The 274,586-nt window shown below is 55.2% G+C and overlaps 11 protein-coding genes, 1 long non-coding RNA gene and 1 other non-coding gene across 51 annotated transcripts; 7 read left to right on the plus strand and 6 right to left on the minus strand.

Annotated features, from left to right (window-relative positions):
- Positions 1–292: 292 nt before the first annotated feature.
- Positions 293–10,147, plus strand: MAPK12 (mitogen-activated protein kinase 12). Of its 3 annotated transcripts, XM_045872286.3 has the most exons (13): positions 294–699; positions 777–906; positions 4,291–4,349; positions 5,166–5,277; positions 5,393–5,422; positions 5,655–5,702; positions 6,200–6,314; positions 6,555–6,626; positions 6,745–6,824; positions 6,905–6,983; positions 7,066–7,239; positions 9,538–9,642; positions 9,734–10,147. In XM_045872286.3, exons 1-12 carry the CDS (start codon positions 575–577, stop codon positions 9,615–9,617), a joined length of 1,104 nt encoding a protein of 367 aa, XP_045728242.1. In that variant the 5' UTR covers positions 294–574; the 3' UTR covers positions 9,618–9,642; positions 9,734–10,147. The 3 variants fall into 3 exon arrangements, with proteins under 3 accessions (XP_064446509.1, XP_045728242.1, XP_045728241.1); XM_045872285.3 differs by having other exon boundaries at positions 295–699; positions 9,538–10,147; XM_064590439.1 differs by lacking the exon at positions 5,655–5,702 and having other exon boundaries at positions 293–699; positions 9,538–10,147.
- Positions 2,752–2,882, plus strand: LOC123845123 (small nucleolar RNA SNORA63). The gene has a single exon (XR_006790959.1). It is a non-coding gene; the product is annotated as a small nucleolar RNA SNORA63 (small nucleolar RNA).
- A 337-nt stretch (positions 10,148–10,484) lies between the features above and the next one.
- Positions 10,485–21,082, plus strand: HDAC10 (histone deacetylase 10). 18 transcript variants are annotated; one of them, XM_064590425.1, is made up of 20 exons: positions 10,488–11,477; positions 12,451–12,521; positions 12,591–12,725; positions 12,952–13,048; positions 13,281–13,378; positions 13,469–13,573; positions 13,734–13,802; positions 13,908–14,034; positions 14,222–14,287; positions 14,506–14,565; positions 14,694–14,783; positions 14,935–15,041; positions 15,113–15,180; positions 15,260–15,524; positions 15,628–15,712; positions 16,060–16,145; positions 16,267–16,323; positions 16,547–16,625; positions 16,784–16,966; positions 20,263–21,080. In XM_064590425.1, the coding sequence occupies exons 2-20, from the start codon at positions 12,463–12,465 to the stop codon at positions 20,578–20,580; spliced, it is 2,154 nt and encodes a 717-aa protein (XP_064446495.1). In that variant the 5' UTR covers positions 10,488–11,477; positions 12,451–12,462; the 3' UTR covers positions 20,581–21,080. The 18 variants fall into 18 exon arrangements, 15 of the variants coding, with proteins under 15 accessions (XP_064446490.1, XP_064446495.1, XP_064446494.1 ...); XM_064590420.1 differs by having other exon boundaries at positions 10,485–11,477; positions 12,591–13,048; positions 13,281–13,373; positions 13,456–13,573; positions 20,263–21,082; XM_064590424.1 differs by lacking the exon at positions 20,263–21,080 and adding exons at positions 17,050–17,209; positions 17,368–17,675 and having other exon boundaries at positions 11,377–12,521; positions 12,591–13,048; positions 13,281–13,373; positions 13,456–13,573.
- A 94-nt stretch (positions 21,083–21,176) lies between these two features.
- Positions 21,177–45,269, plus strand: TUBGCP6 (tubulin gamma complex component 6). Of its 5 annotated transcripts, none has more exons than XM_064590418.1 (26): positions 21,177–22,406; positions 23,505–23,668; positions 27,687–27,897; positions 33,312–33,485; positions 34,606–34,727; positions 35,519–35,597; positions 35,701–35,810; positions 36,815–36,906; positions 37,002–37,141; positions 37,974–38,123; positions 38,719–38,800; positions 38,891–38,979; positions 39,066–39,181; positions 40,307–40,445; positions 40,766–40,837; positions 40,991–42,179; positions 42,350–42,408; positions 42,517–42,658; positions 42,742–42,910; positions 42,986–43,127; positions 43,217–43,411; positions 43,489–43,621; positions 43,689–43,902; positions 44,034–44,185; positions 44,267–44,373; positions 45,127–45,264. In XM_064590418.1, the coding sequence occupies exons 1-25, from the start codon at positions 21,666–21,668 to the stop codon at positions 44,356–44,358; spliced, it is 4,968 nt and encodes a 1,655-aa protein (XP_064446488.1). In that variant the 5' UTR covers positions 21,177–21,665; the 3' UTR covers positions 44,359–44,373; positions 45,127–45,264. The 5 variants fall into 5 exon arrangements, 4 of the variants coding, with proteins under 4 accessions (XP_064446488.1, XP_064446489.1, XP_045728256.2 ...); XM_045872300.3 differs by having other exon boundaries at positions 21,178–22,406; positions 43,986–44,185; positions 45,130–45,269; XM_045872301.3 differs by having other exon boundaries at positions 21,178–22,406; positions 43,986–44,185.
- Positions 44,452–57,756, minus strand: SELENOO (selenoprotein O). 3 transcript variants are annotated; one of them, XM_045872304.3, is made up of 9 exons: positions 57,133–57,756; positions 52,337–52,540; positions 50,737–50,917; positions 49,979–50,109; positions 49,261–49,484; positions 46,230–46,380; positions 45,245–45,430; positions 44,942–45,098; positions 44,452–44,838 (listed from the first exon to the last, which is right to left on the minus strand). In XM_045872304.3, the coding sequence occupies exons 1-9, from the start codon at positions 57,717–57,719 to the stop codon at positions 44,665–44,667; spliced, it is 1,995 nt and encodes a 664-aa protein (XP_045728260.2). In that variant the 5' UTR covers positions 57,720–57,756; the 3' UTR covers positions 44,452–44,664. The 3 variants fall into 3 exon arrangements, with proteins under 3 accessions (XP_045728260.2, XP_045728261.2, XP_045728259.2); XM_045872305.3 differs by having other exon boundaries at positions 44,452–44,653; positions 49,261–49,541; XM_045872303.3 differs by having other exon boundaries at positions 49,261–49,541; positions 57,133–57,754.
- Positions 57,757–59,613: 1,857 nt separating this feature from the next.
- LOC123843126 (uncharacterized) lies at positions 59,614–63,127 on the minus strand. The gene is made up of 6 exons (XM_054506687.2): positions 62,457–63,127; positions 62,001–62,092; positions 61,872–61,899; positions 61,211–61,302; positions 60,575–60,701; positions 59,614–60,426 (listed from the first exon to the last, which is right to left on the minus strand). The coding sequence occupies exons 2-6, from the start codon at positions 62,085–62,087 to the stop codon at positions 59,663–59,665; spliced, it is 1,098 nt and encodes a 365-aa protein (XP_054362662.1). The 5' UTR covers positions 62,088–62,092; positions 62,457–63,127; the 3' UTR covers positions 59,614–59,662.
- A 276-nt stretch (positions 63,128–63,403) lies between these two features.
- Positions 63,404–71,893, minus strand: TRABD (TraB domain containing). Of its 2 annotated transcripts, none has more exons than XM_045872309.3 (10): positions 71,783–71,893; positions 66,904–66,978; positions 66,435–66,513; positions 65,777–65,943; positions 65,311–65,451; positions 64,746–64,856; positions 64,514–64,653; positions 64,102–64,274; positions 63,907–64,018; positions 63,404–63,736 (listed from the first exon to the last, which is right to left on the minus strand). In XM_045872309.3, the coding sequence occupies exons 2-10, from the start codon at positions 66,940–66,942 to the stop codon at positions 63,586–63,588; spliced, it is 1,113 nt and encodes a 370-aa protein (XP_045728265.1). In that variant the 5' UTR covers positions 66,943–66,978; positions 71,783–71,893; the 3' UTR covers positions 63,404–63,585. The 2 variants fall into 2 exon arrangements, with proteins under 2 accessions (XP_045728265.1, XP_045728263.1); XM_045872307.3 differs by having other exon boundaries at positions 63,404–63,763.
- Positions 71,894–74,809: 2,916 nt separating this feature from the next.
- PANX2 (pannexin 2) lies at positions 74,810–84,620 on the minus strand. 7 transcript variants are annotated; one of them, XM_064590441.1, is made up of 6 exons: positions 84,022–84,620; positions 79,700–79,846; positions 77,732–79,177; positions 76,890–77,212; positions 75,743–75,931; positions 74,810–74,956 (listed from the first exon to the last, which is right to left on the minus strand). In XM_064590441.1, exons 1-5 carry the CDS (start codon positions 84,245–84,247, stop codon positions 75,830–75,832), a joined length of 2,244 nt encoding a protein of 747 aa, XP_064446511.1. In that variant the 5' UTR covers positions 84,248–84,620; the 3' UTR covers positions 74,810–74,956; positions 75,743–75,829. The 7 variants fall into 7 exon arrangements, with proteins under 7 accessions (XP_064446511.1, XP_064446515.1, XP_064446514.1 ...); XM_064590445.1 differs by having other exon boundaries at positions 79,700–79,849; positions 84,022–84,616; XM_064590444.1 differs by lacking the exon at positions 79,700–79,846 and having other exon boundaries at positions 74,811–74,956; positions 84,022–84,618.
- Positions 84,621–92,155: 7,535 nt separating this feature from the next.
- Positions 92,156–160,070, minus strand: MOV10L1 (Mov10 like RNA helicase 1). The gene is made up of 26 exons (XM_064590447.1): positions 159,908–160,070; positions 158,310–158,494; positions 148,499–148,661; positions 141,785–141,897; positions 141,061–141,248; positions 137,683–137,826; positions 137,135–137,379; positions 136,598–136,730; positions 135,183–135,377; positions 132,441–132,555; positions 129,490–129,667; positions 129,105–129,175; positions 126,663–126,754; positions 118,795–118,853; positions 118,264–118,361; positions 109,389–109,497; positions 108,733–108,911; positions 106,213–106,359; positions 105,411–105,532; positions 104,201–104,300; positions 103,103–103,267; positions 98,550–98,723; positions 94,514–94,663; positions 93,716–93,823; positions 92,981–93,118; positions 92,156–92,891 (listed from the first exon to the last, which is right to left on the minus strand). Exons 1-26 carry the CDS (start codon positions 160,002–160,004, stop codon positions 92,796–92,798), a joined length of 3,564 nt encoding a protein of 1,187 aa, XP_064446517.1. The 5' UTR covers positions 160,005–160,070; the 3' UTR covers positions 92,156–92,795.
- Positions 160,071–164,113: 4,043 nt separating this feature from the next.
- On the plus strand, positions 164,114–183,829 carry MLC1 (modulator of VRAC current 1). Of its 5 annotated transcripts, XM_045866620.2 has the most exons (11): positions 164,114–164,293; positions 165,599–165,688; positions 166,719–166,772; positions 168,083–168,184; positions 174,162–174,260; positions 174,668–174,739; positions 175,533–175,649; positions 177,769–177,825; positions 178,339–178,461; positions 181,825–181,977; positions 183,112–183,829. In XM_045866620.2, exons 1-11 carry the CDS (start codon positions 164,114–164,116, stop codon positions 183,184–183,186), a joined length of 1,122 nt encoding a protein of 373 aa, XP_045722576.1. In that variant the 3' UTR covers positions 183,187–183,829. The 5 variants fall into 5 exon arrangements, with proteins under 5 accessions (XP_045722576.1, XP_045722585.1, XP_045722604.1 ...); XM_045866629.2 differs by lacking the exon at positions 177,769–177,825; XM_045866648.2 differs by lacking the exon at positions 168,083–168,184.
- A 2,849-nt stretch (positions 183,830–186,678) lies between these two features.
- On the plus strand, positions 186,679–223,944 carry TTLL8 (tubulin tyrosine ligase like 8). Its single transcript, XM_064590448.1, has 12 exons — positions 186,679–186,745; positions 192,522–192,613; positions 196,623–196,761; positions 197,512–197,585; positions 199,908–200,036; positions 201,142–201,256; positions 202,871–202,993; positions 206,832–207,018; positions 215,861–216,009; positions 218,301–218,544; positions 221,833–222,268; positions 222,848–223,944. Exons 1-12 carry the CDS (start codon positions 186,679–186,681, stop codon positions 223,565–223,567), a joined length of 2,475 nt encoding a protein of 824 aa, XP_064446518.1. The 3' UTR covers positions 223,568–223,944.
- Positions 223,945–224,027: 83 nt separating this feature from the next.
- Positions 224,028–229,001, minus strand: LOC135364314 (uncharacterized). Of its 3 annotated transcripts, XR_010411194.1 has the most exons (5): positions 228,080–229,001; positions 225,505–225,695; positions 225,330–225,408; positions 224,498–224,706; positions 224,028–224,410 (listed from the first exon to the last, which is right to left on the minus strand). It is a non-coding gene; the product is annotated as an uncharacterized LOC135364314 (long non-coding RNA). The 3 variants fall into 3 exon arrangements; XR_010411193.1 differs by having other exon boundaries at positions 224,028–224,322; positions 225,330–225,695; XR_010411192.1 differs by having other exon boundaries at positions 225,330–225,695.
- A 12,202-nt stretch (positions 229,002–241,203) lies between these two features.
- IL17REL (interleukin 17 receptor E like) lies at positions 241,204–263,379 on the plus strand. Its single transcript, XM_045866671.2, has 15 exons — positions 241,204–241,355; positions 245,576–245,603; positions 259,201–259,350; positions 259,573–259,682; positions 259,921–260,035; positions 260,272–260,316; positions 260,557–260,696; positions 260,881–260,952; positions 261,034–261,088; positions 261,508–261,671; positions 261,737–261,781; positions 262,065–262,122; positions 262,319–262,482; positions 262,638–262,718; positions 262,912–263,379. The coding sequence occupies exons 1-15, from the start codon at positions 241,239–241,241 to the stop codon at positions 263,365–263,367; spliced, it is 1,800 nt and encodes a 599-aa protein (XP_045722627.2). The 5' UTR covers positions 241,204–241,238; the 3' UTR covers positions 263,368–263,379.
- The last annotated feature ends 11,207 nt before the right edge of the window (positions 263,380–274,586 follow it).

Here is a 274,586-nt window from a genome sequence, read left to right on the forward strand (position 1 = left end):
GGGACTTGCAGTTGGGAATAGAAGCGCCGCGGTTCCGGCTGCCCAGGACGGGCCCAGCTCCCTGGGGGCGTGGTTACTAAAGAGGGTCTGCGCGCCCCACGGGACTTGTGCTAAGCCACCCGCACCCGGGCCCGGGGAGTCCGGCCCGGGAGAAGAGGCGGCCCCGCGTGGCCTGGCGGCGCTGCCCTCCCCCGCTCCGCCCCTCCCCCCAGCCCCCGGCCCTCCCCCCGCGGCGGCCGCCTCGGGTTTCCGCTGGGGCCAGAGGGCCGGCGGGGGCGTCACGTGCGCGCGGCCCGGGGGCCGGTTGGTCCGCGGGCAGGGGAGGGACCGCGCGCTCCCCGGGCCGGGGCCGGGGCCGGGGTCGGGCCGGGGCCGGCGACTCCTGACGCCTGGAGGGCGGCCCCGGGAGCGGAGAGCCGGAGGGCCCCAGCGGCGCACGGGCGACGGCGCGGAGCGGGCTTTGCCACGCGGTGGCCCCGGGCGCGCGCCCAGGGAGTCCCGCTGATCCCGGGTCCCCGGTCCTCGGGGCGCAGCGCCCACGGGGCCCGTGGCGGGGGCGGTGCCTGGGGCCGCCATGAGCTCTCCGCCGCCCGCCCGCAGGGGCTTTTACCGCCAGGAGGTGACCAAGACGGCTTGGGAGGTGCGCGCCGTGTACCAGGACCTGCAGCCCGTGGGCTCCGGCGCCTACGGCGCGGTGTGGTGAGCGGGAGCCGGGCGGGGTGGCGGGCGTCGGCGCGGGGTGGCTCGGCCCTCCCGCTGACCAGTGCGTGCCGCAGCTCGGCCGTGGACAGCCGCACTGGCGCCAAGGTGGCCATCAAGAAGCTGTACCGGCCCTTCCAGTCGGAGCTCTTCGCCAAGCGCGCCTACCGCGAACTGCGCCTCCTCAAGCACATGCGCCACGAGAACGTGAGTCGCCCCGGGCCGCCAGCCCCGGGCCCCCGCGTCCACTGCCTCTGCTCCTCTCCCTCCTCGCCAGCAAATCCTGCCCTAGAAGATGGGGTCCCTGCTACCCGTGTGCTGGGGTGGAGATGCGGGGTCGGGGCGTTGTACCCCAGAACTGGGGGGGGGGGCTCCACGTGGTGAGGCCAGAGCCCCGCCTCTTTCCAGAGAGAGCTTCCCTAGGGTCTAGCTCTCGCTGCTAGGCCAGTGCCTGCGAAGGGCTTAGCTCCTTGGCTTCCTCCTGGGGCCACATCTGGCTCCTCAGCCGAGGCCCTAGTCAAGGCACCACCACTTGCTCAGGCCAAGGGCTCGTCCACAGCTCACCCCAGCCCTGCCTCCAGCCGGGAGCCTGGAGGTGAGAGAGGACGCTCACATGTGACCAGCGGTTATCCTGGAAGGGGCCCTCAGCCTCTTCTCTCTTGCTGGGCATCCTCCACAGCCGCACCCCAGGCCCCCTTTCTCCACCCCTTCAGGCCCCTCTGCTGAACAGTCTGCTCCAGTCTACCTCCCCAGCCTCAGTTCAGGAATGCACAGCTGGGCATGGGCAGGAGTCAGCATCCCGGCACTGGCAGCCCAGAGCCTTGGGGTCTCTTGTGGTGAGGGGTTGAGGGGGCTGGTGTGTGGAGGGCACGAGGCATAGTGGCCAGCACAGAGATGCCTCCTTCCATGGTGGGGGATGGCAGATCTGGGGCCCCACCAGGAAAAGGCCTCCCTTGTTTCCAGACCTGCCCATAGAGCACCACGTGTGGCTGCCGTGGGCCTCTCTAGTGGCCATTGCTGGCTACTGAGAGCCCTCCTCTCTCCTGGCGGAACTCCTGTTGTTCCACGATGTTCCTCCTACAACCCTAAACTCTCCCCCTCCCACACAGGCCATTCCTGCCTCACCCGGAGTTTGGGCCCAGTCTCAGGGCTGGTGGTCTGGGTACCCAGACCCCGGGCTAATCATGCTCTTGACAGATGGTCTGGTCCCTCCTGGATCATCAGAGCCACCAGCCTTCTTCCGGGAAAATGAGTCCCATGTCCACCAGGAAACTTATTCCCTCAGTTCCTGGCTGATGCTCACCCTCTTAGCCCCTTGAGTGGGTTCTTCATTCACTCAGACTTTCCATCTCTGCCCTTAGCCCTTCCCAGGTGAAATCCATTCATGATGGACACCAGCCCTGCCCCGACCTCACCACCTCCTGGTTACACTCAGTCATGCGCAGGCTTGGTTCCCATGAGGGCAGAGTCTGCTACGCAAGGCTTCATCCTCCTCCCCAGCTGTCCCCCTCTCCCACCCACCCACCCTGCCCTTCCCCTAAGGTCTCAGGGCTTTCTTTTCAGGCGCTTCCGACCCCTGGCCCAGTCCCCTCCTCTGTGCCACCCATGAGCAGCCAGGTGCTCCTGCCTCAGTGGCGCCCTGCGCACAGCCGGGAGGCTCTGCCAATCATAACCCTACTTTCTTAGGAGGACGCTGAGCTGTAAGAAGCCGTGCCAGGTCCTGCCCTTCTGCCCTCCCTCCTACTTCAGGCCAGAAGCCACCCTGCAGAGGCGCAGAAGTCTCTATCAACCTGACATCCCCCCTACCCTTGGGGACCGTGTCCTCTGTCCTCTTCTTGCCAAGACACTGTCTTGGTGCCACAGGCCTCACTGGCTTCCAGGCCCCTCACTGAACATCCCTCTCTGTCCTCCCCTTCCCTATGCCCATGACCCTGGCCCTGGTCACCTAGTTGTCCCTCCACTTTGTGTCCACTCTCGCCTCGCCCCCGTCTGTCCCCACACAGCAGGTAGGGGGACACACTCAGCATCACACCTGTTTAAACCCTTGCTCAGATGCAGGATCTAGTTACAATGTAGCTGTAAAGTGCTGCCTTGTCTTTGCCCCCTGCTCAAACTAAAGCTGTTACCTTTCTAGCCCTGTCCGCCATGGTGCTTAGCAGCCAGGGATGCATGGTCTCAGACATGTTTACCAAGTAAAACACTGACTTGAGGGGCACCTGGGTGGCTCAGTCATTAAGCGTCTGCCTTCGGCTCAGGTCATGATCCCGGGGTCCTGGGATCGAGCCCCACATCGGGCTCCCTGCTCAGCGGGGAGTCTGCTTCTCCCTCTCCCGCTCCCCCTGCTTGTGTTCCCTCTCTCGCTGTGTCTCTCTCTGTCAAATGAATAAATAAAATCTTTAAAAAAAAAAAAATAAAAAAAAAAAAAATAAACCCTTGCTCAGCAGCTCTTAGGATCCAAGCCAAACCTTCACCTGGCATGCAAGGGCCTGCCCAGGCTCCGTCTGGCCTCTCCTTGGCTGCTCCCTGGCTTGGGCCTTGGCCACCTGGCCTTTCTTCCCGTGTTCCTCAAATGCTTGAAGTGCTCTCCCTTCTTCCTCGGCCATCGTTCACATGGCCTCTGCCAGGCGTCCCCCCCGGCACATCCACGTGCCCCCCTGGCCACTCCGGTATACAGGCCTCCCAGGGATCAGCAGGGCCAGCTCTAGCCGCTGGCCTGCCTGGGCCTCTCCAGCAGAGGCAAGGCTCCCTGATGGACCCGCTGGGTGTTGGCTCTCCCCTGGGAGGCTGTCCCACCCTGGTCTCGGGTCTTCAGTGGGGATAAGAAGAGGGGGAGGAAGGGCCAAGGGGCTGGAGCTCCTTGGATGACTGGGAGCTGACCCAGACTTGGGGCTGCCCCTCCCCCAGAGGATCCCTGCAGTCACCATTCAAAAATAGCCTGTGTCTGTGGGCGTGTGTGCCAGGGCTGGGCCGCCCTGCCAGGAGACAGTGCGGAGGGGACAGGGACAGTGTGGGGGGGACGGGGACAGTGGGGGGGATGGGGACAGTGGGGGGCGGGGACAGTGGGGGGACAGGGACTGGAGGAACAGGGACAGTGTGGGGGCGGGGACAGTGTGGGGGGATGGGGACAGTGGGGGGGATGGGGACAGTGGGGGGTGGGGACAGTGGGGGGACAGGGACTGGAGGAACAGGGACAGTGTGGGGGCGGGGACAGTGGGAGGGTGGGGACAGTGGGGGGACAGGGACTGGAGGAACAGGGACAGTGTGGGGGCGGGGACAGTGGAGGGGATGGGGACAGTGGGGGGGTGGGGACAGTGGGGGGGTGGGGACAGTGGGGGGACAGGGACTGGAGGAACAGGGACAGTGTGGGGGCGGGGACAGTGTGGGGGATGGGGACAGTGGGGGGACAGGGACTGGAGGAACAGGGACAGTGTGGGGGCGGGGACAGTGGGGGGGATGGGGACAGTGGGGGGGTGGGGACAGCTGTAGGGGGCTTTCCTGCCTGGAGCACAGTGCCAGTTTTGGGGGTGTACCCGAACCCTCATGCCCTTCACTGTGCCCCCATCCCACACGGTACTCCGGCCTCCTCCCCAGGTCATCGGGCTGCTGGACGTGTTCACCCCTGATGAAACCCTGGATGATTTCACAGACTTGTGAGTGAGGTCCTGGGCAGGCTGCGCAGGGCAAAGGCGTGTTGGGCTGCTCCTGGCTGCTGACTCGGGTTCTGGGTTGGCGTGTGGGGGTCCCTGCAGCCCGGGTCGGGGTCGGGAGGCACACTGCCCACCCCGTCCCCACACCGCAGCCCACCCCCTGTCACAGGCCCCCCAGACCCATGGTGGTGACACAGCTGGGTGGAGCTGGAGGTGTGAGCACGGGACTGCATGGTTAGTCGGCAGGTCCCGTGCTCTGGGACCCTGGCATCCTGGGTAGCCTGTAACTAGAGCTGCTGACCTTTGCTGGCAGGCAGGGGAGGGGTAGCAGGGGGGCCTGCCTGTGGCTGCCATCCCTGGATTCACACTGGGGCCGGCCAAGAGCCAGGGGCTGAGCCGGGGAAGGGCTGAGGACAGGCTCCTCACTGCCTGACCTTGCAGAGGTCAAGGACCTGCACAGGCCCCTGTGCTGAACGTCTGTCCTCTGTGTCTCTCTCCCTCCACCTGCCCGGCATGCTCCTCCCACCCATGTATCCTGCCGTCCCCCACTGCCCACAGGCCCTGCCCTCCTTTCTCTTGCACCCTCTTCTGCCTGTGATCCCTGGCGCTCCCCAGATCCTAGCCTCTGTGCGGCCCTGATGCACCTGACGGTTCTGGGGCAGGGTGGGCGGAAGAGCTGTGGGTGTGCGCTGGAGAGGTGGGTGGAGCCTGGTGTTGCCCTGTGGAAGGTGGAGCCTGCATGCTGCGGGGGCGCCTCTGGGATCTCCCGGGGCTGAGTGGGTGTGACACCTGCCGTCTGCACCCACCCCGGTCCCTCAGTTACCTGGTGATGCCATTCATGGGGACTGACCTGGGCAAGCTCATGAAGCACGAGAAGCTGAGTGAGGACCGAATCCAGTTCCTTGTCTACCAGATGCTGAAGGGGCTAAAGGTGGGAGTGTGCGGGGCATGCTGCAAGCCGGGCTGGGGCTGGGGTAGGACTGCTGGCCCATGGCTCTGAGGTCCCAGTGAGCTGGCCACCGCTGACCGTCTCTCTGTCCCCATAGTACATCCATGCTGCTGGCATCATCCATAGGGTGAGTCCTGGTGGTGGCGGGCACTTCCTCTGGCCTGTAGGTGTGGGAGGGGCCTGGCTGCCAGGAGCCCCCATTGCTGGCCTGTCAGGGCAGTGTGTGTGATGCCCGTGTGCAGCTGTGGGGGCCGAGGGACCTTCCTGGAAGGGCTGCTGGGTGGGGCTGGCCAGGGTGGGCTCTTCCCCCGTGCACCCCCATGGGAGGGGCTGCACGGCCACCTTTCTCCCGCCCCCAGGACCTGAAGCCTGGCAATCTGGCAGTGAATGAGGACTGTGAGCTGAAGGTGTGTGTTGGGTCGGGGAGGGTTCTCCCCACCTGTCCATCTGCCTGTTGCCCTTGGCCCTCAGGCCTGAGGAGAGGGACCAGACCCCAGCCGTCCAGGCCAGGGGAGGCACTAGATGCAGACACTAGGGCATGGGGCGCATTCCATATCTCATTGAGGCGAAGGGAGGGAGGTATCCCCAGTTCCCCATGCCTGGGCCAGGGTAGGGCCAAGGGGACCTCTCCAAATGTGCTGGCCAGGTCCTGGGGTCAGCAGGGAGTAGAGGAACAGGGAAAGGAGACCCACCGGGGCACCTGCTCCTGAGGGTGGTGGAAGGCGAGGTCAGGGGGGCTGGGTGCACTGGCCATGGGGAGGAACTGTTGGGGAGTCTGTGGCCATGACCTCAGGTCCTGGAGGTTTGGCAGGAGGCCCCGGTGTGCCCAGTTCTCCTGGATCACAGGCTGACCCACCTACTCCCTGGGGGCCTCTTCGCCCCACCTTCCTGATTCTGACTATAGATCCTGGACTTCGGCCTGGCGAGGCAGGCAGACAGCGAGATGACTGGGTATGTGGTGACTCGGTGGTACCGGGCGCCTGAGGTCATCTTGAATTGGATGCGCTACACACAGACAGGTAAGAAGCTGCCCAGAGACTCAGCCACTCCCGACACCAGCCTCCCAGGCCACACCCGCCTGCTTCCATTTCTTTATGGGAAGTCCAATGGTGGCTCCTCCGTGGGGAGGCTGCTGAGCTGGGATGGGAGCCGGGCGAGGGTGTGGCAGGCTAGATGGCCCCCTTGTCTGTGTCCCCCCCATGTGTGTCCCCCTGCCCTCCCTGGCCTACAGAGCCCTGATGCAGGGGCTTCTGTCTCAGTGGATATCTGGTCGGCGGGCTGCATCATGGCGGAGATGATTACAGGGAAGACGCTGTTCAAGGGCAGTGACCGTATCCTACACTTGTGGGGGGGCAGCCTGGGCCTGGGTGGGGGCTGGGCATGCTGTCCTGGCCAGGTGGGGTGTGCCCTGCTCTCTGGCCCTGTTTTGTGCTCCTCAGCTTGGCACAGACCTGGACCAGCTGAAGGAGATCATGAAGGTGACAGGGACGCCTCCCGCTGACTTTGTGCAGAGGCTGCAGAGTGCCGATGTCAGTCGGGAGCTGGATGGGGGCTGGAGGGGCTGGACCTGGGTCTGTGGGTTGGTCCCTTACCCTTTCTTCCTGAAAAGGCAAAGAACTACATGAAGGGCCTCCCCGAGTTGGAGAAGAAGGATTTTGCGTCCATCCTGACTAATGCAAGTCCTCTGGGTAGGACTGGACTGGGGGGGAGTGTTGGTCAGTGACGAGGGCATCAGGGCCTGGGACCCTCCCTGACCAGCCCTCCCCGCAGCTGTGAACCTCCTGGAGAAAATGCTTGTGCTAGATGCAGAGCGGCGGGTGACTGCGGCCGAGGCGCTGACCCACCCCTACTTCGAGTCACTGCAGGACACGGAGGACGAGCCCAAGGCCCAGAAGTACGACGAGTCCTTTGATGATATGGACCGCACGCTGGACGAGTGGAAACGTGAGTTGGTGGAGCTCTGGGCAGGGCCTGTGGAGGGACCCTGGGAGCCCAGTGCAGGGCGCCAGGGCTCAGAGTCCTGGGTCCCCCTACCTGGGGATGCAGGTAAGGAATACAACAGTCAGAGGGCAGTGGGGCTTCTTGGCCAAGGTGACCTCTGGCTGGAGTTGAAGGATGAAAGAATGTCCCTGGCAGGGGGTTCAGAACTAATAAGAGCAGGAGGTGAGTTCTGGAAATTGTGGGAGGCAGCTCCCAGCTCAGGGCGGTTGTGAGCACCTGGCCTCTCCCCACCCTGCTGGCCCGGCCCCAGGGCTGCCCCCATCTTCCCCATGTCCTGGCCAGAGACCTGGGCCATTCTGGAGCCCCTCTGCACCCACTTGTCCCCCAGACTTCCACTGTTGCCTCTTGAGCTTGTCCTTGTTTCTCTTTGCCCCCGCTTTTAAAAAAAGATTTACTTATTTGTTTTGTGGGGGAGGGCGTGTGTGCAGGCGAAGCAGGGCAGGACAGAGGGAGGGAGAAGATCTCAAGCAGACTCTGCTGAGTGTGCAGCCTGACACGGGGCTCGATCTCATGACCCTGAGATCATGACCTGAACCAAAACCAAGAATCAGACTCTCAACTAACTGAGCCACGCAGGTGCCCCTCGTTGCCCCTTTTAGGACCCCTCCCACCTGACTACTGCACACCCCTCTTGTCCCGCCAGCAGGATAAGGCCCACCGCAGGCAGCCTCCTCCACACCCCTTGCCCATCCCTTCTAGTCCCGCTGAGCAGTTCAGACCCACCGAAGCCTGTGCTCAGCAAAGCCGGGCTTGGCACCGGCTGTTGGGTTACACCAAAGGCCCCTATCCTCACCTCTCAGGGCCCAGCCAGCACATGCTGAGCCTCAGGCTGGGCCCAGGGACACCTGCCAGGTCCTCAGGCCCCATGCTGGGACTGGCTTTGCAGAATGACAGGCAATGAGGGCTGCGCTTGGTATCTTTCTGTTGGTGGCTGCAGGGCCAGCCTGGAGGGTGCTGGGCACATCTGAGGACAGCAGTTAGGTCCCGTCCTGGCTCTGCCTCAGACCCGGGGCCTTGGTGCTGCACATGGGGCTGGGGTGGGACGGGACTGGTGGTTCTCAGACCCTGTTCCTTGGCCACTGGGCTGCTCCGTGCCTCTGGCAGGGCCCCACCCTTATTTGTGCTTCTAAGTTTGGTTTGGTTTGATGAAAGTTTTCTGTTGCTAAAAAAGATAACATGAAAACCACGGGCCACAGAATCCTTTCTGTGGTCCCCACCCACACACAGTGGTAAGAGCTTTTGCTTTTACTACAGACCATGGTGAACACATGACCTGTTTGTGGCCGAGCCCCTGGTCAGGAATGCAAACTCTCATCACCTCCTGTTTCCCTGGGAACAGCCAGCTTCACACAGACCTCCCCTGTGTGGACTGACCCCGGTGTTAGGGTTAGATGAAGGGCCTAGGAGGCACCTGATGGGGCAGGAACACATGGGTGCCACAGGCAGGGCCAGCCACATAGATCACCTGCTCTAAACACACAGTGTTTCCTGAACTGGGCTTTGGAGGACCAGTGTCCCCCAAACAGGTGCTGCACTGGCCAGGTGAATATGGGAATGCTGGGGTAGGCTGAGCAGAACCTGTCCCTTTGCAAACTGCTCAGAGGGAAAGCAAGTCAGGCCTTCTCCCTTCCTTTGGGATGGCTTGCTCTGGGAACACATTTTAGGGGCCATGACCAACAGGCGAGGAAGGTAGAAACTGGTGTTTGTGGGAATTCTTCTCATTTAAGTTTTGGTGGATATTTTGGATCCAGAAGCTGGGGTGTGTTCTGGTGGGATTCTGAGTGGCTCCACTTGAGTAGACACACTGATTTATATTGGCACACGGCTCCTTACACCAGGCTATGGGGCCAGGGCCTGCCTGGCCACCCCAGGGGCGGTGGGTTTGGGTTGCAGGAGCCCCATCAGGGTGGATAGCCCCTGTGGATGGACACAGGTGGGCTGAGTGTGGCCCTAGCCTGGGATGAAGTCACGTGTGAGGACAAAAGCAGCCTGTCTGGCACCTGCACTCCAGCAATGACTTCTGGTTCCGATGTTTTTGGGCACCAGCTGGGCCCCTTGGTCATGGCGAACAGCCTGTGCTCTGGGCCTGGGAGCTCTCCCCTCCCCCACCCCCACCTCACAGGACTCAGTGCTCTTCCTGGGTCACTGGCTTCCACCCTGGGTGTGAATCCTAGGAGGTGATTCTGAAGGGTGATGAGGCCCCTTCTCCCCTGATGGTCCGTCTCTCCCACCCCGACCCAGGTGTCACATATAAAGAAGTGCTCAGCTTCAAGCCTCCCCGGCAGCTGGGGACCAAGGTCTCCAAGGAGACGGCCCTGTGAAGACCCCTGGGCCTCCACAGTGGTGGTGAGGACACCTTGGGGATCCTGGCTGGGGCTTCTACCTGGAAGGGGGATCCTAATTATCACTGTGACTTTGGCTGGGGCTTACATCCCAGGAAACCTCTGGTTCCATGGATCCCCCCTCTCCCAAGCCTGTTATCCTGATCTCAAGGCTCCCACCTCAGCCTAACCTGGGGGAGCATCTGGACCTTCTGGACAGGATGTCAACCTGACTGGGGACTGGCCTCTGACTCCCTGAGCAGTGGTCCTCTCCCCCAGGTGCAACAAGAAGCCTCAGAGCCTGTGGGGGTGGGTGAGCCTTGGGGTCAAGGCCTGCCCTCTGACCCTGCTCGCTCCAGCCCCTGCTGAAGCCCAGTTCATACAGCTGAGAAAGGACAGGGAGGGCGCAGAGCGCCTACTCAGGGATGTCTCTCCCGGGGGGCGTTGGTGTGGACTCTCCTGCACCCCCAGCCCAGAAAGTGCTATGCCCACGTGGCTGGAAAGAAATAAACCCTTTTGTACAGATCCCACTCTCGCTTTCCTAATTCTCAGGCTGGATCTCCACCTCTAGGCGTCTGAGCTGCAGCCTGGCATAGAGAAGCTGGCCCTAGAGTCTCAGCCCCTGCTCAGCAGCTGGGCCTGGGGACCCCCTTCCTCCCAGGTCCACAGTGAGCCCAGAGCCTGAAGCCCCCGCACTAGGGATGGGCCCCTGCCCTTTTGTGGACTGACCTTCCTCTAATGGCTTAAACTCTGGAGCCAGACCCCAGGCAGGGCCTGATGAGGACGGGGTTAGGGTCCGACCTGGGGCTCAGTCCCAGCTGTCTGAGCTCCCTGCACTCTCCAAGGCCAGGTTCCTGGTGAGGAGGGGTCACGCTTGGCGCTTTGAGACACCTGGGGCACAGCGCACGAATGGGTTCTATTGTCTCCAAACCTCCTGCCCCTTCGTCGGCCACACCCCAGCGCAACGGCGAGCCCGTGCCGCCCTCTGCCAGCCATTGGACGTCTCAGAGAGCTGACAGCTGGGTCAGGGGCCACTTTGGGGCTCCTGCGTCTGCCCTGGCTCCTCCCACCTGTCCCCACGGCAGGTGTGCCGAAAGCGGGGCCCGGCTGTCCCCCTTCGGCCTGGAGCTCGGCTGCACACGCGAACAGCTAACCCAGCCAAGTACGGTCAGACAAGTTGCCAAAGTGGACACCGGCCTTCTCTGCTGGGGGGTCTCCGATACCTCTGGGACAGACGGTTGCCCCGAGCCCCCGCTCAGAGCGATCGGGAGGGGCGGTCCGCCACAGGCCCCTCTGGAGCCACGTGGCCCAGGGTGGCCACTCAGAGTACGCCACTCCATAGCCACCGTGATTGGCTCAGGGGCGGGCACGTGACCCAAAATGAGCCAATCGGAGTCTGCCCAGAGCTTCGGTAGGACGCCCGTAGCCCGCCCTGGCAGGTGCCCTGATCAGGACCGTGGGGTCCCCTGTGGGGTCGCGGGCCGCAGGGGGTGGGGCCCTGTGGGGGCCGCCGGCTGCATTTCTACCGCCGTAGAGGTCATTCCTGCGCTTCTGGGGCACCGGAGAACGGGATTGGTGGCACTCCCGCCCCAGGGCCCCGCTTCCAAGACCCCAAGTCCCCAGGACCTGCGCTCCCGGCCCCGCCTTCTAACAGGCCCGCCCTCCCCCACGCCCGGCCTCCCGAGGGCCCGTCCCCCTCAGAACACCGCTTTCGAGACCCCAGGGCCCCGCCTACGATAAGCCCGCCGCTCCGGTACTCCGGCCCACGGCCCCGCCTCCCCCAGGGCCGGGTTGGCAGAGGCCCCGGGTTTCAGGCCTTTGGCTCCCGCATGCCTCCTCTCTCTGGCCGTCTCGCTCTGGGTCTGTGTCCGCGCCGCCTCCTTTCCTTCCTTCCTCGCTCAGATCTCCCTGTGTCCGCCTTTCCCTCCGCTAGGCCTTCTGCCCTGCCTCGCCCCACGCTTCGGCGACCCCTGTCCAACGTCTCTGCCACCACCTAAGCCTCCGACTCTGCTCTTCGGCCAGGGTCTTTTGGAGCTTCAGTCGGGCCCTGACACTTCCTTACACCTCGACGCGGCCCAGGCGGGGGCTCTCCGGCCTGCGGCCTTGCTCCTGCGGGCCCTCGGCCTCGCCCCCTCACTCGCAGCTGTTCCTCGAGCTCTGGCTAGGATGGGCCCCTGGGGTGCGCCAGACGTGATGGGCTGCGGACGGGTCTGACGCCTTGGCCTGCGCGGTCAGCGTGGGTCTGAGATTTGGGGCGGACCGGGACACTCAGTGGTGCCGCCGTGACAGTCTGCGGGGTCCGGGGCACACTGGCCCTGGGTCCCCACACCCGCCCCCCTGGCACACCCGCCCCCTCGCGCACCCGCCCCTCTCGCGCACTCCCGCCCCCCCCCGCGCACTCCCGCCCCTTCGCGCACCCGTCCACTCTCGCCCCCTGCCGCTCCCCGCCTCCCCGCGCGCCTGCCCCCTCTTACACGCGTCCACTCCCGCCCCCGCTCCCTCCCCCCCTCGCGCACCTGCCCCCTAGCACACCAGTCCACTCCCGCTCCTGCCCCCTCCCTCCGGCCAGGCCGCGCTTCGGGGCGGGGCTTTGAGCGGCGGGGGCCGGACCGTGCCGGGTCCGAGTCTGAGGAAGCCGGAAACCTGTGTCCGGGAGCCACCCGGTCGACCCCGACTGCGGCCTGCGGCCTCCTTCCGTGCCTGGATTCTGCGCGTTCGTGCCCAGGCTCCGTGCGCGCCGTCCCAGCTGTGGCCCAGGGGTTGAGCTGCTCCCCGGGGCTGCAAGGAGGGAGCAGGCACTCACCGGTTCCCCGCCACCCCCCTACCCCCCCAGGGCGGCTGGGCCATGAGGACCGCACTCGTGTACCATGAGGAAATGACAGCCGCCCGGCTGCTCTGGGAAGAGTAAGTGTGAGCTGGTAGAGGGGGAGGGTGGGGAGGGGGCTCTGGACGCTAAGCTCTGTGTCCACGCAGCCCTGAGTGTGAGATCGAGCGTCCCGAACGCCTGACCGCAGCCCTTGAGCGCCTGCAGCAGGGGGGCCTGGAGCAGAGGTGTCTACAGTTGGCAGCTCGAGAGGCCTCAGAGGCAGAGCTGGGCCTGGTACACAGGTCAGATCCCGGGGAGCCACCTTCCAGAGGAGGCCGCCTGGCACGTGGGGCCGCCCAGCCTGCCCGCATCTTGAAAACAGAGCACCTCCCCTACCTGCCTCGGTTTCACCACTGGGTGGGAGGGGGAGGGAACCGTGAGGTGGGCGGTCCCACCAGCGCACGGCCCCTCCTTCTCCCCTTCCTGCTCCTGCTGGTGACCCTGCCTTGCTTGCCTGCCCCTCTGCAGCCCAGAGTATGTGTCCCTGTTGCGAGGAACCCAGGCCTTGGGCACGGAGGAACTACGGGCGCTGTCTGGGCAGTACGATGCTGTCTACTTCCACCCGGTGCGGCCCTGGGGACACCCCCCCCCCCACATGCACATCTGCATGCCCGTGCCCATTTCATGGCTGCGGCTGCTGACCCTGGCCCATATGCCCTCCGTCACCAGCGTGCACATGCCCTGCATGCCCGACCAGCTGCTGCTGCTGGGACCTGCAGCCCGGCACAGGCCTGGGCAGAGCCCGAGCTGCAGGGCGGTGGGGGGGGGGGGGCTCATCTGCACCGCTGCCCCCGCAGAATACCTTCCACTGTGCCCGGCTGGCCGTGGGGGCCGCGCTGCAGCTGGTGGATGCTGTGCTGACAGGAGCCGCGCACAATGGGCTTGCCCTGGTGAGGTGAGGGCTGTCCCCTTCTGGGCTGCCGCCAGCTGTGGGGAGCCCTGCGAGGGCACAGGATGACCCTGATGTGTCAGTTTTCACCCGCAGACCTCCGGGGCACCACAGCCAGAGGGCTGCCGCCAACGGGTTCTGCGTGTTCAACAATGTGGCCATAGCGGCCAAACACGCCCAGCAGAAACACGGTCTGCAAAGGTGTGTCCTGGGCTGTCCGTGCGCAGGGCCCAGGCCAGACGGAAAGCGGTGGAGTGGGCTGCTGGCAGACCCCATTCGGTCCTTTCCCCTCTTGGGGTGGGCTCTGGCCCCCAGGTGGGAGGCCCTGCCCCTCAGTGACCTCTGCACTGCCTGTCCGCAGGATCCTCATTGTCGACTGGGATGTCCACCATGGTCAGGGCATCCAGTACATCTTTGAGGATGATCCCAGGTGAGCTGGGGTCACCAGCCTTCCCTGCGACCCCCTGCTGGGAGCCATGGGGCTGAGGTCCTGACCTTTGAGCTCCGATTTCTGACCTCGGCCGGTTGTCCGCAGTGTTCTTTACTTCTCCTGGCACCGCTATGAGCATGGTTGCTTTTGGCCTTATCTTCAAGAGTCAGATGCAGATGCTGTTGGGCTGGGGCAGGGCCGTGGCTTCACTGTCAACCTGCCCTGGAACCAGGTGCCCCCCCTCCCCCCACCCAGAGCCTCTCCCCCAGGCCTCACCCCTTGCCCCACAGCCCCAGGCCTCCTGAACGTAGTCCAGGGCATCCTTCCAGGGTCACCCCCAGAGCCTGGGCCCCAGGGGTGAAGACCCCAGCCCCCCCCCCCCCCCCCCAGGGCCCAACTCTGATGCCCGGTGGCCACAGGTTGGGATGGGAAATGCTGACTATATGGCTGCCTTCCTGCATGTGCTGCTCCCTGTGGCCTTTGAGGTAACTGCATGGGGGGCAGGCATGGTGTTGGTGGGAGGAGCGTGGGAGGGGGAGTCTGTGCCCAGAGGTGTCATCCCCCGCCCCCCTCTGCCCCCTGCCCCGACCCCCCCCCCCGGAGCAGAACAGAGCCCTGTGGGTGGGGAGCACTCTCTGGAGGGGCCTCCTTCACCTCTGCTCCAGGCTCTCTCTTGCCCATCCCCACCTGGCCCTGTCCACAGTTTGACCCTGAGCTGGTGCTCGTCTCGGCAGGATTTGACTCAGCAGTTGGGGATCCTGAGGTGAAGGCCTGTCCTGGCTGGGGAGGGCCTCTGGGGCCCTGGGGATCCTGAGGTGAAGGCCTGTCCTGGCTGGGGAGGGCCTCTGGGGCCCTGGGGCCAGGTCCCCTCACACTTGGCTCTGGTTCCAGGGGCAGATGCAGGCCACGCCTGAGTGCTTCGCCCACCTCACGCAGCTGCTGCAGGTGCTGGCCGGCGGCCGGGTCTGTGCTGTGCTGGAGGTGACTGGCAGCAGGGAGGGCTCACAGGCCAGGTGTCGAGGTGCAGTCAGGGGGGCCCGCTCTACAGGGTGGGGCGTCCTGCCGGGACGGTGGCGCCCCGCCCCACTGACAGCCATGTCTAATCTCGTGTCTGCCTTCGCCCTGCTCCCAGGGAGGCTACCACCTGGAGTCGCTGTCCCAGTCGGTGTGCATGGTGGTGAAGGCGCTGCTGGGTGACCCTGCCCCGCCCCTGTCGGGGTCCATGGTGCCTCGGCACAGGTATGGGGCAGGAGGCTGGGAAGGGCTGGGGGTTCCAGGCCAGGCCTTACGGCTCCTGTTTCTCCCCACAGTGCTCTGGAGTCCATCCAGAGTGTCCGGGCAGCCCAGGCCCCTCACTGGACTAGCCTTCAGCAGCAAGGTCAGTGTGGCCCACGCTGGGCGGCAGGGTACCTCCCCGGGCTCCCGCGCAGTGGCTTTGACTCTGAACCACTCCCTAGGGCCGGCCCGCCTACTGAACCCCAGCACCTGCTCCCCAGAGGGGAGACGCCCATCTGTGTCGCCTGGGGGGCCCGGATTCAAGGCAGCGGAGGCCCAGGGCTCGGCTGTACCGAGGTCCCTCCTGGACCAGCTGCACCTCTACCCCACACCCCCTGCCCGCACGGCTGCCGCCCTGACGGCACAGGATGCTGCTCTGGTCCTACCGCCTGATGTCCTCCGTCCAGAGGGGTCAGCCCCACAGGAGGAGACACGGGCCTGGGCCAGGTGGGCAGAGCAGGCCTGGGGAGAGGGATGGGGCTGTGGATGACACGCGCCGTGGTACCGGTGTCACTTCCTGTCCACGTGTCCCTCTGGTTTCCCACCACAGGCTACACGAGGCCCTGGCCCAGGACACGGCTTTCATTGCACTTGGAAAGGTCTTGCATCTATTGAACGGGATCCTGGATGGACAGGTGGGGGCACCTGGGATGGGCTGAGGGTGGCCATGGAGCTGGGGGTAGGGCCCAGGAGCCGCCCACAACAGATGGCCTGTCCAAGGGAGGGCTGGGTGGTGCAGAACCACATGGACCCTTTCTAGAACAGCTCTTAGGGGCAGGGTCACAAGTTCAGGCTCAGTCAGTCTTCTTAACTAAATGCTCTGACAGTGAGGTGAAGGCGATGATTTAAAGTGTAGTTTTAAGCATCTTATTTCCAGAAGGGGAGCAGTTTGAGCTCAGTTGGGCAGATGGCAGCTCCGTAGACAGGGACCAAGAGGAGGATGGATGTGACTCTGTGCCTGGTTGGGAGTTGCCCCCCACAGGTGAGCAGTGGCATCGCAACAACCCCAGCTGCGGCGGCCACCCTGGAGGTGGCTATTCGGCACGGCTTGTCCCACAGAGCCCAGAGGTGAGCACCCCCGCCCTGGCGGGCCACACTGCTCCTGCTTCCCGGCCCCATGGGGAAGGCTCCAAGCATGGATTCCTGGCTGGGTGAGTGCAGCCCGTCCTGGGGCCACCTTTTCCTCTAGGGTGCTCTGTGTGGCTGTGGGACAGCTGGATCGGCCCCCAGACCTTGCCAGTGATGGGTAGGACACTTGGGTCCTGTGTGCATCCCGTCCTGTGTGTGGGTGGGCACGTACTCCTGAGTCCCCATGGGGGAGGGTGGGCAGGGCCTTCCCCAGCTGGAGTTTGGCAGAGGAGCTCCTGGGAGGGTCTCCAGCACCTTCCCTTCTGCTGTCTGGGCTCTGGAGGGTGAGCCACATCTCAAAGCCTTCCATGTGTGCCCACGTGCTCACTCTCCCCTGGAAGGAGAAATCTGTGGCTGAACATCAGAGGCAAAGAAGCGGCTGCCCTGTCCATGTTCCATGTGTCTGTGCCGCTGCCAGGGGTGAGTGGTGGGGTCCCGGGTAGGGCGGCTGCCACTCGTTGGCACCCTTGGGGCCGCTCCTGGCCTTCACCTGCTCTTCCTGGCTTCCTGATGGGACTGTGGGAGGTGGGGTGACCCCTGGCTGAGGGCCTGGAGCTCTGCTGCTGTCCTTCCCACAGACAACAGGTGGGTTCTTGAGCTGCATCCTGGCCCTTGTGCTGCCCCTGGCCTATGGTTTCCAGCCTGACCTGGTGCTGGTGGCGCTGGGACCAGCCCATGGCCTCCAGGACCCCCAAGCTGCACTCCTGGCTGCACTCCTACGGGGACCAGCGGGGGGCCGAGTCTTGGTCCTAGTGGAGCAGGTGAGTTGGGCAGGGTGGACGTGCTGTGGGTGGGAGGTGGGGAGACCAGTGACTTGCTGCTTCCACCTCTACTCCTGGCCCAGGAATCCACATCCCAGCTTGCGGGGGTCCTGGCCCGGGTGTTGCATGGAGAGGCACCCCCCAGCCTGGGTCCTTTCTCCATGGCTTCCCCCGAGGACCTGCAGGCCCTGATACACTTGAGAGGGCAGCTGGAAGCACAGTGGAAGATGCTGCAGGTGGCCGGTGAGGCTGGGGGGCAAGGCTGAGGCTGAACGCCGGGAGTCTAGGGGGACAGTTCTGCCATAGAGCTCTGTGGGGAGAGGGGCTCACATCTTGGGGAGTGAGGTGCTGTCCTGAACCTGCTCATCGCAGTGACAAGCTGACTGTACATTTCTTCCTAGCTCCTTCTTGAGTTCTGTGACCTGGTAGCTTGAAATCAGCCAGGGTGGAAGTCTTTGCACCCCAGAAATGACAATACAAGCTAGTCCCCCAAGAGCCATAATTAAACATTCGCCAGTACCCCACTGCCTGAGGCCTTTGTGCAGAGGGCTGGGCTATGGAGTTGTCCAGGGCACTGGCTCAGGGGCACTCTGTCCACGGCAGTGACCGGGAGCCCCCATCCAGTGGCCCACCTCTTCACGGATGGCCCCATCCTCATTTCCCACACTTCTGTTAACCTTAAAAATAAAAGTTATTTTACCAGCAAAAATGGGTTTATTCAGGAGTAGTAGAGAATTGCAATTTGGGACAGGTAGACTATGGCAAAATACTAGGCTAGTCCAACAAGCAAAGAGGAACGTTATTTTATGGAGAGGAAGGAAGAAGCTGGGAAGGATTGTTCCGAATGAACATCCATTGGAGAAAATCAAGAGTTCAGGATGATGATGATTTTCTGATGATCCTTTGCTGTTGATTCTTCTGTTGGGCCTCTAATCAACGATCGTTCCTGTGATGGGCATGGAGTGGTATAGCTCCTCCTTCCAGCCTCCCCTTCTAGCATCCCAAGCCCACTTCCGAGAGTTTCCCTTTATTAATTTCCAAATTTCCCTCCTTTTGATCAAGACCTTTCTTTGAAAGCGTCACTGATCAAGAGTCAGGTTTTCCGTATTTAGTGGTTTTGTCTGTTGCTGCCAGGAAGGACTTCTCTGGTTATCCTGTCCTACAGCAGAGGGAAAGTATGTACCAGTTGGAAACCACCTAAGGCCACATTTGAGTCAGACGGGAGGTCAGGAGGGAGAACTGCCAGGCACTTCCCGTCTAAAGTCTACATATTCTCAAGGTTACAAGTATTGGAGATCATTTCCATAGTGGGCACATCATTTTTACAGAAGTTTGACAGTTAACAAAATACAAAACTTAAAGGAGCTATACAAAACAGAATATAACAATCCCAAATTGAATGGTGGTTCTAAACCAGACTGTAGGTCTGCAGTCGCCAACTGAAGATACTTATTGGCACTCATTCCAATTTAGGGGAGAAAGTTCTCCCTAGGGAGGCAAACCCAGAATCCTGTGTGCCTCCTGGAAGTTCCTGTGGGGAGAGGGGGGTACTGCAAGATCACATGAAAACAATTAGCCAAGTGTGTTTGGGAAAAATGAAGCAATAGCTGAACAAAAACAGCAAAACCTCAAAGATGTATTAAAACAGTACTGTTATCTCAAAAGAACTGAAAACAAATGTTATCCAGTAACAGCCTGTATGGTGGCAAATTCACAGACTGAATTTGGGTAAGAATCCAGTGTAAGATACAGGTCAGATGAAAGAGGGACTTTTGTGAAGACCGAAGAAACCTAACCCTTCAAAAAAAAAGTGAGTGGAAAATTCATTTGTCCCGGGATCATGGTGAGGCTGTTTCTGCAAGGCCATAATCAAAAGAGGTTTCCCCCTTCCACAGGGCTTGGGAGATCCACACAAGGGCACTGTCTTCCCCCTAAAGGAGGGGAAAGGAGGAAAAGGCACATGGGCCTGGTCTATGCATCTCAGGACAGCTCCCTCCCCAGATGTCTGTTTCAGTCTGGGAGGTCTTTACTTCCAGGTCACCAGTCAGGCTTTGGTGCTTTCTCTACACATGTCCCATGGATCCAAGAGTCTCTTACCTGGAGTTTGGTGGCACAAGGGCTGGTTAGCAGATCTGAGAGGGGCCTTTCTGGCAAGGTTGTGGAGGTGTCTTTTCCAATAAACGAAATGTCCAGGTTGCAAGGTGTGATGCTTAAGGCCACCCTCTCCATCTCCCAGGAACTCACTGTGTAGATTGTTCTACCAAAGCGTGGCTACCTTTTTTTCTTTTTTTAAAAGATTTATTCATTTGAGGGGGGGGAGGGGCAGAGGGAGAGAATCTCCAAGCAGACTCCCTGCTGAGCATCCCCCCGCCTCCCCCGTGGTGCTCACCACTGAGGAGATCACGCCCTGAGCTGAAACCAAGAGTTGGAAGCTCAACCCATGGAGCCACCCAGGCGCTCCAAAGCATGGTTACTTTTAATAGAAACAGTTAGACCCGAACAGTTTTGAAGTATATCTCCTTTTATTAACGTGTCAGAGGAGGCAGGGGCCAAGTGCATTGGACGTCCTGGAAATCTCGAAGGGTGGGAGTCTGGGAGATCCCAGATCTGAGGGTTAGAAGGACCAACAGCAATGCTCTTGGCCCAGGTATTTTGGAGGGGCTGCAGATTTTGCCAGTTGAGGCTTACCAATGCTGGTGGTGCATGTGACTAACGCAGGGAATGTGGATGGGGGGGTGCAGTGAAGGTGAGGCCTGCCAAGCAGCGCAGGCCTGCTGAAGCGTCCGGCCAGTAAGATGAGTTCTCCGACCACAACGACGTTCGAGAGGGGTTCCCTGGGTAGGGACAATCTTTGCTAACAGAATTTTAGCCACAGAAGCAGCACTGGCCCGTCTAGAAGAGAAAGCTTCGATCCAGTGAGAAAACATGAGCCGGGAGACATGGAAGCTGTAGGAGACCCACTTGTGTGGACAGGTGGGACGAGCGATGCAGGCCCTCTTTGTGGCCTTATTATTTCCCACCCATACTGGTTCGTAAACACTATCATTTTGCCCTACCTGACCCAGTGGGAACAAATGACCAGTGTCCCCGGGCTCTGCCATGGTGCCATCATAGACAAGTACAGGGAACATGCCAAAGGGTCGTTTATTTCCCCTGGTTGGCTACTTTTGGTTCATTCAGTCCATGGCACCGCAGTTTTAAAAACAGAACCAGCTGAGGTCCCAGAAAGGGGGGGTCCCCCAAAGCACTGTGATTTTTTTTTTTTTTTTTAAAGATTTTATTTATTTATTTGACAGAGAAAGACACAGCGAGAGAGGGAACACAAACGGGGAGTGGGAGAGGGAGAAGCAGGCTCCCGCCGAGCAGGGAGCCCGATGCGGGGCTGGATCCCAGGACTCCGGGATCATGACCTGGGCCGAAGGCAGACGCCCAACCGACTGAGCCACCCAGGCGCCCAGCACTGTGATTTCTGGGGGCCCGTTTCTCGGAGGTTTTTCTCTAGAGCAGACAAATTCCTCAGCAGCGCAGCTCTGACCGAGCAGTCCAGTTCTGAAAAGGCGACCTCTCAGCCAGGACAAGGCCTGGAGCACCCGCGCCCAGAGCGCGGGGCTTGAAATCCGCCGAAGACTCGGCCTCCAGCCCGGTCCGAGGCGGCAGCGCGTTCCGCGGGCGCCCGCGCGGTCTGCGCACCAGCTCGCGGCTCGTGGGGGCCCGCTCCGGGTTGCACGGCAGGCCAGCGAGTACCGTGCCGCCAAACATCGCTTCACGAGCACACACGGGTTTGCTCGGGAAAGCAGACCTGCAGCCCGCGCCCAGCTGCGGCAAAACCGGAGAGGGAAGCTGGCAGGGTCGGTCGGTGCGCGAGCAGCAGGAGTCCGGGGTACTGCGGTTGCTCCCCGCCGGAGCCGCGGCGCACGGGGCTCGCGGTCCCTGCGTCCCCGCGGGGCGCGCTCGGGCTGCGTCGGTGACGGACGCGGCGATGACCGGGGTCCAGCGGGGGGCCCCGCTCCAGCCCCACTCGTGGCGTGCGCGGCCCACCCCAGCGAGTGTGACCAACCCGCCGCGGGGCTCGGACTCCCCACGCGGCTGCGGCGCTCCAAGCCGGAAGTACCCTCCCCGCCGCGACCTCCGGGCCCGCCCCGCCCCTCCCGATGACGCAATTCCGGCGCGCCCGCTTGGCGGTCTTGCGGGTCGCGAGGCAGTGACGCCGCGGGCGGGGACAGCGGTGGCGGGAGCGGGCGCCGCGGTCTCGTCGCAGGCTGAGGCCTCGCCCGGCGACCCTGCCTGCCGCCGCCCCCACACTCCCTCCTCCGGCGGCGCGCAGTCCCGGCCGCCCCTCTCCGGACGTCGACAGAGCGTCCAAAGCGGGCCACGTCCACTGTGTACGGCCCTCGCGCATCTCCTCGGGTGGTCCCGCTTCCGTGACCCCTGAAGGGCGAAGACTCGTGGGTGGGACAAGTGGCGAGCTGGCGCTCTGCAGCCTACTGCGGGCGGCGGGGTGGCGGCGGGGTGGCGGCGGGCACAGGGAGGGCAAGAACCTGAAAGTGCGAGTGCTGAGCCTCCGGGTGTCGGTTTCGGGGTCGCCGGGCGGTCAGCGCCGTCTGACCCGCTCCCACGCCCTGCGTTTCGGAGGCCGGAGCGCAGCCCGGCCGGGGTGCTTTCTTACTCGCTGGGGGCCTGGAGCTGAGAAGGGGTGGGCATGGCCAGCGTCCCCCAGCTGTTCGACGACCTGTGCGAGGCCGTCCTGCCGGCCGCGAAGGCTCACCTGGGCCAGCACGGCGGGAGCCGGAAGAGGGCAAAGCAGAGACTTAAGAGGGTGGCCTACAATGCCCTTTTCACGAATCTCTTTCAAGATGAGACTCATAAACTGCAGCCTGATCTCTCCAGACTCCCAGTGAAGAACAGGATCCTCATGCTGTCCTTCGACTTGAGAGTGGGTGGTCTGGGCCCCGAGGCTGACCGTCTGGAGGGACTGGTGGAGGAGCTGCTAGCAGCCCCTTGCTGTCCGTTCGTGGAGGTGGGGTCTGTTTTGGGCCTCCTGGTTCAGCTGGCAGGGAGCGGCCCCCCTCAAGTGCTGCAGCGCAAGCGGGACTACTTCTTTAACAACAAGCATGTGGGGAGAAACGTGCCCTACAGCGGCTACGACTGCTACGACCTGAGTGCTTTTGAGATGGACGTTCAGTCTTTGATCTCCAGAGAGGAGTACTTGTGTCAGGACATGATCCAGAAGGCGCTTCAGGTGATGGAGGCGGCCCCAGGCACTGGCCTGCCCACCGCGGGGCTCTTCTCATATGGGGACCCTTGCGGTGACAGGTTTGAGAGAGACACCCGGGTCTCGCTTTTCGGCGCTCTGGCGCACAGCCGCACATATGACATGGATGTCCGGCTAGACCTGCCCCCGATGCCGGACAGTGCAGACCTCTCTGGATTGGCCATTAAGGTAGAGTGTTTGCTTTCCTGCGTCCAGCTCCCCGGCAGCTGGAAATGCCTCCTTTGACCTTGCCTTGGTCATGGTAAAGGCAGGATAGCGCTCGAGTCCCTGTCACTTGGTGGCTGAGCCGTGGCGAGGCGAGGCTGCTGGAGTGGGCTTCACCTGGGTGGGCAGGGACGCCACCGCCCACCTGCAGACCAAAGCAGCACGCTGCTTTTCACCTTCTAACGGGGCGCGTTGTCAGGTCACTTACTCTGCTCTCTAGGGTTGCTGTTTATGTTTAATTACAAGGAAGTAACAAGTTCAGCTACATCTCAAGTACATAGCAGAGCCACGTGCCGCAGAATGTTTGTTTTTGCTATGTGCGCAGTTTTGTGCACTTTCTTCCACCTATAAAGTGGGATATTTCCTACCTTAGTAAATCATTGTTGGCCTTTATGTTTTGTGACTTTATAAATGTTGCTGAGACATTTCAGCACTGTCATTACTCAGTTATTCCTTTACTACGAAAAATTCTCACTGTAGTGAACATCTTGGCGTGCGTAAATTTTTCTGTTTACTATGATTTTTAAAATTTTTTAATTTTTAAAGGATTTATTTACTTATTTGAGAGAGAAAACGCACACGAGCTGGGGGGGGCGGGGGAGTGGCAGGCAGAGGGAGAAATAGGCTCTGCGCTGAGCCGGGAGCCTGACATAGGGCTCGATCCCAGAATCCTGGAATCATGACCTGAGCCGAAGGCAGACGCCTAACCAACTGAGCCACCCCAGTGTTCCTACTATGATTTTTTTATGCTGGGTTCCCCAAAATGGAATTTTCACATCAGAATCATTTCATGAAAAATTCCATTGTAAGTGATATTGACGCTTATGTGTCCTATATAACTGGAAATCCATAATCTTAATTAATCCAGAGAGTGATTTGGTGGGAGTGAAAATATTGTGTAGTAGCTACGTGCTTGGGAAAAATAGAGGAAACATTCTGCTGGGTGTTTCTTGTAACGAGTAATGGGAAGTGTGTGGGGAAGTCCCGGAATTCTGACCACACTTGGGTGAAATTTAGACCCAAAGACATACATGATGTTTCCTTCTTTCCTGTGGTCTCCAGGTTCCTCAGAGTGTGGATCAGTCCGACGATGAAGGGTTCCAGTCAGCATCTAATTTGACTCCTGACTCCCAGTCTGAACCAGGCATGACTCCAGACATCGACCTGTGGGATGCCGTGCTCACCTACGAGGCCAGCAAGCGGAGGTGCTGGGAGCAAGTTGGATGGTCCGTGAGCCTTTGCTGCTAAACGCATCCCCCCCACCCCCCCGCATGTGAGCGTGGCCTGTCCTCGGGAGGGCTCAGGCAGTTGTTTGTAGAGCAGCTATGGTGGGATTAGGAGCCTGGAAGTTTCATCAGGCTAGTGTGTGGCAGGCCTGGATCCTGGGAGGTGAGAGGGATGCCGAGGGGAAGGACTTGCAGGCTTCAGGGAGGTTTCTCCGGTGCCAGTGACTTCTGCAAATCAGTGAGGGCTCCCAGTCAGGTGTCGAGGGCAGCCTGGCAGGTGCAGTCAGGGCCAGGGCACAGAGTGCTGGTGAGGGAACAAGCTTCGCGTCCACTGGTCTTCACATCCAGGGCTGACCGTGGTGCTCTCTGGCTGACAAGTTCAGTCATGGCAGAGCTGCCCTGACCGGTGCCAGCATCCCGTCCCCTGGGCTCATCCGTGTCCAGAGGCGTCTGCACTCAGGACCGCTCAGTCTGTAAAGCACTGGTGTCGTCCCTCAAAAGCTCCCAGAATGGGGATAGAGGACACACATTTCCCACTATTTGCTCCTGGGACCCTCTTGTCCCATCTCATCTGCTGGCAATTCTGTGGAACTCCATTTTGGGGAGCATAGGATGCAAGAGTCAGTGTTCGCAGGAGTGCAGTGCCTTCTGGTGCAGCGTCTGGGCCCAGCAGGGTCTCTGCAGGGTGGACATGGGCCGGGGCGTAGGCAGTTAGGGGCCGGTTGTGTTCGGGCACCGCTCCTGCTGGCGAGGTCATCTGTCTCGTGCAGTGGATTCCTCCAGGGATGGCCAGCTCCCTGCTTCCCTCAGCACCACCGGTGGTGGTGCTGGCCTTGTCTTGCAACTTCCTGTCTTGTGTGCACAAACCAAGTCTAGCCATCCCGCTTCCCGCTAACCCCCCACATGTCCCAAAAGTGGGCCAACAAGTTAGCACTTTCTTCTGTAAATATTTGCTTAGTGGTATTTCATTAGTTTCTACTTTTTAGGACACCATTTAGGAGATACGATTGCTCACCAGGTCTCTGTCCTTGCCCCCTGTTCTGCCGAGTGCAGTTGATCTCCTTGGCGTCCCCCGAAGGTTGCTGACCTTAGAGCTCCAGCAGCGAGGAGCACCGCGGCGGTCTTCCCCTCGCTCCCAGGACGTGAGCGCGTGCCCAGCAGTGCACACATGGTGGCTTCCTCAGGGAGACCCTCAGGGCCACGCCTCAGTTGGGCGTGGGCCCCAAACTCACTTCCCCCAAGCATCCTCCTCTGCCTGTTCTGGTGCGAACCTGATCCCACTGGCCCCTGACCCCTGAGGCCTTTTGCACTAGTTCATTTGGCAAATCTTTTGAACTTGTTTCAGTTTAAATCCCAGCCACCTGCTAGTTTCCTACCATGAGCTCTGGCTAGTGGGCAGTTAAGGAAGCTGCTGCCCTCCAGAAGCAGGGCTGCCTGTCCACCCGCAGCCCTAGGACTGTAAACTCTGTCCTCTGAGACCCCTGGAGGACCCCTCCCCTGTGCTTTGGCCCGAGTACCCGCGTAGGTCTGAAGGCCTCCTCTGCTGTTTCTCTGTGGCTGCACCCATTCTGGGGGGAGTGATTTCATTATGTTGACGGCTGAGTTCTCCATGGGGACAAGGGGAATTTGGTGTTTTCCTTCATGGATTTTTCTGCCTTAGTTCTGAATCCCCCAAGGGGGCACACATGGCCACGGCGGTGCTGGCGTTGACCCTGGAAGAGTGGGGGCAGGAACAGCCGGGGGTGAGAAATGGGATGGCGCCTGCAGCGTGCACCTGTCCTGAGCAACTCCCTGGAGGAAGCTGAGAAGGACTTTGAAACTTGAGAAGTCTTTCCTCTCGCTCTTCTCTCGCGCCCTCTCGAGGGAGCGAGGGCAGATGTCCGTGGTCTGGCCACAGCCTACCTGCCAACCTGGATGCCTCAGGTCTGGCCTCCCTGCTTCCTCCTGCCCTTCCCTCATCCTCCACACAGCTGGTGCCACCTTCCAGGGACAGAAACCAGAGCACATCATTGCTCTGTCTGCCACACTTGATGGCTGCCCCTGGTCTGGATCGAGGGCCAATCCTTCCGTGAAGTCCTCCCCGCACTCCCCAGCTCCACTCACACTGACCCCTTTTCTCTTCTTGTTGCTCCCTGGGCCTCTTGGAGTCCTCCTCAGCCCTGGGGTCCAAGTCAATGCTTCCTCGTTTCTCCCATCTGTAGCGCCTGCCCTGGGAGGCTGGGCTTGTCTGCCTCGCTGCTCCCCCTGCACTCAGATACTTGCTGAAAGAGGGGAAGAATGATTGACGTGCATTGTCAATTAAAAAGGATTTTTGTTTTTTTTAAAGATTTTATTTATTTGCAAGAGAGGGACGCCTGGGGGCTCAGTAGGTTAAGGGACTGCCTTCGGCTCAGGTCATGATCCCAGGGGCTTCTCCCTCTCCCTCCTCCTGCTCATGCTCTCTCTGGCAAATAAATAAAATCTTTTTTTTTTTTTTTTAAGATTTTATTTATTTATTTGAGAGAGAGAGAGCAGAAGCAGGGGGAGCGGGGGAGGGGTGAGGAGCAGGCTGCCTGCTGAGCAGGGAGCCCGATGCAGGACTCGATCCCAGGACCCTGGGATTGTGACCTGAGCTGAAGACAGACACTTCACCGACAGAGCCACCCAGGCGACCCAGCAGGATTTTTGATTTAATAGGTTCTGAGATGTATTGTTCTTGTACCTTGTACATCATTCCTGATGGGATGAAAACGTGCTGGTGGTCAGACATGCATCTTGATGTTAAAATGTTCTATAGCTTGGAGCTGTTACCCCCTCAGGAAATGACTTTTGTCTTTGAAGAATAAATGATACTCTTTTTGACATGCTAGACCTAAAATAAATTTTTTTTGCAGAGGAGGAGAAAGGAGCTGGTTAGGTATTAAAAATGAGAAGAAAAGTTTTAAAAGAGCTTGTATTCCCCAAGCTCCCTTTATTAAGAAATTACTTTTTCATAGGGCGCCTGGGTAGCTCAGTCATTAAGCGTCTGCCTTCGGCTCAGGTCATGATCCCAGGGTCCTGGGATTGAGCCCCGCATTGGGCTCCCTGCTCGGCGGGGACCCTGTTTCTCCCTCTCTCACCCACCGTGCTTGTGTTCCCTCTCTCACTGTGTCTCTGTCAAATAAATAAAATCTTAAAAAAAAAAAAAGAAATTACTTTTTCAGTGGATTTTAAAAAACAGCTCTTTCATGTTTTTCAGTAGGGGTTTATGGTTTTCAAAGGAATATTTAAAAAGTGATACTGGTTTTTTTTTTTGGCTGCTTTTGACTGATGTGGCTGTGAATTCCTGGCATAGATAGGACGGCGTGGAGGCAGAGCCCCTGGAGGCTGCTGTGTGTCCAGAGGCACCTTCTGCAAGACCAGCAAGCCTGTTACGTCCAAGAATTTGTGAGACTTTTTGCTCCACGAAACTGAATAAAGGAAACCTCATTAAGATATTCGGGAGGCTGGCAGGGGGGCTCCCAGGAGGGAGCATGCTGCTGGAGCTAAATGGGGGGCCACCTGCCGGGTGTGTCTTGTGCTACGGGGGCTGCCCTGACTGGGAGCTCCCCCTGCCGGCCGCCGGCGCCATTCTCGTCAGCTCTCTTAGGCTGGATCCCAGGAGTGGCAAGATGCACGTAGCTAAGATTTGCCGTCATGCTCGTCTTGAGCATACAGTTTTGTATGTGGCTTATTTAACTTAGTGTAATGTATTCGAGGTTCATCCATGTTGTAGCAGGTGTTGGTGTCCATTCCAAGCCTGAATCATATTCCATTTCATGGGCAGGCTGTGTTTTGTGTATCCATTCATCTGTCGTTGGACATCTGGGCTGCTGTGGGCGCCATGCTTATTTTTAACATGAAGACACATTGTGATCGTCATCCTGAGGAGCATCGTGTGCCCCTGGGCACTTGTTGCTGCTTCTGGTCTTCGTCCCTCTCTCCCCGCCTTTTGTTCATGCAGCTGAGGTGTGTGTGTTGCTCCATCCGCTTAGTGCCCCCTCCTCTGTCTCCCACACAGCCCCCCTGGCCACAGAGAGGAGCCCTACCTCACGGAGGCCGGAAGGGACGCCTTTGACAGGTTCTGCAGGCTCCGCCACGGGGAGCTGCAGGTGCTTGGCGGGGGCCTGCTGCAGGCCCCACAGCCCGTCCTGGTAAAGGAGTGCGAGCTGGTGAAAGATGCGCTGAATGTCCTGATTGGGGTCGTGTCTGCCACGTTTTCCCTCTGCCAGGTAAGCAAGTGCCGGCATGCGGGGGCAGCAGCAGCACTGTCCTGGCAGCCTGCCGTCTGCCTGGCACTTCACAGCATAGACGGGAGCCCAGTGCAGGAAGCGGGCAGCCGCAGATACCAGCCTCTGCGAGGCGGGCTGGGGGTAGGGCGCCGTGGGTCTGCTGGGAAGCCGGCTCCATGGCCTGCCCGGAGGTCATGGCCACCGTCTTCTCGTTTCAGTTTTAAAAAGTATTAGTTTATGAATGCCATTTTAAAACTGAACAAAAGTGCGATGTTTATTGCTATTGGTGAAACAATAGAAACGTGCCCGCCATTTCCATGCCCATCCTCAAGAGGGGCCGAGGGGCCCTCTGAGCCTTCCTTGTACTTGGACAGGGTGCGCACTCAGCCCCGAGGGCCACCTGCCTTGCAGGAAGGCCCCCCCCCGCCCCGTTCAGAGACTGTTGCTGGCTTTACTCAGTGCCCTGGGCTTCTCTCCTTGCCGGTGGGCGGGACCTCGCTCATTCTGGGCAGTAGCTGCAGCTTATCTACCTTTTGCCTCTTGCTGGGCACTCATAAAATAAATGAATGTATTTACAAGCATGAAGCCTTTTGTACATGTCAGTCTGCGGAGCCTTCTTTCATGTAAGTGCCCCCCGCCTCTTTGTTTCTGAAGCGTTCTTACATAGTGGCTGTTCTCGAACTTGAGTATGTGCTAGACGCATGGCCTGGGGTTGCCCCGAGACATGCTCTCTCGAAGACTCCTCAGGTGGTTGATGCAGGTGCTGGTGTGAGGGCCACCCTCTGGAGACTCTCTAGAATGCCATTTTTATGGCCTCTTACGAATGGCCTTACTATGGAAGCAACCCCCCTCCTTTTTTTTTTTAGTTTTGGTAAAATACACATAAAATTTAACATCTTAACCACTTTTTTCTTTTCTTTTTTAAGATTTTTATTTATTTATTTGAGAGAGAGAGAATGAGAGAGAGAGAGCATGACGGGGGGAGGGTCAGAGGGAGAAGCAGACTCCCCGCCGAGCAGGGAGCCCCATGCGGGACTCGATCCCGGGACTCCAGGATCATGACCTGAGCCGAAGGCAGTCGCTTAACCAACTGAGCCACCCAGGCGCCCCACTTTTTTCTTTTTTAAGATTTATTTATTTATTTACTTTGAGCGAGAGAGTGTGCGTGCGTGTGTGCGAGCTGGGTTGGGGGCAGGGTAGAGGAAGTGACTCCTCAATAAGCACGGAAGCCGTCACGGGGCTCGATCTCATGATCCTGAGACCAGGACCTGAGCTGAAACCAAGAGTCAGATGCCTAACTGCGCCCCCCAGGCATCCTCCACTTCTTTTTTTAACCCACTTTTAAGTGTACTATTCGGGGGCATTAATTACATTCCCAGTGTTGGGTGATCATCATCACTGTCTGTTTACAAAATTTTTCATCTTCCCAACCTGAACTTCCCAGACTCTGTCCCCATCACGCACTCTCCCCACAGCCCCCTCCCCGGCCCCGCCGTCTGCTCTCTGTCCCCCTGGGTCTGACCACTGCAGGTGCCTCCTAGAAGTGGAACCAGACAGGATTTGTCCTTCTGGGTCTGGCTTGTTTCAGCACAGTGTCCTCAGGGCTCCCCCGGGTCGTGGCAGGTGTCAGCAGCTCCTTCCTTTTTAAGGCTGAGTACTACTCTTTCTATGTATGTACCACGTTTTATTTATGCATTCATCTGCGTGTGGGCACATGGGTTGGCCGTTGTGAATGTGCTGCTGTGAGCGTGTGTGTGCAAGAGTTTGAGTCCCTGCTTTCAGTTCTTTCAGGTATATACCCGGGAGTGTGAGTGTTGGGCCCTGTGTTACGTTATGTGTAGCTTTTGGAGGAACCAACGAACTATTTTTCATGGTGGCTGCACCACTTTACCTTCCTTCCCACATCCTGTGAGGGTTCCAATTTCTCTTTGTCCTCATGGACACTTGTTTCATTTGCTTTAAGATAACTGTCCTGGGCACCTGGGTGGCTCGGTCAGTTAAGCAGCTGCCTTCGGCTCGGGTCATGATCCCGGGGTCCTGGGATCGAGCACCTCATCGGGCTCCCTGCTTGGCGGGAAGCCTGCTTCTCCCTCTCCCACTCGCCCTGCTTGTGTTCCCTCTCTCACTGTGTCTCTCTCTGTCAAATAAATAAATAAAATCTTAAAAAATAAATATTTATATATTTAATATATAAATAATATTTAATATTATTTAATAAATCATGTTTTTAAAAAAGATTTTACTTACTTATTTGACAGAGAGAGGGAACACAAGCAGGGGGAGCGGCAGAGGGAGAGGGAGAAGCCAGCTCCCTGCCGAGCAGGGAGCCCGACGTGGGGCTCGATCCCAGGACCCTGGGATCATGACCTGAGCCGAAGGCAGACGCTTAATGACCGAGCCACCCAGGTGCCCCCACAAATAAAATCTTTAAAAAAAGATAACTGTCCTAATGGGTGTGAAGCGGTGTCTCATAGTTTTGATTTGCATTTCCCTAGTGATTAATCATACTGAACATTTTTTTATGTGCTTATTGGCCATTTGTATATCTTCTTTGCAGAAATGTGTATTTGAGTTCTTTGCCCATTTTTGAATTGAATTGTTGAGTTGTAGCATTTCTTTATATATTCTGGATATTAATCCCTTGTCAGTTTCATGATTTGCAAATATTTTCTTCTATTCTGTAGGCTGTCTTTTCACTCTCCTTATAGTTTTCTTCGAAGCATACATGTTTTTAATTTTCATGAAGTCCAGTTTATTTGTATTTTGTGCCTTTGGTGTCATATGTGAAAAACTGCCAAATCCGGGTCAGGAAGATTTGCCTCTGCGTTCCCCTCAGAGTTTTTTGGTCTTAGGTCTTAAGTTGAGGTGTTTGATCTACTTTGAGTGTATTTTTATATGTGGTGTTGGGGGAGGACCCAACTTAAATCTTTTGCACGTGAATGTCCAGTTTTCTCAGCACTGTTGGTTGAAAAGACTGTCCTTTCCCCACTGAGTGGTTTTGGTGTCCTTACTGAAAATTAATTGGCCGTACATGTGAGGGTTTACCTCTGGGTTTCCTGTTTCGTTCATCTGCTCTCGGCATCTGTCTTTATGCCAGGAGCACACTGTCTTGATTACTGTAGCTTCGTAATAAATTTTGAACGTGGGGGGCAACTGGGGGGCTCAGTCGTTAAGCATCTGCCTTTGGCTCGGATCATGATCCCAGGGTCCTGGGATCGAGCCCCGCATCGGGCTCCCTGCTCCGCGGGAAGCCTGCGTCTCCCTCTCCCACTTCCCCTGCTTGTGTTCCCTCTCTCACTGTGTCTCTCTCTGTCAAATAAATAAATAAAATCTTAAAAAAAATTTTTGAACTTGGGAAGTGTGAGGCTTCCAACATTTTTCTTCTTTTTCAAGATTATTATTATTATTTATTATTTTTTAAGATTTATTTATTTTAGAGCAGGTGAGCAGGGGGAGGGGCAGAGGAAGAGGCAGAGAATCCCAGGCAGACTCCCTGCTGAGCGCAGAGCCTGACCACCAGGCTCCATCCCAAGACCCTGAGATCGTGAGCTGAGCCGAAATCAAGAGTTGGACACTTAACCGACTGATCCTCCCTCCACCTCCAGGTGCCCCTCCAGTGCTATTTTAAACAGAAATGGTGAAAGCAGACATTCCTGCCTCCTTCTTTGTCTTAGGGGAAAATCTTTCAGTCTTTTACCGTGGAGTGTGATGTTAGCTGTGGGTTTGTCATACATGGGTTTTATCATGTTAAGGAGGTTCCCTATATTCTTTAACCTATTGAGTGTTTTTATCATGGAAGTGTGTTGGAATTTGTCAAATGCTTTCTTTGCACTAATTAAGATAACCCTATTTTTTCTTCGTTCTATTAATGTGGCCTATTGCATTGATTGATTTTTTTTTTTTTTTCACTTCTCCAATGAGTATTTATTATTAGCTAAGCCATGATTCAGGATCCCCGGGTGGGGATCAGCCGGCACACAGGTGGGAGAAGGATGGAGGGCAGAGGAGAGGCAGGTGGAGCCAGTTGAGATCTTCCCAGGAAACGTGCCTTCTGCCCGGCGGTGGTCCCGGGCTGACACCCAGGGTATGGGGCTGTGGGACGCATACAGGTGCTGGTCTCATGAAGTCCGTGTAGTTCTTCCAGCGGCTCCCGCTCTGCCTTTCGCTGGGGAAGTGGCTGGCCGCCGGGCAGTCTGATAGTTCTGGACTTCGGTCTTGATCCACGGTACTGACTCCTAAAGACGCCCCTGAAGCAGCTCGTGGGTCGGTGTGACCCTCGGCAAAGTCCGAATTGATTGATTTTTGTATGCCGAGCCACCCTTTTTAACATGCTGCTGGATTTGATTTGTTAGTGTTTTCTTTTTCAGATTTATTTATTTATTTGGGGGGGGTGGCAGTGGAGAGGTAGAGAATCCTCAAGCAGACTCCACGCCCAGTATGGAGCCCCATGGGGGGCTCCATCCCATGACCCCTGAGCCGAAACCAAGAGTCGGATGCTTAACCGACTGAGCCACCCAGGCTACTAAAGTTTGTTAGTACTTTATCAGAGATTTTTACATTTACGTTCATAAGGGAAGTTGGCCTATAGTTTTCCCTCCTTATAGTGTCTTTATCTTGCTTTGGAATCAGGGCAATACTGGCCTCTTAAAATTAGGAAGTATTCCCTCCTTTTCGGGTTTTGGAAGAGTTTGAGAACAATTGGTGTTAGTTCTTTAATTGTTTGGTAGAATTCACTGGTAATGCCATCTGGTCCTGAGCTTTTCTTTGTTGAGAGGGTTTTTTGTTTTTTTAAAGGTTTCTTTAAATTGCAATAAAATACACAAAACGTTTACCATCTTAATCTGTTGGGAGGTACTGTGTCTGTGGGAGCCTGTTGATAGAGAGGCTGTTGGCTGGGACGCCTGGGGCTTGTCTGTTGGCCCTCCCTGCCCGCCGTGTCAGAGCTGCAGTGGGCCGGCCTTTGCGGCTCTCCCTGTGATTCCAGGACACAGCTCGGCAGCAGCCATGTGTTGTCTCCTCGGGATGCGTCCCTGCGAGTCCAGTAGTCAGATCTAATGACAGCACTTTAGGTGCTGTGTGTGCACTTCTCGGGTAGTGTGGGAGGCCGCGTGTCTTCCTGCACCCGCATCCACAATTGGCTTGATGTTTCAGATACGTACTATTTTTCAGTGTGGTCCATAAAAACTCCTGTTTGTTGTTTCTGCGTGTGCATGTTTTCATTGCTGAGGGTGGGGCGGTCGGGCTATGCTTTGGGCCGTCTGCTCTCTGCTCTTGGCGCTTCCTGTGGGTGTGTCTTGGTTTGGGGGCACCCAGTCTTGGGACACTCTGCGCCGTGCTGAGAGGGTGGAAGGGGCGACAGTACCGTGTTGGGCTCTGGGTGCCTGACTCAGTAGCCTCTCCTCTGCCCTGTCCAGCCAGCTCAGACCTTCATGGTGAAGCGGGGTGTCCACGTATCAGGAGCCTCCCCTGAGAGCGTCAGCAGTCTCCTCTCAGAGGTGGGCGAGTGGGGGACACACTACACACGCCTGAGCCAGTTCTCTCTGCAGCCTGTGCTGGACTCCTCGTGCAGCAAGGGCCTCGTGTTCCAGGTACGGCCCTCCGCCTCGTCGCTCTCCCAGGCCTTCCTGGGAGCCTCAGGATTCTACCCCAGGACCACTGAGTGCAAGCCTTTTGTTTCCTTAGCAACGTCTAAAAGCTGACAGTCCCTCTTCAGGAACGGGGTGCCCAGGGATGATGTTTTAGCTCCACTGTCACTTACCTGCAGACCTGGGCAGCCGTGTTTAGGCCATGGGGTAGAGGTGTGGCCAGCATTCCGGGGGGGGGGGGGGAGCTGGGCGGTATGGGGCAGGCTTATGCTGCCTGCTCCCTGCTGGGTCCTCAGGGAGTTGCATAGCGACCGACACAGCATCCTCCCTGCTTTGGGGTGTTGAAGTTCTAGGCCCTGGGGCTAGGCCAGCTCTTCTGGAGGACCTCACAGTCGGCCCATATGCTGGGCAGAGTCCCCCTGGGACAGCAGGTGCGGCCTGCTGGGAGGGGCAGGCGTCCAGATGGAGCAGGGCGTTTGGGGAGAGCTGAGCGAAGAGCAGCAGGGAGGCTGAGCAGAGGAGGCAGGAGGCAGGATGCTGGGGCCCACGGGGAGCTGGGGGGCACGGGCTCCTTCCCTTCGTGGCCCAGTGGCAGTGCTGGTGGCTGATGAGGTTCGGGTTTGAGACGGTGCAGGCCGGGCCCATGGAGGCAAGGAGGAAACTGACGAAGATGGGAGGGACTGCCATGCGGGTCGAGGACGTGGCTGGTGGGTAGACTGACTTTTGTTCCGGAGCGTTCCGTGCAGACCCGCTGCTGCAGTGCAGCCCAGGACGCGTGTGTTGCCGAGAGCCCGGTGGTTTGAGCGGCCAGAGACCCTCTCAGAGTTGGCACCCACGTGCAGAGCCTGGCTGCCCCTTCCAGAACTCCCCCTGGGACCCGCAGTTCCCAGCGTCCTGGTGTAGCTGGTCTGGGCCCTGGGATTCCGTGAAGGGTCCTTCCTTGCAGCTGGGCTGGGGTGCCTGGGCATGACCCATCCATGCCCATTCCTTAGAAGATGGAGCCCCAGGGTTGGGGACGGGAGCCAAGCCTTTTCCCCCAGCTCCAGTGCATCCTGTAAGTTCTGAGCTTAGCGGCCATGCCCCTGGGCCTGGCCGCCCCGCTCCCAGCCCCGTTGCCCAATAGGCCTTCACCAGCGGCCTGAGGAAGTTCCTGCAGTATTACCGTGCCTGCGTCCTCTCCACTCCGCCCACCCTGAGCCTCCTCACCATTGGCTTTCTTTTCAAGAAACTGGGCCGGCAGCTCAGGTGAGCCTTGGCGTGGGGGCCGAGTATGGGGGCCGTGTGGAGGCAGGTGCGGGACTAGCTGGGCTGCAAAGGGCTTGTGAGAACAGGGTCCCTTGCCCCCAGTGGGCTCCCCGGGTGCTGCGTGCTGTGTATCTGTTGGTGGCCTACCGTGGCAGGCCCCGTCTAGGGCTGGGGGCACCTGCCTGAAGGGCACACAGGGTCCCCACAGACCTGGCTCCTGGCACTCCTGGTCAGTTCGTAAACCCCAGGCGGAGTGGTGTGGCAGGTGCCCTCTGGAGAAGGGAGCATGAGGGCCTGGGGATGCTGGGGAGAAGGGTTCAGTGGGAGAGGAAGCCTTGTGGGCAGAAAGGCTGGAGGTGGGGTGCAGTGGGGGTGGCGAGAGTCTGGGGGCGCCTGGAGGGTGCTGGGGCAGGGGCACTGTGCTGCCATGTGGATGTAGACTGCAGCAGGGCAGAGAGGGCGGGGGTCTGGGCGGGGTCTGGGCAGTCATCCAGGCCAGAGGAGGTGTTACCCGGCGTGAGGTGGCGGGGTGCTGTGGGGGCGGGGGGAGGGTCATGCACCCAGGGTGGTTCTGAGTCTTGTCGGAGCCTGAGAAGGGGGTGGAGATGCACAGGGTGTGCAGGGGGGACCAGGCAGGAAGCTCAAATCTGGAGTCCTTGAAGTCCGGGTGCTTTTAAACCTGGAGCGTGAAGGCAGGCAGAGATGGGCCCGGGAGACATTTTGCTTTGGTATCCCTGGACCTGGGGCCTCTGAGTGTCTGCTCCCTGGTCTCACGCAGCCTCTGTGTCTAGGTACTTGGCTGAGCTCTGCGGTGTTGGCACTGCACTCCCAGGTAGTGGGGCCGGAGAACCCAAGCCTGCATTCCCCACCGTGAGTTCTGGGTTCTTCCCGAGTGTCCTCCCTTGGTGGGGCTGCTGCTGGGCGTCGGCCGCGTGTGGTACTGCGCTGAAGCCCCTCCCCTTGCTGTCTCCAGGGGGTGAAGCTGCTCTCCTACCTGTACCAGGAGGCTCTCGATAATTGCAGCAACGAGCACTACCCAGTGCTGCTGTCCCTGCTGAAGACCAGCTGCGAGCCCTACACGAGGTGGGGCCCGCGTACCCCGCGCAGACCGTGCACCCCGCGCAGACCCCTGCCCCGCACAGACCGCGCACCCCGCGCAGACCGTGCAGACTGTGCACCCCGCACAGACCGCGCACCCCGCATACTCCGTGCACCCCATGCACCCCACGCAGACCATGCACTCACATACCCCGTGCACCCCACCTACCCTGCGCAGACCGCACACCCCGCGCAGACCGCGCACCCCGCATACTCCGTGCGCCCCGCACAGACCGCACACCCCGCGCAGACCGCGCACCGCACATATTCCGTGCACTCCGCGCAGACCGCTTACCCCGCACACCCCATGCACCCTGTGCAGACCGCACACCGCGCAGACCGCGCACCCCGCATACTCCGTGCATGCCGCACACCCCGTGCACCTCGCGCAGACCGCGCACCCCGCGCAGACCACGCACCCTGCATACTCCGTGCACCCCACATACTCCGTGCACCCCACGCACCCCGCTCAGACCGTGCAGACCGTGCACCCTGCACAGACCGCGCACCCCGCATACTCCGTGCACCCCCATGCACCCCACGCAGACCGCGCAGACCGCGCGCCCCGCACACCCCGTGCACCCCACGCAGACCGCGCACCCCGCGCAGACCGCGCACCCCGCATACTCCGTGCGCCCCGCACAGACCGCGCACCCCGCGCAGACCGCGCACCGCACATTTTCCGTGCACCCCGCGCAGACCGCTCACCCCACACACCCCATGCACCCTGTGCACACCGCACACCGCGCAGACCGTGCACCCCGCGCAGACCGCTCACCCCGCATACTCCGTGTACCCCGGCGCACCTTGCGCAGAGCACGCACCCCGCGCTGACACAGGACAGCAGCCTTTTGTCACACACCGCCTAAGGGCAGGGGTTGTGTGGGAGGAGGGGGGAGTAGCGCTGCTGGGCTTGGACTGTGGGCACATTGGTGGACCACCCCCTTGGCCGCCATGCCCCCTCATGGCTGGCCTGTCCACCCTGGCAGGTTCATCCACGACTGGGTGTACAGTGGGGTCTTCAGAGATGTTTACGGGGAATTCATGATCCAGGTGAACCGCGAGTACCTGGGCTGCAGAGGTAGGTGGCTGCTGGCTGCTAGGCCGGGCCTCTGCCATCGGATGGTTGGGGCCAGGGCTGCACCCCAGCCAGCCATGTGTCCCGCCCCCATTCAGATAAGTTCTACTGGACCCACGGCTACGTGCTCATTTCCAAAGAGGTGGAGGACTGCGTCCCTGTGTTCCTGAAGCACGTCGCCCACGACGTGTACGTCTGCGGGAAGACCATCAATCTGCTGAAACTCTGCTGCCCCCAGGTGAGGAGCGCCCGCCCTCCCGTGCCTTCTTGTCCTGCTGCCGTCCCTGTCCCCTGAGACCTGGCCATCTGTCTGTAGTGTGTGCTGACCTCTCATATCCCCCTGAGTGTCACAAGCAGCTCCATCGAGTTTCTGGGAGCTTGTCCAAAGGCAGGACGGAAAGCAAAGGCATATCAAAGGCCAAGGGGCGGTGGGCTCCTTCCCTCCCTCCACGCGGGAAACTGCCCCAGTGGGACAGCCGTGGGCTACATCCGCAGGAAGATGGACCCAGGCTGGTTTAGGGAGTCGTGTCTCGTGGTTTGGAGGGTTGTGGGGGAGGCCTGGCAGCGGCCCATGTACCATCCATGGTGTGCAGCCCTGTAGAGCAGGGAGGCAGGTGGGCTGCCCAGGACAGGGCTGGGGAGGGGCCAGGAGGCTCAGCCTGTGCCTGACGGGGTCCCTCCTGTGCTGGGCTGAGAACAGACTGGAGCTGTCAGGACATGGGGAGGGGCCGGATGCTGGGGCGCTCGAAGGCCGAGGCTCCCTGGGGAAGGGGTGGCCAGCAGTGGGGTCTGTTCTGTGTGGGCTGACCCTGGGCCTGTAGCCCGCGCGCCTCCAGTGAGGGAGGCTGAGGAGAGGTCTTCGTAGCTTCTGGAGGGTCGCTGGTGGGAGGCAGCCTTGGCCTGGGCAGAGACCCCGCACAACCCGTCTGGGATGTACTTGGAGCCAGGCCCCTCCAGTGAATGAGCGTTTCTGAGAAAGGGAGCTGTCCCCATGGGTCCCCAGGAACAGAGGCAGAGCTGGGCATGGGTCTGCGTGTCCCTGGCTCACTTCAGCTTTTCCTTCTTGGTAGCATTACCTCTACTGGTCTGACGTCCCCGTCCCTCGGATCTCAGTGATTTTCTCCCCCGAGGAGTTGAAGGAGGTCGAGAGGGACTGTGCCATCTACGTGGGGCGGATGGAGAGGGTAGCGCACCACAGCTCCATCAGCAAGGAGGAGAAGGTGTTGGGCGCTGTGGGCCTGGGGGCTTTCCGTGCACCTCCCTCCCTTCTAAGGGTCTTGGGCCAGTGGGGAGGCTGCCCTGATGTTCTCTGTCCGGTAGGGTATCTGGGTGGGGGACGCCTGGGTAGGGCTCTGTCCTCTCTTCTCAGGGGCTGGCTGGGCGGGAGACACGCCCAGTCCTGGGCAGCAGGACCGTAGGTTCCTGCACTTGGTGACCCCTGTGAGCTCCTCTCCTGCTCGGAAGGGGCTGGGGTACCAGGACCTGAGCTTTGAGTGTTTTGTGTACCCAGGGAGGCATTTGATGGAAAGCCATTTCTGGCCTGGCCTCCCGGGGGAGACTTGAGAGAACACGTAGGGGTGGATGCGGGGAGGGGGCTGGCCCTCCATCCCTGTGGGGAAGCCCGCCCCGAGCTCCCGGTCCCCTCCAGGGTGGGTACACGCAGGCCTGGGGTCTCAGCCCCCGATTGCTTGGAGAGTGTGTTGACTACCTAGGCTTGTTGAGCCAGGGTTCAGGGGTCCGAGCAGCCCCCGCTTTCAGGCCGCCCTAGAGGAGGGGACAGAGAATTGGGATGTGTTTACAGATGATCTTTTTCAGGAATTACGAATGGAAATTGCAAAACAAGAATTGATTGTCCAGGCCCGGGAAGCAGCGTCCAGGGTCCTGCGAGCGCTCAGTGGTACGTGTGGCTCAGGTCGCCCTCTGGGGCTCCTCTGGGGTCACCTGCTGCGGGCTTCTCAGCACGCTGCCCCCTCCCATCTCAACATAGATCGGCAGACGTCGGAACGCATGGCCTTGGACGCCCGGAAGCGAGAGCAGTTTCAGAGGCTGAAGGAGCAGTTTGTGAAGGACCAGGAGGTAGGCGGTGCGGCCGTGGGGGGCGGGGGGGCCGGCTCGGGGAGTCCAGCTCTAACCTGCAAGACCATGTGTGGTACGTTGTGCAGCGGCGCTGGGCGGCCAGGCAGGAGGCTCTGGATGACGACTTGGGCCATGCGCGGGCGCTCCGCGACAGGGAGAGGAGGCTGAGGGCCCTGGAGGAGCAGCTGGAGAGGAAGACGAGGTAGGCGGCCGCGGGCGACCCTCCTGGCAGGGTCTGGTGATGGTCGTCTTTCTCTTTTGGAGATTCTTCAAGCGTGTGTTAAGGTAGGCAGAGTAGGGGTCCAAACTCCAACATGCACCTGGGCGGAGTGCGTGTGGCCATTTTCCCACGCTCAGGTGTGCTTCCCCATCCTCAGAACGTCTTCTCCTGGTTGGTTAGTGTGGACTAGAATCCAGACAAGGTGCGCACACTAGGTTTGCCTCTCCTGCCTCTCCGTCTCTCTGTTTCTTCTAAGTTCAGCAGCTCCTGTCCCTAATTTTTAAACCCGTGATCAGCCCGACCGCTGAACAGACAGGGCATTTGTCCAGCCCAGCATCCGAGAGGCTATCTTGTTCTGGTGCCATTAGCTTGTCTGCCCTCCTGTGCGTCTCCCGTAAGCTGCAGCAGAGTCTCCCGGGGGCACCTTGGGGGGGCTGTGTCTTCCTGCCCGTCGTCTCTCAGGATCCCCGTTGTGCTGACCTTAGATACTGTTCTCGGAGGGTGTGTCTCGTGTGCGGGTGTGTGCGCGCGTGGGGGAAGATGTTCTTCTGTCCTGTGTAGGAGACAGCGAGCTGTAGGGCTGTGTCCCTGGTCCGGGGCAGCCAACTGGGAATTAGCCAGTCCAGGTCTGACCCAGTTCCCTGCTGGCGAGAGGACCAAAACCGCTGGGAGTGACGTGCGGGGACAGCTGCCAGGGAAGCAGATGCAGCGTTTGTATTGTGCTGTGTCCCCTTTCGCATTTATCCTTCCTTCTCTGGAGTTCGCCCCAGCCGAACAGGAAGGCACCTCTCGCGCAGGGGGCCTGGCAGCCCCGGGCCTCCTGCCTGTCCTCTTGCTTCGGGTCGTGTAGGGGCTCGTTCTGGTATTTGCTCAGCAGACATCTGCTGAGCCCCAGCTAGGTGCCTGCCCGCCGGGGTCCCGGTCTGGTGGGCAGAAAGACCTGTCCGGCAAGGCCCCTGCAGGGGCTGTGGGGCCTCACCGGGACCAGCTGCTAGCCTGGGAAGGTGCCGAGGGCCTCTGCTGTGGAGAGCCATCCCAGCCCACGGGGCGCCAGCTGGACAGTGTTGGGCGACTGTGGCAGCTGGGTCTCTCCGGCTGTGTCTTCAGGCAGGCACTGGTTGACCATTATAGCAAGTTGTCTGCGGAAGCAGCTCGTCGAGAGCAGAAGGCACTGTGGAAAATCCAGAGGCACCGATTGGCAAGTGCACGGCTTCGCTTCCTCGTAGAAGATCAGAAGCTCATTCGGGTATCATCATGGTTTCTGATGGGAGCTCTTCCCCTGGGCTTCAGGGGTCTCGGAGCCCCTGAGAGAACAAGCACACCTGGGTTCTGGGAGAGGGTTGGTAACTCAGTGCCCAGGGACGTCGGGACTGGGAGGAGGCTGTGCCGCCCTGGGATGACGCGGGCAGTGCTGAGTGCTCGCTCTAGGCCCAGGCCCTTCTCGCCTCGGTGCTATGGCCCGTGTGGGCAGTCAGGAGCTGTGGCTTGTGTGTGTTGGGTGAGGTGCGGAGGCTCTGGGTTGGAGTGTGTGGGGTTAGGCGCCCACTGCTGCTGCCTGAATTTCAGGGGATGCTGAGGGACGTGTCCGAAGGGAAGGCCCTGGAGCCACTCTCTGTCCTCCCTGCTGCCGGCTCCCAGGTGAGGGGCTGGGTGCAGGATTCAGGGCGCAGAGCATGGGGCTGTGAGCTGGATGCCCCAGGTCTGCGGTGCCCTGGGAGCGCAGTGGCTGCTGAGCCTGACTTGGTGGTTGCAGAACTGAGCTTGGGGAACCAACACCCACTTGTGTCTCAGGCTTTGTCTCCGGGCCCCGGGCACTCGGCGGGAGGCAGCAGCTCTGACTCTGGGCATGCAGAACAGCGCGTGGTTGCCTGGGATTGCCCGAATGCACGGACGCCGCAGCGGCTCTCGCCTCCAGCAGCAGGGGCCTGTGGCTCGGGGCCGGTGGACAGGCCGGGGCCGTTCTCTGGGGGCCTCAGCATCCAAGACTTCCTGCCCGCAGCTCTGGAGGCCGAGCCGCCTGCACACTCTGGCGTGGCCCCTGTCCTGGAGGAGGCGCTGCACACCATCGGCTCAGACCTGCCTCCCTCGGCTCCATCCGAAGTGGTGGGCCCAGGGCCTTCGGGGCCACAGGAGTATGATTTCAGAACCATCCTGAGGCCAGCTGTAGCCCCCTGGGCTTCCCCAGGGTCCCTGAAGACTGCAGGAGGCGGCTCGAGTGATGAGGGGCAGCAGCTGTGGGGGGGCAGTGTCAGGCGGCCACAGGGTGCAAGTGTCTCAGACAGGCAGGTGGCTCTGCCTCCCCCCCACCCCTCTGGGTACCCCCTCCCCCAGAACGGGAGTAGCCAGGCCATGGGGCAGCTCCTCGGGCGTGCGTCAGAGGGCAGTGTTCCCACAGGGGGCTGTGCTTCTGGGACGGCCCCCTCGCGGCCACGGTGGAACGTCCACGGACATGTGTCTGACGCCAGGATCAAGGTGGGGGAGAACGTGTGGGACGTGGCCCCCTCGCGGCCACGGTGGAACGTCCACGGACACGTGTCTGACGCCAGCATCAAGGTGGGGGAGAACGTGTGGGACGTGGCCCCCTCGCGGCCACGGTGGAACGTCCACGGACACGTGTCTGACGCCAGCATCAAGGTGGGGGAGAACGTGTGGGACGTGGCCCCCTCGCGGCCACGGTGGAACGTCCACGGACACGTGTCTCAGTCCCATGTGGTCCTGGGTGCGCTCTCTGGGGAAGGCCAGCCTGATCCACCCAGGCCCTGCCAGAGCCCCCCTGACCATGTGTCCCAGTCAGGCCTCAGCCTGGGAGCACAGAGCCCTGTCTGGGAGCACGAGCCACGGCTGCCTGCAGAGACAGCCTCTGACAGCTCCTGTGCTCAGGAGGCTGGCTCCAGTAGTGGGCAGGCGAGTGGCCTCCAGCCTTCGCTGTCTGCAGTGGCTGCATCCGGGGATCTGGGAGATGGTATCCCCAAGGAGCCAGGTCAGTGGGGTCCCTACAGCTCTCCTGTCACTGGGGGCACCTGTGGGCCCGGGAGGGGTGTGGGCAAGGAGGAAGGGCAAGAAGGCTGCAGCCCCGGGGACTTGGGAGGTATCACCCTGTAGGAGGCACTTGGCCCTGATACCCCCTCCTGCCCCACTTGTGTTGCTCAGGACCAGGGACGAGTGGGGACACTGAGGACCTCTCTCCAGGTCACCCTCCAAGCTCACAGGTGAGGGCGGATGTGGCTAGGGCTCTGGCCTCGCATGGGCAGTGAGGGCTTTGGTCCTCCAGGATGGGGCAGCACGGAGGGGATCCCACCCCACCCTGTCCTTCCTAGGAAGGCGCGGCGGCCCAGAGCAGCCCCGGCCTCGGTGAGGAGGCGGCTGCGGCCCAGCGCTGGGGCCAGGAGCAGGCCTACCTGGCGGGTCTGATAGAGCAGTACCGGCTGGAGCAGTACCCGGACAGCTACGAGGCCATGTGTGAGTGGCCAGACGCAGCGGCGGGCGGGCGGGAGCGCGGCCGGTGTGTCCCCGCCTCTTAACGGCCATCTGCCATCGTACAGCAGAAACTCCCGCCGCCCACCTGCTACACCACGGGCTTCCCCGCGCCTTCGCCCTCCCGGAGGACCCCCGGACCCGGTCAGATGCAGATGAGACCGCGGTGCAGCTGAGCGAGCTGCTGCCCCTGCCCGTGCTCATGAAGCACTCCATCACTGCCCCGCTGGCCGCGCAGTGAGTGCCCGCCCCCGGGATGCCCCGCCCCCCGGGAGGCCAGGCCCCGCCCCTGACCCCCGCCCCTCCTGCCAGCGTCTCGTTGGTGAACAAGGCCGCCGTGGACTACTTCTTCGTGGAGCTCGGCCTGGAGGCGCACTTCGAGGCGCTGCGGCACTTCCTGCTCATGGAGGACGGGGAGTTCGCACAGTCGCTCAGCGATCTGCTGTTTGAGAAGGTGACCCCTGGGCGCGGGGCGGGGGCAGGTGCCGGGACTCCCTCGGACAGCCGGGACTCCCTCGCGACAGCCGTGCCCTCTCCTGGCAGCTGGGGGCGGGGCAGACGCCCGGGGAGCTGCTCAACCCGCTGGTGCTCAACTCCGTGCTGAGCAAGGCCCTACAGTACAGCCTGCACGGGGACACCCCGTTCGCGGACAACCTCTCCTTCGCCCTCAAGTTCCTGCCCGAGGCCTTTGCCCCCAACGCCCCGGACGTGCTGAGCTGCCTGGAGCTCAGGTACAAGGTCAGCAGGGCCTCGCCGAGTGGGCGGGCGGGCCGGGCGCTCCCCCGCGCCCCTGTGCTGAGCCGGCTTCCCCGCAGGTCGACTGGCCCCTCAACGTCGTGGTCACCGAGGGCTGCCTGAGCCGCTACAGCGGCATCTTCTCCTTCCTGCTGCAGCTGAAGCTGATGATGTGGACGCTCAAGGACGTTTGCTTCCACCTCAAGCGCACAGGTGAGGCTCGGCCCAGAGCCCAGGCTTGCCCTCGCCGGGCCCAGCTGACGCCTCTGCGCCCCCCCAGCTCTGGTGAGCCAGGCGGCCGGCTCGGTGCAGTTCCGCCAGCTGCAGCTGTTCAAGCACGAGATGCAGCACTTCGTCAAGGTCACCCAGGGCTACATCGCCAACCAGATCCTGCACGTCACCTGGTGTGAGTTCCGAGCCCGGCTGGCGCAGGTGGGTGACCTTGAGGAGATCCAGCGTGCGCACGCCGAGTACCTGCACAAGGCTGTCTTCAGGTGAGCCGCTGTGCCTGGGCTACTCCTTGGGCACGTGCAGAGGGGGCGGGCACCCCTCACTGGCAGGTGCCTGCCCCCCCCAGGGGCCTGCTGACAGAGAAGGCTGCGCCCGTCATGAACGTCATCCACAGCATCTTCAGCCTCGTCCTCAAGTTCCGCAGCCAGCTTATCTCCCAGCCCTGGGTCCCGGCCAGTGGCCCCCGGGGTGCAGAGCACCCTAACTTCGCTCTCATGCAGCAGTCCTACAGCACCTTCAAGTACTACTCCCACTTCCTGTTTAAAGGTGCCTGTCCCCCAGGGCCGGGAGGGCTTGGGGACAGCAGGGCAGAGGCCACCGGCTGAGCTGCACCCCCCCACCCCCCAGTGGTGACCAAGCTGGTGAACCGCGGCTACCAGCCCCACCTGGAGGACTTCCTGCTGCGCATCAACTTCAACAACTACTATCAGGATGCCTGAGGCCACGGGACACAGGTGCCCCCCCCGCCCTCCCCCCCCCCCCAGGTCCCCAGGCTGGTGGGCCAGGGGCAGAGCCACCACACGGAGACCGGCCAGGGAAGCTGCTGGTTTATTTGGGGGGCCGCGTCTCTGAGCGTGGGGCTGGGCTGCTGAGTCTGCGTCAGACAGAGACAGGTCAGGTCCTGACTGGACGTCTCGGCCGTCATGGAGAGACGGGGGTGGGTTTGTCCACAGGGTGGCACCGTCTCAAGGACTCGGTGGGACTCGGGGCCTTGGGGGCTCCACGTGTGGAGGCCTGCAAGGCCATTACGAGGATCACGTCACGCACAGTTCGGCCGCCCACAGTGGGGGCTTGCTGCTGTAGGAGTGCCCCCCACTGTCTGCCCCACCAGCCCCCTCAGGCTCAGTGGCCTCCAGGTCCTCGGTGGCCTCCCCGTCCCTGTGGTAAGGGGTTTCCAGTAGCTTCAGCACCCGCCGCACCTGGAGAAGGGCCAGGAGAGGACTTTTAGGGGCTGCCGCTTGCTCCCCGGGCCATCCCCTGCTGTTGGACCCAGGGACGGAGGAGGGACGGGTGTGTGCTTGCCTCTGAGAAGTCTCCGTTCTCGGCGGCCTCGATGGCATTCTGGGCGATGTAGTTCCGCAGGACGTACTTGGGGTTGTTGGCATGCATGACGCGCGTGCGCTCAGCCTGCCAGGCATCCTTGTCGCTGACGCCCTCCCTGTCCTTCTCCAGCCGGGCTCTGGAATCATCCAAGTTCATCTTTCCAGCAGGTGCCACCCCCCCACCCCTCCTGCATTTGGTTCCCTGCTTGGGGGGCGGCGTCTGCAGCCACCTCCCAGGGAGAGGTAACGCGAGCAGTCCGCGCCCGGCCGCCTGGAGCCTCACCCATACTCCTGGAGCCAGTCAGCCCAGTGGCCCCTGTTCTTGCTCAGCAGCTCAGCCGGGCTCAGCTGCTCCAGCCGCGAATGCTGCTCCACTCGTTCTAGCTCCTTCGTCACGTTCGCCCGGGTGCCGATGAGCGCGAAGAGCTGGGGGTTGGACTGTGCCAGCATCAGCATCATCGAGAGCTGCCTGTGCGGAGGGGCAGCGTGAGGCGCGTCCCCACCCCAGCCATGGGCTGCGCCCTGAGGCCCCTGGAAGACGGCCATCGGGCGCGGGGGAGGTGGTACTGGCTTTAGCCGCTCTGCTGTGCTGACTGCCCTGCAAGGGGGTGACCCGGCCCGACCAGTGGGGCAGCCGTTCACCCCTACTCCGCGGCAGCCCCTCCCGGTCGCGGGACAGCCGAAGGGCAGTGCCCTGCGGGCGCCTGGGGCACATGAGGCACCTGCTTCCCCCCCAGGGAGGGCCCTGCTGGCCGCTTCTCCACGGTGGCCACAAGGCCGGGTCCTTCCCCACTTGCAGAGCGGCCTGGGGGTGGGGCAGGGACAACACCGACACCCCCTTCCCCGGTCCTACTAGCCTGTCCTCCGTCAGCACTCACCACCCTGTGGCACTAAATTCTCTCAAACCCCAGCGCTTGCCGTGTCTTACTCTGAGTGTGGGCTCTGACACTGTGTACTCTTCCCAGTGGGAGGCGGCGCAGGAAAGCCTGGTCTGGCTGAGACCTGAGGGCCCCAGGGCTCTTCCTGGGCAGATGAGAGAGCCATTCTGGGAAGCTGCTCCCCAGCCATGCCACTGGCCTCCCCCAGTGGTGACAACATGCTGTCCTTCCCTCTGACCGGCGGGCCTTAGCGCTGCAGACACGGGGGCCCGACCACCCCCTTCCCCAGAAGCCTCAGCCAGCTGCCTCTTCTGTTCCCTGGCGTGCTCTGTTCTCAATGGTCCTCTCCTTCTGGAAGCAAATTCCAAGAAGTGAGACCTGGGTACCCACCGGGGATCCATCTGGGGTCGGAAGGCGAGCTTCAGCTCCTCCAGGGAGGCACACTGTGCGGTCAGCGCGGCCAGGAACTCAGGCAGGCCCAGGGACTCTGGCCCAACTGGGAAGGAGCTCAGCAAGTAGAAGGTGTTTGTGAAGTCGGCCCCTGGAACACGCCGCTGCTCAGGGTGCCGGCAGGCAGAGGCAGTGCCCTGCACCTGCCTCCCGCACCACCATCCACGCTGAGGGCAGATGCCTCACGACCCCTCCCCTCCAGCCACCTCAACAGCCCCCACCCACCTGCCACCCAGCTTGGCCACCACTCTAAGCCCCCGCTCCTTCATCCGTGAATCAGGTAAGTACGGCACAGCCACCGTGGTCAGCCCCTGGCCACCTCCACTGTGGGCACAGTCCTCACTGCCTACTTGAGCTGCAGGGCGTCAAGGACAAGCCCCTGAAACACTTCCAAACAAACAGGGCTCAACACAGAACAGATGCGGGGAGGTCCTTGGCCTGACTTGTTAAAACACAGTCCCTGTAACCCCCGGGAGAACATCCCAGGAAGAGACACAAAAGGGAAATGAGAAGGGGCCAGAACAGAGACACAAAAGCAGTAATGGAGGAGATGAGGGATGAAAAATGGCAGAGGACACAGACCACAAACAGTGAAATGACAGAAGTCCTCATCGGTAATGACTTAAAAGGATTCATCTCCAAATGAGACTGGCAGCTTGAACTAAAAAAAGTACTTTCAACTTGTCCAGCCTAAAGAGAGAGGACAGAAAAAATACCCCAAGCAGATGGTAACCTGCAGAGCGGGGCCAGCCCTCCCGCTGTCAGCAAGAGACCTGCAAACGACAAGGCCTTTAGGTGTCGAACAGGCTGTTCATCAAGAAGATGTAATGGTTATAAACATACAAACCAAACATTCGTAAAATGGAAGGAGAAACAGCACAGTTCCCCGTAGGAGCCGGAGGCTTCAGCGCCCCACTTTTGGATAATGGACGGAACGTCCACACGACAGACCAGTGAGGACACGGGGAACTCGAACGCCGTCCGGCTGCTCCATCAGACAGACAGACAGCTGTCTCCTCAAGTGCACACAGGACAGACCACTTGTTCAGCCACAAAGCAAGTCAATATGCTTAAAAAGACTGGTATCTTCTCCAACCACAATGGAATGAAGATCGCAATCACAAACAGAAGGAAAACTGGGAAATCCCCAGATACTGTGAAAATTAACCAGTGGGCCCAAAAAGAAATCACAAGGGAAAGCAGAAAATACTGAGGCAGGAAAATGTGGAAACACAAATACTGAAATTTATAGGATGCCCAAAAGCAGTGGTCACAGAGAATTTTATGGTGCTAATTACCTACATTAGGAGAGCAGACCTCTTTTATCCCCCCCAAAAAAGAAATTTGCAACTGTGTGGTGATGGAAGTCGACAGTTTTGCGATCTCTACAAATAGCGAATCACGTACCCCTGACACCATTACATACCCGTTAAATCTCAAAGGGAAAAAAGCCTCAAACCAGTAACTTAATCTTATACCTAAGGAACTAGAAAGAAAACAAAATAAGACTAAGACTAGCCGAAAGACAGGAAATAGAGGGTATAGCAGAGGTAAACGAAATAGAGAACAAAAAAGAAGCGAAAACCACTGAAACCAAGAGTTACCTGGTTCTTTGAAAAGATCAACAAGATTGACAAACCTTTAGCTACTGCCCCGTAACTAAAATCAGAAATGAAAGTGGGGCGGTGACTACTGGTCATACAGAAACAGGACTGTAAGAGAAGACTGAACAGTTCCACACTGATACGTCAGATACGTAGATGAAATGGACAAATTCTCAGAAACACCGTCTGCCACAGTGGACTCAGAAGAAATAGAAAATCTGAGTAGCCTTGTGACAAGTGAGGAGACTGAATGGGCCATCAGAACCCTCCCAACAAAGACAACGGTAGGACCAGGTAGCTTCACTGGTAAGTTCTACCAAATCTCAAAGAATCATCACCAGTCCTTCTCAAACTCTTCCAAAAAACAGGAGGGAACATTTCCTAACTCAGCGTTGCCTGGATATATCCAAGCCAAAGACCCCGCAGACCAGCGTCCCGGTAAGGACAGTGGGGGCCTCCGGTGGGGTCCCTCTCGGCTCTCGGCCAGGGACGGAGGCCCTCACCAGCAACCCGACCACACTGCACCCTGACCTCCGACCCCCAGCCTCCAGAACTGTGAGAAATCAGCGTCTGCTGGGCAAGCTGCCGCTCTGTGGATTTTTATGGCGGTTTAGCTTGACTAAGGACACGAAGTGAGGAGGAGGAGTACGACCATGTGCTCATCTCAGCTGATGCAAAACAGCCCAAACGCTCAAGCTAGGAATAGAAGGAAACTTCCTCGATTTCGTGAAAGCCGTATCTGGAAAAGCCACAGCCTGGTGAAAGAGGTGGCGCCCCCTAAGAGCAGGAGCGACAGACGGCCACGCACGTAGCCGCTTCGTTCACCACGGTACTGGAAGCTCCCGCCAGAGCGGTCGGCAGCTCCGCGTCAGATCCGCAGGTCCGCTCTGCCGCGCAGCCCCGAAAGAACTGAAAACGGGCTCCAACAGATGTCTGCACATCTGTCTTCGGCGCTGTTGTCCACAACAGCCCGAAGGGGAAAACCACCAGGGTGCATCCATCGTTGACGGAAGAGCAAGGTGCGGTCCGTCCACACAAGGGCCTAGAATGCGGACACCTGCGCCACCATCGTGGACCCTGAGGACACTGTCCCGGCGCTGTCAGCCGTCACTGGATGAATCCCGCACGGGCCCATTTCACAGGAGGTCCCTGCAGGAGTCCGATCCAGACAGACGGCAGACTGGGGGTGCCAGGGGCGCGGGAGGAGGAGGAAGTGACAGGGTGTCCGTGTGGGGAGACCGACGGGGTGAATGTGCTTAGTGCCCCAAACCGCACACCCCGTGGTAAAATGGTCCATCTTACGCTGTGTCTATTTCACCGGAACGAGAACGCCGGGCGCCACTGCAGCAGACCCCCGTCTCACTCACCAGTCAGGTGCATGGTCTCCAGGAGCTTGGCCACCAGCGCCCCGTCCTCGTCCAGCTCGGCGCGCACCAGGCCCAGCTTCCTGCGCATCTTCTGCAGGTAGTGCCGGCGGAACTCCGGGTCGAACTCCTCGGCCAGGATGGTCTCGCCCCGCTCGCGGGGCAGCTCGGGCTCCAGGGCCTCCGCCAGCTTCTGCAGGTTCCACTTGCAAACGTCGGGCTGCTTGCTGTATGCGTAGCGCCCAGTGTTGTCGGAAGCATTGCACACGTGGTCAGGGTCGTACCTGCCACACGGGGCAAGCGGAGCCAGCAAGGGGATGAGGCAGGTCCCGGGGTGCCCGGAGGCTGCGTCCGTGTGGCCACTGCCCTCCCGCCCTGCCTCGCAGGGGCCCCGCTCTGACGGGCACAGGTCCAGGCCGCAGCCGCCGACTCCCACCCGCTCAGTCGGCCGGGGGGCGGCGCCGCCTCAGCCCACTGCCCCTGGCCGGCCGCGTCCCTCCTTCCTGCTCGCCGCCTGTTCCCGCCCTGGCCCCGTGAGTCCATTCCCCGTCCGGGAGTGGAGGGACCCTCTGAAAAGGCCGCTCTGCTCCAAACCTTCCCGGGGATTTCTGCTGCTGCGAAGGGCTGACCAGGCATTTCCAACCAAACATCGAGGACAGCAGGTCCTTCCCCAGCGGTCCGTGCGCCGTGGGCGCCCACATGCTGGCCCCGGGCTGCTCACCTGTCCAGGAAGCCGAAGGGCCCGTAGTCGATGGTGAGCCCCACGATGCTCATGTTGTCTGTGTTGAGCACGCCGTGGCAGAAGCCCACACACTGCCACTCCGCCACCATCCGGGCCGTGCGACGGGTCACCTGCGGCACGACGGGAGCAGGCTGTCCCCTGCCCCCTCCCTCCCTGAGGACAGCGCTGCTCCCAGGGACTCCCTCGGGTTTGCCCTCTCGGCGCACACTCCGCAGCGGGGGCGAACGCGGAAGGACGTGTAAGAAGGGAAAGCACTTGGATGAGCGCACACGTGTAGGCTCTAATTTCCACTTAGGCCATCTGTCTCTTTGATTTACTAATTTTGGCTTTTACCCATGAAACCAAAAATAGCAGGGAGCCTTGACCATCCCAACGACTCAGGCCCAGGAGGATAACCGTGTGGAAACAGGGAAGTCACCACATGAGCCGGCAAAACCTGCCCTGGGTCCAGGCTGCTGTGCCCGGGGCCCCGCCGTGACCGTCCGCATCTCCCCCCTAAGCGGAGTCCTTCCCCCCCACAGTTCTCCCGCCGCGCCTGATGGGGGCGCACAGGGTTTGTCTCAGGGCCCCCGACCCTCAATGCAGCATTCCCAGAAGTCGCTCCTGCTCAGAGCCAACAAGGGGGGACAGGCTTTGGGACCGGGGAGCGACTCAGAGAACCTTGTCCCCCCCGCCTGGCAGACCGTGTCTCATCAGCAGGCGGGATGCAGGGAGGGCTGGCGTGCGGCCCCACCTACCTCCCGGAAGAAGGCGGCGTTCCTCTGCACACGGTCATCGGCGTGCGCAGCCTGGATCTCAGGATAAAACGTGCTGATCACATAGTCAAGCATCTGGACTCGGATGTCATTTCTCCCCACACTGGGCCCCTCGCGCCCTGTGTGCTCATCTGCAGACTTAAAAATCTCAAAGGATCCGAACCTGGAGGAAATACCCATGTTTTTAACAGGTTAAACATGGCTCTAGCCCCTTGTGAAAAACAGAAGTCTGGCTGCTAGGCCTTGTATCCTCTGGCGCTAAGAACACCCTGATTAAAACAAAACCAACAAAAACGTAACTGGTCTTGGGGCGCCTGGGTGGCTCAGTTGGTTGGGCGACTGCCTTCGGCTCAGGTCATAATCCTGGAGTCCCGGGATCGAGTCCTGCATTGGGCTCCCTGCTCAGCGGGGGGTCTGCTTCTCCCTCTGACCCTCTTCCCTCTCTTGCTATCTGTCTCTCATTCTCTTTCTCTCAAATAAATAAAATCTTCAAAAAAAAAAAAAAAAACGTAACTGGTCTTTCGGTGATACGGACAGACCCGTTCTGCCCTTGGTTAGCTACCACGCACGCCGGCTGCGTGTGGGGGGCCCAGGAAGGCATGGCTGCCTCTGGGGACCAGCAGGGCTCTGTGCTCACCCCCGGGTCAAGGAGCACGGCAGTGACCGGCGTCCTGCGGTCAGCTCTATGACCGAGTGGTCGTGTCACCCAGAGGACGTGAGGCGGCGTCGCAACGACTAGCATTACCGCTAGCAGGCCCAGGGTGGCCCCCCAATCCCCCAGGTTATGCTGGTCGAACTGCCAGGAGCGCCGCTCAGGGAAGCAGCCCTGGGTCTCCTGGGGGAGGCGGACGCGACCACCCTGGCTCCTCCAGCTCCCAGAGGACAAAAGAAAAAGCCAGGCGCTGAGCCTTAGGCACCGCGTGAATGGCCCCGACACACGGGGTCCGCCTGGCTCCACAGGAGGGGGGACCAGAGGGTGTCACAGCTGCTTCCTGACAATCGTGGGTCCAGGCCATCAGATCCGTGTGATGCCAGACAGCACGGTGACATCAGGGAGGGACCAGAAAGGGTGGCAGCGGGTGACCAGGCTGGAGCAAGGGCGGCCACGGCGGATGGGGGCACAGCACGCGTGGAGTCGCCCCTTCTTCACAGTGACGGAACGAGGCCACTTTCTCAGTGACTTTCATGTCCTTCCTGGTCCTAAACTCCAAGTGAACGGCTCTGCACATGCCCCTTCCCAGAGCCCCGCCTCTGGCCCGAGGCCCTGTCCCCCTTCACCCAGGCCAGCTGCGTGCCCGCAACGCAGGCCACCTCTCGGCCACCGCCTCCCTTCTGGGGGCAACAGGGGCCTGAACAGCCATCCACACGCAGGACAGGGCTCCCGGCCCAGGAAATGCCAGGTGCCTTCTGCCCACGGAACCCCCTCCCTCCCTGCGGGTGCCCAGCATCTACTTCGTGGGCCGTCTGGTGCTGCTCGGGACTGGCCGTGGGATGGGTTCCCCACACGTGTCCGGCGGGGCGTTCCCTCCACCAGCCTTGTCATCCGTCTCCGCACATCACAGCCGAAGGGACCCAGCATTACCTCAGAAAAGTGGAAGCTATGCGCAGCACAACCGTGCACTTCTCAGATTTCGGATTGCCGTCATAGAACACGTCTCGGATGACCGTGGACTGGGACGTGACGCAGGCCCCGGCCCGCGTGGTGGGGATGCCCAGGTGGAACATTGCTTCGCTGCACAGGAACTCGCGGATGCTCGACCGCAGGACTTTGCGGCCGTCGGCCTGTCTGAAATCAAACACAAGTCGTGCCATCAGGCAGGTGTCCGTTCAACAGGCAGCAAATGGGAGGGCCTGGAAGATAGCACTCTAAGGGCTTTTTATTCACTTTAAAAGATTATTTATTTATTTGGCAGAGAGAGACACAGCGAGCGAGGGAACACAGCAGGGGGAGCGGGAGAGGGAGAAGCAGGGGGAGCGGGAGAGGGAGAAGCAGGGGGAGCGGGAGAGGGAGAAGCAGGCTTCCCGCGGAGCAGGGAGCCCGATGCGGGGCTCGATCCAAGGACCCTGGGACCATGACCTGAGCCGAAGGCAGACGCCCAACGACTGAGCCACCCAGGCGCCCCGACAGCTCGTTTCTCTTTTAGTGCTGAACAATGTTCCACTGTCTGGATGTACCACAGTTAATGCTGGTTGCTTCCAAGTTCTGGCAGTTACGAATAAAACTGCTACAAACGTGTGTGCAGGGTTTTTGTGTGGAGAGAGGTCTTCAAGTCTTTTGGGTAAATAGCAAGGAGCACAACTGCTGGATCATCTGCTAAGAGTATGCTGACTTTTGTTAAGAAACTGCCAAATCGTCCTCTGCACAACTCTGCATGCCTGCTGTCGGTGAGCCACGTTCCTGCCGCCGCACACGCCCACCGGCACTTGGTGTCAGTGCTCCGGATCTGGGCCATTCTGAGAGGTGTGCAGCCGGGTCTCGCCGTTGTCTGAATTTGCATTTCCCTGAGGACATATGATGTTGAGCACCTTTTCATGTGCTTATTTCCCATCTCTAGCTCTTCTTTGGTGACATGTCTGTTCAAGTCTTTAGCCCATTTTAAGATTTTATTTCTCTGAGAGACAGCGAGCTAGAGAGCACGAGCAGGGGAGAAGCAGCAGGCTGGCCAGGCAGGAAGCCTGACACGGGGCTCGATCCCAGGACCTCAGGGTCGTGACCTGATCTTTAACCCATTTTAAAGTCTTTTTGTTTCTGTTTTCCTATAGTCGGAGTTTTAAGAGTTCTTCGTATACTTTGAATGATAGTCCTTTATCAGGCGTGTCTCTTACAAATATTTTCTCCCAATCGGTGGCTTTCCTTTCATTCTCTTGACACTCTCTTTTGCAGCAGAAGTTTTAACTTCAGTGGAGTCTAGCGTATCAGTGATCTCTTTCATGGCTCTTGCCTTTGGTGTTGTGTCTAAAAAATCACGTCCAAACCCAAGGGCCTCTGGGTTTTCTAGTTTATCTTCTAGGAGTTTTATAGTTTTGCATTTTACATTTAGGTCTATGATCCCTTTTGAGTTAATTCTTGTGAAGGGTCTAAGGTCTTTGTCTGGATACATTTTTTGGTGTGTAGATGTCCAGTTGTTCCAGCACCATCTGTTCAAACAACTGTTTTTGCTCCATTATATTGTCTTTGCTCCTTTGTCATAAATGACTACATTTATGGAGGTCTATCCATTGATCTGTTCTTTCACCAACACTGCACTTTCTTGACTACTAAAGTTTTATAGCAAGGCTTGAAGTCAGGTAGTGTCAGTCCTCCAACTTTGCTCTTCTTCAATATTATGTTGGTTATTGTAGGTTTTCTGACTCTCCATATAAACTTTAGAATCACATTATCAGTACCTACAAAATAACCTGCTGAAATTTGATTGGGATTGTATTTTTTTAAAAGATTTTATTTATTCATTTGAGAAAAGAAAAAGAACACAAGCAGGGGGAAGGGGCAGAGGGAGAAGCAGGCTCCCTGCTGAGCAGGGAGCCCAACTCGGGACTCGATCTCAGGACCCTGAGATCATGACCCGAGCCAAAGGCAAACACTTAACTGACTGAGCCACCCAGGCGTCTTGATTGGGATCATACTGAATCTACAAGTCGAACTGGGAAGAACTGACATCCTGACAAGACTGAGTCTTCTCATCCATGGACATGTGATATATCTTTCCATTTATTTAGTCCTTCTTTGATATCTTTTAGCAGTTTTGTAGTTTTCTTCATAAAGGTCTTAGGTACAAATACATACTTTGTTAGATTTATACCTAAGTATTTCATTTTGAGGGATAATAATGTAAACAGTATTGTTTTTAATTTCAAATTCCAATTGCTCATTGCTCGTACATAGTAAAGTGACTGACTCGTATGGTAATTTTGTATCCTTCAACCTTGCTTATTGGTTCACATTTTTGGTCAGATCTTTGAGATTTTCTACACAGATGTTCATCTGCAAACAAAGACAGTTTTATTTCTTTCATCTCAATCTGTGTACCTTTAATTTCCTTTTCTCATCTTATTGCATTAGCTAGGACTTCCAGTATGATGTTGAAAGGCAATGGTGGGGGAAACATCTTTACCTTGTTTCTGATCTCAGTGGGAGGGCTTCCAGGCTCTCATCACGAAGTAGATGTTAGCTGTAGGTTTTCTGGAGATATTCTTTATCAATTTGAGGAAGTTCCCCTCTTCCTAGTTTACTGAGTTTCTACCATGAATGGGAGCTCAGTTTCATCAAATGCTACTACTGTAATATGCTGCACACACTGCGGTGATCGTGGTGCTCAGGGTTCCGCAAGCCCCCACCGTGTGGAGACACATCTAGGTCTCCTGCCTTGCCTTGCCTGAGTATGTCTCATCCCAATGGGACACCTCTGGAAACCAGAACTGGCAGTCACCCCAGGGCCACTGCGTCAGCCTCTGGCCAGTGTGACAGCTGCACTCCACTCACCTCCTTCTACTCCACATGAGAACTGTGACAAGGAAACCTGTCCTCAAATGTCAATCCACCCCTCCCTGGTCCTGGGAATCACCTCTTACCCAGCTAGATTTCATGTTCAGCAGGAAGCCAGCACAGCTCAATTTAATCTTGAATCTGGTAAAAAATGGTCCTGAAAATAAGCAGCCTGTCTTCTTGCCCAAGGCAAGGTTCCCAAAGCAAAAGCCAGAATTGGACAACTACACAGCAAGGATAAAGGGCCTCTCTGCATCCACAGAGCCAACGGGACACACGACAGCAGGCCCGTCTCCAGCACACCCAAGTCTGTTCCCAGCCGAGCTGCTGGGATGGACCCAGCTGAGGACAAGCTCTTCTGTACCTGCCAGGAGAGGCATGTCCTGAAATCTCAACCCCCTCAGCAGGCAGGAGGCACGGGTAAGGAGTCACCTGCCCGCCACCCAAAGCCCACATCTGGGTACCCAGCAGGAGCTGGCCTTAAGCCACACACAGCCACTTTGGATGTTAAGCCTCAAGTCATGCTGAGGCTGGAGACCCCAGGACATGTTGCGGGGTGGGTGCTAACCTGAGTAAAGGTTAAATGATCCCTTTATTTTCCAGAAATAAAAAATTTTCTAGCAGACCTCAAGTCTAGAAACATGGAACTTAACACTCAGGTCTTCAAATATAAAAGATATCCCATAGTAGATTACTCTCACAAAAAGGTTTGTCTTTATAACTGGCAAGAATAAATTACCTAACTGAATATATAAAATTTAAAGATGCTCAAAGAATGAGCAGGCCCCAAGGCGAGAAGCATTTACATATCATTTCAAGGGGCAGGAACTCTCCCATTAGTCACTGGTGCAGACAACTCTTAGCAGGTTGTTTGCGGGGGGTGGCGGTGGTGCTAGGCTGAATTCAGGAGACTTCCAGAGACAGAAAGATTGGGAGACGGGCTGATGAGGAAGAACGAGTTATTCTGGGGGTCAGAGATGGAGCTGCTGGGAGGCAGGCAGGGGGTGCAGGATGCGTTCAGATCCTGGAGGGAGAGGTGGGGAGGGCACAGGGAAGTGGCCAGAGGAGACACATGCCCTCAGGATTTCTTTGAACGGAAAATGACTGACAACTCAGGTGTAACTTTTTTAGCCATTCAACAAGCATTTAACAAATACGGACTAAATGCACCCACTGTTTAGTGGAAAAGAGCAGAACAGACGATCAGCACTGTCTGTATGTAAGAAGCAGGACAGCTCTGGGAGCCCCCTGCCAGGTCAGGCTGTCCGGATCCGGACCCAGGTCCTGGCCCATGAGTGCTCAGAAGTCTGTGCCTGGGAGAATGACCATCGGATCTGAGGGGGGTCTTGTCCCTGTCCAGGGCACCGGCCACACACTGTGCCTCTGTGGGTGGACACACAGATGCTATGCTGGAGAGGACAAATCACCCTGCCTCCCGCGATTACTGGTGGCTAGGCTGGGCAAGAGGTAAACACCAGTGTCACACGCAGAACTGATTCCAAAGTCCTTGTGTTGTTTATGACAAGGGGACCAAGCAGCTAGCTGCTAGTGCTGCGGGACTGGGGGATGCAGCGGGATCCCTCCCCGAGCCGGTCGGAGGGGACAAGGGCACTTGGCAGCAGCACTGCAGCAGGGGCGGAGGCTCTGCAGCCACAGCCCCTCCTTCGGCTCTCTCCCTCTGACCTCAGGGCCTTTGCACAAGCTGTTCCCGTCGTCAGGATGCTGGGACCCCCTCCCACGGCCTATGTCCCTAGATCAAACTTCCAGTTACTTCTCACCCCCAACTAGGGAGCAAAACTGCGCGGCTGAGCACGCCCCCCCCCCACGGGAGAGGGCGTGTGGGGCCCCTCCGGGGTCGGCCCCCCCCCGGCCCGCAGCCACCCGCCCGGGCCCACCTGGAGAAGGGCGTGGGGCCGGCGCCCTTGAGCTGCAGCTCCCAGCGCTCGCCGGCGGCCGTGCACACCTCGCCCAGGTACATGGCGGCGCCGTCGCCCAGCTGCCCCGCGAACTGGCCGAACTGGTGGCCGCAGTAGCAGTGCGCGGCGGGCTCGGCGCCCGGCAGCAGCGCGTTGCCGCTGAAGAAGAGCGCGGCCTCGGCCTCGCGCGCCTCGCGGGCGGCGGCGTCGGCGGCGGCGGGCGGCGCGCCCAGGCCCAGCAGCGCCAGCGCGGGCTCCGACAGCGCCACGAGGCGCGGCTGGCGCAGCGGCGCGGGCCGCACGCGGCTGAAGCAGGCCCCCGGCACGGGCCGCGGCGAGGACGGGGCGCCCTCGGGGCCGGCGGGCGGCGTCTCCACGGGCAGCGCGCGCAGGGCGCGGTTGTCGAAGCGCAGCCCCGCCAGCCAGCGGGGCGCCGGCTCCATGGCAGCGCCGCGGACAGCGGCCGAGGCAGAGCAGGGCGCGTGCGGCGGACGGTGGCCCAGCGGCGGCGACCGGACACGGGCGGCCGCGAGCAAAGCCCTCACCGCGGCCCCGAGCGCGGCCATCCGCGGCGCCGCTGCGGCGGAAGCCCCTCTGCCCCGACCGGAAGCCCCGGCGCGCGTGCCCAGCCACCCAATCGCCTGCGGTGGCGTCTGCTCGTGCGCCGGCGCGGGCCACGCCCGCGAAGGCCTGACTCTGATTGGCTGCGCCGTGCGTCTGTCCGCTCCTGCGGTTCGGCCCCGCCCAGTCCGGGCGGGGAAGGAGGACTTGGCCCCCTGCGACGCCGGTGGGGCCTGCGGCTGGCCGAGTGGACCCGGGAGCGGGGGAACCGGGCCGTCTAGAATGACTGGCCTGCGTAACGAGCCAGCAGGTCCCTGGAGGCCCGACCCGGGAAAGACCGGACAGTCGGGGCTGAGAGCTCCGAGTGTGGTGACCGCGCTCAGTGACGTCCCTGGTAGACCACCAGGGCTGCCTCTCCACTCCGGGGTGAAGCCAGGGTCAGCCCGGGCCCCGTGCTGTGCCAGGGCCTGTCTCTGGATTGTCCTCGGCTGCGCCGGGCAGCGGAGCAGAAGGGAAAGAGGAGGTTTGTTCAGCTCGGGTCGAGGGTCAGTGTCCGTGGGACAGGCCAGGAAGAGCCCCAGGACGAAGCCCAGGCTGAGATTGGGCAGCGCCCCGGCCAGGCGCCTCCCCAGTGCAGAAGCACCTTTGCTCCCGCTCTGCCTCTGCTTGGGGCAGGAGTCCTCACGTGTCCTGGCTCCCGTGCCCACCCTGCCCAGGCCTCTCCTAAAGTGCCTCCGGGAACCCTGTGTTTTCCTTGCATAGCACTTCCCCGAAACGAACTCATTCCCTCATTTTCCTGTTTCTTCCGTGTCTCTCTCCTCACCCGTGCTCTAGGAGGGCACGGAGTCTTGATGATGTGTGTGTCAGTTCTCCCAGAATAGAGCCTGGCCAAGAGAAACTCCCCATAGATTGTCCAGGAGGTTAGGGAGAGCCAAGCCTGGCCTTGAAGCGTCTGCCCCAGAGAAGTCGGGGGTGACTGTTGCAGATAAGTAACTCCGATGTTCAGCTCAGAGGAGCCTGGAAAAGACCCCCGTGATGCCTGCATGGAGTAGGTCCTTGGAAGGGCTTCCTAACCCCCTCCCCCACCTGGCCCCATACTAAAGCCCAAGACCAGGAGCTGTGCGGGAGACCCCAGACAAGCACACAAGCTCCCTCCTGGATGGATTCTACACTTAAGTTCCAGCAGCCTCTTCTGGAACCTTCTCCTGGGGCCACAATGTGGGCTTCCCAGACTTCATGAGAACCATCTGTGCCCCTGCCAGCTGTGACACTGGGGAGCCCCTCAACCTCTCCAGCTCAGGGTCGTCATCCCTGAGAGGGACAAGGACACTACCTTCTGTGTGGGGGACAATGTGGTTAGGTCCCTGCAGGTGCTCGGAGCCCCAGCGTCTCCTCCTGCAGCCTGCCTTTCCCTTCCACCAGAGCCTCACCTGGGGCCCTGTCCACTTGGCCTGCTATCAGAATCCCCTATTGCCAGCCTCCTTCCTAACTGCCTAGGGGGCCCGGCCTGAGCCTACTGTCACCGCTCCCCCCTCCCCCAGGTCCCAGGCCCTTCTGACCCCTCTCCTTGCTCCCTCACCCCACTCTCTTACCCACACCTTGGAATCTGGTGGGATTGGGTTCTTGAAGGCTCAAGAGTACCAGGCCCTGTGTCCTGCTGGCTGCCCTCACAGAGGTCACAGCCAGTGGGGGCTCTGGTGGGTGCCAAGGGTTCCAGGAGGTCAGCACCAAGGGGTAGTGCTTTCCCAGACCTGGTGACCTTGCTTCTGGCCTAAACGTTGGGCTGCACAGCCTCCTGGATGGACAGGCCTCCCGGGTGCGCCGGGTCCGAGCAGCCAGGCTGGGTCAGAGCTGAGCTCGACCCCTCCCCCGTCCTGGCACCAAGGAAGACACAGCGGACAGCCGGGCTTGAACATTTAATGAGGCTCGGCCACGGACGGGCGGGGGCCTAGGCCTTGCGGGAAGCAGTGGTGCGCACGCGCAGCACGCTGGCGCGCAGGGCGGGCTGGTGGTCGCCCGCGGCCCAGCGCATGCCGGAGGCGGCCCCCGCGTGCTCCGGCCATGGCCCATTGAGGTCCGCGTGGCCGCAGGCGCTGTACCACCATCCGGCTCCCGAGCGATCGTGGCTGCAGCTGGTGAAGGTCCGGGCGCGATCCGTACAAGGCGTGCAGTGGTCATGGTCGCGGTCCAGCGTGCTGAAGCCACAGCCCTCCTGGTTGTCCGTCTGGCCCATGCCCCGGAACGCGTCCCCTGCGCCGGTGTGGTGGCGTGGGCGGCGGGCTAGCTGCCCCTCAGGCCCCCGCTCGCGGCCTTGCCATCTGGGACCCCAGATGGGGAGGGACAGTCTTCCCCAGAGCACAGAGGCTGGCAGATGTGGGCCGGAAAGTAGGGGGCTCCAGGGACCCAACCTCCCCCACCTACCCTGGCCTGCTGCAAGAGTCCCCCCTCCTGCAGCCTGGAGAGCCCAGGGGCAAAGCAGGACGCTTGGGGGCAGGCACAGGGGTTCCTTACCTCCCCAGCACTCACCTGCGTTCCCCGAGTACAGGCCGAGGGTCAGCTGGTAAAACTGGTCCTCCTTGTCCACGTGGAAGTTATCATAGTGGGCCTGAAGTGTGTGGTTGTCCGTGTCCAGGAGATCCACCACCAGCTCTGAGCGCAGGCCCGGCTGGGAGGTCAGGCCAGAGATGTGCTCCAGCCCCAGCCAGTGGTCACCTGCAGGAGTGGGGCACCCGGGCAGAGGCTACTGTGTGACGGGCCCCCCCTAGCCTCCTCCCGCCATCTCTCTCCTATGTCCCCGGTGGGGGTCAGGGCCTTGGGGTGCTGGCTACACCCCTGTGCCCCACGGGCAGCACAGTCCTACCTCTTAGGTCTCCGAAGCCTCGTTTGTACTCCTGCCAGCACCTCTCAAAGTCCAGGGGCCTCCGCCGGCCCCGGTCTCGGCTCTGAATCACCGTCCAGCCACCGTCCGTGCGCATGTCACAGAGAACCTGGGGAATGGGCCAGCCCGTGGCGGCCCGAGAGGGCCAGGCTGGATGCAAGCAGGCCTGCCCCTCTCCTGCCCATCCTCCCTTGAACACTTTGCATTTGAAAACTGAAACTTTGTTTTTCTACTTGTCAGTGTCATATAAACTTGCATCACATTAAATTCACTTTCTCAGAAAAAGGGTCAAACTTGGCAGTGAGGTCACAGGCCCCCAGGAGGGCTGCTCAGTTTGATGTCATTCTGCACCCTGCTTTGTTTTTTCACTTAATGTTGTCTCCTGGGCTCTTTCTTTGTTCATACCCTTCGAGGTGGGAGCCTAGGTTTCTCCCAGCCTTTCCTGACTGTAACACAACGTCCGTGAACACCTCTGTGCCCAGGTGTGTCTGAGGACGGACTCCACCAGCAGCGCCTGGCCTGGCTGGCCCTTCTCCTGCTAGGTGGACAGTGCCATCCCTTGTTTTTTGTCCAAGTGACACACACACTACCCCCGGACGCTCGCTGCGGGCTGCTCACCTTGAAGGGGGCGCTGGCTCCCTCTGGCTGGATGGTGTACACACCACTGCGGGCCCTGGGGCTCTCCACCCAGATATGAGAGCAGTCCCTCCCTGTGGGGGATACGGCCAGGAAGGCTCAGGGCCTGGAGAGGGGCCATGCCCTCTTGGTGACCGGAACCAGAACCCTCCTCCTGCAGACGCCCTGTGACAATCTGGTGGATGATTTACGACCTTGGTCCTGGTGGGTGGGCGGCCACAGTCCCCTCACCTTGGGCCATACCTGTCTCTGGCCTCTTCGGAAATGGCTGTGCCTTGGGCTCTGCCAATTTGCTGGTCCCCCAGCCCTCGGCCAGACCCTCGATTCTTCCCGAGGCCCCTGGACACCACCTCACGCCCTCACCTGCTGCCCTTGGAAGGTCAGTCTTGGCTTCCCTACCTTCCTCCTCCTGGCCTGGCAGTGGTCTGAGGGCTACCCCAAGTGCAGCCGGCGTTAGGAGAGAATACAGTGGGGCCTGGTCCTTGCCTGCCCTCCCCCCCAGGCTGTTCTGGGCAGGGACCCGGCCAGGTCCTCATGGGGGGTGAGACCTGCTGGGTGGGGACCTATGGGTGACAGGTGGGAGGCTGTCCGGCTTAGGCCCACCTGGCAGGCCCCTCCCTCTGCCCCCCCCACCCAGCCAGACCTTGGGGTTCCAGAAGCACCACCGGCACCTGTGGAGAGAGGACCCGGGTGAGAGTCAGGCTCAGTAGCTCTGGGAGTCCCCAGCTCATCGCAGGCTAGTGAGACCCGTTGGCCTGACGGCCGCTCTTACCAGCTGTCGATACTGCACCATGGAGCTGGCCTGGGGCGCAGAGAGGAAGAGGAGAGCGGCAAGACCCAGCACAGGGCAGGCAGCCATGCTTCCTGAGGGTGCAGACATGGTGGGTGGAGAGCCCAGCCCAAGGCCCTGCCAGCCTCCCTTCACGCCCCCCCGGGTGCTCACTCTTGTCTTTCTGGGCAGAGCCGAGCCCCTGGTCCCCAGCACCTTTTGTGCGGGCACTGGGCTCACCCCGCCTCCTCCCTGCCCAGGGGCCGGGCGGGGAGCCTGAGGGTGTGGACAGGGAGGTGAGGGCCGGGGCGCTCCTCTGAGCACACTTCCCCTTGGCGGGTGTCCTCGCTGGGCCCGGCGGGCACCTCCTGCCCGAGCCCTTGAGTCCCACTTCCACACATTTCACAAAACAGGAGCTTCCAAAATTAGACTTTATTTCAGTTCCTAAGGAATGCGTACACGCGCCTCTGTGACAGGAAGATCACGGCCCAGTCCAGTTCACGGCCGTGGGTTTCACCTGGTTTCGTCAGACACCGAGTCAGCACAAGCACAATTGGGCAGGACCCCGGGCCCAGGGGGCGCGTACAGACTCCGCGTCACAGACACATGACCAGGAGCGGCAACGACACACATGGGCGACACCGGGGTGGACACCCCGAGTGGGGCCACGGGATGGTGGCCGGCACCCGCCGGCATGTGTACCAACTGGGGGGCCCTGGCGGACACGCGCCCTCTGTCTGCTGAGGGCGCAGCACAGGGAGCAGGTGCGATCCTCCTTGGCCGGGGGGAGGCTCAGGCCCGGGGGGGCCGCAGCCCCGGACGCCCCGCAGCCAGGGGCTGCCCGAGGGGGCAGCTGGGGGGGACAGCGTCCAGAGGCCGGCCAGGCCCGCTGCTAAAGCCAACCCTTCCCCCAGGCTCGCCGGCTCAGGGCTGAGTGCCCCCCACCCCCCACCACCAACACATCCTCTTTGTCCCAATCAGATTTAAGGCTAGTATTTCCTGACACTGGCTTCAGTTTGTTTTAAGTTAAAGTTACCTGAGTAAAAAAAATTCAGACATTTTTAAAAGCCAAAACCGCACCACTTCTGCAAGCAGAGCGGCTACCAAGCTCGGCCCAGCTGCCCTGTCGGGAGGCGGGCTCCCAGGAGCCGCACGAGGGCCGCTCCGGCCCCTCCCCAACGCGCCGGCGGGAACCCCACGGCCCAGAACCCACCGTGAGTCGCTCCCGGCCGGGGCCCGCCGCCAGCGCAAGACAAGGCACAGTGAGGTAGGGGAGGGCTGGCCGTGCCCACCTCGGCCCCTCCCCCACCAGCTCGTCCTGATGCCCGTGAACCCCGTGAACCCCAGGAGTGGTCCCTGCAGGGCTGGGGATGGGGGTGGGGGCGGGGCTGCTGGGAAGCCTGAGCTCAGAGCAGTTAAATAATTCTTTATTTGGGCGGGTTGGGGGAGGGCAGGCGTGGCTGGGCCTGGACCCCCACGGGGGGTGGCGCCCAGAGCTCCTCGGGGTGGGGGTGGGGGTGGGGGGCCCGCCCCAGTGCCTCTCAGCTGCTGCGACTCAGCAGCCGCCGCGCCGCCAAGTTCGTCCTTCCTATTTGTGCGGCCGGGCCGTGGACGCCCTCTGCAGACAGTACTGAGTGACAGGCAGCGACAGGACCAGGCTGGTGGCGCGACGTCCCATCCAGTAGAGGCCGTAGCCCAGCAGGCCCAAGAAGGCGGCCTTCACTGCCAGCCGGGACACTCTGCCGGAGATGGACGGCGGGGGGACGCTGGGGAAGGGAGGGAGGGCTGGGCCTGGCTCGGATGGGGGGGGACACATGCGCCCCCCAGCCCCAGCATGGCTGCCGCCCCCTCCCCAGGCCCCGCTCTGTGCTGGGGGACGGCGCGGCATGGGCGGGTGGGCGGTACTCACGTCATGATCTCCTGGATGTTGAGGTCCGTGGTCCAGTTCTTCTCGATGCCCGGGACGTGACCCATGCCCACGACACCCACCACGACGGAGGGGACGCACTTCCTGGGCTCAGCTGTGGGGGAAGCGACGCGTCAGCAGTGGCCTGGTGGTGCTGGTGCCCGGAGGACCCCCGCCCGGGCCGGCCGTCGCGGTCACCGTCGGAGGAGCGTGGCAGCTCGAGGCGCCGGGCGGCCTGCCTCAGCATGTAGGTCAGGTAGATGTCACGCTCTGAGACGATGGTGCGGTGCAGGTCGGGAAACTCGCCGATCATCTCCGCCATCATCTGCTCCAGCAGGTCCTTCTGCTTGCAGCGCTCCACGTCATCCTTGCTGGGGGCAGAGGGCACGCTGCCAGCCTCGTGGGGACGGGGCGGCCAGCAGGAGGCTGGTGCTGTTGACCCAGGGCAGGGACCTCCGCACCCTTTGTGTTTGGGCTCACGGCGGAAGGAAGGGGCGGGAAGGCCTTGTTTGAGGAGGCTTAGCCCAAGAACAAGGGGGCCGTGCTGCACGGTGAGCCCCAGGCCACTCTTCCTGGGTGGGGCTGCCCGCGGGAGGCTGAGGGGCCCTACCTGATGGGGTCTGACAGGAAGCACAGGCCCCAGGCCAGCTTCACCTTCTGCCAGAAGGACAGCGCCGCGATGGCCCTCTTGAAGGTGACGGGGATGGGCCGGTCGCCCAGGTGGAACTTGCAGAAAGGCACCTTGCTGGCCTGGGGCAGAGGCTGGGTGTTGGCTGGGGAAGCCCGAGCCCCGGGCAGCTGCCCAGGCGCTGAGCCCCCTTCCCGGCTGAACCCAGACCCACCTCCTTGAAAGCCTCCCTGAACTCGCCGCCAGGAGCCATGCCCAGCTGCTCGGTGATGTGGGCCGACACCTTCAGCAGCAACATCTGCATGAGTCCGGACATGACCCCGTTCTGCAGGGGAGGGAGCCGCCGGTCAGCGGCCACGTGGACGCTGAGCACAGCCTTCCTCAAACGCGAGGGGAGGCCCCGCCTGCGTTCCGGGACTGAGCAAGGGCCGTGGACGGGCCGCCACGTCCCAGCGGATGCCCCTCCCCTCCTGCCCCTCCAGCCCAGACCCCACTCCTCTGCCCACGTCCCCCTGAGGGGCACATGTCGTGCTGGGCTGGCGGGGACTCTGAGACCACCCCTCTGCCCTTTGCCGAGCTCCTTGGGTCCCTGTCCACGTCCTCCCTGGGGGCTGAAGCCCACCCACCTTACCTCCCTTGTCTGAAACCCAATAAAGGCATGCCCCTCTCCCGCCCGGGGCCTCCGCACCGCCTGGAAGGCCGCGTGCTCACAGGTGGGCAGAGCAGGGGGCGTGGCCGCCTGGGGAGGGGGCTCAGCCCGCGCCCGCCCGACACCGCACCTGCCTCACGGCTTGCTGCAGCTTCTCCAGGCTCAGCTCCTTGGCCTCCTGCAGCAGCGTGCTCTCGTCCATCTTCAGCATGGACACACGGTACTGGCACAGCTCCACCACCACCACGTCGGGCTGCACCTCCCGGATGGTCTGCAACGGACCAGCCGGCTCAGGCCGGCGCCCCGCCCCCAGCGCCGACCCCGACGAGCGGCGTCCCCGGCGCCCCGCCCCCGCGCTGACCCCGACGAGTGGTGTCCCCAGGGGCGGGCGCCCCAGCGCCGACCCCGACGAGCGGCGTCCCCAGGGGCCGCCTCAGCTGCCGTGGCGACAGCGACACAACAGAAAGCGCACGAGGCCACGAGGGCTCTGTGGCCTCAGAAACCCCTTTGCTGAGGGCACTGGAGTCACGCAGGAGGCGGCAGCTCAGGCGACGGGGCCGCTCAGCCTGAGGCCAGCCCCGCGTGATGGGCCTCACCTTCACCACGTCCTTCTTGCTGTCGTCACTGAAGTGAGCGGTGCCCACCACGTACACCCGGCTCCCGTCCTCAGCCACCAGCTCGGTCACCGTGCGCGGCAGGCTGGGCCGCTCTCGCCTCCTCCTCAGCTTCATCTCCAGGAGCAGGGTCAGCGCGTCCGCGTCGGCTGCAAGGACAGCGGCTCAGCTGGGGTGCCATGCACACCGGTGGCCTGGGCTTCCGGTCCTCAGGGCTGAGCCACACCCGGGGCCCAGATGCGCACAGGGGCATGCGCGCCCGAGCAGCACCGCCCACGGGGGTCCCTCCCAGCTGCGACGTGCCCGTCCCTGCTCACTACGGTGTGCAGCTGGGCACGGCACCGTCTGACGAGACCCTCCCTATGGAAGGGGTCCTGGGCCTCGGGAAGCTCTGCATCCTCCACGAGGGGGAGCCCCCAGCCGCCACGGCCCCCATGGCATCCCTGAAGCACTCAGACCCCCACCCCAGGGAAGGGGCTCCTGATGGAGCTCCCCCAACCCTCTTGTGCTCCAGGGCCTCCTCCCCAACAACTGGGGCTGGCCCGGGCCACTGGTCGTCAGACTCAGACCACCCAGTCCGAGCCCCTTCGGCCAGGGAGCTGCCCCTGCCCCCCCAGCCCTGAACGATCTCAGCACGCACACAGGTTCTGGGATTCTCCAGAAAGCACCCTGGGCACCACCTCTGAGGCCCCCACTGCCACAACAGGTTCGATGCCGGCCTGCAGAGGGAAGGGAACGTTTGAGTGGGGATGCCCACCCTCCCTGGGGCCCGCCTGGGCTCAGGGCACCCACTTGCCCCCGGTGGGGCCCACTGAGGACTCGGGCCACTGCTCCACCAACTCCGCATGCTCCCCAGCAATCAAAGCCTGTCTGTGATCATCGCCTTGTGTGCAGCCCACCCCCAGGGCTCCCTGCCCCAAGGTCCCCCCTGGCTGACCCTCTGGGCAGGAAAACCACACAAAGCTCTCCTATAGAAGCAGCCAGAGTGATCCCAGGTGGCCACACGGAGGGGGGCCCCACACTCTGCTGACCAGCTAGCTGGACCCTGAGCCCGAGGTCGTACAGGAAGCAGGCCCCCCACACCCCAGCATCTGGCCCAGGCCTCTGACCTCCTGAGGTGGCTGGCCCTGCTCCTCCTCCCCCTCCATGGCTGGGTAGCGGCTCCTGGCACCGATGAGTGAAGCCTGAGGAGACAGAGGAACCATGTTCGCACCTGGAACCCCAGGGCCGTGCCCAGGGCTCAGTCTGTTTTGAAAGATCCGTGGGCGGGATGACAGGCTCTGCACTCCCAGACAGATCGTCACCTGTCCATCACCAGCTATGGAGGTCCAGGGTCCCTGTGACCGGGCACAGTAGGTGTGGGACCTGTAAACCCTGCACCACGGGGCTAAGAACAGGGCTGGGGACGCCTGGCTTTGCCCCAGCTGGTGAACTGGGGGTCCTCTGTGTCACCAGGGACAGACAACTGCCAAAGACAACGGACCATTCAGACCTCCAGGGCCAAGGGGAATCAGGGGCCCGAGACCTCTGTCAGGCCGTGGGATTCTGGACACCGGAAGGGCCGGCAGCACTGACAATGCAGACTTCACCCATGCTTCCCCAAGATGCCACAGGGAAACTCAGCCCCGAGTCTGAGAGCAGGGTGGCCGGCACAGCGTGGGAGAGCAGCTTGAAATGAGGAGCCCCTGGAGAAGTCTGACGCGTGACTGCAGGCTGTCACTCCAACTGGTCTGAAGCTGTGGTGTGGTATCGTGTTTGGTTCTGGAGTCTACCTCTGTCCATGGGCACCAGGGGATGGAATGACGGGGAGTGGCGCGGTGGGGAGCAATGCTCGCAGGCCTCACTTCAGTGTCACCCTCGCACTGCCCTTCTCAACGTTCCACAGTAAGGAAGGAAGGGCACGTGGTGAAGTAAGACACTGCGTCAGGTTCCTTTCCCCTCTGAGCACCGCGATCCCAGCTCCCCCCCCAAGCCCGTTTCCTCCTCAGCAGCAGGAGGGACCCATCCCCTGCGCAGGCAGCTCAGAGATGGGGTGGGGCTCCCTTCCAGTTTAACCAAATGCCTCATCTGGTGTCCAGGGACACTCGGACAGGCCTTGGAGCTGACCGGGGTGGGATGGGCAGCCCATCCTGAGGATGGCCAGGTTTCTGAAAGAAATACAGTCACAGTAAGGGTCAGAAAGAGGAACTGGCTTAGGGCCAAAGGAAGCAGCTAGGTCCTGATGGGAGGCTGGCCAGCAGAGAAGGGTGGCTGGGGAGGGGAAAGAGGGCCCGGACTTCTAAGCGCTCCTCCCAGAATACCTCCTGTCCAGGATCCCCAAAGCCCCGTCTTCCCGCTTTACAGATTAAAGCACTCCACCAATGCAAGATGCCAACTAAGTACAAACAGGAAGCGGTGCCTGAAGCCAGAGGGTGGGGCTGAACGGTCAGGGGAGCTGGGCCTGCCCCTCCTCAGGCTCCTGAGCTGGCCCAGGGGGGCAGCTGGAGATGCCGGTCCTTAGCCCAGCTTTACACAAAAAAGCAAACAGTTCTTACTTCCAAGCAGCACAAGGCTGCCAAAGTACCAGAAAAACTTCTTAAGAAAACATCCTGTGCTCTGGCAGGGAAGCTCCTACTAACAACAGCAAATGGGAGGTCACCACGTTGTCGCCACAGCCTTCCCTCCCACGGGTGTGGTGGTGGCAGGTCTGGGGCGTGGTGGCCCTCACCCACCCTGGGGCAGTGTGGCCAGACCGGCCCCACCGTGCACAGGCGGGGGGGGGGGGGGGAGGAGGGGGGCACCTTTCTGGGTGTGCCCTTCTGGGTCCTGCCTCCTGTGGGCTGGGGGTATGTGGGTGGCAGACGAGCCTGTCAGGCCTAAAGCCCAGCCTTGAGCCTGTTAAGTGCCAGGACCCGGGTCCCCTGGAGCTCTCTGTCCCACTCCCTGCAGCTGCTCCCCAGGGATGCGTGCCTGGTCTAGTCAAGCAGGAGGGCCACTGAGGGCCACCCCTTCAGCCCGAGTCCGTGATTCTGAGAAGCCTCTTTCTCTGATGCTGCCGCCTCCACACTTTCCAATACCCTGGTTTCTCTCAAACTCAGAGCTGGGGTCCCCTGGCAATACCCTTGTAGAATGTCACTTCAGTGGGTTGTAAATTTCAAATATTTATGGCTGGGGCCTGAGCCTTTCCCAGCTGCCAGGTGGGAAGCAAAGGCCCCACAGACCTCCGAGCCCAGGCCCCACCTCTCTGCACCCACTAGTGGCTGCCAGGGAGCGTCCACATCCCTCCTGGTTTCCTGCCACACACTCTCTGGATCTACAGGTCCCAGCAGTTCCTCACACCACTGCATGCTGCAGTGACAAGCAGAGCCCTGGCTGACACCCTCGAGGGGAGACAAATGTGCCCCTTCCTAAATCCATACCCCAGTGTGTAGCCCTGCTACTGGGCCACGGTCCAGCCACCAGTGCTGGGGGTCTCTGGAACCTGGCACAAAGCGGGAAGAGCCTTCTGCCAGATGCAGAGGCTACCCACTCCCTCCGACCAGCTGTCACTGCCAAGCAGGGCTGTCCACCGGGATGACCCGTGGGCAGATGGCTCAACTGTGCTGCAGGGGATGGCCTGGGTTTGGCCAGATCTCAGACCAGCCACCTGGTGCTGCATGGCCCCGGGCAGGACCCTCCAACCTGCTGGGACTCTTAGCTCCTCCTCTAGGATCGGGGTGGTTAGAGCCGTCACCCAGACGTCCCATCCGTCTGCACACAGTAGGCCCTCTCCCAGCTAAAGACGTGTGCCACACGGAGATTTCACTTCAGCTTATAACCTATAGACCTCTGTGGGCTTCCTCCTGTGTGGGCAGGAGCAAACCCCATGGGGCACAAAAGAACCAGCAGTCTGGTTTCAGGGGACAATGGAACACGAGTCTTCCTTGGCCATCTCCTTATCTGTAGAGGGACACACCATGATCTGGCTCTGGGAATCATAATGCTGCACATAGAGGACAGCAGGAGAATCACCGCAAGCTTTCAGGAAAACAAACTCCAAAGTGGTGGGAATTCCCAACAGCCCCAGGAGGACCCACCCTGCCCAGTACTCCAGGAAAAGCGCCTGCTCAAAGGACAGGAAAAGCCCCACTTACACTAGGGACCCACCTGGGGTGTACAGCCCTGAGATACAAATCAGAGTAACACGTTAAACTGTTCTGCATTGGATGACGTTATTAGCATCTGAAAATGTTTTGCTGGGTGTCCGTTTCAGGACAGAAGCAGAGGACATCAGACAGTTCAGTGGGAGTGGCAGACCCAGGTTCCTGCTTGCCCAGCCCAGGCAGGGGAGGGTCCCATTGCTATGCACTGAACTGCGTCCCCCAAAATTCATATACTGAAGCCCTAATCCCCAGGATGATGGTGTTTGGAGGTGGGGCCTTCGGGACTAAGGTTACGTGAAGTCATGAGGGTGGGGCCCCATGATGGTATTAGGGCCCTTATGAGAAGAGACACCAGAGCTCTGGCTGTGTGAGAACACAGTGGGAAGACAGCCATCGGCAAGCCAGGAAGAAAAAGCCCTCATCAGCAACCACCCTTGATCTCGGATTTCCAGTCTCCAGAGTTGTGAAAAAACAGTCTGCTATTTAAGCCCCATCTCTGCTGTTCATTATGGCTGCAGAGCAGGCTGAGACACCCACCTCTGCCCCCCTCGCCCCTCTAAAAACTGGAAAGCCACAAACTGCCTCCCAGATCCCAGACTGGCTTCTCAGTGCGGCCAAGACCCGACCAGCACCAAATGGAGTTCCCAGAAAAGCCTGCATCTCCCAACCAACCCACCAGGCTTGCTCAGAAAGTCAGAGGTCCCAATCTGGACAGACCGGTGGGCTGTAGAAATAACTGTCCAGCCGGGAGATGGCAGGATGTTGCCAAAGCCCTGACCTCCTCAATGCCCCCACTTCTTAAGCCTGGGCACCCTTGGCCACTTGAGACCCCCCTGAGTCTGGCAGCACCTGCTTTATGGAGGCGTGGCAAAGTTTGGGTTTGGGATTGGGATAGAGGACATACGCCCACTTGTATCTGGGCTGGAGGCCTGAATGGCTCCTTTTCCAGCTCACCTGACTGACCCTCCTGGAGCCCGGACATGGGGCCCATTGCCGGGCCCCCACACTGACCAGCACTGCAGGGCGCTGTGTAGGGGTCTGGCTCCTCACCCTACCAGGCTCTCTCCGGGCAGGCTCAGACACCATAGCATCATGGCCATTCTGCAAGACTGACCAGTGGTCCCAGGGTCAAGGGTCCCTTCCAGTCATGCTGCAAGGGGGTGAGCAGGAGCCAAAGGGGCGGCAAGAGACCCAGAGAGAGCTGAGCCTGCCCAGGAGTGCAGTGAGCCTGGTGGCCGCACATCTCCCTCTCCAGGGCACCCCAAAAGCCAGTGGGATTCCACCTGGAAACCACCCATTCTCCTAACGAAGCTGTCCTGATCCCCAAAGGTGGCAAGGACTTGTGAGCGGAGTTCCCAGTTGTTTTTGAGGCCGATGCCAAGGCGGCCTTGCCTCTCCGGGGAGGGTTGTTACAGACTCTCATACGCGGTACTTTGTGGCACAGAAGTTACACCTCCATGCGGCTGCTTCGTGGAAACAAAGTGGAGACTGTTGCAGGCCTCTGAAGTTCGGCTGCGCGCACACCGGGGGAGACCTCCGCTCCACTCTGCCATATGGCAGCCCTACTCGCTCGGCTTGAAGGGCAGAGGCCACCGGCACTCGGGAAGGGCCCGGGTCTCCGCCGCGAGAGGCCCGCGGCCCCGGCCCGCCCCACCCGAGCCCTCAAGCCCTCTCCCCCGCCCCCTTCCCCTCGAGCCCTGGCCGCCGACCCGGCCCCGCGCGCCCTCCTTACAGGCCCGGGCTGACCCTTCCAGCCTCAGACCCCGCGCTAGGGGCTGCCTGGGCCCGGTCCAGAGCGAGGTGGCCCCCGACCCCGACCCGACCCCGACCCCTGCCTGTCAGCCGGGGCCCGCGCCGCGCAGCGTACCGAGGCGGGGCGGCGCTCCTCAACCGGCCTCCATGCGGCTGGTCGCCCCACCGGACGGGGCGGACCGGGGCCGGGACCGGGGGCGGAGCGGCCGGACGGGCCGGGGCCGGGGGCGGGCGGCGCGCGGCATGCCGGGAAGCGCAGTTCCACGCGCCGCCCGTCCGCTCCGTCGGCGCGCTCCGTCCGCGCCGCCGGACTACACTTCCCAGGGAGCTGCGCGCGAGCGCCCGCGGACTACACTTCCCAGGGGCCGTGCGCGAGCGCCCGAGGACTACACTTCCCAGGGGGCCGCGCAGAAAAAGCCCCGCCCCGCCCCGCCCCGCCCCGCTCCGACACGGGCGCCTCTGGTTCTAGGAGGAAGGAGGAGATTCTGGACGCGTGAGTTCGAGTCCCCGGGCCTGTGGGGGAGCCCGGCGGCCTTGCAGAGCGCTCTTAAATTCTCTGACCGCAGCTCCCGGTCTGTAAAAGGGATGATGTTCCCACGATGTCCACGGAGAGACTTTGTGTCAGTCGCCCAAGGGGCAGCCCACGGTGGGATGGGAGGAGCAAAAAACTCGGTTGTGGAGCAAGCCCACGTGGCTCGACCTGGGTTGGGGCTGCCTAGACTCCCGCGCGCCGGCGACCGGGCCATCCCTCGACTTGGTGGGTGGAGTCCCCTGGGAGGGCAGGCCCCAGGGGTCCTGCTGCCTACCAGGCTGAGACCTGGACCCCAAGCCCCGGAGCGGTGCCTGATGGGCGGTCTCAGGACGGGCGGACCCCGGTGAGCCTGGAGCCACCGACCCACTGCCGCGGAGGGGCCCCAACCGCCATGTCTCTGGCCCCTCGTCGTCCTTATTTGGTCGAGTGGGCGGTGGGGCGTGGGAGGCGGACTCCCAGCAGGGTGTCCCGAGGCCACCCCCCCTTCTCCCCACGTGGAGCGCCCCCGGCCGCCCACCCCCACTGCCTGGGCCCGGGAGGGGGCCTGGGGGCTGCTGCCCTAGCCTGGGCCCTCCTCCCTCCTCGCAGGGTGGTTCTGGGGCTGGGCACCCTGCAGCTGGTGGATGTGGGGACGGCTTGCCTGCTGACCACACGCGGACCCCCAGTCAGCCCCACGGAAGCTTGTGTCCAGCCCAGGGCCGTGGGAGGACTGGCTGGCTGGGGGCCTCAGTAGCCGGAGCAGGCTGCCTGGCCCTCAGTCTGGAGCTACTTGGGAGTGAAGACACAGTCCAGTCCAGCCCCCACTGGGCCTGGACCTGCTGGGCCAACACACCAGCACTCGGAGCTGGGCACTGGGCCGCCCCTCAGGTTCCAGGAAGAGAGGCCCTGGCATTGGTGACTTGTAGGGGTCACAGGTTCCCGTGTCTTTGGAGGGGTGGTCCTGGGGTCCAGCTGATGTGGGAGATAATCCCCCGGCCACTCTTGGTACCAGGCTGGGCTGTTTGCCCGCTGAGCTCTGTATACAGGAGACTCCAGGCTGACGCTTCTGGGCCAGGCTTGCCGGCCACCTGCCTCCTACGGCTTCTTGGTCCCTGAAGGGCCCGGCTGGCCTCAGGGAGGCCTCTGTCCTCCTTGGTACGTGCTCCTCCTGTCCAGTTACTGTTCTGTCCCTCTGTGCCGGCTCAGGTCGTTTCTGCATCCCAACCACCTTGGCTACCTTCTCAGGAGCACACAGTGCCGGGCAGTGTGCGGTGGGGCCTGGAGCGAGTCTGGCTGCCAGGCCCATGCTGTGCCGGCGTGGCAGGAAGAGACCTGGGTTCCGGTCTTGCCTGTGTGGGAGCCTCTTCTTTTCTGAGGCGGGGACAGTTGCCCCCGGCCGCTGCAATGCCCAGGCTACAAGGAAGGGGTGAGGAGACGAGAGGTGGGTGGGGGGCTTCAGACCAACACTGGAGCTGATGGGGCGCGCTCCTGCACTAGTGGGGTAAGGTGGCGGCCCTCGGCACCTGCAGGGAGAGCTTGGCTTCTATGGGACGATGACTTGGGCCCTTCTCTTCCCCAGCAAACCAGGGCAGGGGTTCAGCTCACGCTGAGGGCACTGCGTGTGCTCCGAAGGACGGGCCTCTGCGGGATGCGACTTGCTCTGCAGTCCTACCGGGCGTTGGCCCCGGGGACAGGTGGCTGATAGCCTGGCAGAGCAGTCTCCCCAAAGACACAGAGGTGGCTGCGCTGGGCGCCTCCTCGGCGGGTGTGCGCCAGCCGTACGTAGACGTGTGTGTGTGTGAACATCGCTCAGCCAGCAGTACTGGTGTTCACTGGCAGAGGGAGGGTGCCCGAGACCGGCCTGCTGCACAGCCCGGGTAGCGCACGCCTCTGCAGGGCTCTGGGGCCATCTCCACTTTGAGAGAGTCCCCGGGGCAGGGGCAGGGATGACCCGGGCAGGGCCCAGCTGAGCTGTGCACGTGGATGGGCAGGGTGGGCAGGGGAGTGTGGCCTTGGATGGCTGGGGAGGCACGGCAAGAGCTGCTGACTTGAGTCGCCCAGGTGGGCACAGCTACCCTGCTCACAGGGTCATGGAGCCGGTTGATGGTGTGGGACCAAGGTAGGGGGGAGCTGCTGAGGGACCAGGGGCTTGTCCCCACCCTGCAGAACTGGTCCTGTGGGCATGTGGGGTCCCTTCCCTGGACACGTGGAAATGGTGAGTGCCAACCCAAGGGGCAGTGGGCTTCACAGCCTGGGATGCTGGGCAGGAAGTGTCCTGGCTCAGGTGAGGCCAAGTGCTCTCTGGGGACAGGGTGTATTAATGATGCCTTTTTATTTTCTGATATTTTGACATTGGGCCAAGTTGACCCTGGAAGGTCGGCCCCTCCCAGGACTAATTCCTAGAAACAACAAACTCCCATGTACAAACCAGCCGACCCAGAGCCCCGGCCCCCCACCCCCTCTGTGGGGCTCCCACCCTCGGCGCCTCCCTCACCTGCTCCCACCACCCAGGGCAGGTGCCCGACAACCAGGGGAGCCCGGGAACCCGTGGTCGGTATTCACGCAGGCCAGTCCTAAGCCTGTTTACCTGCCTTGTCCGTTCCTTCCTGCGGAAACCACAGGAATGGCTCCTGCCCTTGTCCCCCTCCCGCTCTGCCTGCTGGTGCTTCCCCCAGCGGCCCCCAGCCTGGGCACAGCGTGCCCCTTCCTCCTGGGGGCTGTGAGTGATAAGCTATCTTCCCGATGGCGGCTGTCTCCTGGTCGCAGGCCTCAGCACACCTGAGTGATGATAAAACCACATTTTAAAATCCGTGGAAGGGGCGCCTGGGTGGCTCAGTCGTTAAGCGTCTGCCTTCGGCTCAGGTCATGATCCCGGGGTCCTGGGATCGAGCCCCGCGTCGGGCTCCCTGCTCGGCGGGAAGCCTGCTTCTCCCTCTCCCACTCCCCCTGCTTGTGTTCCTGCTCTCGCTCTCTCTCTCTCCGTCAAATAAATAAAATCTATAAAAAAAAAAAAGCCATGGAGGGATGTGGTCCCTTGTCTGTGTCCCTGTATGACGCACCAGCTCCAGGGAAGGTCAGCCTGCCCAGCTCAAAGCTGCCCCGGGGATTCCAGGTGCCGGGCGGGGCAGGTCTCTGGGCAGCACAGCAAGTGGGCTCACGCCGGTCTCAGCCACGGCCCCCCCCCCCGCCACCCTAGGGCCCACAGGTTTCTGGCCTGGCTGCCTCAGCTACCTGGCTCCGAGGAGCCTCTGTTCAGATTCTCGGGGTCCCCAACCATGGACCGAAGGGCATGTGGCTCCATGGTGTACCCGTAAGACTAGACTCATCCCATCTGAGTCGTGGGCCCAGTGAGGAAGGCCCCCTGCCCTGGGTCCCTGGAACATGAGGGGCACCCCCAGGCCGTATCAAGGGGACCTCTTCCGGGAAGATTTCGTGGCTCTCCCTGTTCCCCTAAGTGTACCCAACAGGCCCCTGTCCCCAAGCATCTGATGGAGGGGACAGCCTCCTGGGGGCTCCTGCCTTTGCCTCTGCTGAGCCTGTGAGCCCAGGGAGGGCAGGGCTCACCTGAACTGGCCCCCAGGCCTGGAGAGCATGGCTGTCGGTCAGAGGTCACGGAAGGTCAACGGCAAGGGACCACCGCGTGCTCCTGCCTCACGGTGGGTGCAGCCGGGCCCCCAGGGTGGCCTGGAGGGCAGCGTCCCCGCATGCTGACGGTGGGTGGAGGGCGGCAAGCCCAGTCAGAGCACAGGCCTCCTGCAGGGCGGACCACACGGGACTCAGGCGGTATCAGAATAATATTTATTGATCTGCTCGGTGCTACCTTAATGCTGTCACGTGTCGCCGTGGCTGAGGTAATAGGGACAGAGCCTCCGAGCGCCGGCCCTGGGTGCCCATGGGAAGCAGCGTGGGTCCTCGGGTGGGGGGACGTGGTTATTGCGTCGGACTCCTTCCCTTGCATGCCGGCGTCCACACCAACTCAGCTCCGTGCCCACTCACAGCCCGTGCGTCCACGCCGGTGCCCACACCGCTCTGCTCACTGCTCGCCCGCTCGCGCCCGCTCACGCACACATCCACTTGCACGCCGTGCCCTCGTCCTCTCCCTCACGCGCCCACGCACACGCCGTCCTGTCTCCTGATAACGCACACTCAGTAGTTACAGTAATCCTAGTAAAATAAAGTACAGGTATGTCGGGATACAAGGAGAAAGTGCATGTTGATCTGATGGAGGGTGGACCCCGGCACCTCCCACTGCAGGAGGGAGCCCTGAGCACGGCTCCTTGGGCATAGCCGGGCCTGGCGGTATGATCACCCCCGGCTTCCTTCCAGGCTCAGGACCAAAGTTGTCCTGCCTCAGCCTGGACCCAAGGCAAAATCGACTAAAAAAATAGACTCTTCACCTCCCGGCCGAGTGCCTGATGCAGGGATGGGGGGTGGGGGTGGGGGCGGCTGCAGGCCTTCCTGGCTGGGGGCTCCGCTGGGGTCAAGGCCAGCCCCTGGCCCAACCAGCACCCCAACGATGCTGTCTTGGGGGGCGGGCGGGCCAGGTGCTCAGCCCCGTGGCATGCGGACAGGAGGCCAGGAGGTGCGGGCAGTGCTGGGTGAAGCAGAGACCACATCCCCGTGGGGCTGGAGTCCGCGGCACTCCTTGGTCATGCGGAGGGCTGTGTAATGGCCCGGGCAGCCCTGTTCCTCAGAACTCCACAGTACTCACTACTGTCCTCGGCTCGTCGAAGGTGGCGATGAGGATCTGCTGGGGGGGTGGGATGGCGATGAGACTGCCCACATCTGGGGGGGCCCGGGGGCCCCCGTCCTCCTCTTCCCGGGCTTCATACAGCGTGCTGATGTGCAGCAGTGGGTGCGTGGCATTGCGGCTCAGGATGGCGAGCGGGTCGGCTTTGCCCAGAGTGGCTGGCGACAGAGGGGCTGTGGCGGGGGCTGCTGGGGGCGAGCAGACGTGAAACGGACCCCCGGAAGGAAGAGTGGCCCGGGCTGGCTCTGCTGGGTACAGGATCTCCTTGTCAGGGAGCGGAGCATCTGCAAACGGCCGAGAGCACGGGCAGGTCACAGCCTGCGGACCGCCCGCCCCTCCACCGCTGCTGCCCCTCTCAGATCCCGCCGGGCAGAGACTGGTCACCGAGGGCCCTGCTCCGGCGGAGGCCCCCGAGGCCCCCAACAGGGCTTGATTCTCCCTCCTCCTGCCTCCTTGGCCACGTGGGGCCGCCCGAGACCCTCCCTGCACACTCCGGCGCGCTGGGGCGGAATCTCGCGCTGCCTCAGGAGCAGCAGGGCCCATTTCCAGAACCTTCTCTAGAGCCTGAACAACCTACCGTCAATATCCCCCTGGGCTCTCCTGCTAGCACTCCTCCTGCGTGCCGGGGAGGGCCCCCACGGCCTGCCTGCGTTCTGCCCTAAGGCCGGCCCCCGGCTGCCCACCCCCTTCTTCCACCTAGCTGCTTCGCCCCCGCACACGGTTCCCAGATGCCTGGTCTGCAGAGGACCGTCCGTGGCGCGGGGCGCGTCCTTCCCTGGGGCCGGGGGTCCCCAGCCGCCTACCTTTGGTGGCGGCCGAGGCCAAGCCCAGCGCACACTCCTCCGCCTGGGACAGGAACCCCCCTTCCTGGCTCCGGGAGGCGGGCAGGGCGGCGGCGGGCACGGCCTCGGGCTTGGCCTTCTTGGTGCCCAGGATGTAGGGGTGCACGTCCAGGGAAAAGTGGCGCGCATGCTTCTTGTCGGGAGCGGGCCCCGCGTCGCCGCCGCCGCCCTTGTAGTGGTGCGCGGCGCGCGCGCCCGCGTCCAGCAGCGGCGCGATCAGCGTGTCGGTGGCCGTCTTGCGGCGCACGGGCTTGGGCTTCTCGGCCTTGCTGTTCTCCACGCGCATGATGGCCAGCGGCTCCCTGAAGGGCTGCGGCAGCGGGTTGCTGGTGGGGATCCACTTCATCTTCTTGCGCGGCCGCTTGACGACGGGCGGCTCGGCGGCGCCGTCGGCCTCGGCCGGGTTGGCGCTGGGGTCCACGGTCTGCACGCCCGCGTCGCGCACCGTGGGCGTGGCGTCGTGGTTGGACTGCGCCAGCGCGGCCAGCAGCTGCCGCACCACGTTGTCGTACATGAGGTCGCTCTCGTTGGTGATGAAGTCCAGCCGGTTGAGCGACTTGATGTGGTCGCGGTTCTCGTTGCAGAACATGGCCAGGATGTTGATGTCGCAGAACTGCGAGCGGCGCCACTGCCGGCGCGTCTTGATGCCCACCTTGTGCAGCTTGTCGAAGATGAAGTTGCTCTTGCGGAAGATGAACAGGTGGATGAGGTTGACGAGGATGATGAGGTTCATGGCGCACAGCAGCACGATGTCCACGCCCGCCACGATGCGCTGCAGCTGCACGGCCGGGAGCTTGCAGCTGACGCGCACGGCCGGGCCCCCGCCAGCCGGCCCGTCCGGGGACGCGCCCAGCGCGCACGTGAACTCGTTCTGCTTCTGGGTGGCGCAGTAGGTGCACAGGTAGGAGATGGGCGCCACGCTGAGCAGCAGGATGAGCAGGTGCCGCGCCAGGTACAGCTTGGCCAGGAAGTTGCTGCGGCCGCGGCGCTCCAGGTACTTCTCGAACAGGTTCTGCTCGGGGCTCTTCTCCTTCTCGGCGTTCTCGATGATCTCGCGCCGCTCGCGCTCCGTGATGCCGGGCCCCTTGGACTGGATCTGCTTTTCGATCTTGGGGGCGCGGCCCTCGGCCGCACGGTGGTAGCAGTTGTCGATCTCCTGCAGCAGGAAGTTGAGCTCGGAGGTGAGGCGGGTGGAGGCCAGGAACTCCCAGCCCAGCGCGGGCACGTACATGATGGCGGCAAAGGCCAGCAGCGAGTAGGGCAGCAGCTTGTGCTCAAACAGCGACGGCCACAGGCTGGCGTCCACGCCGGGCAGCGCGTCCCGCAGCTCCGTCCAGCAGTAGCCGCGAGCGTACAGCGCCTGGTCGCGAGTGAAGTTGTGCGGCGTGTAGCAGTAAATGGGCTCCTCTGGGGGCAGAGAGGAGACTCGGGCTGGGGCGCGGGGTGGGGGGCGCGCCAGGCACGCCAGGGACTGCTGTTCCCCAGCAGAAACGCCCCGGTCACCCGCGACCCGCCGTGGTGGCTGGGGGGGGCTCACCTTGGAGACCCCCACATACAGCTGCTGCCTGTGGCACAGGGTGGGGGTACAGCCCCCCAGGGACTGCCCTGCACTTCAAACCGGGGGTCCTCTCTGTATGCGCAGGGTCTGTGTGCACGTGGGGGAAACCCAATCCCACAGGGAAGCAGGACAGGCCAGTCAGCACAGCAGCCCCCGGCTGCACTGCCAGGAGCTCCATCTCTAGGAGGGTGGACGGCCCGACCGTCCTACCTGGCCAGAGGCAGTTCTGGTGGCACAAAAGTGGGCCCTGCCTGCCCTTGAGGGGTATGGGGTGTCTCTCCCAGACCCACTGTCCTGGAGCAGGGCAGGCTGGGAGTCCTGGACGCTGGGTGGGCACGGGCAGTGACCTGGACTCTGGCAGGAGCACTCACCAGGACGGCAGTGTCTGCCGCTAGGAACGGTGGAGACCTCCTGAATTGCAGAAAAAAGGCTGTCACTGAACTTTATTTTCCCTCCCAGATGACGACGGGCACAAACCAACAGCAAAGGGACGCGTCTGGAGCCACGCTGGGGTCCACCTGCTGGGGTGTTACATTTGAACACTTCTCCAAAGGGCAACACCTGGCAGGCATGGGGCTGTCCTTGTGCGGCACCAGGCCCCCATGTTCACGGCCCCGAGGGACTGGCCACCCTGCTGCCAGGCCAGCTTGAGACCTCTCACCACACAGGACGGGGGTTAGCGGCCCCCCTACAGCGCTGCCCAGATTGCTCCTCTGGCTGGTGGGATCCTACCCCCAGACCTGGCTCATGGCCCCCACCTCCTCCCCGGGGAGGTGCAGACCCTTCCCAAAGGTGTCACGTACTAATACCCAGAACTTTACACAGACTCTGCAAGGGGGATTAGGTTAGGGCTCGGGGTGGGGGTGGGGGTGGGAAGGATGACCCTGGATTATCGGGTAGGGGTCCTTATAAGAGGGAGGTGGGAGGGTCGGAGTCAAGGATGTGAGGATGAAAGCAGAGAAGATGCCACTGTGCCAGGCTTGAAGGTGGAGGACAGACCACAAGCCAAGGAGTGTGGGGTCTTTAGAAACTGGAAAAGGCAAACAACAGTCTCCCAGAGCCTCCAGAAGGAGTGAGGCCCTGCTGACCCCTAGACGTTAGTCCCATAAAACTCATTTCAGATTTCTGAGCTGCAGGGCTCTAAGATCATAAACTTGTGTTATTTAAGCCACTAAGTTTGTGGTCACTCGTTAGAGCCTCAGCCGGAAGCTAACGCAGGTGGTGGCTGGCCACTTGCCGGCTGGCTGCCTCCTCTGCTGAGACCCTTTCCTGCCCCCCTGTGCCTCCCCCAGTGGTGTGAACACACGTTCTCCCGAGGTGCTGGGGGCCGAGGGGGTGGGACCCCATACACGAGGGAGGGCGAGGCCCTCAGAGGCCACAGACGAGGGTCAGGGAGACTTGGCCGCTGAGACGTGCAGCCTCCCCTCCCCAGAGAGCAGTCAGCCTCGCCAGCTCCCCTGGCCCTCCTCGGACTCAGCACAGGCCCTGAAGCCCACGCTCAGCAGTCCTCCTGGGGCCAAGCACTTGCCCTCTCTCCTTTGCGAAAAGGGCATGCACTCGGGGGTTACCTGCACCCCTCCAGGCTAGAGAGGCCCCCAGGTGATGTGGGGCCCAGCTATTTAAGAAAATGCAGCTGGAAGTTCCCCTGTGCGGTGGCCCAAGGACATCTGCGGAACCCGGCGACCCCGCAAGGCTGGCCCCCTCTGTCCAGGGCGCAGTGGGGGGTCTGCTCACAGCAAGCCTGGCCAGGAGCCACGGGGGTCTTCCTGCTGTCTGCGGCCCTCCAGACTGGGGGGATTCTAGGCTAGGAAGCCAGTGCGGCCTCGTCAGCTCCTCACCCCAACCCTGGACGTGGCCAGCACGTGTGGCCAGCATCGTGTCCTTGACAAGCAAACCAGGGCGTAGAGAGTCGGGTGTCCCCCTGCTCCAGGGGATCCCCAAGCAGCGAGGACCCAGGCAGGGTCGGGGGGCGGTGAGTGTCGAGCCCCCGGCTCCAGGCCAGCTCCTTGCGGATGGGGCGTGGATCCTTCTGGCACACAGGCGGGCCCTGTGCCCCAGGGCTGGGGCCTACGGATGGATGCAGACACGGCACTGGGGACGGGGGGCGGGGGGGGGGGGTGGGATCTGGGTGGAGGGGCCTCCAGTGCCCTCTGAGGGTCAGAGCTTGTGACCTCACTTCCTTCTTGCACCCCTGCCCCACCTGAGCCGTCCCCACGTGTCAGCAGGGCCTCTCCTGGCAGTTCAGCCTGTGGACACGTGGTTCCCCCTGCACCCCTACTGTCCTCGGGTCTGGGGAGGGGCCCGGGGCTCGTCCACGTTCTGTGTGAAGCACCAGGAGACATCCCACTTCACAGGCCGACACAGACACTGTCCTGCCTTGACCCCCAATTCAGGTGAGCGAGAGCGGCTGCTGAAGCCCCCCCAGGCCGTGAGGGGACCAGGGCAGGTGCAGCCCCTCTCAGCAACGGGGCCAGGCCCCTGCGTTCGGGGACCTGGGACAAGATTTCCTCGGGCACACCCAGGTGCCGAAGGTGAGCACGTTCCACAGGCATGTTCCACACGACGCGTTGCACGGCCTGGGATGCAGGGCAGCAGGGTCCAGCGCCTGTCTGCCACCGCTCAGAAGGCCTGCCTTGTCCATGCTCAGGGGCCCAAGTGGGCACAGGCATGTCCACGTGCAAATGCAGGTCAGCACGGGGGGGGGGGGCACGGCCGGCCTGCACAGGAAGTCCCAGGGCACCACCAGGACGGGGACAAAGAACGAACTTGGGAGACCCCAGCCTGGCTGGGCGTGGAGCGGTGTTGAGGCTCCACTTGGGGTGAGCTGGACTCACCGGACAGCATAGGAATGGAGGCCCTGTCCCCGGGGGGGTGCGGGGGTCACCTGAGGATAGCAGTCCTCAGCCTGCCCCACTGTGCACGTCCATAGTGGGCAGAATTGTGTCCCCCCCAAAGATGTTCAAGTCCCAACCCCTGGTACCTGTGAATATGACCTTGTTTGGGCTGTGGTCCTGAAAAGGTCGCACTGGGGGCACCCAGGTGGCTCAGTTGGTGAAGTGTCTGGGCTCTGCACTCAGCGGGGGGGCTGCTTGGGATGCTCTCCCTCCCCCACCCCCCCTCGCTGCACGCGCACTCACTTTCTCTCTCTCAAATAAACAAATCTTAAAAAAACCAAAACAGATAAGGTCACACTGGAGTAGGGTGGCCCCAACCCAATGACTGGCGTCCTTGTAAGAAGAGGGGATTTGGAGCAGACGCCCAGGGAGAGGCATGCGGGGACGGGGTGAGGAGGCCCGGGAAGCTGGAGAGGCAGAAGGGACCCTCCCTGGAGCCTCTGGGCGAGAGGCCCTGCCCACACCCTGATTTTGGACTTTTGGTCTCCAGACTATGACAGTTGAGTCACCAAGCTTGTGCTTGTTACAGTCATCTTAGAAACCCAATACACCTAGATGCCCTGAGCGACACTGATGGGTCACACCTGCGTCTGCACGTGCGCTACCCCCGCCCCTGGGAGAGCATCTGGGCACCGGTGTCCGAAGAGAGAAACCGCAGAGGTCCCCAGTCTCAGAGCAGGATTACGTGGGCCTGGACATGTCCACACTCAGGTCTGGTGGGTTCCCAGGTCATGGGGACCCCTAAAAATCGAGCCCTTTGTGAAAAAACCAATGCACAGTGCAAGAATGTCTGCCAATGTCACTCAGGGGACAGAGTCACCTGTCCCTCCTCGAGGGGTGCACAGGAACACCCACCCCCTCTGCCATGGACGGGCACCTCTGGCCCTCAAGTCTGGCCAATGGACTGCGGAGGGGCCTCCCTGGACCCCTTGCCAACCAGATCTGGGTGGGGGGTGCCATTCTCTGCCTCCAGCCGCCCACCTCTCCCTGCCCGACCCTGTCCCCGCTCCTCAGGAAGGGTGATACTGGAGGCCACTCTTCCGTCCGCTTGCCCCCAGTGCCTCCCAGGCTGGCTCACCCAGGGTCACTTGTTAGGAGGTCCTCCTGGTGCCCCCATGTCTGTCGACTTAAGGCCTCAGCATGTCACAGCGCTGGTTCCTGTCACTGCCCTATTCCACCTGCATGGGCCTCCTGCTTGGCCAGGTGGGTCCACTGCCCAGCACCGCTGTGGATGCTCAGCCTGGCCTCACCCGTCCTGCCCGCAAACCTTCTGGGCTCCCAGTGCCCAGAGCAAGGCCTCCCCCTGTAGCCGACCAGAACCGGCTGGGTCTCAGGGACCCTCACTGCCAGTCCGGCCGCAGCGCTGCGCCAGGTGCTCTGACAGCCTTTGGCTTCAGTGGCCGTTCCCATCACCTGTGACACCCTTCTCCGGTCCCCACCTGGCCACTCCTCCCCCCTCAGAGCCGGCCCACTCCCCCTCCTGGTCTCTCCTGCCAGACCCCAGGTCTCATTTACGCCTGAGACCCACCAGGTCCAGGACGCGTCCACCCGGGGCTCACGGTGAGCGCATGGAAAGTAAAAACAATACATCGGAGGAGGGGGGTCTCGGAGGCAGCCCCAGGCGACTGGCGACACAGGCAGCGATGCGGGGGGAGGGGGTGGTGGCTGGGGACCTGCTGGGAGACCCCCGGGCGCCGCCAATACCGCCAGGCCCCAGTGGGTGGCCCGCGGCGGGATGCCGGCGGGGGGACGCGGGGAGCGCCCGGCGCCGACACCTGCGGACGCGCCCCCGGCCTCACCTGCGAAGTTCTTGGTGAAGACCAGGGTGACCAGCAGGATGGGGACGAGCACGGTGCCGATGGTGACCACGCGGTCGAAGGGCAGCTCGAGCTTAAGCTGCAGGAGCAGCGCCGCTAGCGCGCCCGCCTTGTCGTCCTGCGCGCCGGGCAGGATCAGCTCGCGCAGCTTCTCTCCGGCCAGCAACGCCGTCGCCATGTCCGCGGACTGCTCCAGGAGATGGTGCATGGGGGGCGGGGGCGCGGCCCGGGGGCGCGGGGCGGGGGGCGCCGGGGCGGGGCCGCGGGGCGGGGGGCGCCGGAGCGGGCAGGCGGGGACGCCGGGACGGATGGGGGGCGCCGGGCGGCAGGGGAGGGTAGCGGGGCTGCGGGGGGCGCCGGGCCGGCGCGGGGGTGGGGGACGCTCCGCCGCCGCCCCCGCGGGCAGGGGTCGGACCGCGCGCGCCCCGCCGCCCCCGCCTCGGCTGCAGCCCGGGCCGGGCCTGGCGCGTCCCTCCGGCGGGGGCGGCGGCTGCTGTCCCTGCTGGGGCCGGGGCCCCGCTCCCGCCGCGGGGAGGGGGCTGTTTACCTGCGGCGACTTGCGGCGTGGCTCCGCCCCCCCCCGCCCCCCCGCCGCGCAGATGCGGCGCCGGCGATGACTTGGCAAAAAATATAAATTAAATAAAATGAATTAACAATGACCGGCCCCTCCTCCTCTTCCTCAGGGTGGAGAGAGCGTGGGAGGGGCCGGGCGCGGGCCCCCTCGCCCGGCTCGTGGTCGCGGGAGCCGCCCCGGCGAGGAGGGGTCTCCTCGTCCCGCCTCCTGCCGCCTCCACCACTTCCCTGCCCGGAGCCCGGACGCTGCAGTGGGCGCTCGGACGCACGCCGGGGACTGGGCACCCCCCGGGTTTGGGGCAACGGCCCGCGGACGCTGTGGGGCGTCTTCCCACCCCCCAGCGCCAGGGGCCCCCCACATCACTTCCCGCGCCCCGCTTCCGACTGTGCCCTGCACCGCCTCCCCTCCTCACGCACTCCTCCCTTCGCCTCGTCCGACAGACACGCCGGGGCCGGACTGTGCCAGCCTCCGGGGTAGGCTCTGGGGTGCGTCTGGCCCGGGCTCCCTGCCACCTTCCTGACCTTCATCCCCTCCATCCCCACGCCCCACCATTCCCGCTGTTGTCCCCCGGAACAGCTGCGCACACACTTCTGTGGGTTTGGTCTCAGGCGCAGAGCGCAGTCACCACCTTCCAGCCCCGCCGCCTGCAGGACCCTCTGTGGTTCATCATTTTTTCGTGTTCTTTCATGGCTAGTCCCCTTCCCACTATTATGGGATATACATGTGCTATCTTTGTGAAATATTTAGCGTGGTTGCAGTTTTAACTTCATTCAACAATTCCTATGTCTTGGGCACCATATTTACAGGTCCTGACCCACCAGGGTGAGCCAGTCACGCTCTGCATCTTGCCTTTCTTCACCTTTCTTAAGGGTCACTATGCTTTTAAAGATTCAGGTATGTTTCTGAATGATGCCCACCCCTGGATTCCAGTGGGTATTACTTGTCTACTACGTACTGAGGCAGTTGGGAGGCCTGCAATTTCCCACACCTCAGATATTGCAGCGGCTCCCCACATAACCCAGACACCCTCTGCACAACCCAGCTGACCCCCAGAAGACCTACACATACCCCCACATAACCCAGACACCCACATACAACCTAACTCCCCCAAACCCAGCTGCCCCCAGAGAACTCAGCCACACCCCCATAAACCCAGACACCCCCCCAGATAATCCAGACACTCCCCAGCTGTCCCAGATGCCCCCCCATAGTGGCATGGACATCCCTAAGGCCCTTTGGGAACCCCCAGAGTGGTACCACCGGGGGCACCTTCTGGGTTGCTTTCCAGAAAGGCTGGACCACAGTTCCACCATGAAAAAGAGGTTCTGTCCCCATAGTGTTCCCAGCTCTTGGCATCATCTGCTTTCTGCTATCTGCCATCCTAAGGGCTGCAATGTGGTTTCACTGTTTTCAGTTTGCCCTCTTCTGATTACCGGTGGGTTTACTGCCTGTTCATGCTTCTGCACATTGAGAGCTCCTGTCTGTGGTTCATTTGCAGGAAGTCTTGGACTTACATCAGCCTGTTAATCTGCTTACGGGCTCCTTCAAGTCCTTCTCTGCCTGTTGGGTTTGTCCATGGGGTCTGGATAGAAATCCTTAATTTTGATGTAGTCAAGACCATCACTTTTTTTTTCCCGCATGGTTTGTGGTTTTGTTTGCAACGTCACAAAGGCATCCTTGTGTCGCTCTAGGAGAAGGACGGTGTATCCTCCACATTCTTCTGTGGCCTGTAAGCAGACACGTTGAAATGTGCTTTGTTTCTGTGTTGGGGTGAATCGGTGATCTGTAATGCGGAGATTTCAGGAGATGACTCTCCGAGAAGATCGCACCCAAGCAAATTCCATAGGTGGTATTACTCATCTAGCAGATACCCTTTTAGCTAGAAGACCATGCATGGAGGTAGAAATGCAGCTTAGTTTTTCTCCGTAAGATGAGGTGTCTTTTCCCAACACTTCGACTAAGTAACATATCCTTTCTTAGACCACCAGGTGTCATCACATCTGGAATGGGTTTGTCCTTGTCATGGCTTTGCAGTACACCAAATACGTGGATGGGCAGGTACCCATTTCCTCTTTTTCAATAGTGATTTAGGTATTCATGACCTTTACTTTCCCGCATACATTTTAGAAAGACTGGTCGGGTTTCCTAAAAGGAAATCTAGCTGGAATATTGAGATTGCCTTGAATGTATATTAGCTTGGGGACAACGGAAATCTGTACAATTGTATGTGAAGTTCTCCCTTCCATGAACACAGTATGTTTCATTTATTGAGATCTTCTTTATCCTGTAATAAACCCTCAAATGTTGTTGCATGGGCTTGTTATGTCCTAGACACGTCCTAATTTTCGTTCTTCTGTACACAGCACCACATTTCAGCTGGTTAGTGTGGTGCAGAGGAACACTGCTGGTCTCCATGTGATCATGGAGTTGGCCCTTGGGCACTGGCAGGCTGTGGAGTTGCCTCTCGAGTAGTGGTGCTCAGGACCCCGACGGCCCATGCTCCATAAGAAAGGCCAGGCCACTGTCTTCCCATCCAACAGAGGCGACACCCTGGCAGAGCTGGGACTGCACTGTGGACCCTGCATCCTCGCCATCCCCATTGCAGCTGCTGTCTTAAATGCCGTCGTTACTCCCAGAGAGAGGCCTGGGTGGGGCTGGGTGGGGCCAGAGCAGAGTGGTGAGCAGTGGTCTCTGACGACACCCCACAGGGCTCAAACCCTGCAGAGACCTGGAGCCCGGCCCTCTCTCCTTCATTCTCTCCCCAGGAGAACATGCAGAAGGGCTGGAGAATGGGGGCTACCACACTCCTCACAGCTGGCTGGCGTGCCCAGGCTGAATTGGAGGGCTACTCTTTCCAAATCCCATGTCCAGGGAGGACCACACTGGGGAGCAGCTTGTCCTTTCCTGTGGTCACACATTAGCGTGTGGCTTTTGACACATGAAGAACTTTTGAAAGACTGAGTGCTGTAGCAAACTTTTTTTTTTTTTTAAGTAGGCTCCACGCCCAGTGTGGAGCCCAACGTGGGCTTGAATTCATGACCCCGAGATCAAAACCTGAGCTAAGGTCAAGAGTTGGACGCTTACCCACCCGAGCCACCCAGGCACCTCCCAAGTAATCTCTACACTCAACGTGGGGGTCGAACCCACAACCCCGAGATCAAGAGTCGCCTGCTCCACCGACTGAGCCATCCAGGCGCCCCTGTAGCAAAACTTTTAATCTGCTCTATGTGAAGACAAAACCAGAAAGAAATGGAATGATGGACCCGCATTCCAGCTGTAAGCCATGCTCTCCCATGAAGATGGATGGATAGCTCGTTAGGCGATGCCATTCCAGTTCAGGTTGACTTCCATGTTTACTCACGAAGATCTACAACACACGCGTGTCATCCTGATTAAGTACTTACAGTAACTACAAGAACAGCAATCCAGGTGAATTTGTCACTAAGTTCAGTCTCAGGATTTCACAAATCAAAACAAATGGCTGCCTCAGGGCGCCTGGCTGGCTCAGCTGGAGGAGCGTGCAGCTCTTGATCTTGGGGTTGAGTTTGAGCCTCACGTTGGGTGTAGAGATTACTAAAAAAAAAAAAGAATAATCGTAAAAACAAAGGACCGCCTCAATGTATACACATATCTGTCTGGAGAAGAGCAGAGCGGGAGGGAGAAGGGTCAGTTGCAGGAATCAACAACCCCACTCTTTCGTGGCTTAAAAGAGCACAGGGTTATTTTCCAGCCCACACTGATCTCGGGTTGGCTGGGAGCGCTGTCCCCATCTGTCCCCTCACTCTGGGGATGAGAGGCCACCATCCCAGTGGAACAGCTTTGTGTCTCTAGGTCATTTCTGCTCATTCTTCAGGGACCAAAGCTCATGCCTGGTGACACAACTATGGGGTGGGGAAGGTAGCGCAGACCCCATCACGTGCCCCGGAGAACAGGCTGTCTGTGATGTCCTCGACTTTCCACCCGATACGTTTTGCATTGCATCGACTTCTGTGGGCGAAGCTCTAGGGGAAGGAGGAATGAGAGCGTCCAGCCACGAAGGGGCAGCTTGCTCGGTCCTTTCTAAGTGGACCAGGATGAGTGTCAACTTGCAAATGCATTTTGATTCCAGTGGACACACTGAAAAGTCTGCTCTAAGTGTTGTGCTTCAGAATGGTCAATACTTAACGTGCTGGGAACGGACCGTTTGAAAAGACAGAAAAATGGTAGGTAAGCTAGAACAAGTGACAGTACACAGCTTCCAAGTCTCCTTCAGGGGGTCTCCAAGCACAAAAGTTAAACCCAGTGCAGGCCACACCTGCTTGCAGGAACTCTTAGCTCCGCTTCCCCAGGAGTCCACGCTGGTCTGGGCAGCTTGGCCTCCTATGGATAGCAATCCTTTTGAGGGCAGACCCCATGCACTTTCATCCTGTGCTCAGCAGAGCCTCCTGCTCGGCCGCTGGAGCTGGCCTCCCACCCACTCTCCTGCCTGCTCCAGGCCCAGCGCGGCTGCACGGGGTGCCTCCTGCCCTTGGCACCCCGGTGCCCCGAGTCCTCTAGAGAATGACCAACCTGGTCTCCCACCACCCAACACACCTCTGGACCATTGCTGAGGAGTACCTTGGCCTGGGACACCCAGCCCAGCTCTTCACTGCCTGCAGGACCCGACTGCTCTCTCCCTGGCGTTTAGTGTGGACGGTCTCTCCACGATGTGACCCCTGCACCTGCTGCCAGGACACCCAGCCACTCAGGGCCAGGCCGGCTGCGCTGTGCGGGGCTGAGCAGGTGCGGCTGCAGGTGCGCAGACCTTTCTGGGGTGGCGACAGGTCCCTGTGACACAGTGCGGGCGGGAACGAGGGTGGGACCCGGCACGTGTGCTCTGCCCACAGCCCCCACCCCCAGGCCTTTCTGGGGCCCTCCTGGTCCCTGCTTGCTGCCAGAGCAGGCCTGCCCTCCAACTCTGCCCTGTTCTGGAGAAGGGGTGGGGACACAGCGGAGGACAAAAGTCATGTGAGGAGAGGGCAGTGGGGTTTCAGCCCGGGGGGCGGGGGCATGACCCCACGGAGACCCTAGCAGCTGCTGCGTGAGGCTGCTCAGGACGTGGGGCCTGGGGCGGCCGGTGTACGAGGCCAAGGGCAGCCATTTCTTGAAGAAGCATGACCAGAATTCTCTCACATCCTCAGCTTTGTTCTGGGTCCAGCTGCTCCACCGCCAGCTGACCCCCAACACCCAGGTGTGAGGTGTCCACAGTCAGGAGAGCCCCGTCCTCAGGGCCACCGGGGCCTCAGTGTCCCCACCGGTACCCGGGAAGATGGCATCTCGTGTTTGCAGCGGTGGGCTGAGGGACAAAGCCCGGCGCCCTGGGGAGCGGGGGTGGGGACAGCCCGTCCCAGGGAGCACTGGGGTCCTAGGGTGTGGGCCCGGTCTGCCTTGTCCCTCCCCAACCATGCCCCATCCTCTGCAGGACCCACAGAAGTCCTCTAGGACTGCACCCAGCTGGGGCTCCGGCGAGGCTGATAGGTCTGTGGCAGGACGCTGCTCGCCGCTCACGCTCCACGAGGCCTCCCGTCCCCCTGCCTGGTCCATGACACCTGCTGGTGGTGGGGAGGGCACGGGCCCTTGCCCAGGCCCAGGGGCCGAGGGCGCCCTCACAGAGAGGATCCCCACCCCGGCCGGCGGGGCCCAGAGCCCAGAGGCACCAGCTTCTCCCGAGGCGGTTGTCGTCTGAAGTTCTCGATAGTTTCACCCCTGATGGCCTTTTGTACCTGAGGTCTGCTGCCCCGTGAGGCCCACGAGCACAGAATACCCACAGACGCACGAAGGGTTCCCAACCCTTCCTTCTGCCAGGCACTGGCTGCTTCTGCAGGGCGGATGTCCCTGAGGCCCAGAGAAGGGGACTGGGTCCCACGCGCCCGCCATTTCCCCTTTTGCCACTTGCTAGCACGAGCAGTGTGGGACAGGAGCCTCTGCGCCCACAGCCCCTTTCTGTGACAGCTCTGGGCAGCACTGTGGGGCCAGGTGGGCCACAGGTCAATTCCACAGGCGACTGCAGGTCAGCATGTGGGGCAGGGCGGGCGGGGACTGCCCCAGCTGGAGTGTCAGGGACAAGTCCCCGGTGTCCGAGGCCCGGTCTCTGCTCCCTCCGAAGATGGGCTCCTCGACCAAAGACAATGTGGCTCTGGGGCACACACCTAGCCGGTCCATCACTCACACCAGCTCCGTGTCCTCTACGCGCGTGATCACCCCCTCCCAGCCCTCCCACAGCCACCAAGAGGTGCGTGGGCAAGGCAGTTTCTGGTCAAGCTAGCCTATCCTAAACCTTCGTGTTTGCTCCTGGCACATTCAGGAGCACCCAGGGTTCCAGAACCACCACCAGGGAGCAGCTCCCAGGGCACCTTCCCCAGCTCCTGCAGCCAAAGCAGGGAAAAGCAAAGACCCCTCCAGAGCGCTCTGCACGGCCAGACCCTGGGAGTGAATAGGGGTCTTCTGCACGCTGCAGGCATGCGAACCACCCCCACGGGACCCCCTTTGTGTCTGCATACGTTGGGGGACCGGCCCGGGGCCCAGACCTGCAGGGCCAGAGGAGGTTCCCCACTTGCCCGCAAAGGGCCGACGCCAAAATGATGCAGGCTCCCCAACTGTGAAAAGGGGTCCCCCAGAGTGGAGGTGAGCACCCACGAGAAGCCCAGCCCAGAGCCAGCACTGCTGGGCTCTGGTTGCAAAGACTCGAGGACCTGCCGGCCTAGCCAGGGTGGCCGAGCAGGTCCACACCGCCCCTGGCTACAGCTGCTGGCTCTCGTCACGCCTGGTGCCTGGTGCTTCCTCCTGAGAGCAGCCGGCCTCACATCTGGGGTGCGGGGAGGGCTCTGCCTGGGCCTCCCGCCACCCTAGCGGCCTTCCTGGAGGAAGCAGTCATGTGCCTCAGTAAAGAGCACTGCGGCCACTGTGGGGCCTGTGTCTGGACAGCGGTCTGTGTCTTCCTCCCAGACCAAGAGCCTCCATGTGGGGGTGCCTGGGTGGCTCAGTCGGTTAAGCGTCTGCCTTCGGCTCAGGTCACGGTCCCAGGGTCCTGGGATCGAGCCCCGCATTGGGCTCCCTGCTCAGCGGGAAGCCTGCTTCTCCCTCTCCCATTCCCCCTGCTCGTGTTCCCTCTCTCGCTCTCTGTCAAATAAATACACAAAACCTTAAAAAAAAAAAAAAAAAGAGCCTCCATGTCTCAGGGTCTGCAGCTCGTGGCTGGTGAAGGCGTGCCTGGGCGTCTCCCAACCGCTCGACCTGCCCCCCGCACACACTGCTGGGCCCCCCGCCTCCCTGAGAGGCACAGCCAGAGCGGCACCTTTCCTGGGCGCCTGGGTATTCCAGTCCCCAGGCCAGGTGGTGTTCACAGAACAGCCCCCAGCATGTAAGCACTGCCAACCCTTCCTGGAAACCGGTCCCTGAGGACCTGCACAGATGGGCCAGCCTCTTGGCCAGAGGGACAGCACGCCCCCACCAAGCTGCACCAGGGTCCCAGGGGAGCAGGACGCCGACCCCACTTCTGTATGGCCGCCCAACCCCAGGCGGAGCCCCTGTAGAGGCCCTGGGCTTTCCACGGCTGGCACGGGAAGGGAACGCTGGCTCAAGGGCCTGGAGATGCATGGTGAGCCTGCAGGGGTCAGAGGCCACACAAAAGCATCATCACCTCCCAGTATCCAGTGCTTCTCAAGGTGGAAAGCCACACTGGGTGTCCCACGTGAGCATTTATTTCGGTGATGGTTGCAGTAACTGCCCAGCAGCAGGAATGGGCTGGTTTGGAGAACAGAGAGCAGGCTCCATCTGACCCCATGGTCCCCACACTCGTGGCCAAGGCCGGAACACAAGGCAGGCCGCAGGGGCCCCAGCCCAGAGGTGAGGACAGCAGCTCCCTGGGATGTGGTCCCAGGCCTCCTGGCCGTGCCTTACCAACTGGGGCTGGGGACCTGGCTCTGTGGGGTGGGGAGGGACAGGCTGCATGTCTAGTCACAGCTGCAGCTGGGCAAAGGGGAGGGGACCAGTGAGCTGGGCGCCCCACAGCAGCTCAGGCTCGAGTGCTGGGGACCACCACAGCAAGGCTTGGGGCTGTCGTCCCTTTCAGTGACCCCAAGGGTCGTCCCAGGACTGCACAGGAAGGAGGCGAGTGCGGCAGGCTGCGAGAGGGGCAGGGCTAGAGCGGGAAGTCAAGCAGAGCTCACTTCTGCAGGGCCTGCAGCTCGGGAGGTAGATTGCACCCTGTGTAGACACCGTTGGTAATGCTGTATTCCAGTAAAGCACCAAAACAGGGATCCTGTTGAAACACCAAGGAGCCAGGCCTCAAACCCCGAGCCATCCGAGCGGCACCCTGTCCCCAAGCCCTTCCCTCCTCAGGTGACTCACTCTGACCAGAACATGAGGATTTCCCAGCACAATCAGCAAGGCTTTGGGTCTGGTGACTGCAACATTGAATCTTTTTGAGTTGGATAAGAAACCCAAAAAATATCTATCATCTTCAAATCTATCTTCATTTGACCGTACCTAAAAAAAACAAAGATGAATAAAAAAGATATTTTAAGTTTTTTTGATATAGAAAGAAACTTGGTATTTTAAAAGCATTTAGAAACATTAGACATCAGTATAACTCCATTTTTGGTTAAAAAAGGAAAACCCCAGCGTTGTGGGGGGAGCCTCACGAGGCCCTCTCACGGTCCCTTTATCCTACCTGCACTTCTAACTTATCTGCAGTTAAATGTGCTGCTCAGTGAAGAGAATTTACGAGTGAAACATGGGGTTTTGACAGTTACAGCTGGAACCCCTCGGGTGGCAGCTGAGCCGCTGAGGCCCGCGTGCGGGCGCCCGTCTCCCGCTCGGCCCTTTGGTCCCCTTCTCTTTCAACACCCTGTCCCTCTTCTCCAGCATATTTGCCACTTATTCCTGGATCTCTTTATTTTTGTGTCTGAGGCTGAGTATTTTAAGGAGCTCCCACAGTTAGGGCTTGAGATGAGCCCTCCATCCCGCAACTGCTTTTCTGCGCCGACGGGCCTCTGCCACTTTCTACTGGAATGTACCACAAACCCGACGAACATCAGTGGCCTCAGACACACTGTCACCCCCACTAAAAACAGGAATACCTACAGTGGAGATGATGATGGCCAAATATTCTTGCCCTTGAAACTCCTCTACTGATCCGACCTTTATGTCCATCAGATCAACATTTCGCAAGAGAATTTTGATTTTTTCCACCTTTGAAGCAGATAAAGGTTAAAACTACAAATTAGACCATTTCTTTATATATTTAAGCATAAGCCAAATATTAACCAACCCTGTTTCATCGGAGTTGATTTAGAATGCTTGGGGAAAGGGGGCAGCGTGTGTCGGGAGCAAGGCTTCCCCGTCCTGATGGGCACACAGCAGCGAGGGTGGGGGCATGGGCCTGCTGCTCGGTGGACATGGCCACCTCCATGGGGACAGTGCGGGGACCCTCGGCCGGGCAGAGGCCGGGAAGCAGGCTTTGCACAACCACAGCAGGAAGGCAGGGAGATGTCTCTGTGAAGAGTGAGTGGGAACAGTGAGTCACGGAAACAGGACGCTGCGCTGCTTGTCTAGAGACAAGGCTCTCCGAGGGGTGCTGGTAAAAGAAAAACCATTTTGAAATCTTGGAGAAAAGCTCAGCGCAGGGGGAAGCTTCTGTTCCCCCCAGGGGCATGGAGGGTGGCCCCTCACCTGCCGCCAGGTGAACCAGACCGAGAGCTCAGCAGCTCCCCCCAACCCCCCAGGTCTGAGCACGGGGAGTCTGGGTGTGGGGCCAGCCTGTGGGAGCCCCCCGATGGGCGGGGGCCTGCAGTGGCTGTGGAAGGACTCGGTGCCACGTAAAGGAGCTTGTCTCCCATCTCCTTCCAGACTCTGTGACCAAGGACGCTCAACGGTCCACACCTGCTTTCGGTAGGGCGTGATCACACCGATGTCACTCGCAGACACCTGGCTGGAGATGCCCCTGGCCAGGAGGCAGCAGTAACGCATGACCTGGACAGCTTCGGCCGCATTGAACCACGACGGGCTCCTCCCTTCACGAGCTTCACTGCCCTGAGTTAATTAGGAGACAAGAGAATGGGACATCCATCACAACACTTCATTTCCTCAACAGCCCCCTTGTAAAGGGGACTACGAACACGGAAGGAGCAGAAGCAGGTGCTGGGAGTACGGCGTGAGTAAGACTGAAAATACCCCGCTCTCCAGCAGGCAGACTGGCTTCAGCTACGGTGAGACCCACCACAACCGCAACAAGAGCCCAGAGGAGAAGGGCTGCTTGGGGGCGGCGTGTGATCTGCTGCAACAGGAGTGGACGGTCAGCGAGGCCTGCACCAACAGCTGCATGTACAGGAGGGCATGCTAGAAACAGGGAAAGGTGACCAGGGCAGCCAAAGCCTAGGGGGCCAGGGTGAGAGGCATCTGGCCAGCTGTGGTCAGTTCAGCAGGTGGCAAGGACAGCCCTGTCACAGGCCAGGCAGGGGACCACGCACTCAGAGCCCCACTCCCTCCCCACATCTAGGTGTGGGCCTGCTCAGCCAACCAGCACAAAGACATGCAGCAGACCAACAAGCACACGAAGGTGCTCAGCATCATTCATCATCAGGGAGACACAGATCAAAACTCCCAAGATCCCACCTCACACATGGCTACTATGAAAAAACAAAACAGGTGCTGATGAGGATGTGGAGAAACTGGACCCCCATACACTGCTGATGGGAACATAAGTTGGTACAATCACCGTGGAAAACAGTGTGGAGGCTCCTCAAAAAATTAATCACAGAAATACGTTCCGACCCAGCAATCCCACTTCTGGGCATATACCCAAAAGCAATGAAAGCAGGTCTCAGAGAGGTACTGTCCAGCTGTACTTAGAGCAGCACCTACTCACAACAGCTAACATGTGGAAGCAACCCCGCTGTCCCCCGCCGGCCGGAGGGACAGACAAAACGTGGCCATCGGCATCGTGGAGTAGTACTCAGCCTGCTGACACCTGCCACGACCCGGGGGAGCCCTGAGGACACTGTGCTGAAACAAGCCAGACCCAGAAGGACAAATCCTGTCTGGTTCCACTTCTAGGAGGCACCTGCAGTGGTCAGACCCAGGGGGACAGAGAGCAGACGGCGGGGCCGGGGGGGAGGGGGCTGTGGGGGAGAGTGGGTGATGGGGACAGTTTCAGTTTGCGGAGATGGAAAAGTTCTAATAATTGGTTGTAAAACAATGTGAATATATTTAACAGTACTGAATTGTACACTTAAAAACGGCTAATGGAGTAAACTTACGTCATACGTATTTTACCACACGCACACACACAAGAGTACCAGATACAGCAATTAGAATGTATTAATTTTGAGGAGTTTTAAAAAAGATTTTATTTATTTGAGAGATAGAGATTGAGAGAGAGAGAGAGAGAGAGAGAGAATATAAGCAGGGGGAGGGGGAGAGGGAGAAACAGGCTTCCCGCGGAGCAGGGAGCCCGATGTGGGGCTCGATCCCAGGACCCTGGGATCATGACCTGAGCCGAAGGCAGACGCCAAATGACTGAGCCACCCAGGCGCCCTTGGCCATACATTTTTAAAAGCAAAGAATTTACAGACCTTAGTTCTTGATCAGAAACTAATAAAATTAGAAATAAAAAAAAAAGAGGTAAACAGCATTCTTGGCCACTTGGAAATTAAGAAAAATACTTCTCTATAACCCTTGGATCAAAAAAGAAAATAAAGTTATAAATGTCCAGAAAGTTATGAAAGGAGGATCTCTCAGCAGACATACGTGGAAAGAGAAAGCTACAGGATGGCATCCCCAGTGCCTTCCTAATTAAGAGGATGAGGAGTATGGGAATAAAGTGTCCATCTTGTGGGAATTACAACAAAGAAAACAAATAATGAAGTTAGTAAGGGGGATGCTTAAAGACAAAGCTGAAACTAATGAACAAAACAAAGAAGAGAAAACATAAGTAAGTCCAAAGCTGGCTTTTCTCAATTACACCAGGGGTTGCGTCATCTTTCCCGTGAAGGGCCAGACAGTACCTCAGGCTTTGACAGTGCTGTGCTGTCCTATTCAACTCTACCACAGCAGAAAGAAGTCAGAGATCAGCCACCTGTTCACTGAGGCGCAGGCTTCCAACTCTCCTTCTTTACCAGGACAAGACCACAGCGACCTTGGTGGCCCCTCCTTGGGCCACCCTGGGGCTCAGCCCTGCCCTACAATGTTCATGCGGCGTGTTCTACTGCGCTTCCTCTGCTGGACATGGGGACAGAGCAGCGAGTCAGACAGGGGTCCTTCTAGAGCATCCCCAGGGGAAGGTGTACGTCAAGGCAACACTCCCACGAGGGGGTACTTGCCAGGGAGTGTGTCTGACGTTGCACGCCAGAGACTTGGGAGTGAGTGTGCAAGGGGAGAGCAAGGGCCAGGCCTTGCCAGCAATCCTGAGGCCATTAAACTGGTGATAAAACCCTTCTTGCTCCAATGAAGGGAGTAGACCGTGTTCTCTGCAACCCAGCCCCAGAGGCCTTGTCCCCACTTTATACTCAGGGCATAGAGTGGAGTCTGGGACACAATTGGCCCTTAAAAAATCCTTACTAAATAAATAAATGTTTCTGGACTTTGTTCCATTGACCTATGGGGTTTTTTTTTGAATCTATGAAAGGATGCTTTTATTTGCTATAGTTTGTAGTATGTTATCTAGCTGGCTTTGTATCTCATTCTTCTACAAACACTTTCTGTACACTTAAAACACATTTGCACATTTATAATCACTCTCTCATGAAAAAACCCACTGTGGCTTCTATGTAGATTGCATTAAATGTATGAATTAATATGGGCAGAACAACACTGGTCTCTGTTCACGGACATCATGTGCCTGTCTCGCTTCGTGCACTCAGGTTAAGCCTTCTGACTCTGCAGGAACGCTGCTCACCTCGCCTTAGGCTGACTTCTAGGTAATGGCAGAGATCGCTGATCCCCTGCTGCAGCTTCTCAGTTGTTTTTCTGATATACAGGGAAGCTTCTGAGGATGGATAGAGCAGGGAGAGAGGGAGGGAGGGAGAACAGACACAAGGCCGGGAGAAGGCACAGCCGACAGAGGCCTGTGCTGAGCGTTCCAAGTTGGGAGCTGCTGGTCTCACCACAGGACCCCCTTGCCTTGAATTCTCCTTTGTCCAAAAGGCAGGCCCTCCACAGCCACACCTGAACATGGCCTCTACCTCCCCATCCACCTCTGAGGGGGCAGGCAAATCCGGAGGTACGAGCCAGCGCTGCTGTCGCTGGGGCTCACGCACCCGAACGCAGGCTGCGTGGTGGAAAGGGCAGACGCCACCCCAGGGGCACCCAGCACTAGCTCCTCCTGTCCCAGGGCCTGGGTGCAGCCCCAGTTCTGGATGAGAACTGGGGTGGTTAATGCAAAAGATGACTCTGGTTCTAACCACCAAATTCCAATACAAACTGATTTTCGGGCACACTTGTCGTTTTTTGGGGTACTGAGCATCTAGCGCTTTCCTACTGGGGGACCCCCGTCCAGTGAGGCCATGGTGAGTGAGGCGGAGGCTCTCCCCACTCCGTATCCGTTCATCGACACTTGAGGTGTGTGGCGCCTCCTGGTGGGCATGGGAGCTCCTGGTACCCAGCCTCCCACTGTTACACGACATCTTTAATACCCTCCCCGTAAACTCCTTTGCGGTGTCACCCTCCGATGCCCACGTGGCTGGCACCCTCTGGAGTCTGTTCTGTATACAGAACAGCTGGGTGGCTGACAGGCCGGTCTGGCAGGGCACGAGTGCTCTTACCGTTCAGCACCAGCATGGCCATCAGCCCACCAGCGACCCGTTAATGCTTCGCGGACAACTGAACTGAGTGAAACATACACAACGAACACGCATAAACCCACAAACAGCCGCTGGAGCTGAGCCACGTCCTTCCGGACCGCCCTCGGTGCACAACTCACCCTCACGCCGTGGAAGATGAGGGGGAAGCCTTTCTTTGGTAACTTTTCCCAGCCCAGCAGGGAGGTCACCCCCTTGGGGTCCGCGCAGACTTCCAGCTCTCTGTGGTAGAACAGCCTGGACGGCAGTGCCAGCAGAGCTGGGTGCGACCTGTAGTTCTTCACGAGCTTCGTAACCTGCAGGGAGAGGGCTGGTGGCAGGTCCAGGGCCGAGCCGGCACACGCATGCTGCGCTGCTGTGCAGGAGAAAGATGCTGAGCCCCACCTCAGATCACAGCCCCAGCTCTCCCTGTGCCCCTTCTAGGAAGAACTCCTGCACCTCCAACGACTTTCTGAACAAGAGATTTGGTTTCTTTTTTTTAAAGATTTTATTTATTTATTTGACAGAGAGAGACACAGTGAGAGAGGGAACCCAAGCAGGGGGAGTGGGAGAGGGGGAAGCAGGCTTCCTGCTGAGCAGGGAGGCCGATGCGGGACTCGATCCCAGGACCCTGGGATCAGGCCCTGAGCCGAAGGCAGACGCTTAACGACTGAGCCACCCAGGCACCCCAGAGATTTGGTTTCTTAATCGAAATACAACCTACAGTGTTACATGGGTTTCAGGTGTGCGATATAACAATTCAGCAATTCTGCACGTTGCTCAGGATACGTGAACTCTCCATCCCCGGCACTGTTTTCCCCATCCCCCACCCTCCTCCCCTCTGGTGACCATCAGTGTGTTCTCTGTATTTAAGAGCCGTTTGTCTCTTCATTGTGTTTCTTAAATTCCACATATGGGTGAAATCATACGGTATTCGTCTTTAACTATTTCACTTAGCATTATACCCTCTAGATCCATCCACGTCATTGCAAATGGCAAGATTTCACTCTTTTTGATGGCTGAGTAATACTCCATTGTGTATATACCACAGCTTCTTTATCCATTCATTTATCAGTGGACACTCAGGTCAGAGCAGCCCTTTCTTGAGAGGATTTAGGACAGGGCCTGTCCCTCTGTCCCCCCTGCTGTGCCCCGCTTTAGGATTCTACTTTACGAGAGAGAGAGAGAGAGAGAGAGAGAGAGAGAGAGAGAGAGAGAGAGAGAGGGAGGGAGGGAGGGAGAGAGAGAGAGAGAGAGAATGGGGGGGAGCGAAAGCAAGTGCGTGCACAGTGGGAGAGGGAGAAGCAGGCTTCTTGTGGAGCAGGGAGCCCTATGCGGGGCTCAATCCCAGGACCCTGGGATCATGACCTGAGCCGAAGGCAGACGCTTAACGACTGAGCCACCCAGGTGCCCCTAAACTGTTCCCTTTAAGACCTTGTAAGAAAATACAAATTTCACTAGGAGGGTAAACAGGTGAGCATGACTTAAAAGGACCCCCTACAAGAAAAGTACATGCCATCAGCAGGTCTTGGCTTTTCAGAGCCAGGGAGGGTGCAGGTCTTAGAGAGAGGCCCTGATTTGTAGGTGACCTGTGACCCGGAGCAGATGACAGGGCTGGCTCTGGGTGGACATGCAGCCTCCGCTTGATCATGGGGCTTTGGCTGGGGGACTAAGATGAGGAGTGGCTGACTGCCTGAGCTGAGCTGCCCGGTGGTGGTCCTGACGGAGCAGGTGATGAACAGGGAGGGCTTACAGCCAGGCGAGGAGGCAGCTGCAAGGACGGCAGGCCACCGTGCGCCTCTCTGGGCTCTCCCCCCTCAGCTTCTGCAGGCTGCTTCCACCTCCAGGCCCCGCTCTGCCCTGCAGTCTTGGAGGCACCCTGAAAAGCATCCTCCTACCTTCCTCACCCGTGTCCCCAGCCCCCGGAAAAGGGTCTCTGGCCATGCCATCCCATGGTCAGGGAAAAGGGATGGCAATGGAGGAGGGCGAGTCTGTGGCCATGGACTGGACCGAGGGCAGGCGGGTGCTGCCCGGGAGGCGGCAGCTGCTTGTGCTTGGGGGGACTTGGCAGCCAGGCTCTCGGCAGGTTGAGCAAAGGACACTGCTCTGTGTTCAGACTGCCCTGGGCCTCCCTGACGGTACCACGGGGCCCCAGCAGGATTAGTCCAGGCCCAGGAAGGGCTGCTCCTAGCCCCGGAGTCACTGCTGCAGGCACACTGTCTGCTGGATGTCGGAGAGTGAATCCTCTCACTCCACAGCGGGATGAGAGCCACACGTGTCCCTGTTCCAGCCTGAACCTACCCTTTGTCCATCCTGTGTCCCTGTCAGTTTGATAAATCCTCCTGACCATGGCCCTGAATCCAGCCTTGGCTGTCTCAGGGCCACCTGGATGGGTCACCTCAGAAGAGCTGGCGCGGGCAGAATCCCACAGGCTGGAATTGGGGTCTTGGTGCCCAGGGAGGGAGCTCTGTCCCACTCCCCCATCTGTAGGCCCTGGGGGCCCGTTGCATTCTCCAGGGAGCTGCAGGTACCCTTCCCCTTAGACAGGTGCTTCCTGCTCTGCAGGTTGGAAAATGCTGAGGCTCTACAGTCTGACTCGCCTTTCTCGCCCCACTCCCCGCCGCTGCCGCCCCCACCCCCTTGTCTTGTTTGGCTCAAGACTTCCTGACCCAACCCCCCCCCTTTTTGTGACTTCCCTGTCCCTGGGCACAACCACGGCCTCCAGAAAGGCACCGTCCGTGCATCCATCCACCGTCACTGCCCTACTTGCCCTGGTCCAGCACAGATGGAGGGGAGGCTCCTGGGCAACTCAGGTGGTAGGGCAGCTGCTGGGAGGGGAGGCGGCCTGCTAGCATCCATGTGCTTTGCACAATGCGTGGCGGTCCCTGCAGTGGTGAGGGCTGCAGCTGGGGCCCGACAGCGAGGCCGACGCATGCTCGGTGTCTCCCCGCCGGCCACCAGGGTGCCCTAACCGCCACTGGGCTCCTCACTGACGCCAGGGATGAAACACATTTCCTCTAGCCCAGGGATTTTAATGCCCACCACCTGACTGGACTGCATGTCCCTGACAGAACTCTTCCCCCGCAAGATGCATTCGGACTGCCCAGCTCCTGAGAACAACGGGTTTGCTGAGGAGAAAGTGCTCCGGAGCCAGCTCCTCCGAACCCGCGGGCAGGCTCAAAGCTCTGTGTTTCAACAGAAGACGTGAACGTCAGGCAAACAGACGGAGAGGGGGCTGCTCGGATGGTCTTCCTTGGGGGCAGGGGGGCTGGCTGTGTGCCGGGCTGCACGCTTCACTCTGCACTCACTGGCTCACAGCCCTGTCCTTTACATGAACCCACGAAGCCTTGTCTCAGCTCGGCCGCAGGCAGCCATTGGCGCCTGGGCTGTGAGGCCACGGGGGCTAAGGGCACATACCCCGGACCCACAGCCAGCTCCGGGACCTTGTGGAGGGCTGCGGTGACGTCACCAGTGCAGGGAGCAAGAACCACCTATGTTCTGCCTCCGACTGGCCCGGGGTGTCATTCAGTACAAGGCGCCCTCCCTTGTTCCTGCGGGGAGGACACGGGAGGCCCCAGGACTTTTCTGCTACCTGATGGCAGCCAACGTCAACTCAGTTGTTACAGCGTGTCCAATCTCCAAGATGCTAACCAAAACCCCAAACTCAATTTGGCATCTCAGCTTCTCCCTCCCTCAAGCCAGGCCTTCCGTCAGCCTATAGGGTGCCAGAAGAGAGCCCTGCCCCCAGACACTTGCTGTAGCTTCAAGGGCCTCTGGGGAGAAAGGAGGTGCAGTGTACTCAGGCCGAGGCAGCTCTGCCATCCGACCCTGGCTGGAGGCCTCCCCTTCCTCCAGCTGCCTGTCAGCCTTGGGGACATGAATGCTGGGGACACGGAGGTGTCTCCCACAGGCATGGGGCTCTCTGCTGCCCAGTCTGGGCCACGGTCCTCAGTACCTCCCGAAGGTCCAGGGCTCCCCAGCACCCCCACCCCCCACATGCTCTCCTGCCTTCTCTATTCTCCAGGGGGTAAAAGCCCTGATGACCAACAGCCTGGCGTGGGTCTCAAGCCATTTCCAGGAAAATCTGTGCAGCATCACTGCATCTCGTTTCTGTTCACTGTTAAAGTTTAGAAGGAACTGTCCTTGTTTTCATGCCGTAGGCATTCGAGAACACACTACTTGGCTCATCTTAATGAGCAATCCCAGCAACCCAAGGTTCCCGAGCTCCAGTGTGCTGGGAGGCGGGGCGGTGGGCTAAACTGCAGACTGCAAGGCCCATCCCTCAGAGCAGTCCCAGTTGGGCTGAGGGAATCTGCAGGTTAACCAGCAGACTAGCTCCACAGGGGGACACGTGGCCTTGTCTTTCAGATGAGAAGTTACAGGGCTCTTTCCCATTTTCCCACGTTAATCCAGATTTCACTCATACTGTGTTTGGCCCCACAGAACCTCCACCATCAGCCTTGGATGGGACTGCCTGGAACTGTGGATCCCTCTGGGGCCGTGAAGCGCCCGTCTGAGTGGCTGGGACAGGTGTGCTGGCCAAAGTCCCCTCTGAGATGGGAGGGGGACTGTGAGCTGTCGGCCTCCTCCGCTCCCCGGGGTGCGGCTCAGTGCACGCATGGAGCGGAGCCCGCTGCTACAGGGACCGCGGTGGGACCCCACGAGGAGCCAGGGGCCACGAGGAGTCTGTGCTTACCAACAAGGGGTTGTAGGCACCACAAGCACCAAAAGCGTCTTCGTCCCTCAGATACGCTGGCCGGGACATCAGTCTTTCCAACATAGACACATTCAGCCCATAGGCCATGGCGAGTCTGGACTTAATGACAGGTCCGAGCTGCATGGGGTCTCCGGCAAGGACAATCTGTGGCACACAGACGGGCAGCCCCACTAGAACAGTCACCCACACTCACCACCACAGCCCAGGGAGGCTCAGGAAACAGGTGTGGGGGCACCATGCATGCAACGGCCTGGCCTCCCGCCCTCTGATGGCCAACCGAGGCTCCCTGAGTATAAGGTGGGAGGCAGCGGGCCCCCACAATCACCTGAGCTGCAGAAGACGGGGAGGCGGCATGGCTGCCTGAGTGAGGGAGCAGAGACTCAGACAAGAGCAGTGGGGGATGTGAAGGAACAAACTGGCTGGGCAGCCTCTGCCCCAGTCTTCTGGAAGTACTCTGCCCTTCCTCCTGGACACTGCCCTTTTCCCGCCCACCCTGTCACCCCCCGGCCCATGCAGCAGCTAAACTATGTCTGCTCCCTGCTCTGTCTCTGTGCAGCCCCTGCACCTGACAATCGCGATGGGAGGAGGCAGGTGTCTGGGGGACCAGGAGAAGCTGGAAAGGTCCCTTCTCGGGTGAGTATATACAGGTGCAGAGAGCAGGCTAACAGGTCGGTCCCAGGGTGAGTACTGGAGGAGGCAGCAGGTGTGAGCAAGAAAAGAGCCAAAGCATCAGCCTCGGCTAACTGGGCTGAGCACCGAGGGGCAGTGGAAGGGGGCAGAGTGGTCAGGTCCTGGGCAGCGAGCCAGGGCAATGCCTGGATGTCCCTGCCCTGCCGCACAGCTCTTAGTGCTGTTTTAGAAGCGAATCCAAAGACAGAGCAACCCTTTCTTCCCTGTGCACAAGCAATGAAGTATGTGGCCAAACACAAGGCCCCCGCCTCAGAGCCTCAGGGTCCTTGGCACCGCACCTGAGCCTGTCACCCTGGGCTTGTCCTGTGCAGAGACTGAGGTCGGGCGTCCAGAGCACCCACCAGTGCAGGAAAAATGGGAGGAGACCACATAGCAAACAGGCCTTACCTGGCCGTTGGCATCTGAAACCAGCCCCAGTGGAATAAGGCATTCCGGCTCACTCGCCTGTCCTGCTTCGTCCACAAACACGTGTGTAAAATGTCCGACTCTAGACCAAAGATGTTCTCCATGGTCATTTCTGTCCAAGTGTCTTGGCAAGCAACAGCCAACACACACTGCATGGCCACTTCTGCAGCCGCACCTGGCGGGCTGGCCCAGGAAGGTGGGGCTCACCTGGTCTGGACCAACTCCAGGCCACCAGCGCCTGGGGCTCTGTACATGTCGGTGTTTAAGTGGATCCAGAGGCAAACAGGATGAGGGGTGGGAATGAGCAAACTAATGAGACTCACATCAGAGCAGATGCTCCCCACACCTGTTTGAGGCCCGGCTGGAACACAGCTCCACTGCCCACAAACCAAGTGATCCTGGGCAGGCGGCACTGCCTCTGTGCCTCAGTTTCCCCAACATGGCAGATGTGAGAACAGGGTGAGCTGGTCAAGCTGAGTGACGCCCCCACATGGTGGTTGCTACCCTCCCTGACTTGTGCTCTCCAGCATGCTCTGAGCTAGGACGATACCCCAGTGCTCCAGACCCCCAGGGGTCCAGGAGAGAGTGCTGAGCATGTGCTCTGGGCCCCGGGCAGCCCCTGCCCCACTGGAAGCCCAGAGAAAAGATCTGCCGCAGGGACACCGTGCCGGAAGCCCCAGAACTGCTGGTGACAGGACAAACTCTGGACTGAGCCCGACAGGGACCCCATCAGAGCCCGCTGGTGTGCAGTGAAGCAGCTCTGGGTCCCCACCTTTTGTCTTTCCACCAGGAGTCAGGTTACAACCCTACCACGACACCCCCAGATCCCTCCGTATGGAAGATGAGGAAATCGCATGCTTCCATCTTCCTTTCCTACCTCATGTCCCAATTCCTGCTGAAGAAACTCCACACTATGTATCTTTCTTAGAATATAAGCACTTCTCAATTTTTAATAAGTCAGTTATTTAGTTATTTTCATGAGTCCACATTGTTCCGTGTTTACACCTTCTCAGCTTTGTGCAGCCCCAGCTGCCCGTCGGCCTCCCAGCTGCTGCTGTGGGCTCCTTCCTCATCCTCTGGGGTCTTCCCTCCCCCCAGCCCATGTTCTCGTATCCTGCCCCACACGGAAGCTCCATGAGGACAGAGACACTATTTCTGTGGGCCCCAGCACCCCGAGCCGTGCCGTGCCTACCTCACTCCTATCTGGTAAAACAGCCCCGCACTGCTGCACGTCGTGATGATGATCCTGAAGCGCGAGGCCTTCCATATATCTTCCCCATCTTTGCAGTACTGCTTGATGGCGTCAGTGACTGTCTGGAGGGAGGATGGGGCCAGCTTACTTCTCAAAACATTGTTTCTTTAAATTGGACACAGTCACAAAGCTGAAAAGCATTCTAAAAGATAACGTCCTACTCCCACTTCTTAGTTATGACTAAGTAATGACTTAAGACTGTTTTCTTGAACTAGAATATTTTACATTTTCCTGTCAACTTCGTCCACATTCTGCAGACTCTACGGCCATGACCAGAACACAAAATCCTGCAGATCCTTCCCCCAGACAACTGTATACATTTCCTAGATTCAGTTTCTTTTGTTAACCAAACCAAGAACTTCTAATTCTCCTAAAGAGGTATTTACAGATAAATCAATAAAACAGAACCCAGAAAGAACAACACAATTCGGTGTAAATAGGGGAGGAACGCCAGGATTTAATAAAGCGGAGAATGCCAGGGGAGCCTGGGTGGCTCAGTCAGCTAAGCCTCCGACTCCTGATTTCGGCTCGGGTCATGATCTCACGGTTCTGACATCGAGCCCCGCATCGGGCTCAGCACCGGGCACGGAGTCTGCTTCCAATTCTCTCCCTACCTCTGCCCCTCCCCCGCTCTGACAAAAAACCGCTGAGAATGCCCGTCTCACAGAGGAAGGAGAATGTAGTTAAAGCTAGGCGGGGGTGGGCAGGACTTTTCTATCCCAGCTGGCTGTTGACGGCTCACCTCCTCAAACCTGCAGGTGGCGTTTACACGGACCATGGCGCCGGGCCGCAGCACCTGGCTCTCATGCAGCCGCAGACACACGAGGTCGGCCGCACTGTTGGAGGGCGCACAGACCAATATCCGACTGTCCGGCAAAGCGTAGTACACCTTCAACCAGGACACAGGACACATGGGGATAAATGTCAACCTGTCAAGTGCTCGCGCTCACCATGCGGGCGTGGACACGTGGGCTCACGCCCGCCCCTTCTGTGCCTGAGGCCTGGCCACTGACACATGCAGGGATGGTTCTGCCCCTCACGTGCACGTGCCAACAAGACACGAGAGGGGGTGAGAGTTCTCTGTTCTCCAGGACCCTAACCTACTCCCCCAAACCTCCAGGACCCTAACCTACCGCCCCCCAGACCTCCAGGACCCTGACCTACCCCCCCCAGACCTCCATGACCCTGACCTACCCCCCCCAGACCTCCAGGACCCTGACCTACCCCCCCAGACCTCCAGGACCCTAACTTACCCCCCCAGATCTCCAGGACCCTAACCTACGTCACCCAGACCTTCAGGATGCTGACCTACCTCCACCTACCCCCCCAGACCTCCAGGACCCTGACCTACCCCCCCAGACCTCCAGGACCCTGACCTACCCCCCAAGACCTTCAGGACCTTGACCTACCCCTCCAGACCTCCAGGACCCTGACCTACCCCCCTCAAACCTCCAGGACCCTGACCTACCCCCCAAGACCTTCAGGACCCTAACCTACATCCCCAGACCTTCAGGACCCTGACCTACCCACCCCCAGACCTTCAGGACCCTGACCTACCCACCCCCAGACCTTCAGGACCCTGACCTACCCACCCCCAGACCTTCAGGACCCTGACCTACCCCTCCAGACCTCCAGGACCCTGACCTACCCCTCCAGACCTCCAGGACCCTGACCTACCTCCCCAGACCTCCAGGACCCTGACCTACCCACCCCCAGACCTCCAGGACCCTGACCTACCCCTCCAGACCTCCAGGACCCTGACCTACCTCCCCAGACCTCCAGGACCCTGACCTACCCCCCCAGACCTTCAGGACCCTAACCTACCCCCCCAGACCTCCAGGACCCTGACCTAGCCCTCCAGACCTCCAGGACCCTGACCTACCTCCCCAGACCTCCAGGACCCTGACCTACCTCCCCAGACCTTCAGGACCCTGACCTACCCCCCCAGACCTTCAGGACCCTGACCTACCCCCCCAGACCTCCAGGACCCTGACCTACCCACCCCCAAACCTCCAGGACCCTGACCTACCTCCCCAGACCTTCAGGACCCTGACCTACCTCCCCAGACCTTCAGGACCCTAACCTACCCCCCCAGACCTCCAGGACCCTGACCTACCCACCCCCAGACCTCCAGGACCCTGACCTACCCCTCCAGACCTCCAGGACCCTGACCTACCCCCCCCCCAAACCTCCAGGACCCTGACCTACCCCCCAAGACCTTCAGGACCCTAACCTACCCCCCCAGACCTCCAGGACCCTGATCTACCCACCCCCAGACCTCCAGGACCCTGACCTACCCACCCCCAGACCTTCAGGACCCTGACCTACCCCTCCAGACCTCCAGGACCCTGACCTACCCCTCCAGACCTCCAGGACCCTGACCTACCTCCCCAAACCTCCAGGACCCTGACCTACCTCCCCAGACCTCCAGGACCCTGACCTACCCACCCCCAGACCTTCAGGACCCTGACCTACCCCTCCAGACCTCTAGGACCCTGACCTACCCCCACCAGACCTCCAGGACCCTGACCTACCTCCCCAGACCTCCAGGACCCTGACCTACCTCCCCAGACCTCCAGGACCCTGACCTACCTACCCCCAGACCTCCAGGACCCTGACCTACCTACCCCCAGACCTCCAGGACCCTGACCTACCTCCCCAGACCTCCAGGACCCTGACCTACCCCCCACCCTCCAAGGCAGAGGCAGCGTCATATTGGTTCTTATGTGTGTGGCTTGCAGGATCATGCCAACTGGGCACTCAGCACGTGGTTGCTAATCTGAATCCTGAACAACACAAATGCTGCACACTAGCTCTATTAGCGCCATTCTAAAGATGGAGACACCAGAAACTTCTGCAGAATGGTGGCTCAGCTACTGTAAAGGGAACTTCTTTTCTGCAACAAAATTTCATGTGATCAAATGGTCAACCGTTCTTTTTCTTTTTAAAGATTTTATTTTTAAGTTATCTCTACAACCAATGTGGGGCTCGAACCCCCAACCCTGAGATCAAGAACTGTGTGTTCCACCCACTGAGCAGTCAGGTGCTCCACGATGGTCGACCAGACTAAGAACAGTCATTTCTAAACCTATGAAATAAGCTTTGAAAATCCTACATATTCCCATAAACAATGTAAAACAAACTTGGCTAAACATGAAATAACTGGGATTTTTTGTTAAGCTCATTTCCACTTCCTGCCGACATGAGCATGGCACGCGGCCGACACCACTGGGTAGCCGAGCCACTCACTTCCTGTGGTTACCTGTAAGACAGTCTCTATAATGGTCACTGTCTTCCCGGTTCCAGGAGGTCCGAAGAGAATATACGGGAGCGGGCGGCAGTCGCCACTCAGGATTCTTCTAACTGCTAACTTCTGGTTTTCGTTGAGCAAGGGATTGAAAAATTCCTTCTCTCTCACCTTGGGGATCTGAACTTCGTTTACTGTATTCAAAATGAGAACCGGCGTCAGGCAGAGGTCACCTTGGCACGGCAGGAACACAGGTCAGCACGGGCCACCAGGACGGCCACGACCCAGCCGGTCAGGAGCCCGCTGCTGAGCTACGCTTTCCAATAACCTCCACTTCATTGGGCAGGGTCAGGGAAGTTAACTTCGCTCTCTGAGAGTCATTGAGTTTATTGTTCCCCCTCATAGGTGGAGCATCACCTAACCTAGACGGCAGAGATGGGGTCTGGAAAAGGCCAACAGAAATAGCCTGTGGTCACGTTAAAGCACCGAGCATGAAACCTCACGTCTCCACTCCGTCTCCAGTCGGGACAAGAGTATCCATCTCTCTGGCTGCAACCACACCACACACACGTCCCGACCTGTCTCCCTTGGGCAGAAGGGAGCTTCTCAAGGGGCCTATTTTCCAGGTAAGGGTTCCCGAGGTTGCCCTGGCAGCCCCTCACCATACGCACCCAGATTAGTTGACTTTTCAGCAAAGGTCGCCGGCCCCGGCGTGTCCCGGGCACCAGCCCGCCTCTCCTTGGCTGCGTGCTTAGTGTGGTCCTTCATGGCTTTCCTATTCTAGAAATAATCATGCAGAAAAATGGCCTTAAAAAAAGCTTTGAATTTACACAGGTTTAAAGAGTGAACATAAACACCTGCCAATGTTCTACGTGTTTTATTTAATAGCTCTTTGAACGCACTGCAGGTCATATGTTTCAAAACACAGTAAAAATACAGAATATCTGACAAAAAAGTTGCTAAAAAGGTTTGTTTCTTTTTTGAATTCCCTTACAAAAATAAACACGAATGAACTAAATTCTGTGTAGTGATGTCAGATCAAAGGGTGACATTTATCTGACGAGGCGTCTTTTCTCTTCCTGCATCCTTCTCCTGCTCACCTACAAAGGGAAACCCGCAGTGGCTGAAGGCAAATCCTGGTCCCTTGCTCCCCTGGAGGCCCTCAGGCAAACCCCTTCCTCCGCAGCGGGAGCGAGCCCAGCCAGCTCTGGGGGGACCGTCACGTGCCTCAGGTGCTGCCACGGGCTGGCAGAGCTTCCTGGTCAACTGCGCTCCACATCCTGCCCAAGAACCGGTTCTGTGGGTGTTTAAACAAACTGAATCTGTCCTGGACCGAGGAAACTGGTTTCCAAGTTTCCCCTATTACAAACAATGCTGTAATAAACAGCTTTGCACATTTATCTCTGTGCAAATCACAGGATTACTTTTTTTTTTTTTTTAAGATCTACTTGGCTTTATTCAACCATTCATCAGTCTAACACGATTACTTCCACAGGACAAATTCTAGAAGTAAAATTGTTACTAAAAGTTTCACATTAAAAATGGTATACGTATTACCAAAACTTAGTCCAGAAGGTCACAGCAATTTCCCTCCCCGCGATCAGGAGTGTTCAAGAGTATCACTGACACACAGTAACGTGTGCACGAGTAAAGTGCACAACTCGACAAGTTGTGACACATGGACACATGGGACGAGCTGAACACCTGCGGAGCCCACAGGACGCCTCCCTGTAATGCACCCCCGCTGCCAAGAGCATGGTTACGTTTTCTAGAATGCTTCATATGTGGAAGTCGAGGTTATGCACTTTTTGTCTGACATCTTTCCACCGTGTAAGCAACCGCTGAGGCCCACCTTCGCTGCCCCGTGCCATCGACAGCTCACCATTGTCACCGCTGAGTGTGGTTCCACCAGAGCAGCGCACTGCCCTCCCTCCCTCCACCCCCAGGTGGACGGCCACTGGGCTGTGTCCAGTGCTGGCCATTGCTGAGAGCGCAGCCGTGAACGTCTCCGCACCAGCCCTCGTGTGGACGGACGTGGGCTTTCTCGTCTCTGGGGCCAACGCCAGGAGGGAAGCGGCCGAGCTTTCCCAAGGAATTCTTCTCAAAAGCACATGCTCATGACCCTTAGTCTGGTCAGTCCTCTTCACTTAATTTCGGTCACTCTGACGCGTGTGTAGTGGCAGCTCACTGTGGTACTGTTTCCCTAAGACTAATGCCGGACGTCTTTGCAGGGACTTACTTACCGTCTGCATACACAGTCCCTGATGATGGTTTGTCTTACGGTGGTGCGAAAGCGCTACGCGTTCTGCAGAAACCGTACCTGGGATTTTGAATTTGGATCTTTTCCCTGGGCTGGCAGTATGTGGTACCATGCTCTTGTGATGCTGGGCAGCGGCCACAGTCCCCAGTCAGCCCGCGATCACGCGATCACCAGCCGATACCCTGACAGCAGCCATGCTGTTTCTCTTTGAGGACGGTAGGCCGTACCTTACACGAGGTATTCGGCACTTGATCATAAACAGGCTCTGCACTAGCTGATTTTGCCCCACTGTTCTGAGCATGTTTGAGGTTAGCGGCGCTAAGTCGTGGTGACTGGTAGGTTAGGTGTATTAGATCCATTTTCAACTGATGGTATTTTCAACTTATGCCGGGTTCACCGTAAGCCAAGGAAGATCTGTATATTCTTCGGTAAAGTATATATAATTTACTTCTGTTTATGTCTTTGGTTCAGTGTTGAGTCTCATGCTCCAGTGATGAGCTGGCTTTTCATTGTCTTAACCATGTCTTTTGAACAGCAAAATATTTAATTTCTTGGAGTCCAGATTTATCAATTTTTTCTTTATAGATCACATTTTTGGCATCACATCTAAAAACTCTGCCTTACCTAAAGATATTAAGATTTTCTCTTGGGGTGCCCGAGTGGCTCAGTCGGTTAACTGTCCAACTCTTGGTTCAGCCCAAGTCATGATCTCAGGGTTGTGGGATTGAGCCCCGCACTGGGCTCTGTGCAGGGGCGTGGAGCCTGCATAAGGTTCTATCGCCCCCCACCCCACTTGCACTCTCTCAAAAATGAAAGGGTTTTTTAATGTTTCCTAGAAATTTTAGTTTCAGGCTTTATATTTAGGGCTACGATGCATTTTGATTTAATCTCTGTGAAGGCAGTGAGGTACAGATCCAGGCGCACACCCCTGGATACAGACACCCCATTGTCCTTGTGCCTTTCGCTAAGGACACTCTCCTTTCCCCACTCTGACTGCCTTTGCACCTTTGTAGAAAGTCAGTTGTCCAAACTCCCATGGGTCTGTTTTTAGGCTATTTCATTCCACTTGTACATGTTTATCTCGATGACAGTGCGACACCGTCTTGATTATTGTAACGTTGTGAAAAGTTGCAAGTCAGGTAGTGTGAGTTCTCTGAGTTTCTTGTTCTTTTTCAAAGTTGTTCTGAAAATTCTAGGCCTTTTGCATTTCCATATAATTTTGAAATTGGCTGGTCAATTTCTACAAAAACGTCTGCTAAGATTCGACTGGACCAGCACTGAGTTTATAGATTGGGTTGGGTCTTCGGACACACCAGCAGTTTCTCTCATCAGTGTCGTGAGGTCTCTAGTGTAGTCTTGTACATCTTCTGTCAAATTTGTCTCTAATGTTTGGAACATTTGGATGCTACTTTATATGGTATTCTAAATGCAATTCTGGGTGTTTGTGCTAGCCTATATAGAATTTACTTCTGTATCCTGTAAGCTTGCTAATCTATTAGTTCCAATGGCTTCTTTTTAGAGTCTGTCAGATTTTATACATGAACACAGGTGCCTCTTATTTTTCTTGCTGAGTTGCTCATCTACAACCTTCTGTACAGTGGTGAAAGTAAGTGGCAGGACTGGAAGTGCCCTGACTTTCATGGGAAAAGTGCATTCTGTCACTCACCGTGTAGGTTTTTTTGTAGGTGAAGGCAGTTCCCTTCCGTTTCTAGTTTGCTAAACTTTTTGATCAGGAATGGATATTGGATTTTGTCAGATGCTTTTTCTGTGTCTATGGAGATTCGGTTTGTTAACATGATGAGTATCACTGACTGCGATTTTGGAATGTTAAACCAGCCTCTCATTCCTGGGATGAACCCTTCCTGGTCTCTCTCATATATATACCTATACATACATACATATAGGAGTTCTCTAGAAAAACGATCAATAGGATGGATGTATATGTAGGTAAAAAGATTTATTGTAAGATATTGGCTTATGTGACTACAGAGGCTGAGAAGTGTGAGGTATGCCACTGGCAAGCTGGACACAGAGGGCAGGAAGAGACTGACGGTTCCACTCAGGAGAGTCGGGCAGGAGGAATCCCTGTGAAACTGTCTCTCTGTTCAGGTCTCACGGGAGGGATGCCCCCTGCCCCAACCAGGGCACCCACCCACATGCCAATCTCACCCAGAAACAAGATTTAACCAGGTGTCCCACAGAAGCCCAGGGCCCAGGCCAGCTGGCACATCCCACTGACCACCCACCCCGGCTTCTTTCCCATTTGCAGAGTCTATAGTGAGGTCACATCTCTCTCTCCTCCTGGATTCTGGGAGTTTGTGTCTTCACACTTTCCCCTCATCAGTCTTGTTTGAAGTTTAACAATTTCATTGATCTCTGAGAACCAGCTTTTGGGTTCATGGATCCCTCTATTGTTCTTCTGTTTTCTATATTACTGATTTCTCTGCCAATGTTTCATTATTTTCTTTCCTTTGCTTAGCTCATATTTCATTTGTTCTTATTTTTCTAGTTTCTAAGGAAGAGGCTGAGGTCACAGAGTTGAAACCTTTATCCTTCTTTAGTTCAGGCATTCAGGGTTATGAACTCCCCCTGAAGAGCCCTCTAGCAGCAGCTTACGGTTTCTGGTATGCTGCAGTGTCACGTTCATTTTGGTAGAAACACTCCAATTTCTCTATTGATTTCTTCTGTGATCTGTGGGTTACATATAAGTGTGTCTTCGGTTTCTCAATATTTGGGGATTTTCCAGAGATCTTCCTGCAATTGATTTCTAACTTGATTCTACGTGGTTAGAGAATGTATTTTGTAGGACTTTAATCCTTTTAAATTTGAGCCTTGTTTTATGGCCCCAAATAAGGTCTACAATGGTGAATGTTCTGTGTGCACTTCTACACCAAGTGCATGCATCCAGCTCTTTCTGCACGGTGTGCTCTACGAACACCCCTTAGATCACAGTGGCTGACAGGTCACTCTGCTGTGTCCATCTTCTGCCTTTTTTTTTTTTTTTTTTAAAGATTTTCACTTATTTATTTGACAGAGAGAGAGACAGCGAGAGAGGGAACCCAAGCAGGGGGAGTGGGAGAGGGAGAAGCAGGCCTCCCGCGGAGCAGGGAGCCCAACGTGGGACTCGATCCCAGGACCCTGGGATCATGACCTGAGCCGAAGGCAGACGCTTAACGACTGAGCCACCCAGGCGCCCCATCTTCTGCCTTTCTTTTCCGTCATTAACGGAGGGAAGAGTGCCGACATCGCTGACAGTCATGGGGAATTTGTCTGGTTCTCTCCGCAGCTTTATCAGTTTCCGTTTCATGTGTTTTGAGGCTGTTTCTAGGTGCGTATGTGTCTAGGACTGTTATGCATTCCTGATGATGATCTTCTCTGTTACTATGACACCACCTTTATCCTGATTACCTGTGCTCTGAAACCTACTCTGACACCAACACAGCTACTCCATCTTCCTTGTGATTGTATCTTTTCCCATCTTTTACTTTTGACATATTTATGTCTTTATATTTAAAACGTGTTTCTTAGAGGCAGCATATAGTTGGGTCTTTCCTTTTTATCCAGTGTGACCATCTGTGTTTAGACCCACACGCGCAATGTGACCACTGATACACTTAGACTGACGCACTCACCTTGCTACTTGTCTTACTCCAGTTACACAAGCAGAGCCAGAGACGCCAATACCCCGTCGACATAAATCACTGGACCAGGGGGCAGGAAGTCAGTCAGGTCAGGGCACAGCTGTCCGTGTGTCCCTCTTTTTCTGCTGACTTTTGAACAAATTATTTTTGTGATTCCCTTTTACCTCCTTTGTTGGCCTAGCTCTTTATATTGTTATTTTAGTAGTTGCTCTAAGGTTTAGAGTATATATCTTTAATTGATCATAGTTTCTTTCAAGTGAATTATAATAATCTGGTGTAAGAAATAAAACTCTCTTCTCCTATCCCTGGTGCTATTATGCATATTTTAGATCTACATGTTACAAACTCTGTAATATATTGTTACTATTTCAGCTTTAAAAGTCAATTATCTTTTAAAATTATGAAATTTTATCATGGTTAAGAAGATTTCACTTCAGGGGCGCCTGGGTAGCTCAGTCGTTAAGCGTCTGCTTTTGGCTGGGGTCGTGATCCCGGGGTCCTGGGATCGAGCCCCCCACTGGGCTCCCTGCTCCGCGGGAAGCCTGCTTCTCCCTCTCCTATTCCCCCTGCTTGTGTTCCCTCTCTCGCTGTCTGTCAAATAAATAAAATCTTAAAAAAAAGAAGATTTCACTTCAGATCTACCCTCTTAGCATTCTACTCTTTTGATTCCAGGAGTCTGAATTTTTTAGAGATCTCATATGAAAGGGATCAAGCCGGATGTGTCCTTCTGTGACTGGCTTATTTCTCTGAGTACAGTGTCCTCCAGGTCCACCCACATTATCACATTTTACAGGATTTCCTTCTTTTTAAAAAGTCAATTATCTTTTAAAGAATTTTTTTTAAAGAAAAAGTTATTTAAATGTGTGTACCTATTTATAATTTCTGGCCCTTCTCATTCCTCTGGGTAGACCCTCATTGCCCACCTGGCATCATTTCTGTGTGCTGAAAGATTCCTGTGTCCCGTGGTGCAGGTCAACAGGTAATGGACCCCCAGCTCTCAGCCTGAACCTGTCTGAGTAATTTTTACTTCTCCTTCCTTTCTACAGCGTTTGTCGGGCAGAGTTCTGGGCTGACAGTTTCTCCTGCCGGCACGGTCAAGAGCCGCCCCGCTGTCTTCTGGCGCACCCTGCTGTCAACACGAAGTCTGCCACTGGCCTTGTTGTTTCTCCTCGGCAGCAATGAGACTTTCCTTGTTTCTAGGATTTGCTCTTTATAAAGGACTTTCAGGAATTTGATTGTCATGTGCCTCACTGCATTCTTCTTCAGATTTCTTATACTTCGGGTCTGTTAATAAGTCTCCTGAATATGTAGGGCTTATGGTTTTCATCAAATCAGGGTAGTTTCCACTCACTATTTTTTCTAGTATTTCTTACACTTCCCTCTCTGGGACTCCAATTGCTTTTCTTTTTTTAATACACTGTATATTTTAAAGCTTTATTTTCCCCTTAAATCTTTTTATTGTTTCATTTGTCGAGTTTCTTTCTGACTGTAGTGTCTAGTCTGCTGTTAACTATTTTTCATCTTAGACATCGAATTTTTTGTCTCTAGAAGAGAAATTTGTCTTTTATTGGTTGTATCTCCACTGAACATGCTTGTGTGTTCCTCTCCTTTAAGAGCATATGGAGTATAGTTATAGTAACTGTTTTAATGTCCTTGTCTGCTAATTGCTACATTTTTTTTTTCTGAGTTGATTTCAACTGATTGAAATTTTTTTTTTTTTAAAGATTTTATTTATTTATATGACAGAGAGAGGCATAGTGAGAGCAGGAACACAAGCAGGGGGGAGTGGGAGAGGGAGAAGCAGGCCTCCCGCCGAGCAGGGAGCCCGATGTGGGGCTCGATCCCAGGACCCCGGGATCATGACCTGAGCCGAAGGCAGACGCTTAACAACTGAGCCACCCAGGCGCCCCTGATTGAAATTTCTTATAATGAGTTGTGTTTTTCAGTTTATTTCTGGATTAGATATCAGACATTGTGAATTTAACACCTTGATGGGTGTATATTTTTGTATTCCTGCAACTATCCGTGAATTTTGTTGTGGGATGTGGCTGCATTACTTGGAGAGCCTGTCAGACGGATGGGGCGGCAGGCAGCGTGGGACCAGACTCTTCCCACTTTTCACGCAACATCCTCTGAGGACTCTGCTTGTTACCCTGTGAATTCTCTGGCTATAGGAACAAACCACGCCCAGCACTGTGGGGACTCAGGATTCCTCTCTGCTCTCAGGGCTGCTTTCCGGGGCTCAGGTCTTTTCCTCACCGGCATGCATTCCTGAGTCCTGGGCTGAAAACTCAAGGGGTCCTGTTGCAGACCCCAAGAGCTCTCTCTTTCCTGTGCTCTCCTCCAGCCGTCTGCCCCGTGCACTCCATCCACCTCGTCCTTGCACCGCCAGGTGCCTCTCCTCAATTCTGCAGACCACAGGCCTCCCCCTTTCTGCTCCCTGGCCTGGGAACTCTGAAGACGGTGAGCTGGGGCAATCACAGGGGTCACCTAATATGCTTCCTCTCTCAGGAATCACTGCCCTATGATATCTGATGTGCAAATGTCTGAAACTGTTGTGCCATGTGTTTTGTCTGATTTTTAATTATTTAAGGTAGGAAGGTAAATTCAGTCTCTGTGATTCCGTCTTGGTTGATGTGTGGAATGCCCTTGGGTTTATGTGCAACCTAGCCAATCCATAAGAAGGTAATGTTCTGCATTTAAAAATATTAAGATTCAGCTAATCAGGAATGTAATCCACACAAACAGCAACACTTCCCCCACCTCACATCTCCCATCAGGATCCCAAACCCTCCTTGAGAATCAGGCCATGGAGTGGACCAGGGAGTGAGGTGATGGAGAGAGTTTGCAGAAGACACTGTGTCTGTTCAATGAGGACCTGTTTCTACTTTTAGATCAGGTAAGAAATAAAGATGATTTTAACGCAAACATTTTTCTCTTTCCTTCATAGAATTTTTTTGTGAATACGTAGGCCTTCCAAAACTCTCATTATTGTACTTTTTGAGAGAAGCTATAAAATGGTAAAAGAGTTCCTAAATATTAGATATAATTAGAAATTTGTATTATTATAAATTTAAAACATGCTCAAAAAAGCAAATTCCAACAGCACAGAACTAAGGTTAAAACCTCCCACAGACATGGAGAATTCTGCTCATCACTGGAAACACAATGATAAATAAAGCCACTTCTGTTTTACTCACAAAAATACATGGAACAGCCTAAGACAATAGCTGGCACCTAACAGGCGCTACGTTACTATTCATAGAACAACTATCTTTGTAAGGGTCATAAAGATTACAAACGTTAACAACTTGGTGCACGTGTATTCGTCCCAGACATTTTCTATGCAGTATATAATCATAGACGTGTGCCTGAATGTACACAGAAAGAATATAATTTTAAAGTAAAATGATAAGCTCATACAAACGGATTCATATCTTGGTTTTCCCCACTTATCTATGGCAGCCACCTTAGTCCTACGTACATGTTGTACGCAAACTTTACACTAAATCCACAGTATGAATATCTTAGTTTTATTTGAGCTGTGATCTTGGGTTACTTGTGAACTATAGTCCTCTAACACCCCAGGCAATTGAGAACTAATATATTATCTATTTAAATATTTCAAAGGAATCAAATCAATACCTTGAGGGTGGACTGTCCATCGTTTTTGGTGTCTTGAGCATGGTTCCAATTCCCTGTCACTCGGGGAGACTGTAGAATGATTTCTTCTGGGAACAACACTTTTAAAACAAGTAAGAAGGCAGGTATTACTGAAAAACTTAAAAGACGAAGAGAGGCCACCTAAGTAGTTCACACCTATGCCTTCCTTTCCTTTTTGGCTTCTGTACATGGTTTCTAGGTTACAGCGGAACACCAGTACCATGCATAGTTCGTAATGAAGCCATCGGCCCATCTGGAGCCACAAAAGTGAATTATATTCCGAGGGGAAAAGCACACTGCAATGACTTCATTTTCAGTAATTTAAGCAAGCTGTTTTTATACAGTTGAAATAGTAAGAAAATACTGAAACTTGCCAATGGGAAGAAAACTTTGGACTGCATAGTTTTACTTGTAACATATGATTGAAAAGACTGTGCTTCACACCATATTTTACATGAAGCTTCTAAAAATACTCTGGGAAGAAGTAACACTATTATTCCACAAAAAGAATACCTTTAACGCCTAAGTGGAGGACGTGTTCAAGAGCAAAGTGACACCGTCTGCTTGTGGTCCTGCCAGAGAGAGGACAACGTGAAGTAATTCACCCCCAGTGTAGAAACATTAAGCCTAGCCCTGGTCACGGAAATCTGATTACATAACCCGAGCCAACCTGCTAATGTAACCTTTACACAGTACTTACAAAGGGGCCACATTAGAGTCAGAGCTCCCGACGTTCTCACAGGCCCTGCTGGGGAGCCTGGAGCTCCGAGGGCTCACTTTACAGTGTGTATCTATACACAACATTAGGAGTTTTACAGAAAAACTTTAAACAGAAACATCCCATGTATCAGGACAGCAGGGACTCTTTCCTTTCTGGGAATATTTCTCTTTTAAATACATAAAGAGCACAACTAGGAAAAAAAAAATAAACATAGCCTATGAGGTATTAGGGAAATATTAACATTACTACATCAACAGCAAAGTAATTTTGACTGTAAAGATTTAAACTTTTGAAATTCACAACTGTTAGAAGATAAACTGAGGCCTACTAATAATTTTAAGAGTTTGGGCAAAAATTGATTCCAACCAGGCTGCACCCAGCCAGCAGATGGAAAGAGGCCCCGAGGAGCTGTCCAACATGAAGGACTTTTACAGCCAGAAGGGAGCGGGCACAGGGAAATTATCCCAGGCAAAACAGGGGCTTGGTTATCGCACGCTCCCTTCCTTCAGGGGTGGGCAGGGGTCTGCCAGGCCGAGTACCTCACCAGTCCTGACCAGGCAGTTGCCAGGTGACCGGCCTACGATTCCGTTTCCAAGGGAGCCCAAACTGCAATTCCCTCTGGGTTTGGTGACATGGGGCTTAGCACAAGCTACTCTGCTGTGGGCCTGCTGTTTTGCTTCTTAACACAACAAAAAGAATAAAAACCATAAAATAAAACCTCATCTTCAATGAAGCAAGATGACAAAGCTCCAAAGCCCAAGTGCAGATGGGTATCTGTTCAATGAAGAGCATCGGGCCTCAAACAAGCAGAGGTACACAAGCGCTGCACACCGACTCAGAATGCGGGCCACATACAGGTGTCTGGACAGTTCAGACTCAGGAGCCCAAAGACCAAACAATCGTTTCTCACCTGAATCGCGAGGTGCAGAGCACACGCTGAGAGGTCACCCCCAGGACCCATCTGCACAGTATGGAATTGGGGGGGGTGTGAAGCTGGAAAAACTGAGTGCACAAGCCCAACCTTCAGAGACCCTCCCTTTAGGGTCCCAGGCATGAAGGCTCCTGGCAGCCCCACTCTGTTCCTTCAACGTAACCTTTGGCAAATAGTTGCCTGGGAAAAAATAAATCCATCCAAGATGAGTAACAACCAGAACAGCACCTAAAGCAGATCACTTAAAGAGGAAGAAGCTGAGAAACGACTAAACACCTCGCTCCCCTTCCACTGGGAGGCTTTCCAACATCTGTGCCTGGGTGATCCGGGGCCATCTCACCTCTTCCAGAAAGGAAGGAAGAAAGATTTCAAAATCTTTTAAAAGGCACAGGGACGCCTGGGTGGCATAGTTGGTTAAGCATTCAACTCTTAATTCTGGCTCAGGTCATGATCTCAGGGTTGTGAGATCCAGCCCCGCGTCAGGCTCCACACTGGGCGTGGAGTCTGCTTGAGAATCTCCTTCTCCCTCTGCCCCTCCCCACTGCTCTCTCCTCTAAAAGAAATAAATCTTAAAAAGAAATCTTTTAAAAGGCACAACAAAGACTGGGACCTGGGCCAAGCCAACAAGATAACTGTGTCAGCCTGAAGATCACTGCCTTACTTCCCAGTAGCATGAAAAACAGAAATAGAATAGTACTTAACAAATCCTAGAAGCACATTAAAGGAGGAATTCACCAAAATAAAAATAACATTATGTTTTTCATTCTAGACATACAAGAAAGGTTTGATCTGAAGTTATCCAATTGAAACACTTCATCTTACAAACAGGCTGAAGATGATAATAATCTCAAGAAATGCCAAAAAGGCAATGAGTCTAATAGCTTAAAACAAAAGTTGATGAATAATTTTCTAATTTGATTAACCTAAAGAACAGCAAGATACTAAATGGTAAAATCCCAGAGGTATTTGCACTAACATACGAAACAAATCACAGAGATGGAAAACCATGAGGGAAAAAATAAAACACATGGAGGGGAGCAAACACTAGGCAAGAATTCCAAAGGAGGACAAAGACTTGAAGGAAAAGAATGAAGAAAACTCTCCTAAGTACAAACTATTGTTGAAAAGGAGATTCCAAGCAGCAAAGATGCCAATTCTCCCTCCACTTTCCTACCACCATAGAGAGAAGTAAGAATATTTACTGCTTCACTATATCTAACAGCAAACACCTGGGAACCCGACAGCACGCACCCAGCACCAAAGACCAAAATCACAAAGGAAGGAAGGTCTCAAATCAATGACCTTGACTTCCACCACTAGAAACTAGATAAAGAGGAGCAAATGGAACCCAAAGTAAGCATAAGAGAGGAAATCACAGACACCAGAGCAGAAATAAGTGAAATAAAAAAGAGAGACACTACAAAAGATGAATGAAGTCAAAAGTTGATTCCCTCACAAGGCTGAGATGATAAACCTCTCGCCAGACTGATGAGAGGAAGAGAAGGTACACATTCCCACTGTCGGGAGTCGAGAGGGTGACATCGGTACACAGATCCAGCGAACGCTACTACTAAGGAAATAATAATATAATTCCATGCAAACAGTTAGATAACTTGGATGAAATGCACAAATTCCCTAAAAGATACACACTACTGAGGCTCACTGCACACAAAATGGATAACCTAAATGCTTACTGATTTACTAAAGAAATCAAATTTGCAGTAAATTATCCCAGAAAACAGAGGAGGAGGTGATGCCTTTTTTTTTTTTTTTAAAGATTTTATTTATTTATTTGACAAGAGGCACAGCGAGAGAGGGAACACAAGCAGGGGGAGTGGGAGAGGGAGACGCAGGCTTCCCGCCGAGCAGGGAGCCCGATGCGGGGCTCGATCCCAGGACCCTGAGATCATGACCTGAGCTGAAGGCAGACGCTTAATGACTGAGCCACCCAGGCGCCCCGGAGGTGATGCTTTTTAACTCATTGTGAAGTCAGCATCACCCCGATACCAAAAGCAGACAAAAGATAATTTCAAGAAACTATAGATCAATACACCTCATGAACACAGATGCAAAAATTAGTAAAACTGTAGCAAATCAGATCTAACAATATATAAAAAGAAATTACATTATGGCCAAGTGGGGCTTATTCCAAGGATGCAAAGTTGATTTTGATGTGGGGAACAAAGGCAGAAGGAAATGTAGATAAAATGAAATGTCCTTAGAACCTGCAGCCCATTGACAAATACTTGAGGTGGGCAGAGTGTAATGTGCCTCCAGGAACTCCCAACTGTCTTCATGTTGATGCCTTGAGAGGGAAAAACAACCTGAGCTTGACAACAGCCTGGCCTCCAGGATCCTGGGAGTCTTCTTTAGCAGATGAAAGTCCTTTTGGGAACTTCCTATGTCTTCACCTCCCCCAACTCCATAGTATATGATCAGTTGCTCCTCATAATCCCAGGGCAGCAGCCCTTTCTGCCCGGGGGTCCTGTTCTCGTGCTTTTAATAAAAAACCCCTTTTTGCACTGAAGATGTCTCAAGAATTCTTTCTTGGTCGTCATTGGCTTTGAACCCCACCACTTCAAACCACATCAATTTTACATTAGAAAACCAATCAGTATAACTGACTATCTTAATAGACTAAAAAAGGAAAACCACGTGGTCACCTTGATACGGAAAAAGCCATCTGAACAAATCCCACACCCAGCCATGACCGAACACTGGAGCACACGTGGAGTCCAGCTCCTCAACCAGGAGGGGGCCGAATACAAACCACTTACATACAGCTCACACTGTGCTTAACGGTTCAAGACTGAACGAACGCTAACCTCAGGTTGGAAACAAGGCCATTTCTGTGACATGCTACTCTGGCTAGAGAAGTGAGGCAAGGAAAAACAAACAAAATGCATCCAGATAAGAAAGGAAGCAGTACAGCTCTTTATTTGAACATAAAGATTGTATAGGCAGGGCGCCTGGGTGGCTCAGTCGGTTAAGCGACTGCCTTCAGCTCAGGTCATGATCCTGGAGTCCCGGGATCGAGTCCCACGTCGGGCTCCCTGCTCAGCGGGGAGTCTGCTTCTCCCTCTGATCTTCCTCCTCCTATGTGCTCTCTCTCTGTCTCTCTCTTTCTCGCTCTCTCAAATAAATAAATAGGGGCGCCTGGGTGGCTCAGTCATTAAGCGTCTGCCTTCGGCTCAGGTCGTGATCCCAGGGTCCTGGGATCAAGCCCTGCATCAGGCTCCCTGCTCCGCGGGAAGCCTGCTTCTCCCTCTCCCACTTCCCCTGCTTGTGTTCCCTCTCTTGCTGTGTCTCTCTCTGTCAAGTAAGTAAATAAAATCTTTTAAATAAATAAATAAATAAAATCTTAAAAAAAAAAAAAAAAGATCGTACAAGCAGAAAATCCTGCGTAACCTGTAAAAAGCTACTAGAACCGTGAAGTGTGTTTGACGAGCTCTTAGGATACTAGATTAATATATAAAAATAAATGGCATTCATAAACATTAGCTAGAAGCAACTAGAAATTTAAGTTAAGATTACTGTCTACAACAGCATTACATTTTTTTAAGAGTCACACCAACCTGGCAGGAGATACGTAGAGCCCTCTACAGACACTGCTAAAAGAAATGAAAAACAGACCTAACTAGATGGAGAGAGGTACCATTTTCAAGGGCTGGGAGACTCAATATTAAGGTCTCAATTCTTGTTAAATGGATCTAAAAATTCAGTGTAGTCCCCATCAAAATCTCTATGGGTTTTTTGTAGAAACCAACAAGCTGAAAGCTAAAATCCATACAGGAACACCAGAGACCCAGAAGAGCCACACCAACTCTGCGAACAATGGACAAAGTGGAGGCCTTACACTACCTGATTCCAAGACTCACCATCAACAAAGAACACGCATGCATGGGAAAGCACCTGAGGTGTTCAGCACAACTACCCGTGAGGGGATGCAGACCAAAACCTTGGTGAGACACCACCTCACGGCTATTCCAAAGATTAGAATTAGAAAGACTGACCAGAGCAGGGCTGTGAGCCTGTGGGGCAACAGGACCCTCACCCAAGCTGCTGGAAATGCGGAGGACAACTGCTTTGGGAAAGAGCTTGGCACTTTCTTAAAGTTATGTGCACCCTCACCATAGGACCGAGCCATCACACTGTTTGGCATTTACCCAAGAGAAAGGAACACGTGTCCATACAAAGACTTGTACACAGATTTCACAGTTCTCTCTGTAATGGCCAAAATATGGAAAAAAAACCCAGTCTCTAGCCAAGGTGACTGGATAGATGGACTGTAGTAGATACTGATAACGAAATACTACTCAGCCATAAAAGGGAAGAAAATGGGAATCCCTGTTATACAACTGAAATTAACATAATATTGTGTGTCAACTATAATTCAATAAAAAAGGCAATGAAATCATGCAACAGTGAGGTTGAATCTCAAAATAATTATGCTAAGTCAGAGAGAGATGCCAGGCAAAAACCAGTAAGTCTTGTATATTTCCACTTATGTAAGATTTTACAAAATGCAAACTAATCTATAGCGACAGAAAGCACTGCTGGGGCCTGGGGGTGCGGGTGAGGGTGGGGAAGGAAGGAAGCATCTCTGGTGGCAGATACTCTCCTTCTCTTGACTGTGGAGTTGGTTTCAAAGTCCTCTCAGACTGTGTACTTTAATAAGGCATAGTTAGCCTACATTCTGTCTCACTAGACCTGTTTGTTAAAAAAAGGGGAAACACCTACAGGGAGCCAGCAGGTAACACGAGGAAGTGCAGCCTCTCTGCCCTCAGTGCCATCCGGCCTGCCGCACTGCGGGCCTGCCCCATCTTCCAATGGTTCAAAACAAGTGGGGAATACAGATTTTTTTTTTTTTAAATGGGAAATCTCCTGGTTTTTCGTAACTTAATGTAAACAACCTAAAAACTTAACGTGGGGCAAGCAAAGCCTCTGAGTGTCAAATGTGGCAGCCCGCCGCTCCCACACCCCGGCCTCTCATCTCTCCGACACTCCACCTGGCCGCACACATGCTTGCTCAAGACCTGGGCCTCGTGTCTGAGATCACTGAGCCCAACGTCCTGTCCTCTCTCATCACCCTGTCTTTCCAACAGCCCCTCACTGCTGGTACCCTCTGGCTTTTCCTGGGCACTTTCTCTCTGGCTCAACCCCATGGCCTGTCACGCCTATCATCTGTGTCCTGCTTCCTTCGGTAGGTCCACTCCTGCACCACCCTCATCCCATGCTTCCTCTCTCCTCCTCCAAAGTCCTCCTCCTCTTTGACTGGGCTTGTCACATGTTCCAGAGTAACACACGGTCAGGAATGTCCAGATACAAATCAGCTCTCACCTCTTTCATCCGACCACCTTGAGGAGGATATTTACCCTCTGCCGATGACCCCGGCCCCACCTGGCCAGACCCACCTCCTCCGGCACACACTTTCTTGACCCAGTCACCCGCTATCGCAGGGGCTCCGCTGAGCTAGTTTCTCTCATTTCAAACAGCAAAAACGGCCCCTTCCTGGACCTCACCTCGCTCTCCATCCCGCCTGCTCAGCTTCCATGGCCAAACAACGGCCTCTCCCCACTGACCCACAACCCATTCACACTCAACACACTTTGATCTGGTAGCAGCCCCAACACCCAAACATTTCTCAAACAAAATTAAACATCCATGATCAATCTTAAAGTTAGCACCTTCTGATTCCTAAAAGACACTCTACAAAGTGAGCGAAACAAGCAACAGACCTGGAGAAGTTACAGAAGTTATCTGTAGCCTGCCTATCCAAGAAGAGTCCAGCACAAAGAACACAGAGAAGACTCCTACAGAGAACAAAACCCAAATTATTCAGGAAAAGACATGAGCCAGCACTTCATAGATGAAGACGTTTTATGGCCAATAAACATGGAAATTCTCAACCTTATATGCAGTCAGAGAAATGCACGTCCAGACCCTAAGGAGGTAGATGACCTATCTACCAAGTCGGCACGAATTTAGAAGTTTAACAAAACCAGGTTCTGGGATGGTGTGGATTAACAGGTTGTTACAGACGCTGGTATTGGGGGTCTCTGATGCCACCATGGCTGAAGCCACAGACCCACTCTCGAGTGTGCAGCCAAGAGGACATGAGCATTTGTGCACAAGGAAGGAGAAGGTGCTCACAGCAGTGCCTTCAGGGTAGAGATGGGGTGAATGTCCATCCGCAGAACAGGGAGTGTGGCGGACTCACGCTGGGGCGTGGGCAGTGGTGAAGACGCTGAACAGTGACACACAACACGGAGAATCTTAGGAACAGATCAGTGAAAACCTCCTGGAAACCAGAGACTGACAGCTCAAAATAAAACCAAAAAATACATTTTTCTGTGTGTGTACAAAGACACACAACTGTTTTTTGTTTTTTTTTTTAAAGCAAGGGAGAGACAAATGCAAAATCCCAGTAAACAGTTGGGGGCATAGTGGATGACAGGGAGGGAATGGTAGGTTGGCAGGGTCACCGCCCCACGCTCATAACGTCATAAATGACCACATCTCTGTGTACTTAAGGCCCATTAAAGAATGAACAGCAAATGTTCGTGACTTTGTTATCTTAAAACCTGTCTGGGAGTGAAGCAGGAACAGGGACACTCCCACACTGCATTTCTTACACCAGCGCTGAGATGCGCAGGGACGGACAGAGAGGAAGCCTGCTACCCACCAGGAATGAAGACACATTGTAGGAACAACCACCGAGAGCATTACCTGTTATATGTGAATTCCACATCCATAGGTTCAAAGTTATATGCCTGCTCAAATTCTGGGTTAAGTTTAAGAGTTACATCTTCTTCATGAATCTGAAAAGGAAACGTAACGATTTAATTCCCATACTTCACATTTGATTTGTTGGGACAATCTTCATCTAGCAACACGTCATGAAACACTTTACAGACTGGAGCTAAAATTTGCTATTTTAAACCCTTGCCAAACTCATCAGGATTAAATCACGGTGTTGTCACATCACCCACCCGGGAGGACCTGGCCCCTGCAGGCGCCCACACCAGCTCACCCCGAGCTGCTCCCTGGCCACGCTCCAGAGATCCGGGCTCGAGGAAACAGGCCAAGGCCCCGGAAGGAGACCAGCCCACAAACGAGAGAGCGAGGGGTGCCTGCCGCCACAGCGCCTCCACGAAGAGGTCATTCCAAGGACTCCCCTTCCAGCAGAGCGGGGACCCTCCAGCCGCAGCTAGGGCGGTGCCAGGTGGCATGGGCTTCCCAAGGGCCAGGCGACCAGAGCCGGGTGGTGGGAACACGGACACGGGGGCTGCCCTGGGAGCAGGGCCCTCCCTGCAGCAGAAGCCGCCACAATCCCCTCAAAAGGAGAGCAAGCCCAGCCCAGGTCCCAGGTGTCCCGGGGGCCAAGACTGGCAAAAATGAACCTGCGGTTAAAGACCACCGGTTAAAGCACACAAAGAAGCAAATCACCAAGCGTGAGGGTCAGCACAGCCATCAACAGAGTTGGGCCCCAAGGACATCACATACTGCCACTGTCATTTCCAGAAACTTGAAAAACTATGTGTGAAATTTTTAAAAAACCCAGAAAGAAAAACATAAGCAGGACAATAGAAAAAACAACAGGGCAGCTTTAATGAATCAGGCAGAGCACATGGAGACGAAAACCATGCTGAGATAACGGAGCAGGATGACAGGAAGTGACGACATCTGTTCCCAGACACGTGCTCCTGGCGACAAGAGGCCCCTCTGTGGAGGTGGGGAGCCTTCTGTCCCACGGCCCCCAGACGAGCATGAGTGCAGCAGCGGCCCCGCTGGGACGCCCCCTGCACCGCGTGCCAGGTTGATGGCACTGGGCCGCCTGCCCACCTGTTGTGGAAACACCAATTTGACATCAACGGAGTGAGTGTCACCTGGATGTGTGTCTTCTGCCCACCGCACCATCTGTGAGGCTCTCCTGAGGGCCTTCTGTACCATCATGGTCTCCCACACCGCGGCCCTGGCCAACAACTAAACTACAGAGACTCGAGAAAAGCAATGGGCGGAGACCTGTAGAAGTTACTAAGTCGACCATGAATTTCATCACTCAGAAGCGGCTGACCTCATGGAATATCCCACCAAAGATCAGGAGGGTGCCCAACACCCCCCAGGCTGGGGTGCTCGTAGCTTCGGTCTGGATTTGTCAGCCTATGGTGTTCGCTTCGGCAGCACATACCCTAAAATTGGATTTGTCGGCGTATGACGCCGGCCACCCCTCAACCAGTGTTCAGGAACCAAGGACCCCACACCTGGCATCTCTGGCACTGCTGCTTCTGGGGTGTTCGTCCCCAGGGCATCTTCCCCGAGGGCACAACTGGATCTACCCTTTGGAAGGTAAGAGAGTCACCCGGCGTCTTCGTCAACAGCTCAAGTGTGTCAAGGCTGGCAGAGCTGGTGGGCCCTCCAGCTCAGGCTAAGCGGCTGCCACGTGCCTGGGCAGAGTGTGGGGGGACAGCTGCTGGGGTCCCAAGGGTCAGCCCCTCCCCAGTCATCCTAGCACTGGTTTCACGGCCAGCTGCACTGGCAAGGGCTGGTGCCCAGTATTTCGGGGCAGAATGCAGCAAACACGGCCACAGAGGCCAGATGCCGCCCTTCCTTTGAACCCTTCCCAGACTCTTCGAGTCCCTACAACCGCCCCCCAACCCAGGGCAGGGCTTCGGCATTTCCTCAGGTAGCTTTCGGCATCAGGCCCTTCACCCAGACGTGGCAGGCGGTGCTCTGCACAGGGTGGGAGCAGGAGAGACCGGCCGGAGGATCAGAAGCATGTGGTGCACCGGGAGGGAGGGAGGGAAGGAGGGAGGGAGAGAAGTCAGCAAAACTTCCCCACAAAAACATTTAGAACTGCAAACTTTTAAGTGTATTTTTCCTTCAGAGGCTCTCTCTTCTGCAGTATGTTCAGAATGTCCAAATTGGACTAAATGCAAACACCACGACTTACACGTGATGAAAGGTAAATATGGCTCTCATGATTGAAAATTATAGGGATTTTTTTTGTTAAGTTCTCTTTGTACATCAAATTTATTTAAATATTCACTTTATCCTGAATTTTCTGAAATCCTGTCAAAGGCTGAAGGAGCAACCCTGCCCCAGCCCCGGCAGGAAGCTGGCCGGCTGGAAGGGCTGGTCCCGCACTAGCAGATCCGGAGCACCTCTCACCTCAATCACATAGCCGATGTACTCGATGACATGTCCATTGTACTCCTGAGTTTTTAAAATCAGCTTATCACCTAGTTAAAAAATACAGAACCACATGTAAAACTACAAAATCCCCCAATTCTGCCACTGTAACTCTAAAATCAAACACTTTGAAAAAGTAAAATAAACATCCCTGGAATGAGCTGCTTAAAACCAGCACCAGTATGCCCAGAGTGAGGTGCTGGATGCCCTCAACGTGCTGACCAAGTTTTACAGAAAATTCTAACCCAAAGCAAAGGAAATGAGATGACGTGACTGCAGTGTTGCCAACAGAAACATTCTTCCCCGGACGGGGGTTCAACGTCTGCTGGTCCCTCTAGTAAAATGTGACACGTAACGAACCCACCTGCATACAGAGAAGGCCTACTTTCAGCCAATCCTGGGACCTCCAGAACCAGCAGGTCACCATTTCTTTTCAAGGTGACCCCACTCATGTTATACTCTTTCAGTTCTATTTCTGCATGAATCTCCTCAAGCCAGAGCAAAGTCGAGAACTTTTCCTTGTAGTTCGACATGTTCAAAAGCTGAAAAAAAAAAAAAACCAGCGAGTGAGTGAGAGCAGAGTCACCCGTCCAACACCCCCGCGGTCCAGGAAGGCAGCTGCAGCTTAGCTGGAGGGGCTAAGTCCGGGCTGCTGAAACTCAGCCAACAGGGAGAGACTGGCTTTTGAATACTGACCCGCAAGCAGCGTAGGACAGCGGCCCTGAGGTTGGGGAGGCTACGTCAGTGAGCCCGCAACTGCCCCGGCTACCACCTAGGCAGAGAGCCCAGCAGCCGTGTGGTCTCTTGAGGAGATGGAGCTGGGGTCCAAGGAGGCCAAGGGGGCAGAGTGCCAGGAAGCGAGAGCAGCACAGAGAGAGGTCTGCAGAGCTTCAGAGGGCCCCCCCCGAACTGTCAGCTGAGCACTGGTCAGTGCACCAGTGTAAGAAGCCATGTTTCTTGCTGGGACGCCCACCTGATGGTATAAGAGCAGGTTCCTCAGCCCCGGCACAACCAATACTTGGGCTGCACTCTTTTCTGGGGTGGGGGCCGTCCTGTGCATTGTAGGGTATTTACCGGCGGTCCTGGCCCCTACCCATTTGCTGATACTACCACCCCCGGCCAGGACGACCAAAAATGTCTCCTGGGAGGGCAACTGTCACCTGTTGGGAAGCACTGGATTAGAGGGAATAATTCCTAGAGCTCCCACAGGGCCGAGAACAGCGTGAATCCCACCAGCCCAAATGGAGAGACTTGTAATAGACGAGACAATGGACGGAGTATTCAGAAGGGTATTAGCCCTAAATCAAACGCCATTCTGGTCCCACCTGACAAAGCCTTAAAGCCAGGCTTGAAAGTATCCGACTGTTTCACAGTAACTTAACTGCATCCCAGAACAAACCTCAGAATATTTTCAGGAACAGAAAAATACCCCAACGGCCAACACGGTAAAATCCAGAATGTATGGCACCCAGACAAAGATTATGAGGCTTAGGAACAGAAACGACAACTCATAACGGGGAGAAAACCCCTCATGGAACCAGAACTGACTCGTGGCAGAATGTGCAGACGAGCACCTTGTAACGGCTGTTACTCAAAGAGCAGGAAAGCACTGAGCACGGGAAGCAGAGACCACGCTGAACCGGTGGCTGACAGCTACCACGTGTGCCATCAAAACACACGGGACGGGGCCGCACACTGCTGAGGAAGACACTAGTGAACTTGAGGACTGGCCACAGGAGGCTTCCAAAACCCAAATGAGTGAGCAGAGCGGCGGCGAGCTGTGCAGCAGCTCCAAGCAGCCGATGCACGAGCAACGGGAATCTGAGGAAGGGGCTCGGCAGAGCGCGCCTCTGAAGACAGAACGGCCAGAAACCACCCAAATTTGAGGACAACTGTAAGCCCACATATCCATGAAGCTCAGAGAACCCCAAGCCAAGAAATTAGAAGAAAACTACACTAAAGCAAATTGCAAATTACATTTTTTAAGAAATAGTAATAACGAAAAAAACTTAGAAGCTGCTAGGAAAAAGTACACGTTATATGCAGAAGAACAAAAGCTAAAGGAAAGCAGGTGTTTCACTGAAAACACGGCAAGCCGGAAGATGGCGGGGCAGCAGCTTTAAAATTCCAGCCTAGAGGGCGCCCGGGTGGCTCAGATGGTTAAGCTTCTGCCTTCGGCTCAGGTCATGATCCTGGAGTCCCGGGATCAAGTCCTGCATCGGGCTCCCTGCTCGGCGGGGAGTCTGCTTCTCCCTCTGACCCTCCTCCCTCTCATGCTGTCTCTCATTCTCGCTCTCAAATAAATAAAATCTTCAAAAAAATAAAAATAATAAAATAAAATAAAATTCCAGCCTAGAATTCAAGACCCAGTCAAAATGTCCTTCAAAAACGGAGGCAGAATACTTCCCCAGACATAGAGGAGCTGAAAGAACCGACTGCTGGCACCCAAGCACCACAGAGGCCCCCGCTGCTCAGCACAAGGGCCCCACGGGAGCCTGGGTCCCCACGAAGGAGTGACAGGCACAGCACCAAGGTTGCTAACTACGTGGTGTCAAAAAAGACAGCTTGGGTGCCTGGGTGGCTCAGTCGGTTAAGCGACTGCCTTCGGCTCAGGTCATGATCCTGGAGTCCCTGGATCGAGTCCCGCATCAGGCTCCCTGCTCGGCGGGGAGTCTGCTTCTCCCGCTGACCCTCCCCCTGCTTGTGTTCCTTCTCTCACTGTGTCTGTCAAATAAATAAAGCCTTTAAAAAAAAGATTTAGCTTTTAAAATGCCTTTAAGAGAGAACTGATTACGTGAATGTAATGCAAAAACGGTAAAATGCAGCATGGAATTCGAAACATATGTAGAAGCCAAATTTATGACACCAGCAGAAAGTCCAAGGAAAGAGAACTAGAAGGTGCCACGGTGGGGGTCTTGTCCCTTGGGCATGTTAGAGCATCCCTCAGACTGTGACGCCCCACACCTGTGCTGCCCAAACCCCACTCTCCACATGTGGCTCCCTAGCTAAACTTAACTAAAGAGGACTGAGACCCCACGTCCTGTCTTCTCAGTGGCTCAGAGTTTTATCCCGGACAGCCAGCCATTCAGAGGCAGGCCGCCAGCCTAGCACAGACAGGCTGGGCGGGGGGCAGTGGGGTTCCCCCCAAGCAGCGTCAACAGCAGTGGTCCCTCTCTCTCACTGACCTGATATTCCCAGCTACCTGTGGTAAAAACAAACCAGTCCGAGGTCTGAGCCCAAGCGGGGTTCATCCTCATTTCATCAGGAAACACTCAAGTGTGGTGAAGAATGTTTCACATCAGATGTATTTCCTACCTCTGCGAGTAATGGCTGAAAAGTCAGAATGTCAATTTTTTGTTCCACACATTTCTTAAGTCTATCTGGTATTGGATACTGTGGAAGAAAACTTGGAAGTTGTCGTCTTGAGTTCCTTAAAAAAAAAAAAAAAATTGCACAAGTCAAAATTCTTAATCACCCCGTGTCTCATACAAGCCATTTTTACTCAGACATCCTTCCCGCTTCGGAAAGACTAAAGGTCCTTCAAGAACCAAAAACAAATGTGAACTGCTAGTGTCAGTCTGGACCTTGCAAACTTACTTCAGCTGCTTTGGGATCCCTCCCCCACACCGGCTCTCACAGGGCCCTCTTGTGCCCTCCAACAGGTGGGCAGGGCTGCCGCGCCCAAGAATCCCGCAGAACCAGTGAGTCTGAAAAGCACTGTTCCTGAACTCCCACCCGCTAACTCCTACTGCCGCTATGAGCCTAGAACATCAGAACCACTCCCGCAGGAATGCAGAACACATTCGGTAAAGGCTGCTGTCTGGGTCCTGCCTTCTTGCTTTTCAGCCTGGAGTTTCTCAGGGGAAATTCGGTTTCACCCTCAGGCTTCTGTCTTTCCCCAGAAAGGGCTGTAGGGAGGAGTCACCAAAGTTGGCCACCGTCAGGATGAAGAACATCCTGCTGCTGTGGGCAGGTCTAATACAGCACAAGAAGTGACCGGAAAGGAAACAGCGGGAGAAGAGACAGTGGAAGAGAAGCGACGTGTCCCAGGGAGGTCCAGGGAACCTCTGATTACACGCACCTGCACACGCTGAAGACGGGCCCCCCTCCCTCATTCTAACTGCTGCTGCTTCCAGCTCATACTGAGTGCAGGGGGTGGGAGACACGTAGCCCCGACCCCCTTACTCCACAGTCACCTCACCTGGATATCCCTGTAGCTCAGCTCTGGATGGGAAGGCTGCTTAGAGAGAAGTTCTGTGGCAGAAAGGCCCCCAGAGCCACCACGAGCAGCACCGGGAAGGCCCAACACCTCCCCCCTGAGTCACGGGCTCCACCAAAGCACACACGTCAAGTATGTGTGGAAGCAGGGCGTTCAGTAAACGACAGTGAAGTATTAATTACTAACATGAACACGACAAAGGGGACAGGATCATCACTACACACACGTTTGGGTAAACGGCCTGAACAGTCTTACCGCATGGTCTCAAAATCCATGCTGAGTTAACAAAACATGTCTGTTTCTAGCTTAGAATAGTCAGAGATTCAGCCGAGAAGGTCCTGGCACAAAGAGGTCCTCAAGAGACTGGCTAAGCAAACACACAGACAACGCTGTTCTGGGCAGGGGGCAAAGACAGGGCAGGAAGCAGGTGCCGGGAGCTCCAGGAGACCCAAGCGGACCGGGACAGGCACTCCGGGTCACTAAGTTGACAACAGAAAACCAAGATCTCCTGTTTTAGAGGTACTCCCACACAGTGACATAGGGAAACAGCTGATCAGGGGATTGTTGGTCTAGTTCACTTTCTAGGTAAGTCAAACTTTAACTAGAAAGTTGCCTGGTACACCACTACGTGACAACCGAGCGGTCTCATAAGCTCCGGTAACTAAAACCCAATCATTTAGGACTTTCCATGGTCACTGCTGGCTCCCGTGTTCTCGGGTCCATCTCCAGGGCATGCCCTTTCCATGAGCAGTGGCTCTTACGACTTACTGATCACTACTGATCGCTCCATTGTCAGAAAGGACGTTTTTAATGCTCGTAACCATGTGAGGGACACTACCGTCTTACAAACGAGACTAGGGCTCGGAAAGGCTCTGACACTGGCCCAAGGTCACACAGCGGTAGTGCTGGTTCCAAGCAGTGATCTAACCCCAAAGCCAACCACTTAACACTCTGCTAACAGATTTCTTCTCTAGCCTGCAAATTAGAGAAATCCGTAACACCTCACCTTGAATTGTTACTGGGGAAAAATGTGATTTCAAATTCGCGATTTTCCAGTATTAGAAGAGAAATACCTACCACCCCAGGGGATTCTGGGCAGTACCTAAGTTAAACCTGTCAGTTCCCACAGCTGAGGGCTGAGCTTTCCCATCACAGAGTAAAGTCAGGAAATATCCTCCCATCCCTAGGCCAGATTTTCTGGCACCAAACTTAAAAAAAAAATTCCAGGGAAGCCAGGGTGGCTCACTCGTTAAGTATCTGCCTTTGGCTCAGGTCATGATCTCAGGGTCCTGGGAACGAGCCCCGCATCGGGCTCCCTGCTCAGTGGGGAGCCTGCTTCTCCCTCTGCCTGTTCTCACTCCCTCACAAATAAATAAATAAAATCTTAAAAAAAATTCTGCTTTTCAGAGATTTTTCAGTTCAGCAGCTGCAGACAGAGCACATGGACCACCCTGTGTGGGTGGTCGCTTACTGGCCACATCTTATGGACCCCTTGCCAACTGGTGCCTCTGGGTGCCTGTGTGAGATGCAGGGTGTCTGCGCTGCTGGGAACACAAGACATGGCAGGAGCAGCCAGGGCGGAGTGGTGGCCCAGAGGGCCGCGGCCTACTGTTCTGTCCTCACACTCACACAGCCGGGCCCTCCTCAGAGACAGAACTGTAGGAGTCGCATGAAAACACACCTCTCCCCCCAAGTACGGAGACAGGAAGAGGCGCCCGCCCAGCTGCCCCCAGCTTTATCCCAGGATGCTGGCCTCTCTTCAACAGCGACATGGCCCACGCGTCTCTCACACACCTCAAGCACGCATTTGGATTCATTGTCTTTTCTGCTCACGGTACCTTTTCTGTGTGGTCACAACAACTGTAGTTTTTGTGGATGTTAACGTGGTGGAACTTTTAGCCTTTTTCCAAGAAAATGGTTCTCGGACAGCTATTAGCGACTCCTCCCCACTTACGACATTCACTTCAAGGAACCGCCCAATTACAAAGTTGGAGAAGCAGAGTAGAAGGAGCTCCTTGCAGCGGCCGGAATTCCTTGAAAAAACAAAAAGCAATTTAATTTTAAATAAGACAAGCGGATCCAACAGAATTCCCCTTTGTACGTGTATGGAAAGTCGGCCACGAAACCACAGTCACCCTTAGTTTTTAATAATTCTCGTCAGAGGAGAAAATGAGCTTTCTAAAATAAGAATGTCTTCCCACAATAAAATCAGCCACCTCAACTATTCTGTGATTCTCAAACTTAAGAATAGGAAAGACACCGTCAGCGTTCTCAAGTTTCAATCAGAATTGTGTAATGTTACCAAAAATAGACTGCTTTTACTTTGCTTTCTGCCCAATTTCCTGCTGCTTCTCTAAGGCAGGCTCTCCCGGAGGCGCCACACTTTGTGCTCACCTACTGCCTTTCACTGATTTCTGTGCTGTCACATTTAAAAGATCATTTAAGGTGGTGGCACCACACAGCTCTGGCTAAAGAGCGGTCTGTGCGAATGGTTGACCCAGCTGTGACGGCTGTGGGCTTGAAGCAGGTGGTGGTTTAATCAGAGTCACATTTTTAAAAAAAGTATTTTATTTATTTGAGAGAGATTGAGAGAGAGAGAGAGAATATAAGCAGGGGGACTGGGAGAGGGAGAAGCAGGCTCCCCGCTGAGCAGGGAGCCTGATGCGGGACTTGATCTCAGGACTTCGGGATCACGACTTGAGCCGAAGGCAGATGCTTCACCGACTGAGCCACCCAGGCGCCCCCGAGTCCCATTTTTAGAAAAGATTAAGAATTAGCAACTGTAGAGGGCTGCTGAGAAAGGAAGAGGCCTGCCACCCAGATGCTGGGGTGGGTGGGGTGGTGGCAGCTTGGGATTATCTGCGGTCCGCCCAGGAAGGGAGGTCTCAGCCCCCTGCCCCCTGTACCCAGCCAGCAGCCCAGCTGGAGACAAGAGGCAGGAAGGCCTCAGCTGAGGGAGCCGGAGGGAAGGTGAGGAGCCGTGGCCAAGGGGCTGAGAGTGGATGGACTCCAACAGGACTGAGGGTCAGAAGCTGGGGTGAGCGGGTGGGGGCGGGCAGCTTGTCAGGCTTGGGGAGGCAATGCTCCGGTCGGTAAACTCACCACCAGTGCTTTTTCTTACGGTTTTGTCTCATTAGAATAGTCAGGAATACATTTAGAACCTCCAACTTAGAAGAATCACCCATGATGCCTAAAAATCCAAATACACAAATGGCCCCAAAATAAACTCACTCCCAGCCCTCCAGCCACGTACTTTGCATCACATACAATCACAATCGGGGCTCTTCCACCGGGAGGGATGAACCCTCCGGGCTCCAGCTCTGTCACCTGCTTCCCCGGCTTCCTCTCTTCTTTGTCCCCATCTTCTCCTTCACAAGCACAGTCGTCTGGGAGACGGAAACGAAATCCAGAATTAGATCAGAAGCTAAGCGGTCCCTGACAGTGGTGGCAGGCTGGTGGAAACGCACACGTACACACAAAGCGCCAGACAGTAGGTGACAAAAACACCCGTGGACAGCAGGCAGCCCTTCCCGAGTCTGGAGCCACTCACAGGAAGCAGCACATCTAAAGCACGTCTGGGTATCGGTCAAGCTATTTTTATCTTCTCTTCAGTCCCAAAACATCAGACAAGAGCCCAGAACCAGAACAGCGCACAAACGGGCGCACCAGCTAGAGTGCGCTGGTCACTCCGCCCCAGCCCAGGGCCCCGGGAGCAGCGGCCGCCCTGTTGCGCAGACCCCGCGGGGCTCACGGCCGGCTGACCTAACACGGTAACAGGAGAAACGTCTACCTGGAGAGACTTCTGTGATGTTCACCGCACTGCTCTCTGATGCCTGACAGGTTGTGTGTTTTTGGTAGCTATCTAGTGAGTTAATATTTTCATCCGAAAGATTCCTCTCCTTCTCAGAAACAGGAACAAGAGACCCTACTGGGCACATTTGGGTTTTATCCGGTGTTTGAAATCTGAATTGTTTAGCTTTATCCCAGCCAGCTAGTTTACAGCTGACTAAGTTTTGAGGAATATCTCCTTTATTCCTGGAAAAAGAAAATAAGCCATGAATACAGACAAGATTGCTGAAGCTAAAATAATCAGCTACCATAAAACACAGAATTCAATCTTATCAGTGAAAAATGATTGTAAATACCTTTATGAATAGAAATAAAAAGGATGTTTTAGGGTGAAAAACTTCTAAAAGATCTCCATAAAGGAAAAAATGAACTGAACAGTTCATTAACCAAAATAAAGTTGGTTCTACAGAATTCTTTTTTCCCCCAGAAATTCTTAAATCACAATTAACAATTTAAAACTCATTAACATAACTTAAGTGACAAACTTACTCTATCCAGACCACCATATTTTTACTTCCTCCTTCTTTTAATGTTCCAAAATTTGTCATCCTCGTGACTTCAATATCACCTTTGTTTTTCAGTAAAAGGGCTCCACAGGACTCATCGGCAGCCTCTTCACAGGCAGCGGGGTCCCTGCAGAGAGCACCCAAAGAACAGCATCCGGTGGCAGGCATCCCGAAGCTCCACCACCCGCCTCCCAGCCACGGCCACGCTCCTTCCAGATGCGCCGCACCCACTGCAGGGCCAACGTCCCCCAGGGACGTATGGCCACAAAACTACATACAGAGTTCCTACAATACTTAGAATTTCGGAGAAGGACAGCAAAACATCTTGAAGAAGAAAATGACAAATTCTCTAAGATCTAGAAAAAAGGAAGCAACACAGTGGCGACCTCTTGAAGGAGTTCCTGATTCTGGGAACATGCCGCGGAGGGAGCGTTCAATCCTCTCCTCTTAGGGCTGCCAGGAGGCGTGAGGGGAGGCACCCTCCCTTTATAGACCCTCCGATTCCCCTCATTCCGTGGACACTGGCAGGAAGCAGGCAGCTCCGTCCTCCTCACTGCAGACCCACAGGGCTCGTCTGGACAGCAATCTGGCGTCGCTCCCCTTCCCACCCAGCCTGCAGCTCCATTCAGAAAATGGGGCTCCGGCCACAAACTCAGTGACATTCTCAACCACACCAGTGCCCCCTCCACAGCCAGCTTCTGCCCCCCAAGCCCCTCCTGTCCACACATTCCTCCCCGCCACGTCCACACATGCCTCCCACAGCGGCTAACTCCTCCTCCCGTGCCTCCCACAGCTCAGTCCCTCCTCTGCCCTCACCCCAGACCCAGGGGGCCATGGAAGCAGAGTCCCAGTTCTTGTAGACAGCCAACATCTGCTAATGGAGGGTTGAGAAATACGAGCAAGGAAGGGAGTCAGGAATGACTGGAAGGTTTCTGGCTCAAGCCACCCAGGGAATGGGGATGGGGAAGATGGCAGGAGACGCTGCATCTGGAGGAGAGTGGAAGCTCTGCTTCGCATGCAGTTAATTGGTGCTTTTCCCGACATCAACCAGGCATGCAGACAGTGGGTCTGAGTGGAGCATACACACAGGGCTCATGCTGGGGAATGTGGACCAGCTCGTGGAGGGAACCCACACAGACAGAGCCCCACTGCCCCAAGCTGCCGCTTGCAGCCTCCCCTTAGGGATCAGGAAGCCTGAGTGGGGTGACAGCACATAAGCTCTCCCAGGGCAGAAACATGGCTCTTCTTTGTCCAAGGCAGTACTCCTCGGGCTAGAACGGGGCTTGGCACATAGAGGGCATCTGCTGGGCTTCTGCTGAAGGGCGGGACATTCGTTTCCACTATAAATTCAGGAAAGGGGAACTGACCGCTCACAGGCTGGGAGTTCCCCGGGACCCAGCACATTCCCTTCATCCACCACTCACCCTCTAATCCCCCACTCTAATTAGGACATTATGAGGAATTCTGAAGTCACAGGATTTGGGGCTGGCTCTCAGCCAGCATCCAGCGATGAAGGTGGAAAAATTTCCCTTGCCTATGAAGATGACTACTGGAGGCAGTCAAGGGAGAAGCTTCATGCAATGTGCCTGGGATCGGAGTGACCCCTCCCCAAGGAGAATCAGCCCCCCACCCCAGACCTACATCAGCCCAGGGGCCACCTGAGGAGGCGCCCCAGAAACTGACCAGCCACAGCGAGGGAGCCCACTGGTCGTGCCCCCACCCATTCAACAGATGCTGGTCCACATCTGCTCTGAGCCACTACTCCTCTCAAAGACATAACAAACTGAAAAGCCACAGAGCGTGTGAAAAAGTGCTTATAAAACACAACAGACTAGACAGTAAGAATCTAGAATTGGAGACAAACGGTAAGTCATTCCAAGGAATACACTTGGCCCTGAAGCCTGAAATGACAACTAGTTTCTCTCTGATGGTCAGTGAGGGGCAGGACTGGCCGCTACCCTCCGGTGCCCATGGCAATCAGGAGCGCAGGTAACTGCGGGGTATGAAGAGTCAAGGAAGCTCATGTCTTCCTGGCATAGGGGTTTCCTTAAACTGGGCACGTGGCTCCCAGTGACTATGAAGCCTAATGTGGGAAGCGGGCCTCCCGGCTTCTGTCCCAGGGCTTCTGGCTGCTCACTACCAGGAAGATGACAGAACGAGCGGGACGCCCAAGAGCCTGGTTCAGACACAGGGAGGAGCCATGCTACTCCTGCAGCACAGACACTGGGCAATGAGCTCCTGCCTTGTCTCATGCTCATACCACCGCGTCCATCAGATGGAGCTAAAACCAGACCTCCTGTTCCTGCCAGACCGTCGTGGGTGGTGAGAGGGGGTAAGGGCCATGTATCTGGCTTCACTGCCCCACAGATGGGACAGAGTCATTCTCCAACAGCAAAGCAGGGTCCTGTGGGGCAGGGCAACTGGGCACTGAGTGGCCAAGGATGAGGGCGTCTGCTGGCTGGGACAGGGGCATGGCTCCCCAGCCCACCTCCACAGCCTTGAGCCAGGTGTTCCGTCCTCTTGAGTCTTCTATAGCCAGTGGTGCTCCCCACAGGCACGCCCCCAGGGGCACAAAGAAAGACGCCAAGGCAAGTGCTCAGTGCGTAGAGGGACACAGGACACAAACTCCCTGCACGGAACCTGCATTCCAGGTGATCCGAGGATATAGAGGATAACCGAGGAGAACGTACAGGAAGCTCACTGGAGGGACGTGCTAAGGAGACAAAGCAGGCCACGGAAGGGAGCCGAGGCAGGGCAGGGTTGCCACTTACATGGAAAGCTCAGGGAGGGCCCCGTGGTGCCTTATAAACATGTGTGGACAAGGTGCGAGTTTGCTGGGGCACAGAATGAAGAATGTGGATATGAGAGACTCAACGATTCTAAGGGGCGCCTGAGTGGCTCAGCCCGTTAAACGTCTGACTCTTGGTTTTGGCTCAGGTCCTGATCGCAGGGTCATGAGACTGAGCCTTGCATCAGGCTCCGCTCTCTGTGTGGAATCTGCTTGGGACTCTCTTTCCCTCTCCCTCTCCCCCCCCCCAAATAAATAAATCTTAAAAAAAAATTAAGAACCTACTATGTCCAACATGTTCTAAAAAATACCAACATGTGAAAAAAGAACAAAAGCTATAAAACCCCATCAAAATGTGAAAATTGCCAGTATAAGATTAAGGATTAAGAAGGAACTGTTAACTAGAACTTTAATCAACCACGAAGATCACCGAAAACCTTCCAGAAGATACTTTCCCTTTAACTGCCCAGCTCAGGATTTGGACAGGCTATTATTTGAGCTTATTAAAGCAACTCTTAAAGCACACTTCAGTTGGGCCTCTCCCCTCCCAAAGAAGAGCCATTTCCTCATTACCGTCTTTTCACTGGGGTTATGCATAGGGCTCTCCAGACATAGCATGACTGGCTGCTCTCCACCACCACGGCACTGACCACGTCATGTCTTCGAGGCACGTATCCTTCAGCAAGTTTCAGAGAGTCCAAGGTGAAAAAGATGCTGTCATCTATCACCCCGTTTCTCCCGCAGAGGCTAGAAATGCAGACCTGCAAACACAGTAATTGACTGTGTAAATGTGTGCCGCACCAGGGGCCGGCCTCTCCAAACCAGCCCAACGAGGGCTGGCCTCCACCTCACCTGGGCCCCACTGCAGACCAAGTCCAACCTCTAGGGGGAGCGGGGACCTGGTCTTGGAGAAGCAAAGCCCCGAAGATTTCATGAACGTGTAAGGCCCTCAGAGCCAAGGATCTGCTACGGCTCACTCCCCGTGTCTCCGTCCCAGCCCAGCACACACCCTCACTCTGTGAAAACTCCAGTCTCCAACGCCAGAGTGCACCAGCCTTTACAGGCGAGCTCCAGCCCTTCACCCACCCCCTCGTCCCAGCAGTGAGAACGTTTCCACATTCTGTTAAACTACAGCACCTAGGATTGCATTGTACGAGCATGCCAGGCGATCTCCAATGATCTCCTTAAGAAAACCAGCGTTCTCAGCGAGGAAACAGCTTGACTTCCCAATGCACCCAGGAGAAGCCTGGGCTGTGAAAAGACAGGAAGACAAGGACAAGTGAGGGCCAGCACCTACCCTGTCCACGCGCTTGTACCTCAGGGGCTTCACTGAGATGGCCTCGCTGTTCCACGTGCCCGGCCGGATCCAGTACTCCGCCTCCACCCAGTCTCCCTTGCAGGGCTCGAAACCTCCAAGCAGGGAAACCATGGTGCTTACTTGGTAATGTTGGTTATACCAAAGTGTACAATTCATTCTGAAGTTATGATACACTGAAACCATTTCTGTTCTACCTAAGAAACCCGTTTTCAATCTTAGCTCTCTCCTGGGTTTCCCCAGTTGAATGGAGCAGAGGATGTTACAGACCCACCTTTCTGCAGCCTTACCCTCTCCTGCCCCCCAGGCAAAGGCAGGGAGCCAGGAGGACTGCAGCCTGCATGGTCATACACCTGGTTTGCACAGTTTCAGGATCCCCTCTGGTTTCAAATGTTCCCCATGTTTTTCATAAGTATTATTATTAACTGCAGCCAAATAAGCTGAACAGCAAATCTCTTAGTCTCCAGCCTCTAGGGCATGTGGCTCAAGTGTGGCGGACAGTTTCTCTAATACATGGGCACTCCTCTCTGTCAACTCTTTGCAGGAACAGTGAGTGCTCCTCCCTATCGGGAACACACAGGGTACTTGGTGGCAAAGCGCAGTGCACTCCGACCTGAGAGCTGGGGTGTCTATGCCAGCCTAGGTGGGGGAGCACTCAGTGCCCCTGCCGGACCCCGGGTGTGCCAGGCAGCTGTACTGCGGCCCCCGCGGGACGCAAGGTGCCCCGGGCCGCCACGGCAGGGTGGGCGGGAATGCTGGGCAACGACAGGTTCAGGGCACGCAGTGGCTTGACCATGCGTCAGTAACACAGGGAGCACAGCCTGAGCGGATCTGCTACGGCGCATGGCGTGACGCTAAACCTGTTATAACCTTTTTGTCATTTTGCAACAAATACTTTGGACAGCAATCAGTTCAAAAATAGAAGTGCAGGGACGCCTGGGCGGCTCAGTCGGTTGTGTCCGACTCTTGATTTCAGCTCAAGCCATGATCTCAGGCCCCGAGTCAGACTTGGGATTCTCGCTCACTTTCCAAACTCTGCCCCTCCCCACTGCACACAAGCACTCTAATAAAATTTTTAAAAAATAAATAAACAAAACCCAAAAGCGTTTAATTTAAAACTGAGTTTGCTTCTCAAGAAAGCTGGTGATAAACCCCTAAGAGCCCGAACATCTGACAGCTACTGATCAGCACGAGGGCCACCGTGGTACCACCACACCAGTGGTATGAATCCAGAAGAGACAAACCTGCTGGAGCACCGACTTCTGGGTAAGGTGGCATTTTAAGAGGACAGGCCCGGAAGCACAATTCAACAGGCTGTAGGACACATTTGTATGTTGACTTACAAACCATGACTTTATCAAATATTTAACATTAATTCTGCTAATTTTTTAGTCCAAATCTCTTCAGATACACGTGAAAAATGAAGCAATGTGTTAGTTGTATAAACAGTTATTTCAAGGAGAAAAACAGTGAAGCAAACTGAAATAATAGTTTGATTTTTTTTCCCCATCAGTATCATGGACTCAGGGGCGCCTGGGTGCTCAGTCGTTAAGCGTCTGCCTTCGGCTCAGGTCAGGATCCCGGGGTCCTGGGATCGAGCCCCGCGTCGGGCTCCCTGATCCACGGGGAGCCTGCTTCTCCCTCTGCCCCTCCCCCCTGCTCCTGCTCTCTCTCACATGTGCGTGCTCTCTGTCTCTCAAATAAAGAAATAAAACCTTTAAAAAATAAATTGCAGTCACTGAATATACAGCTTGTAAACAGGAAGACAGTGACACTGCTCTCCACCAAAGCAACAGAGGAAACGAAGCCATGAGGCCCCAGGAGGCCTGTACGGCGCACATGGCTTAAAGCTGAAGTGGTATGACTGGACCCCACACTATCCCAGCTTGCACCAAGTCTTCCAACAAAGCCCTCGATATTTAATTGGATAAACGGATATTCTGTAATGGAATGATTGAAATGGACCAGACATAAATTTACAGCATCCACATTTGATGTAACATTAAAAAAAATAAGACAACTTATTTGACAAGTTTTAGTTGATGATAGCATTTGATCACCTTTACGCTCATAGAGGCAAACAAATAGTACCTGTAAAAACATTTGGGCTGACATAGTTACATGTCTCAATAGAAGAATACCGGACTTGGGGCACCTGGGTGGCTCAGCCATTAAGTATCTGCCTTCAGCTCAGGTCATGGTCCCAGGGTCCTGGGATCGAGCCCCGCATCGGGGTCCCTGCTCGGCGGGAAGCCTGCTTCTCCCTCTCCCACTCGCCCTGCTTGTGTTCCCTCTCTCGTTGTCTCTGTCAAATAAAATCTTTAAAAAAAAAGAGGGCGCCTGGGTGGCTCAGTTGGTTAAGCGACTGCCTTCGGCTCAGGTCATGATCCTGGAGTCCCAGGATCGAGTCCCGCATCGGGCTCCCTGCTTGGCAGAGAGCCTGCTTCTGCCTCTGACCCTCCCCCCCTCTCATGTGCTCTCTCTTTCTCATTCTCTCTGTCTCAAATAAATAAATAAAATCTTTAAAAAAAAAAAAAAAGAAAAATACTGGACTTAAGAATTTAGTAGAATTTGCTCTGAGCTTACTAATATTTCCTCAATTAAAAATGTTATAGCCTACAAGGAGAGCCAATCAAAAGTTTCAGTTTCAAATTCATCAACCATAAAATATGCAGCTTTGAAGAAGATTCCAAGCCACTGTATTAAAAAAAATAAAATTAAGATACTAAAAATTTTGTTTTAATTTAATTTTTTTAAATATTAAGGTTTTATTTATTTACTGGTTTGAGAGAGAGCAAAAGAGAGAAGGCATGCACATGGCGGGGGGTTGGGGCAGAGGGAAAGGGAGAGAGAAAATCTCAACCAGACTCCCCGCTGAGCTGAGTGTGGAGCCCAGTTAAGCAGGGCTGGATCTCACAACCCTGAGATCATGAACTGAGCCGAAATCAAGTTGGACGCTTAACCAACTGAGCCACGCATGAACCCCAATGTATGTTTTTTAGAATACCAGTGACATGCTATTAGAAATACTGAAAAATTAAAATATGTTATTATGTGTCAAGAATATAATGACTGAATAATATTAAGTTGTTTTAATGGATCCAAGTATTCTTTTTCTAAAAAAAAAAAACTGTTTTGCAAACAGTTTCTGAATAACGCTACTTTAAAGGTCCGCCAATACAGTAAAATCAATTTGTTCATTGATATGCAAGTGTTTAAAAAATGACTTAATCCATTTTCACACCCCTTCCCACTTCTCAGTGTGTACCAGTCTGGACACTGACAGGGTCACCTGGCTATAGCTCTGGCCATGGGAGAGGAGACAGCCACTGTCAGAACACGAGGTGGGGGGGTGACCCTGACCTCTCTCCCCTCTCTTCTGCCAATCGGTGGGTGCTCTCCTAAGGCTAATCCCAACCAGAAGCCAGAGGGCAAGGCTGGGTGGTCCATACTGGGCAGGCCTGGGGGCAGAGTGGGGCGGTTGTAGAAAGGCATCAGAGACCGTCCAGTTCCAAAGGCTGAAGAACTCCGGCAACGGGACAGGGTGTCAGAGGGCTGGGCTTCGACCCGGGAAGGAGGGACCAGGAGGAGGGGTGTCACCAGGGACTGCCGTGAGCCTGTGAATATTGAAGAGTGTGAAGGTGGGAGGTGAGGTCTCAGGATCACAGAGTCCCCTCAGTCTCGGACTGTAGAGGCAGTGGTGGCCATCAGCCCAGTTCTGTGGATGACACTTCAGATCCAGGCCCACAAACAACACTCATGGGAATTCTTTTTCTGTTTTTCAAGTTTTGTTTTGTTTGTTTTTTGGGGGGGTTTTTTGTTTTGTTTTGTTTTTTAAGTAAACTCTACCCCCAGTCCCCAGCATGGGGCTTGAACTCACAACCCCAAGATCAAAAGTCACATGTCTACCCGCTGAGCCAGTCAGGCGCCCTCCTCCCTACTCATGAGAATTCTTAACATCAGTAGCAGAGCCCAAGCTGTTCTACACGTGAATATCCAGTGATTCCTTAACCTTCTGGCCAAGGCTGCTAAAATGGAACTGGGCATTCAGCCTAAAGCAGGCTTTCTCGTGCTCTGCCCTGTGACATCTGAGGCTGCCCATCCCATTGTGGTAGCTGCCCTGTGGACTGTGGGGTGTGTTTAGCAGCATCCCTGACCTCTACCCACTAACTGCCATCCCATCCCCCAGCTGAGAGAACCCAGAACGTCTGCAAACATGGCTTGGGAGACAGAATGGCCCTGGGTAGGAATCACTGGCCTAAGAGCGGGGTCTAGAGTCCGAGTGTATGACGAACTTGCTTCTTTCCTCTTTCTTTCCAGGGTAAGCCGTGGATAGCCCTGTAGCATCTACACATCCACGTAACCAGTGTGGCCCGCGCTCCCAGCCTGGGTCACAAGTCAGGTTATTTCCTTCTTAGCAGATGAAACTGGTTTATGGACCCACCTGTGAGATAAAGAGCAGGTGTCGTGGATCTTCCCTGAGCCCTTTCACCAGGCCCAAGAACCTGTGCCACTTCCGGGACAGAGTGCTGTGCCCTGTGTCGGGGTGCGCCTTAGTGATCAGGGGGCCACTTCAGGCCCTGCTCTTCCTCTGCCTGCATCCCTGAGGTCCGCAGATTTTCTGTCTGAAAACCTCTACCCAGCAGCTGGTCCCTCCTTCCCGGGTCGAAGCCCAGCCCTCTGACACCCTGTCCCGTTGCCGGAGTTCTTCAGCCTTTGGAACTGGACGGTCTCTGATGCCTTTCTACAACCGCCCCACTCTGCCCCCAGGCCTGCCCAGTATGGACCACCCAGCCTTGCCCTCTGGCTTCTGGTTGGGATTAGCCTCAGGAGAGCACCCACCGATTGGCAGAAGAGAGGGGAGAGAGGTCAGGGTCACGCCCCCACCTCGTGTTCTGACAGTGGCTGTCTCCTCTCCACCCCTTCCTAAAACAGTCAGAGCTTGCTCACCTCCCATGCACAGCTGAGCCAGACTCACGCGGGTCACCCTGGAAGGGTCAGAACACAATCTGTGCTTCACCTGGACCTCCTCACAGAGCCCTTGGTCCGCCTGCATGCAGGGAGACTGGGCCTTACCAGCCCCAGAGGAACCCCCGACTGGCCCACCTCCCGCCGTGCCACATTGCACTGTTCCCGCACAGCAGAAGACCCTGGCCTGCCGCTCTCCCTCCCATTAGAGCACATCCTACAAGACAGCGACAGGCCCCGGGCAAGGCCTTCCAGTATTTGCTGAATCGATGCCAAGAAAGAAACGCGGTCTGGCTCTCCCTGAAGTAAATGAAACATCTAGCCCAGTTCTTCCTCTTCTCATCTTCCAGTCAGAGACGTGCAATGGTACCCTGCCGCCTGTCTCTGTACATACAGCCTGACAGGGACACAGCCACACCTCTCTGCTTCGCTGCCACTGATGGCTGTGCTCACGCTACCACCAGCCCAGAGGTTAAAGAGCTGCGAGAGACCACGGGCCCCACAAGCTTTACAATCTGGCCTGTCTCAGAAAAGGTCGGTGGCCTTCGTTTTGGACTCCCGTTACCTTTTTCCACACCGTGTTTTCTCTTTCAAGAATGTTCTTTTTGCTGTGGATGTCAGGCTGCAGCTATCTGGACCCTCTCAGCTCAAGAAGACTTGAGACTGTGCTGGAAATCCTCCACCTGTGTTCAGGTACCAGTCCTCACGGTCAACTACTTCTGCACCTCAGCAGTGTCTGCGGCACGAACCATGTCCCTGTCTGGGAGTCACTTCCTGTCAGCAGTTACAGGGACCGAGGGATTCCCTTTGGAGCAACTGCACGATCAGTTTTTCCAGAATTGAGAGTTTTCTGACAGAACGGAGTTTTTAAAATCCCAGCCACCTGTCAATTTCATTCTGGAAACTTCCAGGGTTAGCAATCAAGGTCAGAGTCCTGGCTTTTACATCTAAGAAACGTAGAACAGCAAGTGGCCGGGTGGGCTGAGCTAATCGCCCTCCTGCACTGGGCTCCCTGGCAGCCAAGGTGGGAGAGAATTGCGGCTCCCCCGCCCACGTGTGGCTGGCAGGGTGAGCAGCTGGAATTCAGCTCAAGAAGTACCTCACCCATGCAGCTTTTCCAATCCTGCCCGATTCCAAGGCAAGTACAGGTCTGTTTCTCCTTGGGAGGAAGATCTAGGGTCTTACTCATCTTGGTCTCCTACTACCTAGCTCCCTACCCATCACTGTAGACAGCAGGTACACAACAAATGGTTGTTGAGTTAAACTCAAGAATGGCATTAACAAATTATATATTTAGGCATAAAAACAAAATTTTAGATAGCTAAAAACAAACGCAATAAAAAACGGATATACATTCGTGGGAAGGACAAAGTTATCCCCAAGTCCTCTTTTAAAACATTTGAAGTACTGTAAAAACAGCAGTTGCCTTACACATCTGTGACACTGTTGACTTAGATCAGTAACAATACTTACATAAAAGGAACAATTACCCAGAAATTAGTGACTCCATTCAACGAATGACACAAAACGAACCACAGCAGTCTACACCGTCTACTGCTTGGAGCCAACACCTGGTGAAGGCATTCTAGTCCGAAACCTTCTCAAAAAACAAAGCATGCTCAAATTTGGCCCTTTCAATGTGTGTAACCATCTCAAAGCTAATTCATAAAATTAAAAAAAATACACAAAACCTCACCTCAAATGTGAGCAGAAACCCATCTAACATACCTTCGCAAACACTCTCCAGAGAGAAGTATGTGGTCTGACTGATGTAGCCAGCACCCTCCATCAGCGAAGTCACACAGCCAATCAGCACTCGGGGGCTGGAGTCGGACAGCCCTCTGCCATGGTTTTTGCTGTCGTCTTCCCACTTATCAGAGACAGCCTCCACCTGCAAGACAAACCGCTATTCAAACTATAATAAAAGGACTACAAGAGAAGCAAACTACAGGCAAGTATCTCTCATGAATACAGATATTAAAAATCCTCAACAAGCGGGGCGCCTGGGTGGCTCAGTCAGTTAAGTGACTGCCTTCGGCTCAGGTCATGATCCCAGGGTCCTGGGATCGAGTCCCACATCGGGCTCCCGGCTCGGCGGGGAGCCTGCTTCTCCCTCTGACCCTCTCCCCTCTCATGCTGTTTCTCTCCTGCTCACTCTCTAATAAATAAATAAATAAATAATCTTAAAAAAAAAAAAACCCTCAACAAAATACTAGGAAACCAAATATGACAGTGCATTAATAGGGTTACACACTGCAGTCAAGGCCAGTTTACCCAGAATGCAAAGATGGTTCAACATATGAAAATTAATCAATATAATACACAACACATTGGTAGAACAAAGGAAAAAAACACAAGAAATTCTCAGCTGATGTAGAGAAGACGTTTGATAAAACGACACCCTTTCATGAGAGAACACTCCAACCAGGAATTGAAGGAGACTTCTTCAAAGTGATAAAGCCCATGTATGAAAAACCCACAGCTAACATCACACTCAATGATGGAAAGATTGAAAGTTTTTCCCTTAGAATAAGGAACTAGGCAAGGATTTTGCTACTTTTGTTCAAAAAAAGTATTGAGGCCCTAACCAGAGCAACTGGGCAAGAAAAAGAAATAAAGGCATCCAAGCTAGAAAGAAAAAATATTTGTTTGCAATGGCATGATCTTATATGTTGAAATATATTTTCTATAGGAATAAATATTCCATAAAAAATCTGTTACAGCCAATAAATTCAGCAAACTTGTAGCATACAAAATCAACACACAAAAATCAGTCGCATCTTGTGCACTTACAATAAACTGTCCAAAAACAGAAATTTAGAAAACAATTCCATTTACAATACCATCAAAAAGAATAAAACACTTAGGAATAAAGTTAAGCCAAAAGATGAAATACATACACTAAAAACTACAAAATGTGATAAAAGAAGTAAAAAAAAAGACACAAATAAATGGAAAGACAAAGTATTCATGGACCAGAAGACCTAATATGGATATATCAATACTATCCAATGTGATTTACAGATTCAATGTAATCCCTCTCAAAATCCCAATGACATTTTCAATAGAAATAGAAAAACCCCATCCTAAAATTCACCTGGACTCTCAAGGGACCCCAAAGAGCCAAAACAATCTTGAAAAGGAAAACAAAGTTAGAGGATTTCAAAACATGCTACAAAGCTACAGTAACCAAGAGTGTGGTAGTGCCGTAAAGACAAACTTAAGACCGATGGAATAGGATATGGTCAAGTGATTTTCAACAAGGGTGGGGAGACCACTCAAGGGGGAAAAGGTTTAACCCATTGTGCAGTCCTCTCAAAAAATGGTGCTAGGAAGGGGCACCTGGGTGGCTCAGTCATTAAGTGTCTGCCTTCGGCTCAGGTCATGATCTCAGGGTCCTGGGATCGAGCCCCACGTCGGGCTCCCTGCTCCGTGGGACGCCTGCTCCTCCCTCTCCCACTCCCCCTGCTTGTGTTCCCTCTCTCGCTGTCTGTCAAATAAATAAAATCTTTAAAAAAAAAATGGTGCTGGGAAAATTGGGTATCAACATGCAAATGAATGAAGGCAAACCCTTACCCAACATCATATTAAAAAATTAACACAAAATGGATCAAAGACTTAAATTTAAGAGCTAGAACTATAAAACTTTTAGAAGCAAGCAAAGGTGAAAATCTTCATGATCTTGGATCAATCAATGACTTTTTCATTGTGATATCAAAAGGACAGGCAACTTAAAAAAAGGATAAAATGGGCGCCTGGGTGGCTCAGTTGGTTAAGCAACTGCCTTCGGCTCAGGTCATGATCCTGGAGTCCTGGGATCGAGTCCCGCATTGGGCTCCCTGCTCGGCAAGGAGCCTGCTTCTCCCTCTGACCCTGTCCCCTCTCATGTACTCTCTCTCATTCTCACTCTCTCAAATGAATAAATAAATTAAAAAAAAAAAGAATAAAAAAAAGGATAAATTGCACTTCATCAAAATTTAAAACATCTGTGTATCAAAGAATACTATAGAGAGAAACTGAAAAGATAACCCACAGAATGGGAGAAATGTTTGTAAACCACGTATCTGATAAAAGATTAAGATCCAGAATATATAAAGAATTTCTATAAGTCAAGACAAAAATAAACAAGGCAGTTAAGATACGGGCAAAGAACTTAAATAGACCTTTCTCCAAAGAAGGTATATAAATGACCAATAAGCACATGAAAAGATGTTTAACATCACTGATTATTAGGGAAAGGTAAATCAAAGCCGCAGTAAGATACATCCACTTCATATCCACTAGGATGGTTACTGTCAAAAAAAAAGAAAAGTAACGTGTTGGTGAAGATGTAGAAAAACTGGAATCCCTGTGCATTGCTGGAGGGAATATAAAATGGTGCAGCTACTATGGAAGAGTTTGCTGGTTTCTCAAAGAGCTAAACATAGAATGACCATATGACCTCTGTAATTCCACTCCAAGGTATATACCCAAAAGAAAACAGGGACTCAAAGACACTTGTTCAAAGCAGCATTATTCACAATAACCAAAAGGTAGAAACATCCCAAGTGTCCATCAACAGAGTGTACAAAGTGTAGCCTATATACAATGGAATATTCTTCAGCCATAAAAAGGAGTAATATTCTGATGGGTTACATGGATAAACCGTGAAAATATGCTAAGTCCAATAATGCAAACACAAAAGGACAAATATTGCATGATTCCACATGTATGAGATACCTAGAACAGTCAAATTCATAGAGACAGAAAGTAGAACAGTGAATTATTGTTTTAATGATGATGAAAAAGTTGTGAAAATAGTGGTAATGGGTGCACAACAATGCGAATGTACTTGTCACTGGATTGTACACCTAAAAATGGTTAAAATGTTAAATTTTATGTCTATTTCACCACAGTAAAGCTATGTAAAAAATAAGCAAGGAATTCCACATCTTTCATGAAATCAGTAATACTACCTAATGTTGGCAAATCAAGCAAAGGTGTAAGCATATTGTTCAAGTGATTCAGGAATCTACTGAAAAGCTAAGAACAGAAACCAAGAAAAGCACTGGGTCTGAGGAAATAAAGCACAGCTGGAGTATATGCAAAAAAAAAAATTTTTTTTTTTGGTAGCACCGTAGGCCAGAGCAACCTACTAGAACTTTCTGCAATGAAAGAGACGGTTTATGTTTGTGCTGCCCAATTTGGTAGCCACCAGCTGCATTTCGCACTTGAAATGTGCTTAGTGAAGCTGAGCAACTTTAAGTTTTATTTACTTTTAATACATTTAAATTTAAATAGCTACACATGACTGATGCTATCATATTGAACGATGCAATTCTAAGATTTGGTATTTAAATGTACTATTTTCTTTTTTTTAAAGATTTTATTTATTTTTTTGACAGAGAGAGGGAACACAAGCAGGGGGAGTGGGAGAGGGAGAAGCAGGCTTCCCGCCGAGCAGGGAGCCCGATGTGGGGCTCGATCCCAGGACCCTGGGATCATGACCTGAGCTGAAGGCAGACGCTTAACGACTGAGCCACCCAGGCGCCCTTAAATGTACTATTTTTAAGATTTAAAAAGATAATATTAAGCATTAACTAAAATAGTAATAAAGTACATCTCGAACATCTTTTAGAAGATTTTATTTGAGAGAGAAAAAGTGTCGAGCAAGGAGCCCGACACGGTGCCGATCCCAAAACCCTGAGATCACGACCTGAGCCAAAATCAAGAGTCAGATGCTTAGCCTTAACCCAGGTACTCCTCATCTCAACCATTTTTAAAAAGGAGTTGAGCTCACTAAGTTTGCCAGCTACCAAATTATATAACAAAACCCAGCAGCTTTCCTACATAAGAAAACCATTAATTTAAAAATATAGGAGGCACCTGGGTGGCACAGTAAGTTGAGTGTCCAACTCTTGGTTTTGGCTCAGGTCTGATCTCTGGGTTGTGGCATTGAGCCCTGCATTGGGTTCCACGCTGGGCATGGACCCTACTTGAGATTCCCTCTCTCCCTCTCCCTCTCCCCCTCCTGCTCATGCTCTCATTCTCTCGCTCTCAAATAAATAAATCTTTTTTTTAAAATATTTTATTTATTTATTTGAGAGCGAGAGAATGAGAGACAGAGAGCATGAGAGGGAAGAGGGCAGAGGGAGAAGCAGACCCCCTGCCGAGCAGGGAGCCCGATGTGGGACTCGATCCCGGGACTCCAGGATCATGACCCGAGCCAAAGGCAGTCGCTTAACCAACTGAGCCACCCAGGTGCCCTAAAATAAATAAATCTTAAAAAAATAAATAAAAATACAAAACAAAGTTATATTGATAATGGAACATAAACATTAAAATTCTTGGAAATAAACAAGAAATTTGCAGAACCTAAGTAAAGAAAGCTACTGAGCTGTAAAAAGAACATAAAGGAGAGCTTAAATAATTGGATAAATTGTAGTTGGAGAAGTCTATATATGATCCACATGTTGCTTAGCCTAAATGGATCCACAAACTCAGTGTTGTCCAAAGCGATTCTAAGCTGAGTAGGAGAAACAAAAGAATGACTCTAATGTTCATCCAGAATAACCAGAGAGTGGGAGAATTCCATCCACATCGAGGAGGGAAACCTGCCTACCACCCATGGATGAGACAGTGCCACAAGGGCCCACACATAGGCATCGGGACCAAGGGGGCCCCATGCACATGGGGTTCTGGTGTGTGATAAAGGGACATTCCTGTTCAGAAGGAAAAAAAGTGAGATGACTGGTCAGCTACTGAAAAAGAAATGTCTGGTTCCCTCTTTCAGTCTGTATAGCATATAAATTCCAGGCAGATTAAATATTTAAATGTCAAGGGCGCCTGGGTGGCTCAGTTGGTTAAGCGACTGCCTTCGGCTCAGGTCATGATCCTGGAGTCCCTGGATCGAGTCCCGCATCGGGCTCCCTGTTCAGCAGGGAGTCTGCTTCTCCCTCTGACCCTCCCCCCTCTCATGCTCTATCTCATTCTCTCTCTCAAATAAATAAATAAAATCTTAAAAAAATATATTTAAATGTCAAGAAACAATTTTCAGAGGAAAACTTGAGTGCATATGTCTAAGAGTGGAAGAAGCCTCTTTAAGGATTCTTAGAGGCCAAAGCCACATGGAAAAGACAGACACATTTAACTGCATAAAACAAAACTTTAAAAAAAAAGTTAAAACATAATCCTGGGGGAGATATCTACAACCCTTTCATATAATAATTTTCCTTAAAAAGCTCTAATTTCCCAAAAAGACAAGTATGTCCACTCTTCCCACTTTTATTTGATATAGTACTGGAAGTCCTAACCACAGCAATTAGACAACATACAGAAATAAAAAACATCCAAATTGGTCAGGAAGAAGTAAAATTTACCACATGCAGATGGCATGATACTGTATACAGAAAACCCTGAAGGCTCCACCAAAACCTACCAGAACTGATACATGAATTCAGTAAAGTCGCAGGATACTTATCAATGTACAGACATCTGTTGCATTCTATACACGAATAATGAAGCTGCAGATAGTGAAATTAAGAAAACAATCCCATTTACAATTGTACCAAAAACAATAAAATACTTAGGAATAAACTTAAGCAAAAGGTGACTGAAAACGCTAAAACATGGATGAAAGAAACTCAAGATGCTGCAAAGAAATGGAAAGACATTCCATGCTCGTGGACTGGAAGAAACATATTGTTAAAACGTCTATACTATTCAAAGCAACCTACAGATTTAATGCAATCCCTCTCAAAATACCAACAGCATTTTTCACAGAACTAGAACAATCCTAAAACTTGTATGGAGCCACAAAAGACCTCGACTAGCCAAAGCAATCCTGAAAAGGAAAAACAAAACTGGAGGCATCACAATTCCAGACTTCAAGTTATATTACAAAGTGGTAGTAATTACAACAGTATGGTCCAGACACAAAGATCAAGGGAATAGGATAAAAAACCCAGAAATAAACCCACAATTATATGGTCAGTTAATCTTCCACAAAGGAATGAATATCCAATGGGAAACAGGCAGTCTCTTCAACAAATGGTGTTGGGAAAACTGGACAGCAACATGTAAAGGAATGAAACTAGACCATGTTCTTACACCACACACAAAGTAAACTCAAAATGGATGAAAGACCTAAATGTGAGGCCTGAAACCATAAAAATCTTAGAACACAGGCAGTAATGTGACATCACCCATAACAACATCTTTCTAGATGTCTCCTGAGGCAAGGGAAACAAAAGCAAAAATAAACTATTGGAACTTCATCAAAATAAAAAGCTTCTGCACAGCGAAGAAAACAGTCAATGAAACTAAAAAGTAACATACTGAATGGGAGAAGATATTTGTAAATGACATAAAGGCTCTGATAAAGGGTTACTATCTAAAATGCATAAAGAATTGGTAAAACTCAACACTCAAAAAATAAGTAATCTGATTAAAAATGGGCAGAAGACATGAATAGACATTTCTCCCAAGACGACATCCAGATGATCAACAGACACATGAAAAGAATTCAACATCACTCATCATCAGGGAAATACAAATCACAACCACAATGAGATACCACCTCACACCTGTCACATTGGCTAAAATCAACAAGTCAGGAAACGACAGGTGTTGGCGAGTATGTGGAGGAAGCGGAACCCTCCCGCACTATTGGTGGGAATGCAAGCTGGTGCAGCCGCTCTGGAAAACAGTATGGAGGTTCCTCAAAAAGTTAAAATTGGGGGCACCTGCGTAGCTCAGTTGGTTAGGCGTCTGCCTTTGGCCCAGGTCATGATCGCAGGGTCCTGGGATGGAGCCCCGCATTGGGCTCCCTGCTCAGCGGGGAGCCTGCTTCTCCCTCTCCCTGATGTTTGCTCTACTTGTGCGCATGCACTCTCGTTCTCTGTCAAATAAATAAACAAAATCTTTTTTTTTTTAAAGATTTTGTTTATTTATTTATTTGAGACAGAGAGAATGAGAGAGAGCATGAGAAGGGGGAGGGTCAGAGACAGAAGCAGGCTCCCTGCCGAGCAGGGAGCCCGATGCGGGACTCGATCCTGGGACTCCAGGATCATGACCTGAGCCGAAGGCAGTCGCTTAACCAACTGAGCCACCCAGGCGCCCAAATAAACAAAATCTTAAAAAAAAATAAAAGAAACTGGACCCTTATCTTAAAAAAAAGTTAAAAATAGAACTATGCTATGATCCAGTAATCAAAACACAAAACACAAAAAGACTAATTCAAAGGATACAAAGGTAGGATACAACCTATCCTTACAGCAGCATCATTTATAATAGCCAAATTATGGAAGCAGTCCACGTGTCCATCAACAGATGAATGGATAAAGAAGAGGTGGTATAGGGCGCCTGGGTGGCTCAGTCGTTAAGCATCTGCCTTCGGCTCAGGTCATGATCCCAGGGTCCTGGGATGGAGTCCCGCATCGGGCTCCCTGCTCGGCAGGAAGCCTGCTTCTCCCTCTCCCACTCCACCTGCTTGTGTTCCTGCTCTCACTCTCTCTCTGTCAAATAAATAAATAAAATCTTAAAAAAAAAAGAGGTGGTATATATACATACAATGGAATATTACTCAGCCATCAAAAAGAACAAAATCTTGCCATTTACAATGACATGGATAGAACTAGAGAATATTATGCTAAACGAAATAGACAAATACCATATGATTACACCCATATGTGGAATTTAAGAAACAAAACAAATGAGCAAAGGGCAAAAAAAGGAGAAACAAACGAAGAAACAGACTTGTAACTATACAGAACAAACTGATGGTCACCAGAAGGGAGATGGGTGGGGGGATGGGTGAAAAAGGTGATGGTGATTAAGTTTAAAAAAACATTTTTTTTTTAAAATGAAAACGACATTTCACAGATAAATTTTAAACCCTTGTAGTGTCCCTCCTAAAAGACCAGCAAGTCAAGAATGGGGAGAGGGAGAGATGAAGCTTGGACAGGCTGACATGTTGAGATCATGCCTGAAAAAGAAGCTATGCAGAGGAGAATTTTCCCCGAAGAAAAAGTTCTTAATTATTATATTTCTAACAGCTTATGGCAGATTGTGGTGATGGCTGCATAACTCTGAATATATTAAAACACTGAATTGTATACCTTCATAGGGGTGAACTGTATAGTATGTAGATTATATATCAATAAAACTTTTTGAAGATTTTATTTATTTATTTGAGAGACAGAGAGACATACAGACAGCCAGCGGGGAGGGGCATAGGGAGAGGGAGAAGCAGACTCCCCGCTGAGCCGGGAGCCCCAACGCGGACTGGATCCCAGGACCCTGGGATCTTGACCTGAGCCGAAGGCAGATGCTTAACTGACTGAGCCACCCAGGTGCCCCTGTCTCAATAAAACTCTTAACAAAAAGGAAAAAAGCTCTAATTTCCCTAATATAGAAACTTTAATTTAAAAAAACTTTAAACAAAAAAAAGTATAAAGCATATGAAAATAACTCCTAGAAAAAATGTGAAAATTAATCTACTTTAAGACTTAAGTGCAAATTAAAATTATGAAGTCACTTTTCACTTATTAGATTGGCAAAGATTTCAGAGATTGATAACATCCACATCTTTGCCAACTCTGGGTAACAGGCAGTCTCTCATCTTGCTCCTGGGAGTATAAATTAATTTGTACCTTATTAAAGGATAATCTGATAACCATTGAAATGTTAAATGTGCATATGCTTTGACTAACAATTCCACTTCTAAGACTTCTAGCACAAAAAATACTATTTTTAAATGAACACAATTGCTGAATAGAATCTACTAATTATCTTTGCTAACTGCATTACAAGGGTCCACTCTTTCTGCCACCTTGGAGCCTGTGGAGTCTGCTGGAACAGGACTCCTAAAATGACAAGTATGTTTGGAAGGCTGTGGTCTAGGCCATTTTTGTTGGCTATAAGCGGGGTCTCTGGAACCAGAGGAGGACACAGCTCTTCTTAAAATTGGAGGTGTTATGCTCAGATGAAACTGAATTCCATCCTAGGCAGAAGATGCGCTTCTTTGTGCAAAGCAAAGAATAACACAGTGACTCCCGGTGGCAAACTGAACAAAATCAGAGTAATCTGGGGAAAAGTAACTTGTGCTCCTGGAAACAGAGATATGGTTTGGGCCAAATTCTGAAGCAACCTTCCTGCTAAAGCCACTGGCCACAGAATCCGTGTGATGCTGTGCCCCTCAAAGATTTAAACTCACTGAAAAATACGTAAGGGTGTAGATTTGTTCTCTTCTAAAAAAAAAAGGGGGGTCCAATGGTTATAATTTTTAACAATTTTTTGAAATACTAGAATAAAAATGTTAAGCATTCTTTGCCATGACATAAAATTAGACAAGCTTTACATTCTGAAGTATAAATTTCTATGTTGTTTGAACAATATACAATAACCGCCATTGATTTTTTAAGACAGAAACCGTTATTAAAAAAAAAAGCAGCCCCGGGCAGGTACATTCCACTCTGCCTTGCCCACGTTGTCTCTGAGAGGTTAACTAAACACGAAGCCCCACCATGAAGAGAGACTTCGCAAACCACTCAGGCCTTACCCTAATTGCTTTCAGTCCATTTGACACTTTATCTTCTTGCACAACGGCAATAACTTCCTGTCCAACACTGAGAAGCACTTTGGTGGTCACAGCTTCGTTAGAGAAGTAGATCAAATCATCAATCATGCCATAATCGCTGCAGTACCTTGTCACAACACCCTGGACAGTTTTCAACTCGGTGTCACCTGAGATGCATAAACAAAGAGATCATACAGACCTTAACAGCAAAGCAAGCCTACGTTACAGAGAAAGGTGGAGTGCAGGAGGGTCCAGGTGGTTTGGAGCTCTCTGAGCTGGAAAACCCTCCCGGGGCGGGGACAGTCTTCAGAAAGCAGGGTTTGTGAGGCAGGTGGCCCAGGCTCCTGTAAGGAGTACCGTGGTGGACTCCAGAGCCAGACTACCTGGGTTCGAATCCCAGCTCTTCTACTGCCACTTGTGCATCTCTGGGCTAGGTCCTGAACCACCAAGCACTCTGCGCTTGTTCTCTGTTGTGAAGCAGAGACAGTCACAGTCTCTACCCAAGGGGGCTGTCTGGGGAAACGAGTCCAGCGCACAGCGCACAGGCTAGGGTGCATCTGGGCGCCGTTACTACGAGCTGTCATCACTCCCATGACCTTCCTCTGTCACCAAGAACATCAGCAATGGTGTCAGGAGACTCTGTATTACCTCACCAAGCAAGGCGCTAGAAGAGATTCCAGGCTTGGCAGTTACGTCTGGCCTACGGGCCGGGCAAGCCCTCATCGGAGCAGTGACTGTCCCCAGCACCGGCCCCTGCAGCAGCCAGGGCTCTCTGGGTCCCCAGTGCACCCTGGCTGCTCCTTCCACTGCCTTCACCGGAATGCAAATGCAGCCCGGAGCTGAGCTCAAGCTGCTTCTGAAAGCCCGCATTTAACAGACAAGACCCAGACTGCCGCTGGACCGGCTCCAGGCTACAAGGCCGGCCCTGGAGGCGTCAGCAAGTCTGGGCGCAGGCGGCTCTTAGCATGCTGCCTGCAACAGGCCAACTCCACCTCTGCCCCTTCTGGCCTCTCGTGGAGGCTGCTTTTCTCAGAGCTTAGGGAAAACCACGAGACTCACCCCCCGAACTCAATCCTCACGGGGAGGAGAACAGAACCGTGCTCCCCTGCGCTCAAACACAACCTCCCCCGGGAGCAGCACAGCTGGGCCAGGCGGGCTGGCCGATCCAGAGCCTCCTCGACGCGGAACCGCAAGTCCCAGGGAGGACGTGCGCACACATGTTGCCCGTCGCCGGCCGCACACGCAGGCTCCAAGCCAGGCGCACTGACCCGACACAGGCGTGCTAGGCAGGCGCGGTGCTTTTCTAACCGCAGGCGCCACGCCGCGCGTGGAGCCAAACACGGGGCCCGGTCCCACGACCCGGAGGTCAGCACCCGAGCGGACAGCGCGTCGCTGCTCAACCGACGGCGCCCCCGCGGAAGGCCTCTTCAAGTCAGGCCGGGACGGGAGCCCGTCCAGGGCGGGGCGCGCTCCCGGGGCGTCCGCAGCCGGCAGCGCGCGCCGGCCGCCTTCCCTCCCCGCCCGCCCCGGGCCCCGGCGTGCGGACACGGGCTGCAGCGCGGCCGCGCCCCGCGAGGCACCTTCCGCGAGCTCGGACCCCGGCGGCCCTGCGTCCTCGTTGGGGCCGTCCGCTCTCCTCCAGAAGAACGCAACCAGCTTGGTCGCGAGTCGCAGCATGGCCCGGCCGCCGCCCAGACCGCGCACCGCCCGCCGCCTGCGGGTGTCCGCACGCGGCCGCGCGGTTCCCGCCGCCCTCGGCCAATGGGGTCGGCGCGCCCGCGCCTGCGCCCGCGCTTCGCGGCCTCGGCCAATGGGGGTCGGCGCGCCCGCGCCTGCGCCCGCGCTTCGCGGCCTCGGCCAATGGGGTCGGCGCGTTCGCGCCTGCGCCTGCGCCTCACACCCTCGGCCAATGGGCTCGCCGCACGCGCCGCGGCCGTTAGCAGCTGCCGGCTGGCGGTTGGCGACCGTTAGCATGCCGCCCAATGAGGCGAGGTGCCGGTGGGCGAGACGTCGTGCTGGGCACCTGGTGTCGCGCTGTGGGTGGAGCCTCGTGCGGGCGGGCATCCTGTGTCCGTCGGTGCGCCGCCCGGCCGTGCGCTGGGAGGAGCGCGGTGAGGGGGTTCCGCTCTGCTCAGGGAGCTCCTGTCGTGTCCGCGGTGGCATTTGTGCCCTGACCGAGGCGCCCAGCTGTCCCTGGCGTATCCCTGGTTCCCGCCTGCGGCCTGCGGGGCCCGCCGTGCGGATCGTCGGGCGCAGATCCCCCTCCGCCGCCGCCGCCTGCGTGCTCTGGCTGGGATTCTATGCATCTTTTCGAAAACTACCTCTTTTCATTGATTTTTGTCTGTTCCTTATTTTTTCCTGCCTTTAATCCTGTTGTTGAACTCGTGCTTTCCTAACTCCTTGGCTGAGAATGAGATGAGTTCGCTCGAGCTCGCGTCCGGCTGCACCCTGTAGGACCGCCCGGGCTGGTACTTCCGTTGTCACTCCGGTGGCGCACGGATTTTCTCCATTTTGCACGGACGGGGAATAAACTCGTACATATTGGGGGATTTCCGGGATTTTGGGCTAATTCCTAATTGGATTTCGTCCTGGTTGGAGAATGCAGTGTGGACGAGCCCTCCCATCCGCCTCTGTGTCTGGAGCTGCTCCAGATGGACCCCGCGGCTCCCCCCGTTCTGTCAGCCCGGGCTCCCCGGGGTCAGTGTGATCCACCCTGACCTTCAGTAGATCAGCCCGGGGGGCCCCAGGGTTGGTGTGACCCACCCTGACCTTCAGTAGATCAGCCCGGGGGGCCCCGGGGTCTGTGTGACCCACCCTGACCTTCAGTAGATCAGCCCGGGGGTCCCTGGGGTCTGTGTGACCCACCCTGACCTTCAGTAGGTCAGCCCGGGGGGCCCAGGGTTGGTGTGACCCACCCTGATCTTCAGTAGATCAGCCCGGGGGGCCCGGGGTCGGTGTGACCCACCCTGACCTTCAGTAGATCAACCTGGGGGCTCCGGGGTCAGTGTGACCCACCCTGACCTTTAGTAGATTAGCCCGGGGCTCCCTGGGGTCGGTGTGACCTGTGTGCTGTCCTTCAGATCAGCCTGGGGGCCCCGGGTGTGTGTGTGTGTGTGTGTGACCTGTGTGCTGTCCTTTTAGTAGGTCTGAGGGCAGCCTGAGCGTCGCTCGTCCATCCATGCCATGTTGTTATGATTCCCCTTGGAGAGCTGTGAAGGTCGTCCTTCCCCAACATCTCAGAAGCCCGACGAAGTCCACATCTCAGATCAGCACTGGGAATGCATCCCAGAGCGGGAAGGTCCCAGGGTTTTCCCGGGTTGGGGAGGAAATAGGTACCCAAGGCAGAGGCTGTTGGCCCCGGTTGCGCTTCCTGCCAGGGTGCCAAGAAGAGGCTTGGACAAGGGTGGTTTGCAGCAGGAGTGTCCACTCCATGAGACCGTCCCCTGTATCCATCAGCCCTGCATTCTGGGCACTTCAACTTGGCTCTTCAGCTGGCCCATGTGGATGCCCAACAGACCTGTCCACCTTGGCCTCAGAAGCAAACCGCAGCCTCCTCTGTGTCGGCTGAGACACACTGCACCTGCACTGCTCACACTGGACTCCTGACCCTCTCGCCCCACGTCATCCTCACTGCACATTGCGTGGGCACTTCCAATGGCTCACCACCTCTGGGCTCCCCTGCCATCCTGGCCAACGGCCTGCTCTGTACCCAGCGGCTGGACGCTCCTGTGCCAGAACCTTCCGGAGGGTCCGCCTCGGAGTCTGTGTTGTGTCCACAGCGGGCGGAGCCAAGGCTGTGTTCACGGCCACAGGGGCCTCGTCCCTCACGGGATGGCTACGCCCATTGTCCTCCAGCCTGGCCACCTCAGGACCTTTGCACCTGTGGCACCTCTGTTCAGCTCTCTGTGAGACCCCTCTCCTGGTGTTGCGCGTGTCTGCTCAAAACGCCTGCTTCTCATTGAGGCTGCCCTGACTCACCGACTTACTTCCCAGCACAGAGCACACAAACTCCGGTGCACCCATTAGCATGTAAACTCTGCGTGGGAAGGACTGGTCTGCACTCTGTAAACATTTGCTGAATAGCAGTGAAGATGTTAAAACATGAGTGGGATCTCAGCAGGCAGAAAAGGGAGGAAGGGCATTTTAGGAACAATAGTTGGTGGGAGAAAACAGGATTCGTTTTGCAAACTGGTATTGCCAACAGAAACAAGGAAGCACTTCTCCAGGGCCTGTGACTCCAGAGCCTCGGGGAGTTTGCTCCACCATCTCTGATTCGAGGCAGCCTGTTTGTATTTCATCTTATAGAACAGCCTTGGGAAGGCGCGGCAATGGTGAAATCTGCTTGACTTTCTCTTCAAACGAAAACACGAAGGGTTCAATCTGGTCAGACCGATTCCTACTAATTCAGTTATTCAGAAGACAGTCAGTAAGGGGCACCTGGGTGGCGCAGTCGGTTAAGCGTCCGACTCTTGGTTTCGGCTCAGGTCATGATCTCAGGGTCGTGGGATCGAGCCCTGCATCGGGCTCCAATAAGAAGAGGAGATTCGCCCTCCTTCTCCCTCTGCCCCTCCCTCCATCTCTCACCAAAAAACAGTCAGTGAGGAAGTTTGGGAGGTTTTCCCATCTGTTCAAAACCCCTTCTTGACTTCCCAGGTTGTGGTTTGTGAGAATTCTCATCTCTGCTTGGTGGAGAAACTAAGACAACAGAGTTCGTTATTCAAAACCGCTGCCTTGCTTAAGCTTTATGTGGATTTGCAGTTTGAGGAGCTGCTTGTTCAGGATGCTTGGATTCGAGCCATCTTGCGGCTTCCATGTGCACAAAGACTCCGTCGCGGTAACCGTCGGGGCGCAGTGTCTCCGGGCCAAGTATGCTCCCGTCCTTTGTCTTTGCTCAGGGAGCAGAACTAAGAGGCCCCGCAGGAGTGCCGGGCTGCCCACGGGAACCAGGGAGGCCCAGTTCCGAGCAGGTCAAGGGCCGCGCGCGCCGCGTGGAATGCGCAAGTGTGTGTGCGCCCTCGTGAAGGGGTCTTCGTCTGGGGCCCCAGCGCAGGGGGTCAGCCGCCGGAGAGCGTGTGTTACGAGGTCGTGAATAAGAAGCTGCTTGTTTCAAGCGCCCCGCCCCCGGTTCCGAGCTCGGGGAGGGACGCTGCCCTGCCGTGAGGCCCGCCGGGCGAGACCGGCCGCCCCGCGCGGCACCGAGCGGAGCTGGGCCGGGGCGGGGGCGCCCGCGCTTGCACAACCACCCCAGAACCTCTGGGCCTCATTGAAATTCGGGAAGCGGCGCTCCTCGCCCGGCGCCAGCGCGGCTCTGCCGGGCTTTTGTTCCTCTCCGAGCAGCCGCGGCTGGAAGCCCAGAGCCGGCTGAGTCCGAGCAGCCCAGACGCGGGCGCTCGGGCCGCCGCCGCCGAGGTAAGCGCGCGGGCTGCACCGCCGGCGTGTGCGCCGCTTGCGCTCTGGGGCTGCGTTCGCGCCCGGATCCGAGCAGGCGTGGGGCCGGGAGCGAGGCGGCTGTGGCGGGCGCCGGGGGGCGCCGGGGCCGCGTGGCCCAGGCGCTGACGCTGCTCGGCTGTGTGTTGCTGGGAGAGGACTCAGGTGCTGCTTGTTTCCTTCAGGTTCACTGCACTGGGTATGGATGGTATTTCTTTTTCCGAAGACAACTTCCGTTAAGAGTGGTCCCAAGTGAACCATTATTTCATTGCTGGTGCGTAGTGGCAGCCGAGGGGACCCCAGGCCGCAGGTGTTGCTGTCCCCGGGCCTCTGATGCCAGTGTCTACGGCCCGAGCGCCATGACGCGGGATGAGCAGTGCGGGGAGGAGCTCGGCTACGACCGGATGCCCACCCTGGAGCGGGGCAGGCCGGAGGCCGGGAGCTACGCCCCCGACGCCAAGCCCAGCGACCTTCAGCTGACCACGAGGCTGCCCCCGTGCCTCAGCCACAGGACGTGGGTCCTCTCCGTGTTGATGGGGGTGAGTAGCTCCTGGCCAGGACCAGGGCGGCATCGTCCACATCGTCCACGGCGAGCCGGCCCTGGGAATCCACGCGGCCTGGGAGAGCGCAGCTCCGGGGCTGCTTCTGCTTCTGCTTCTGTTTACTTGGCGCGTGTGCTCGGGATTCAGCTCAGGAGTCTCTACCGCAGCCTCGGGGCTTCTCCGTGTTCCACCAGGCTTGGGACTGCCCAGGACCCATGCTGCCCCTCTGCGGGGTCATGGGTTGTGCCCCTGGGGGTCTGGAGTTGCGCTGCACAGATGGGAGGAGGGGCTGTGCCCTGAGGGCAGGCCTCGGGCAGACTGGAGAGTGGGTCAGGGTCTCCGAGGCGGGAAGCCAGGGCCCGCAGCAGGAGGAAGCCCCCGGGCCGAGGACGCAGGCTTGGGGTCGGGGACCTTTCCCTTCAGACGTGCCTGGGTGGGCACCTGACCACTGAAGGAGTCATTTTGGCCCGAGAGCAGGCTCACCTGGGGCTGGGCCACTGGACACACCTCTCTCTAGGCCGGACCCCAGGGCTCTGTGTGGCCAGGGCTGAAGCTAGGATCCAGGTAGGGCCCTCCCTCCACACTGGGCTTCCCTTGAGCTGTGACCCCGTCCCACTGAGACTGGAACCCCCAGCGGCCCGGGGTGCAGAGGAAGCCCCTCCTCCCGGCCCCCGGGCCCTGGACTCTGTGCACTGGCCACAGCCACCGGTGGCCAAGGCGCGTAATGCTGCTCATCCCCGCCTCATGTGGGTGTGTCTCATGGTCTCCCTTGTTCCCCAGGCCTCCGGCCCCTGTGCTCCCAACACAGGGGGGCACACACGACCCCCGGCCCAGACCCAGAGCCTCGCCCTCGACAGTGTTCCCACATCCCAGGCCTGACGTGAGGCCTGGGCGCCCCTCACAGCCGGGAGGCCCTTGGCCCTGCAGTCATTTCCCGGCCGTCCGCTTGGATTAGCTTTGCAGAGAGCACAGGACGGAGTTGTCTCCCAGCCTCCGAGCCTGGCCCTGAGGGTGGGGATGCTAAGGCTCCTGAAATTGCACGTGTTGGGGTGAGGGTGTGTTCTGGGGAGAAGCGCCATTTCTTGCTTGAACTTTCCACAGAGGCCTCTCCCTCCCTCCCCCAAATACATGTGGAGGCCCTTAGTCTGACCCTGCGGGGGAAAGAGTGGGGGGAGTCAGGTGTGGCGGGATCTCGGTGTCCACGTTGGCATCGTTCTGTTACGTGGTAGTCAGAGGACTCGTTGAGCGCCTGATGTCCCGGCATGCCCGAGTGGTCACCTGAACTGTGTTGCTGTTTTGCAGAGCTGTCTGCTTGTGACTTCAGGGTTTTCGCTCTATTTGGGAAATGTGTTTCCCTCGGAAATGGATTACTTACGCTGTGCCGCGGGGTCGGTAAGCATCACTCCTCGGTTGCACCTTTCAGTACCGGGATTTGAGGTTGTGCATTTGAGTTCTTTGCTCTGAGATTTGCGTGTTGCTATCACTTGCTGACTTTAGTTTCAGGTAAGATTTGATGCACGTCTGAGTCTCTCGCCACAGACTCCCGCTTGGGAAACGGCCCTTGAGTTTCCAGCAGCTGCGTGCTGCCCGTGAGCTGGCAGGGCGCCTGGTCTCTGCTCCCTTAGGACAAAGCTCCTTGAAAGAATTTGACCCATCCCCTGCTGTTCTCTCTGGAGCCTTCTAGGTGGCCCTTTGTCACCACTGGAGTGGCCCTTCTTGGGGGTCCCAGTGATGTCTGGCCCAGATGCTCCCGGGCAGCACTGACCTAGGCTGGACATTTCAGCAAAATCCTCGGTGGTGCCCTTCACCCTCCAAGTGACAGGCCGGGGAGGCAAGCCACGTGCCCCACCGGTTCCCCTCCACCCTTGCAGGCTCTGTCCCCATAGCTCGAGGGGTCTGTGGGGGTCCTGGTGCCCACAGGGGCGACACCTGGCACGGCCCACGATGCCCAGGCTGGTGCCCTTCCCTCCACCTCCCCACTGCCCTGACACCCCACGCTTGCCCTCACTCTTGCCTTCTTCCTCGTCCTCCACTTCTGTGGGGATCAGCTGCAGGGTCTCCAACAAGAACCTCCTCGGGGCTCTGGGACTCCAGAACATTTCCACTTATTCACACACAGATGCGTTTCCCTCTTGGGGTAATTCTCAAGCTAAGACAAACTCACTCTTATGCAGTCGGTAGAGGCGACAGTCCGGCTCTAAGTGCGTTCAGCCCGTTTCATCTTTTCAGAAAAATTAAAGTTTTTCCAGAATAAATCATTTTGAAAGGCATGAGACCTTCCATTGCTGGTAGCAGCCCTGTGCCTGCCGGCGGGTGGCCTCGTTTGGCCAGCAGGTCTTGGGTCATTCCGGAAGCGTAAGCACTGCAGGTAGGGACGCCAGGTGGCTCGCCGCTGGCTCACGGAGCTCTGGTTTCCTTTCAGTGCCTTCCCTCAGCAATCGTGAGCTTCGCTGTTTCACGGAGAAACATCAGTGTGGTGAGTCCCAGCCTCCGTGCAGTCTCTGCAGGTGTGGGGGCCGCAGCACGGCTATGGGGGAGTCTCCGAGGGCAGGATGAGCCAGGCCGTGGGCTGGGGAAGCAGGCCAGGCCGCTGCGGGGCTGACGGGCACCCACCCGTGCGTGCGTGTGCGCGTGTGCATGTGTGAGTGCATGTATGTGCACGTACATGTGCATGCACGTGGGTGTGTATGTGCATGGACATGTGTGAGAGCGTGTATGTACATGTGTGCGCACACATGCGCATGTGTGAGTGTGTATGTGCATGTACATGTGTGCGCGTGCATATGCATGTACATGTGTGCGTGTGTGTATGTGCATGTACACGTGTGCGCGTGTGAGTGCGTGCATGTGTATATGCATGTACATGTGTGCGCGTGTGCATGTGCACGTGTGCATGTGTGTATGTGCATGCACATGCGTGCACGTGTGCATGTGTGTATGTGCATGCACACGCGTGCACGTGTGAATGTGTGTATGTGCATGTGTGTGCATGCATGTACACGTGTGCGTATGTGCATGTATGTGCATGTACATGTGTGCGCACGTACACGTGTGCATGTACATGTGTGAGTGTGTATGTGCATGTACACATGTGCACGTGAGTGTATGTGCACGTACACGTGTGTGCGTGTACACGTGTGCACGCATGCACGTGTGCATATTCATGTGTGCGTGCGTGTATGTTTGATTGTGTATATGCATGTACATGTGTGCACATGTGCATGTGAGTGTACACGTGTGCATGTGTGAGTGTATGTGCATGTACATGTGTGCGCGTGTGAATGTGCGTGAGAGCGTGTATGTGCGTGTACATGTGTGTGCACGTGTGTGTTTGCGCACACGCGCATTGAAGGGTGCACCTCTGCTGCTGGCAGCCCCCGTGCCCCCCACAACAGGGCTTCCTGTACCCTCCCCTGACCCTGAGGGGCTGCAGGGCATCCTCCCTGGCTAGTTGTGTTGTTGTTTTTAAAGTTTTATTTATCTATTTTACGGAGAGAGAGAGAGTGCAAGCATGGGAGGGTGGAGGGGCAGAGGGCGAGGGAGGATCTCAAGCAGACTCCCCGCTGAGTGTGGGGCTTGATCCCATGACCCTGAGATCATGACCTGAGCCGAAATCAAGAGTTAGATGCTCTACTATTGAACCACCCAGGCGCCCCCCCCTGCCCACTGCACATTCTTATGCGTCATATTCTTGGGATTTTTAAATTAATGACCTGGAATTTGGTTCAACGATACCTTTAATTTTTTAGTTATGCAAAAAAGAGTGACCCCTGTCTTGTTTTCCAGATCCCTAACTTTCAGATCCTGTTTGTGTCCACGTTCGCCATCACCACTACCTGCTTGATCTGGTTTGGGTGCAAACTGGTGGTGAACCCCTCAGCCATAGACGTGAGTCCCCGGGTGGGGCCGTGGGTCTTCCTGCTGCCACGGGTGCCGGGGGCTCTGGTCCCGCTGAGTCTGGGCCTGAGAGGGTGCTGTCGCTGGGTTGGAAATGTGCAGTAGTCACACGGTAGGTACACGAGCGTCCTAGCTCTGGAGTCCAGCAAGTTTTGAGAATTTTATTTATGCTTTTGAGAGTGGTCTTTGATTGTTGCATCGATTCCAGTGGATGGATTTGTCGATAACATCTTGAATGTCTTTTTTACCACGTATTTCATCAAATCTGTGATGCTGTTGATTGGATGGTACAGTCACTTTGTGTACAGCTAAGAAAAGTGGAAAAACCTTCCCATTTAAGCGATGATACCAGAAGAGAAGAGTCTCCTACGAAAGAGGACTCATCAGAGATACCTCAAAAAAACAAACAGAAAAGCCTTGTTTTATGGGAAATGTTGAACTCCTTTCTCTCAAGGTCAGGAAGAGGATGGGGTGGCCCTGAGGAAGTGTCAGCCAGGCCCCTGAGGCAGAAACATGAACACGCTCCCCTGGACTTGGGAGGGACACTCCTGTCACCATTATCTGCAGACGAGGGCATTCCCGCTGACTTTACCTTAAATTCAGTGCACGTAGCAAGGTCGCTGGGCATGAAAATCAGCGTACAACAAATGGGCCAGCAGCAGAACATTTTGGAAAAGTAATTTAAATACAGAAATCATTTTACAGAGATACACATGAAGTTCCTGGGAATAAATCAGAAGGTTTGCGAGGCTGATCTGTCGAGAATCATAATCATAAAGTGTTACTGAGAACCAGGGCGTCTTCGTTAAATCAGTCCCACCAGGTGTGTGTGGGGGCGCCTCTCGATGGTGGCAGGACCCAGCGCGTATCGTGACCAAGGGCCAGGGACGGCAGCCCCCTGGACAGCACCTGGGGACTCACCCCATAACCAGGACTTCTTAAACAGCCGTCCCCAGAAGGCAGGGGAGCCCCCGCCGCCCGGGCCGGCCCGGACCAGCCCCACACGTGCAGACTGCAGCCCTGGATGTGGGACTTGCTGGTGCTGCTGGAGCCCGGCCAGGACAGACACAGGAGCTCATGCTGCAAGGGGAACCCCTCCCAGGGCATGTGGGGTGCTCCCGCTGTGGATCCATGGGCGAAGGAGGAAAGCACAGTGCCCCGGGTGGCTGGAGGCACTTAGCCTTGCTGCAGTCAGAGGGGGTCAAGGAAACCACAGGGAGATGCCGTCTCCAGCATCGCAGGGCAGAAGCCATGGAAGGCAGAAGGAGCCTGCCTCCCATCTGGGACGACTCTCATGCCCTTTGGAAACAGTCTGGCGTCTGCTGGTACGTTGAGGAACACACACACGGGGACTCCGTGCACAACCCCCCAACAGTGCAGACCCCAGGGAAACATGTGCACACTCGGCCAGGAAGCGTGGCTCTGGCAGCCGTGGGTCTGGGGCCCAAAACCCCGAACCTAAACAGACACTTGGTGTCCATTTCCTGGACAGTGCCCCCCAATACACAGACTGGGTAGATGGAGGCGGAGAGCCCCACGCCACCCAGCCTTCTGCTCCAGCATGGCCAGTGGCTGCGACGCCGCCCGTCCTGGAGCTGGAACCCCAGTCGCTGCCCCACCCCGGCCAGCGCACAGGAATCATGGGTAACCAGGCCCTCGGGGGGCTCCTGGCATGTGAGGGTCAAGCCACAGTGCACTGCAAGTGCTGTTTGTGGTACTGAGGACACGTGCTCTAACGCCTGAACCGTCAGTGTCTGGGGATGCGTGTGTGTGTGAATACGCACTCATGCACGCACACACATACACGTGCATGCGCACACACGCACACACAAGTGCACGCACACGCAAACACGTACACACGCACATGGCACACACAGATACATGCGCACAAGGCACACATGCACACATGTGCACGCACACATGCACGTGCATGCGCACACACGTGCACGCACACACAACACGTGCACACACAAGTCATGCACTCGCAAACACACGTGCGCACATGCACATGTTTGCACGCACAGGGCACACGCACGCACACACGTGTATGCATGCACACGGGCACACACAGACACACGCGGAAATAGGAAGCCACGGGAGGGACATGATGTCTGGGGCTCCCACACGCCTCATCCCTGCTGCGCCGGGCCCTGGGTGAGCACATCTTGATGTCCCCACACGGTGTACGCAGGAGAGCCCATCTGTTCCCCGCCGTCCCCCATCCAGCTCCCTGTGAGTCTGTGCCATGTCCTCAGTGGGGCACCGTCTCCCCAGCATTCTTCGGGGGTGGATCCAGGTGGCTCAGCTGCCGTGAGTGGGGCATGTCCACGTGTTTCTGCGGGGTCTCCTACTCCAAGGAGCACACTCTGCCTGTACACGCACAGGAGCGGCCCGGCTCTTGCCCTCCCTGCCTGCTCAGGCTTCTCAGATCCCACAAGCTGCCCTGCGTCTGGCATCACCAACGGTCTGCTGTGCCCCAGGGAGCACCCCAGTGGCAGCTGCTTGTTACTTCTCTTCCCTGGTCTCATCCCCGCTGCTCCTGAGCACCTGGTTCTCTGCTGACCTCCTGAGCTTCCTGCCCCGATAGCTGCCCGGTCTCGCCCTCGGCCCACTGGGAAATCGGTAAATTGAGGTTGTCCTTCTCTCCTCGAGCCCGGGACTTGCGCCCTGCCCTGTCTGTCCGTGGGGCACGCTCCCCTCCCCGTCCTTCAAAGCCAAGCTCTCGGACTTCAAGAATACTTCACAACAGGTTTATCGAGTTCCTCCACAGCTGCACCTGGGATTGCATTATGATCATTTTAAGTTTATAAAATAATTTTGTGACAAGTAACATCTTTGTTATGTTAATCATCCTGGGCAAGAGCCTCCGTGGTCCCTCCATGTATTCAGGTCATCTTCTGGGTCCTGTCTTAGGGCCTCAGTGTTTTGTGTATTCTTGGTCAAGTAATCCCTACATCATTTACAGATTTTGTTGCTAGTAGGGTATCTTATTTCTTAAATGATATTTTCAGATGGATTATTGGAGTATAGAAACGGGATTGATTTAATTTTTTCTTTATTTTGAAATATTTTAAGACTCAAAATAATTTGCACAAATAGTAGGAGAGTTCCCGTGTGCCCCTCCCCAGGTTCCCCAAGCAACAGCGTCCCACATAATCAGCCAAGAGATTGACCTTTGCTGCTGAATATTCACTTAGGTGAATGTTCAAACAGTACCAGTTTTTATTTTTATTTTTTTAAAGATTTTATTTATTTATTTGACAGAGAGAGAGACAGTGAGAGAGGGAACACAAGCAGGGGGAGTGGGAGAGGGAGAAGCAGGCCTCCCGCGGAGCAGGGAGCCCGATGCGGGGCTCGATCCCAGGACCCTGGGACCATGACCTGAGCCGAAGGCAGACGCTTAACGACTGAGCCAAATGGTACCAGTTTTTAAATAAGAAGGGTCTTTCATCAGTTGATTTCATGTCTGGAAACTTTGCTGAACTCTCTTATTCTTCACAGTTTTTGTGGGTTGTATGGGTTTTTCTGTGCAGGTGAGCACATCACCTGCGAGCATCCCCTCAGTCCTCCCGCCGGCTGGCTCGCTCTTTCTGTGGAGCTGGGGCAGGAAAGAGTGGGGCGTCTCTGTCTTATTCCTGTCCCCACATGAGTTGCATCCAAAGAGTCTCTGTTATAGTTTTGATGTGTAACTCTTGCCAAGTTAATAATGTTCTCTTTAAGTGCTGGTTTACCGTGAGTTTTTCCATTTTAAAAATATAAACAGGAGTTGAAGTTTAATAGTTTAATTTTGCATATGTAAGATGATCTTTCCTCGCTTAGTTTATTTATTAGATGGATAGATTTTTCTGGTGTTGAGCCTTTCTTTCCTGGAATAAACCTCCCCTGATGACAACGGTGTTTTTGTAGATATTCAGATATATAGCTGGTACTGTGTTTAGGATTTCTGCATCACCTGGTGAGATGGGCCTAGGTTTCCTTCTGCCACTGGGCCATAAAGTAAACTAGGCAGCACTGATCTCTTCCATGTTGAGGAACAACGCGATAGGGCGAACGGCTTCTTGAAGGTTGGGTAGAACTTACCTGTACAGTCTCCCCCCAGAGCCGTTGCCGAGGGAGGACGTCATTATTAGCATCGAAGTTCTGTTTCTTCTTGTGCCAAAGTTTGGCTTTTCTCTTTTGATCAAAAATTTCTCCATATCATGCAGTTTTTCAAAATTATGAGCATGTAGTAGCTTGTAAATTGCTCACTATTTTATGTGTGCTATCTATAATTTCTCATTTTCGTTCCAGAATTCCGTTTATGTCTTTATTATAGCTATCTTATTAATCTTCGCAAAGAACGAGCTCTTCTTTGGTTTGTTCGTGGCTGCCATTCTGTTTACTGGTGGCCGTCATTCCCGTGTCTCCAGGGCTGCTTCTGGGTCGGCTGGCGGGGGGCTCGGTGTGCTGTGTCCGTGGTGAGCTGGCAGCCCAGATTAGCTGCATCTCCGGCTTAGCTGCATCCCAGATTTGACACGTAGCATTTCATCCTTGTTTGGTTCTAGGTGTTTGCACGTTTCCTGCTTTGCCCCTCCAGACCCACTTCCCACGCACTGCCTCCCTGTCTGTGCCAGGGAGGTGGCATGTGTGCCTGTGAGAGAGGGAGACAGGACGTTAGCGAGTGGTTAGTGTGTCCGAGCCCTCCGCAGTGTGGTGGGATGGGGGCTGGGTCCCTCTCACGGCCACTCCCTCCCTCCCAGGTCCTCACTGGTCGCGCCACCCTGGTAGGTTTCCCGTGGTTCCGGCTCCTCTGGTTGAACTTCCTCCAGTCCCTCCTCGTGGCTGTCCCTGGGCTTCTTGCCAGGAACCTGATGAAACAGTCCATGGGATTATTTTTTAAAGTCTTCCATTTGTTGATGTTTTCTGATGTTACTGTTATGGTCAGAATGTGCAAGCTGTAGTGTAGTTTCTTTGGAATTTACCAAGCTTTATTTTGTGGCTTAATAGATGGTCAGGTTTTTGTTAGCGTTCCACCAAATACTATAAAAGAACAAACGTTCTCTTTTATTTTGCATGTAGGGTTCTGTAGATCAAACATATTAATTTCATCTGATTTTAAACGTAGGTTTTTATTATCACTCAGGTGTGCTGAGGCCTGCGACCAGGAGACAGCCGCCATCGGGAAGATAGCTTATCACTCACAGCCCCCAGGAGGAGGGGGCACGCTGTGCCCAGGCTGGGGGCCGCTGGGGGAAGCACCAGCAGGCAGAGCGGGAGGGGGACGAGGGCAGGAGCCATTCCTGTGGTTTCCGCAGGAAGGAACGGACAAGGCAGGTGAACAGGCTTAGGACTGGCCTGCGTGAATACCGACCGTGGGTTCCTGGGCTCCCCTGGTTGTCGGGCACCTGCCCTGGGTGGTGGGAGCAGGTGAGGGAGGCGCCGAGGGTGGGAGCCCCACAGAGGGGGTGGTGGGCCGGGGCTCTGGGTCGGCTGGTTTGCATACTCTACAGTTAAATTAACTTTTTTTTTTCTTTCTTTTAGCATTTTGTCCTATGGTTATTAACAGAGGTATAGATTCCTATAATTGCCAACACAATCAAGATATGGAACAGTTCTACCACCCCCAAGGCCCCGGTCTCTTCAGTTTTTGGCAATTATACATAGAGCTGTGTAAAGGCTCGCTGATATGAACTTAAGTTTTGTATCTTTAAATACCCAGGAGGGGCAAACCACTAAGGAAGGTTTAGATCAGGGATCAGCAGACTACAGCTCAATGGCCAAAGCCAGCCTTTGGCCTAAGAATGGTTTAGAGAGAGAGACTCAGAGTCAGAGGGGGTGTGAGGCCCCCGGGCCTAGCATCTGGCCTTTGACAGGAAAAGCTGCCCGGAGCTTTGAACAGACTTCTAAACCTGTCCGCGGGATTGTCTATATTTACAGAATAAAAGTGAAAAGAGCCTGTTTCATAGACATATGTGTTCTCTTTTGGCAGATAAATTTTAATCTGATTCTGCTCCTTCTGTTGGAGCTTTTCATGGCGGCCACGGTGATCATCTCAGCACGATCGAGCGAGATGCTCTGTAAGCAGAAGGTGGGTCCAGCCCTGCGCTGCGCGGGGCACACGCCTGGCTCCCCAGAGCACGGGTCCGCGGGAGGGTAGGCTGCCCCAGGACGCCCCATGCAGCCCCACATCTCCAGGGAGTCACGAGGCTCATGGCCTCAGGGAGGCAAAGTGGAAGATGCAACACGACCTCCCCATCATGTGATTCTGGTCCAGAGCCCAGCGTTTCCCGTGGAGAGACCAAGTCCGCTGAGCAGGTCACCTTGAGCACCAGGACTGCAGCGGTTAATCCCGTTTTCACAGGCAGGGAGAACATCTGAACTCAGAGCACAGCCAGCCGGTGCCGAGAGCAGGGGTGGCAGCTCACCTGGGGTGCACCCCCCGCCCCCCCGCAGCACCTGCGAAGTCACCAGACCAAACGTGTTGTTTCCTTTCAGGGTCCCATGCTGGAGAGCACCAACATTCTGTATGAAGTGGCATTTCCTGCCCGGGTCCTGAAGTCCTACTCAGTAAGATAATCTTTCCTCTCTGCCTGTTGTTTTCCTTTACGTGGGGGAGGTCCGTGATGACACAGCGTCCTGAGTGATCCTGTGTCCCCAGGGAGTCCTTAAGTTCACCCTCTTCCTGCCAGGAGGGTCCTGGTTGGAAGGGTAGGTGACGTGGCCACCCTCTCTGCTTGCCTGTGTTCCCAGACTTGTTCTGATAACCCCCCGCTCTGAGCGTGGCGTTCCTCGTTTCTGCTTTGGCTCTGGAGCTTCTGGCTGGGGTTTGGAACCGTGTCCCCAGACACGTACAAGTTTCCTTCTCGCGTCGCTTAGCGACCCTGCATCTGCTGCAGGTGCTGGCCGTAAAGTCTGTGTTGACTGGGTCAGCGGTTGGCCCCGCGTGCTGTGTCTTCCTGCCCCGACGCTCAGCTCCCCTTGTGTTTGGGGGCGCTTCTGTCAGCAGCCCGGGGCTGCCACCCTCTGTGTGGCCTCGTGGACGCAGATCCTCACGTGGGGCCTGCGTCACCGCACTGCCACGTTTATACTGAGTTTTGCCACCTCTCTGTTTTCTGGCTTCTTTGCCTTCTGCCGCCTTTCCCACCTGTCTTTGAATTGGTGGGAGCGTCGTCCCTCCTTCTGCTTTTTTCCTTTTCCCACTAATTTTGAATTGGAAACTAGGCATTTTTCGATGTTCTCTTAGAGGTTATCATCAGCATTTCAACATGCTGGCTCCTTTGCCCTCTTCACGCCCCCTGTCCACCTGCCGCACACGACACGCTTTCCCTGGGTGACCCCGCCTGTGTGCTCTGCCCCCCAGGTCATCGAGGTGATTGCCGGTGTCTCTGCCGTCCTGGGTGGGGTCATCGCTCTGAACGTGGATGACGCTGTCTCAGGGCCGCACCTCTCAGTGACGTTCTTTTGGATCTTAGTGGCCGTGAGTACACCCTGGGGGCCTCATTGTCTGATGAGCAATTCTGTCGTCGCTTACCGAAGTTAACGTTGCTCAGTGTTGAACTGAAATGCCCAGCGCCTCCCATTCGTGGCCACAGGCAGCCTTGGCAGGTGTGGGCTCCTCACCACCACGTGGAACGGTTGAGATCGACCCTGCATGCCCGCAGTCGCACCGTCATGTGACAGGCCCCGTGCTCCCAGGCGTGGTCACCCCAGGGCTGCTCAGCGCGTCCCTGCAGGAGGGGCTGGTTTGTCCCACGCTGCTGTCCAGGGCCATCCCGTGTGAGCGGACAGGACGCAGTGAGCATCCCTGGCCTCGTCCTCGTGCTCCCCGATGGCCTGTGCATTCAGCCGCAGGAAGGCTGGGACTGGTGTCTCCTCCAGACGCCGGGGCTGGACTCCTGCTGCGTCCCAGGGCTCAGAGCAACACCGTGGGCACCTGTGCCCAACCTCGCCGAGCCCTGGGAACCAGCTGCCGTGCCCCCCGAGGACTGGAGCCTGGGGGGAGAGAGGACATGGCTGGAGCCGCGCACCTGGCCACTGGCTGCTACTGCATAGTAGGGCTTGCGGAGAAGAGAGCGTGCCTCGGGTCTGCCTGGGCCTGCGAGCACAGCTGCGTGTGTAACCTGGGAGGACCTGGGATTACAGCCTCGGGCTACTGAGCATAGAGACCTAACACACCCCTAACTGCTGTGGTGGAGAAGAGACTCGCCTGAGCAGCCTCGTTGACATGCTCGGTGACCACACATCACAGAGGACGTGGCCGTCGCCCCCAGACCGGCCTCCCTGGGCCTTCTCCCCAGCTGTGGAAGAACTGGCCGGGGGGGGGGGGGGGGGCGCGTGGAGAGGAAAGGATCCAGGGGTGGTCCGGGAATGGGAGAGGCCAGTCATAGACCAGGCAGGGGTCCAGGGCTTGGGGCCTGGCTGAGAGCCTGTCCCTGCAGCGTCCCTGGGCGGGCTGTGTGTGTGGTCTCCTGCCAGTCCGGGGCCTGGGGCTGGAGGAGCCATCCAGCAAATCTGAGCCCCGCTCTTGGCTTGTTGGGGCCACCGAGTCTCTTCCTAACTGTCCGCTCCGCACCCACAGTGCCCCCTGCTTCCAGCCAGAGAGCTTGTTGGAACACCTTTGCCCCTACGCTCCTTAGAGGAGCAGGCTGGTGGCCCGGCCCACCCACCCCTGCAGCCATGCCCACACCCCGGCCCCACGGGGCTCCCCTGTCGTGCCCATGCCGGCACCCTCAGAGTGCTGCTCCCCTCTCAGTCCTCCTGCGGCGGAGCCTACCGTGTCCCGCTCAGCCTCAGCCCGAGCCCTCCCAGCGTCCAGGGGTCCGAGCCGCTCCCACGCAGGGCATGGCCGTTTCCTGTGTGGGCACGTGGCTGGGCAAGTAGAGCTTGGACACACTTGGGGCCGCGGGTTCAGCGGGCTGAGCGGGCCGGCACCGGGCTCCTCGGGAAGGACGCGTCCTCCTGCCGTGCTTCCCTGTTCTGGGATTGCGTGACCGGGATTGCGTGAGAGTAAACCAGTCCCGTCCAGTAAGACGCAGCAGACCTGTATCAGCTGCAAAGGGGCAGGGGTGCTGTGCAGTGGGGCAGGGTCAGCGTGGTGGCTGGTCCCGGGGCTCCCTGAGTCGACCCGGCCGAGGCCACTCTGCAGCCTGCTGCTGTGCTCTTCAGAAACCCCCGCGTCGGCCGGAGGACGAGGGTCTCTGGTCAAGGAGACTCTAAACGCAAAGCAGGGTCACTGATTGCGTCCTGAGCCGGGAACAAAGAGCGCCTATGACAATCGGGAGGCTCTGGACACGGGCTGCACTGTGGAATCCGTGTGAAAGTTCCCCGGTGGGTGCTGGTTGAGGGGTCCCGGAGAACGCCTCCGTCTCAGCCGGCGCGCGCACAGCTGCGGAGGGCAGGCGGCCCGTCTCGGCCGGTGGAGCGATCCTGGGGCGGCTCCTCCAGCTTCTCTGCAGCCTCGGGGAGGCCACCCCGCTTCCGCCCGACCCGGCCTGGCCCCGCCGGCCCCGAGGATGCCGCCCCTCGAAAGAGGAGAGCCCGTGTGGGAGCCGACCTCCTCAGCCATCCCCTCTGAGGCGTGTTTTCTTTCCTCCTAGTGTTTTCCGAGTGCCATTGCCAGTCACGTCACAGCCGAGTGTCCCAGCAAGTGCCTGGTGAGTGAGGCCCTGTCCCCAGGTGCCCGGCCCCCTTCCCGGCTGCCACGTGACGGGCTCGCGCCCCCGGCCACAGCCGTTAAACGAGGGCGGACTGCCTGTGGAAACAGGTGGAGAGTCAGGGGAGTCCTGGGACGCAGCAAAGGGAGGGGGACGCGGCCCGCCAGCCTCAGCCTGCGTCCCCGCGTCAGGGACAGCTGCTCAGTCAGCCCGATCGCCCTGCATTCGTACTCTGTAGCACCCATGTGCCGTGTGCCCTGGAGCAGCCGGCATCATTGTCTGACGGGCGCGGGGTTTGGCGAGGGCGCGGGGAGAGGCCATCTGCGCGCGTCACCCTCCCCACGGAGGGGATGCTTGTGTAGAAGTTGGGGAACTCGCGGGACACAAGCCGCGCCTGGGGTTCACGGGAGCCTCAGGCAGAACCCAGACGCAGATGTGGAGCGGCGGCGGTGAGGCCGCGGCTGCCAGGCCCGGCGGGCTGGCTGGAACGGAGCTCGCGTCTGCTTCCATCAGGTGGAGGTGCTGATCGCCATCTGCAGCCTCACGTCCCCGCTGCTGTTCACTGCCTCTGGGTACCTGTCATTCAGCATCATGAGAATCCTGGAGCTCTTCAAAGATTACCCGCCGGCCATCGAGGTATGTGTCCTGGGAACTCCGTGCGGACGTGGTGTCGCTGCCCGGGGGAGGAGTCGCCCAGGACGGGTGGCCCGGCCGAGCGTCCGACCTGCCGGAGCCGCTCCCGCCTGCGGCCTGAGCTGCACCTCACTCCTTCCCTCTGACAGCCAGGGGTCTGTGCTCCGCTCTCTTGCCCGTGCCGCCCCAGCCCTGCTCCGCGCAGGCTGCCTTTTTCTAAGCGTGGGCTATTCTGCCCGGTCTCACAGCCCGCCTGGACACCCTTCCTCTCGGTGCTCGTGGGGCCTCCAGGCTCGCTGTAGAATCCACTCTTCATCTAGGCGCATGACAACCTTGCTGGGATTTCTGTTGGAATCTGTTAGGTTTATAGATAAATTTGAGGAGAATTGAGAGCCTTTTCACATATGAACACGCCTATAACTAGGACTTTTCTAGAGTCTCTCCGCGGGCTCAGACACGGCACTAGGCTTATCGCTTAGATACCTTGCCTTGTTACCCGTATGTGTGGTATTTGCTCCCAAATGTTTATCATGAGAAGTTTCAAATATACAGAAAAACGGAAAGAATCCTGCAGTAAACACCAAGATTCCCCAGCAGTTTACGTGTTGTTTGTACACGCGTGTTTACACTGACGGCTGGGAGCACACACGCGTGTCGCTTCTAGGAAGCCTCTGAAAGGCAGTGGCAGGTGTCCGACCACGGGACCCTTCCCTGTAAACACTTCAGCGTTTCCCAGGGGGCTGCTTCCGCTCCCCACAGCCCCACGCAGCGTCGCCTTCAGCCGTGCGCGCGGACCGTCCCAAGAGCGTGCCTCACGGCCGAAGCTTTGGGAGCAGGGCCCAGCCGAGGGCCACAACTTGCCCTCAAGTCTCTCGACTCTGCACAGTCCCCGCCTCTTCCCCCATGACACTGACGTTTTGGGGTCCAGGCCACGTGTCTGTGAGAAGGTCCCACGTGTGGATCTGTTTCCCGTGGTGCCAGTGGGAGCGGGGTCAGGACCACGTGTGGTCACCTCCCGCCTGGTTTGGCAGCAGCTGCCGGCGTGCTGGGGGGGGGGGCTCTCGCAGGAAGGAAATGACCGTGACGGCCGTGTGACCTGCAGATGCCGCGTCCCAGCACCTCGCATGGGCTTGGCCCTGGCGGCTGGCCTTGCCCGAGCCGCTGTTTTACACTGAGGGGTGAAGAAAGGTGACGGATGCCTGGCTCTCGTGTCCCGCGTCCCCGATGAGCTGGCACGCGGTGTGACCGGTGGTGCCCTTTCCTCCTGAGCGCCACCGAGGACACACGGGCTTTCATTATTTGAACGGTGCTGCAGCCATTTTTCTCCAGTGCCCAAGCTGGCCCAGCCATGGCCAGAGGGAGCCCCCGCTCGCAGTCACCTTGTCCTGCCCCCTGCCCCTGGCGATCCCAGGCCCCGTCAGAGGGGACCGGACACACGAGTCAGGACCTGGGGGCTCTGTGCGCTCATTCATGCTGGGGCATCATTGCTTCTAAGCCTCTTCAGTGGACAGAGCTGAGAAATCTAGATTTTAAAGATCCTGAATTCAAAATGCATGTACTTGGGTTTTGTTAACTTGTGTTATTTTATATTTGTATCCCTTTTCTCTTTCTCCAAAAATCTTGTTTCCTGATAACGTTGAACGTGTTTACTGTTTTATCTTATAACGCACGTAAAATGTTCGCAAGCCCATCACCAGGGCCACCAGCGGCAGCACCCCTGCCGAGAAAGTCTGCAGCCTCCTCGGACCCCACTCAGGAGGTGGCCTCGCTTGCTCGATAGAGTAACCCCTTCTCTGGGCGTGGCTGTGTGTTGGAAAAGTGCTCAAATGTAACCTTTTCTGTCTGTACCACCCAGGCTGGGAGCCCTCCCGTGTCTTCATGACGCGTGCGCACGATGACGTCGGGGCGGGGATGGGCCGCTCCCAGCCATCTGCTGAGAGGAACAGCTCAGTGCTCACGGGAGGTTTTGGGTCTGTGCGATGCATCGTTAGGACGTGAGCTCGGAGAGGGACTGCCGGTCAGAGGGTGGACACGACTGTAGTTCTGTTAGATGGTGACGAGTCCCCCTCACAGGAGGTCCCGTGTTCCCGCCCAGTGCTGGCCTCGTCCACAGCCTGGCACGGAGGCTTGCCACACGGTTTTGTCATGCGGGCGAGGCCGCGCACTCAGTGTGGCTGCCGTGGCGTCTCTCTGGACACGAGTGGCCGTGGACTGCGCCTGGCGGTGCTGACCCCTCGTTCCCGGTGGACTCGCTTCTGTGCCCTGCCCACTTTCCAGGGGCTTGGAGCTCGACCAGGATTTGGGAGGCCTCCGCGGGGCAGCTGTGATTTTTGTCCCGAGGAAGTTTCTGTTTGTTTATGTCGTTAAGTTTGTCAGTATCTTGCTTGATTGCTTCTGGATTTTCCCTGGCGATGGGAAAGGCTAGTGCTTGTGTCCGGCAGGAGTTTGCCCCAGAGCACGAGGCAGCCGGCCTTTCCGTTGACTGGAACGCCCACCTCCTCCGCCCCCGTCTGAGATGCTGCCCTGATGACAGCTGAGCTTCTGTCCCTGTCGGGGCCCATTTCTGCGCCCGACGTCTCTCACGTAGTCTGGTGCCACCCTGTTCTGGTCGTGGACGTTTGCCGGCCGGCTTCACCAGCTGGCCACTGCTTGCCCAATTACCCGTCACTGCTTCTCAGGGCTACCTCACTTTTGTTGCATGTTTGTTTTTCTGTGTACGTTTTCAGGTTGCCTGGTGGCAGAAAGCACTTTTTTCCTTAAACTGGGCTTGTGGTTAAATTTGTACCTTAACTTGAGGAGAGCTCTTTCCATAGTGACGCTGTACGGAGCTGGAGTTTTGTGTTAACATTTGGTTGCTTTGTGTCTCAGCCGAAGGGGAGGGGGCTCCGCCTGCTTTCCCATCACCCCCGCGGGTGCCAGGCACTCCCCAGACGCCTTCCCTCCAGCAGCCACCAGCCTCCGCTTCGGGAGAATCTGCTGCTGCCGTCCGCGTGCTTCTGCCCAGGGGCCGCGGGGCAGACTGCTCACACGCGCCTGGTCGCTTCACCCCACGTGGACACCCTCTGTCACCACACGGGGCTCTGTTGGTGGTTGTTTCGGGCCGTTTTCATGTCATCTGTTAAACCCAGGACAACAGAACTTAGAGCAGAATCGATTTTCTCCACTCCCTCGACTACGAGCGGACGTGCGCGTAGCCGGCATCGATTCACACAACTCAGCCGAGTTCTCTCGGAAGGCTGCGGGGCCCGGGGCGCTGCCTGCGTCGCGTCCCTTCGCGTCCCTCGGCTGGAGGGCGCGGCCCGTCCCACGCGGCCCGGCGGCTGAAGGCCCGGCAGGCTGCCCGGCTCACCACCCGTTTCTCGCCAGCAGTCCTACGACGTGCTCCCTCTGCTGCTCATGCTGGAGCTGCTGCTGCAGGCCAGTCTTAACACTGGCACGGTCATCCAGTGTGTACGCTTCAAGCTGGGCGCGTCCTGGGACGCCACGCAGACCGGCCGGCAGGAGCGCCCGGTGGGGGAGGTGAGTGGCCTTGGGCGCCCTGACCGCCCTGCGCTGGCGGGGTGGCCCCACATACAGATCCACCCCTGAAAGGATTATGGACCGAATGCCTTCAGTTTCACTCCTACAGACGTGGACAAGAAGTTGCTCAGGACCCACACAGGCCACAGAAGTTCCTTCCCTGGCCCCTCTCGGTGGGGGGGGCCCACCCAGCCCTCTACAGGTGTGGCATCAGTGACCTCTGGTCAGCCTGTCTGTCGGGCTCAAGGCCACCTGGACCGTACTCTGCCCCCCACAGCTGGAAGGCTGGGGGTCAGTGTGCTCCCCATGAGCTGCCCCCCAGAGGTGTTCACAACTGTGGACTAGGGAGGCCCCGGTGCTGCAGGGTCCTCCAGGGCCTTTGTGCGAGCGCGACCCTGCTCCCGCCATCGGCCCTTGCTCAGCAACCCCGGCCTCTCCATCCTGTCCCGTGCCTGCCTTCCTTCCCTGAGATCTGCAGACGGTGTCCTCTCCTTGTTTTTACCGGTGACGGCTGGTCTCCCGCGGGTCGGCGTTGCCCCCAGGCCCTGTAACAGACCCACCTGGTTCTGGGTGGGGACAGCAACGCGCTGAGTCTGGTGAATGAGACCTCCCTCCGGGTTCCAGAAGAGCAGGTCCAGAGGCTCAGGGTCCAGCAGCTGGCCTCCCCGTTCCTGTGTGGGGATCTCAGCCTCAAGCCTTCTCCTTCCCTGGCTGACAGGCCCCCTCTGTGTGGGGGCGCCGGTCCCCTGCCCCCAGGAAGAGCTTGGAGGCCCTCACCCCGCCCCGTGGTGTCTATCCTTGCCCCGTCAGGGAGTATTTATTGGGCACCTGCTGTATGCAGATGCTTCTCTGTCTGCTGCTGGGATGCAGCCCCCGTGTCCTCAGCGGTCAGGCAGAGGCTCATGGTGGCCCCCCACCCACCCCAGAGCCCACCCCTGTTCAGGCTGCATTCCTGGGGGGACGTGGGTGGCAGAGGGTCAGGGACGTCCGTGTGCCCCCTCCCAGGAGTCCAGGGCTGTTTCCTGTGCTGTCACAGGCTGAGAAAAGCTCTCAAGGTAACAGGTTCCCACCTGCCTGCTGCCGCGGGGTGGGGGCGGGGGCAGGAGAAATGACACTCTGCCTGTTTGGCCACAGGTGTCCAGAAGCCCCCTGAAGGAGTTCGACAAGGAGAAAGCGTGGAGGGCTGTCGTGGTGCAGATGGCCCAGTGAGCGTGGGGCAGGGAGACCGAGGCAGAAGCAGGGCCCGGCCTGGCTACCACCGTCCAACCAGGCCAGGCTGCAAGGTGGCGTTTTCATAGAGTAGTTTAATTCTGCCTACTACCAGTCTGTCGGTTCCTGGCTCCCGAGGCACCACCTCGCAAGCAGTGGGGCCTGCAGGTGAGGCCGGGCTCGTGCGGAACCAGACCCTCTCGGGCTGATACGTGGGCTCGGATGTGCGGACAGCCCCCTTCTGCTCCTCCAGCCCCTGGCCGGCTTCCCTGGCCTGTTCCCGTTGAGCAGACCGCGTACGTGCTGTGCGCAGCCCCACACAGGTCTTACGGGGTTTCTCTCCTGAGATGCGCCTGGACCAGAGCCCAGCACTGCTTCTGACGAGAGAGCACAGCTGTATGTTCCTGTCGTGTCCCCGCCGCCGGGGGGCCCCTCGTCCCCAGGGCTGTGGGCACACGGCAGCCCCACACCCACAGCTGTCCCTCTGTGAAGCCCACGTGCCCAGATGCCTGCCCTCTCTCTGTACCTGACCCGGTCATTCCGGAAGGACCCTGCCTGCTCCGTGGCGCTGGTGCCTGTCCTGCCCGGTGTGCAGAGACCCACGTCAGCACTGGCCGTCTGCACTTGCACCAGGGGCTTTCTACACTAGGCGTGGCCCTAGCCACTGCTATAGCTCAGTGTTCTTTGTGGTGGGGCCACGTCCAAGGCTTGGAAAAGCTGGGCTCCATTTCCCGGTCCCATTGGCCTTGGTGATGCGGGTGCGGTGGGTCCCTCCCTCCTGTCATGGGTTCTGCCTCCACTCCCATTACCATGTTCAAGATACCAGACGGATGCCCCTGGAACCCTCACAGGGTCGTCTCCATGCAGGCTCCAGCCCAGTCCATTTCCTAACCTTACTCACCTGAGGTCAGGCCCAGGCCGGGGGTCTCCTCCGTCTGTCACTGCCCCCGCCCAACAGCAGAGACAGGGTGGGTGTGAGAATAACATCTGCTTTAGTTAAAGTCATGGCCCAAAATTAGTTTGTGTGCCATCTCCTCGTCCCCGAGTATACCCGAATTTCGGGAAGCACAGTTAGCTTTTCCCAATTGATACGGGCGCTGATAAATCCCCAGTGAGCTGGGAGCACCTTCTGAAAGTGTTCCAGGAACTGTCTTGGGGCCGTGCTTTCATTCACAAGGCTACCCACCTCTTCTCCCCGTAGAAGGAGCGGGCCGCGCTCTGCGCTGCTGAAAGGTGCCGACATTTGCTCTTTGCTGAGCTGAGGTAGCCCATTAGTGAGGGCTGCCTGGGGCTGGCTGGGTGTAGACCTAGGTGTGGATTCCAGGGTCCTCCCTGGTTTCTCATTTCTGAGCCCAAGTGACTGGCTGCCCGTATTCACGAGCCCTCATGACGAGCTGGGTCATTTTGAAACAGGAGGGAAGCAGGTGAGACACAGGAGAGGGGGACTGTCCTCCGAATGGCAGCGATAGCCTGTTCACGCACATGTGCGCGCCCCTTGCCGCAGTCCAGGTCCCCTCCCCTTCCTGCGGCCTCCACGCTGGGAGGCCAGGGGGATCTGCTCAGCAGCCTGGGACAGGAGCCAGAGAAGTAGCGTAGGCCATGCTGATGTCCTGGGGACAGAAAGTCTGAGTCTTAGAGACGGAATTAGACGCCTGGGGGCTTAGCACCGGCTTGTACTTTATTTCTGAGAGCTTGAGAAACCCAGACAAGTGGGGTTTTAGACATTTATAATTCTGTCTGTCCACTTTCACTTTCGTCTGATGTTGTTTAGTATCTCCTGCGCAATAAACGCTAACATGTAAATGCGGCCTCTTTCATTTTGGGTCTCTCAGGGATCTCTTTGCCCAGGTTCTGAAAAAGAGAGGTAAAGCACAGGAGGGCTGGTGGAGGTGAGGGCCATCCTTTATTTTGTGATTTATGTGAGGCCACGTGGAGGTGGGGACTGGTGAGCGCTTGCTAGTGAAGACTGGAAAGGGGCATAAAGACCCCTCCCTGCCCAGGGGAACTGCCCCGTCCCCCCCCACAGCTAATGCAGAGTGAGAGCAGAACCTCACTTTTGGGTTATCTTGGGAAGTTAAATGCAAAATAAAGATGATTTAAAACCAAATAAAGATAATAGGTTTCCGAAATTTACTGGGAGCAAAGACATTAATAGGATGGGTGGGTCTTTCCCACACTCCCCTCCCTCCACAAAGAGGCAGGGAGGAAGAAGGACGCAAAGGGCTCAGGGACTTTGGCTGGCGTGGGACCCTGGGTGCACCTGGAACTCGCGGGGTGTTGGCACAGGCCCCCATGAAGGACCCCGGAGACACCAAGGCCACGTCGGGTTCCTCCGTGGGACGGTAAAGCTGCCCCGCTCGCCCCGATGGCCCACGGCCCACGAGGGGACACCCAGTGCACAGCTCCCGCCTGGCATCACCACCCCGGGGACTGCGCTCTCCGTCTCTGCTCCCCTAGCCCGGCGCTGGGAGGCACCAGGAGTGAGGGTCGGAGGGAGGCCCGGGGTGGGGTCGGGGCCGATTGTGACTCTTGGCTCTTTATGACTTGGGGGCCTCTGACTGCCAGGGTGGGTCTGTGTGGCCCCCAACAGCCCTGGGCCTGGTGACCGCGTGACCCCGGGCGGAGGCGACGCGCCCACTCCTTCCCGAGGACACCATGGCCCAGCGCCCCGGCCCCCGCGCCTCGGACGGCGGCCCCGGCCCCGGGCCCAGCGCTACCACCACCGACGGCGGCCCCCGGGGATCCGCGCCCCACGCGCGCCGCCGGCCCCGCCGCAGCCGCTCCCGACGCTCCCCGCCGCCCGCGCGCCCGCGCAGCCCCACGCCCCGCGTTGGCCGGCGCGCCGCGGCCCCTAGGCCCCGCGCCCCGCGCCCCCCGCGGGAGGGGCTTGCGCAATGCGCCGCGCAGCCCCGGCCCGTTGGCCCGGGCAACCGCTGGACACCCGGCGGCGCGGCGGGGGGCGGGGGCGCAGCGCGCGCCACGGGGCCGATCCCGGGTGAGCCCTGGCCCCGCGCCTCGGAACCCCGGACCTGCGCCCCTGCGGATGCCAGACAGGACCTGTGCCCGGCCCTGCTTGAGCCCTCGGGAATCCCTGACGCGCCCGCCCCCGTCCCGGGGCTCCAGACCCCCTCCCCTCGCCCCAGGGTTCTAGACGTCCTGCTCGGAACCCCAGAACCGCTCTTCCTCGGAACGCTCCCCCTTCACCTCTCCACGCTGCTGCCGGGAGCCCCGACCTTAGTCCCACCCGCTCCGCCCGCCTCCCACTCCCGTTGGCGCTCCAGCCTTGCCCACCCGCCGACCTAGACTTGCCCTCTCCCCCCAGACCTGCCCCGAGACCCTACACCTGCCCTCCCCTCAACCTGGCCTCAGAGCCCCGGCGCCGACCTGCCCCGCCCCGCAGGGATGACCTCGGGCCGCGAGCCCTCGCCGACGCCCCGTCTCCTGGCAGGGGCGCAAGCAGGCGCGAGGAGGGGTGAGCTGCCGGAGGCCGGAATGGAGCCGGGAGGAAGGAAGAGGCTCTCGTCCGCTTCGCTGGAAGGAGACCCGAGAGAAGAGAACAGTCAGTCTCTTCGCCCACCTTCTGGCCGCTCGCGGTCGAGGCGCGAACGGGGTGGGGGCGAGCGGCTCAGACGCGAGGCGCGGGGCCCGGGATGACTCAGGCCGTCCAGGGGCGTGAAGGCCCGCCGGGGCGGTCGGGGGACCCTGGCCGCGGAGCTTGTGCTTGGGCCGCTCTTCCCCGGACTCCCCCCCGCCCCCGCATCCTCCAGGCCCCTGCCCTCCACCTCTCTGCCCGCCAAGCCGGTCGACTTCGGAGCTCAACTTGGCAAAGTGGTGCGAAGTCAGATGCTCGCGTTAGGGCGCTGTCCGGGAGAAGTCCTGGCGAGCCCCTTCCTAGATCTGAGTAAACCCGTGCACTCGCCTTTTTGCCAGGGCGCTCATTCTCTTTGGTAAATACCTAAGAGCGAACTCACTGGGTCCAGGGTGGGCTCCTGCTCAGCTTTATGTTCCCGCGCGGGGGAAGCGTCTCAGCTGCTCCACGTCCAGGCCAACAGTGGGCATCGTCCTGTTCATTCTGGGCATTGGGTGGGTGTGGGGGCCGCCTCCCTGTGGTTTCCATTTTACTTTCCCTTCTGGGGCTCTTTGTGGAGTATCTGTCCCAGTCTTTTGGCCGTTATTAAACTGGGTTGTGGGTTCTTCCTTATTAAGTGGTGGGAATTCTTCGTCTCTTCTGGTCGGATACCAGTTCTTTGTCAGTTAGATGTATTATAAATACCTCTGGTCCATGGCTGGTGTTTTCAGCCACTTAATGATTCCTTTTGAAAATCAACTTCTTAGTTGTAAGGAAGTTTAATAGTCAATCTTTTCTTCTATAGTTAATGCTTTTTGAGTCTTACTAGGAAATCTATATCTACCCCATTGTCCAGAAAACGGTATCCTATGTTTTCCTTTAGAAACTTTATAATGTAACATTTCCCATTCACCTCCACAGTTCACAGGGATTGACTATTTTGTATGGAGTGAGGTAGGGGTCAGTGGGCAAATGTTCACTCTTCCCCCATGTGAATATCTAATTGACCCACGTGGGCCCTGCAATGTCATCTTTGTGGAATATCAGGCCTAGGCCTATTTTTTGTTTTCCATTCTGTTTTATTAATTTCTCTGCCTATCCCAAGTCCATTCTACCCTGTTTTAATTCCAGTAGCTTTATAATAAGTCTTAATATTTTGTAGTGTAAGTCTTCTGACTTTATCCTTCAAGATTTGTTTACATTTTCTTAGACTTTTGCATTACCATATAAATTTTAGAATCAAATTGTTAATTTAACACACACCCACACACACAAGTCCTGCTGGGATTTTAATTTTGGTTACATTGAATCTATATAGCAATTTGGGTGAAACCTAACATTTTATCAATATTGAGTCTTTCAACCCAGGAACATTTAGTTCTTTGATTCTTATCAACAGTGTTTTGTAGTTTTCAGAGTACAGGTATGGAAGACCTCTTTTGTTAGATTTACTCCTAGATATTTGATGTTTTTTAGAGATAACGTTGTTGAGTTTCATTTTCTAATTATTCCCAGTATATAAAAGTATAATTAATTTTATTGTACTGACTTGGCATTTGGTGACTTTGCTAACTAATTCTAATAGCTAGTAGATTCATTTAGATTTCTTATGTACACAATCATCTGCAAATCTTTTCAGTTTTTATACCTTTTATTTCCTTTTCCTGCATTATTGCATTGGCTACTACTTTCAGTATAATGTTGAATAGAAGTGATATAGTGGACATCTTTTTTTCTTCCCAACGAAGAAAGGTCAGGGATCATGACCTGAGGAGAAGGCAGATGCTTAATGGACTGAGCCACCCAGGTGCCCCCTTTGTTTAATCTTTCATTTACTGAGAGAAGTAGGTTAAATATCTCAATATGATTGTGGATTTTCTTTTTTTGTTTTTTAGCTTTGTCAAATTGTATTTTTTTTTTAAGATTTTATTTATTTATTTGACAGAGACAGAGATAGCGAGAGCAGGAACACAAGCAGGGGGAGTGGGAGAGGGAGAAGCAGGCTTCCCCTCGAGGAGGGAGCCCGATGTGGGACTCGATCCCAGGACCCTGGGATCATGACCTGAGCTGAAGGCAGATGCTTAACGACTGAGCCACCCAGGCACCCTGTCAACTTGTATTTTTATATATAATTACGTTCATACACATTTGGAATTTTTATATCTCGCTGACAAATTGATCCTTTTAATATTATGGACTATCTCTCTTTTGTCTTTAATAATTATTTTATTAAAGTTCTGTTAATATTTATAAGTAAATATTAGTATGTAATTATTTACTAAGTATCTCTAAAAGTGACATTTTCTAAATAACTAAACTCTTTTTTCACATTTGATAAGATGGACAATAATTCCTTACTAAATCCAACACCCAGAATATATTCATATTTCCCCATTAAGTCCCAGAGTTGGTTTGTTCAGATCATGATCTGGTCAAGGACCACACATTGCATCAGGCTGTCCTTTCTCTTCGCTATCGTTTGATCTGGAGTGGCCACCCCTCTTGCCTTGTGTTTTCAGGATCTAGACTTGATGAGGACAACCTCTTGTTCTGGAGAAAGTCCTACCTTTGGGACTCGTCTAGCTGTTGGCCTTGGGGTGGTTTACTGTCCTCCTCTGCCCCTTCTCTGAGCCTTGTGATCTGTACTCTCCTCCTCTGCCCCTTCTCTGAGCCTTGTGACCTGGAGATGAACTCTGGAGACCTGATGAGATTTGGGTTGAGTGTTTTGCCAAGACTCCTCGGAGGTGGTGCTGTGCCCCTAATTTGCCCGCAGAGTCTGGCCGTGCTGGTTCCCAGTGCTGCAGCCCGTCTCTGGACCAATGCTGGCCAGACCCCTCCAGGGTAGGGTCGTGTTTCCGCGGCCACCTGAGGAGTGGAGCTGTGGCACTTGATGACTACCCAAGGCCCCTGAGTGGGGGTGGGGGCTTCCCCAGAGAATCCCTCTGAGATGGGACAGGAGGTGGTGCTGGAGGTTGACGGGAAAGTACTTCTGGATCAGTGAGGAACACAGGCCTGGGCAAGGGGATGTGGTTGTAGGCTGCAGCGACCCCAGCCCCCGCTCCGGACACACCACCACCCCTGCACCCACTCACCCGCCCCTCACTCTCCCCAGGGGGCCAGCTGCCCTGGGAGGCCCTTGTTTGAATGGCCGGTTCTCCACAAAGAACAGATGAGGAGCTGCACTCTTTAAGGAGCGTTGTCCTCCCCGGCGGGCCTCCTCAGCCTCCATGAAGTTCCAATCCTTCCAGAAGGTGTGCCCAGGTGCTTATTTCTGCCCGGCAGTTACAGGCTTCCAGGGAAGGTGTTGGCACGCAGGTGTCTCTGATGGCCTTGGGTGAAGATTGTGTTTGCACTGCTCTCTCACTCTCGAGAGTCTTCCTGGACGACTGGACTGGGTCTGGCCAGTGACCATCATATTTTGTGACGCTCCAGTGGTCTACACTCAGCCCTCCCACCTCTGCACGCTGCTTCTGCATCTTTTTGCTGTCCCCCATCCCAGTCTGTAAGTGCCTCAAGATGCCCTGAGATCACCTGGGGAGAGGGAGAGCTCAGATCCCTCCAGCCAGGGCAGCCGTGCTTAGAAACCAAAGGCCGGGTGCCACGGAGGGTTGTTGCCAGGCTGTTTATGGGTGTCTCAGTTCACCAAGAGTTTTCAGCCTGAATGGAAATTAGGGCTCATTAAGACTTTCTGCATCTGTTGACATGGGATTTACAACTTTTCCTGACTCTCTTACAATGTTTGCTTTTCTAATCCAGCCTTGGAATAACACAAGGCAGCGGTGGCATGTACGATTCTGTCCTCTGTGTGGGAGTCACACCGGCCTGTGACCTTCCTTCCCTGGAACGTGCTGGCCTCATACAACGAGTTAGGTGTGGCCATGCCTTTTCTACTCTCGAAATGAATTGTACAAGATTATAGATGTTCCGTACCATTCACCCAAGAAGCCATTAGCCCTGGAGTTTTACTGATGGGAAGGTTTTAAATGACATTTTTATGCTTCTTCTCTTTTTTATTATTTGGTCTCACCAATTGTTTATTAATTTTGTTAGTCATAAACCTTTGGCTTGACTAATCCTCTATTGGATTTTTAAAAATATTTCATCAATGTCTCCTTTCTGTTAATTTTCTTATATTTCTTCGGGTTTAAATTTACCGTTCTTCCTAACATCTTGAGACGGATGCTTAACTCACTGTTTTTAGCCTCTGCTATTTTCAAATATATGCATCTACAGCTAAAAATCTCTTTATAAATACAACTTAACTACAGCCCAAAGATTTGATATTCGGTATTTTAATTATCGTTTAGCTAAGAAATATGCGGTACTTTCCATCTCAATTCCTTCAACTCGTGGCTTGCTCGGTTCCTGGCAGCCCCACATGCACGGCACATGTCTGTGGCTTCCGTGTCTTGTCCCATCATTCTGCTAACGCTGGCTTTGCTCGCTCTAAGGCCATGCTCTCGGACCGGGGGTGCCGGGGGCCGTGTCCTTGTGTCCCCCAGCCCCTCCCACCCTCCCTCTGTTCTGGTTTTTGTCCCCATGGACCCCACATGGATGAAACCACTCACTGTGATTCCTTCTGTGCTGGGCTTCATGGGACATTTACATTGAGAATATTTTTTTCTCAGTCGGTGCTTTACATTTTCCTTTTCTTAACAGAGCAGAACATGTCATTTTGCCAACTTTGCTGGTGCTTTTTGCCTGATCCACGTCTGTGCTTTCTGCCAGAAGCTTTGTGTTTCTAGCTTTCACATGGAGGCCAGGGGTCCACGTCAGATGAACTGTTGTGTGTTGTCAGCTGGGGTTCGATTTGTTTTCTGCATGTGAACATGCAGTTGTCAGAACACCATCCCCACTGAAGGGCTTTGCTGCTTCTGTCTGTATTGATTGGCTGTGCAGTTGTGGGTCTCTGGGGCCCACAGGGGGAGGAAGACAGCGGGTGGGTGGAGGAGTGTCTGCTGCTGGCCTGTCCCGCCTGCGATGTTCCCTGGACATCCAGGCACCAGGGGTCCTGGAGGTGTCAGGAGGTCTCGCAGTGTGGGTGGAAGGTGTACATTCAGGAGTCTGGGCATGGTGGAATTGAAAATTTCAGTGAGTGGGTGTGGACAGGAAGCATGGAGTCTGAGATCCAGGCCTGGGCACTTCCAAGGTTAGGGCATAGAGAGAGAAAAAGGGCTGCAGTGAGGAGGAGAAGGGGGGCCAAGGGGAGCAGGGCTGGCCAGCCACGTGTCCGGTGCTCCTAGGAGCCAGGGCCTAAGGGAGTGACAAGGGATCGGCTTGCGTATGTATGACTTCAGCATGAGTGGTGTCCACGGTGGAGTCCAGCAGACAGGGGTGTGGAGAGAGGTGGAAGGCAGGAGTGTGGAGAGGTGTGGGGTACAGAGAGGAGGGTTTTCATTTAGTTTTTAAGGTATGTGCTGCTGGCAGTCTGGTGGCCATAGTCAGGGGGAAGAGCGGGGAGGGCTGGCCCTGACAGAGCCTGAGGGGGGTGGTCATGGCGTGGTGTGGCCACAAAGTGGGTGGGGAGCACAGCAAGGAGAGAGGGTGCCCAAGCCAGAGCTGTAGGGGAGGTGGGCAGGGGGCAGAGAGAGGACACGGCCAGGGGATGGCGCAGCCTGGGGAGGGGGCTTAGGGCTTGCAGGAGGAGGGTCTGAGGGCCGGAGGTGGGCTGGGCGGAAGGTGATGGGGTGCGGGTGGGCTGGGCTTCCTTTCTAAGCATCCCCCATGCACTTTTACCTTAGCCTGGATGTCTGTTTCTCTTCTGCAGAATTAAAACAAGGAATTTCCCAAGACTTGACTTCTTCCCCCAAATTAGACAGATACAAAATAGCAAGACAATTAACAGAAAAAGCCATCAAGGTAAATGTCTTTTGGGGCTGGGGGGTGTACTTTTTTAAAGTTTTATTTATTTCCGTAATTTCTTCACCCCACGTGGGGCTCGAACTCATGACTCGGAGATCAAGAGTCCCGCGCTATTCAGACTGAGCCAGCCAGGCACCCCAAGGTGGGGGGGGGCACTTTTTAAACGTGGAAACTTATTTTGGAATTTGGAGAGCGAGTGGGTTGCCTTTGAGTGCTGAGCTCCCAGCTGCCCTCAGTCCGCCAGCCTGGGTTGGCCCTGGACCCCAGTGCTGGGCCCCAGGGGGAGGGGAGCGGGGGTACGTCCTGTTGTTTACGGGGCAGCAGGGTCCATCTGCTGTCCTGAGAGCACCAGGAGCCTTCGCTGGGGAAAGGTGGTATTCTCCGGCTTTGCCCTGCGTTGCCGGCCCTTGCTCAGAAGGCTGGGCGTGAAGGGCTCAGGAAGTCCAGCACATCATCCACGGGGACATGCTCCTGAGGCTCTTTGTGCACCTGCAGAGCACGGGTCGTGAACCCCGGTCGCCATGGGACGGGCTGGGTGCACCAGGTGCGCTGTCTCCAGCAGTCCTGTCCTGGGGAGTGGGAGCGTGTCACCTGCCTGATCCTGGTGGCTGTGTGTGCTCTCTGGGATTTCATACCAATGAGCCATACCAGCTCGTTAATTCTCAGGTTTTCTACTGAAGCCTAAAAACAGGTGAACATTTAGGGCTATAAGCATCCCTCTAAGCATTTGTTAGCTGCTTTCGCAAGCTTTTATTTTTATAGTACTTTAGTTGAGATGTAGTTCAAAGTATTTTATAATTCATATTACTACTTTTCATTGATTGTGGGTTACTTAAAAGTAGAGTTCTTGTCTATACTTCTGGGGTTTTTTTTCTATTTTTTTCATGTATACAAGATTTTCTCATTTTATTTTATTATTAATTTTTAACTTTTTATTTAAATTCAATTTAATTAACATATACTGTATCGTTAGTTTCAGGGGTAGAATTTAGTGATTCATCAGCTGCATATAACACCCAGTGCTCATTACATCGCGTGCCCTTCTTAATGCCCATCACCCAGTTACCCTGTCCCCTCTCTCCCCTCCAGCAACCCTCAGTTTGTTTCCCATGGTAGAGTCTCTTACGGTTTTTCTCCCTTTCTGATTCTGTCTTATTTTTCCCTCCCTTCCTTTATGCTCCTCTGTTTTGTTTCTTAAACTCCACATAAGAATGAAATCAGATGATAATTGTCTTTCTCTGATTGACTTATTTCATTTAGCATAATACCCTTTAGCTCCATCCATGTCTTTGCAAGTGGCAAGATCTCATTCCTTTTGATGGCTGCATAATATTCCATTGTATATATATACACCACATCTTCTTTATCCAGTCATCTGTCGATGGACATCTTGGCTCTTTCCACAGTTTGGCTATTGTGGACATTGCTGCTATGAACACTGGGGTGCAGGTGCCCCTTCGGATCACTATGTTTGTATCCTTTGGATAAATGATTGTTTTTTGTTTTTTTTTTTCTATTTATTTTGTTACTGATTTCTAGCTTGGTTGCATGTGGTTGAAAATGTAATCTGCATAATGTTATTCCATTGAAGTGTGTTCAGACTTGCTTTACGCCCAGCATTTTGTGCGTTTATGTGAAAGTTGATGTGGGGTACCCCACTCATAGACATCAGGACAGAGCTGGTTATTTGCGTTGTTCAAGTCTTTGAGGCTGATGGAAATCTCTGGTCTGTGGGTTCTGTCACTGACTGAGAGAAGCATGTTAAATACCCTTTTATCAGTGTGGATTCCCTCACTTTGTAGTTGTCAAATTTTGCTTTATATAATTTATAGCCCTCTTACTAGGAGCATACAAAAGCATCTTCCTGGCGAATTGAATCTTTTTGTAAATTATGGCATGATTTTCTTTACTTGAGGGGTTTATTTTGTCACAAAGGCTGTTTTGTCTCATATTTAGATCCTCTTATGTTCTACCTATCTAAACGCTTGTGCTTTTGATTTTCTCTTGTAAACATCATAGATTGAGATTTTAGAAATCCAGCCTGGCACTCTTCACCTTTTACCTGGAGCCTTTGGTGGGTTTATCTTTGACTGCACCCCTGGGGGCCTCGGGCGTCCCCGTGTGTCCCTGCCTCCTTCCCTCGTTCAGTCTGCCCTGTCTGCTCATTTTGTGGCTCTGTGTGGACTGATTACATTTTAAATTCCATTTCCCCTCTCTTGTACGTTACAAGTCTTATACTCCGTTTTTCTTCCTTTTGTAGTTCCCTGAGGAATTTTATCCTGTTGATTAAAATAATCAGCTTTTCTGAAGTTGTTCGGTTTGACTGTAAAAGGTGGGCGTCCTTGCTGGGGGTCAGGTTTCCTGCCTGTCTCTGCACGTGGCAGCCGCTCTGTGGCCAAGTTCATCCCATCCCTCTGTCCTGGTGCACAGCCCCGTGGGGGACGAGGGCAGCTTTGGACAGGTTTTCTGTGTAGAAGGAGGCTCAGAGAGGTCCTCTGACCTGCTGGGTCTTTCCTGTGGGTGCTAGAACTGGAACTCACAGCTTCTGGCCCAACACAAGCTTTCTTGTATGTGTTCCTGGGTGTGGGGCGCAGGTCCTCCTTGTGGGAACTATAGGATATGTCTGCTACCAACATTGTGTGACAAACCACCATGAGCTTAGCTACTTAAACGCTTAAACATTTATTATCTCACAGCTTCTGCAGGGGCCTCTGCTCAGGATCTCTCGAGGCTGAAATGAGGCATCAGCTGGGCTGGGGTCTCATCTGGAGGCTCAGCTGGGCAAAGATCCGCCTCCAGGCCCCGTTGGCTGGTTGGCAGGATTCGTTCCCCTGTTCCAGTAGAGCTGGTTTCTTCAGAGCCGGCACTGGGGAGAAGGTCTCTGCTGCTTTGACTCTCCAACTTCAGGGATGCCCTGGACCCTCTTTTTTTTTTTTTTTAAAGATTTTATTTATTTATTTGAGAGACAGAGAACGAGATAGAGAGCATGAGAGGGGGGAGGGTCAGAGAGAGAGGCAGACTCCCTGCTGAGCAGGGAGCCCGATGCGGGACTCGATCCCGGGACTCCAGGATCATGACCTGAGCCAAAGGCAGTCGCCCAATCAACTGAGCCACCCAGGCGCCCATGGACCCTCTTTTTAAGAGGTGCACCTGATTAGGCCAGGCCCACCCAGTATAGTCTTGTCTTTTGATTCATTCAAAGTCATCTAATTAGGGACACCATGAGTTTGAGCCATTCCCCTCCTGCCCTGCCTGCCCCCACAAACTCGTGAGGCACTGAGCTAACTGCTGACCCTGCCATGTGGCCGTCCCCCTCTGTCCCCTGCCAGGTGAAGGTGCGCAGGCCGTACCTCAGCAGCGTGGGCCCAGGGCCCAGCATGACCGTCACTGTCCCGTCTCCCATCCCTCAGCTGGGAAGGCCTCAGTACACACCACCCACTGCCACCTCCCTGCCTGGTCCCAGCGTCTGTGTTCATTTCCACAGTCACGGGCAGAGTCCCCAGCTTCCTTGGTGCTGGCCTCATGCTCTTGGCACTCCTGTCCCTCTGGCCCTTCTTGGGTGGTTGAACGGCTCTTCCCTCTCACTCCTCCTCGAGCCGTAGGCACCCGTCCCCTCGCCCCCAGCCCGAGAGACTGTCACCTTTGTAGAGAAAAGAAAGCCTTAGAGTGCATGGCCTCTGGCCTCAGCCCCACCTTCCAGACCAGGACCTGCCCTGAGCTGGGCACGCGCCCGTGGTCCTGGTTGTGCAGGGCCTCCTAGCCTTCGTGGGAGTGACACCCACGTGTGCAAGGCCCACAAAGAATGAGCACGCGCCACAGAGGAGGGCCCTGCTCCGTGCCTGTGTGCGTTCTTGGATGTTTCCGCGTGTTTTCCTTGGAGCGGGACCTGAGTGTCATCCCACCCACTGGCACAATCTGTCTCACTCTGCCTTGAAGGCTCCCCTCACAGACAATCAACCACCTTGTCTTTCATTCTTTAATTTAAAATATGCTCTTGCAATTTGAGGAAAAGAAGATTTTCTCCATCTACGGGCACTACCCAGTGATACGGGCCACCCTTCGAAGAAAGGGCTGGGTGGAGAAGAAGTTCCACTTTCTGCCCAAGGTCGTCCCAAATGCAGACGATGACAGTGCGGGGGTGCCTGGTAGAGTATCGAAGGCGTCTTGTCTCTTGGTGCAAGGCTTGTGTGCGTGTTTGTCAGAGGGCCAGAGTGAGTCACACCTCTCCGGGGAGTGCTGTTCTGGCCTGAAGAGCCTGTGACTTGGGCCTCCCCTGCGTGCATGGGGGTCTCCCTGGGCAGGCAGAGGCCGTTGCCCTCCCGTTACCCCCAGGTATCCCCACACCAGGCCTGTGCTTTCAAAGCCTGGTCTGGTTGCTTCTCAGTGTCTTCCTGTCCATGCCCACGACTTCTCGGTGTTCCCCTGTCCATGCCCACAACAGGCCTCCTCCTCCCATGTCTGGGCAGTTGCCACCATCCTTCAGTGGCCCTGCCCTGTCTGTCTCTCCTCTAGGAGTCCCCACTGGTCACTCCTCGGTCACTCTGCCCAAGGCCCTGCTCCCACTCTGCAGAGAGCATCTGCACTTTCTTGGGCCTGGGGTCTGCACAGGGCCAGCTCCTGTCACCGTCCTGCTCCCGGCGCCCCTCTCCACCACACTTATCCCAAAGCTGTCTGTCCCGCCCCACACCTGGGGTCCCGGACCCTGGGACTGCACCTGGCGGAGGGGCCATGCAGTGAACACTGGGGCGGGAAGACGAAAGGCCCCTGGAGATGAGTTGCTGAGGCGTCAGCAAGTGCGCCGTGGCCGTGGAGGCTGCTGGCTATGTGGCGTGGGGGCCGTGCTGAGATGCTCGGGCCCAGACAGGCTGACGGCTCTCTGGGGGTTGTGTTTGCAGAACATAAATGTGCTGAAGGCAAAGAAAACCAAGAAGAGGCTTTGGAGAAGACAGATGACATCCATGATGTGATGGTAGGTCCCTACACCTGAGCTCCCGTGGGCCAGGCGGGCCTTGATCTCCCCACGCCTCCTCACACTGTCACCTTCCCTGGGCCGTGTCCTGGGGAGGGGTGGCAAAGCCGGTCACACCAAGCTGCTGGACGCATGTGCATGCTTGCACTCATGTGTATGTGTGAGCACGCTCGTGTGTGCCCGCGTGCACCCGTGTGCATGCATGTACTCGTGCGCACCTCTGTGTGTGCACTCGTGTGTGCCCATGTGCACCTGTGTGCATGCATGCGTGCGTGTGCTCGTGTGCATCTCTGTGTGCGCTCATGTGTCCGTGTGCACTCGTGTGTGTCTGCGTGTGCATCTGTGTGCGCTCGTGTGCGTCTATGTGTGCCCGTGTGTGTGCATGCACTCGTGTGCATCTGCGTGCATGTGCTCGTGTGCATCTCTGTGTGCGCTCATGTGTCCATGTGCACTCGTGTGTGTCTGCGTGTGCATCTGTGTGCGCTCATGTGCGTCCATGTGTGCCCGTGTGCGTGCATGCGCTCGTGTGCATCTCTGTGTGCACTCATGTGTCCGTGTGCACTCGTGTGTGTCTGCGTGTGCATCTGTGTGCGCTCGTGTGCGTCCATGTGTGCCCATGTGCGTGCATGCGCTCGTGTGCATCTCTGTGTGCGCTCATGTGTCCGTGTGCACTCGTGTGTGTCTGCGTGTGCATCTGTGTGCGCTCGTGTGCGTCCATGTGTGCCCGTGTGCGTGCATGCGCTCGTGTGCATCTCTGTGTGCGCTCATGTGTCCGTGTGCACTCGTGTGTGTCTGCATGTGCATCTGTGTGCGCTCGTGTGCGTCCATGTGTGCCCGTGTAGGTGTGTGCATTTGCGTGCTGCCCTTCATACTTTTGTCTGACGGTTCATGCCTCACTTGAACAAATGGGAGAAAGTGACAACAGAAGCTGTGGATGTCGCTCTGGAGTAGGAAGGAAGGCTGAGTCCGGCATTTGGGATAAGTTTTAGGAAGTGATGCTGGCGGCCAGCTCCCCGCTCCCTCCGGGCACTCTTGTTGGCATCGGGATGGGAGGATCCCAGTCCTGCCCTAACATGGGGTCAAGGTAGACTAGCCCGTGTTACAGAATAGTAGGTATGTCCTCAAATGCTGGTCTAGAGAGAATGACCCCGCAGGGTCTTCAAGGTGTCAGAATTTTGGAAAATGTTTTCCTTTCCTTGTATCTCTTTGGTAAGAATTTTTGAGCACACAGGTGCTCTTGTTTGTAAAATCAGCCGCCAAGGGCATCTGGGTCCCTGCACTCCGGTGGCCCTGGCCGCTGGCTCTGAAGGAGTGGGGGCAGGGAGGAGGCTGGCTCCCCCAGTCTCCGGGCCACGAGGCAGTGCACACACCCCATGGCCCCGTGTGGCATGTCCCGGAACCCCACAAGGACACCCACGGGGCGGGCAGCCCTGGCCTCACTCAGCCGCACACACGGGGGCTGCTGGTGGTGCGGAGCCCGCCCTGGCTTCCGAGAGCAGAAGCCCCGCATGCGGGTGGTTTCCCCCAGTGCGGCACACGGTGGCTCCCCAAGGAACGCCGCTGCCAGCCTCCCGGACCAGAGCGTCACAGCCCACACACTTGCAGTGTCATTTAATACCTGATTTCCATGGTATGGAGGGTCCTCAAAAAGTTAGAAATAGAGCTACCCTGTGACCCAGCAGCTGCACTCCTGGGTATTTGCCCAAAGGGTACAAACATAGGGATCCGAAGGGGCACCTGCACCCCAATGTTCACAGCAGCAATGAGCCCGATACCCAACTGTGGAAGGAGCCCCGATGTCCATCGACAGATGAATGGACAAAGAAGATGTGGTCCATATACACAGTGGAATATTACTTGACCACCAGAAAGTATGAATACCCACCATTTACATCGATGCGGATGGAACTGGAGGAGATTATGCTGAGTGAAATATGTCAGTCAGACAAAGACCAATAGTATATGATCTCACTGATATGTGGAATTTAAGGAGCAAAACAGATGATCATAGGGGAAAGAAAAAAAAAGAGAGGGAGACAAACCATAAAAGACTCTTAATGAAAGAGAACAAGCAGGGTTGATGGAGGGAGGGGGTGGGGGAACGGCTAGATGGGGATGGGCATTAAGGAGGGCTCTCATGAGGGGCACCGGCTGTCGCATGAAGTGATGAATCACTGAATTCTACACCTGAAACCGATTTTACCATATATGCTAACTAACTAGAATGAAAAAGTCTGATTTCCTTCACTCTTACTTATATCCCAACATCCAAAGATATGAACCTTGGATATAGGGTATTGATGAGGGTCTTTTCCTTGCCAGTCCAGGTTGGTAAAAAACGAAATGCCGTACTTCCTCTGGACTATCAAAAGGGACGTCATTGACTATCACAGCCTGAGCGGTGACCAGATGCTGAATCACTACGGGAAGACAGCTTCCTTCACCACCAAGGTGAGAGGGAGGGCTTGGGGGAGGTGGGTGCGCGCAGGTGCAGGGCAAGTGCCTTGCCTCCTGCAAGTCCAGTGGCTGAGTTTGGGAGGGCCTCGAATGGACTGGTCGCCTCGGGGCTCCTCCCCAGGATGACTGCTGCCTGGGCAGAGGCCACACTTCCCGCTACCAGTGTCCAGCGGCCCTCAGCACCTACTGCCCTCGCATCCCCAGAGCCCCATGTGCCCTTAGCCCTGAGTCCCACCTCCGGGTACGCGGGCCAGACCTCAGGCAGGGCAGGCGTGGGCTGCCACCACAGTCCCGCAGAAGCTCCGCACTCTGGAGAGGCCCTGGGTCCCCGGGAGAGCCAGGCCACCTCCCCGCTGCACAGGGCCTTCTGGCTGCAGGCGGCGGGGGCACCTCCTGTCCTCACTGCCTTTTGGTCCCACGGCCCCATCCTGTGACTCTGAGGGCTGAGGTTCAGGGGTGGGGTCAGCCCAGGGTGGACAGGCCTGCCTGTACCCAGGTGGGAGAGCTTGGGGAGAGGGGCTTCTGGGCAACAAGGAGACCATCCCCCCAACAGGCAAGGATGACACGGGGGTCGGGGTGAGGCTCGCACCACCCCAGGGCTCCCTGTGGGGGTCTGGCCTCATGCATCCTCCCCCGGACTCAGCTGCTGGCCTCCTTCAGGGTGTGGGCGATAGCTGCAGGGGGCCCAGTCGGGCTGGGCTCCCCACAAAGGCCCCCATGTAGCGTGGCCACCAGGGTGCCCAGCAGGCACTGCCTCTCCCAGGGGGCACCGGGCACTTTTTCCCAAATGGGGCCCGTGGTGAGTGTGCCCAGAAGCTTGCTCCCTCCTTCCTGGGGCCTGGGCCCAGAACCAGTTAGGGAACCTGGGAGATAAAGGTGGGACCTACCACCCTGTGCCCTCAGATGGCCCTGGCCTGCACAGGGGTCACCCTCTTGTTTGAACCAGCTGGCTGGGGGCAGGAGGGGCAGGGAGGCCGGGGGGGTTCTGCTCCAAGAGCCCCTTGGAGCGGGTGCTGCCAGCCAGACCTGTGGGCATTCAGGCTGGTCTGAGGGACCAGCAGGTGGCCTGTGGGGGCCTGACGTGCCGCTGTCTCTGGAGATCGGGCTGTGTGTGAACATGAGGAGCCTGCCCTGGTATGTCCAAGCCAACCCTGACTCCTTCTTCCCACGCTGTTACTGCCTCTGCACTGAGAGCGAGAAGCAGGAGTTCCTGGGTAAGTCAGTGGCCGGGGGCGGAGAGCACCTGGTGTCAGGGCCCCTCTGTGGTCCACCTCCCGCTGAGGGGCTACAGGAACCTTTGGAAGGGAGGTGGGCTGGGCCACACTGCAGGGCCGGGGACTGGTGGGAGGTGATGGCAGACGGCCTGGTCCTGTCCCAAGGCCCAGGGGCTTCGGCTCCATTTCGAGGGGTGAGGGCTGGTCCAGACACTTCCATGGGCAGCATCGGTAAAGCAGGAGGCATGGGAGGCTGGTGGAGGCTGTGGAGGCTGGTGGAGGCTGGTGGAGGCTGTGGAGCCGCGTGTCAGCAGCTTGGTTCTGATTGGGTTTCTGGGGGAGGTCAGCGTGGGGATGGTCCTGGGACCCAGGTCTGAGCACCTGTGGGCCACGGGCTCTGGCCTGAGGACTGAGGGAGGATTCCTGGTTTGACCTGCTGAGAGAGACAGAAAGTGAAGGTCAGAGCAGGTGGGCAGTGTACATTTGGGGTGACCGTGTTTTCTGAGCACCTGATCTGGGGGCCGTGGAGATGTGGCATCTACCAGCACCTGTCCCGTATGTCCTGACCCCACCCCGGGGCTCCCAGGAGCAAACAGATGCAGGCAGGACAAGGCAGGGTCCACGGGGGCTGGAGGTGAGAAGTGCAGTGGGGGGGAGGGTGGTGGGCAGGGGCATCTCAGAGAGGGGGTGCTGGTGCGACCCGGAGGGAGGGAGGTCTGAGGGGACCAGGCTGGAGGAGGCCATGTGCCCACGTGCCCACAGGGCACAGGGTCTAGGAGTTGGCGGGCAAGCTCAGGGGCATTTGTTCTGGTGGAAGGAGACTCAGGTGAGAAGCTCCGGGCCCTGGAGGAGCTGGGGAAGGGAGCACAGGTTCCGGATGTTTCCAAGGAGGCAGCAACTGCTTGGCCGGCAGGTGGGGCCTCCTCTGCTGAGATGAGCAAGGAGCAGGTTTTGGTTTGGTTTTGGTGAGAAAGTACCAGAATTTCCTGCAGACCTCCCAGAGGGCATGCGTGGGAGTGGAATTGGCTAAGACAGGCCTCAGAGCGTGGGCTCGCTGACGGGGATGTGGGCCGCCTTTCCTGGCCCAAGAGCACTCAGAGCCAGGCCAGCCCCAAGCCTGGGTCTGTGGGACCCAGAGCTGCCTTCCGTGCCAGGTGGGTGTGGCAGGGCCCCTCTGGACATCCACACCGGGAGCCGTGGAAGCCAGCATGTCCAAGGAGGTCCAGAGAGCCTCCTGGGATGGGGAGGGTCCTCGTGTGTCTGCAAGGGGCTTCTGTCCTCTGGTGCAGGGCTGAGGGCACAGGGAGCCGGGACAAGGACAAGCACGTGGCCTCCCTGGGCTTGGCCCTGGGTGGGGGTGGGGAGAGCAGGAGGGAGGCTGGGAGGGGTGTGCTGGTGGAGGTATATTAGACTCCCATCTGCAGAGGAGCGGGAGGGAGAAGGACCAGGTTGGAGGCGCGGGCTGAGGGCAGAGTGAACGGCCCCTCGAGGCGGTGAGGGCAGGAAGCGAGGCCGCTGCAGGCCGTGGGGCACTGAGGCTGAGGACAGCTGGTGCTGGCCGAGGTCCCTGGTCCCCAGCACCGGCAGAGGGGCGAGGCCTTGCTGTCCTTTCAGACGACTTCCGGCGCACAGTGGCCTCCAGCATCCTCAAGTGGGTGGTGAGCCAGCAGAACTACAGCGGAGGCAAACCCAGCATCGAGGGGGAGGCCTGCGAGCCGGGCTCTGGCAGCAAGAAAGGTGTGTGTGGGGCCCGAGGCTGCACCGTGCGCGGAGGGTCAGTGGGGCCACGTGTCTAGGGCAGTGTTGTCCCCCGCCCTGCAGAAGAGGGTGACAGGGAATGGCTTTCCTGCGTGGTGTAGGGCCACGTGGCGTTAGGCCTACAAAACCCAAATAAGTATTTTGTTGTTCACTTTCTCAGAGCATTTTTTGGTTCACAGTCCAGTTGAGCAGGAGGTACAGGGATTTCCCATACACGCCCTCCCCCCAACCCCCCCCCAGCCTCCTCTACTCTCACCATCCCCACCAGTGGTGCGTTTGTTACAATCCATGAACCTACGTTGACGCGTCACTGTCACGTGGACCACAGTTGGCCTTGAGGTTCACTCTTGTGCGGTTTGGAGAAACGTGTAAGGGACGGATCCACCATTATGGCGTCCACAGAGTCGCTTCACTGCCCTCCACGTCCTCGTGCTCCCCTGTCCCTCTCTCCTCCCCAGCCCCTGGCCCCCCTGGTCCTTTTCCTGTCTCCGTCGTTCTGCCTTTTCCAGAATGTCCTCCGGTTGGAATCGTACAAACGTAGCCTTTGCTGATTGGCTTCCTTCACTCAGGGATATGCATTCAAGTTTCCTCCAAACTTCACAGCTTGGTAGCTCATTGTCTGGATGGTCCATTGTCCGGCTTGTTTATTTATTCGCCTACTGAAGGACATTTTGGTTAGGCAATTATGAGTAAAGCCGCTATAAAAATCTGTATACAGGTGTTTATATAGGTGTAAGTTTTCAACTCATTTGGGTAGACATCAAAGAGCATGATTGCTGGATACTGTGGTAGGAGTATGTTTGTTTTGGTAAGAAACAGCCAAGCTGCCTTCCACAGTGGCTGGGTCATTCTGCCTCCCCACCGTTGGCGAGTGCTGCTCCTCATCCTCCCTGTGTTTGGTGGTGGTGGTGCTCTGGATTTTGGCTGTTCTGATAGATGTGCAGTGGTACCTTATTGTTTTCATTGGCAGTTCCCTGGTGACATATGATGTTGAGCATCTCTTAATATACTTCTTTGCCATCTGTAAATATATTCTTTGGTGAGAAATCTGTTCAGCTTCCCTGCTGTTTTAAATTTTTTTATTGTTGAGATTTAAGAGGGTTTGTGTGTGTGTGTGTGTGTATTTTTTGGATAACAGATGTGTCTGTTGCAAATAGTTTTTCTAAGTCTGTGGCTTGTCTTCTCATCTTCTTGACTGTCTTTCATGGAGCAGAAGTTTTTAACTTTAATGAAGTCCAGCTTACCAAGTATTTCTTTCATGGACCGTGACTTTGGGGTTGTATCTAAAAAGTTATCACCATACCCAGGTTCATCTTGGTGGTCTCCTGTGCTATCTTCTAGGAGTTTTATAGTTTTGTGTTTCACACTTGGGTATATGATCCATTTTGAGTTAATTTCTAGGAAGGGTATAAAATCTGTGTCTAGATTCTTTTTTTTTTTTTTTTTTGCACCTGTTCCATTTGTTGAAAAGAACCACTTTATCCATTATATTGTCTTTGCTCCTTTGTCAAGGATCAGTTGATCATATTTTTGTGGGTTTATTTCTGGGCTCTATTCTGTTCCAGTGATCTATTTGTCTATTATTTTATGAATACCCACTGTCTTTTTTTTTTTTTTTAAAGATTTTATTTATTTATTTGACAGAGAGAGATACAGCAAGAGAGGGAACACAAGCAGGGGGAGCGGGAGAGGGAGAAGCAGGCTCCCCGCTGAGCAGGGAGCCCGATGCAGGGCTCGATCCCAGGACCCTGAGATCATGACCTGAGCCAAAGGCAGATGCTTAATGACTGAGCCACCCAGGTGCCCCTCCTTTTTTTTTTTAAAGAGAGAGAGCATGTGTGAGTGTGGGGGAGGAGCAGAGGGAGAGGGAGAGAGAGAATCCCAAGCAGACTCCACAGTGCAGAGCCCATCACGGAGCTCTGAGACCATGACCTGAGCCAAAATCACGAGTTGGATGCATATCCACCTGAGCCACCCAGGCGCCCCCATTTTCTCTCCTTTCTTAGCACAGCCGTTGTACTTCCTTTCATGTATTTTTCGTGGTTACCCTAGAGTTTGCAATAGACATTTACAACAAATCCAACTCCGTTTTTCAAGTAACACTGTACCACCTCACCATAGCACAAGAATTTTATAACAAAATGTTCCTAGTTCCTCCCTCCTGGGCCTTGTGTCATTGCTGCCGTTCATTTCACTTCTCCATAAGCTATAAGCATTGAATACATGGCTGCTGTTATTATTTTTATAGTAATTATTATTGTTCCATCAGATCAACTGAGAATAACAAAAATATTTTTATGAAAAATAAGAATAAGAAAAATAAATAAGTTTTTATTTTGCCTTCATTCATTCCTTCTCTAATGCTCTTCCTTTCTTTATGTGGCTCTGGCCTAGATTATTTTCCTTCTCTCTGGAAAACTTAACATTTCTTAGCAGGTCTACTGGCAAAAAAAATCCCCCCTCCTTTTTTTTTTTGATCTGATACTGTGTTCTGTAGTCCTGTGATGAGGGCTCAGTCTTTTGTGAGCCTGTGTCCCTGGACTGGGAACTTCACTAGTACTTCTCCGTCTTTACCCCCTTTGGTGGGACAGGATGGCTGGAGGGGCTGGAGCAGGTCAGGCTCTGGGTAACACTTGCTCCTGAGGACAGGCCTTGTTAAGAACAGAATGGTCTGGCAACTTTCGGGATGGTCACTTTCCTTTCTTGGCAGGAGCAGGGGGCCATTTTCTCCCATATTCATGGTGAGAACCAGGTCAAGTTCCTGGAGGTAAGAATGACAAAAGCCTCCCCCCAAAAAACTGACCCTCATGGGGTTTTTGACTCAGATTTGTCCACACTGAGCCTTCAGCAGTTCATCAGTTAGAGCTCGGGTTTTTCTCTCCTGGTGTTGGTGTCTGGGGAGGTTTCTGCTTAGGGTTTTTGATCCAGTGAGTTGTGATTCTCTGTATCAGCCTGACTGTCTCTGAGATTGGGGGGCAGCAGTTTGTCTTGTGACCTCAGTTCTCTGATGGAGCAAAGAAGAATTGTTGATTTTTCAGTTTTGCTTTTTACTTGTTAGGATGGATTGGCAACTTCCAGGATCCTTCTATGCCTGACCAGAAAACAGAAGTGCAAATTTTCACTTTAAAACGGCTATTTTTATGTTCTGTGAAAAAATTCACCTCCATACAGTTTAAAACACATCTTATAATCTCTACGGCAACTAGGTGAACTGCAGCACTTTCTCCTGGGTCCAGAACCGCTGGGGTCCTGGGTCTGCGATGCCTCAGCCCCCGCCCCCCCAAGTTTGTGGACCTGGTTTTGTACACCTTCCAAGCCTCCTCGTCCCTCTGGGCTCCTACCCCGTAACCACCCATCCAGTTACTGATTGTCAGCTCCTTCTCCTTCGGGGACCAGGGGGCTGGGCTGCCTTGTGTGGGAGCTGGGTTCCTGGAGGTTCGCTCTTACCTGGACGGGAGGACTCCCTGCGCTCAGTGCTTCCTGAGACCCACGGGTCCCAGGAGCATGAGATGCTGCGTAAGAGGTCGGACGCAGGCAGCCACCAAGCGCGCACGGGCTTGTGGGCATCAGGCAGGATTGTCCCCCAAGTACTTACTGAGTACGCAGTGTGTGCTCAGAAAAGTACAGGTTTTGTAGCAAGTTTGGAAGTGGTGCTGCCTGGTCGCCCGCGGGGCTGAGTCTGGTTGGAGGGTGTGTGCGGCGGGGGGAGGCGTGCTTGGGGCCCAGGTTGGCTGCCAGAGAATGCTCGGAGGGCTGGGGTGGTTTTTGTGCAGTGCCCCAGGTGGTCCCCACTCCGCATCCTGTGCTTGGGTTTCAGCTTCCGAGAATGCCAAATCCAAGCTCACGGGCCTCTCGGGACAGCTCGTGGACACCGCGTGCAAGGTGTGCCAGGCCTACCTGGGGCAGCTGGAGCACGAGGACATCGACGTCTCTGAGGACGCCACCAAGGACCTCACGGAGGACGAGTGGAAGGACCTGACAGAGCAGTACTATTCCCTCATTCAGTAAGACGCGCCCGTGTGGAGCCCTCCGGCCGTGCCCGGTGCTTGGTGGCAAGAGTCAGCACGCACCCCACTGGCTCACCTAAAGGGGGGATGTGGGGGCGGGCATCAGGAGTTGTCTAAGGAAGTCCCGCCTCTGGGACATCTGAAGCACCTGCCTGGGGATTGGGGCATCTGTCTGGATGTTGGGGTACTTGTCTGGGTGTTGGGGTACCCAGATTCACTCACTGTTGCCTATCTCACCAAGTCCCTGTTGGCTTATAAAAGGATGACACCTCCTTGGGGGCACCTTTGGGTCCCATCGACTTAAGCACTTTCCACACTGTTCATGTCTCTTACCCCATTTGAACCCCACAGGTGGGCTCTGGATAGTCAGGACCAGCAGAGGCCTTGCCTGGCCCAGCCCTCCTGACTCTCCAGGACCTTCAGTGCCCCTTGCTGCCTGGGAATCCAGAGGCTGAGCCTGGCTTTCCCCCTTTCTCCTGAGGGCTGGATCCTTCACAGGCTAGAGACCCAGCACCCCCTTTTTTCCTTTTTCAGAAGTCTGACTTTATTGTGCCTAGAAGAGGTTTTCTTTGTTATGTCCTCTACCTAGAGATTTTGGAGATTTTTTAATATGTGCGTTGGAATCTTTCATCAATTTTGAAAAGTTCTCAGCCATTATCTTCAAATATTGCTTCTGCTTCATTCTGCTCCTCTCCTTCTTGGACTCCAGTTATATGCATAGCTGACCATGTGACTGTGTTTCACACGTCTCTGCTCTGTCCTGTTTTCCTCGTTCCTTTTTCCTCTCTGAGTCTGAGTTTGTGTATTTTCTATCAACCCATCTTAAGGTTTACCAGCCTTGTCTTCTGCTGTCTCCAGGCTGATTGTAAATCTGCCCAATTCTAACTCCAGCGTTGGGATGTCCTTCTTGTGTCGTTTGTCTTTGCCCTTTACTCTCTGTCAGATTTTTCAGCCTCTTCTCGGTCTCTTTTTGTGTGCTGCCCCTTGTCCGTAAAGGAAGTACAGACAGAAGTTTATGCTGTTTCCTAAGAGGGGGCTCACACTTCCCTCTGTTGTAGATATAGTGTGCAGCTGATGTCCTCAACCAATTAGCAGGGAGCAGGGCCAGATTGCAGCTTTGGGCAGGTTCAGTGCATTCTGGTGCCAAGTGTCTCAGGAGTGAAACTGAAAGATATTGTTGAAGACCCTGTCCCCCAGGAGAGTCTTCTCCCCAAGTGCCACAGGAATGGGAGGTTTTACTGTCGTTACAGCCCAGACACACCATCTTCGTGCCCTGGGAAAAACTGGCCATGTGTTTTGAGCATCACTAGACTTAGGTCTTTCATGCCAGTTGACATGGCCATGTGGCTTCTCATTCCTTAAGAAAATCCTTCAGCTTATGCCAAGCCTAAATCTCAACCTTCACCCAGATTTGGCAAATATTCCTGGGGAATAGAATGGCCAACAAACTTGGTTCACCCAAGAAAGGCTTTTCTGTGCCTAGATGTAGTTCACCTATTCCTCTTTACATCCGCAACCCTCTGATGTTTTGAGAAACATGCATTTTGCAATTTCTCTGGGTTTTTTTCCTACTTGTCATAACAGGCATAATGGCTAGCCGCTACCTACTCCTTAAGACCTAAGTAAGGAAGCATCCTAATTATTATTAATAATTTTATTTTATCTCCTGTATTTGGTTTCTGGTTACACAACTTTGTTTTTATGTTTCAGGGTTTACCTTAGAGATTACAGTATACATTCTTGATTTATTATTGCTTATCTTCAGTCAGACCTTCACTAGTTCCCAAACAGCACCACAGCAGTGGGATTCCACTCGCCCTCTTCTCATTCCTTATGCTCTTATCATTTATTTCACCTCTCTCTCTATATTTTCTATTTTTAAAAAGATTTTATTTATTTATTTATTTATTTATTTATTTATTTAGAAAACGTGCAAGTAGAGGGAGGGGTAGAGGGCAAGAGAGAGAGAAAGAATCCCAAGCAGAATTGGCACTGAGCCCAGAGCTCAACACAGGGCTCGATCCCACAACCCTGAGATCACAGCTTGAGCCAAAATCAAGAATCAGACGCTTAGCCAACTGAGCCACCAGGCACCCCTTGTTTTCCATTTTTAATTGTTGTAAAATAAACATAACAAAATTTGTTGTCTGAACATTTTAAAATATTCACCTAAGTACCTCAGTAATGCTGTGTAACCTTCACCACCATCAATCTTCATAGCTCTTTTCATCCTGTAAAGCTGAAACTCTGCCCCCATTAAACACCAGCTCCACATATTCCCTCCAGCTCTTGGCCCCCACCATCTACTCTCTGTCTCCATGAATTTGACTCCTCCAGGTGCCTTATAGAAGTGGACTCATACAACATTTGTCTTTTTGAGACTGGCTTATTTCATTTATAATGTCCTCAAGTTTTATCCATGTTGTAGCAGATATCAGAGTTTCCTTCCTTTTAAAGGATAAATAATATTTTGTTGTATGTATATAGTACATTTTGCTTATTCATTCATCTGTCAATGGACATTTGGGTTGCTTCCACATTTTAGCTATTGTGAATAATGCTGCTGTAAGCATGGGTGTGCTAATATCTTTTTGAGATTATGCTCTCAATTCTTTCGGGTATGTACCCAGAAATGGGATTTCTGGGTTATATGGTAATGCTATTTTTAATTTTTTGAGGAACTTCCGTACTATTTTTTTTTTAAGATTTTATTTATTTATTTGACAGAGAGACACAGCGAGAGAGGGAACACGAGCAGGGGGAGTGGGGGAGGGAGAAGCAGGCTTCCCGCGGAGCAGGGAGCCCGATGTGGGGCCTGGGACCATGACCCGAGCCGAAGGCAGATGCCCAACAACTGAGCCACCCAGGCACCCCGGAACTTCCGTACTATTTTCCACAGTAGCTGCACCTGCACCATTTACATCCCCACCAATAGTGCACAAGGGTTCCAATTTCTCTACATCCTCACCAATATTTGTTATTTTCTGTGCTTTTAAAAACTAATATCTATTTAATGGATGTGAGGTGGTATTTCACTATAGTTTTGATTTTCACTCTCCTAATGATTAGTGGTATTGAGCATCTTTTCATGTGCTTGTTGGACATCTGTATGTCTTCTTTGGAGAAGTGTCTGTTCACATCTTTTGCCCATTTTTGAATCAAGTTCATTTGTTACTGTTGAGTTTTGGGAGCTCCCTGTATATTCTGGATGTTAGCCCCCTATCAGATACATAAATTCCAAACAGTTTCTCTCGTTTTATTGGTTGCCGTTTTACTCTGTTGATTGTATCTTTTGATGCACATATTTAAAAACTTTTCATGAAGTCCAATTTGTCCATTTGTCTCTCTTGTTGCCTGTGCTTTGGTCTCATATCCAAGAAATCATTGAGAAATTCAATGTCTTGAAGATTTTGCCCTATGTTTTCTTCAAGATTTTCACAGTTTTTGGTCTTACATTTAGGTCTTTGACCCATTTTGAGTTAATTTTTGCACATGGTTTTAGGTAAGAACCCGAATTCGTTCTTTTGGTTATGGATATCCAGTTTTCCCACTACCATTTGTTAAAGAGACTGTCCCTTCCCCCATTGAATAGTATTGGCATCCTTGTCAGAAATCATTTGACTATATATGTGAGGGTTTATTTATGGGATCTCTAGTCTATTTCATTGCTCTTGTGTCTGTCTTCATGTCAGTACACTGTTTTGATTACTGTAGCTTTGTAGTAAGTTTTGAAATCAAGAAGTGTGTGTTGTCTAACTTTGTTCTTCTTTTTCAAGATTGTTTTGGCTATTTGGGGTCCCTTGAGAGTCTATTTGAATTTAAGAATGGGTTTTTCTGGGGCGCCTGGGTGGCTCAGTTGGTTAGGCGACTGCCTTCGGCTCAGGTCATGATCCCAGGGTCCTGGGATCAAGTCCCACATCAGGCTCCCTGCTCGGCGGGAGGCCTGCTTCTCCCTCTCCCACTCCCTCTGCTTGTGTTCCTGCTCTTGCTGTCTCTGTTTCTGTCAAATAAATAAATAAAATCTTTAAAAAAAAAAAAAAAAGAATGGGTTTTTCTATTTCTGTGAAAAACATCATTGGGATTTTGAATAGGGATTGTATTGAATTTGTAGGTATTTTGAGTACTATTAAGATCTTAAACAATATTAAATCTTTTAATCCATAAACATGGATGTGTTTCCACTTATTTATGTCTTCTTTTATTTCTTTCAGCAATTTTTTTTTAGTTTTTGTTGTACCCTTCACCTCCTTGGTTAATTCCTAAGTATTTCATTATTTTTGATGTGATTGTAAGTGGAATTGCTTTCATAATTTCCTTTTCAGATTGTTCCTTGCTAGTGTATAGATATGCAACTGATTTTTGTTTGTTGACTTTGTATCTTGCTACTTTGTATTTCACTTATTAGATGTAACATGGTTTTTTGGTGGAATCTTTAGGATTTTCTGCATATACAATCATATCATCTGCAAACAGATAATTTTACTTCTCCTTTTCTAGTTTATTTCCTTTCCTTGTCTGACTGCTCTCGCTAGCATTTCTATTACTCTGTTGAATGTTGAAGGTAGGCATTCTTGTCTTATTCTTTTTTTTTTTTCTTAAGTAGGCTCTACATCCTATGTGGAGCCCAGCACAGGACTTGAATTCATAGCCCTGAGATCAAGACCTGAGCTGAGCTCAAGAATTGGATGCATTACTGATTGAGCCAACCTGGCACCCCTTGTCTTATTCTTTTTTTTTTTTTTAAATTTTAAAGATTTTTATTTATTTGACAGAGAGAGATACAGCGAGAGAGGGAACACAAGCAGGGGGAGTGGGAGAGGGAGAAGCAGGCTTCCCACTGAGCAGGGAGCCCGATGCGGGGCTCGATCCCAGGACCCTGGGATCATGACCTGAGCCAAAGGCAGACGCTTAACGACTGAGCCACCCAGGCGCCCCACCCCTTGTCTTATTCTTAATCTTAAAGGAAAAACTTCCAGTCTTTTACCATTGAGGATGGCATTTGCTGTAGGTTTTCATATATGGCCTTTATTATGTTGATGTAGTTTCCTTTTATTCCTAGTTTGTTGAGTGTTTCTATCAGGAAAGGGTGTTAAATTTTGTCAAGTGTCTTTTCTGCATCAATTGAGATGGTCATGTGGGTTTTTTCCCCTTCATCTGGTAATCTGATATATTACATTAATTGGTTTTCAGATGTCGAACCTTCCCTGCATTCCTGGAATAAATCCCACCTGGTCATGGAGTGCAATCCCTTAACATGCTGCTGAGTCTGGTTTGCTAGCATTTGTTGAGGATTTTTGCATCAATGTTCATAAGGGACATTGGTGTGTAGGTTTCTTTTCTTGCAGTGTCTTTGTCTGGCTTTGGTATCGGGGTAATCCTGGCCTCATAGAATGAGTTAGGAAGTGTTTCCTCATCTTCCATTTTTTGGAAGTTTGAGAAGGACTCATATGGTTCTTCTCAAATTGTTTGATAGAATTCACCATGGAGCTGTCAGGTCCTGGACTTTTCTTTTTTGGGAGATTTTTGATTACTTTAATTACTGATTCAATCCCTTCAGTAGTTATAAATTCATTTATATTTTCTGTTTCTTCACAATTTAGTCTTGGTAGGTTTTGTGTTTCTTGGGAATTTGTCCATTTCATCTAGGTTATCCAATTCATTGGTGTACATCTGTTCATAGTTCTCTCTTATAATCTTTTTTATTTTTGTAAAATTAGTAATAATGTCACCAATATTATTTTTTATTTTGATAACTTGAGTATTCTCTCTTTTCTAAGTCCATTGAGCTAAAGGTTTGTCAATTTTGTTGATCTTTTCAAAGAACCAACTTTTAGTTTAATTTATTTTCTCTATTTTGATTAATTCTGCTCTAATCTTTATTGATTACTTTGTTCTACTAGCTTTGGGTCTAGTTTATTCTTTTTCTAGTTTCTTAAGTTGCAAAGTTAGGTTGTTGATTTGAGATTTTTCTTGTTTTTTATTTTTTAATTTAATTTTTTTAAAGATTTTATTTATTTATTTGATAGAGAGAGAGAGAACAAGTAGGCAGAGAGGCAGGCAGAGGGAGAGGGAGAAGCAGGCTCCCTGCTGAGCAGGGAGCCTGATGCAGGGCTCGATCCCAGGACCCTGGGATCATGACCTGAGCCGAAGGCAGACGCTTAACAACTGAGCCACGCAGGCGCCCCATGAGATTTTTCTTGTTTTTTAATGTAAGCCTTTATAGCTATAAGTTTCCCCTTTAGCAAAACTAGCAATCCCATATGTTTTAGTATGTTGTGTTTTCATTTTCATTTGTCTCTAAGTATTTTCTAATTTCCCTTGTGATTTCTTCTTTGATCCATTGGTTATTTAAGAATGTGTTAATTTTGTGAGGGTGCCTGGGTGTCTCAGTCTGTTGAGCATCAGAGTCTTGATTTCAGCTCAAGTCTTGATCTCAGGATCAAGAGTTCAAGCCAGCTTTGGGCTCTACCTGGGGAGCCTACTAAAAAATTTTTTTAAAAAAGAATGTGTTAATGTCCACAAACTTGTTTCTCCACTTGATTAGATCTTTTAACATGTATGTCAATGATGTTTTGTAATTTTCAGTGTTCAAATCTTGCATTTCTTTTGTTAAATATATTCCTATGTGTTTTATTCTTTTTGATACTATTATAAATGGAATTGTTTTCTTAATTTTATTTTAGGATTTTTTGTTGGCAGAATATAAAAATAATTGATTTTTAAAAGATTTTATTTATTTATGTTAGAGAGAGAGCGGCAGGGAGGGGCAGAGAGAGAGAGAAACCCAAGGAGACTCCACACTGAGTGCAGAACCAACACGGGGCTTGATCTCACAATTCTGAAACCAAGAGTCAGATGTTCAACTGACTGTGCCACCCAGGCGCCTCTGTAATTCATTTTTTTATATTGATCTTGTAACTGTGACTTTGCTGAACCCATTTATTAGTTCTAGTACTTTGTACTGTGTGTGTGTGTTCCTTAGGATTTTCTACATATAGGACATGTCATCTATGAATAAAAACAATTTTATTTCTTCATGTCCAATTTAAGTTACAGGAACTCAAATTTGCTTTAACATTCAAAAGTTGATCAGTGGGATATTAGTCATCCTTAAAAAGGAAGTTCATCAATGGATGAACCTTGAGGACATTATAAATGAAAAATACAAATATTGTGTGATTTCACTTATATGAGGTACTTAGAGTGGTCAAAATCGCAGAGACAAAAGGTAGATGATGGTTGCCAGGTCTGGGGGAGGGGATGGGGAGTGAGTGTTTAATGGGGACAGAATTTCAGTCTGGGAAGATGAAAAAGTCCTGGGGGCAGACAGGGGTGATAGTTGCACAATATAAATATTCTTAATACAACTGAACCATATACTTAAAATGGTTAAGGTGGCAAATTTTATGTTATATGTACTTTGCCACAATAAAAAAATGGAAAGAATGTCAATTGGTAGATTTTACCCCATTTACAGAACAAAGAAGAAAACTATATGATCATCTCAATAGATGTAAAACATTGATGAAGTTCCATACTGTGCATGTTATGTTTTTTTTTGTTTGTTTTGTTTTTTTAATGAACTAGAAAAAGAAACTTCCTTAATTGGAAAAGCTTAGGTACAAAAATTCTAAAGCTAACCTACTTCTTAATGGTATGTACTGAAATTGTTCTCCTTGAAATCAGAATGAGACAAAAATGCCCGCTATCATGACCGCTATTCAGTATGGACTGAATGGTCTGTTGAGTTTAATAGTACAGAAAAAAAGAAATAAAAGGCCTAAGATCAGAAAGAAGCAAAACTATTTACTGAAAACCTGATTATGCACATAGAAAATTTAAAAAATCATACAGAAAGTTACGTGAGTTTAGTGAGGTCAGTAGGCACCAGGTCAGTATACAAAACTCCGCTGTGTTCCTATTCACTAACAAAAATCATAGAATGGAATTCTAAAAATGCAATCTATAATAATATCAAATAACAACAAATATCCAGAGAAAAATAACAATATAAACTGAAGACCCTAAACAGAACATTATAAAATAAAATAGAAATAGTGACCTAATAAGTATATGTGTGTATAATAAAACCATGTTCATAAATTAGAAAACTCAGTGGTATATATTTTTTTCTTCCCAAACTAATCTATAGATTCAGTGTAATCCCAATCAAAATCTATGCAGGAATTTTTCTTGGGGGCTTGAGTGGGAGGAATTGACAAACTGATTCTGAAATTTATTTGGAAATATAAATGATTTCAGAAAAGCCAAGACAACCTTGATCAAGAAAAACAAAATTAGAGAATTTCTACCCATATTTCAAGACTTACTACAAATGTACCTAATCCAGACAGGGTGGCATTGGGTTACTGGGCATTATCAGACCAGTGCCATGGAACAGCATCTAGATGCAGATCCTCATGCACATGGTCACTTAGGACCAACCCTTAGGAAGGGTTAGTCCTTGCACTAAATGGTGCTTGAGCAGTGAGCATCCTTGTGAACAAAAAAGGTCTATCTTAAATCCTGTCTCCTAAATACATAAAGATTAATTTGAGGTGTATCATGTGATATGTGAAAGTTACAGAAAAGGCAAACATTGGAGTATATCTTTGTGACCACAAGGAAGGCAAAGATTTTTTAAATAGTTCACTAAGCACTAACCATAATAGAGCAAGTCGATAAATTGTACTTTATTGACATGAAAAACTCTGTTTATGAAGAAACACTACACAGAGAATGTAAAGACAAGCCACAGAGTGGAGGGACACACTTATAACCCGCGTTTCCCACAGAGGTCTCACGGCATCTCACGGGCTCTCTGGATCTCGCTTTGTAGTGGTGAGGCGTTCATCTCCGATTCGAGAAATCACTTTTCGCAGTGCCAGGCTCTGCTGAATAAAATCACGTCTGTGAACCCTCAGACGGAGATCGACGGGCTTCGGAACATCTGGATCATAAAGCCGGCGGCCAAGTCCCGCGGCCGAGGTGAGTCGGAGGCTGGGCGCTGAGAGACGGCCACCTGCGGCCCCCAGAGCGCAGCTCGCGTGCCGGTCACACACTGAGGTGTCTGGGGGGCATCACACAGCCTCGGGGCTCTCTGCGGGGCAGGTGGCTCCGAGACATTGGTCTTCATGGCCCGCTTCCGAGGTTTGCTAATGAACTGGGATGTTCCCAAGTCAAACTGGGCTGGACTTTTCTATTACTCGCCCAGTCTTGGCAACAGGCTTACCCTAGCTGCTAAGATGGATCGAGGACTTCCATCTCAGGCAACAGCGGAATTCCCGTTCCTTACTCACCTGTAAGCACTGGCTCTCCTGGAGGCCCCTCCTTAAGGCCTGTACTTTTTGTCTGTGGTTTTTGTCTGGTGGGCTCAGCCTTTGTACCTCATCTTGTGTTGTAGCTAGGACTGCGTCCTCTTTATTCTTAATGGTGAAAACTGTGTGTTCTTTTTAAAACAGGGATTTCAAGGTTTTTAAAATCTTATTTGTGTTTCCAAAGAACCAACCTTAGGTTGCATTTTTCCAATTTCCTGTGAAGGATATTATCCCCCTTGGCTCTGACTTTAAGGCTAAGCTTATTTATTTCCAGTCTTTCTTGTACAACAACAAAAGCCTTAAGTCTATGAGATCTCCTCCCGAGACGGCCCTCACTGCAACATCCGTCTTTGTGTTACATGATGTTCTCACTTTCCTGAGTATCTAAATAGACCTTAATTTTTTTTTTTTTTGGATATTTTATTTTCCCCTTGAGTTATTTGAAGAGCTTTGTTGGTGTTTTAAATTCGTAAGTGGTTCATTTTTACGTGATTTTAAAAAATGTTTATTAATTTGAGATGTTACTGCATCTGGCCTCCCCAACCGTCCTCTGAGAGCCCGCCCTCCGGGGTCGGGCCAGGGCTCCCCCACGGGCTCCATCCTGAGCCTGCTCCTCTTTTTTTTTTTTTAAAGATTTTATTTATTTGACAGAGAAACACAGTGAGAGAGGGAACACAAGCAGAGGGAGTGGGAGAGGGAGAAGCAGGCTTCCCGCGGAGCAGGGAGCCCGATGCGGGGCTCTATCCCAGGACCCCGGGATCATGACCTGAGCCGAAGGCAGACGCTTAACGACTAAGCCACCCAGGCGCCCCCTGAGCCTGCTCCTCTTGATAGTAGTACCCGTCTGCAGGCAGCTCCCTCCTCCTGCCCATCAGGCCCAGCCTCCCTCCCACTGCAGACACCTGCGTCCCCAGGGATGCCCCACAGACACCTCAGACCCAGCTGTTCAAAGCCAAATGCAGGGCTTTCTGGCTGGGCACTGCGTGGGCCCCTTGCTGCTCTGAGCCCAGGATAACTTCAGAGGTTTGTTGCTTTGCCCTAGTCTTTCATTTCCCGATGGCAAGGTCTCAGCTTACAGTTGAAGAGACTACACCTACATTTTTGTGGGGAAAGCTCACCTCATGTGTTGCTACACCTTGTGCCTCGGGGCCTCTGCACATGGTGCTCCCCTCCAGCGATGTGTCAGTCCGGATAGGCCAGATTGTGCTGGGTAACAAGCAGTCCCCAAACCTCAGTGGCTGTCAGTGAGACCAGTTCATCTCTACTCATGCTCGTCCATTATGGGTTGGCATGAGAAGGTAGTTGGGGGGAGTTCTGCTCACCGAAGTCCTCCCACCATCTTGTGACATCAGTCCCTCCAGGCTTCAGGATTGTCATGGCAGAGAAAGAGAGGGCTGGAGGGTCTGGTGGTGACCCAACAGACGAGAGGGATGCATGTCCCCTCTACTCAGAGGTCACTGGTCACCATTAGTCACATGGCCTAACTCTGGGGGGTTGAGGATGAGAAGTTGCAAACCCTCTTGCAAAGTGGAGGAGGACCAGAATGGGTGTGCAGTCCCACCATTCGTCCAGGCACTCTTAGGAGTGAGGCCTCACCAGACCCCAGGCCCCTGGACACCTGCCAGCCCTGTCTGCTGGTTCCCTGAGGCCCACAGAGCTTCCCTGGCCCCTGTCCACCGCACACCCAGGGCTCGTGCTCAGCCACCCCTCGCTGGCTGCCTTTAAACATACGTCTGTCCCCATCCCTGCCCCTCTCCATGCTGTGTCCTCTCTTGAATCCTGGGGGCTTGCCCCCTGGTGGGAGAGCCTGGGGGCCTGGCACCGGTGTGGCCTCCATCCTGAGGGCAAAGCCTTCCCTGCTGGGCCACCCAGCTGTGCTGCCTCCCAGGCCTGGGTCAAAGCCATGTTGGGTCTCAGAGCTGACGCTCGACCCTGCGTGCCATGCCCTGGGTCTTCTTGCAGACATCGTGTGCATGAACCGAGTGGAGGAGATCCTGGAGCTGGTCGCTGCAGACGACCTCTCTGCCAAGGACAACAAGTGGGTGGTGCAGAAGTACATCGAGACCCCACTGCTCATCTATGACACCAAGTTCGACATCAGGCAGTGGTTCCTGGTCACTGACTGGAACCCCCTGACCATCTGGTTCTACAAGGAGAGCTACCTGCGGTTTTCCACGCAGCGCTTCTCCCTGGAGAATCTGGACAGGTCGGTTGGAGCGTCAGCTTGGTGCCACTGGGTGTGAGGGGGCACAGTGTGTGCCCGCGACACCTGTGGGAAAGGGGTGGGGTGTCAGGCCATGTCTGCTGTCCCCCATCACCACCGGGGGCACAAATGAGGAGGGAGGCTCAGGTAGGTTAAATGAGCTCCATCCCCAAGGGGCAGGCCCAGGCCTGCTGTTCTTCAGAGCCCATGCTCTGCACCCCATAATGTGTGAATCTTCTCCAGAAGATCCTCAAAGCTCCATGTGCCACGTGCCCACAAGGTGCAGGCACGGCCCGGGGAGGACACATCGCAGCGACAGGTCCAGAGCCCCCCCGTGTGCATGCTGTCCCCTCTGCTGGACGGGCTGAGTGGCGGCCCTGCTCACACACTAACCCACAGCTGGCCAAGCTTGGGGTGCATACTTTGCCTGCTGCGCTGTCCTGCTCTCTCTGGGTCCAGCCAGCACACAGGCCCGGACGCCTTTGGAGGCTCCGGGGGGACATCTGCCTTGCCAGCCCCTCAAGCCCCCTCCCTAGTCCCTGCAGGGCCTTCTCTTTATGAGCCCCAGAAGTCCTGGGGTGGGGGTCCTGCAGACGGCTGGGGAGGTAGGGGTGTTCAGCCCCTGACAAGCCAGCCTGTGGGGTGTGAGAATGGCCTGAGGGGTCCTCTGAGGATCCTAGCTGTGCAGGGCAAGACAAGAAGAGGGGAGCACCTGAGCCAGAAAAGGCCACGACTGTGTGGGCCACACCCCAGATCCCAAGGCCCCTGGGGGGCAGGGTGCTGGGGAGGGTTCCACATGCAGAGGCTCGGACAGCCCGGAAGGGGTGCCAGGGGTGGGGGAACCCACACCTCGCCAGGGTCTCCGGGTGGGCAGGACGTGTGTGTGGCAGGGATGGTGAGGCCCCTCTGCAAAGCCTCAGGAGTGAGGCAGAGAATTCCCCTTGCCTCTGTCCAAACCAGGGGCTTCCCTGTTCTGTCTTGTGACCCCCTCGCTGTGTGGGGCTGGGTGCCTAGGCATCTTGACCAGGAGCTTTACAGGGGAGTCACACAGAATTGAAAGGGCACGTGGGCATGGGGCCTACTAAAGAAAGGGAGGGGTGCCTGGGGGGCTCAGTTGGTTAAGCATCCGACTCTCCATCTCGGCTCAGAATTGAGAGGGCTGGGAGCTGTTCGGCTGACACCTCGGGCATGTTAACTGTGTCCCCAGGCTAGGGGTCGTGGCCACACCAAGAGTCGCACCTGGCAGGTGACGCTTGGAGTCACACTTGTCAGGAGCAGGCTGCTGGGGAGAAGTTGTTCTGGCCGGCAGCTCCTGGAGCGAGTTCGTCTCTGCCAGGCCAGGGGGTCCTGGAAGAGGGGTCCTGCAGCTCCCTGTGCACAAGGAGCCCCTTCCAGCCCCCCCCCCCCAGGCCACCGGACCCACCAAGCCATGACGGGATGCCTGGCAGATCTCTTGCCCTCTCTGAGCCCCATTTCTCCATCTGGGACCATAACTCTCACCCCAGATGAACAGGAGATTCCCTGAAATCATTTCTGATTGGGCATGGCCCAGCCTCCCATATACTGGCCACAATGGGTCCGCTGTGGGTCCACTACCCTAATTCCGTGGATCTCAGGTCGCAAGGCCCTCTGTCTTCTGGAAGTACGACCTCTCCAGGGTCACAGGGACAGGTCTCACTACCCAGAGCCACATGGCGCATCTAGTCCAGTTACCTGTTTCAAAACCTGTTTGGAACAAGGCAAGAGTGTAAATTAATTAATTAGTTTCACAGAGACTCTCACTCTGTCTCACCAGACCAGCTCTTCAAGAGCCACATCCCTATTGCCAGGTGCCGATGGGGAAACTGAGGCTCTGGGAGGTGTTACTTCCGGAGGACTCGGAGCTATCAGAGCCCCCACGGCAGCCGCCCGCCCTACGGCGGGGGGCGGGGTCGAGAGAGAAGAGTGTCGGGGGCGGGGTTAGCGGTGGCTTGGGAGTTCCGTGGGGGCAGAGGGTCGGCGGGTGTGGGGTCTCGGGGGAGGTGTCTGCACGGACATCGGGATAGGTGGGAGCCACAAGGGTTCTGGAGACTGGGTCACGGGATCCAGGGTCGCGGTCCGGGAGTGGGGTCGCGGGCCCCAGCGTGGAGACGGGGTCGCGGGGGGTGGAGGTCGGGGGTCCTGGGCAAGGGGGGGGAGGTGGGGTGACGGTCCGGGGGCGGGGTCGCGGCGGGCGGAGGTCCGGGGTCCTGGGGCGGGGGGGGCGGGGAGGTGGGAGGCGGTCTGGGGGCGGGGTCGCGGGGGGCGGAGGTCCGGGGTCCTGGGGCGGGGGGGGGAAGGTGGAGTGACGGTCCGGGGGCGGGGTCGCGGGGGGCGGAGGTCCGGCGTCCTGGGGCGGGGGCGGGGGGAGACGGTCCGGGGGCGGGGTCGCGGGGGGCGGAGGTCCGGGGTCCTGGGGCGGGGGCGGAGGGAGGCGGTCCGGGGGCGGGGTCGCGGGGGGCGGAGGCCCGGGGTCCTGGGGCGGGGGCGGTGGGAGGCGGTCCGGGGGCGGGGTCGCAGGGGGCGGAGGTCCGGGGTCCTGGGGCGGGGGCGGGGGGAGACGGTCCGGGGGCGGGGTCGCGGGGGGCGGAGGCCCGGCGTCCTGGGGCGGGGGCGGGGGGAGACGGTCCGGGGGCGGGGTCGCGGGGGGCGGAGGTCCGGGGTCCTGGGGCGGGGGCGGGGGGAGGCGGTCCGGGGGCGGGGTCGCGGGGGGCGGAGGCCCGGGGTCCTGGGGCGGGGGCGGGGGGAGACGGTCCGGGGGCGGGGTCGCGGGGGGCGGAGGCCCGGGGTCCTGGGGCGGGGGCGGTGGGAGGCGGTCCGGGGGCGGGGTCGCAGGGGGCGGAGGTCCGGGGTCCTGGGGCGGGGGCGGTGGGAGGCGGTCCGGGGGCGGGGTCGCGGGGGCGGAGGTCCGGCGTCCTGGGGCGGGGTCGCGGGGGGCGGAGGTCCGGCGTCCTGGGGCGGGGGCGGTGGGAGGCGGTCGGGGGACGGGGTCGCGGGGGCGGTGGGAGGCGGTCCGGGGGCGGGGTCGCGGGGGGCGGAGGTCCGGGGTCCTGGGGCGGGGGCGGAGGGAGGCGGTCCGGGGGCGGGGTCGCGGGGGGCGGAGGTCCGGGGTCCTGGGGCGGGGGCCGAGGGAGGCGGTCCGGGGGCGGGGTCGCGGGGGGCGGAGGTCCGGGGTCCTGGGGCGGGGGAGGTGGGGTGGGAGGCGGTCCCAGGGCACGGTCGGGGGTCCAGAGTCCCAGGAACCCCAGGCTGATCGCGGCTTGCCTCGCGCAGCGCCATCCACTTATGCAACAACTCCATCCAGAAGCACCTGAAGAACGACAAGGGCCGCAGCCCCCTGCTGCCCTACCACAACATGTGGACCAGCACCAGGTTCCGGGAGTACCTGCGGAAGAGGGGCCGCGGGGCCATGTGGGCCAGCGTCATCTACCCCGCCATGAAGCGGGCCATCGCCAACACCATGAGGGTGGCCCAGGACCACGTGGAACCGCGCAAGAACAGCTTCGAGCTGTACGGGGCCGACTTCATCCTGGGGCGCGACTTCCAGCCCTGGCTGATCGAGATCAACTCCAGCCCCACCATGCACGCGTCCACGCCCGTCACGGCCCAGCTGTGCGCCCAGGTGCAGGAGGACACCATCAAGGTGGTCGTGGACCGCAAGATCGACCGCAACTGCGACATCGGCAATTTCGAGCTGCTGTGGAGACAGGTGAGGGGCGCGGCGCTGGGGGTGGGGGGACGCGGCACTGCTGCCCACCGTCCCCGGTGTAGCCACTTCAGGCGAAGGGAGCAGACAGTACCTCGGGTAGCCCCGGGGACTCCCTGGCCCCGGCTGGCCTTCACCACTCTGCTTTATTCCCTCTCCTCCCTAGCCATCCCCAGCTCTGTGGTCACTAGGCGAGGAGGCCCCCTGCTTGGAATGGTACGAGGCCCATGGCCTCCAGGCTTAGAACCTAGGCTGCTCCTTTCCAGACCTGCAGTGTCCACCCTCCTCCCACCTGGGGAAAACTGTGTCCTCCTTCAGGGGTCCCGCCTGGTGCCTGCTCCCCCCTGGGAGCCTTCCTGCAGGCCAGGCGGCAGGACTGGGTGGTCACATTGCCAGGGACTCTGGTTCCATGGCGGGATCCTGTGCCCGGGCTTCTCTGGAGGAGGGACCTGGTGGGCAGCCCAGCAGCCACGGGAAGTGTGGCCCGGGTTCTCTTGAGGCCCGACCGCCAGCAGGCCGGCCGGCAGACACAGGAAGGGGAGCACCAGCCCCTGGGCACTAACGCCGCCCTCCTCTGCCTAGCCCTCTGTGGACCTGCCACCCTTCCACGGGTCCGACCTTTGCGTGGAAGGCGTTAGCGTGAGGAGAGCCAAGAAGCAGATGCCGCCCATTCCCCACGTGAATTTTTCATCTTCCCCCTCGGACACTCAGCCCCTAAAAGGGAGGTGCCCCTCGGCCATGCCCAGCCAGCCTCTAGGACCTCCACACTCGGCTCTCCAGCAAGACTCGAAACTGAAAGATGCAAAGGTACTTCCTTGCACCTTGCCTGTGCCCCTCAGGAGGTCGGCTGAGATAGGCTGTAAAGTGCAGTCCGCCAACGCCGAGTCTGGCGGGAAGATAGAGTTCCCCACTTGTAATTTTCAACACATAGACAGTAAGGCCCCGAAAACTGGTCTGACCCTAGCCGAGTCCAGCAAACACTCGGATCCAAACATGCTGAATGAGCACCCACTGCCGTCCGTGCTTCCGAGCGTGAAGACAGTGGAGGGCGCTCCGTGTCAGCCACCCAAACCACCAGGTAACAGTGCGGCTGCTTGCGCCCGTCCGAGCCCTGGGTCTGCTGGGGGCTGCCCATGGCCCGGGCAGGGAGCGTGTCCCGATGTGGGCACTGGCCTGAGCTCAGAGCAGGGTTTGGGGCGCCCTAGCCGCATCCTGGGACTGGCCAGGTTGTTGGGACACTGGGGCTCCTGCAGCAGGGACCCCTCGCAGGACGGGGTGGGCCTCACTCCTTGTGTGGCATAGTGCACACGGGGGCTTGAACGTGCCGGGTGCCGTGGACAGGTGCCAGCGATCCCTGGGCTCTTGCCTTCAGTTTTCTGAATTTCCGGGTGGAGCTGACCGTGTGTGGCCTGGGAGCCTGACCTGGGCCTGGGCTCAGAGCACAGGTAGACAGGCGTGGGGCAGCCCCGTGGCTCTGGGGGTGGCCCTGCCCTGCCTGTATTTCAGTGCACCTCGGTGGCGTCTGGCACCCAGCAGTGGCCCCGAGAGTATGTGTGATGAAAAGGCACGAGCACGCCATTCCCACACCCCCAGCTGGTTCTGCTCCGGGGACATCTGCCTCCTCAAACACACCCTATATCCGTACCTGCTGTCCCCTCCACCTGCCGGGGGCTCGGTCTCTTCCTTCCCTCCCTTTCTCCCCGCCTCCCTCCCTGGCACCAAATCCTCTTTGCCCACCGCCCCCCCCCCCCCCGCCGTCTGCTGCTTGTCTATCTCTCCTAGAGCGTGGGTCCCTAATGGCAGAGCGCTTTCTGCTGTTCTCACGCTCGCCGCAGCGCCTGGGACTGTGCCTGGCACATAGCCAGGCTCAGGAAATGTTTGTTGGATGAAGATGCGTGGACTGCCTCCAGAGTTGTGGGCTCTGGGCTTGGGCTGCAGGATCACGTGCTTTCAGAGCTGGCAGTGCCCTCGGAGGACATCCCCAGCCCGTCCTCTCTCCTCGCCTCGTGTCCAGTCTGTCTCGGAGGCTGGTCAGCCGTACCGCTCAGCAGCTTGCTCTGTGAAGACGATTTCCAGATTTTTTGCTGTTATGAAAACACAGTGTACTTTTCCTACCACACTGTGCGGCTTTCGACAGGCATCTTTCTAGGAGTGAAGTGTTAATGGGGTGCATCAGCCACCATCACTAAGCAGCACCAACCGGGTGGCTTAAAGACAGAAATGTGTTCTTACAAAGTTCTGGAGCCCGAAGTCTGGAATCAAGGTGTTGGCAGGGCCGTGCTCCCCAAGGCTATGGGGGAGCAATCCTTCCTTGTCTCTTCCAGCTTCCGGTGGCTGATGGCCATCCCCGGTGTCCCTTGGCTTGTAGATTTGTCACCCCAGGCTCTGCCCTGTCTTCACATGGTGTTCTTTCTCTGGGTCTCTGTGGCCAAATTTCAGTCCTAGAAGGACACCATGGTTAGATTGGCACCCACCCTCCTCCCTCCGGTATGACAGCTTAACTCGATGACATCTGCAATGACTATTTCTAAATAATGTCCCATTCACAGATTCCAAGTGGACATGACCTTGTGGGGTGGGGCTCTTGAACCTGGTACACTGAGCCGTAGAAGCCCGGCTAACGGGGCTGCCCTCGGACTGCATCCACGCCGAGGCTGGTGGCTCCCACTGCTGCCAACACCGGGCATCGAGAGACATCTTAACGTTTGCCTTTGGAGACTGTGCCACGGTGCTCACTTGCCTTTTTCCACTTTCCAATAAAATGGCCTGTTTTCAGACATGTGTTGGCCATTTACTTTTCCTCTCCTAAAAAGTACCCACTCAAGCTCTTTGTCCAATTGTCCCTAGACTCACGGGTCTGTTTCTCTTGGATTGGTAGGAGCGACGTCTGTTCTGGATTCTCCTTTTTCAGTTGACTCTTTTGCAAATACCATCCTCCACTTTGTGATGTGTCTTTTTGGTCCTTTATGGTATCTTTTGATGTCAAGCCCCCTTAATTTTAATAAACTTAAACTAGTCAACCTTTTTCTCTACGGTTGGAGATTTTTGTGGCTTCTATCCTTACCCTGAGGTCATGAAAATAATCTCCAGTGGCTTCTTCTATAAGCACTGCCGTTGCTCCTACATTTCAGTCTTTAATGCTCCTGGAATTAATTTGCATGTGGTGTGACAGAGGTCCTATCACAGTGTTACAGCGGTACCCAACTGTGGGAAGCCCCTCCCCCACCCATGGCATATACGGTGTCTCTGGACTTCCTGGTCCACTTCGTTGGTCTGTTCATCTGCCCTGGGCCAATGCCACGATGTCTTCGTCACTGTAGCTTTGTAGGACATCTTTATGCTGATCAGGCAAGTCCCACAATCTTGTTTTTCTTCCTTGGAAATGACTTGGCTGCTCTTGACCCCTTATGCTTCCATACAAGTTGCAGACCTAGGTTGTCAAGACCCATCAAACAAATTAAAATTAAAAAATTGTTATTGAGATTAAATGCACATATCAGTTTGGGGAGAACTGACTTCTTTACATTATTGAGTCTTATAATCTATGAATATGGTATAGCTCTCCATTTACTTATCCTTTAATATCTTTCAGTAAACTCCTAGACTTTTCTTTGTAATGGTCTTACACTTTTTTTAAAGTTAGATTTAGTCTTATATGTGTTTTATTTTTTATTCTATGGTAAGTAATATCAAAATTTGTGTTTCTTCTACAAATTGTGGCTGGTTGATAGAAATGGAATTGATTTTTATGGATCGATTTCTTTTTAATCCAGCCATCTGGCTAACATTTCTATCAATTCTATTAATACATTTGAAGATTATTTTGGATTTTTCACATACACAATTATATCATCTGAAGAGTTTTCTTTTTCCTTGCTATCATTGTACGTTTTGTATCTTTTTCTTACTTTATTGGGCTGTATAGAGCCTTACTTAATTCATTCATTTTTCTCATTTCAGTGGATCTTAGGTGCACATACTCTGGTTAGTCATAATCCTTGGTTCATGTAGCATAGTTTCATTGTTTGTCCTTACAAGGTCCGCTATTATTTAGATAGTTTTAAAAACATAATTAGGGGGCACCTGGGTGGCTCAATTGGTTGAGCATCTGCCTTCAGCTCAGGTCGTGATCCCAGGGTCCTGGGATCAAGCCCCACATCCTGCACCCTGTTCAGTGGGGAGTCTGCTTCTCCCTCTGCCCCTCCCCTTGCACATGCCTTCTCTCTCTCTCTCTCAAATAAAGTCTTTAAAAAAAACATAATTAGAACCAAAAGTGATCTACATCCACCCATCTCTAGCACCGCTATCTCCCTGCATCTCCCCCTGAAGTAACCATTATCCTTAAAACCACATTTGTCATATCCTTGTTTTCCTTTTTAGTTTTGTTACATCTATATGTATTCTTTAAATGATCTTTAATTTTAAGCTGTTTTTACTTTTTAAGAAGGGCATCGTGCTTATATTTTCACCAAATATCAAACTGCTAAAATTCATCTATGCTGCTGTATGTTACTGCAGCTTATTTCTTTTTTTTACCTTTTAAAGATTATTTATTTATTTATTCATTCATTCATTCATTCATTCATTCATCAGAGAGGGAGAGAGATTGAGCACAAGCAGGGGGAGGGGCAGAGGGAGAGGGAGAAGCAGATTCCCCGCTGAGCAGGGAGCCTGACACGGGGACTCGATCCCAGGACCCTGGGATCATGACCTGAGCCGAAGGCAGACTCTTCACTGACTGAGCCACCTGGAACCCCACAGCTCATTTCTTTGTGAGACTATTTTACAATGACTCTTCCACTTTCCTGTGCTTGTGTATTTAGGTTGTTTCCAGGGTTTGCTGTGAACATTCTTGTACATGTCTCTTGTACATGAGTGAGGTTTCTTGTGAGTAGATGCTTCAGAATGGAATTGCTAGCTCATGGGATATATGAATGCTCAATTTTAGGAGGTGTCAACAAACTGTTTTCCAAAGTGCTTTCAAATGATCTCTGCTCTCACCAGGAATGTATGAGAGATCGTGTGAATCCGTGGAATTACCAACATTTTGAGTCATCAGATTTTCTCATTTTCACCCATCAAATGGACATAAGAAAAGTCTTGTTCTGATCTTGATTAATCACTCCATTTCAGTGATTAATTGTGTTAAATATCTCAGTATGTGTTAATTATGTAAATTCCTCTTCTGGGAAATATCTGTTCATATCTTTTGCCTGTTTTTCTATGGGGTTGTTTATGCTCATAATATCTATTGTGAACAGCTTCTCCCAGTTTGAAACTGTACTTTCAGTTTTTAAAAAGTATCTTTTGATGAAAACTATGAGTTTTAATGTGGCCAAAGTTATCAGTATTTTTTTTAGTCAGTGCTATTTTGTCTTAAGAAATTTTTCCTGGGACACCTGGGTGGCTCAGTCGGTTAAGCGTCTGCCTTCGGCTCAGGTCATGATCCCAGGGTCCTGAGATCGAGTCCCATGTCGGGCTCCCTGTGCAGCGGGGAGCCTGCTTCTCCCTCTGCCTGCCACTCCCCCTGCTTGTGTTCACACTCTCTCTGTCAAATAAGTAAATAAAATCTTAAAAAAAAAAAGAAATTCTTCCTTACCCTGAGGTTTAAAATATTATTTACCTACATTTATTACTAAGAGTTTCAAATTTTGTCTTTGACGTATAAGTCCTAACCTATCTGGAATTGATTTTTGAATATGGTATGGTAAGAATCAACTTTTATCTTTGTCCATAGGGATAACAACCTTTTTCATTTATTTGTTGAAAAATCCCTTTCTTTCCTGCTTTGTGAACTGATATCTCATTCTGTACCTGTATCGGTCGGTCTCTGGAGTCTCTATTCTATTCCACAGGTGATTTTGCACCCCTGTTCCAGTTCCACACTGTCTTCACATCTGGGGGGCAAGTTGCCTCTCTCTAGATAAGGGTTCTGGTCCTTCTTGGACTCATTCCCTTCTATATAAATGTCGCAATTGCTTTCATCAAGTTCCACAGCTAATCCTATTGAGATTTTGGTTGGATTTGCATTGAATCCCTAGATCAATTTGGGGGAAATTGACAAATTAATGAAATAATAATATCTTCCTACCCATGAACATGATATACTTCTCCATTTACTTTATGTCTTCTTTAAATTTTATACTTTCCCAGTAGAGGTTATATACATCTTTTATTAGACTTATTCTTCGTTCTTTGATATCCTGATCATACCGTACATGGTGTCATCTCTCCGTATCATTGCTGCTGCTGGTATACAGAATGCAGCTTACGTTTATATTTAAATTTTCTATACTGCCACACTTCTAAACTCATTATTTCTAAAAATTTGTATGTATATTCTTCTGAATTTTCTATGTGAGTAATTCCATATCATGTGCAAATAGCTTTATGTCTTCTGTTCCAATCTCGTTGTCTGTAATTTCTTTGTCTTGTCATATTGTACTGGCTAGAACCTCCTACAAAGTGTTGGGTATTATTGTTGAGTTCCTGATTTTAAAGGGACTATTTTTAACATTTCCTCATTTATAATGACATTTTTCCTAGGTCTTTATAACATTATAGATATGATAAAAATATACATATAAATGTATAGACACTCTAGCATGTTAAAGAAGTTTCTTTCTAATTATTACCAAGAATTTGTATTGTATGTAGTGAATTTTCTCAAAAAACTTTTTTTTTGCATCTAGAGGTTATCATAAGCTTTTTCTCCTTTGTACTATTAAAGTGATGAATAATATCAATTGATTTTTTAAGTTGGTTTGATGTTAGGTTTGACATATGGCTAGATTTTGTTTCTTACATGTAGTTGAAATTCATTCTCAACCATAATTTATTCATACTACTATTTATAGACATTTATATTGTTTCTAGGTCAGATTATTACAAATAGTGCTGCTATGAATGCTCTTGAATTTGGTGAAATACATAGACTGGGGGCGCCTGAGTGGCTCAGTTGGTTGAGCGTCTGGCTCTTGATTTCAGCTCAGGTCATGATCTCGGGGTCGTGGGATCAAGCCCCGCATTGGGCTCCCTGCTCAGCGGGGAGTCTGCTTGTCTCCCTCTCCCTGTACTCCTCCCCACACCCCGCTTTTGCGCTCTCTCTCTAAAATAAGTCTTCAAAAAAGAAAACAGAACACTACGTACACTGTTCTGTGCTGAGTCATGCACTCAGCTTTGGCAGGCCCTCCTAAGGAATTTCCCCAAGTGAATGTGCCAGGTTACATCCCACCACGATGTGAGTGTGTTCCAATTGCTCCATACTCTTGCCAACACTAGCTATCCCCTTTGTTCTTATTGTGGCCATTCTGGTAGAGGAGGAGTGGCCTCACATTATAGCTTCAATTTACAGTTCCCTGATGACTAATCAAGTTCAGCTCCTTTATTTATATTCCATTTGAACATACTCTTATACAGTTCCAATTTTTGCATTTGGATAAATTTTTTTGTTGGCCTATTCCTATTGGCTTATAAGGGTTCTTTTTTTTTTTTTTTAAAGATTTTATTTATTTATTCATGAGAGAGAGAGAGAGAGAGAGAGGAAGAGGGAGAAGCAGGCTCCCAAGGAGCAGGAAGCCCGATGCGGGACTCGATCCCAGGACCCTGAGATCATGACCTGAGCCGAAGGCAGACGCTCAACCATCTGAGCCACCCAGGCGCCCGGCTTATAGGGGTTCTCTAGATATTCTGGATTCAAGTCCCTTAGCGAGTACATCTATTAAAAATATCTTCTCTTGGGGCACCTGGCTGGCTCAGGCTGTGAAGCGTGTGACTCTTGATCTCAGGGTTGAAGTTCAAGCCCCATGTTGGGGGATAGAGATTACTTAAAGAAAATAAAATCTTAAATATATATACACAATATAATATATCTTATCTCATTCTATGATTTGCTTTTCATTCTCTTCATAACATTTTTGATGTATATAAATTATTAATTTCAGTATATTCCAGTATTAATTTTTCCTTTATGATTAGCACCTTCTGTTTTCTTTTTGAGAAATCCTTGCCTACCCCAAAGTCATAAAAATAGTCACTTCTGGGGGCGCCGGTGTGGCTCAGATGGTTAAGCGTCTGCCTTCGGCTCAGGTCATGATCCCAGGGTCCTGGGATCGAGCCCCACATCAGGCTCCCTGCTCAGTGGGGAACCTGCTTCTCCCTCTCCCTCTGCCATTCCCCACCCCCACCCCACCCCCACTCGTGTGTGCTCTCTCTCTCTCAAATAAATAAATAAAATCTTAAAAAAAAATAGTCACTTCTGTTTTCTTCTGGAAATTGTATTGTTACACGTTTCGCATTTAGATCTGTATTCCATCTGGAATTGTTTTAGTGTGTGCGGTGATGTGTAGGGGTCAATAATCCTTATTTTTTCAGTATGGATATTCAACCAACGCAATATGGAAAATTAAAGACACTACTCCTCACTGTACTGCACCTTCCTCATAAAACAGGTGATTGTGTGTATGTTGTTCTGTGTTTTGGACTCTACTCTGTTCCAATTGTCTATCTGCCTATCTTTTTTTCTTTTTTTTTTTTTATTTATTTGAGAGAGAGAGAATGAGAGAGCACATGAGAGGGGGGAGGGTCAGAGGGAGAAGCAGGCTCCTCGCCGAGCAGGGAGCCCGATGCGGGACTCGACCTGAGCTGAAGGCAGTCGCTTAACCAACTGAGCCACCCAGGCGCCCTATCTGCCTATCTTTTTTAGCCAGGTTTCTGCAGGAATAAAGCTACATAACAAAGGCACCTTTCTCCCCTACCCCAGTGGTATTTATTCAGCAAGCATTTATTTTTCACGTATCTTCAGATCAGCTGCAGCAATGTAACTGGGCTCCAGGCTGCAGGTTGGGTTCAGATCTGCTCCATGTGTCTCCTCCTTCTGGGACCCATGGCTTCCCAGGGTGTCTTCTTCACATGGCAGATGGTATAAACATGAGAGAGCAAGCCAAACCATGCAAGCATATGGAAGCTTCTACTCCTATCACATCTGCACACATTGCACTGGCCAAACTCAAGTCAGTGGGCGAGGAAGGATACTTTGCAACAAGGAGGAGGAGGAGAGGAGTGAATATGTCCTGAACAATAACCAAATGTACAACAGTCCAATCTCTCGGTCACCAATATTCACTTACCTTCTATCATAAAAATATACTCACTGCCCCCTACTCCAAAAGTCTCCCAATTACGGCATCAGGCTTCAAGTCCCAGATCTCATGACTCTACATCAGCTCTGGATTCTACATCACTCCTCTTCATCTGGATAACCATGAGTCAAAAAGACAAGTCCAGTCTGGGATTAACTTGGCCTGTGGCCGGTTCATGGATGCTGGCAGAAGACATGAGACTCCTAGATCAGAGACAAAGGATGTTCCTACTCGTGGCACAGCGTGAGCATCAGCATATCTGTGATAGTCCCAAGAAGAGTATGTGATAGGGCCCAGGTGTATGCTATGCACAGTGAGTTTTTGTCACAGCTGAGGAACACTGGTTTGGGGAATCTGCCACTCTAATAGCAAGCAGTAAGCAACCCTGCTTTTGGCCTGAAGGGAGAAACTATCTCATCCCTCAGGACTGCTCACTGCATACATGACCCTGAGAAATGGCCCAGGTAAAGGGTAGTCAGGGCCTTTTATTCTTGGCACACCCAACAAAATGTGTAGGGTGCTCAAAAGACCCATGGAGGACAGTCTCTCCCAATAATCCACCTGTCAGTCCTGCTCAGCCTCTGGTGAGTTTTGACATGAGTATCCACTCTACTGGCCATTCTGATTAATCTGACCAGCAGAGGTTGACACCAGATCCATTCAATTTGTCTGAGACACGTTTGTTTAAGGCTACCTTCCTCAGGCTCCAAGTAGCAGGAAGAGGCCAGCCTGCAGCGCTGATCTCAGCCATATCCTCCATGCGCAGGACCTGACGTGCTGCATGCAAGTCCCAGAGTGCACCAACAACTCCGATTTCAGACAACCAGGATACAGTCTACGGCGAATCTCACGAAGACCCACACACCTGAGTTTGGATTGACCTCTGATCTTCGATGTCTTTGCCAATATAGGGCATAATAGTTGGGCCGAAAAGCAACCCCCACACCCACCCCCCGCTGGAGAAGTTTCTATGTCCACTCAACCCCCACCCCTCCCCTACAAACTTGCTTTGGTTGGGCCACATGAACAGTGCGGCTGAGATCTGCACCCTGGTGGTCGTGCTGGGTCTGCAGCCCATGGATGGAGGTGGGAGACCCAGGGGCGGTCAGCCCCAGTCACAGCTGCTGCTTGATCATGCCTCTGGGCTGCATGCCAGTCTGCGGGACAGAGGCCACCAAACAGCCCCTGTCCCGCACCTCCAGGCTCTAAGAGCTCCCCCCAGAGGCACGCTCTTGTCCTCCATCCATAGCCACAAAATTGGTTCTTTTCTTCCACCATCCCTTACTCCCATCTGGAACATTCATCTGAAGGGCCACAGCCACCGGAGATGGACAGTAGCCCTGTTTTGGTGCTCAAGGACCATGCCACCCCCACAGGAAAATCCAGGTGGCAGAGCTGGAGTGGAGTTTGAACCCCGTGGGCCCGTTAGGCCCAGCTGCCAGCAGAAGGGTGCACGGACGGGGGCTGCCTGGGGATAGAAGTGCCGTGCCTGGCCAAGAGGAGATGGCCACATTCCCCCGAAGGAGTTGAGGGGAGCAGAATGCGGTCCCAGCACTGGAGAGTGCCACATGGATGGCAGGAAGTCGGGATGCCACCGAACACCCGAACCATCGGCCCATTGCCGGTTGCCAAGGTGACAAAAGGCACGCCACCGCAGACTGGACCAGGGGTCAGCAAACCACAGCCTGAAGCCTGCGTCTCTGTGGCCTGAGACCTGAGAATGGCCCTTACTTTTTTAAAGGGTTATAAAAAAAACCCAGCAGAGAATATGTGACAGGCTTCCCTCTGTCCCTGTCCCTACACAGATGGTCACTGAAAGCCAGCATTCTGTCCCATAGCCTCCCTGCCGGCCCCCCGAGTCGATGAGGTGCACTTCCTGCCTCCTGAGTCAGCACAGCTCAGCCTTGGGCTCCGTCGCTCCCTCACACGGGTCTCCAGGCCAGGGCGCGCCAGTTCCTCACCACCCGTGGGCTGTTGCACGGCCCACGCCACCTGCTTGGGGTTTCCTGGCGTTTTCGGTACCACTCTGTGTGCAGAGCCCACACTCCGTGCGATCATCGCACATGGCAAAGGACTCCAACCCTCGGTGCCTCAACAAACACTTCCCGGTCACGAGGCTGCTGGTCCGCTGTGGCCATGCGGGTTCAGCAGAGATGAGCTGTACTTGCTTCCTGGCTGCCCGTTGGGTTTGGGCCAGCTCCACATGACCCTCATCCTTGGGCCAGTGGCTGCCCAGCATGTGTTTGTCCAAGACAGCCGGCCAACCTTGCCCACGCGCCTGGAGCCAGCAGGGCACCAGCAGGCTGTTCTTGGCCCCTGCACCTGCACACACATTTCGGGATCCTCCTGTCGACTTCACAGGGAGGAAGGAAGGAGGGAAAACCGGCTGGGATTTTGCCGGGGATCACCTTGAACGGGCGGATCACTTTGGGGAGAATTGACACCTTTTTTATATTGTGTCTTTCAAACCATGATCATGATCTAATTAAGGCTCCTCTTCATTGTGTTTTGTGGTTTTTCAGAGTCAGGGTCTGGCACATCTTTCATTAGATTTCGTCCCTTTAGGCACTTGGTGGCTTTTAAATGCCATGGTAAATAATCTCTCTCTCTCTTTTTTAGCGAGCATGAGCAGGGGGAGGAGCAGAGGGGGAGGGACAAGCAGACTCCCCGCTGAGCAGGGAGCCTGCTGATCATGACCAGAGCCAAAGGCAGAGGCTCAACCGAAGGAACCCCCCGGGTGCCCCGAGAGTATTTCTTTTTACACTATATTCTTATGGCACAACTTACGCACAGTAAGGACAGATCTTAAGTACACACAGCTCAGTGTGTTAGGCCTGCACAACCACCTCCCAGATCAACACAGCTGACCTTGCTCACGGCAGAGGTCCTCTCTGCGCTCGGCCTTCGGAGACAAGCACTGTCCCACTTAAGTCGCCACACGTTGGCTTTGTGTGTTTCCACGCTCCGCGTCTGTGCTCTTCCGTACCGAGCACATCGGTGGTGTGTTCATCTTCCACGCGGAGGTCGCCGAGGGAGTGCACCAGGGTGACCGGGGGTTGGGCTGCTTCCCGTTCAGAGTGGCCACAAAGTTGCTGTGATGTGTGGATGTGTGCCTGCATTTCTCCGGAGTGGCCGTGGACCCAGACGTGGACATGGACCCAGACGGCATTGTAGGTCACCGCGGGTGCTTCTGTTCTGCTTTGGAAGAAACTGGCATTCTCCACAGCAGATGTGGTGGTTTACGCTCCGGTTGCCCCACATCCTCGCCCCACAGTCTTGTAAGACTCTTTCTTGAGCCATTCCGGTAGGTGAGGGGTATCTCACGTGGCTTTAATTTGTATTTCCCTGATGACAAATCACACTGAGCACTTTGCCTTGTGTTTCTTGGTTATATCTTAATGAAGTGCCTGTTTCTGTCCTTTGCCCATTTTTAAATTAGGTCATTTATGTTTTTGTTATTTATTTGTTTTGGTTTTTATATATGCTGTGTTCTTATTGGTCAGATATATGTACTGGGAGTATTTTCTCCTAGTCAGTGGCTTGCCTTTTCACTTTCTTAGTGACGCCTTTTGAGAAGTGGAAATATTTCACGAAGCCTAATTGATCAGGTTTCCTTTTTGTGGCTAGTGCTTTTGGCATTTTGTCTGAAATAGCTGGGTCTACACCTAAGTCATAGAGATGTTCTCCAGGTGGCTCCTTCTAGAAGCTCTGTGGTTTTGATCTTCACATTTTGGTCTGTGATCCATCCTGAATTCATTTTTGCGTGTGCTGTGAAGGGGCCAAGGACTGTGGTTTTCACGGTGATGGCCAGCGGACCCAGCGCCATCACAGGAAGGCTTGCTTACCCCCATTGCATTGCTTTGGCGCCCTCATCAGAAACAGACTCTCCGGAATGAACTCTGGATTCCCTACTCTGAACCAGTTTTCTGTTTACCTGTCCCTATTCCAATATCACATTTATGCAGGGCCTTAAGGGTCGCAGTTTGGAAAAAAGCTGGGGAATGCGATAGCGTATGTTCTCCAGCGGTCTCCTGCTCAGCATTGCCTTGGCTATTCTCTTTTGAATCTTCATGTAAATTTTGCCATCAGCCTGTACATTTCTACAAGAAAAATCTGGTGGGATTCTGACTGGGCCTGCATCGCATCTACAGATCATTTTAGGGCGAAATGACATCCTGGGATACGGGTGTGACATACTCCACGTTCCTTTGGGTGTTCTTTAGTTTTCCTCCGCAATATTTTAGCATGGACTGTTTAAATCAAATTTATTCATACGTATCTGATGTATTTTTGATATGTTTATAAGTGTATTTTTATAAATAAATTTTGTTACTTTTATAAATGGTGCTTTTTTATCCTTTTTTTCGGTAAGAATGTATAAAATCTACTCTCTCAGCAGATCTCAGCTATTCAATACAGCATCAGCAGCTGTAGTCACCGCGTTTTTTATCACATCCTCAGACCTTACTCGTCTTCGAGCTCAGCGTGTGGACCCTTGCCCAGCCTCCCCCTGTCTCCCCTGCACCTGGCCCCTGGCAGCCACTTTCTACCTGTTTCTATGAGTTTGACTTTTTCTCTTTTCAGATTCCACTTATAAGTGTTATAAGTGGTGTTTTAAATTTTATTTTCCAATTATTTGTGCTAACGTATAGAATATTCCATTGACCCTCTAGCCCAAAGTGCTGGTAAATTGACTTCTTGGTTCTAGTAGTCTGGGATGCCTTTGGATTTTCTACATAATCACACCACCCCTTTCTGATCTCTGTGCCTTTGTTTCTCATTCTTGCCTGATTGCACTGGCTGGAACCTCCGGGAGAGAGAGAGTGGGCAGGCATCCATCAGCGGTATTAGCTGGAGATCTTCCACAAGTGCACTTGTCACTTAGGGGCAGTCCCCTCTCTCCCTTGTTTGCTGAGAGTGGTTTTCTTTCCTTCCTTCCCTCTTCCTTCCTCCCTCCTTCCTCCCTCTCTCCTTCCTCCCTCTCTCCTTCCTCCTCCCCTCGTCCCTCCTTCCTCCCTCCTCCTCCCTCCCTCCTGCTGCCTGTCCCCAGCTCGTGCCCAGTGTGAGCCTGCTTGTACCATACAGGCTCTGGCATGTCCTGTGGGCAGGCTTGTCCCAGCCCCCTCAGGGAGGCCTTGTTCCTGGGCTCTGATTCAGCATCTGCTTAAGGCTCCAGGAAGCTGTGGGCTGCTTTGCATCCGTGCTGGGTGTCCCTGCTCCCATCCACTCCACCCAGCTCCTGGAGGAATGACTTAGCCCAGGCCATTGGCACTGAGTGGCTCTCATAGGCATGGTGTCCCAGGCGGTGGTGCTGCTGGGCTGGGTGGTTGCTGGCTGGGGAGGGCCCTGGCCCGGAGGCCGGGAAAGCCTGGAGAGCCCTCATCCCCCCTGCCTGGTACAGGCTGTAACAGGCATGCCAGCTGGGCTTCTGGGCCATGGGCAGCCTCAGGGCTGACTCACAGGCCCAGCACAGCAGGGAGGGGAGGGAGCCTGGCACGGGCCCTGCCACTCCTGGGGTGCGGGGGTGGAACCTTGGAGTGAGAGCAAAGGCTAGAAGCCTGGAGGACAAGGACAGAGGGAGCCTGGCCAAGGTTTCAGATTTTTGGAGACCCTGACTCCCCCTCCCCCTGCCCCCCATGAAAGGGGCACAGTCTCACCCGCCTGCTGGCCTCCCTCATCCTGGGGTGTCAGAGGAACTGTGTGAACATCCTCCCAAAGCAGCAGCTTTAGCAGAGGGGGATGGCCTCTCCAGGTGGTCGGCCTGCCCACCCTCACCTGTCACAGCCGTGGCTGGGCCGCCCATCTGCAGCCCTGCTGGCCACAGCACCTTCACCCAACAATGTCACCACCTCCTGGGCCAGCAGGCCGGTGTCCTGGGGGGCCAGCGCAGAGACCAGCCTGCCTGTGAGGTGGACGGCTCCCCACCACAGGCAGCTGGTGTGCAGAACAGCCTTGCACTGAGGCCAAGGCTCATCCATCAGCCCTTGGCAAACGCCTAGCCCTGACAGTCCAATCTCCCGTCGCACGGAGCCCCTCCAGCCACTGGCCTGCCTGGGGCTCGGGGTCCTGATCCAGGCCATGCCCGGCTGCCACCCGGCCCTCTTGACATCCAGCTCTGTGCCCACAGCCCGTCTTGGTCCAGGCCGGGAGGGGACAGGGCCTCAGCTCCAGGGGTCTGAACTCAGGCATACCAGGACAGGAGGAGCTAGGTCCTTCTGGGCACAGCCTGTGGTGAGGAGGGCGGGTGCATTAAGAAGAGCTGGAGGAAGGGGCCCCTATTCGGGTGCCAGTGGGAGGGCCCTGGGGAAGAGGCAGGGTGGGGGCCTCCATGGCCTTGTGGCTCTGGAGCCCACCTCCCTCCGTGGCTCTGCTCTGAGGGGCAGTCTGGCGGTGCTGGGCTTGTGCTGCTGGGCCCTGCTCCTGCAGGTGGACACCCAGACTGGCTATGGGAGGAGGCTCGTGGGTGGTAATGGGGCGACCGGTTCCAAGGGGATTGGTGCTCATAATTTCCTATAGCAAGCCCTCTGCTTCCTTCCTAGGGGTGGAGGGCTCACCTATTCCCCCTGGCTAGGACCACCCACGCCCTCGGGGAGGGAGAGGGTTGCGAGGGCAAATGAGCAGGACAAAGGTGACCTCCCCCATCCCCCCAGCCTTCCCCCGCCTTGCCCAGAGACATGACGTCCCTGGACACCACCCCTTGGCCTTGAGTGTGGGTCTGGGCTTTTCTGAGAGCTGGGGGGAGAAGAGTGGGGTCGGTGTGGGCGCGGGTGGGCTTGCGAGCCAGCTGGGACTGGACTTCCAGCTGGACGCTGGCCTTGCCCGGGGTGGCCGTGAGGTAGGCGTGCCCTAGGGAACAGCGTCAGGAACTTGTGAGTGTGGCCAGGGCGTGGTCTCGGGGCAACAGGTCTCTGGAGCCCGTGGGCCTGCTCTGGGGTGGAGGGCGTGGCCCGCGGCGGGGGGGCGTGGCCGGGCAGGTGGGCGTGGCCGGGGCAGGAGGACAAGGTCTCAGGGCCCCTCTCTCTCTCTCCCCAAGGGCTGCGCAGGGACCTCCCAGCGCCCTGCCTAGCGTGCAGCTCTCTGCTCCCGCCGTGGTCCTGCAGAGCGCCTCCTTCGTGCCCCTGGGCGGCGGGCGGGGCGGCGGGGCGTGGACCCCATGACGCCGAGGACCAGGACGCCGAGGACCAGGACGGGACAGACGTGCCCAGGCCCCGCGGCCCCTAGAACGTGGCTAGTTTCTTTGGAAACCTTCAGATAGATGAGAGACCTTGTATACAGAGCTATTTTAGCGAAATCGTGCAACCACAGCATGGTATTTCTTATGGAGCCCCCGCCCCAGCCCGGTGCCCGCGCCCCACATCCATATATCCATGTACCCCAAAACTCACACCCCGTGCCCCTCCCCCACCAGAGGAGGATGCCCCTCGTGGGCAGATGAGCATGAGAAGCCTCCCAGCACCCTGGGCTCCTAGGGGCCACCTCCTCTGGAGCCCCGCCTCCTGGCAGGCACCCCTCCCAGTCTCCCAGCCAGAGGTCTCCGCAAGGCACTCACTTATTCACTCATTCCTTCAACAAAAGTCTCGTTGTGCTGGTCCAGGTTGTCTGCACCCAAGTGTCTCCTTCCAACCTGGTGCTGAGTGAAGGGTGTGGAGGGGGTGCCCGCCCTGGGTCAGACCCCTCAGATTCAACCACAGTTGGACTTCTGGGCCCTCTGGCCACCAGTGGGCCACTCGGGCTGCAGAGACCAGGGAGGGGGAGCCCCTGCAGCCTCTTTGGGCTCAGGCGGGGGTGCCCCAGCCCCCCAAGCCTACACGGAACAGAGAGGCTTGTGAGGGTTTGCTGCAGCCAGTTCTTCGTGGACATTGGGAGGGGGGTCCCTAGCCCTCACCTCCTGGACAAGTCGGGGCCCCGGAGGTGGGAGGGACCCATCCCCACCCCCACTGTGGGCCTTTCTCCACCCCGATGGCATGCGGTTGGACATGGCCACTCCTGGTCACCTGCAGCCCGAACGGACAGCACCTTCACAGTGGCAGTGTCTCACGCAGCACGTGGGCCCGTCCCGGGGCGGCCACGGAGGGGGTCCTCAGGGCCTGGGTGGCCACATGGCCTCCTTGCTCCCGGGAGAGCCCCTGCCCGTGAGGTCACGTGGCACAGCGGTTCCCACGTGTCTCGCGGCTGCCAGAAGCTGCTGTAGCATTGTCCGGGGCCTCAGAGCCGACGGAGCAAGGCCTGCATCCTCCCTGCCTGGTCCGGGCCGGTGCACTGGGAGCCCCTTGGGGCAGGACGGGTTCTTCTGACTCACCCCATCTGGCTGACCCAGGGGCCAGGGGTGCTGGAGGAAGGCTAGGCCAGGGACAGCGGGAAGATCCACCCTGGCTTTCCTGGGTGAGCCTGGACCTGCAAGCCTGTCCTCAGCACATCAGGCAGGCGTCAGGCGCGCTCACTCCTAGGCATCGTGGCCTCGTGAGCACTGGGGGTGGGGGCAAGAACTCCCTCCCCACTGGCTCCACCTCACCAGAGTGTGGGATGGGGTGCCCAGAGCCTAGCAGTGACCCCAGAAGTCCCAACGCACACATGCCGTATCGCAAGTGGGTGCGGGGTTGAGGCACTGGCCCAGGATGGAGGGAGGCTGGGGTATGGCCTCTGGTGCCCACGCCACAGTGGCAGGAGGGTGGGAACCATGGTTTGGGGTGACGTTTGTTGGCAGGCCCTATCCCGTGGGCCAGAGGCTCCTTCATGGTGCTTCCTGAGTTCGCTCCTGTCTCGGGCTTGAGTCCACTTCAAGGAGCACTCTGGCCCGAGGGGCCGTGCCTGCACTGAGAGCCGCCCCCGGGGCCCGCCTACGTGTTGTGGTGCCCAGGCTGGGTATGATGCCCCTCAGGGTCAGCTCCCCTCCAAACTTGAGGTGCCCTGTTGGGGTTCCAGGCAGATCCTCAGCCATGTATCACTTTATGTGTCCCCCACTCATGGGATGGTGCCCTCCCAGGGCCAGAGGTGCTCACACCTGCCCAGCAGATGCAGGAAGAAGGCCGGACGCAGGGACTCTGGGCCTGCCCTGGGAGGGAGGAGATAAAGGAGCGCCTGAGCTCCATCTTACCTTTCTGCTGCCCCACATGCAGGCTGAGGCTGGAGCAGATGGGGCACCATGAGCTTCTGCCTGCAAACGTTCACATGTAGAAAGAATCAAATGCAAAAAAAGCGCAGAGTGATTCCTCAGCGGAAGTCGGGCCTCAGGGTGGCGCCCTCTGGGGTGAGGGCTGAGCATCTCGAGTCCAGAAGGGTGATGCACACCCTCAGGAAGTGATGCAGAGCCCCAGGTCCTGCTCCAGGAGAGGGTTCCCCTGTGGGGGCTGGGGCTAGAGCCAGCACTTGCAGGGTGCGGGCCCCTGGGAGGACTCCCGCTCTTCGCCAGCCCACCTGGACTGAACAACGAGGGCTTCTGGCCACCCTCTGTCCCCCACCATCAAGATGAGTGCCTAAGACATAGGGGTACACCCAGGAGCCGTGGGGTATGTGGGACAGCGCCCTGCTCCAGCGGCTAGCCCCATGGGGAACCTGGGTACCTGGAACCCCAGAGACTCAAGGTTCCAGATGCTTCCTTTGGCATCCTAGAAACTGCGTGGGCATCTGGCCAGAGTCTGAAGGCCCCATTGCACAAGCCAGGACCAGGCAGGAAGTTATGGGGTTGTGGTTATGGCCAGCCCACTTGGGCTTTGTTCCATCAGGATGGGGAGTGTCTGCCTCAGGGAGCAAACTCACTCAAGACCCTCCCATTTGTCTTTGGGGCTGGGAAGGCAAGGAGCAGCTTCCCCAGGGCATCCTGCAGTCTCACCCCCATGCACGCCGGCCAGATGCTAGCTGGGCCAGCCGTGGTGTTCCTTTCCCTGACCTGGAGCACTTACCACAGCCTGGCTGTCCCCCAGATTGCAGAATGTGACCTCTCCTGTTCTCAGGTGAGCTCCTGCCCCCTCCTTGACCCCCATCCTGTGGTTAGGCGGCCTTTCCTGCTCTCACGTGAGCGCCTGAACCTCCTCGGCTCTCGTCTTGAGGGGGCCCTGGTTCTTCCACAGGTGGGCACTGGCCTGGCGCCTCAGCACATGAGTAACAGTGACAGGCAAGGGGAGCAGGAGGCCCTGGGGCAGTGGGTGACACAGGGGCCTGGGGACCCCCGGAAGGTGTGGGGCTGACCTTGCGGCTCTGGTCCAGGGCCTGTTTGCCCAGCGCCTCAGTGGCAAGGGCCAGCTGATGTGCCCGCGACCGGTGCCTCTGCCCGGAGCCCCCCAAGGCTTCAGTGAGCCATGTTTCATCATCCAAGGTGCTGGGGCTTGTGTGACACCCTGTGAGGAAAGGCTGCAGGAAGGTGCTCATGCAGGACAGGAGGGAGCTGCAGGGTGAGCACGGCTTGGAAACGGTGGCCTCCCTGGACTTTTCACTGCAGGGCAGGCTGACTCAGCCTTGCCTGAGGGAGGCAGGCGTTCCAGCAGCACCTGCCATAAAAAGGGTTCCTGGTTCCCAGAAGACTGGTCAAGGCACAGTGGGGACACAGCCCAGAAGGTGTCCCGGGGCCACTGGGGGACACAGCAGGGACAGGGGAACCTGAAGAGCATGGGGTGGAGGGAACCTGGAGCACCTGCTGTGTGCCCTGTGACTTTGGGAACCAGTGTTCTAACTGGTACAGTGCACAACAAAACAAAATGTAGGTGGTGATGACTGTTGAGAAAACCAGGGGTGGGCTGGGGTGAGGTCTCATGTGTGCCTTCGGGGGCGGTGCCCAGGCCACCCTGGGGGACACTTGGGGACACCTGATCCTCCTCAGGGAGGAACAGCAGCTCCACAGACCCTGGGAGTGTGTCCAGCAGAGGGTCCAGGGAGCTCAGCAAGGGACAGAGCAGGCTTGGGGTGGCCGGGGGGTCAGGCAGGGCCTCAGAGGTTGGGGGGCCGGCTCAGATCAGAGGTGCAGGGACCTGTGGGGGGCCGGGAGAGGCTCCCTCTGGCTGCTGGTGGGAACCATGGGTGCAGAGGAAACAGCTGGGTCCAGGCTGGGGGGTGACCTGGGTCCCACAGTGAAGGTGGAGAATGGGAGGGAGCTGCTTTGAGTGCACTTTGTGGGTGGAGTTGGATCCCCTGGGGATCCTGGTGGACAAGGAGAAATCAAAGTGGACTCTAGAACATGACTTTAGGTCTGGGCTGCTGGAGATGTTTCGTGAGGTGGGAGGCCTGGGGGGGCAGGTTTTGGGGAAGGCAACTTGGTTTTGAAATGTGGGGTTTGAGAAGCCCGTCAGACATGAGAGCTGATGGTAAGGGGCAGCTGGGTGGTGCGAGCGGGGCTAGGAAGAGGCACCAGCAAAGTCCCATGTTGGGACAGGCTGGGATAGGACTGAGCCCCCCAGACCCACAGGTAGTGAGGAGGAGAAAGAATCGTCAAGGGAAAGCAAGGAGAGGTAAGGGGAGAGGAGGGCTGGAGGGGGGACAGGGCAAGCTGCAGAGGGAAAGGGACTCTCTGCCCTGCTGCTGCTGACCCCACAGTTAGGGCCAGGCCTGGGCACCACTTTGGACGGAGCCCAGGAGCTGCAGCCCTGGGGGCCCTGCTGGGGGTGGGGCTGGGGGAGGGAGGAGAGGGACCCGGGCCCGAGGGGGTGGGGGAGGGGTGCTGGAGGCGTTGCCCGGAGGGGTTTGGGGGGGTGGAGGGGGAGGAGGAGGCAGGCAGGGAGCTGATGGGGGCTGCCGCTGAGGGATCCAACTCAAGCTGGAGAAGCCAGGGGACAGGCAGCCTCTGGCCTCCCCCACGCCTGCACAGAGACTCCTCCAGCCCACAGGTGCCCACAGGAGGACTGTTCTGGGCCTTGGCAAGTGTTCGGTGAAAAGTCCTTCTCGCTGAACTGACTGGGAGAGCTGGGGGGGCAGGGGCAGAAGATCACAGCCCTGGCGATGCCTGTGTCAGGGGCAGGGGCCCTGGGTGCTGAATGGGGCCATCAGGGGGCCCTGCCTGGCGGCTTGGGGGCTCCCAGCATCCTGGGCTGTGCGGAGGGGGCCGGCCCGGGCAGGCGGAGAGCCACATGGAGCAGGAACCCAGGCAGGTCCTTTCCTCTAGCTGGAGCTGAGGCCTAGGGGCAGCTCAGGTGCCTGTGGGGGAGGGAACTCAGGTCCCGCCCCAAGACATGCGCCTGGGGTGGGAGTGGGGTGTCCCTCCCCACAGACAGCCCCCACGCCTGGCACGGGAAGCCCCGAGAAGCCCAGTGGAAAACCCCAGGGAGCTGGGGGTGCGGCCACTTCTCCAACCGGACCCCCGCTCCGGGCCCCTGGGCACGCAGCCAGCCCTCTCCCCTGCCCCCCCCCCGGCCACTCCCGGCTCCCTTCGAGCTCCTGGTACACCGGGACCCTGGGCCACCCACAGGCGCTTTTTGGCCTGATCTTTGTCCCTGCTGTGTCCCTGAGAGGAGAAGGTCTGGGCACTGAAGGGCCAACCGCCAGACCACAGCCACCAGCCCTCCACTAGACACCACGCTGCCGCATCTCCAGGGCTATGGGGGCTCTGGGCATGGGCACAGGGCAGGCCCCGGCAGGCAGGCAGTGCCCACTGTCCAGGGCACACGCATGCCCTCAACCTTGGGGCAACCAGCAGGGCCTCTCTGTCTTTGAGCTCTGGGACTGGGGGGAGTAGGTTCAGGTCGCAGGTAGGATAGTGGATGCCAAGGCCCAGCACTGCCCCTCCCTCACGCGCTCAGGGCTGCACATGGGGCCCTGTCCTCTGCCGGGTCACATCTCTAGGGCTCGCGGGACTGGGCTGCCCCCTCCTGCCCTTCCACCCCTGGGCCGCTGTGCTCCCCGGGACTGCCCAGTCGCATTGAGGAGAGCGTGTCCAGGTGGGCTCAGCCCTTCCATCTAAGTGGTGTGAAATGGAAAACAGACCTTGAGAACAGAAACAGAAAACAGATGCAAAACTGGGAGAAGTCCAAACGGTGCGGGGGTTTAGCCGTCCCCCACCAGCCCCGGTTCCCTAGTTTTCACAGATGCACCATCAGTCTGTAAGATGCCGATGCTTCGGGCAAACTCTCAGGACTATCTTCCTGCCTCTTCTGTAAATCTAGCACTATTCCGAAATAAAAGTATTTAGACAGGGATGGAACCACCTGTTGTGGCATGTCCACAGATCCAAGGGCAGGAGCAGACAGGCTTGGAGTCCCACTTTTCCCACCTGGGTGCCACCCGAAGTGCAGGCCCTCCGCCCAGACGGTCCCCCCCGCCCAAGCTGTGGCTGCTTCCTGGGTCCTGGGAGGGTCAGTTCTCCTCTGGGAAGGGAGCAGAGGGTCAACATCACTGTTGCTCCTTGTTGCCCTGTGGTGTCGCTGGGGAGCGCGGGCCCTGAGCAGTCTGGCGCCCCAGGGCCCCGGCCACCCTGCCCCTGTGGGCCCCCAGGGCAGCCCCCCTGACCTCAGTCTCCCAGATTCAGCTGTGGAGTAGCACCGCCCACCCACCAAAGTGAGGCCCGCAGGCTGGCCGTCCAGCCACCCATGAGCCCCAACTGAACCTGGTCCCCAGTCCAGGCCCCTCTCCCGTGGGCCCCCTCTATCAGGTGAGGGGGCGGGGTGGACACAGCCTGGACGGGACTTTTCACATGCTGTCGCTGCCCTTACCCCGGGCAGCCCGCGTGACTTCACCTTCTCAACAAAGTCTCCCCTGAACAAGCCTGCAGATTTGCCCCCCCCCAAACCCCCCCCCGGCTCCTCTGATACCCCCCCCTCACCCTTCTCAACATCTAACATAAAGTGTAACTTGCTTACGTTCTGGATTGTGTCCGCATCTCAGAATGTGGGCTCCTCAAAGGCAGGCTCTTTCCCCACTTTCTTTTATTCCAGAACCCGAGCACCTAATCAGTGTCTAGGAGGCACTCAACCAGTGTTCCCCTAAAGAATGGATGGGTGGGCCCATGCCAGCAGCAGAAGTTGGGAATGTAGTTGGGGACATGGGGCTCCCCAGTCCATGGGGTCCAGGTCGCCCATTTCCTGAATGACCACCATCTGCAGGGCCTTGGGCTGGACGGTGGCACCCCCCTCCCCAGGCCCTTGCCGAGAGTGAGGGGCCATGTGACTCTCCTGGCCGCTGGGGCTGGATTCAGGGGTAGGACAGAAAGTGGCCAGGCTGGCCTCTCACCCTCTCTTTGTTCTGTCCCCAGGGCTTCACCTGCAAGAGCCGAGTGAGCCGTGAGTACATCTCGGGCAGATGGGAACAAGCTGCCTTTCCTGCCCTCCTACACCCTGGTCAGCAGGGTCACCCTGTCCTCCTTGCCACTCCACTGGCCTCCCCCTGCCCACCTCACAGGACAGAGTGTCCCCCAATGTCCCTATTCAGCACCTGCTGCACATGGGCAAAGCCCCCAGTTCACGCCCAGCTGTGCACCTGCCGGATAGAAGTCCCATTCCTATTTAATTGGAGGACGCCACCTTTCTTTCCAAAGTGGACACATCAGCAATATATGGAAACCCCCGTTTCCCCTTATCAACTTCTGCATTTTTGTCCAATGCAAAATGACACCCATTTAACCATAGCTTCGTTGTCTTTCTTTCGTGGCTGCTGCTGCATCCGGGTGACCCCCGGGGTGGGGCTGGGGTGGGGGCTTCTGCTGCGAATGTCCCTCCGGAGTGCTCCTGGCCTCACAGAGCTCCTCCCTCTCTTTTTCCCTTTGGCCTCCTGAGGCCATTCAGAACTTTTCCACTTTGATGTAATCATATTTACCAGTCTCCTCTTTAAGGGGCTTTATGGATTTGGGGGGATCTTTTAAGAAATTCTTCGCTGCCCTGAGGTGGTAGATATGTTTCCAGCGTTACTGTACTTCTAAAGGTTTTAACATTTTGTTTTCATTTAGCTCTTTAATTCATAGGGTTTATTTCCACTCGTGGTGTGAGGTAGGGACGCAACTGTAATGTTTTGCTGCCTGGAGACCCATCTGCGGCCGCACCGCGAACTGCTCAGCCTGGGTCTGACTTTCCAGCCGCGCGGTGGCTCCCTGACGCCTCTGATCTCAGGTCCTCTCCGGCTTCTCCTTGCTCCTTCTTTTCCTAAACTGTGCGGCGAGCGCGGCGACCATGTGTGCCTGCGTCCCCGAACCCGCAGGTGCAGACTGAGTGGTGAGAGGGTGGCACTCAGGTGCGGCTCGCTCCCGCGCCCCCAGGTGAAGGGCCTTACCTGCGGTTGCGCCCGGGGGACGGCGCGGGCCCCAGCCGTCGGTGAGCGCCCGCGGGAGAGCGCACCTGACACCCCCCCCAACCCAGACCCGCGGCGGAGGCGGGAGAGCGCACCTGACCCCCCCACCCACCCAGACCCGCGGCGGGGGCGGGGAGTCGGCGCCCCCTCAGCTCCGGGACCCCTGGTGAGACGGCCCCACACGGGGGAGCTGGGGTGCCGTCAAGACTGAGCAGAGCGAGGACAACAGAGGCGAGCGGCGAGGTACAGACGGACGTGGACGGAGGGGTGGGGGGGCGGGGCTAAGAAACCGGCGAAGCCGTCCAGCCCGCTTCTAACGCTGCGCGAACACGACGGGAGAGGGCGCTGTGCGGCTGGAAAGGCGGCCAGAACCGAGCCTCCCGCTTTTGAATTCCGAAGGGACAGAATCAGGGAATGGTATCAAGGACCAATTCCAGACAGTTCATGATCATGAAAAATAGAAATAACATCCCAAAGACAATGAAGTGCACCAGAAAGACATGCTAAGAAACCCCCAAACTGTAACATTTCATTTCAAAATAATTTTCAAAACTCACGAAAATGATGCATATGAGCAAAAGTTAGAAATTCTCGGAAGTGAGGTGACAACACACAGAATTAGAAATAAAGGAAAAATAACTTCACAGATGAAGACTACATTAGAAGAACCCAAGAGTGAACGGACCAAATATTAAACGTCCAAGAGAAATACAAGAAGAAAATGAGGACATTTTTAAAAATAAAAAGAAATGAAAAAAAAAAAGATTAAAATGATGTTTGAATAAACGGTAAGTGTTGCAGATAGGCCAAGAATGTCCAAAATACAGATGCTGAAGAAAACTAAGGCGACAGAAAAAATACTAAGAACTACAGTTCTCAGGAGATTAAAATTTTTTCTTGAAACTGGGTATTATAAGGGTACACTATGGACCCAAGAATATGGATCTTGAATATGAAACACCAAAACATATTCTCGTAAAATGACCAGATCTTAAAGAGAAAGCGAAAAATCTTTTTGGGCATGTAGCAAAAAGAGCAGACAACTTACAACGCTAGGAACCTCCCTACTGTCCAGTTTGTGGTCATCAAATACCATTTCCCAGCAAAAGAAACCAGGCAGGGCTTCCAAGAGAAGTGGCTGACTCCCAGCCTGGGGCAGAGAATGTACAAGAAGAACCCGGGACATCTGTCGTACCAGAGAGCACAGAAGCTCTCGAAGGCAGTGGTACACGTCAGCAGTCCTTGGGGGGCGCCCAGCTGGCTCAGAGGAGCAAGTGACTCTTGATCTCGGGGTTGTGGGTTCTAGCCCCACCCTGGGTGTAGAGAACACTTAAAAATAAAATCTTAAAAAATAAAAAAGTACTTGGAGACAACCTAAAGAAGCTCCCGTTAGCCAAGAGGATATCATACGAGATTTTAAAAAACAATAAGAATTGCAATAAATTGCAACCATGGGTAAACCCATGTAGTCATGATGATCTTGTTTTTTAAAAATAAAGAGAACTCTTCACCTTCTGTGGATGACAGGGAACCAACTCATCACCTTGAAAACTGGGAATCAAGCCTTGATCCTGTCTTTCTTCTGGGAATGCCACCTTGGAGTAAGTATTCCAGCTGATGAGTGGAAACAAAACGGTAAAATTGTATCACTGTTTTGCGGCTCCCAATGGCTTGAGTGCTGGTGACAGCTATTGTCAAACGTGGCGGAGGTCCAGGCACAGGATGCCGCCTCCTGCAGGCATTTGACACAAGCGCTAGTCCTGCCAAAGGACTGGACCCTGAGCTCAGCCAGCCCTCTGGGTCCTGCTGCCCGGTTGGCCAGAAATACAGGGGTCTGAGGATGGGTGCTGAGCTGCACCCCGAGACGCCTGGCAGTTCACAGAGCCTGATTCTGCAAGGAGGAGGAGACATGGAGGCAAAGCGGCAGACCAGATAAGCCAAGTTTGGAAAATAGGCACAGCCTCAACTCTAGTGCGTGAAGAGGCACATCTGGGTGATGAAACCATAAAGAAATGCAAAGAAGTCTTTACTGTAGAAGTCAGCATGCTGGTTCTGGGGTGAGCGAAGGGGCTTTTGGACTAGCTGGGGACCGGCTGTCTGGCCCATCTGCCCTGTAATAATTCACAAAGCTATGATTTTTTGGTGAGCTTTTCAGTATCTAAATTTCATTTTTACAATAAAAAGCTTTTTAAAAGGGTCTTAGCATTTTGTACGCCTTCACTTCTTCAATATGAATTTTTGATCGTCAAGTTTACTGAGAGTTTCGGGACGTATTTTCCAACGTGTGTCTTGTTTTAAGATGTATTTATTTATTTTGAAGAGAGAGAGTGTGTGTGAGCAAGGGGGGGCAGGCAGAGGGAGAGGGAGAATCCCAAGCAGACTCCCAGCTGAGTGCAGAGCCCATGGCGGGGCTCGATCCCAGGACCCTGAGATCATGACCTGAGCCAAAATTGAGAGTCAGATGCTCAACGGACTGAGCCACCCAGGTGCCCCCTCATTTTTTTAGAAAAGGATTTATTTATTTATTTATTTTGGAGAGAGCCAATGTGTGTATTTTTTAATATCACCAAGCAATTAACTCAGTTCCAAGTTACGTAGACCATAGGTTTAGCCTCAGAGCCCACAGGTTAGGGGCTTCATCCCACAAGACTGCCCCCCAACTTCAAACACCAGCAGCAAGTAACCAACTGGCTACGGATCAGAGGCTCCCACGACCCCTCCTTCGGTTCAGTTACTTTACTGGATTGGCTCACAGAACTCAGAGCATCATTTTACTTGCCAGGTAACCAGTTTATTATAAAAAGATGTAATTCGAGAAAAACCAGGTAGAGGGGATGCGGTAGGGCTCGGAGACCCCCATGCCTCCTGGGGCTGCCACTCTCCCATCTCCACGTGCTCACCAACCCCAAAGCGCTCCAAACCTTGTCCTTCAGAGTTTTTATAGAGGGTTTCACATAGGCACGATCGATAAATGCATTGGCCATTGGTGATTGGACTTCCAGCTCCTCTCTCCTCCACAGAGGTCATCATGTGGTTTGTTTCCCTGGCAACCAGTCCCCATCCTTTGGGGCTTTCCAAAACTTACCTCATAAACTCAGGTGTGGTTGAAAGTGGTTTGTTATGAACAACAAAAGACACCCTGCTGGCTCTTAGGTCTTGGGAAATTCCAAGGGTTTTAGGATCCCTGTACCAGATAATGGGCACAGACCAATACGTATTTCTTATTATAAGTCACAGTATCACACATTTTTATCAGACTTGCATTGAATACATTGATTAATTTGAGACAGAAATGACATCTTATCAGAGTTGAGTCTTCCAACCATGAACACGGATGGTACGCCTTTCCAACTGTTTAGGTCTTCCTCAAAGCTTTTATTTATGTTCTTCAGAGGTTGAAGGATACTGTGAATGGTTTCTTTATTTTATCATATTTTCTGGTTGGTTTTGCTGGTGTAGAGCAATGCTATTTTGGTATATTGATCTTGTATCTAACACATTTGTTAAAAACTCTTTGTTATTTCTAATAGATTTCCCATTGAGTCTCTTAAGATTTTGTATATAGATAATCACGTATTCTGTAAATGATGACTAACAGTTTATAAACCCATGTTTGTTTCTGGTCTTCTGGGCCTGGCTCCAATCACCAGGACAACGTTGAATGGGGAGCCCTCATCTTAGTCCTGATATTTATGGGATCGACTCCCAAGGCTTACCAGTCATTACCAGGCTTATGGGGCCTTTGAAATAGATGGCTTCCATCTAGACAAGGAAGTGCCTTTCTTTTCCTAGTTTTTTAAACATTCTTTTTTTTTTAATGTTATGTTAGTCACCATACATTACATCATTAGTTTTTGATGTAGTGTTCCATGATTCGTTGTTTGCATATAACACCCAGGGTTTTTTAAACATTCTTTATCATGAATAGGAAGTGAACTTTATGAAAACTTTGTGCATCTGTGAAAATAATCATACAGTTTTCCTCCTTTAATCTTTCAGTGAGGTGAATTGTACTAATAGATTTTCTAATGTTGACCGTACCTGGAGTCCTGAAACAAATCCTATCCAGTCATATTTAATATATTATTAAATCAAATTGCTAAAGTTTTATGTAGGATTTTGCAATATTCAACAGGAGACTGTCCTATACTTTTACTTTTTTCTGTGAGCCTTTGAAAAGCTAGCCATCAGCCCTGTCTGTCCTCTTTCCCTTCCTTGGGGACATCTTGGCCATTTTACTTCTTTCTCCACATTTCTTAATGTCTCTGCTATATTTTCCGTCTTTCTGTCTCTCTGCTGCCTTCTGGATCATTCACTGGGATCTTTCACTTCACTAATTCTCTCTTTGGTGAGGTCCAGTCTACTCTTGAAGTCATTTGTTGCATTTTTAATTTCTATTTCTGTGGGTTTCGTTTCTAGAAACTCTGTTTATTGTGAACATGCTTCGTCTCTCTTTGTAGTTTTTATTTCCCACCGCGCATACTTTCAAGCTTGTCTTAGGGTGGCTGGTCTGCAGTTCACATCTGATTCGTCTGTCACTGGAAGACTCTGTGGGGCTTTCTGTGGCCTGTCATTTCTGCTCTCGGTGCTTTGTTTTCTGGCATATTTGTTTATCTTGAAATATGCCTGCTCAGTGCCCTCAAGAAAGACTCATGGTGTTCCCCAGGGCCTAGGATGAAGGAGGTTCCCCTCAGACCAGATTCCCCTTTGTTTCTGAGTGGTACTCAGAGGTAGTGTGTGACTGTCAGGACCATTTCTCGTTAAAAAACAGACTGAGGTCTCTTGGACCTTCCTAGAGATGCAAACCAGGGCTGGGAACCAGCACCCAGGCCCACCAGAGGTTGTGGGAAGCTCTCCGTTCCTCCCTGCGTGCTCAGACTAGCCACCTCACAGGGCCTGGGGTTGGGGGGTTCCTCCCAACTGCCCCCGACCCAGGGTGATAGTGGGGGAGCTCCGTGATGCCCTCGGCAGGCGTGGTTTCCTGTGCATCCCTCTGCCATTTCTCAGGCTTTGGCCTGATGATCCTGACTCTTTCATCAGCTTTCACAAGTTTTCGTGAAGCTTTTTATAAGCCTAGTCTCTTCTCCAGTGTTGGTTGTTTTCAGCAGTAGAGTTGGTCCAAATAGGTCTAGCGTACTATGGGAAACGAAACTCCCAACTTGTTTTTAAACACACAAAAGTCTTTGTTTCTCCTCCTCTTCCTTTGTCGATAGGAATTTAAATTCACCACCAAGTTTTACCAATCCCTGGGTTCACTGTTCCCTTTTGTAACCCACTTCTTCCTTCTGAGTTCCTATTTCTCCTTTTTAAAATACACCTGTTAAGCCTTCTTATAGTAAGACTCTGTGGCAGTTTTTTAAATCTTTGAAAAGACTGAATATAGTTACTTCTCCCATGGGGAGATTCCCATGAGTCTTCATGATAAATTCTGGGTTCACGATGATTTCCACGGAGTGACACCACTTGTTTTCCCTGTTTTGCACCACGGATGACATAACATATGCTCGTATCTCTTCTCCTTTACTCTGTATACTCCCCAGTCTGTCAGCTAGTTTGGGACAAGAGCCTGTTCTGACACATTTTAGTCTATAATAGGCACCTGTCCCTCTCTATAGCTCGCTATACTCCAGGCTCCCCACCAGCCCTTCTCTGCTATGGCTCTACATTTTTTTTTTTTTTTAATTCTGGTTCTAGTCCTTTTCTTGGTTGGCTGGAGTAGATCTGCTCTTTTTTCTCCCAGAAAAGGTCAAGAGATGTGGATTTCTCATTCCTTGCAGAGAAGAAGACATTTTCACACACATGAGGTGCCTGTGGGTGGGAAGAGGACTCTGAAGCAGGTGGCTTCCCCTAGGGATGCAGCGCGAAGCTCTACGGTGGCCCCTGTGGCGAGGGAACATCAGGCCTGGGACAGAACTCCCTGCACCAGGCCCCACAGTACCTGGCTGAGCACTCGGTTTCACCATGAAGTCTGCGGACAGCAGGAGGTTTGGCCGCCTCCTTCGGTGGCCCCTCCTCTGCCTCCAGCACTACCCTTGGGCAGGCTCCCTCCCGAAGGCTCAGAGTCCATCAGATCCCACAGTACTCGCATCGGCTCCAAGACATCAGGGGGCCAAGGACACAGGGCAGGGGCCATGCCGGATGCGGGCAATTGTGTAGAACTTGGACCAGTATGGGAGGATTTGATCACTGACTCTGTTTATAACTGCCCGCACATGGTGATCACGAAAGGCAGCTCAGCTATTCATTTTTTGTTTAATATTCATCAGTTTGGGAGGAGAAGGTGTCAGGGGCCTGCAACCTCCTCCCCATCCCTGGTCTGCCACTCTGGCTATTGAGGACATGGTGAAGAGAAGCTCATGGGGTGTGAAGACAGTTGTGCTCTGTGTGCTTAAAGCTTTTTTTTAAAAATTATTGTTTTATTGTTTTATTTTTCCCACTTCTGATCGTCTATAAACTTAAACTGAGTTGGGAGAAACCCCCTCTTAGGAGGCCAAGCTCAGTATGACATCTCACCGATCCTGGGGAGGAGTTTGGAAACTCTCCGCCTTCTTACACACGTTGTAGATGGGCAGGAAGAAGGAAATTACATTATAGCATTATTTTTTTAAAGATTTATTTGGGCGCCTGGGTGGCTCAGTTGGTTGGGCGACTGCCTTCGGCTCAGGTCATGATCCTGGAGTCCCTGGATCGAGTCCCGCATCGGGGTCCCTGCTCGGCGGGGAGTCTGCTTCTCCCTCTGACCCTCCTCCCTCTCATGCTCTCTGTCTCTCATTCTCTCTCTCTCAAATAAATAAATAAATAAAATCTTTAAAAAAAAAGATTTATTTTATTGGGGCTCCTGGGTGGCTCAATCAGTTAAGCATCTGCCTTCGGCTCAGGTCATGATCCTGGGGTCCTGGGGTCGAGCCCCGCATCGGGCTCCCTGCTCCGCGGGAAGCCTGCTTCTCCCTCTCCCACTCCCCCTGCTCATGCTCTCTCAGTCTCCTTCTCTCTCAAATAGATTAAATAAAGATTTATTTTATCTATTTGAGAGAGAGAGCACATGCCCAAGGAGGCGGAGGGGCAGAGGGAGAGGGAGAGTTTCAAGCAGACTCCACACGGAGCCCAATGTGGGGCTCGATCTCATGACCCTGAGGTCATGAGCTGAGCCGAAGCCAAGAGTCAGACGCTTGACTGACTGAGCCACCCAGGTGCCTCTGTAGCATTATTGACATAAATTGACAGAAAGCGAACTGTATATATTCCAAGTATTCGATTTGCTAAGGTTTTACATACGTATACACCTGCGAAACTGTTACCACAGTCAAGATAATGGACAACCACGTATCTTTCCATAGAGATTAGTTCACATTTTCTAAAATTTTATATGCATGGAATCAGACAGGGGGTGCTCTTGTGTCTGGCTTCTTTCACTCAGCATCATGGTATTTCAGTTCATCCGTGTGTTATGTCAAAATCCCGTCCCATTGCATCGCTATACCACCGTCTGTTTGCCCACTCACCTGTCGATGGACACCTGGGTTTTGGGCGGCTAAAAATTAAACCACTATCAACATTTGTAGACAAGCCTTTCTCATTAATTTTGGGTGAATATCAAGGCACGGAATGGCTGTATCATACATATCTAACTTCTAAAGAAGTGTTTGTGACATTCTATGCTCCCACCAGCAGTGTGCAAGGATTCTCATTCCTCAACATCCTTGTCTGCACTAGGTATGGTCAGTCCTGTCCATTTTTGCCATTCTAATACTTAATACTGACTCATTGTGGCTTAAATGTGCATTTCCTTAATGTTAACTGATGTTGAGCATTTCTTCATGTGCTCACTGGCCACTTTTATCTTCTATCTGAAGAATCTGTTCAGATCTTATTCTTTACTGGGTTGTTGGTTTCCTTATTATTAAATTTGGAGAAGTCTTTACAGATTCTGAATGCAAGTTCCTTACCAGATAGACGATCTGCAAGTATTTTCCCTCAGCCTGTGACTTGTCTTTTCATTCTCTTTCAAAGATAAATTTTGATGAAGTCCAATTTATCAATTTTTTCTTTGACAGTCATGATTCAGTGTTGTAGCTTAGAAATCTTTGCCTAACTCAAGGTCACAAAGATTTTTTTTTTACTATTTTTTTAAAGTGTTACAGTTTTAGATTTTACATTTAAATCAGCAGTGCATCTTGAGTGACCTTTGCATGTAGTGAAAGGTATGGATTAAAGTTCTTTTTTGTTTGTTTGCATATGGACATCCAGTTGACCCAGCACTATCCTTTGAAAAGACTGTCCCTTTCCCAGTGGGCAGCCTAGCATGCTTGTGGAAAGTCAACCATCCATACATGGGTGGGTCTTTTGGGGACTCTATTCTGTTCCATCCATTTGTTTATCTTGTTGCTAATACCACACTGTCCTCATCCCTGCACTTGATTACTTTATAGTAAGTCCTAAAATTAGGCAGTGTTTGCCTTCACATTTGTTCTTCTTTATCATAGACGATTTGACTATTCTAGATCCTTTGCATTTCCAAGTGAATTCTAGAATCAGCTTGTCAGTCTATGGGGAGGAAAGGCCTTCTACAAAGAGGATTTTGAATTCAATTTCATTGAATCTATGGATCAATTTGGGCAGAATTGACATCTTAGCAATTTTGATTTTCTGCCCCATGAGTCCAGTGTACCTCTCCATTTATTTAGGTTTTCTCTAATTTCCCTCAGCAATATTTTGTAGTTTTCAGGGCATAGATTTTATACCTCTTTTGTCAAATTTGTTCCTAAGTATTTCATATTTTTATGTTCTTGTAAATGGTATTTTTTAAATTTCAATTTGCAATTGTTCTTTACTAGCATACAGAAATATAGTGTATTTTTGTATATTGATCTTGATTCTTGCATTTGCTAAACTCATTCTGTAGATTCCATTATATTTTTACAGAGACAACTATGTCATCTGTGAATGAAGACAGCTTTACTTCTTTCCAAACTGAAAAGGAAGTTTGTTTTCTAGCCTTATTGCACTGACTAGGATCTCTAATACAATGTTGAGTAGAAGTGATCAGAGCAGTGATCCTGATCTTGTTCCTGATCTTAGGGGAAAACAATCTTTCTTTCACTGGCAAACATGATATTAACTATAGGTTTCCCATAGAAGACCTTTATTAGATTGACAACATTTCCTTACATTCCTTGTTTGCTGAGAGTTTTTTTAAGAATAGATACTGAATTTTGTAAAATAATTTTGCTATGACTATTGAGATGATCATATGTGTTTTTCAAAATTTGTTAACATAATTATAGTGATTGATTTTCTTTTTTCTTTCTTCTCTCTCTCTTTTTTTTTTTTTTTTTTGGTAGGCAGCAAAGCAAGGTTTATTGAGTGAGAGTACAAAGCTCCCAAAGAGGGAGGGGACCCGAGAGGATTGCCCTATAGTGATTGATTTTCTAACATTGAACCAATCTTGTATTTCTAAGACAAACCACGCTTGGTAATTATGTGTTATCCTTTTATATGTTGTTGGATTCCATTTACTAAAATTTTGTTTAGAGTTTCTACTCTATGGCCATGAGGTATCTGTAGTTTTCTCTTTTTGTAATGTTTTTGCCAGGTTTTGTTATCAGAGAATGAGTTCCAAACTATTCCCTCTTCATCGGTTTTCTGGAAAAATCCATGTAGAACTGGTAGTATTTTTTTCTTAAACATATGCTTTCATTGACTTTTCTCTATTGCTTGTCTGTTTCCTATTTCATTGGTTTCCACTCTGATCTTTATTTTTTTCTTCTGATTACTTTGGGTTTTGTTCCTCTTTCTTCTCCAGTTTGAAATATAATTGACATGTAATTTAACATTAGTTTAAGGGTGTGCATTTACCCTTCTTTCTCTAGTTCCTTAAGGTGGAAGCTGAGGTCACTAATTTGAGATATTTTTTTCTTTTAAAGGTTATTTGTTTAATTGTTTGAGAGAGAGAGTGAGAAAGAGAGAGCACAAGCAGGGGGGAGGGGCAGAGGGAGAAGCAGGCTCCTCGCTGAGAAAGGAGCCCGATGTGGGACTCAATCCCAGGACCCCCAGGATCATGACCTGAGCCGAAGACAGACGCTTAACCGACTGAGCCACCCAGGTACCCCTGAGATTTTTTTTTTCTAATATAGGAGTTTAGTGCTATAAATTCCCCCCTAAAAATAGTGCTTTGGCAGCATCCAAATGTTTTTATATGTTGTCTTTTCATTTTCATTCAGTTCAAAGTAATTTCTCTTTTCCCTTTTCATATCTTCTTTGGCCCAAAGGCTATTTAGAAGTGTATTGTTTAGTTTCCAAATACTGGGAGGCTCTCCAGACATATTTTATTTTATTTTTTAAAGATTTATTTATTTCAGGGGCGCCTGGGTGGCTCAGTTGGTTGAGCGACTGCCTTCGGCTCAGGTCATGATCCTGGAGTCCCTGGATCGAGTCCCGCATCGGACTCCCTGCTCAGTGGGGAGTCTGCTTCTCCCTCTGACCCTATCCCCTCTCATGTGTTCTTTCTCTCTCATTTTCTCGCTCTCAAATAAATAAAATCTTAAAAAAAAAAAAGATTTATTTATTTCAGAGAAAGAGAGAGAGAGAACGAGTGGGAGGGATAGAGGGAGAGGGAAAGAGGATCTCAAGCCGACTCCATGCTGAGTGCAGAGTCTGACACTCGGGGGTCCATCCCACGACTTTTTTTTTTTTGGTAGTGTGGATCTTCTGATGAGGAATTCTATCAGCTTTTGTATGCTAAAGAAGTCTTTATTTACCCTTTATTTTAAGACATCTCCCTGTGGTAGAGCTCCCGGTTGGTAGGCTTGTCTTCAGCACTTTGGGGGCTCTTCCGCCTTCTCCCACAAGAAACTTGCTGTTCTCGTGTCCTTCGTTCCTTCTACGTAATGTGTCTTTTTCCTCTGGTGGCTTCTACAATTTTCTCTTTGCCACTGGCTTCCAGCGAATTGATCATGGTGTGCCTCATAATTTTTTCCATCTTTTTTTTTTTAATTTTTATTTTTTTAAAAGATTTTATTTATTTATTTGAGAGAGAGAGAATGAGAGACAGAGAGCACGAGAGGGAAGAGGGCAGAGGGAGAAGCAGACCCCCTGCTGAGCAGGGAGCCCGATGCGGGACTCGATCCCGGGACTCCAGGATCATGACCTGAGCCGAAGGCAGTCGCTTAACCAACTGAGCCACCCAGGCGCCCTTTTTCCATCTTTCTTATACTTAGCGCTCACCAACTTGGATCTGTGAGTTTAGTTTTCATCAAGTTGTGTCCTGAAACCATTCTGCACGTATTCTACCTGGTTTTCCAGGCTGTGTCAGGCAGGAGGGTAAAGCTGATCTCCATGACTCTGTCTAGGCCACAGTGGGATCCACAGAACTGGATTTCTTTCCCATGAACATATTCGGGTCTTGTAATTCCTGCTGTCCCTTTGAGTCTCTTTCTGAAGCCAGTCCGTATGAGCTCTGTCGAGTGACAGGCTCCATGGCGAGTACCAACAGCATGTTCATCCAGGCCCCAGGGGCAGCACCACTGCCTCCTGCAGAGACCTGGCTTTGGGGCAACCTGCCTTCTCCGTAGCCCACCTGCTTGCATGTCGCTGGAGAAGGTCCTGGAGCAGAAACAGCCTGTGGCCCTGGGCCCCAGGAGGGGCAGCTGCTCTGCACCTTCAAGTCCTGCCTGAATTCAGGGCTGGGGCCTCTGAGGAGCGTCCATTTTGGCCTCAGTCTCTCCGTGGAGGCGTCTTGGATGCGCCATTCTGCTCTGTTCCCCCTTCACTTGCGAGTTAGCAGTTTGGCCTGGTCTGAAGGGGGGTCCCTCTCCTCCGTAGTGCCGGCACTTCCCCTGGAGTTCTAGCCCCAGTGAGATCTTCCTGACAGATCTCCTAGGGTCTGCCTTGGGGGCGCCTGGGAGTTCTGGGCCCCCGAAGCACCCACTGAGCACACACCCCTTCCCCTTCCTGGACACGCGGTCCCACCTCGGGGTTACTTCCTCCACTGCCCATGGCACCAGGCCTGGACGCCATCTCTCATGCCTGCAGATGGGCCACAACCTTGGGTGCAGGGGGGCACCTGGGCTGCTGACACTGTGGGCCACAGGCCTCCCAGGGCTCCACGGCTCATGGAGCTAACCCCACTGTCCTCCAAGTCCTCAGCTGCAAGCCTGGCCAAGCGAAGGCCACAACTGCGCTCAGCCCCGTGCCTGGAAGTGAGACCCCAGCTCCACCGAGGCCTGGGGCCAGTCTCACCTGCGCCAGTCCAGCTGCTGGCCTGTGAACAGAGCCCTGGGGGTCATGACCCAGGTGCCCCCGCAGGCCTTTGAAGGGTGGCAATGGGCTTGCCAGCTTGTCAGGAGGCCGGCCCCCCTGCCCCATGCCAGCTGCCCCTGACACTCAGGTCTGCTCCCCAGCCCGGCCCCGCTCCTGACACCCAAAGACAGCGGGCTCCAGGGTGGGTCCACTGTTCACTGATTGCCCTGTGGCAAGATAGTGAGGACCCCTCCCCAGACATGCCCTACCAGAGCTCCCTCCCCTGGCCGGGCCACCCACAAAGCCTTACCCAGGCACTGGGAAGCCCTGTGGCACTCACCCTCCTTCTCTCCTCCCCAGGGAACATTTTTAACAGCTTCTGCCAGCAACCCCCCACGTCCATGTCCCCATCGGTCCTGGAGGCCCTGACACTCTCCACTGCCATGAAGTGTGCCCCCCACGAGGGCTGCTCCCTGCTCCTGCGCGTGCAGGCTTCCCTCACACTGCATGGTGAGAGGCAGCCTCGGGGGCGGGGGAGGGACCATGCTGCTTGTGATGGTGGGAACACCCAGGAAGCAGGGTGGTGGGCTCCCAGCTCCTTTAACTCCACAACACTTGGAGGGGCAGGGTGGGGCTGGGGGACCCTGCTAAGTGCACTTCCCAGAGAGGAGGGGAAGAAAGAGGACTCTGCCCTGGTCTGACCAGCTCTGTCTGGCCCCTCCCTTCACCCAGAGAGCCTTCGGGGCTTGGAGGCCTGCTCCATGAATCTCGACACCCAGGAGACTCAGTGTCAGAGTGTGAGGGTCTCCAGGGCCTCCCGTCGACGGCAGGTGGGGCGGCAGGTGAGGCCAGGGCCTGACCCAGACCTGCTGGTTCCGCCCCAAGCCTTTGCCAGGCAGGAGCAGCTGTCTCCTGGCTGCTCCTGGCTGCCCTCCCTTCCTGGATCCACCCGATCCACCCAAGGCCTGAGGACAGGGGACCCTTCCCCTGGGTTCCAGCTATGCGAGGTGCAGCTGGCCTGGCCAGGGATGGGTAGCTATAGACCCCAGGTCCACGTGGCTCACACCTGTGCATGCCCAGCTCCAGGTGCATTTTGATTGCTTCGAAGTGAGTGTGGCTCAGAGCCTCTACGTCACCCTGAGGACCGTCCCCCACTTCTGTGGGGTCCAGCTGGACCAGCAGTACCATGTGGAAGGTGGGAGCCCATGGGTCCGCCCCAGGTACAGCTGCCACTGTACCCTAGGGACAGGGCTTCTAGGGACAACCTGGGGTGGGACTCCTGAGGTAGGAGGCAGAGCCCCATGCTGGGCAGCTCGCAGCAAGTGCCCTGGGAGAGGAGAGACTTCTGTAAAGCACAAGGGCAGAGGCCCGACTAGGGTACAGCTGCTGGGGACAGAGTGGCTGGGCCCCCCATTGCTGTGCCATTTGCAGACTGCAGAGACGAGGACGTGGGGAGGAACGTGCCTGTCTGCTTTGGTGAGGACCCGTCCTCAGGTGGGACTGCAGCCCCGCAGCTCCTGGGGAGACCCCCACAACCCTCCCATGGGGGTCTTCTTCCTGCCCCACTTGGGAAGTCATGATGGGTCCTCAGGTGGGCGACTCCCAAATACCTGGGTCTAGCAAGGGGTCACCATTTGGAGGCTCTCAGGACAGGTGGAGACCTTTGTCAGATGACCGCTAGTCCCAGCATGGCCCCCAAGTGCCGCCCTTTTATAGCCGAGAAGTTCTCTTACTGGGTGGACCGCAGCCGCAAGGTCATTCTGGTCCAGGTGCCCGAGGCCCCCGGGGCCCCCGACTACTACGTCCGGCTCTGCCTCAAGTGGTTCACCTGCGAGGATGTGGGTGCCCCCGTGCGGGTGAGCCCAGGCCCAAGCCCTGGACACCGCCCCCTGGCCCAGAGCACACACCCCTGCCCACGGCCCGCCCAACGGCCCAGCCCCCCAGACCACGCCCCTCCCCCTCCCCCCACCCCAGGCCCTCCCAGCCTGGCCCAGTCCCACCCACTGGGCCCCCAGCCCCTAAGCCCTCAACTCCACGCAGGTGACAGTGAACAGGATGTCCCGCACCGTGTCTCTGCCCTACAGTCAAGAACTGCCCTGCCTGTGCCTTGAGGTCAGTGAGAGTGTGGCCTTCACTGCCGGGAGGGGACGGGGGGAGGGGCAGGGCCTGCGCTGACCCCAGCCCCTCCCGCAGGGCTGGTCTGCGACCCCTGACGCCGTGCGGATGCAGGCCTGTCCCTTCGAAGATGGCAAGTGCCCTATGGTGTGGAGTAGGGGTGGGGGAGAGGAGGTCAGCCGTGCCGGCAGGGTGGGGGCCGGCCGGCTTCAGCCGGAGGGGGTCACAGTGGGGGGGAAGCGTGCGGACAGGCCCCGTGCCCCCGTGAGCCTGCCGCGGACGGCATGTAGCCGAAGGTGAGTCCCAGGCAAGCCCTTTCCTGCGGCAGTCTGTGCGTAGACGCGAGCGCGCGCGAGGGCGTGTGCCCCCGGGGCGGATGCACGCGCCCCGGCCTGGCTCGCGTGGAAGAAGCAAGTGTTCTGAGCGGCGGTGCGAGGGGCGGAGGAGGGTTGCCCGCTCGCGGCTCTGCTCCGGGACGCCGCACGCGCCCGGGACACGCACACACGGGGGCGGGGCTCGCTGACTTGAGCCCCTGGGCGAGGGTCCCTGCAGAGACAGACGCCCTGTGGGACGCCATCCGCTACCACCCGGGGGACCAGGCACTGAGCTGGGAGCCTGCCTGTCCCGTGAGTGGTCACGTGAGCCTGTGCTGGCGCCCGGGGCCAGGGGCCCTCTGCCACAGCCTGGAGCGCTCCGGCCGGCCGGCGCACGGCAGGGTGAGTACCCCCGGCGGGGTCGGGGGTGGGCGTGGATGGCGGGGGCCTGACTTGAGCCCCCGCAGGTGCAGTACCCGCTGGTGGACACACAGCCCCAGCTCTGCCTGAAGGTGAGTGGGCCAGGCCGCAGCCTGCCCTGTGCGCGACCAGCACGTAATGCGGGGTGGCCAGGAGGAGGTAGAGGGGTGCGGGGCTCGGGGGCAGCGGGCATGCAGCCACACACACTCCCAGCCCCTGCCCAGCCCTGGGGTCCCGCCTCCCAGGAACCCCTCCGACCCCCATCCTGGTCTGAGGGTGGAGCTAAGGGAACCTGGGGGAAGGAGGCCAGCCTGTCCCAGCCCCCAGCCAGCCCCGCACACTGCCGCGGCCTTAGGCCTCAAGACTTCTCCACAGTTCTCCACCAGCCAGGGCTTCTGGGTGAGGTGCCCTTTCCACGAGCGAGGCTTCCAAGGTGAGCTGTCCACAGGGCGGCAGGGCGGGGAGGCCGGCCTGGGGCCTTTGCCTTGCGGATGCAGGAAATACCGCCCTTTCCTTTGCTCCCGGGATGCGTCTGGGTCAGGCAGGTGGGATGACAGGGTGCTGGGTCAGTGGCAGGGAGGAGGGCAAGTGGGGGGGCGGTGCTGGGCCTCAGCCCTCGACCCCCACAGCCTGGAAGATGACCGTCCAGCCAGCAGCTTCTCAGGGCCACCTCCGGGTCACCTTCTTCTCGCCCAGTGCTGCCCATTTCCAGGTGCACCTGTGTCGCCAGAGGAAGTCACGGCCCCCCGCCTGCCGCCCGGCTCTCCTGGCCACGGCCCGCCCCTTGGCCTCAGTGAGCCCGGTGGGAGGGGGGCTGCCCCTTTTCCTGTCCACAAGGCCCTGAGTCAGCCCCTGGAGGCCGCCCGGTGTGGAGGGGTGCAGGCCACTCCGCTGTGTGAGCCAGTCCCCCCCACCCTGCTGCCTATGACCGACCCCTCTCCCACCCAGGGGGACCTCATGGCTGACCCTGTGGTCGCCTTTGTGAACATTCCCAGGGACGAGGCATGTGTGCCCGGCACCTGCATCCAGGTGGGTGGTACTGCCCCACCCAGCCCCCACCCCCCTACTCCAGTCCCAGACCTGCTTCCCTGTCATCAACCAACAAAGCTCCTCGGGGGGGCCTGTCAGCCCAGCAGCCTCCCCAGGCCATCGCTCTGGGGGATGCAGTCAGGGTGCGGGGGAGGCCACAGGCTGGGCTGACCGAGCTGCCCCGCGCCCACAGGGCCGGAGGACCGATGTGCTCTTCTCCGCCCCCCAGCAGCTCTGTGACCTTCAGTGCAGTGAGTGCCCCCGCTGGGTCTCGGGCCCCAGGGCTGCAGGAGGCCGAGGGCTGGACTCCAACCTCAGCTCCGAGCCTGATCCCTGTCTCCCACGCTTAGGGTGGGGGTGTGAGCCCTGCACAGGAGACTGGGCATTGGTGGGGGACAGAGGGGCCACCTGCCTGGAAGTCTGGCCAGGCTCTGAGCCAAGGCGAAGGCAGACCGGCCTGGCCCCACCCCTGACTTGGGAGGTCAAGGGCCCTGGAGGTCCACTGCAAGCGCCCATCTCCCATGTCACTGCACCACTGGTGGGGGAGGAACTTCCTGAGCATCCACCACGCCTGACCAGGGCTCTGGTTCGAACTGTCCAGGAACTTGGGATGTCCCTCAGCCCCCCTTCACCCAGCCAAGTCACTTAGGCCCAGACTCCTGGAACCTCGGGCTTAGCAGGAGACAAAGCTAAGCATGGGGGTTCTGTGTGTGGCCCAGGAGGGTGGCCTCTGCCTGGGGGTCCTGAGAGGGGCGACGGGATGTAAGTGGGGAGCAGGCATCGGCACCTGCATGGGCAAGAGCCCTCTGGCTGCTGAGCGGAGAGAAGACTGCAGGAGCCGAGGGGCCAGAGGGGGATGGGCGGGGGTGGGGCCAGCGGCCGGCCCAGGTCTCCAGGCTCCAGGGCAGCCCCAGTCCTGCCCCCTGCCCCACTGGAAATGCCCTAGAGCCTGGGGACCATCTCTGAGACCTGTGTCCTCTACCTCCTCCAACCCCAGAGGAGTTTTTCAGCCAAGTCTGGGTCCCCTTCCCCAGCAAAGGTCCCCTCTAGCAGATCACAGCCCAAAGGGTGATGGTCGCCCTGGGGCTGGACTGGGGCTTCACCCACTACCAGCCCAGTGACCTGGGAGCAGGTCTCAGCCACTGCCAGAGCCTCCGGGGCCGCCCTGGGTGGGTCCCAGCACCCCACGGACAGGCCGGAGAGCAGAGGGGCTGGGCCCGGCTCAAGTGGGAGTGCGTCCTGCTTTTGGGGTCCAGGTGGACTGCCCCTGAAGGCGGGACATTGGCCTGCTGCCATGCACTGGCTCTCCAGGACTGGGCAGCCCTGCCCAGTAAGCCCTGAGCATTTGGGGTCTGCAACTCCCTCTCCTTCCTCCTGCCGCCGTCGGGGGGTGACTGGAGGAGGGTGAGCCCCCAGACAAGGTTGGCATTGGGTAGGCTGAACCAGCACCCCCATTCCTCTCTTTCCAGCTGCCACCCAGGGGACAGCAGACTGAGGCCAGGAGCCCCATCAAGGACGAGCGAGTGCCCTGGCTGAATGCTGGGGTGCGGCGGAGACCAGCTCACTTCTGGGCCCCCAGGCCTCTGGCAGCAAAAGCCAGGCCTCCGAATTTGGAGGTGGCTCACCTGAACCCAGGCTATGGGGCCAGCCTCCTTCCGGCTCCCCAGAGGCGCAGCTCCCTGGGGGCCCTCAGGCTGGGCCCGGGGCTTTGGGTCAGATGAAGGACTTTCAGCCCCTTCCTGAACCCCTTTGGTGAAGGCCTACAGAATGGCTGGCTGGGCTGCCCTCTCTCCCAGATGGCCTGGCCTCTGACCTGCCCTGTCTCAGCTTGGTGCAGCCTCCCTCTGGACCGCCTGTGGTTGTGGCCACCATCCCTGGCCCGAGGACAAGGGCCTGGCCGCTGCCTGATGGCTGCCAGAGCTCTCCCAGGGCTCTGGAGAGCAGAGTGTGACCCCACACGGTCTGCAGCTCAGCTGGCTCAGGACCACCTCCAGCTCCCGCCCAGAGCACTCCCATACTGACCGCAGTCCCCACGCTGGGTGGCCCTTACTGCCCAGGCTGGGCATCCACCTGACCCCCTGCACCAGCCTTTCCAGAGGTCAGGTCACCCACTCTCCGGCCCCCCAGCCCGGCCCGTCCAGGGAAGGCTGGCCACTTCCGGGGCCTCAGGCGCCCCGAGCCGGGATGTGCCGTTCTCCCAAGTATCACTCTCCGAGGGCCACCCCAGAGGGACCCTTGGCCCTGCAGTGGGATTTCCACACCCCAGGTCGGGGGCCACCTGGAAGTTGGGCTGTCATGCTGGCTCCCAAGGACCCCCAGGCCGCCCCTCCTGAGCTGCCATCATCGGAGGCTGGACATCCTCTGTGCCTGACCACCGTGCGCCCAGGGAGGGCGCCCCAGGCCTGGCCCCAGACGGTTGGCTGTGCTGTCATCTGCAAATGCCCTCCTACCCCCAGGGCCTGGCTCTGCTGTCCCTCCTCCTCCTTCCCTTTATGGCAGCTGCTGTCCCCGGCAAGCTGGGGGGGCAAGCCAGTGTGCCCCACACTCAGTAAACACTTGTCCACCTAGCTCACCTCTTCCCTTGAGGACACAGATGGGGTCTGAGGGGCAAGGTAGCCCCCTGGCGCAAGTGGCCTGGTGGGGAAGATTACGGGGCCCAGGTGTACCTGTTCGTATGGGGCCTCCAGGCGGGAGGTGGGATTGCCTCCAGAGGCGAGGGTGGATCCACAGACTGCAGATGGAGCCTGCTCACCCCCCACCACGTGCAAGCCCCCAGGCTGTCCCCGAGGACACCCCATAGGCTGGAGATGCCAATACCCCGATGGCCTGCCCCCAGGCCATGTGTGGGAGGGAGGGTGGGAGGAAGAGGGGTGTTCAACCTGTCCACCCCTGCTGGTGCTCAGCCCCACGAAGGAGGGGGGCGGAGCAGGGGGCGCCCTTTCCTGAAGGCCCCCTCTAGCGTCCCCATAAAGTGGCCGGGTCAAGCCAGGAACTGACAGAGGGATGGGATGCTGGGGGAGTGGGGGTCAGGGAGGCCTCACCCTCGAGTCCCAGGCCCCCCACTCCTGCCTTGGGTCAGGGTTTAGGGGCTGGCAGCCTGTGGCTCTGCGCTCACCACGTTTCCTCCTTGCCCGGGATTTGGGGGCATGGGGTCCTCTGGAGGCCCTTGTCTGCCCGTGGTGCTCCCTCCCCATCAAGGCCCAGGCGGGGTGAGGGACCAGAGTCCGGCTATGGCGGGGCTGCCCCTGCCCGGAGGTCCTGCCCCCCTCACCTGGACCATCCAGGAGCACTGTGGCCAGGCAGGGAAACCCTGGCTCTGACCCACGGCTAACCCTGGGAACCCTGGCCTGCCCGGAGGTGGCGCAGGGAGGGGTTGCAGGAGCTGAGCGGGTGTAGGCTCCCTCAAGACTTGCCGCTGTCCTGGCCTTCCACAGATGGGGGAAACTGAGGCCCAAACAGAGGCCATGACTGTGTTCCTCTCAAGGAGGTTCAGGGCTATGGGGAATGGGGTGAGGCGGGGCATGCTTGGGTCCCAGCTTCCCGGCTGTCCACGTGTGCTGCCACCAAGTGCAGTGGTGCTCAGTGATCCACCCTCCACACCGAGAGCTTAGACCACACCCAGCGCCCCGTGGCCCAGCAGGCCTGCCTTGGCCAGTATCGCCGACCCCTACCCCAGCCAGAAATCCCATTCCCACCTCAGGCCACTCCTGCCCAGGAGTAAAACGCTGATGAACTCAGGCCCCAGGATGGGGAGGACCAAAGGTAGGTGGCTAGGTCACCCATGCCGGGGCTCACAGTTGAACTGCAGGGAGCCCTGGGGACAGCTGTGTGCCCCATTCATTCATTCAGCCATTCTCGAGCAGGTGCTGAGTACCCACTGGGTGCTCCACTGTCTCAGCGCCAGGAACTAAGATCACCGCCCTTGCAGCTGGGGACCAAGGGGTCTGCCCTGGACTGAGGGGCTGATTGGGTCAGGATTCTCAGCCCTAAAGCCCGGCAAATGGGGACCGTTGGTCACCCTACCTGGAGTGATGTTTGCGTGGGGGAGACAGACCACACACAGGTTAACGACATAAATTATATGGGGTGCCCAGTGTCAGTGTGAGGCTGGGGAGAAGGCTGGGAAAGCAAACAAAGTATGGGAAGGATGCCAGGCGGACTAGGATGGTCCTGGTGCCATGTGAGCAGAGCCTGCAGAGGTGAAGGGTCATGAGCTGCCGGGTTCTAGCAGGATCTGACCGGTGGGAGGTAGGGTGTGGCAGGCAGGTGGGGCCATGGGATGTCCTGACGTGGGTTCCATGGGTACGAGGGAAACAGACCAATATTTTGGCCTCAGTGACTGGAGGGCAGAGTTCCATGGGCTGAAGAGGGGACACGGCAGCGGGGTTGGTGTTTGGACGTGTAAGTGTGAGCTGCCTATTGGACATTGATTCATTCCCCAGCGCTTATGCAGTGCTGATGTGTCCCCTCAGTGGCCCACACAGACACAGACCCCTGCCTGAAGCAGAGGATCGACACGTAAATGTACAACAAGGAGTAGATTATCTAGGACACGAAAAGGGCACTCAGGAAGAAAAGGCAGAGCAGGATAAGGAAAGGAGCTGGTCCTGGGTCTCATGCAAGGACAAGAAGGAGGTGAGGGAGTTAGTGGACACCCCTGGGGCCAACAATTAAAAACAGTCTCCAGGGGCGCCTGGGTGGCTCAGTCGTTAAGCGTCTGCCTTCGGCTCAGGTCGTGATCCCAGGGTCCTGGGATCGAGCCCCGCATTGGGCTCCCTGCTCCGCGGGAAGCCTGCTTCTCCCTCTCCCCTCCCCCTGCTTGTGTTCCCTCTCTGGCTGTGTCTCTCTCTGTCAAATAAATAAATAAAATCTCTTAAAAAAAAATAAAAATAAAAAATAAATAAATAAAAATAGTCTCCGGCTGATCCAGTGAGTCCTCGCCACAAAGACTGAGAAGAATTAAACAGTTTTTCTATTGAATAAGCACTTAGAGATTGCAAGGCAGAAACCTCAGCCCTTCATATGAACCAGGCAGGTACAACCCTTCCATACATGATCTTGAGAAGTGATAACTTGTCCAAAGTGCACCTGACATAAAGTCCATTTCGTGTGATAATAATAGAAGCACCCCAGCTCTCTTTGGTTACAATTTGCATGGAATATCTGATTCCACCCTTTCACTTTCTTTGTGTCTTTGTATCTAAAGTGAGTCTCTTGGGGGGCGCCTGGGTGGCTCAGTCGGTTGGGCGTCTGCCTTTGGCTCAGGTCATGGTCCCGGGGTCCTGGGATTGAGCCCCGCTCCCCCTGCTTGTGCTCGCTCCTTCTCTCTGTCAAATAAATAAAATCTTTAAAAAAAATAAAGTGAGCCTCTTGTACAGAGCATGCAGTAGGTGGATCACGTTTTTTTATGCACTCTGCCAACCCCTGCCCTTTAATTGGAGAGTTTAGTCCATTTACATTGAAAAGAGGATTTACTTCTACCCAGTAGTCATTTGTTTTCTGTGTGTCTTGTATGGTTTTTCTTCCCAAGTCCTCCACTGCCTTTTTTGGTATTGATTTTTGTTTGGTACCATTTTTAATTTCCTTCTTCTTTCCTCTTCTGTATACTTATTCAGTATTTTCTTAGTAGTTTCTTTGAAAGTTACAATTAAAATCCTAAAATTATAACACCCTGGTTTGAAGAATATCAGTTGAGTCTCAACAGTATACAAACATTCAGCTCTTATACATCTTCAGCCTTCCCCCCCACTGTGGTCACAGGTACGTCTTTATGTATTGTGTGCCCACTGGCAGATTTATAATTATTGTTCCATGTATTTGCCTTTTAAATCACATAGAAAAAGAAGAGGAGTTACAAACCAAAACTGCAGTAATGGGAGCTTGTACATTTTTCTGGGTAGTGACTTTTGCAATGTTCCCGTGTCTCTTCATGTGGCCTTGAGTTACTGTCTGGTGTCCTTTCATTTCAGCCAGAAGGACTCTCTTTAACATTTTTTAAAATTGTTTTTTTATTTGACAGTGCGAGAGCGTGCACAAGCAGGGGGAGGGGCCGGCAGAGGGAGAGGGAGAAGCAGACTCCCGGCTGAGCGGGGAGCCCGACGCGGGGCTCAATCCCAGGACCCCGGGATCATGACTTGAGCCGAAGGCAGACGCTTAACCGCTTAACCCGCTGAGCCACCCAAGCACCCCTCTCTTTAGCATTTCTTGTACGACTACTAGTAATGAACTCCCTCAGATCTTATTTATCAGGAAATATCTTACTTTCCCCTTTGTTTTTGGAAGATAGTTTTATGGGATAGAGAATTCTTGGTTGACAGGGTTTTTTTTTGTTGTTTTTTTTTTTAATCTTTCAGGACTTTAAGTATGTCATCCTACCGCCGTCTGGTCTGCAAGGCTTCTAATGAGATGGCTGCTTAAAATCTTACTGAGGATCTCTTGTATGTGACAAGCCGTGTTTCTTGCTTTCAAGATTCTCTCTGACCTTGGCCTTTCACAGCTTGATTATAACATGTCCTAGCATGGACCTCTTTGACTTTATCCTGCTTGGAGTTTGTTGAGACTCTTGGATATACAGATTCATGTCGTTCATCAAATTTGGGGCATTTGGGGTGATTATTCATTCAGATATACGCACGCCTCTTTCCCTCTCTTCTCCTTCTAGGACCCATGATGTGCATGTCAGCACTCCTGATGGCATGCCAGTGGGTCTCCTCATTCTTTTTATTTCTACTTCTCGAATTGGGTGATTTCAATGGCTTCATCTTCCAGTTTGCTGATCCTTTCTTCTGCATGCTCAAGTCTGTTGCGAATAGTAGTGAATTCTTCATTTCAGCCATTGTACTTTTCAGCTTCAGATTTTCTATTTGGTTCCTTTTTTACAGTTCCTGTCTCTTTATTGGCATTCTCTCTTTGTTCATATCTTGTTCTCCTGATTTCCTTTAGCTTGTTACACATATTAAAGACAGTTGATTTAACATCTTCGTCTATTAATTCTGATGTGTGCACCTCTTCAGAACTGGTTTCTGTATAATTATTTCCCCCCCCTTTAAGAATGGGCCATATTTCCTATTTCTTTGAGTATTTTGTACTTTCTGTTGAAGACTGAACATAAGGAGTATAATGTAGCTCTGAAGATCACACTCCCCTGCTCCCCATTAATTGTTGAGTTTTCCTTATTGAAGGTGAATCTTCCATTTATTTAGTGACTTCCAAACTATAGCTGCAAAGTCTGTATTATTTCTGCGATCATCCAGTGGCATGATAGAAATTTCCTTAAATGTAAATATATATATATACATATATCCTTCCGGAGATGCCATAATAGGAACAAAACAAAAACCCAAAGCCCAGCGAACTATACTCAAAGCTAGCAGGAGGGAAAAAAAACTAGCAGGAGGGAAAAAATAATAAAGATTAGTGTAGACGGGCACCTAGGTGGCTCAGTCAGTTGGGTGGCTGCCTTTGGCTCAGGTCATGATCTTGGGGTCCTGGGATCGAGCCCCGAGTTGGGCTCCCTGCTCATCAGGGAGTCTGCTTCTCCCTCTCCCTTTGCCCCTCCCCCCGCTTGTGCTCTCTCTCTCTCTCTCTCTCTCTAATAAATAAATAAAAATCTAGGGGCACCTGGGTGGCTCAGTCATTAAGTGTTTGCCTTCGGCTCAGGTTATGATCCCAGGGTCCTGGGATCGAGCCCCACATCGGGCTCCCTGCTCGGCGGGAAGCCTGCTTCTCCCTCTCCCACTCACCCTGCTTCTGTTCCCTCTCTCTGTGTGTCTTTCTCTGTCAAATAAATAAAATCTTTAAAAAAAAATCAACAAAATTGATACACTTTAGCTAGGTTGACTAAAAAAAGAGAGTAGATTCAAATTAATAGAATCACAAATGAAGTGAGGATATTACTATTAATTTTACAGAAATAAAAGGGATTAAAAAGAAATAAAAAGGATTATAAGAGCATACTATAAGCAATTGTACAGCAACAAATAGGAAAACCTCAATGCAATGGACAAATTCTCAGAAACACACAAACTACCAAAACTGAGTCAAGAAGAAATAGGAAATCTGAATAGACAAAAGAGATTGAATCAGTAATTGAAAACCTCACAACAAAGAAAAGCCCAGGATTAGAGGGCTTTGTTGGTGAATTCAATCAAGCATTTTAAGAAGAATTAACTTCCCAAACTTTTCCAAAAAATAGAAGGGGAAACACTCCTAATTCATTACTGATTCTAAAGCCAGAAAGACACTATAAGAAAACCACAGTTCAATACCCTTATTATGAGTCTAGATGCCGAAATCCTCGACAAAATACTAGCAAACTGAATTCAGAAGCATATTGAAAGGATCACACACCAGCACCAAGTGGGAATGCAAGTGTGATTCAACACGCAGAAATCAATGTTAATACACCACATTTATAGGATGAAGAAAAAAGAAACACATGACCATCTCAATTGATGCAGAAAAAGCATTTGACAAAATCCAACCCTCTTTTCATGATAAAAACACTCCATAAACTGGGAATAGACAGGGACTTCCTTGACATGATAAAGGTCATATATGACAAGCTCACAGCTAACATCACACTCATCGGTAAAGGATTGAAAACTTTACCCCACGCTCAGGAGCAAGACAATGATGCCCGCTTTCAACATTCACCATTGTACTGAAAGCACTAGCCAGAGCAATTAAACAGGAAATAAATATAAAAGCCATTGAAATTGGAGAAGAATTAAATTACCTCTATTTGCAGATGACATGATCTTCAATGTAGAAAACCCTAACGAATCCCATGAAAACACTTACAGAGCTAACAGATGATTTCAGCCAAAGTTGCAGGACACAAAACCAACACAGAGAAGTCAATTGTACCTGCATGCAGTAGCAGTGACCAATCGAAAAGGGAAGTGAAGTCAGCAATTCCATTTACAATAGCATCAGCATCAGTATTCTAAGGATACTTAGAAATAACGTCAGCCAAGGAGGTAGAAGACTTGTACGCTGAAAACTGCAAACACTGCTGGGAGAAATTAAAGAAGACATAAGTGGCATCTGTGTTCATGGACTGGAAGGCTTAATATTGTTAAGATGTCAGTACTAGCTACAGTGATCTATAGATTCGAAGCAATCTCTTCAATGATGTTTTTGAAGAAATAGAAAAACCTATTTTAAAATTCACATGGAGGGGCGCCAGCTGGCTCAGTCAGTAGAGCGTGCAACTCTTGATCTCAGGGTCGTGAGTTCAAGCCCCACACTGGGTGTAGAGATTACTTAAATAAATCTTCAAAATAATAATAATAATAATAATAATAATAATAATAATAATAATAATAGGGGCACCTGGGTGGCTCAGTCGTTAAGCGTCTGCCTTCGGCTCAGGTCATGATCCCAGGGTCCTGGGATCATGCCCCGCATCGGGCTCCCTGCTCCGCAGGAAGCCTGCTTCTCTCTCTGTCCCACTCCCCCTGCTTGTGTTCCCTCTCTCGCTGTGTCTCTCTCTGTCAAATAAATAAATAAAATCTTTAAAAATAATAATAATAATAAAATCATACGGAATTACAAGGGACCTGAATAGAAAAATCATCCTGAAAAAGAACAAAGAGGACTCACACTTCCCGATTTCAAAACTTACTACAAAGCTACAGTAATCGAGAGTGTGATCCTGGCAAGAGAAACAGACACACTGACCAACGGGATAGAAGGGAGGGTCCAGAAATAAACTCCGGTATATACGGTCAATTGATTTTCAACCAGGTGAAAAGACCATTTCAATGGAAAGAACAGTCTTTTCAACAAACAGTGCTGGGGAAACTGGACGTCCACACACAGAAGAATGGAGTTTTGCCCCTACCTGCGCGTCCCTCCACAGATGCGCGGATAAACAAAATGTTGTGTATCTACACAATGGGATATTGTGCAGCATTAAAAGGAATGAAGTCCTGACACCCACTACAACATGGATGAACCTTGCAAGTACAATGCTCAGTGAAGCCAGACACAAAAGGCCAGACCGCATGATTCCACTTGTATGAGCTGTATGGAAGGGCAAGCTGACGGCGACGGGAAGCAGACCGGACGCATATGGCCCGAGGGGGGAGGGGGGAGCCATCGTTTCATGGGTACAGAGTTTTTGTTTGGAATCATTAAAGAGTTCTGGAAATGGGCAGTGGTAATGGTGTACAACGCTGTGGATGCACTTGATGCCTCTGAATTCTACACTTAAAAACTGTTAAAGTGGGACATTTTCTTATGTATATATTTTACCACAATAAAATTTTTTCTTCCAAGACTTTATTTTTTTAAGTGATCTCTACACCCAATGTGGGCTTCCAGCTTACAACCCGGAGATCCAGTCGTGCACTCTACCAACTGAGCCAGCAATAAAACATTTTTAAAAAGGACTTGACAGGGGCGCCTGGGTGGCTCAGTCCGTTAAGCGTCTGCCTTCGGCTCAGGTCACGATCCCAGGGTCCTGGGATCCAGTCCGGCACTGGGCTCCCTGCTCAGCGGGAGTCTGCTTCTCCCTCTGCCTGCCTCTTCCCCTGCTTGTGTGTGTGCCATCTCTCCTCCCCTGTCAAATAAATAAAATCTTTTAAAAATCAATAAAGAAAAATGAAAGGACTTGACAGCGCCTGTGTGATTCAGTTTATTGTGCATTTACCTGGTGATGGGTGGTCATTGTGGTGATTACTTCCTCTCATTCGAAGGAAAATCTAAAAGTTATATTTCGGCAACAGCTAGTTATAACTTGGAGCCAGGCGTTAAGTTAAAATCCCAAGACAGGGAAGAGGGTCTATCTTCCCTGTTGTTTACATTTCAGAGATAGCTCTGAGACTATTAAGAAAAACACTGTGGGATTGTAAAACTGGCCAGAGGCTTGTTTAGCTTTTCAAAAAGTTTGCATCCATCTCAAAAGGAACAGAAAGAATTTACTGGTTTGCTAAAGGAAATGCCCTAAGAGAAGGGAGAGTGGGGAGTCTTTTTCCATTTTGACACCAAGGAAAAGTCAAGCTTAGATTTGTATTTATGCTTACAACACGTGGGGGAAGAGCGTTAGGGGAGAGGGAAGAGTCCATGCAAAGGCCCCGGGGTGGGCACGGAAGGCGTCCCGTGAACGGAGGTGGAGGGCGCAGGGACGGGGTGGTGGGAGGGGCAAAGCAGCCCTCCCATTGGGAAGGAGTGGGCTTTCATCCCCAGTGAAGGGAGTGGGGGGTCTAGGAACCCGTGCTGCGCTGAGTATTGAGCAGGGGTGCGGTGGACGTACAAGCAGGGAAAGATGAGCAGATCCGAGCCTCTGCAATAGCCCCAGCGAGAGGCCAGGTGGTCGCCATGGAGGTGGGGAGGTGCCAGCAGTTTCGAGGAGGGGCTTTGCGCGGGGGGCGGGGCCTGTATCCGGAGCTGTGGGCCTTGCTCAGAGCCCGGGGCGGGGCAGGGGGCGGGGCGTGTGCTCAGAGCCTGGGGGCGGGAAGGGGGTGGGGCTGTGCTCGGAGCCTGGGGCGGGAAGGGGGTGGGACTGTGCTCGGAGCCTGGGGCGGGGCAGGGGCGGGGCTTTGCTTGGAGCCCGGAGTGGGGCAGGGGGCAGGGCGTGCGCTCGGAGCCTGGGGGCGGGGCAGGGGCGGGGGCAGGAGGCGGGGCGTGTGTGCGGAACCTGGGGGCGGGAAGGGGGTGGGGCGTGTGCTCGGAGCCTGGGGCGGGGCAGGGGCGGGGCTTTGCTTGGAGCCCGGAGTGGGGCAGGGGGCAGGGCGTGCGCTCGGAGCCTGGGGGCGGGGCAGGGGCGGGGCAGGGGCGGGGCCTTTTCGGAGCTCGGGGTGGGGCGGGGGGGCAGGGCGTGTGTCCGGAGCTGGGGGCGGGGAAAGGGCGGGGCGTTGCTCG

This window comes from Mirounga angustirostris, unplaced genomic scaffold (assembly GCF_029215605.1).
Source record: "Mirounga angustirostris isolate CCGP_5_RB_7025 unplaced genomic scaffold, mMirAng1.0.hap1 SCAF_5, whole genome shotgun sequence".
Classification (NCBI taxonomy): Eukaryota; Metazoa; Chordata; class Mammalia; order Carnivora; family Phocidae; genus Mirounga; species Mirounga angustirostris.

Excerpts from the sequence above, each read along its gene's own strand:
- MAPK12 (XM_045872286.3), top strand. The coding sequence starts at position 575 with ATGAGCTCTCCGCCGCCCGCCCGCAGGGGCTTTTACCGCCAGGAGGTG. Across the intron at positions 6,825-6,904 it reads AGAGGCTGCAGAGTGCCGAT|GCAAAGAACTACATGAAGGG; the intron begins GTCAGTCGGGAG and ends CTTCCTGAAAAG. Across the intron at positions 7,240-9,537 it reads CACGCTGGACGAGTGGAAAC|GTGTCACATATAAAGAAGTG; the intron begins GTGAGTTGGTGG and ends ACCCCGACCCAG.
- HDAC10 (XM_064590420.1), top strand. The coding sequence starts at position 12,463 with ATGAGGACCGCACTCGTGTACCATGAGGAAATGACAGCCGCCCGGCTG. Across the intron at positions 13,049-13,280 it reads ATGCTGTCTACTTCCACCCG|AATACCTTCCACTGTGCCCG; the intron begins GTGCGGCCCTGG and ends CTGCCCCCGCAG. Across the intron at positions 13,374-13,455 it reads CGCACAATGGGCTTGCCCTG|TTTTCACCCGCAGACCTCCG; the intron begins GTGAGGTGAGGG and ends CTGATGTGTCAG.
- TUBGCP6 (XM_045872300.3), top strand. The coding sequence starts at position 21,666 with ATGGCCAGCGTCCCCCAGCTGTTCGACGACCTGTGCGAGGCCGTCCTG. Across the intron at positions 34,728-35,518 it reads AAACTGGGCCGGCAGCTCAG|GTACTTGGCTGAGCTCTGCG; the intron begins GTGAGCCTTGGC and ends CTCTGTGTCTAG. Across the intron at positions 38,801-38,890 it reads GGTCCTGCGAGCGCTCAGTG|ATCGGCAGACGTCGGAACGC; the intron begins GTACGTGTGGCT and ends ATCTCAACATAG.
- SELENOO (XM_045872305.3), bottom strand. The coding sequence starts at position 57,719 with ATGGCCGCGCTCGGGGCCGCGGTGAGGGCTTTGCTCGCGGCCGCCCGT. Across the intron at positions 45,431-46,229 it reads CGACCCCAGATGGATCCCCG|GCAGCTCTCGATGATGCTGA; the intron begins GTGGGTACCCAG and ends CCCTCCGCACAG. Across the intron at positions 44,654-44,941 it reads AGAACGGAGACTTCTCAGAG|GCCTCCACACGTGGAGCCCC; the intron begins GCAAGCACACAC and ends ATGGCCTTGCAG.
- LOC123843126 (XM_054506687.2), bottom strand. The coding sequence starts at position 62,087 with ATGGCTGCCTGCCCTGTGCTGGGTCTTGCCGCTCTCCTCTTCCTCTCT. Across the intron at positions 61,303-61,871 it reads GGTGCTTCTGGAACCCCAAG|GGAGGGACTGCTCTCATATC; the intron begins GTCTGGCTGGGT and ends TATCCCCCACAG. Across the intron at positions 60,427-60,574 it reads AGGCTTCGGAGACCTAAGAG|GTGACCACTGGCTGGGGCTG; the intron begins GTAGGACTGTGC and ends CCACTCCTGCAG.
- TRABD (XM_045872307.3), bottom strand. The coding sequence starts at position 66,942 with ATGGAGGGGGAGGAGGAGCAGGGCCAGCCACCTCAGGAG. Across the intron at positions 66,514-66,903 it reads AGGGCCAGCCACCTCAGGAG|GCCGGCATCGAACCTGTTGT; the intron begins GTCAGAGGCCTG and ends TTCCCTCTGCAG. Across the intron at positions 65,452-65,776 it reads GCAAGAAGGACGTGGTGAAG|ACCATCCGGGAGGTGCAGCC; the intron begins GTGAGGCCCATC and ends GGTCCGTTGCAG.
- PANX2 (XM_064590445.1), bottom strand. The coding sequence starts at position 84,247 with ATGCACCATCTCCTGGAGCAGTCCGCGGACATGGCGACGGCGTTGCTG. Across the intron at positions 79,178-79,699 it reads CGGCAGACACTGCCGTCCTG|AGGAGCCCATTTACTGCTAC; the intron begins GTGAGTGCTCCT and ends CTCTGCCCCCAG. Across the intron at positions 75,932-76,889 it reads TCGACGAGCCGAGGACAGTA|GAGGCCTGTGCTCTGACTGG; the intron begins GTGAGTACTGTG and ends TCCGCCCTGCAG.
- MOV10L1 (XM_064590447.1), bottom strand. The coding sequence starts at position 160,004 with ATGCTGCGACTCGCGACCAAGCTGGTTGCGTTCTTCTGGAGGAGAGCG. Across the intron at positions 137,827-141,060 it reads ATAACCCCAGTGAAAAGACG|GGACCCCGCTGCCTGTGAAG; the intron begins GTAATGAGGAAA and ends TGCTCTCTGCAG. Across the intron at positions 98,724-103,102 it reads GTGCCTACAACCCCTTGTTG|GTTACGAAGCTCGTGAAGAA; the intron begins GTAAGCACAGAC and ends CTCTCCCTGCAG.
- MLC1 (XM_045866620.2), top strand. The coding sequence starts at position 164,114 with ATGACGCGGGATGAGCAGTGCGGGGAGGAGCTCGGCTACGACCGGATG. Across the intron at positions 168,185-174,161 it reads TGAACCCCTCAGCCATAGAC|ATAAATTTTAATCTGATTCT; the intron begins GTGAGTCCCCGG and ends CTCTTTTGGCAG. Across the intron at positions 178,462-181,824 it reads ATTACCCGCCGGCCATCGAG|CAGTCCTACGACGTGCTCCC; the intron begins GTATGTGTCCTG and ends GTTTCTCGCCAG.
- TTLL8 (XM_064590448.1), top strand. The coding sequence starts at position 186,679 with ATGGAGCCGGGAGGAAGGAAGAGGCTCTCGTCCGCTTCGCTGGAAGGA. Across the intron at positions 197,586-199,907 it reads ATGACATCCATGATGTGATG|TCCAGGTTGGTAAAAAACGA; the intron begins GTAGGTCCCTAC and ends TTTCCTTGCCAG. Across the intron at positions 218,545-221,832 it reads TCCCTGGAGAATCTGGACAG|CGCCATCCACTTATGCAACA; the intron begins GTCGGTTGGAGC and ends TGCCTCGCGCAG.
- IL17REL (XM_045866671.2), top strand. The coding sequence starts at position 241,239 with ATGCACGCCGGCCAGATGCTAGCTGGGCCAGCCGTGGTGTTCCTTTCC. Across the intron at positions 261,089-261,507 it reads GGCCTGTCCCTTCGAAGATG|AGACAGACGCCCTGTGGGAC; the intron begins GCAAGTGCCCTA and ends GGGTCCCTGCAG. Across the intron at positions 262,719-262,911 it reads TGCCCGGCACCTGCATCCAG|GGCCGGAGGACCGATGTGCT; the intron begins GTGGGTGGTACT and ends CCGCGCCCACAG.